Here is a 229,072-nt window from a genome sequence, read left to right as displayed (position 1 = left end):
ACTAAACGTGATTCGTATTTAAACCAGACTTTGAGTATCTATGGTAACTTGATTTGGTTTCTCTGTCTTTGACCTGCTTTCTGAAGACCTACTAGGACAGGTATCACAGAAAAAAAACGGGTGTCTGCCCTTTAGCCAAACTCTTACTCAGCACAGCTTTCTCTTCATTTCCCCCTCTCCCTTCAGCCTCTCCTCATGGTCCCAAATTCCACAATCTCGATAAAATATAAAGTTCCACAGATTCACTCCTCACTGCGTGCCTGGTTTTGGATGTAAATCGCTCCCTAGTTATTCCCTTCTTCATTGACCTGCCTACCTTCTGCAGCCAGTACTGCTCCACGTGTCCTTTCTGCCTTTTTTCCCCCTTTAAGTCTCATGTTCCCTTACTGTGTGCCATTAAAATATATCTCCCAACCCATAATCAGCTGATGAGCCTCGAGCTTTTCACACAAGGCCCCACGCTGGCAATCCTTCTGCCACTTCTCCACTTCCTCCTTTTATTACGGAAACGTTTATTTCACAGAAGAGAAATCCCAAAGCAAGAAGAAAACCAGTAACATTTTGAATATTTATGGTCAACACACCATCACTCACTGAACGATCTCAGTTCTATCGTCCCTGGTTCCGCTGCCCTTTGTGTGACATGTTTCTTATACCTGTCACCCTTCAACATATGGTCTCTCACTTTGAGTTTGTTATGTGGACACCCTCCAGCTGAGACAGCAATTTCCTTGTCCTCCTAGTGCGGCAGAGGTGTGCTGGAGGTGACATTACACACTAACCTCAGCTCACACAAGTCCTGAGCTACCTAATACCCCCCAGCGCACACTCAACATCAGTAAGACGAGAGAGCTGATTGTGGACTTCAGGAAGGGTAAGACGAAGGAACACATACCAATCCTCACAGAGGGATCAGATGTAGAGAGAGTGAGCAGTTTCAAGTTCCTGGGTGTCAAGATCTCTGAGGATCTAACCTGGTCCCAGCATACTGATGCAGTCATAAAGAAAGCACAACAGCGGCTATACTTTATTAGGAGTGTAGCCCCCTGGCAAGCCTCAGGGTCGCTTGACTGGCTGTCGTCTAGGGAAACAGCCCTCGGCCCCGCCAAACTTGGTAAATAAGTTTGTGTGGATGCTGTGTGATGTACCCCATCCTGCCAAATAACAGACAATACACCATATACGATTAAGTGAATTACAGTTTATAGATATTACTGGAACTAGATAATTAATAGAGATAAAATATAAAAGGAAAATAAAAGGCGCCACACTTATCAAAGTTCAATCTCTTCGTGCACCAACAGTTGGAGCTCTAGTAACGATCCTCTCTTCACCACTCGATCCCTTCTGACCACCTCGACCTGCCGCCTGGGACCAACCACAGTGGTCGACCAGATGCTCCACACTGGGTACTGGAGCTGAGGGATTTGCTTCCCTTTTGCTGAGGGATTTCTCTTCTGTGAAATAAACGTCTCCCCTCCTCGCCGAAGACCTGGACCTCAGACTCCTGCTCGGGGTCCGACCCCGTTAGCCAGCTCATAGCACCTTGTCCATTCTCTCTCCCTCTGTCGCGCCTTCTCCCCAAAACCTGCGCATCACAATACCTTACAGACACACAGAAAGAATAATTTCTATCCCAATTGGTTCAATCACTCTCTTATCAATAACATAATCCAAACAAACTACTGGTGGGAGGACTTTCTCAGCAGTTAACAAAGAATCCATTTTAATTATAACATAACGAAGAAGCCATTTTAATTAGCCTACGCAGTAACATAAAAGAAGAAGCACCTTACAGGAGTTTGAAGCAATTTGGCATGTCGACAAATATGCTCAAAAACTTCTATAGTTGCACTGTGAAGAGCATTCTGACAGGCTACATCACTGTCTGGTATGGAGGGGCTACTGCACAGGACTGAAAGAAGCTGCAGAAGGTTGTAAATCTAGTCAGCTCCATCTTGGGTACCAGCCTACAAAGTATCCAGGACATCTTTAGGAAGCGGTGTCTCAGAAAGGCAGCTTCCATTATTAAAGACCTCCAGTACCCAGGGCATGTCCTTTTCTCACTGTTACCATCAGGAAGGAGGTACAGAAGCCTGAAGACACACACTCAGTGATTCAGGAACAGCTTCTTCCCCTCTGCCATCCAATTCCTAAATGGACTTTGAAACTTTGGACACTACCTCACTTTTTTTAATATACAGTATTTCTGTTTTCACACATTTTTAAAATAATCTATTCAATATACATAATTGATTTACTTGTTTATTTACTATGTTTTATTTTGTTATTTCTCTCTGTCTCTCTCTCTCTCTACTAGATTATGTATTGCATTGAAACTGCTGCTGCTAAGTTAACAAATTTCACGTCACATGCCGGTGATCATAAACCTGATTCTGATTCTGATTGAACTGTGGGATGCACCACTCGGCCAGACTAGAATACTTCCTTCGCCAAGATATGAAAGCACCTGGGCTTCCTTCACTTGCCTCAAGGTCTTCCAGAAGCAAACGTGTCAAAATGGTTGTTGTGTCTAGTGTGGTAGAGCAGTGGGTAGTGCTCGTCGGTCTCAACTTCAGTTTCCACCGCCAGCTAACAGTCTTGCGAAGAGGAGAGCTGAATGTGTAAGTCCCTCCCTGCCCGTACACAGCCCCTCCAACAGCAAGCCTCAGGTAGTGCCTCCTCACTGGGGACTCTCGGAAACTGATCTCCTTTCAGACCCAGGCTGAATGACAGAGGACGGGGAGGAGGTCTGGCCCCTGCTCACTTACCACCCAGGCTCACCGGTGTGTGGACACGCCCTGGTGCTCATGATCCAGTGACGGGTAAATAGCTCCACTGCCTCGTGGGCAGCCTCGGGAGAGATAAAGGCTACGGGAGTAAACCCAGACAGCAAATCCAGAGTGGAGCCCCTAAGGTGGCTGGACGTCATTGAACATTTTCCAGCAGTTCCTACAGGCAAGCTGGTGCAAAACGTATTGCTTCATAAGCTTTCTTTTGGACTACACTGGTGAGGCTGAGAGGGGGATCTTGACAACTGGGCATCTCAGGATCTCCATACCTTCCGGCCAGGCTTGTGATGATGATCAGCATCACCCATTGTCCTTCAGAACAGATGGATGCTAACCAACCACTTTATGCTTAAAATTTGGAAATTATTTTATGCAGCACCCTGATATAGGACCAGTTTCAGTACCAGCTGTAAGAATCAAATTACATTAAGCATCAATTTTCCTTTGCACATATTTCTTGCTGAAGAATTTTTACCAAGGACCCAGTCCCCGCCTGTACGATAACAGAAGAACCCTAAACAGTCGTCCTTCCCCACCGGGCCCTTGCGGTGGCTGCACCGAGTTTCAGCGCGTCCCTCAGCACGTACTCCTGCAGCCGAGAATGTGCCAGTCGGCAGCATTCTCCCACGGACATCTCCATGTGCTGGAAGATCATCAAGTTTCGGGCCGACCAAATAGCGTCTTTCACCGAGTTGATGAGCTGCCAGCAGCACCGGATGTTGGTCTGCGTGTGCGTCCCCGGGAACAGCCCGTAGATCAGGGAGTCCTCTGTTACAAACTTTAACAAAATCTGCTCCATTTGTTTCCAATCTTCTCAGTAAAGGGTCCCATTCCCAGTGCAGATCAAGGGCAGAATGTGAACATTAGTGAACAGGAACAGAAAGAACCCGCTCAACCCCTCAAGCCTGCCCTACCATTCAACATAATCATGGATGACCAATTCCTCACCTGTGCCTGTTCCCCATCACCCTCTTTCCTTTGACTTTTCATTTATCTGCCTCCACCTGAAATATATCTATTACTGAATTGGGTTGAATTGTTCTCCGATCTTGGCAATCCATTTGCAAACGTTTCATCACCATACGAGGAGACATCATCAGCGTACTGTTCACTTCTGGTGTGTCCTCCAAATGCTGGCCTTTATACTCTTATCAATCAGTTGATTGGTCGTCGTTATGGAAACTCAATTGTGATGTAGGGAAGGGGATCTCGTCGCTGATTGGCTGGGTGGTGAACTCTGTGCGTTGTCTGGAATTTTGCCCGCATTGGCTTATAAATGGGATCAAGGCCTACATGTCTGTATGTAGAATGCTTTGCAGAAAACAATGCTTCTAGGAATTCTCTTTGCTTGCGTCACTGTTTTTACAGATGCCCAGTCAAATAGTGCCCCTCTCGTTCTTCATGGGAGAGTTGGTCATGCTGCTTCACAGCCGGTGGATAGACCCCTGTGGATAGTTTTCTCCCAGTCTGGCTGATAGCTTTTTTTTTTTGCGTGTCGCACCAGACAGTCAGCCATTCTTGTCTGGCATGTGGTGTCAGGATTGGTCTCCTTTCAGATTAACTGGGTCACGGTATGAACGTTCCTGACTCGACCCTTTTCTTCACAAGGCTGAGTGGCTAGCTCGACGTTCAACCCGGCGCAAATGGAAAACGTGCTCGGGGGGTGGCCCGACTTGGATTTGAACTCGGGAGTCTTCGCTCCGGAGTCCGGTGCTGATGCCATTGTGCCACCAGCGGCCTGGCTACAGCTGATAGTTGTAGTCCCCACATTGGATTTTGTAGACCATATTGGTCTTGTCCTGATTTGTTCTTTAGGTCTGCATAGTATTCTCTCCAATGTCGCTGTAGGTTTAGGTACAGCTGAAATTCTACGTTCTTGGAGCATTCGAGCATTAAATAAGTTTATAAAGGCCAGGCATTCGGAGGACACAACACAAATGAACAGCACTCCGATGATGTCTCCTCATATGGTGGCAAAACATTTTCAAATGGATTGCCAAGAAGGGAGAACAACTCAACCCAAACATCAACCACCTGAGCTACCCATTTTCCAGGTAATCTCCACATCTAATGCCACCCTCAGGAGCAGAGATAATGCATGGCAGTCATGCTCCTGCCGTACTTGGGGTTTATTCTAAAAGAGTTTCTTTAGTCTGAAGAAGTCTAACCTCATCAGCAGAGCCAGCAGCTGCCCAACAGGGGCAGATGAGACTGGATATCAGTCTGGGCTGTTGCAGCCTGCAGGAATCAAAGGTTCAAAGTGCACTTATTGTCAAAGTGTACAACCCTGTGATTTATCTTCCCCGTAGACAGCCGCAAAACAAAGAAAAAACATTCAAAAACCATCAAACACAACCCACCCACCACGCACAAAAGAAGTGGTTGAAACACTTGGATAGGTACATGGAGGGGCGAGGCTTTAAACACTGGAATTTAGCTCCAGCTGGGTGCGTACTGTGGTCAGCGTAGACTCGTTGGGTCAAAAAGCATGTATTTGTGCTCCGTGACTCAGAAACTCAAAGTCAGTGTTCAGATAAACCTGTGTCACCAACCCCCTCCCTCCTTTACTTTAGCCCTCCCCTGACCCTCCTCCCAATTGGGACAATTAATAGCAGACAATTAACCCACCAATCAGAAAATCTTCGGGATGTGGGAAGAAACCAGAGCACCCAGGGGAAGCACAGTCACAGGGAGACCATGCAAACTCCACATAGACAGCACCCAAGGTTGGCCTTGAACCTGGGTCTCTGGGACCGTGAGGCAGCAGCACTGCCTGTTGTGCTAGAATCCCATCTCCTACATAACCTGACTCATTGTGACAGAATGTTTTTCAGCTTTCCTCCCTGTTACTTCTTTTAAAGTGTTCTCTCTCTCTCTCTCTCTCTCTATGTTGTGACTTCTGACATCTTTGGATGTTCGAAATTATTCTTTAGGCAACGAATAGTTTTGAACTAAATCCTCCGTTCTGTTGCAGCGGGTAGTGCAGCTGCCTCACTGCTCCATCGATCCTGACCTCCAGTGCTGTCTATGTGGAGTCTGCACGTTCTACTTGTGACTGCACGGGTTTTCTCCAGGTGCTCTGTTTTCCTCTCACATCTCAATGACGTGCGGTTCTGCAGGTCAATTGGCTGATCTAAGTTGTCCCATTGGTGTAGGTGAGCAGTAAAATCTTGGGGGAAGATAATGAGTACGTGGGGAGATTATAACAAAATTAGTGTAGATGGGTGGTTGATGGTCAGTAAGGATGATGGGCTGAGGGGCTTTTCTCTGTGGTGTTTAACTCTATGCTGTCAAAATCAAACTGGCCAAGGTGATGCAACGTGATCATTGATTGAGCATAACACGGGGAGAACTCTGGGACTGCCTTCCTTGATGTTCACCTGAGAGGCCAATGGTTCAGTGGCATCAGCACTGGACTCCGGAGCGAAGGCTCCCGAGTTCGAATCCAAGTCGGGCCACCACCCCCGCCCCCCAAGCACGCTTTCCATCCGTGCCGGGTTGAGCGTGGAGCTAACCACTCGGCCTCGTTTATAAAAAAAAAAAGGGTTGAGTCAGGAACGTTCATATCGTGACCCGGTTAATCCAAAAGGAGACCAATCCTGACACCACGTGCCAGACAAGAATAGCTGACTGTCTGGTGCAACACGCTAAAAAAAAAGGACCTGAGAGGAGAGACAAAAAACTGAATGAATGTTCCAGGAATCTCTGGCTGTGTGTGGCTCCGGCCATTGGGAATGGGAATTAGACCCATGACTTGGATGTGAAGAGTCGCCCATTGAGTGACGTTGGGGTGAAACATCTCTGTAACACATGGCTCCCTTCATCTGGCGGTTTGACTGCAAAGTGAGGACAGCCCTGACAAGGTTACACACAACAAGTTATAAAAAGTTATAAAATCCAGGAGACAGTGCAGTGTCACCAAGCTCACGAACAGCTTCTATCCCACTGACATCAAACTCTTGAATGAACTTCTTGTATGATAAAATGGGCTCTTAGCCTCGCAATCTACCTCATTATGAACATTGCACCTTTTTGGTAGCTTTTAATCTTTGATTGGCACTGTTATTGTTTTACCTTATTCTACGTGAATGTACTGTGTGATGATTTAATCTGTATAAACAGAATGCAAGACAAGCTTTTCACTGTGTCTTGGTACATGTGACAATAATAAACCAATTCCAGTTTCAAACCAGCATCTCCTCCATTGACACAACAGATTCTACAGATGCTGGAAGTCCAGAGCAACACACACAAAATGCTGGAGGAACTCAGCAGGTCGGGCGACATCTCCCTGTGACTGTTTGGCTTTCCCCCGGGTGCTCAGTTTGATCACACATCCTAAAGATTAGTTGCTGGGTTAATTGACCGCTGTAAATTGCCCCTAGTGTTCAGGTGAGGGGTAAAATCTGGGGGCGCTTGGTGGGAATGGGGAGGGAGAATAAAATGGATGGCTGATGGCCAGCACAAACTCAGTGGGCTGAAGGGCCAGCTTCTATGCCCTGCAGGAGGAGAGCCTACTGGTTTGGCTTTCCATCAAAGACCAGAATGTTTGCCCGTCGCGTGGCTGTAGGTATCGTTCTCCGGACAGAGCCTTTATCCAATAAACAAGGAGGGAAAAGAAACTTCCACTTTTTGGCATTCTTGAGGGAAAAAAAAAGACTCGCTCCAAAACAATACCCGTACTGATAAGTCTGGCACATGAAGCGAGACACAAAGCCTCATTCATGGACATTGCTGATATTTGTCCTTAGGAATGGTTGCAATGCCTGGACCAAGAATATGACTACTGGCCATTGTTGAGCCTCCACATGATTTGATGTGTGGAGGGATGGAGGTGGGGTGGGGTCAGCTCTGTGTCACTCTGTTCAGAATCATACTGACGGCCGCCCCCGTCTGCCTTGGCGGCGTATTGCACTTGTTCCCGGGGGGGCGGTGGGGTCTGACCACCATGTAAGTATGGTGTCTGGTGTGGCAGAGGCTGGGGTTGGGGGCCAGGTTCGTCACGCTCAGAAACCTGTGCCAAGTTGAATAAAGTTGTCAACTCTGCAATGCTCCACGATGGAGGACGGAACATAGATTGATTCACAGTGCGCGCGTCTTCAGTCATTTGTTGGGGATCTGGCCGGCATTCCTTCCCAACCCCTAAATGCCCTAGAGAAGCTCAAGGTGGGCTGCTTCCTTGAACCACTGCTGGTCAGGGTCCCCCGCAGACATTCCAGAATGCCACTGATGCCAGTCTGTGGCAGGAAGTTGGCGGAAGGATTGATGTAAATGATTTGGATGTGAAAGCACGAGGTACGGTTAATAACTTTGGGCGATGTTGACTTTGGGTTGTGTTGTAGATGGTTTAGAAGGTTATGAAGAATTACAGGGGAACCTAGATCAGCTTGAAGTGTGGGCTGAGGATTGACAAATGAATTTCAATCCAGATCAATGTGAGGTATTGCATTTTGGGAGCTCACTCCACAATAGGAGCTAGACAGTGAAACAAAGAGCCCTGGGGAGCGGGACCTCAGAGTGCAAGCTGAGGGCATGCTATAGAAGCACAAGTAGAATGGTGACTCCTGCGGGCTGCCCAGCACGGTCCTCACTGATTTGATTTGATGCAAGCGACACATTTCACTACATGTTTCAACGTTTCGATCTACATGCGACACATGAAACCAATCTTTAAGTGCATAGTTCGCTGAAAGCAGCAGCACAAGTAGACAGGATGGTGAAGAAGACGCGTGGCATGCTGGTCTTCATGAGTCAGGGGAATCAGTAGAGGAGTGGGGAAGTTATGATGCAGTTATGTAAGATGTTGGTGAGGCAGCACTTGGAGTACTGTGGTCACTTCCTTATACCACCACCCCCACCCCCAGTCTTCACTACTGAGCAGGTGAGAAGGGTTTTTGTGAAACACAGTCATATTTCTTTATATAGAGAGAAAGAGGGCAGCAAAGATTTACCAGGGTATTGCCTGGGCTTGGAGGCCCGAGTTACAATGAAATGTTGCGTAGACTGGGACTCTATTCCTAACGTTGGAGATTGAGGGGTGAATGAGCAGAGGTATATAAAATCATGAGGGGTACGACAGGGAGAAAGCATACAGTCTTCTTCCCAGGGAGGTGTACTAAAAGCAAGAAGGCATGGATTTAAGATCAGTGCAAGAGGTTTAAGAGGGTTATCAGGGTCAGCTTCTTCACACTAAGGGTGGTGCTTATTTGGGACGAGCTGATGGAAACAGTGGTTGAGGTGGGAAAATTAGCAACGTTTAAAATACATCTCGATATCTTTCTACATAGAAGGGCAAAGTTCAGAGGGCACTGGACCAAACTTGGGCCGATCTCACTGGAGAACACATTGACATGGACGATTTAGGCCGAAGGGTGTGGTTCCATGCTGTATGACTCTATGAGGAACTAGGAGGAGGGAGTTATGTTCGGGTTAATTAGAGCTGGATTAGTTTCAGACCAAGTGCCTGCTGTGGACCATCACCAGCACCATCCTTCATACCTCAAACCAGCTGAAAAATTCATGTGCCCAAAGGGCCATAAAATACCTCAGCAAAAGAATGCCATTCAGTCCATTGTGTCTCTGGTAGCTGTTTCAGTGCTGTGATGCTTTCCTTGGTTGAATAGGAATGGCCTTGATGTGAGCAGCAGTGTCTGGGCAAGCCATTGAAGCGTGGTTTGCCCGTGATTGTTTCCTTTGGAACAAGGGAGATGGAATGAAGCCCCACCTGGATGACAGGTCGGAGAAAAGAAGCCTAATTCCTCACACAGAGAGAGCCTCAGTGGAAGGCAGAAGATTATGAAAAGGTTATTTGGAAGATGCAGAGGAGATTAACCAAGATGTTGCCTGGATTGGAGATCATGTCTTATGAGGAAAGATTAAGCAAGCGAGGGCTCTTCTCTTTGGAATGAAGGAAGGTGGCAGGTGACTTCACAGAGGTGTATAAGATTATAAATCGAGTTGACAGTAGTCAATGCCTCTTTCCCAGGGCTGTAACGGCCAATACCAGAGGAGATCCTTTTAAAGTGGGTGGAGGAAAGTTCAGTGCAGATGTCAGAGGTAGGTTTTCTTTTACACAGAGAGTGGGAAGTGCCTGAAGTGCACTTCAAGGGTGACGGCAGAGGCTGATACATTAGGGACATACAAGAGACTTAGATGGGCACATGGATGAAAGGAAGTGGAAGGTAATAGGCTATGAAGGAGGGAAGGGTTAGATTGAAGAAGGAGTAGGTTAAAAGAATAGCACAAGATCGTGGGCCAAAGGTTCAATGGTCTATGTTCTTACTCAGTGTTTTCTGAGGGTCTGATTCTCTCTGCTAGGAAGGGAGGTGGAGGCAGCAGCCCCTCAGCCACCGGATTATTAGGTGAACAACAGTAACGCGGAGGGTTGCAGGCCAAGCCCAGTTTTAGCTACCATGGATACAACGGGGCACGGGATACGAGATTCCACATCTAGTGCTGGCGGGACCACGCGGACAAGTGTCCCCTCGAAAACGAGGGAACCATGAGTTGCCACTCAGAGATTTACAACAGGCCACTCCTATTGGGGCGGAAGGAGGGGAAAAAAAACAAGGAGGAATGCTGTGAGAGGATGGAACTACAAAGGCCCCACTTGTGTGGAAATTTATGGTAATTAGTGCAGGGTTGCGAGCTGTACGTGGGCTCGCAACGTGCAGGCCAACATTCTGCTGCCTCAGCTCGGGGAAGCATGAAGAGGATCAGGCTACTCCACACTGGAAAGGAAAAGCCTCTCAGCCGTGTGTAAGGGGCAGTCGGCTCGGTGGGGCTTTATCATTCTGGATACACCAGGGCAACAAAGGTTCTGAGAGACCCAAAATGAGGTCAACTGCCTGACTACCAACGCTTCGCGTTAAATAGCAGGTAGGTGATGCTGTGGTATCTTTATATGGACTTTACAACTAGGAAGCTCTCGGATTCTCCAGAGAGAGTAGGAGAGTGTTGATTTCCAGCTGAGATCAAATGCTGCTTGGGATTTAACTAATTAAAGCAGTTTTGATGCTAAATCGTGTTCTTTGTCAGAGGGACAGATAACAAGGCTGGGTGTCTCCCTTCCCTGTCTTTGACTCAGAGGCTGCTTTAATCCAGGGTAAAAGATCTGTGGACACTCTGGAGAAAAGAGACCACAGACGCTGGAGTCTGAAGCAACACACAATCTGCTGGAGAATCTCGGCAGGCCGAGCAGCATCTTTGAAGAAACGGGATCACTGATGTTTTAGGTTGAAACTCCACATCAGGGCCTGAAACATCGAGGATTCCTTTCCTCCTGCAGATGCTGCTCAGCCTACTGCACGCCTCGAGCTGGTTGTGTTCTGCTGACACTCGGGTGCTGCACCGAGGGGCTGCTGCACCATCGGAGGAGATGAGGTGATAACGTTAGCCACTGGGTAGAAAGCTCTCCCGCTCCACCAGCGACGGCCTCAAACCCAGCTGCAAAAGGAGGAGGGTTGGGCATAGGGCTCGCAACCCCATCCTGTAAAAGCCGAAGCTACGGAAATGCCAACAGAAGTTCCAAAGACCTCATCCCTAGGAGAGGAAGGATCCGGCAAGGAGATGGGCTACACCTAGGTCAACGTGAATGACTGGCCCAGGACAGAGGACTCTGGTGAACTCCTGTTGGTGGTCCACACCCCAATAGGAGTGATGGGGATTAAGTAAGCGGGTAGAAAGTTGTTCACACAACTTTTTAAAATAAGGTGCCAAGTTATTGAAAACTGGATGCAACATTCCTGGGTGCCTCAGACCCTGGAGGAAAATTCACCTTCTCGTTAATCGCCAGGGTCTTTGTCCTCCCCGTTGCAAAGGACCCTCAGATTACATCCGCCAGCTTGTGATTTTCAATATCATCATCCTGAAAATTGGCAATTGTATTGCCACTCAGAATAAGCAGATTTGTTTAACCCATGTCCCCCTAAAGCCATGCTGCTTAAAAGGGCAACACACACACTGCACATTTTGTCCTCACTGAGATCTCTGACTACCTCCAAGCTCAGTGTTCTCCCCACCTGGGCTTCGCTGCGTTGTCATGTCTCGCGGAACAGAGACGTGCGGGTTGCCAGGTTAAACTGCCTGTTGTAAATTGCCCCTTCTGTGTAGGCGAGGGGTGGAATGTGATGGTGGGGAGGGGGGAGAGGCTTTACGGGATCATTAGTGGCAGTCAGTGGGGGATAAGAGTCAGGGGCCTTTGTGGGTTTTAAATGGTCTCTTTTTCTGTTGTAAGGACTTGGTGGTGTAATCAATAACATTAGTCGAGTTGTGCTTGGCTTTTCTGGTGAGAGGGTGGAAATTTAAAGGGGACATGAGGGGTAAGTTTTCACACAGAGGTTGGCGGGTATCTGGAATGAGCTGCCAGAGGCAAAAGTCAATGCAGTTAAAGAATTTGGATAGGTACATGGATGGCAGGGGTCTGGAGGGCTATGCCCAGAGCAGGTCAATAGGAGTAGGCTGTTTAAATGGCTCGAAGTGGACTCGATGGGCCGAAGGGCCTGTTTCTGTCCTGTACTTTTTAATGATTTCATGATTCTAATTTAAAACATATTTGGACAGGTGCGTGGGTGGGATATGTTCAGGGGGATACTGGTTGGCAAATGGGATCACTGTAAGAGGGGTGATTGATAAGTTCGTGGCCTAAGGTAGAAGGAGTCAATTTTAGAAAACCTAGCACATTTATTTTTCAACATAGTCCCCTCCTACATGTACACACTTAGTCCAGTGGTCGTGGAACATACGGATCCCTTCTTTGTAGAAGTGCTCCACAGCAGGGATGACTGAGAAGTTCGTGGCCTACGGTAGAAGGAGATGAGTTATTAACTTCAAACTTTCTGCATTATCACTCAAAGAGCTGAACTGCACGTGCATGTAACGAGAGCATCTTGGACCTCCAGGTGGTCTACAGCAGGGGTGATTGATAAGTTTGTGGCTGAAGGTAGAAAGAGATGAGTTATACAGCTCTCGTTACATGCACGTGCAGTTCAACTCTTTGAGTGATAATGCAGAAAGTTTGAAGTTTATCCTCATCTCCTTCTACTTTAGGCCATGAACTATCAATCACTCCTGCTGTGGACCACTTTCTAGACGTCCAAGACGCCAACTTCTACAAAGAAGGGATCCGTATGCTCCACGACCGTTGGATTAAGTGTGTAGATGTAGGAAATATAAATGTGCTAGGTTTTCTAAAATTGACTCCTTCTATCTTAGGCTACAAACTTATCAATCACCCCTGGTATATAGGCATCGCTACTGAGTTGGACCAAAGTTCACATTTCTGTGCTGTACACCTGTGGCTCTATAAAAGTCCCATCACTTCTCCAGGGCTGCCAGGAGCCCTGGAACTTCCTGTCTCTCACAGGTCCATCAAGTTCCCCTCCGATCCATCTGACACTCCTACGCCAGACAGTCATTCAATTCCAACGGGTCAGCAGTGTGGGTGCGGGAGGAAAGCAGAGCACGTGAGAGGAACCTACATGGCCACAGTACTCAATATTCATCTGATTTTCACAGTTTGCCTTCTTTTACACATTGGCATTTGTCAGTCTTTGTCTGTTTTTTTGTAAAATTCTATTATTTCTTTTTTCTTGTAAATGCCTGCAAGAAAATGGATCACAGTGTCACTGTTCCCTTTAAGCTGTGAGGGTGCGCGGCAGTAAGAGCAGTAACTGAAATGTCCCCGTGCACATAGCCTTTGTTGCCATGCAGTTTCTTTTATAAAGTATCATTTAAAGTGTAGTGTACTTTTCAGGCCATGTAAAAATTTCCTCCCCACAGCAATGGTTGGTCTGTGAGCTGTTAAAAAAAAATTAGAGGGAATATTGCTCAAGGTAGTATATGGTAATATATGCATACTTTGATAATGAGTTTACTTTGAGCTTTGAACAGGGAGAACATGCAGACTCCACATAGACAGCACCAGAGGTCAGGGTAGAACCAGGGAGACTGGAGCTGTGAGGCCATGCTCTACCAACTGCCCCACTGTGTCCCCCACCCCCGGCAGTGGTACGACCGCAAGCTTCTTGGAGCTGTAATTCTCAGAAGGAACGTAGCAAGGTTGCATCTAGGATTACAGTCCTGATTGAAGATTACCAGCTCATTCTGCAAATCATTAACAAAATCATCTTGAGGGGAAGCAGGGTGACCCTATTCCCAAACTGTCCAATGTCAGTCCATGGAATGCTGTTTATCTGTGGTCTTCTCTACCGCCATGTTGTCCATGGCCTCTCTACCACTACGCTGTCCATGGCCTTCTCTACTGCCACTTTGTCCATGGCTTCTCTACCGCCACGTTGTCCATGGCCTTTTCTACCACCACATTGTCCATGACCTTCTCTACTACCCGTTGTTCATGGCCTTCTCTACCACCACGTTGTCCATGGCCTTCTCTACCACCACGTTGTCCATGGCCTCTCTACCGCCACTTTGTCCATGGCCTTCTCTACCACCACGTTGTCCATGGCCTCTCTACCGCCACATTGTCCATGGCCTTCTCTACCACCCATTGTTCATGGCCTTCTCTACCGCCACGTTGTCCATGGCCTCTCTACCGCCACTTTGTCCACGGCCTTCTCTACCGCCACGTTGTCCATGGCCTCTCTACCGCCATGTTGTCCATGGCCTTCTCTACCGCCACATTGTCCATGACCTTCTCTGCTGCACTGTTGTCCATGGCCTTCTCTACCGTCACGTTGTCCATGGCCTTCTCTACCACCATGTTGTCCATGGCCTCTCTACCACCATGATATCCATGGCCTTCTCTACTGCATTGTTGTCCATGGCCTTCTCTACCGCCATGTTGTCCATGGCCTTGTCTACCACCACGTTGTTCATGGCCTCTCTACCACCATGATGTCCATGGCCTCTCTACCACCATGATGTCCATGACCTTCTCTACCGCCACGTTGTCCATGGCCTTCTCTACCACCACGTTGTCCATGGCCTTCTCTACCACCACGTTGTCCATGGCCTCTCTACCACCATGTTGTCCATGGCCTGCTCTACCGCCACATTGTCCATGGCCTTCTCTACCACCACGTTGAGGCCAGATGCGGATTGGAGAAGCAACACATCATGTTTTCTCTTGGTAGTCTCCAACCTGATGTCAACAACATCAATATCACTGACTCCCTTAACCAGTCCATTCTGTTTTCCCTTGTCCCTGTGGTCCCATTAAGCCAAGGGTTCCAACCTTTTTTATACCATGGACCCCTACCATTAACCAAGGGGTCTGTGGACTCCTGCTTTAACCCTTCTCTTTCCTCTCACACACCCTCATGACCTGCCCACCCATCACCTTCACCTCCTCCTTCTGATTCCTCGCCTTCTTCCCTTATTCTGTGGGTCTAATGTCCTCTCCTATCAGGATCCTTCTTCTTCAACCCTTTGCTTTCCTCACCTATCACGTTCCAACTTCTCATATCATTCCTTTTTCTCAACCCCCTCTCCCAACCTGCCTTGCCCATCTCACCTGGATTCACCTATCTGCTTGGTGGTCCTCCCCCTCCCCCTACACTTTTCTTATTCTGGCCTTTTTCCCCTTCCTTCGCAGTCTTGATGAAGAGTCTGAGCATGAAACATGGTCTGTTCATTTCCCTCAATAGACGCAGCCTGATCTGCTGAGTTCCTGGTTTTCCAGCCTCAGGCAGATATTAGCTTAAAAAGTAAAAAGTACAAAGTACAAGGTGAATTTGTTATAAAGTACATATATGTCACCATATACAACCCTGAGATTCACTTTAATATGGGCAATCACAGTAAATACAAGAAACACAATAGAACCAAAGGAAGACTACACCCGACAGGACAAACAACAATCGAAGTGCAACTAAAACAACAAACTATGCAAATACAAGAAGAAAGAGAAAAAGAAGTAGTAATAATTTCTTCATTTTCTTCTTCTTGGCCACCGTTAATCAGAGTTGACCATGGATATTGAGTCCGAGTTGTCTAGATACGCAAGCCGGGGCAGTATGATACGGAGAGCAAGCTGTTGCCCACGTAGCAACTCCCTCTCTCCAAACATCTGATGAATCCAAAGGAACGGCAGAGACCGATACAGTTTGGCACCAGCAGCATTGCAGGAGCTGTCAGTCAACATCGAACTCAACATAGGACTGCCTTAGAGACTCCAGCTCCAGGTTTTTCCCCCAGGGTTTACTCCCGAAGCCTTCCCCATGAGTGGGTAGAGCCACCAGGCAGCGGGGGTTTGAGATCAGAGTTTTCCTTCTCTTAGATGAGCTGCCAACCACGGCTGACGAGCCCTATCGAAATGACTGATTTTAAGGCACCAGTAGCCCGGCTTTGGCCCTCCTCCTGTCAGTAGAAACGGTTCCGCCGGGCTTAGTAGCTAAGCCACAAGTGAAGGCCGGGAGCTGAACTTGGTTGTCAGAGGCTATTTGAGGTGCACACCATTGGGGAGCATTTAATAGGTAGTGGGAGCTTGTTGCAATTGCCAGCCCCGGCTATAGGAACTTCAAGTAATACAAGTAATAATAATAATAAATAGGCAAACAATTATGATATTGGAGCTGTGCTTAGCTCACAGTTGTAATGTAGAGTGAGTAGAGCAGGGGCTAAGCACACAGCCCTGTGGTGCACCTGTGCTGAGGGAGATAGTGGAGGAGATGCTGTTGCCAATCTGAACTGCCTGGAGTCTGCAAGTGAGGAAATCGAGGATCCAGCTGTACAATGAAGTATTAAGGCCCAGGACTTGAAGGTTGTTGATTAGTTTTGAGGGGAAGAAGGCATTGAATGTGGAGCTGTAGTCAATGAAGAGGGTTCTGACTTCTTCACTGTCCAGACGTTCCCGAGCTGAGCGAAGAGCCAATGAAACAGCACCTGCCAGGATAATAATTAAAAGATATTTTCCAGGTACATAAGTGAAGTTGTTTTGCTAGGAATGATATGAATCCTGCGATCTGCATTTTTACTGTAAAAGTCCCGTGCTGGGTTGGGTTTGAAAGCTGGGTATTCACGGTCTGTGATGTCTGGTTTGTCTTACAGAGAGGGTGAATGGTGTCAGAAATGGAGAAGCAGTTTGGTTTTACGGCACGCGTCACAAGGAAGCCACCGCTGAGCCCACTACTGTCTCAGGAGCCCCAGAAGCATGGAGAAGGACGCCCATCACACAACCTGCTCCAGGGTCAGCCCCGCCTTGACCAGGGGGCCAGGCAGCAGATCCTGACTCCTATCCTGAAGCGGAAGATCACCATCGATTCCTTCTCACAGTGCTCGGACAACCTGCTGGAGAACAGGAGCCAAGACCCTGCCCCCGGGCCACATCGGCAACTTTCGGCTCGATCCAAGGTAGCAGGGGATTTGCCAGGACGGGGTCCGGGCCCCAGTGTACCCAGCAGCCCACGTCCCGGCTGGGTGGTCAAAGGCACCAAAGTTGATCAGTCTAATGCAGATTTCAGCAGCTCACCGGCTCCCACGCAGGATGTTACCGGAGAAAGGTGCATGAACAAGCAGCCTAGCCAGATGGGAGAGATCGTCACCATGCACAAGGAGATCACCATCGCAGAAGCACAAAGACAAAAGGCTGACTTGGACCGGCTCCTCGAGAAAGCCGCAGTCCTGTTGAGCCGCAGCTCAGCAGGACAGGCGAATCCAAACCCTCACTCAGACCTTTGCTCTGTACAATCAGCTGTTGGCTCAGGACCACATACGCAGAACTCCCAGCACGATCGGCCTATAAAGGCCTCGGGTTTTACCCCAGCTTCATCTCCAGGCTCGGAATGCTTCAGTTCTCGCTCCCGGGTGGACTTTGGGCGGCTCTGTGCCCAGCTCCCCGCCACAGTGCAGCGTAGACCAGAACCTCCCACAGACAGTGAGAGTCTGGGGCCGGTCTACTCTGGTATTGACCCCAGTCACAAAACTAAACCCCAGAGCATCCCACAGAGGACAGGCGCACGATATTCACGGGATTTGGGTGAGGGCGAGCCACCTCGTGATGAGAAGAAGCCACAAGTCACTTACCGTGTCAGGTTAGGCCAGTGTGGTCTCATCCCAGCCAAAGAAATCACGAGCCACAGTCCCAGTCCCAAAGGTGCGTCGAGGGACGGAGGGACACCAGCAAATCTCCGCGGATCATTAAGCAAGGATGCTGGAAGTGTTTTCGAGTGTAGGAGCCTCATCCCCACTCGAGATGCTGGGTTCCCTCACAGTGAGCAAGGGGCATGGTTTGGAGAGCAGCTCTCACCTCCTCCGACGGACAGCCAGCCGCCGAGGGCGAACCACGCCGAGCAAGAAGGCGAACTCTCGGCACCGGTTCAGTTCAGAAAGATCAGAAGAAGGATGCAGAGGGGAGGCTTCAGAGATGTCTTGGTCTTCAGAGAGCAGCGTCTGCCAGCAAGCTCGGGTCCTTTGAGTTCAGAGAACTGGGACCAGCGGCAAGAAAGGAAGCAAGAAACATCACACAGTTTTGGAATTACGTTGGTACCAAAGAGAAGAACTTCTCCTGAAGGTTAGGCCAATGATGTCCTCCTGTTTAAGGCAGTGAAGGGCTAATTATCTATGCTCCAGTGTAAGAAGTAAGTCTAAACCCATCCGTCGGGGCCCTTTGGTATCTCCAAATGTCCACTGCACCAATCTTGTAGGACAGGACACCAAACAGCAATAATCCTCCCTTGCTCTCATGTCTTCCTCCATCTGATTGTTACCATGCTTGAGTTCTTCCCTCCTTTGCTTAAGGTCTGAAAGTACCGCCCTGTTGTCCCTCACCCTGTGCATTCCTCTCCGCTCTCCATTCACACAATCCAGTCAGGAGCGGGCCACTCAGCCCCTCAAACCTGCTCCACCATTTTACAACAACGTGACCCATCAGGCTCGGCGACATGTGGTGGCCTTCCCACCCACACGCTTCCCCTCCCCCACCCCCACCCCACCGCTTCTGCCTTGTACATAAAATCTCTGCTTTTACCGCCCCTGGCGGAAGTGAGCTCAAAGGAATCCGTGAGGGAAAGTGTTTGCACTCAAATGGCAATCTCTTGTTTTAAACAGTCGCCCCCAGTTCGAAATTCTCCCAGAAGAGGGAGCATTCCCTCCACGTACACCCCATCAAAACCCCTCAGGATCTGTACCATTCAAATAAGTTCCCCCTCATCCTTCTAAACTCCAGCAGATACAAGCTCAGCCTGTCCAATCCTTCCATGTGGAACAACCCACCCATTGCAGGTATTAGTAGTAAACCTTCTCGGGGCAGTTAACATGGTTCAGGGATAGTTTCTTCTCCTCTGCCATCCGATCTCTGAATGGACATTGAACCCATGAACACTACCTCACTACTTTTTTAAAATTTCTACTTTTGTACTATGTATTTAATGTAACTATTTAATATATATTTAGTTTAATTCACATATTTTTCTATTATTGTGTTTTGAATTGTACTGCTGTCACAAAGTCAATAAATTTCACAACATATGCTGGTGAAATTAAACCTGATTCTGATTCATAGAAAAACGAACACAGAGCAGTACAGCACAGGAATGATGTTGTACTAAACAAATTAAGCTAATGGCACTTAATTAGTTTGTGCCTGTTCATGGTCCATATCCCTCCATTCTCTGCATATCCACGTGCCTCTCTAAGAGCCTCTATCATGTCTGTCTCCATCACTACCTCCAGCAGTGCTTCTCAGGCACCCTCTGTGTAAAAAAAACCTGCCCCGTACACCCCCTCGGAACTTTGCCCCTCTCACATTAAATGCTGCCCCTGGGTATTTGAAAATACTCTCACGATTTTATGAACTTCTACCAGGTCTGCCCTCGGCCTTCCTTGAATGAAGACGCTAACTCCTGTGTACAGAGCTACAGATGACATGTCACCAGTGTCCTGTTATCACTGAAGATCAGACTCCCAACTTTTCAATTCCCTTCCCAAATATATACATGCTGCTCATGTCCGAAAATTCATTTATTTATTTATTGGGATACAGCGAGGAATAGGCCAACCAGCCCTTCAAACAGCACCGCCAAGCAACCGCTGATTTAACCCGAACCTAACCACAGGGCAATTTTACATTGACCAATTAAGCTACCAACCGGTATGTCTTTGGACTGTGGGAGGAAACCAGAGCACCCAGAGGAAACCCACGTGGTCACGGAGAGAAAGTGTTGAAGTCAAAGCTCACTTGCCATTCTGCAATCCAGCTCAGGCTGCAGTCCTCTCCAAGGCTGTTTAAGCTCAGAATCCACACGATCACAACACAAGAGATTCTGCAGATGCTGGAAATTGGGATCAACACACACACACAAAATGCTGGAGGGGCTCAGCAGGCCAACAGCATCTACGGAAGGAAATGAACAGTTGACATTTAGAGCAGAGTTCCATCATCAGTTCTGACCTGCTGAGTCGCTCCAGTATTTTGTGTGCATTGATTCTTATCATCTTGAACAGCACAGTCTAAGTATGAATCTTGTAATCCCTGATAAAGTAACAGGAGAATATACTATATCCTTGTAAAATACTTAAGCTACATATAATCCAATGTTCCCTCTAATTTGTAATGTCCAGTGTGCACAAAAGACTTGTGTTGTGCAATTTTTTTGCCCAGTGACAACATGTGCACACTGAATTTTACATCTAAAGGTATTCATTTTAACAGCTGGCAAATCACTATCAATAAGAACTTTGATCTCCTCTGGATTTGATGGTTTTCACTCTCGTTCATCTGCACTCTCACAAAACGTACGTGGCAGGCCTTTAGCGGGTAATGAAGGATTTTCTCACTGGAGCTCTTGCTTGTCCATGTGTGATTTGCTTGCAAAATGACGCTTTAAAAAGTCAAATTACAAATATCACCCCACTTGCAAATTCTCCAGCAACTTTGGCATCGCGACAATACACACAGGTAACACCAGTTTCTGGATTGTACATAAATATTTCTCGTAGCTGCACTTTCCTGACCTCATGAGCTTTCGGTGAAGCAGTTTCTACTGTTTCATTAAGCCATTCCACTGTAAATGAACTAGCCATTCTTTTATACTTCATGTCCTTTGCTTCTTTGGAATTCGACATAGTGAATCAATAATTTCTTCAATAAAAACAGAATAAATAAACTGGTTCTAAAATCTGCAGACAAATCATCACCATCTCCACGTTGCAAACACCGTCCACATCAGAAACCATAAAAGGAAACGTGATTGTGTACAGTTGTAAAATATACTTAACGTGCCAACAATGTCAAGGGTGACAACTTTTTGGGCACAGTTTAAGTTGCCAAAAAGTGGAAGTTTTAATTTCTCTGTGCGTTAGCAGCAAAAGATATGTGTGCACGCACGTGGGCACACCTTAGAGGGAACATTAATGTAATCTCCGATAGTCCAGTCGAGTCGGTGGTAGTTATTTATACAGTTTAGTTGTGTCTCACTGTTTAATTGGAGACTCTAATCACTGGTTGCTCATCAGGCCTCAAAGTTCTTTCTTTCTTTCTTTATCAATCTTTTATTAATTTTTTAAAAAGTACAAACAAGAGGAGAATTATCTCAAATATCTATATCGATAACAATACATATAAAAGGTAAAATAAACATTATCAAGATCATACATAGTATTAATCTAATAATATAATAAAAAATAAGATAAAGAAACTTTTATAATTTTTTATATATATATATTAAAAAAGCAGTTTATTGTGTCTCACTGTTTAATTGGAGACTCTAATCACTGGTTGCTCATCAGGCCTCAAAGTTCAAGGTATATTTATTATCAAAGTATGCAAAAATTATAGAACCTTGAGATTCGTCTCCTTACAGGCAGCCACAAAACAAAGAAACCCAAAAGAACCCATTTAAAAAAAAGACCACTGAACACCCAATAAGCAAAGAGAAAAGAAAACATATCATGCCCATAAAAAAGAACCCATATATATAAAAAAAAAGAAGACCGTCGAACACCCAATGTGCAGAGAGAGAGAAAAAAATCCACAAGCAACCAGCATTCTGAACTGGAGTCCACAAGAGTCCTATGTTTCAGCGCAGAGCCAAGCAAACTTCATGGAGCAGTGATCTGAACAGGCCTGTCCCTTACTTCCGGCCTGGACACCCAAAACTTTTTCAATCTGTAACCTCAGTTTAACGTGGCCTTTTATCCCCTGTGACTAAAGGGACCCTATAATTTCTACTTGTTTGATGGTTCTTTGATGGGTCTTTATCCCCAATATTGAAACAGGATCTGTAATTTGTGGTGGTTTTTAATGAGCCTGGAATCCCTGTTGCTCAAAGGATTCAATCAGCCTTGGTCTTGACAGTAAAATTCTCTGAGTCTAGTTCCCTCATGACTTCAATAGCACAAAAACCCCCAACACACTTCCAATCACTTTTTTTACATGTTCCACAGCAGTTTTGTCAATCTTCCAGCGAGTTTAAGGAGAGTGCAGAAAGGGGCCAATGGTAACCTTACAGCGACCACAGGTACTGGGGCTTCGATGGGTTTAAAGGGACCATGGGAAATGACGACCAGTGAGTGGAGATGTCCAACCACTGGGAATTCTGAATAATTGGAGAGCAGATCAGAATCAGGTTTAATATCATTGGCATACGTCATGAAATCTGTTGTCTTTGTGACAGCGGTACAATGCGATACATAATAATAGAGGAAAAAACTGTGAATTTCAGTAAGTGTATATATAAAATAGTTATAGTTAAATTCAATAAATTGTGCAAAAATAAAAATAGAAAATTAGTAGTGAGGTAGTCTTCATGGTTTCAATGTCCATTCAGATATCTGATGGCAGAGGAGAAGAAGCTGTTCCTGAATCGCTGAGTGTGTGCCTTCAGGCTTCTGTACCTCCTACCTGATGGTAACAACAAGAAGGGGGTATGTCCTCAGTGATGGGATCCTTAATGATGGATGCTAACACAAAATGATCTGCAGATGCTGGGGTCAAAGCAACACTCACAACACGCTGGAGGAACTCAGCAGGTCGGGCAGCATCCGTGGCAAAGATCGGTCGACGTTTCGGGCCGGAAACGTCCTGACGAAGGGTTCCGGCCCGAAACGTCGACCAATCTTTTCCACGGATGCTGCCTGACCTGCTGAGTTCCTCCAGCATGCTGTGAGTAATGATGGACGCTGCCTTTCTGAGTCACCGCTCCTTGAAGGTGGCCTGGAGGCTAGTGCCCATGATGGAGCTGACTAAGTTTATAACTCTCTGCAGCTTATTTTGATATTAGCCCCCACCTCCCCCCCCCATACCATGGATGCAGCCAGTTAGAATTATTGTTATTTTACTGCGATTAGTGGACAATTCTAGGATCAAGCTTACCGAGAGTCCCCTAACATAAACGACCTTCCACGCGCGAAAGGAAAGTTGAGCGTCTTATATGAGGGCAATAAGAGACGCCAACTTCCCTCGAAAATCAACAGAGGCTGTGGGGAAAGGATAAAAATGGAAAATTCTAGGAAGGCTCACCAGGTCAGGCAGCAACCATGGAGAGAAACTTTGCTAATGTTTGAGGTAGATGTGGTGGGAGTGGGAATTTCTTCCCCCCTCCCCCCCAGAAAGAGTAACTTACTCACAGGGAGCTCTCAGAGAATTGTGAGCTAGGTGACCTCAGTGACCTGCAAAGGATGTGAAGACTGAGGCCTCAAAGAAAGGCCTCAGACTGGGCTGAGCCCAGCCGGTGGTGGGCTGCCCTGTACCAGGCATGGGTCCCACCTGAGCAGCAAGCTCCAGCCTAGGCCTAGGCCTGAGGTCCAATATTCAGCCTGGGCATCGCCCGCCAATAACCAGCTTCGGTCACAGCCTCAACCTACCCCCTGTTGCTAACACACCAGTAACCATGGCCCTGCCTCACCCCTGACTCCTCCCTGTGTGTGTGGGGATGAACCAGACACCAGACACAATAAGGCTGGGTGACTTTGTCGGCCGTAAACTGAGAACCAATCAGCTGGTGTGAATGGGACAGCAGGTCACCCACCGTGCCACAGCAGCCAATCCGTGGCTTTCCCCTATGAGTCATGACAGGGGGCAACAAAGAGCAAAGGAGGGGCAGCGAGACAACGGGGGGGAATTCAGCAACAGGCAGTCCCTGGGTCTTCCAGAGGTGAGCCCACTCCCGGCCAGCCTGTGGAAATCGGTGTGGGTTTGGTTCTCAGCTAACAGCTATTCCTTATCAGTCTTCACCTCCTGCTGTGTTTCACTGAGATAGAGGGCACAAACCAATAGGGGGCCAGTGACTCGTCAGGAACGTCACAACTGATGTCCTTTCCTAACACGCAGAACCTGAAAAAGTCTCGGGGGAAGAGCTGTGAGTACAGAATCCTCCTGCTTCTCTGCTGGAATAGGGCTTGAAACTGCAGAAGTGTTAAAGGGCTGGATAGAGGAGGGGTGGGGTGCAACTGATCCACCAAGATTGGGCCTGTTGACTGAAGGTTCCTTGCGAGAGAACTTTCCAGAAAGGGAAGGATGGAATCTTGTGGATGGGGCAAGGCAGGAGGCCATCTGAACGCAGAACTTTAAAGCTGCTTCAGAGTGGGATGGGAGGCAGCTGGGGGAATTCCTGGAGTGAGTGGCGTGGGAAGTAGGTTGGGAAGGGGACGAAAGAGGGCAGGGCGGCAGGAGGGGCAGAGGGGAGCGCAGAGCACAAGGCTGAGGGCGAGCTATGTGGGATGGGAGCAGGGAGCTGGTGGGGGGGGGTGCTGAAGAGTAGACATGACGATTGTTCCTGTCTGGGGGAGTCAGCACAGCGTTAGTAGGAGGGGAGTTTGCTTGGAAACAGGTAGAAGAAGGTTATGGCAGAGGAGGAGTGGGACTGCGATTGAGGAGAAGAGGTGTTGAGGGGGTGAGATTGCGGGGAGAGGAAATTGTAGGAGGAGGAAGACTGTAGGAGGAGGGGGATTCTGAGGGAAATAGACTGTGGACGAGGAAACAACCTACAGGTCCAGCCTGCACTCAGTAAGTTCTCTGCAGAAGTGGTTTGTGGCAGAGAAGGGATACTGGTAGTGAGGGTTATCGAGGTGACAGAAGTGGTGTGTGGCAAGAGGGATATGGGTAGTGAGGGTGACAGTAACCTACACCAGGGGCGATTCACACCAGCCGATTCACCCCCACCAGCCTTTTGGGGTGGGGGGAGGAAACCGGAGCACGTGGGGCAAATCCACGTGGTCACGGGGAACACGTGCGAACGCCAGACAACGGCGGAGGTCAGGGTTGAACCCGGGTCTCTGAAACTGTGAGCCGGCAGCACTGACCCCACCGCTCAGCCACACTGCCGGCTCGACCTTCGGCCCCTGTTGGCTGCGTGCTGGCGGAATCGGCTCGGTGTAAATCTTCAAAGCTGAGCAAGCAGTCCCAGCGGAGGAAGACTATATCAGGCTGATGTCGGGAAGTTCACGGCATGCTGGTCAGCGTGTGCGCCGGGTCAGTGGGGCTGCAGGTCCAGCCAGCGGGATGGGGACAGTTTCTAGCACCGATGAACGCAGGCTCTTCCTCAGCTGTCTTCAGTTTGTAATTCTGTGAATGAACAAAAAGACGTGTGTGTGTGTGTGTGTGTGTGTGTGTGTGTGTGTGTGTGACTTTGTGTGCATGTGTGCGTCTGTGTATGTATATGAGTGTTTGCGTGCATGAGACTGTGTGTTTATGTGTATGTATGCAGTACCATGTTTGGAAGGCAAATACAACTGCAGATACTGGAATATGAGACAAAATTGAAACTCTGGAAGAACACTACCAGTAAGGCAGAATCTGTGGAGAGAGATAAACGTCACGTTTTGGGTCAGTGACTCTTTCTCAGCACAGGGTCAGCTGATAAGCAGCATGAGTACTGACTGAAGCATTTTCCTGTACACTGGGTGTTTGACGGTCTTCTTCCTATAATGGGTTCTGTTGGGTTCCTTTGTTTCAAGGCTGCCTGTAAGGAGACGAATCTCAAGATTATATATAGTTTATGTACTTTGATAATAAATGTACTTTGAACTTTGTAGAACAACACAGAATTAAGCCCTTCAGTCCAGCTTGTCCACACTGACTGTGATGTCCATCTATGCTAATTCTATTTACTCCATTAGCCCCATACCCCTTCCCTATCCGAACCCATCCAAAGGCCTTTTTTTAAATTAATTTTTTATAAGTTTCTACAATGCAACAACAACAAAAACAGTAAAAAAGAAGTTTATACAGTGCAAAACAAACATATCAAATGTACAGCAACACACATAAAAGTTGCTGGTGAACGCAGCAGGCCAGGCAGCATCTCTAGGAAGAGGGACAGTCGACGTTTCAGGCCGAGACCCTTCGTCAGGACTAACTGAAGGACGAACTAGTAAGAGATTTGAAAGTTGGAGGGGGAGGGGGAGATCCAAAATGATAGGAGAAGACAGGAAGGGGAGGAATGGAACCAAGAGCTGGACAGTTGATTGGCAAAAGGGATATGAGAGGATCATGGGACAGGAGGCCCAGGGAGAAAGAAAAGGGGGAGGGGGAAGCCCAGAGGATGGGCGAGGGGTATAGTCAGAGGGACAGAGGGAGAAAAAGGATGTGTGTATATAAATAAATAAATAATGGATAGGGTATGAGGGGGAGGTGGGACATTAGCGGAAGTTTGAGAAGTCAATGTTCATGCCATCAGGTTGGAGGCTACCCAGACGGAATATAAGGTGTTGCTCCTCCAACCTGAGTGTGGCTTCATCTTTACAGTAGAGGAGGCCATGGATAGACATATCAGAATGGGAATGGGCCAGTTTATAACAGTTAAGGAAAATCACCCATAGTAGAATCATATAAAGTTAGCTACCACCCCACCCACCCACCCACCCACTACCCAACTCCAAGCCAACCTTACGATATATAGAAAAGTTAATCAGAACTTTTATCACCGCAGAGCTGTATTTATAAAAAGGTATATTGCCTACTACCTGAGCTATAATATGTTTACACATAAAAAAAATCGTAAACCTTAACCGAAAGAAGCTGGAAGTAAGGGATTTAAATGCAAAAGAGAAAAAGGCCTTTTAAACATTGTTATTGTCCCACCTCGCCCACTTCCTCCAGCAGCTCATTCCAGATATTTACCATTCTCTCTGTGAAACACTTATCCTGTCAGACCTGCCTTAAATTCTCCCCTCTCACCTGAAACCCGTGTCTTCTTCTGCACTCTCTTGTCCTGGGATAAAGTCTTTGACTCTCTATCATGTCTATGCCTCTCATAAATTTTATCAACCTATGTAACGCACCGTTCGGCCTCCTACGGAACTGTGCAAAAGTGTTGGGCACATATATATAACCAGGGTGCCTAGTACAGTCCTGTACTTGTCACCCTGGGGCAGAGAGCGAGTTTGCAAATCTGGCGGGAGCAGGGGGTGTTGTGAATGGCAAGGGTGGAGCACCATGGGAGGAGTGTGGGACAGGTGGCAGAGAAGGAGTGCCAGGGATGGGGGGGTGGCACAGGTGCAGACACACCCAGCCCTGAGACACCAGGCAAGGTCATTGGATTCCAAACAATTGGTTTATTGATCATTACAGAATGTCTCTCTGGTACTTCCCACTCTCTTCCCCTTTTCCCAACCGTGATTCCCCTCTCCCTGACCCCCTTCCCACTCTCAGTCCACAATGGAGACCCCTATCAGAATCAGTTTTATCATCGCTCACGTATGCCTTGAAATGTGTTGATTTTTTTTTTGTCTTACACTGTTTTTGCAGTCCCTCCCTAACTCCACATTGTGAACTTGTCCTGCTGCGCTCTGGGGAATGTTCCCACTCACAGATCAGTGAGATAATTCAGAAGAATAAAGTTAGGTACTAAGTGGTGGCCTTGTCCCTTTTTTTTGTCACGGATTTAGATGATGTGAAGAGGGGTCTCTGCCAGAAATGTCAACGGTTTATGCATTTCCATAGGTGTTGCCCGACCTGCCGGGTTCCTCCAGTATTTTATCCGTGTTGACGTGAAATCTCTTGTTTTCCAACAGAAGGACAAGATATAAAATTACTATAACTTACTAAAATACAAAAAAAGGGAATAACGAGGTAGTTATGAACTGTTCAGAAATCTAATGGCAGGGTGGGGCGGGGGAAGAAGCTGGTTTTGAATCGTCCAGGGTGAGGCTTCTGGTTTCTGGACCTTCTCTCCGATGGTAGTAAGGAGAAGGGGGCACGTCCTCGATGGAGAGGGTCCTCGGTGATGGATGGCGCCTTCTTGAGGCACTGCCTGTTGAAGAAGTCCCCGATGGCGTGGAGGGCTGGTTGACATTCTGCACATTCGGAATTTTTAATGAAAAGTGGCGGTGCATTTTAATGCTCCTTGTTCCGGGCCGGTTTGTCCCGTTCACAAGGGGGGAGGCCAGTTCAGCCAGATGTCCGGGTCCCGTTGCAACAATCTGCTGGAGCAACTCAGTGGGTCCAGAGAACTCTGTGGGGGCAGGGGGAGGAATTGTCAACCTTTGGGGTCCAAACTCTGAGTGGGGACTGCCCGGGGATTTGGATCTGAATGGTAGACAGCTCCCTTATCTCCCGCAGATGCTGCCGGACTCGCTTTCTTCCAGATTGTCCGTCGCTCCAGATTCTATCACTTGCTCCCTCCTGTGTCTTACACCCCAGCCCCGGCCATCTGCCCGTGGAGAGCGGCCTCCGCCTAGTTAGGGGCGGCGGGGCATCACACGACCTGCCACCCGGCGAGGTAAACTGCCCGCCGAAGGGAAAGCCCGGCCGGGCGGTGGCTGCGCCGGGGGAGCTGGGGAGGCCGGGATGATGAGCATCTCCGGTCTGAGCATGCCTGGCGGAGAGCAGGGGGGCTCAGCTGCTGAGGGAAGCTCTCGCGTCTCAGAAGGGAGTGGTGGAGTGTGTGATGTGATGGGGGAGCCGCTCCTTCCATAATCGGCTCACGTGACGGCAGTGGGGCCAGGATCCCAGGAAAACACAGGAATATTATCAGGTCGCAGCCGTAAATATTCGACAGGCTCCGGCTGGAATCCGAGGCGGCCGGCGCAGGTACTCGCAGCATCCAGATGTGGCAAGGTACTGTGGCTGAGCTCCGTGCCTTTTGTATGTTGTGTGTCGGCTGTGGGCGAGCCCCGGCTCTCCCCGATACGGATCTAATCCCGATACCCTTCCCTCCCTGCTCCCCGGTGGGGAGATTCCCAGATCCGGAAGCCACAAGGATGGCTGCATGTTGTGCCCGCCGAAAGATGGGCTGCTTTGATGGAACGATTAACTGTTTGGGTCCCAGCCTCTCGGATTCACTTTGTCCGTGTTCGATGGAAGAGAACCATTTTTGATTCACAGGTTATGTGTTCATCGTTCCCAACGTCATTCGGGCGTTTGTATCTGCACCCGTGATTCATTCCTGAGAGTTTCCCTCTGTCCCCATCTCCACCCACACACACCCCGGATCATCCTCCGTGTCTTTCCCCATTCACCATCTAAAACCCTGTGTCTCACCGCCGCCCCGTCTCATTCCCGTCTCTCCCGCCCTGTTCTAATACATCTCATCCCGCCTCACCCCCTGTCTCATCCCGTCTCTCCCCCTCTTTCAACACATCTAACCCGTCTCATCCACTGTTTCAACACATCTGGCCCGTCTCTTCCCCTGTCTCACTTTCTGATTCACCTTCCTTGTCTCCCCACAACTGTCTACTCCCCCCCCACCAACTGTCCCCTCCCAGACTGTTCCTACCCCAGACTGTCTCCATCATAAACAGTCACCCCCCTCATACAGCCACACCCCTGGACTGTCTGTCCCCCTGATTTTCTCCCCCCTCAGACTGTCTACCACTCCCACCCCAGACTCTCCTCCCAGACTGTTCTTCCCCCCTCAGACAGCCACACCCTTCGACTATCTCCCCCACGCACCAACATCCCCCACCCCTCCATCTCCCTCTGCTGGTCTCAACCCCCACGCCTCAGGTTGGTCAGTGACACAAAAAAATGCATTTCATTGTATATTTTGATTTAGCTGTGATAATTAAAGCTAACCTTTAATCTTTAACATCTCATTAAAAAAACACTCCATCAGCGAGGGTCCGCACTCCAATCCATCACCCAATGGAACAGAGACACCCCAACGGTGAGACCCACCGATCAATTGGGAGTAAATGGATCAACCTGCTAAAGATCTGAGCGCGGTCTCCGCTGCTGTCCCGTCGTGCTTTTGCTGGAAGAGTTGAGGGAACTTGGGAGGGATGGGTCATAGGGAAGGCAGGCTCCCACTTGGATCCAAGCCCCTTTCAGATTGAAGTGTTTTGCTCTGAAGAGGCTGTAACATTGCCCACTCTGACAGGGCTGGACACTTTTTGAAGTGGTCCCAACACTGAGAGCATTCGCTGAAAGGGGAGGTGAGGTGGCTCACTCTTTGAAGAGAGCTGCAAGTGATCATTCCATTTAAAGAGGATCTCAACACTCTCACAAAAGACGATTCCTTAAAAGAAACTGCTTTAAGGAAGCTCCTGAGGAAGGCCTGCCTTTTGAACAGAGCACTGTTGGTTAGCTGCCTTGGTTATGGGTATTATACTTCTTGTGACACAGAGTCCAGCAGTCCATTGGATCACAGAGGGTCATAGGGTCCATCAGTCCATTGGATCCCTAGGAGCCTGCTCCCATTTCTCTCTATCCTGGTAACTTATTTCCATATCCTTATGATAAAGAAGGATGCTACTGTATTTATCTGAATGACTCTGGGCAGGTTCACAGAGCCATCCCCATTCCCTGAAACTGATTCCCATCAATTCCCCCCTGGTTCTCCCAGTCACGACACACTGGGGGCAGTTTGCAGCACCCAGTCAACCTCTGGGATGCGAGAGGAAACTAGAGCACCCAAAGGAAGCTCATATGGTTACAAAGGGGACATGCAAGCTCCACACAAAGATCAGGATTGAGCCCAGGATGAACCAACACCTCTGGCACTTACCAGAACTAAATCAAAATTCCTTACTGCACATGCCAGGTGGTTACAAACTGTACGTTTGAACTTCTGCAACCCACCTGGTGAAGGTGCTTCCATGTAGAGAAGGGTCTTAGTGTCCAAGTCCATAGCTCCCTGAAAATACTGCACATATTCTTGGGGTGGTAAGGAAGGCATGTGGCATGCTTGCCCTATTGGTCAAGGTCTTGAGTGCAAGAGTCAAGAAGTTAAGTTGTAGCTTTATAAAACTCTAATAATCTGCATCCGGAGTATTGCATTCATTACGATCCTTGCTGATTTGATTTGACGCAATGGACACATTTTACTGTATGTTTTGGGGTACATATGACAGATAAAGCTAAGCTCTCTTTAGCAACACACATAAAATGCCGGAGGAACTCAGCAGGTCAGGCAGCATCTATGGAAATGAATAAGCAGTCAACGTTTCAGGCCGAGACCAATCTTCAGTGTCCAAGACATGACTTACCTTAGTCCTGAAGAAGGGTCTTGGCCTGAAATCTCCATAGATGCTGAGTTCCTCCAGCATTTTGTGTGTGTGCTGCTCTGGATTTCCAGCCTCTGCAGAATGTGTCATTTTAATAACCCCTCTTTACCTCCTAAGGTCACCCCACTACAGGAAGGACATGAAGGTTTTGGAGAGGGTGTGGAAGAGGTTTACCGGGACACTGCCTGGTTTGGGGGGCATGTGCGATCATAAGAGGCTGGATAAATTTGAGTTGCTTTCTCTAGAGCGGTGGAGGCTGCGGGGAGATCTGATAAAAGTTTATAAGATTATGAGGCACAGATAAAGTAGACACCCTGTATCTTTTTCCCCACTAGGGGGCATAAATTTAAAGCCAGAGTGGGGTAAAGTCAAATGAGATGAGTGGGGTAAATTTTCATTCACAGTGACAGGTGCCTGGAATGTGAGGCCCGATGGGGGTGTGGTGGTGGAGGAAGATACATTAGAGGGCTTTAAGAGGCTCTTAGATAGTCACAGGGAAGGGCAGAGAATGAAAGGATTTGGACTTTGGCAGGCAGAAAGGATAGGTCTGGAGAAGAAAGGGTCTGCTTCTATGTTTTGCTGCTCTCTGTTCTATAAAGCTACTCTAGAGCCGCCTCCCCCTTCAGCAGTTCAATTGTCCACCAACACTCAGGGCGAGATACGGCAGCGCTGTGGACCTCTGACCATGAAACCACTGGGTTCTATCCATTGGCCCGCTGATTGAGGTGCGTACAAGTATTGTTGCAGCTTCATCAGGCTGGTGGCTGCTGCTGCTCCCAGCATGCACTTCTCCACCTCCGTCACGAAGGACCCTCACCGTCCAGGGCATGTCCTCTTTTCATTACTGCCACTGGAGATATATATGTTTTATGTTGTAATTTATACTATATGTCCTGCATTGTGTGGGCACGTGGCCAAGTGGTTAAGGCGTTTGACTGGCAACCTGAAGGTCGCTAGTTCGAGCCCCAGCTGAGGCAGTGTGTTGTGTCCTTGAGCAAGGCACTTAACCACACAGTGCTCTGCGACGACACCGGTGCCAAGCTGTATCGGCCCTGGCCCTTCCCTTGGACAACATCAGTGGCATGGAGAGGGGAGACTTGCAGCATGGGCAACTGCTGGTCTTCCATACAACCTTGCCCAGGCCTGCACCCTGGAGAGTGAAGACTTTCCAGGCGCAGATCCATGGTCTCGCAAGACTAACGGATGCTTTTACGTCTTGTGTTGTATGGCTGCCACAATACAACAGGATTCAAGGCATATGTCAGTGATAATAAAGCCGATTTTGATTCCACTCCTTAACTGATGCCTCGACTGAGAGAGGGAATCTGCCCATGCTGGTGCATATTTCTCCTGCTGCTGACGGTTTCCAACATGCCAAGCACAGCTAGTTTTGAGCTCCAGGCGTGTTCTGAGACTACCGGTGGAACCCCGGCCCCAAGCGGACTGGTGAGAGATGGATCGAGTAATCTCCTCCTCGTATTTGGTTCACGTACCACCTGCCGCAGACCCAGTCTGGCATCTGTCCTTCAGGACTCCGCTGGCTCGCTCATTGTTGGTGCCACTGGCCTACCCCTGGTGATGGACTTTGAAGTCCACACCCTGGAGTACGACTCTGTGCCTTTAGTGATCCTTCCCAGTGCTGCTCAACAGGGAGAGCAGCGTCTGGTGATCATGAGGAGTTTCCCGATGACAGGGTCTTGAAGCCGATGTTGAAGCTCTTCCCTCCCACCATCTCACCATCACTGGCAGGCAAACGATCATTGCGAACAAGGGTCTGTAACTTACGTTTGGACTTGGAGGCAATTTGATGTGGCCGAACCGAGGTGAGGCAACGGGCCTGTCACCGAGGGCAAGGAAGACCCGAGGTTCAATCGATTTAAGCGCTGGGCCAAATTGGAAAGGTCGGGTACAGTCCGGGTCGAGGCGGTGGGGTGCGGGTCCCAGAACGTATCGAGGCCACCGAACCCAATGTTTCGGATGAAAATATAGGCGTAGGGCCAGATTGAAAAAGTCAGGGTATCGGGGCCCGAGGCAATGGGCCGGGCAATTCAGCTTGCCGTTCTGCTCTGCGCTGAACTGAAGGTCTGTGAATGGACACTCTGTGTTCAACTCAGAATGCTATTTGCTTGCATTTATTGTTTGCGTGATCTTTTTTCTCTGCACATTGGGTGTCTTTTTTTTAAACGGGTTTTTTGGGTATTGTTGTTTCGTGGCTGCCTGTAAGGAGACGAATCTCAAGGTTGTGTTAGGTAGACATACTTCGATAATGAATGTACTTTGAACCTTTGTCTCTCCTGCCACTGAGCCCAGGATTGTGATGGAGGAAGCTGGAGTAACAAAGGATTCTCTGTGATCACTTCACCACAGTGAGTGTTTGCACATGATTGTTTAAACTTTAAAACTCCTGTGCACACAACACTGCCCAAGGTCCAGCGTAAAGTTTAAACTCCTGTGCACACAACACTGCCCAAGGTCCAGCACAGTACTGACAGAGAGCTGCACTGTCCAGTGCTAATGTTCGGATAAATCACAAATGCAAGATCTCTCAAGTAGATGTAAATTGACAATAGGCATATTATTGTCACATGTACCGAGGGACAGCGAGAAGCTTTGTTTTGTACTCCATCTGGGGTCGCAAGGTAGTGTGAGCGTCCAGCAACCCTGGTTCAATTCTGCCACTGTCTGCAAGGAGTTTGCACGTTCTCCACCCGACTGTGTGGATTCCTCCGGATGCTCCGGTTTCCTCCCACATTCCAGAGATGTACTGCTAGTGGGTCAATTGGTCACATGGGTTTAATTGGGCGGCATGAACTCAGAGGGCTGGAAGAGCTTGTTGCCCTGCTGTATCTCTAAATTTTAAAATGTGCAGTACTGTCGCAGACACACACACACACACATAGCTAGGGTGCCTAAGACTTTTGCACAGTACTGTATTTATCAACTTGGAGCAGAGAGCGAGTTTGTAAATCCGGCGGGAGCAAAGGAGGTTGGGAATGGCAAAGATGGAGCACTGTGGGAGGGGTAAGGGTAGGAGTGCCAGGGGCGGATGGGGTATGGTGTGGGTGCAGACACACCCCACCTTGAGACACTAGCCAAGGTCATTTGCTTCCAAGTAACTGGTTTATTGATCGTTACAAAATATCTCTCTGGTGCTTCCTGCTCCCTCCCCTCTCTCTTCCCTTTTTCCCAACTGTGATTCCCCTCTTCTTGCCCCCTTCCCAACCTCAGCCCACAATAGAGACCCATATCAAAATCAGGTTTATCATCACTCACATGTCATGAAATTAGTTTTTTCTTTGTGGCAGAAGTACAGTGCAATTAAGACTTCTACTGTGCAAAAGACTTGGGCACCCTGGCTATACATATATGTACCTAAGACTTTTGCACAGCGCTGTATGTCATTACAACAATGCATTGAGGAACCACAGGGGAAAATAATAACAGAATGCAGAATGAAGTGATACACTTCAAGAGAAAGTGCAGAGCAGATAAACAATAAGGTGCAAGGTAACAATGAGGTAGATTATGAGGTGGATTGTCCATCTTATCGTGCTAGTTCATTAATGGGTTAGAAGCGGTTCTTGGGCCAGGTGGTACATGGCTTTTGTAGTTTCTATCCAATGGGATGGAGAGAGAAGAGAGAATATCTATGAATATGTTGTCTTCTTTCACCAAGGCAGTGGGAAGTGCAGACAGAGCCTATGCAGGGAAGTTGGTTTCCATGATGTGCTGTGCTGTGTCCATAAATCTCTGCAGTTTCTTGCGGTCTCGGGCAGAACAGTAGGCATACCAGTCTGTGATGTATCAGGATACTTTCTATGATGCATTGATAAAAATTGGTAAGGGTCAAAGCAAAAATGTTGAATTTCTTTAGCCTGAGAAAATAGAGGTGGTGAGCTTCACATCTGTAAAGATCCAGGTTGTTATTGTGAAGGATACCGGCCAAAATGTGTACCCTCATTAACTTTACTAAAGTCACATCACTAACATTGAATCATAGAATTGTACGGCACAGAAATGGGCCCTTCAGCCCATCTTGTCTGTGCTGACCTAGATGCAAATCCACACTCAACCCATTTACTCACATTAGGCACAAATCTCCCTTGACCTTTTTCTGTCCAGGGATCTGCCTAAATGTCTTTTAAATTTGTAATTTAATTCTATCTGCAGAAAACTTTTAGATGTGAACCATTAACTGTTTCTCTCTGTCTACAGTTGCTGCCTGGCCCACAGAGTATTTTTCACAATTTCTGTTTCCAGTTTTCTAGCAGGGGCTGTCTTTTTTTCAGTCACATAGTCACTGGGATCTTGCTGTGCAAAAATGGACAGTACGCCATCCAATGTTGTAACAACAAGCATATTTGAAATGCCCTTTTAAAAATTGTGGGTCATCTGGAGTTTGCGCTGGTTGTTAGAAGAAATGCAGAGCTTTCAACTTTGAACAGCTGGCATGTTTGTCTTACAACGGTGGGCTTTGGGAAGAGAGGCCTTGTATTCTTGGCCTAATGGGGGCGATTAGAGCTGGAGATAGGCTCCACCACAGAGGATGGCGGCAACACGTGTAAGCCCCACAGAGGTTATGTAAGGTGCCTGACTACGGCCCGACACTTTCCCTAGGCTATTGGTCTGGGAGAAGCATTCTTCTGATTGGTTGTTGAAGTCACTCTTCTGATTGGTTGTTGAAATCACTCTTCTGATTGGTTCCATCCACAATCATTGCCATGGAGCTGGAGGGTTGCCGCCGTGTGTTCTGCTTGCCCGTTGCCGGCCATCCTTCTCTTTAACTGCAGACACCAGGTTATCTGGAATTAAACGATTGTCCGCGGCGGCGGTGTTTATTCCCGCCGCTGCACCTCTGCCGAGTGATTCATTCAATCAGCCGCATGTTGCTCGCTTTACGGTGTAACGCCGTCGCCTGGAAACACAGCGGCTCCGAGAGGCTGCCGGAGCCGGGAACTTGTCAGAGCACACCGCTACCCACCTCCTCCCTCAGCCTTCGGCCTCAAGCAGTGTCGTATAATACGCCATTCACTGGAGGATCGTGTGTCTCCATCACTGACGAGGTTCAAGAAGAAATGAGGGAATAAAGAGACCAAACGAAGAAAGAACCAGATGGGGGACATTTTAAATCTGAAAGACTTCCATCGCAGTTTACTACGTACAGTTTCAGTTGTTCAAAGCCAGGGAGGTTATGGCATGAGTCTTTGTTATCGAAAGGACCCTTAACCACAATGATGAATTAATTGTATTTGCTTTAGCGGCAGAGTGCAGCCTTTCTCGTGGATCTCTGGGGAGGCGTATGACAAGCCCCGGAGCCCGACTATAGACTGCGGTGTATTGACGAGTACCTTATGGCCATTCCAGTGTGCAGTACCTCCTGGTCGCTGCCCACATGGGTTAATGGGATATTCACACGACCATGACACCTGCTGCAAGTTATAGGCAGAGCAGTGATTCGGCGAGGGTGCAGGCAGACATCACAGGGCAAGGCGAGGCGAAGTCCACGTACACAGATCATTGAGTTATCTTCGGCAGGAACCAAAAATAATCCTCAAGGCTGATGGGTTGCTGGCCTTCAACCATCAGGAGCTGCGTGCAAAGGGGTAGAATCTGTTCTTTTGCATAGTAGGGGAATTAAGGGTTATGGGGAAAAGGCAGGTAGGTGGAGATGAGTCTATGGTCAGATCAGCCATGATCTTATTGAATGGCGGAGTAGGCTCGATGGGCCAGATGCCGACTCCTGCTCCTATTTCTTATGTTGTTGTTCTGTGGGACAAACAAATTGGAGTCGCAGATAGAAAAGAAGCTTGTGAAAGATACGGAGGGAGGTGGATCAGTTAGAAAGTTGGGCAGGATGGTAGCAGGTGGAACTTAATCCAGATAAGTGTGAGGAAATGCACTTTGGGATGCCAAACACTTAAATCACATACACAGTGAATGGCAGGGGACCCCAGGAGTGTCGATGCACAGAAGGACCCTGAGGTGCAAATCCATAGCTTCCTGAAAGTGGGTGCACAGGTGCTTAAGGTGATGAAGAAAGCATTTGGTATGCTTGCCTTCATAGATCGAAGATTTGGGACGGCGTGTTGGAGCTGTACAAAGTATTGGTTGGACTGCACTTGGAATATTGTGTACAGTTCTAGTCACCACACAATACAAAGGGCGTAGTAGCGATGGAAGGAGTGCAGAAGAGGTTCTCCAGGGTGTTGTCTGGAGTAGAGAGCAGTAGCTACAAGGGGCTGATGCTGATTAGATTTCTTCAGTTAAAATAGTGAAGAGGAGACTATAAAGAGATGTCAGGATGTGGGATTTATTCTGTCATCTGCTTCCTCAAAGGTTTGGAAGAGGATAGAAAACCGGGCTCCGGCATGTCGGAAGTGGTTCAAGATGCCAAACCCAAGCCCGCTGTGCCCATGAAACCATCGGCAGTGGGCTCCCAGCTACTGGGCTACGTGGGAATTGACACCATCATCGAGCAAATGCGACGGAAGACCATGAAGACAGGATTCGATTTTAATATCATGGTCGTGGGTAAGAACTTGGGCGTTGCATTAACACTGACCTGCCAGAGCACACATGCTCGTGCGGGATGGGACCAAGGGGGGGGGGGAGCTGAGGAAAATGTTACTCCATCAGTGGAAAGGGTAAGGGAAACAGATTTAATGATAACTTTCAGAAGAAGCTGGATAAACTCAGTGCTCTATATAACAGCCCTGTTCCTTTGGTGCAGCCTCAAAATACAAAGGCTTCCCTTTAGAACAGAGATGAGGAGGAATTTCTTTAGCCAGAGGGTGGTGAATCTGTGGAATTCGTTGCCTCATTTTCAGAGTGGACAGTCCTGTTCTGAAAAATCAGGGGATCATGGAAGCTAGGGAAAATCTAGGGAAGGCTTTCTGTAAGTGTCAAGAAAGAATCCTGGTGACGGACCGATCGTGCTGACCTTCATGAAGACTGGGTTCCTCAGCTTCATCGAGGATCAATATAAAGAGTGTGGAATTGTGGTGGGAATAAGGTATCTGAGACAATGGGTAGAGTGAGTAGAGGACACTGTCTGTGCTACGTTGTCAAGGAATATTCAGCCACAGTAGCTGTGGAGGGTGGAGGAGGGAAGGAGGGTACTCAAACAGTACCCATCTCTCAATCTGACCCGTGCATGACCAGGCTGTCTGATGCCCTCAAGTATGACAGTACCATCAATGGACTGTGTGGGTGCTCCATTGATTCCCTGCCCTCTAGAGCTGATACTCAGGGGAATCAGGAGCTAAAGCCAGTGCTCGGACATCCCAGGCAGTAAAACCTTACAGTTCTTCATTTTCTTTGGAGATTTTTGTTTGTTAGTTATTCCCGTAGAGGATGGGGAGAGACACTGTTCGACAAAGGCCAGAAGTCAGGTGATATAGTTTCCCTCCATCAGCCATTACACCAGCAGCACTGGAGTCAGATACAGCCAGACCTGTACTGCTCGCATTACAGTCAGAAACCCCATACAGAAGTGATGCCAAAGGCGGCGGGCACTCGCAGATTATCAGTGACAGGCTGCCTGTAATGCACCAATCCCTTGCAACATGTGGCACCTGTCAGTATGATACAGCAGCGAATATCTCTAAAAGAGCGGGTTCGCTGGAATGTGTGTTTTTTCCCGGTACTCAACAGAGCAGCCAAACTGTCCAGTGTCTGGGTATGAAGGTTTGCAAATCTTTGCCCCAAATCCCTGTCACCATGCAAGTAGGGTAAAGAACTCTCTGTCCCGTCCTTGGATTGTTTAATGAGACAGCCCATGCCCATTTGGCAAAGGAAGCGACAGCTGAAGCTGGTCCGTAAGATCATCCTGGTTACAGGGTTCCTTTCACATGCACAATGCTCACACATGCACGTGTATATATATACACACACACACACACACACACACACACACACACACAGTACTGAGCACACACACAAACACACACTCACAATGCTTCTGAGCGTGCACACAACGTAGACCTCTGCTTCAGTCAGTGCAAGTTGAATAACGCAGCCAATAACTATTACCACCTCTGCAATTAGCAAAATGATCCAAATGTCCCCGGAGACTCCCACTCCCAGAGAGCGTCAGCCAGTGATTCAATCTCTTTCAACACTTGCAGAGGTCCTTTTAGCATGAACTCGATGCCTCCCTCTGGTGCCTTCAGATTTTAGTACTTGTTCAGTTTTAAGACGACTGATTCATATAAAATAATTCTTCAGATTTAATCCCAGAGTCAGAGCACCATTTCACAAATCAAACCTGCAGACCTGACCTGACCCGCCAGACACCCTGTGAGGTCTACTGTCAGGTCAGTGGCTGAACCAGTGGAGGCATGCAGGGCAGTGATGCTCCTGATAATGAAACAGCCGCACGACTGTATTCCCACCCAGCTGACGACCTCTCACCCTTTCAGCGTAACTGTGTTCCTAGTGTACATTGTCAACTTTTGATTATTGGGATCTAGTATTTAATATTTCAGTAGTATTTGAGTAATATTGTAAATATATTGTTTGATTAAGCATTCTTGATCATTTAGAGAAATACTTGCAGGTTATACGTAAAAATAAGTCAATTGCATACATTATGATCCTGTTATGTTATGCGTGCGTGCCTCGCTTAAAGTAAAAACAAACCTAGGATACGTAACTCCTGGATCCATGTTTTTGTTTTCAACTATAAGATCATGGGATATAGGAACAGAATCAGGCCATTTGGCCCATCGAGTCGGCTCCACCTTTTCATCATGGCTGATCCATTTCCCTTTCAGACTCCATCTCCTGCCTTCTCCCCCATATCCCTTCATGCTCTAACTAATGAAGAATTTATCAACCTCTGCTTTAAATACACCAAATGATTTGGTCTCCACAACCGCCTACGGCAACAGGTTCCACAGATTCACCATGTTCTGCCTGAAGAAATTCCTCCTCATCTCCATTCTAAAAGGACGTCCCTCTATTCTGAGGCTGTGCCCTCTTGTCTTCAATTCCCCCACCATAGGAAACATCCTTTCCGCATCCACTCTGCTGAGGCCTTTCAGCATTTGCTGGGTTTCAATGAGGTTTAATCTTTAAGATAGTTTAACGTTTTAGAGCTACAAAGCATAACAGTGGTGATGATTAAGTTTTAAATAAACCCAAGACAACTGTCTACCTTTTGAAGCACAGCAAGACATTCAAGTTTTTAAAAAAGTAGCACAGCAAGTGTCTCTTCAGAAAAGGGAGACAGAGAAGATTGAGTTTAAAAAAAGCAGAAAACGGACATATTCACAGGTTCATAAATTGTGAGCACAGGGTGATCATAATCACAAATAAACAAAAGGAGCAGAAATGTTGGCTACATCAGAATGTTAGATGTGTTTGATTGCACAACAGATAACTGAATATTGTATACTGAGAAAATTGAGCAGTATTTTGAGACAAATGGAATAGCTAATGAGAAATGAGTACTAGTTTTGCTGAGTGTATTGGGTTTAAGGTCATACAGTTTGCTTAGATATTCAACTGCTCCAACAATACCAGCCAAAATGAACTTAGCTGATATCATGAAAGTAAAGCAGGAATATTTAGAACCAAAACCATTGTTGATTGGAAAACACTTTAGTTTCATAAGCAGAATCAAAAGGAAGGGAAGTTCATTTCAGTGTGTGTGACTGAATTGAAGAAGTTGTCTGAGCATTCTTAGTTCAGTGATGGGCTTAATGTTGCACTGAGAGATCGCTTAGTTTTTGTGAAATCTTACAAGAAAGCCTTCAAAAGTGGCTCCTAACTGATGCACAACTTACATTTAAAAGAGCAGTTGAAATAGCTGTATCAATGGAAACAGTAGACAGAGACATCATTATGTTGTAGTCAGGATTGAACAAACTCTAAACAGAAACTGGCAAAGCCAAACAAGTCTGTTACCATTATGGCAGGGGCTCTCATACACCAAACCAATGCAGATTTAAAGGCGAAACTTGCAAAAAATGCAACAAAGTAGGACACATACAAAAAGCATGTTGGGCAGACAAAAATAAATGGACTGCACAGGGAAGAGCTACCTGGAATGCACTTCCAGAGGAGATGGTGGAATCAGATATAATCACCACATTTATGAGGAACTTAGACAGAAAGAAGCAAATGTATGGTCCCAATCCAGGCAAGTGGAATTAGTGTAGATGGGCAAAAGGGTCAGCATGGAAGTGATGGGCTGAAGGGCCTGTTTCTGTTCTGCACACCTCTGTGATTTTATGTCTATATGCAGTTTTGACTCCAATTTGCCAAGCTGTTTCCTTTCCCTTCCGTCCAAATTCAGCAGCTGAGCACATTCGAGATATTTTTTTCATTTTCCCTTTCCCCTTTTTAAACAAATACTGATTTCCTTTCCTCACTTGCTCTAGGGCAGAGTGGTCTGGGGAAGTCAACTCTGGTGAACACCCTGTTCAAGTCACAAGTTAGTCGGAAATCCTGCGGTCGAAACCGGGAAGAGAAAGTCCCAAAAACAGTGGAGATCAAAACAGTTGGACACGGTGAGAATATTTGTAAACTAGAGTCTTTATGGTTACTCTTCCAGGTAAAGGAGACAAAACTGAACTGAGATTAGAGACGGCAGTTTGCAGGTAAATCCCTGTTGGGTGCAGCACTGAGAAACAACAGATGAATTTTCCTTCTGCAAGACCGGAAGGAGTAAATTCCCCCTTTCCAGCTTCTTACTGAGCATGTGATGGTTGCAAAGTGGCAGCTGCTAATCCTGTACATCGGTGGTTCTTGTCTCAGGTCTACACTGTAACCATGTAGCTGACTTGTAATTGGCCCTTTCGCCCTACAAGCAAAATCATTCAAAATGTGTCATTCAAAACTCATAGTAAGTCTTCAAATTTCCCTCTTGAACCAGGATCTGGGTCAGGTTTTCTAGCCTCTCGCCAGTTTTAGCTGATGAATAAGATTTCCTCCTTCCTTACGTTCCTGTAGACAGATTTCTCCCTATTGCCAAGTAATCTAGGATTCCCAATCAATCCTTTAATTATTTTTTTAATTTGGAGAGAGAGTGCAGAACAGGCCCAATGAGCATGCTGCCCAGCAACCCACCGATTTAGCCACTGGCCTAATCACCGGACAATTTACAATGACCAACTAACCTACTGACTGGTACGCCTTTGGAAAGTAGGAGGAAACCAGAGCACCTGGAGGAAACTATGCAGTCACGGGGATAAAGTACCAACTCCTTAGTGACAGCACCGGAGTTGAACTCTGAACTCCAAACTTGAAATGCCCTGAGCTGCAATAGCGTTGCACTAACCATGATGTTACCTTGGCACCCCAGTCTTCCTTAAATCCTCCTCAAAAGGCAGGAATAAAAGTGTAAACGATTGAAACACCTTGTCTTTGTCATTACAAGTTGAGATGACATACAAGCAATCAAGACGTATGAAGGAGAAGTAGGGGGACTGTGACTGGTGGATAACAGGAAGATACCATAAAACGTGGGAGCAGAATTAGGCCACTCAGCCCATCAACCTTGCCCTGCCATTTCATCAAGGCTGATTTATTATTCCTGTTAACCCCATTCTCCTGCCTTCTCCTTGTAACCTTTGATGCCCTGATGAACTAAGGAACTATCAAACTCTGCTTTAGATATACCCAATGACTTGGTCTCCACAGCCATCCATGGCAATGAATTCGACAGGTTCAGTGCCCTCTGGCGTCTAAAGAAATTCCTCCTCATCTCTGTTCTAAATAGACATCCTCCTATCCTGAAACTGTGCCCTCTGGTCCTAGATGCACCATTCTCTCCATATTCATTCTGTCTAGACCTTTCAATATGTAATAGGTCCTTGCTCGTTCTTCTAAGTTCCCGTGACTACTGGCTCGGAGCATTCAAATGTTCCTCAGATGTTAACCCTTTCATTCCTGGAATCATTCTCATGAACGTCCTCTGGAGCCCCTCCAATGTCAGCACATCTTTTAGTTAAGGGGCCTAAAATTGCTCACAGTACTCCAAGTGCGGTCTGACCAATGCCTTGTAAAGACTCAGCATTACATCCTTGCTCTTGTATTCCAGTCCTCTTGAAATGAATGCTAACATCGCCTTTCTTTCCACTAACTCTACCTGTGAGTTAACCAAGTCCCTTTGCAGCTCTGAATTTTGAATTTTCCCCCATTTAGAAAATAGTCCATGCCTTTATTCCTTCTACCAAAGTGCATGACCATACACCTCCATCTGCCATTTCTTCACCCATTCTGCCAATCTGTCCCAGCCCTTCTGCAGACTCCCTGCTTCCTCAATACTACCTGTGCCTCCACCTGTCTTTATATCACCTAAAATCTTGGCCACAAAGCCATCAATTCTGTCATCAAAATCATTGCCATATAATGTGAAAAGAAGTGGAGTCAATACCGACCCCTGTGGAACACCACTTGTCACTGGCAGCCAACCAGAAGGATACACTTCCTCAACAAGATACTTGCTTATCTTGTTAAGCAGCCTCATGTGTGACACCTTGTCAAAGACCTTCTGAAAATCCAAATATACAACATCCACTGATCCCATTTATCTATTCTACTTGTAATCTCCTCAAAGAATTCCAACATGTTTGTCAGGCAAGGTTTTCCCTTAAGGAAAGCATACTGGCTTTGTCCCATCTTGACCTGTCTCACCAAGAACTCCATAACCTCATCCTTCATAATGGACTTTAACATCTTCCAAACCCCTGAAGTCAGGCTACCTGGCCTATTATTTCCTTTCTTCTGCTTCCCTGCCTTCTTAAAGAGTGGAGTGACATTTACAATTTCCAGTCCTCAGGAACCATTCCAGAATCAGGTGATTCTTGAAAGATCATTTTTATGCCTGCACAATCTCTTCAGCTACTTCTTTCAAAACCATGGGGTGTAGCCCACCTGGTCCAGGCGGCTCATCTACCCATCGGCTTCCCAAGCACCTTTTCCTCAGAAATAGCAACTACACTCACTTCTGCCCCCTGACACTCTTGAATTTCTGGCATACTGCTGGTGTCTTCCACAGTGAAGACTGATGCAAAATAATAAATGTGTCCTCCATTTCTCTGTCCCCCATTATTACCTCTCCAGTATCATTTTCTGGCGGTCCAATATCCTCCCTTGCCTCTTTTTAACACAAAATAATCTGCAGATGCTGTTGTCAAAGGACCACTCACAATGTGCTGGAGGAACTCAGCAGGTCAGTCAGCATCAGTTGAAAAGATTAGTCGACGTTTCGGGCCGAAACCCTTCGTCAGGACTGAAGGAAGAATGTTGGGGAGGGTTTGAAAGTTCTTCCTTCAGTCCTGACGAAGGGTTTCGGCCCGAAACATCGACTAATCTTTTCAACTGATGCTGAATGACCTGCTGAGTTCCTCCAGCGCATTGTGAGTGTTGCCTCTCTTTAACTCTTTATATATCTGGAAAAAAAGTTCTCCATTTCTTTCTCCCCCATTGTTACCTCTCCAGTATCATTTTCCAGCAGTCCAATATCCCCTCTTGCCTCTCTTTTACTCTTTATATATCTGGGAAAAAAAACCTTTAATATCCTCTTTGATATTTATTGGCTGGCTTACCTTAATATTTCATCTTTTCTCTCTTTATGCTCTTTTTCAGTTGCCTTCTTTTGGTTTTTAAAAGCTTCCCAATCCTCTAACTTACGATTAATTTTTACTGTATTATATGCCCTTTCTTTTGCATTTATGCTGTCAGCCACGGTTGCCTCATCTTCCCCTTTGCGGACTTTTCTCATCTTTGGGATATATCTATCCTGTGCCTTTCGAACTGCCCCCAGAAACTCCAGCCATTGCTCTTCTACCGTCATCCCTGCTCGTGTCCCCTTCCAATCAACTTTGGCCAGCTCCTCTCTGCAATTCCCGTTACTCCACTGTAATACTGTAATGGAGGCAGAAATGGAGAGAGGGAAAAGAGGCTGGAAAGTCTAGCTCTATTTCTGTCTTCACTCCCACCAGAGTCCATCTGCCTTTCATTTCAACTGGTTCCACCTGTGACTACCAGCCTGTGCCTCACCCCTTACCTCTTCACGTTGACTATCTCCTGTCCATACAGTCAGTCCTGATGCAGGGTGTGGCCTGAAAAGCCAGCCGCCCTCCTGTCTTCACAGATGCAGCCTGACTCACTGAGTTTCTCCAACAGGTTTTATTACTCTAGGTTCCAGCATCTGCGGTCTCTTGTGTCTTCATTGTGCAGTGCTACGTTATTTAAATAATAAACTGCTTTTCCATTCCTCCTTCTGAAATAACCACATTGCACTCCATCTGGCAACTACTAAACCAATCTCTGTCTCTCTGCAAGCTTTTTGTGTCCTCCACCCAGCATCGCTAACCCACATCTCAACCCATGCCAATATATTACACCAAACCTCATGAGATCTTACCTGCTTCTCCAGCTGTCATCCCACCTCTACTTCACCTGAAGGCTAAAAACAAATTTGAGATGTCCCCCATCAACCCTTTTTATTGATGTATCATGCTAAGTATCGTTTCTGGATGCATCATGCCTTGAATAGCAACTACTCTAGCCGTGACTGCAGGAAACTGTAGAGAGTTGTGGTCAGAGCTCAGCACATCCTAGAAACCAACTTCCCCTCCTTGGACTCTGTCTACATTTCTCACTGCCATGGTAAAGCATTAAAATTATAATTGAAGACCCCAACGACAACCCAGACATTTTTGTTCTCCCCCTCTCGTGGGGCAGAAAATACAAAAGTCTGAACGCACATACCACCAGGGTCAAGGACAGCGTCTACCCCACTGGCAGAGAACGATTGAATGGTTCCCTAGTACAATAAGATAGACTTTTGTCCTCACAATCTGTCTTGTTATGATCTTGTCTACCTATACTGGACACTCTCTTGCAGCTATCATACTTTATTCTGCATTCTGTTACTATTTTACCTTGTTCTAACCCAAAGCATTGTGTAATGATTTGATGTGTATGAACAGAATGCAAGAGAAGCTTTTCACTGTACCACGGTACATGTGACAACAATAAACCAATTCCAATTAATTACCTTTTCAGTTTTATTCCGTTTTTGGGACTTGGGTATTGCTGGTTAGACCCGAATTGCCCTGGGGAAAATGGTGGTGAGCCATTATCATGTACCCCTGCAGTTCTGGTAAAGGTGTTCGCACACTGGATTACTCACTTTCTGAGGAGGTGAGAGTGGAACTGAACATCACCAAACATCCCATTCCGTGCTTCTGGGCCCAGTAAGAGAAATAAGCAGCAACGTACTTCAGAACAAGCCCAGAGTAAGCAGCTCACCCTCACACCCACCCAGGCTCCGCAGCAAGATATAGGCAGCAAGTTTATAGCAACTGGTCAGCAGCTCTGCCATTTTACAGGGAAAACAGCAAGTAGGCTGGGGTCTGAACCAATCAGGTTGAATGGGGTTGGGGCTTCAGAGTTGCTCTGAACCAATCAGGTCGAGCAGAGTTGCTCTGAACCAATCAGGTTGAGCAGAGTTGCTCTGAACCAATCAGGTTGACTGGAGTTGGGGCTCCAGAGTTAGAGGCAGTTCATTGGACAACATCAGCTTCATCAGTCAGTTGTTGACGACCAGCCAAACACTGGTAACCTACCACTCCCAGAAAGTTTAAAAAAAACACTCAAAGCCAATGCACTCATTATAATGGACATGATGGTTTTATCTTCTTTCCAGTCATCGAGGAGAAGGGGGTGAAGATGAAGCTGACAGTGATTGACACACCTGGATTCGGAGATCAGATCAACAATGACAACTGGTAGGTGAGGAAAACACTCGAACCACACATGGTTGTGGATGATCAGCCGTGATCACAGTGAATGGCAGTGCTGACTCGAAGGGCCAAATGGCCTACTCCTGCACCTATTGTCTGTTGTCTATTGGGTCACAGTCAACAAGGTGAGGTCCAGCCGTCAGACTGAGCTGGGAACAAATCCCTTCACCTGAGGATGTGAATGTTTGGAACCCTTTGCCCAGGAGAATTGAGGAGGCTCAGTCACTGCGTGTGTTTGGGTCAGAGGTTGATAGAGGGGTTAATGCAGGTAAATGGAGCCGAGTTGAAAGGTCAGCTGTGGTCTCACTGAACAGTGCAGCAGACACGAGGGGCTGAATGGCCCCCCCCATCCAGTTCCTCGCGTGTTCATCATGGGATGTCAGCAAAGGTGAGAAAAGAATGGCTGTGAAAGGCCGGAACTGAAGTAGGCCAGCCTGCCAAAGGAGCAGGAAGGGTGGGGGGATGGAATTCCATGGAAGTGGGTCTGTGTCCATGATCCACACTCCCTCAAAATGTTGAAAGTTGTGAGTGGGAACATCCTGGTTCTCCATGGGTAAGATGTCGCATGCAGAGCATTTGGAATGGATCCAACAACACACGATACACATCTGGACACCACCGGGGTCACCTTGTGAGTGTGGATGCCTCCCTGCACAAGTACACTGTGCAGTGCCGGTGAAGCTCTGCTTCACATTTCCTCAGCTACTGCTGGGGACCAGGCTCGCGTGGGCCACGATGAGATAGTTTGGAAAATCAAGAGCCCATCTTTCTACATACAAGAGATCTGCTCAAGTGTCTGGTAACAGTGGGGTTGAAGTGCCTTGAGCCTGATTCAGCGTAACATCGAAAACTTTGACAAACTTCTACAGATGTGTAGTGGAGAGTGTGTTAACTGGCTACATCACAGCCTGGTATGGGAACACCAATGCCTTTGAGTGGAAAATCCTACAAAAGGTAGTGGATTCAGCCAGTACATCACTGGTTAAGCCCTTTCAACCACTGAGCACAACCACATGAAATGCTGTCACAGGAAAGCAGCATCCATCATCAGAGATCCCCACCACCCAGGACATGCACTCTTCTTGCTGCTGCCATCGAGAAAAAGCTAAGAGAGCCTCAGGACTCGCACCACCAGGTTCAAGAACAGTTACTACCCCTCGATTATCAAGCTCTTGAATAAAAGGGGATAACTATACTCATCTACTGAGATGTTCCCACAACCGCTTTAAGGACTCTTTATTTCATTACTTATTGCTATTTATTTATATTTACATTTGCGCAGTTTGTTGACTCCTGCGCTCTGGTTGATCTTTCATTGATGCTGATACACTTACTAGTCTATCTATTTGCTGACTATGGCCACAGGAAAGGTGAATCTCAGGGAGATATATGGTGACGTGTGTTTAATATTTCAACAATTCCATTTAATATCAGAGAACATATACAATATACAACCTGAAATTCTTGTTCTTCACAGACATCCACAAAAACAGAAGAGTGCCCTGAAGAATGAGTGACAGTAAAAATGTTAGAACCCCAAAGCCCCCCTCCCATGCACAAGCAGCAGCAAAGCAGAGTAATATGTATTTTAATACTAACATTTACTTTGACCTTGACTTTGACATGCTCTTAGGCTTTTGTATCTTCTGGCCGGTGGGAGAGGATAGGAAGGGTCCTTTATTATATGGCGGTTTTACCGAGGCAGCAGGGAGTGGAGATGGAGTTAGTCAGGGGAGGGTGAGGGCAGGAATGAACCTTGGCCCATGTAAAGCACATGGACACTGGCTTTTCAGTTTCCTCAGAGAACCACAGGGACCAACCCGACCACCACTGATTCACACACCTTTGTAGGTTCCCGGCAAAGTCTAGTTTAATAGGGTTCCCACACTATGTGTGTGTCGTTCCGCAAGCCAGTTCAGTCTGTATGTGACTCCCTACCAGATACTAAACCTTTCACTCTGAAGTCAAAACAGAAAATGAAGGAAACACTCGGCAGGTCAGACAGCATCCATGGAGAAGGGAAGAGAGTTAATATTTCAGGTCAATGATCTATGATCTGATCACTATACCAGATGATCTAATACCCCACTCTGAGGCTGTGTAATACCACTTCAGATGAGTTACTGAGCTGGGTAACACTGCTCACTGATACAACGGAAACTCAGGGTGAACTCATCAGAGTAACAGGCACACGTCTCCCAAGTGCCAGTCCATTTCTGAGTGTTTCCTACCCTCTCTGCAGTCCACGTCTGAGTGTTTCCTACCCTCTCTGTAGCCAGCAGCCTCCAACACGTGTTTTGCTCTTTGCAGCTGGGAGCCAATTGAGAAGTACATCAGTGAACAGTACGAGAAGTTCCTGAAGGAGGAGGCGAACATCTCGAGGAAGAAACGTATTCCCGACACCCGCGTGCACTGCTGCCTCTACTTCATCTCCCCCACTGGGCACTCGTATGTATAAACAGTCCAAAACCCAAATCCCCCAACCCTAGCCTATCACTAACTTCTATTGCAAGGGGTTACAAGGTCTACCAATGTGTATGTGCCATGCATTAACGAAAATCTTTGCAAACTTTACGAGACAACTCTGTCCGTATCAGGTTCCACTCCGAATAGGAATGAGTTTTTCATGAAACTGGAGTAATTTCATTCGGATGCCACACACAAAATGCTGGAGGAACTCAGCAGGTCAGGCAGCATCTAAAGAAGGGAATAAACAGTCAACGTTTCAGGCCAGACCTTTCTTCAGGACTGGAAAGGAAGGGAAAAGATGCCAAAAGAAAAAGTTTGGAGAGGGGGAAGGAAGATAGCTAGAAGGTGATAGGTGAAGCTAGTAAAGAGCTGGATGGGAAGGAATCTGATGGGAGAGGAGAGTGGACCATAGGAGAAAGGGAAGGAGGAGAAGACCCAGGAGGTGAGAAAAAGTAAGAGGCCAGAGTGGGGAATAGAAGAAGAGGAAAAGGGGAGGGAATTGTTTTTTACCGGAAGGAGAAGACCATATTCATGCCACCAGGTTGGAGACTACCCAGATGTAAAATAAGGTGTTGCTCCCCGACCCTGAGAGTGGCCTCATCTCGGCACAACAGGAGGCCAGGGACTGACATGTCAGAACAGGATTGAGAATGGAATTTGGATTTTCATTTGGATGTTGCCATCAGTGCTGAAAGTGTGTAAAATCTGGGCCATCCAGTTGAAAGCAAGCAACTCCAGGAGTGAAAGGATGGGATAAGGGTTGAACCGAAGAACTAGACATTGTGAATAAAATGACCACAAAGAACACGAGATCCTGGAAATCCAAACCAACACATACAAAATGCTGCAGGAACTCAGCAGATTGGGCAGTATCTATGGAAAAGAATAAACAGTCGACAATTCAGGCAGAAGCCCCTCTTCAGGACTAGAAAGAGTCCTGCATTACTAAATGACAATAAAAGAGGACTGCGCATCCTCATAACCTTAAAAAAAAGGGCTAGAAGACAACAGAATAGCTATAAAGATGTAAAGCAATAGGAGCAGGAGAGAAGGGGAGCTTCTAAAACACAGTGCTTCTGTGGCGATGCGCACTGTGCTGACCATGAGGGGGTGGGTACGGGTACAATCCGAAGCTCACCAGAAGAATCTTCACAGTGGGAATGTTTTCAGGCCTGAGGGGGAAGGTGACCAGTTGGAGTCCTTGTGCATTCATCTGCATGGGCATTGCTTATACCAAGCCAAACAAAGGAGGGTACCTCTCACTGGCCAGCTCTACAGGTAACCATGGCCAGCATCACAGAAAGTGTGGAGGGGGGTTGGACAATCCCTTGTCTCTGAGGGGTGGAAGAAAAATCAATCGAGGATGCTCCCCCAGTGCATGGGGATGAGTGGAGAAGGGGTGGCTCCCCCTGGTGGTGTTTAGGATGAGGCCTGTACCGGGAGGACGTGGAAGCAGCATTGCGGATATTGGCGGTGACAATTGCATTTCTTCTTGCAGCCTGCGACCCCTGGACATCGAGTTCATGAAGCGCCTGGGAAAAATAATGAACATCATTCCCGTCATTGCAAAAGCAGACACGATGACTCTGGAGGAGAGGCACGATTTCAAACTGAGGGTGAGTTTGCTCCAACCTTGTCATGAGCATCTTTAATTCCGTGCCACCCCACTCTGTGATAATGCAAGGGTTACCCTTGGCTGCCCTTATCCAGGAACTTGACCACTATGTTAAGAGGTAAAGCAGGTGGAATTTTGAACTTCATAAAAGAAGTTATCAGGTCATCCTGTTTTGGTAACCCTACATAAGGAAGGATGTCAGAAGCCCCTTGAGGGAGCATGCTCATCTACAAGGATACTTCCAATACAGGAAGAGTTTAGTTATCAGGTCAGCTTGGAGAACCAGTAAGATGAAGAGAGAACAGTTTAGAAAATATGAGAAAAATAAATCTATTTCTCTAAGGGACCACCTTTAAGGCTCTGGATAACAGTGCGGAGGGAGACAAGGAGACTTTTTTTTTACAATGAGTAGTTAACGGTCTGGCTCTGACTGCTATAGTAGTGCTGAAAACAGTCAGAGCTTTGAAAAGGGAGCCAGTTAGCTTCTGAGAGGGAATAATTTGTAACTGTGCAAAAGCTGGAGGTTGCCATTACTGAACTTGCTCGTGTAGGAGCTGGCATTGATTTGCTGGACAAAATGGCCGCTTTCTATGCCAACATGGTCTGATTCCACCTTGTCCAAAAGCATTAATATTTTCAAAACATTTCAGAATACTTTACAGTTTGCTGTTTTAGTGTTAAACTCCTGTGAGTAATATTTTAACATATCCTACTAACGTGCTAAAAATTGCATTCAAACATTGCAGACAGGGTTTCTGCCAAATATGGTGTGTTGCCATACATGGACATGCTGCACTTTATTAGATGTGATATACCTATTTTGATAAAAATCAAGAAAACTAGATGTTGAAAGTCTCAAATAAAAACAGAAAATGCTGGAAATACTCAACAGGTCAAGCAGCATCTGTGAAGGGAAAACAGAATTACGTAATGTTTTGGGTCATTCTTTAGAATTCCCCAGTATTGATATTATCAGACCTGTCATATGTTAAAAAAAGAACTTGTGATCTTCCAAGCTACCTCATTGTGGCCCTTGCACCTTATTGTTTGCCTGCACTGCGCGCGCTCTCTGACTGTAACACTCTATTCTGCATTCAGTTATTGCTTTCTCTTTAAGCAACACACATCAAAGTTGCTGGTGAACGCAGCAGGCCAGGCAGCATCTCTAGGAAGAGATATAGTCGACGTTTCAGGCCAAGACCCTGCGTAAGGACTAACTGAAGGAAGAGTTAGTAAGCTCTTCCTTCAGTTAGTCCTGACGAAGGGTCTCGGCCTGAAACGTCGACTGTACCTCTTCCTAGAGATGCTGCCTGGCCTGTTGCGTTCACCAGCAACTTTGATGTGTGTTGCTTGAATTTCCAGCATCTGCAGAATTCCTGTTGATTGCTTTCTCTTTGATATTTTTGTGTCTGGAATAATCTCTGTAGATAGTCCAGAAGCAATAGCTTTTCATGATATTTCAGTACATGTGACAATAATAATTCAGCACGAGAGAGCAAGTTGGAGGCAGGCATTGAAGCTGTTAGGGAGTCGAGGGGTGTGGGGAGAGAATGGGAAAGTGGTACTGAGATTGCTGGGATTGTCTGTGATGTGACCGAAGGGAGGAGCTATTTCTGGGGGCTGATTAGCCTATTCCTGTTCCTTTTTATTCAGTTCCTGTAAAAGTGACCTGTACATGTTGTAGGTGCTAAGCCTTGTTCGTACATACCTGTTGCTTTCATCTGCATGTGTCAGTGGAAGACATCATCAATTGGTGATGAGGTTGGGATAGCATTTCGGCAGAGAGAAAAAGGAGTTTTCTGCGTTTCTGGGTTTTAGTGAAAAGCCAGTACCACTTGTAGTGGGACAGCGGAGGAGATGAAGCCTCAGTCTGTGAGTGTTGTTCTCTTGGGAGCTTCACAGGGTGTTGCGGGGTAGGACTGCAGTACAGACAACAGCCAGCACCACAGGGAACGTGTACTGGCACAACCTTTACACAGGGGGCATGTGGCACGATCACGCTCCAGGGCAGCAGACAGGTTTGCGAGAGTCCTGGCACTTGCTAAATGCAGGAACTGTGTTGGAAAGGACCAAGTCCATGGATCAATGGGTCAAATGGGGAAGCTGCGTGTGACATCATCTGGGCACCAGTGAGATCTGAGGAAGAAGTGATGGCTGCTTTGTTTTGTTATGGTCAGAAGCTCAAAACTTTCAGAAAGGCTTCAGGATCCTGTAGGATATGTACAGCGCCCATTTCTCATGGCCAAAGATGCATAGAGTTTGTTGAAGGTGCAGATCACCACTGTGGGCGTGGACATGGCCACAAAACCCCTTCCACAAGGGCAGAAGGGGGTGTAATCGTTTACTGGTCCCAATGGATAGTGATGCCAAGTGGGGCAGCCAAGGGCACAGCCTCAAAGTAAAGGCAGCTCAAACTGAGATGAAGAAGAATTTCTTTGGCCAGAATCTGAGGAACTCGTTGCCTCAGGTGACTGTGGAGACCAAGTTATTGAGTGTTTAAGGCAGAGGTCGATGGGTTCTTGATCAGTAAAAGGGTTAAAGGTAATGGGGAGAATGATTGAATAGTGGAGCAGACTCAACAGCAGCGGTCCCCAACCACCAGGCCGCGGACCGGTACCAGGCCGCGAAGCATGCGCTACCAGGCCGCAAGGAAACGATATGATTTGGCGATATGAGTCAGCCGCACCTTTCCTCATTCCCTCTCACGCCTACTGTTGAACTTGAATGCACGTGAGGTCATTACGCATGCAAGGTCATTACCCGTGCATCATCCATGTCAGCGCTGGAAGGAGATCAACTCCTCGAGCTTGCAAATGATGACGGGCTAAAAAGTATGTTTGACATAACATCTCTACTGGCATTCTGGATCAAAGTCAAGGCTAAATATCCTGAGATAGCCATGAAAGCACTGAAAACGTTGCTTCCATTTCCAACATATCTCTGCAATGAATGTAACGAAAACTAAATTGCGGAATAAACTGGACATAAGGAACCCCCTTCGAGTATCGCTGTCTCCCATCACCCCTCGATGGCACCGTCTTGTTGCAGGGAAACAAGCCCAGGGCTCCCACTGATTCAGCGATACTGGTGTGTTGCAATGATTTTCTATGTTCATACGGGGGAAATATGTGCTGTGTGTTTAATATCCAAACGTTACTCAAAATGTTAGGATGCTTTTGACTTATAAGTGACTTATATAACCATATAACAATTACAGCACAGAAACAGGCCATCTCTGCTCTTCTAGTCCGTGCCGAACGCTACTCTCACCTAGTCCCACTGACCTGCACTCAGGCCATAACCCTCCATTCCTTTCCTGTTCATATACCTATCCAATTTTTCTTTAAATGATAATATCGAACCTGCCTCTGCCACTTCTACTGGAAGTTCATTCAACACTTACTTCAAGCTCCCCTGTCCTCCCCTGATAGTTGATAATATCACTATATTCATGTGAGGAAAATATGCGCTGTGTGTTTAATATTAAATTCATTAGATAAACCCCTTTAGAAACGAAATTGAATGTATTAGCCACTTATTACCTATATTCTGGTCATGATTAAAAGCCCACCCCCCCCCCGAACAGAATCACCAAAAACGATTTGTAGAAAAAAATCGGCACGTACACGCATGTGCACACTGGTGCCTGCGCAAGGCTTCATGGTCATTGTAGTCTTACTCGGGGTAAACACAACGTATTTGACTGCTACTCTTGTCCGTTGGCAACCCTACCCGCCCCCCCCCCACCCCGGGTCTGCCGGTCCGCAAGAATATTGTCAATAATAAACCGATCCGCGATGCAAAAAAGGTTGGGGACCTCTGCTCAACAGGGATGAACGGCCCTGCTCCTGTATCTTATAGGTTTATGAACAACCTGTCAGAGTAGTCTAAGAACCCTTGAAGAAGCAAATTCTCAAAGGATTCATTTCCTTCAGTGTGAAACCTGGTTGAACAGAATTTTCCATCACAGTGTAGGGATGCGCTGGAGAGCTGCCGAGGCAAAGGGTGAGCTGTGCATGACGGAATCTTACAGAGGGAGTGGAGCAGTCACAGCACTGACAGAGACACTGGGCTGGAAGGGGCTGCTGGCGAGCCAGTGTGTCCATAGGGAGCGCCGGAGCTGGGCTCTACACATCAGTACGTTCTCGCCTTTGGAACCTGCACACCACCCTGCAGTGGTCTGGAGTGCGCTGAGTGTCAGGTGCTTGTCATTTGTCCAGTGAATGCAGAGCCTGAGCTGATGGACTGAATACACTTACAGTTTAATTGTAGCCCAGCTGGCATGTCTAACACAGTCCCATTTGAATGGGTCCTCAACTTCCATTTAATAAGTTTCTTGTTTATTTTTCTTTATTTCTTTGTTTATGTTTATTTAATTAATTAGCTGCAGTTCATTTTGCTATTGAACAATAGTTAAAAGATGGTGAAGGTATTTAATTTTTGGTAAAGGTCTGCATGTTTTAAATTGTTTATGAACATCCCTGTCCTTGGCCATCAGTGATGTTCAGAAACTGTGAAAAGCCCTTGCTGTCAGAATGCCATGATGTTGGGGCCTTCCTTCCAACCATCTCAGACCCCAGAGCTAGTGTTGGGGCAGGGGCTAACCACGAGACTCAAACTTCACGTGGGCTCGAGAGGGAGAAGTCAAGTCAATGTCGATCCATGAGTTTAGATCCTCCCGCCAAAACAAATAAAATCTCAAAACAAAGATTTTTAAAAATGCAGATGCTAGAAGTCTAAAGTGCTGGAAACACTCAGCAGGTCAGACAGCACCTGTGGAGAGAGAAACAGAGTGAATGTTTGTCTGAAAACCTTCAAAAAAAAAGAGCCAGAGAAAAGATAAAATAAGCTGGTTTTAAGCTGCAGGAAAGGTGGGGCACAGGTGAATAGAACAAAAAAATGTATTTTATAAGACGAGATCATTGTTCTTTGTGTTATATGTTGCTCATGGAAGGTGGTAGGACATTCCCAGCAGGATCGTATGACATTCCCAGCAGGTTTAGCTATAATATAGAGTTGTTGTTTGCAGATAAAGGTAGCAACTCATTCGGAATGATGCCAGGATCTGAAGTGATCGAGAGATGTCTGCTCTGAAATGGCAGAGAGTTATATTTAGATTACAAGTCAGATTGTTCCTGCTACCTGTAACTGTACCCTTGACACCTCTATAAATATCACAGTGTTGAACAACAGCAGAGTTGGCAATGTTCAAGGTGACTGCGGAGAAGGTCTGTGAGCACAGGCACGTTGGCAAGTTCAGAAGTGAATGTGGATATGGAGGGAATACACTGGAATTTGTAAAACCCCCCCCCGCAAGAATGAATCTGCAGTTTGTTGATCGTAAAGAACACTCAGTGACCACTTTATTAGGGACAGGAATGAAACTTGGTGTTGCCTTCTGCTGCTGTAGCCCATCTACTTCACGGTTCAATGTTTTGTGCACTCAGAGGTGCATTTCTGCACGCCACTGTTGTAACGTGTAGTATTTGAGTTATTGTCACCTTCCTGTCAGCTTGAACCAGACTGACCATTCCTCTCTCATTAACAAGATGTTGTCACCCACAGAAATGCCCCTCACTGGATATTTTTGTTTGCTTTTTAACACCATTCTCTGCAAACTCTAGAAGCTGTTGTGTGTGAAAATCACAGGATATCAGCAGTTTCTGAGATATTCAAACCACCCCAGCTGGCAGCCACAATCATTCCACTGTCAGAGACACTTAGATCACAGCCCTTCCCCATTCTGATGTTTAGTTTGAAAAACAAATAAACCTCTTCACTATGTCTGCATGCTTTTATGCATTGAGTTGCTGCCACGTGATTGGCTGATTATATGGAATTTATTTGCATTAACAAGCAGGCAAACCTAATAAAATGGCCGCTGACTGTATTAAGTTTGAGTGATGTATATAAATATAAGTAGTTTATTGAAAAAAGATTATGCCTTTTATAAAAGGAGGTATATGGTGTACTTTCATATATAGATGGTCTATATCTTCACCGGAGGGAGGCATGACATACTAACTTACTAACTAACTTACTGACTTACTAACAGTCCCAAGTACAATCTGTACAAGAAAATTTGCTGAGTTCAACTGTTACCCTGCCACGTTAACGAACTGTTCTTTTGAGATCCATTGCATCGGCTGGTATGTGTTTGTTAACAAAAATGTGACAAAGAGAATCAAATTCCTCTGCCCAATGTTCAATGGCCAATGTAGCTGTGACAATTTGTCAGAGCAGAGTATTGGTGTTGACTCCTGGTGCTTGAGTCACAGCTGCTGTAGGATTGGAGCTTTATGGCAGAGCAGACTCGATGGGCTGAATAGCCTTATCCGCTCCTATATCTTATGGCCTACTCTTTGTTCATTCATGGATGGGCAAGGCAAGGTCAAGGTTATTGACCATCCCTAACTGCTCCTGAACTGAATGGATTCCCAGGCCCGTATACCCATCTGGGTTGGCAACTTTCCTTCTCTGAAGAGCCGGGCAGGTTCTTACAACCTAGTGATTCACAGACCTCAACACTGAGACAAGCTTTTTATTCCGGATTCATTTTAATGTAAAGTCCCCTTCTGTGGTGGAAATCAGATCCACGTCTCCTAATGGGTAAGTCAAGGCTCAGGATACTTGAGCAATGTACTATGGTCCCTGAAACTAGCCCATCTTTTCCTGAAACTCTGCAGCCCACCTCTTAGCACCATTTCCTGGTACGACAGCCAACAGTGATTCTCTTTGTCCTTCTAACATAAGGTCCGGAAAGAGCTGGAGGCAAACAATATTGAGTTCTACCCGCAGAGGGAATTTGATGAAGACATGGAGGATAAGATAGAGAACGACAAGATCAGGGTGAGTAGGAATCCATTTCCTCCACACGTTGGGCTGTACCTGTCAGGTAAACATCAACGAGATGTGTACACAGCTGTGCAGTTGAATACAAATGGCTGTGGAGGTCAAGTCATTGGGTATAATTAATGCAGAAGTTGATGGGCTCTTGATTAATAAGGGCATCAAAGATTATGGGGAGAAGGCAGAAGAATGGAGTTGAAAGGGATAATAAATCAGCCATGATGGAATGGCAGGGCAAACTCAATAGGCTAAATAGCCTCACTCTGCTCCTAAGTCTTGTAGTCCTGTGATAGATATGTGAGGGTGTAGCAAATACAAGTGTACTCAACAGCAGAAGTAATAACATTTGTGTTATTCAAACCACCTGCCAGGGCTCAAATTCTGAGGAATGGGATCTAGATTGGGTTGTGATTGTCCTTTCTATTCATTTGGTCAACTTCAAGGAACTCAAGCCAGCAACCCCAAAGGTAAATGAACCAGGTTACGGATGTGCAGACACCAGAGAGATGGCAGATGCTGAGAACATGGAGAGACCCTCAGGTTATGGGTAGATCACTGACTCTGGAGCTCACTCACTGACAGGTCATGGGTGGAGATCAGTGCCCCTGCACCAGCAGTGTGGGATGTCAAAGCATCTATATGTTGTATTCACAATAGTACTGGAACTAAATCTCAGACAAGTACAGACACAGACGTCACCAGGTCTTGCTGTTATTGTAACCAATTCTAGGATGAATTTCAAGTGGATTCCAAACCAGAGAGATTTAGTAATGGTGAAATACTCGTCGTTGGCTGCTGGCAGCAGGTAAGTGTGACGGGGAGCTGGTCTGTCTCGGATGACGAGCACCAGGAGGAGAGTGCAGCCAACAGCTGATCCTGCCACGGGTTCAGCCCCACCAATGAGGCGTGAAACTCCCGCAGTAATCTCTCTCTACCTTCTCCACATGGTGATGGGTAGCCTTGAGTGCTCTGCATGTAGGATCCACTTCTGGCGAAAGTCACCACATAAGGCACTCGCTGAGCAGTTTGGCACCTCTGCTGGCTTTATTGCGGGTTTTCTGTCACACACCATTAATGACATGCTTTCCTCTGTCCCGCAGGAAACCATGCCATTTGCCATCGTTGGCAGTGACACCGAATATCAAATAAATGGGAAACGAGTGTTGGGAAGGAAAACTCCTTGGGGGATCATCGAGGGTGAGTGCTGGGAAGAGATCTTCTTCCAGTGCCTTTGCAACGTATTGAGTCACTGATACAAATCCTCTTAATGGGTAACTTCTCTCAACAATGTTTGCCAGCTACTATCTCAGCTGGGAGTTGCCTTGTTCCCTTGTTTAATCAATGTTATAACATTTCTTTCCTTTCACTCTAAAGGCAAGTTCCTCTTCCCTCCAAACTCAATGAGCTCAGAGCTCACCCCGTGGAAAATACAGCTTATTTCTCAACCTCAGCCTGAGAACACTTTGACTTCCCTTTCCCAGTACATTTCAAACTCGTATCTTATCATCAGTCAATCCCCATTACTCCAGGTATCCACTGCCATGGCCAATATTCTTCATCTTTGACGGTGGAGGGTTTCTCAGTTGCCACTTCTGGGGTCTGAACAGTCTCACCTTCTAAACCAGTCCTCACTTTCCTAAGGGAGTTGAAGCTTCCACCCAGGGGAGGAGCTACCCTCGTCCAAGTATTCTTGGCTAGATATTCAGGTTCAGGTCCACAGCAGCTCACCTCCTAGCACCTCTAGATGATGGTCTTTTTGGGGGCTTGTGTGGTAGGTGGTGTAAGGGGGGGACAGGTGCTTTCTGATGGAATGAGTGAAGGGAGGGGGAAGGGGAAGGGTTGATGATTTCTTGCTGCTTGTGCCTGGGAGAGATGGGCAGGCTTTGGAGTTCTAACATTTTCCTGTCATTTATTCTTTGGGGGTTTTCTTCTGTTTTGTGGATGTCTGTGAAGAGTAAGGATTTCAAGTTGAATACAGTGTACGTTCTCTGATAGGGAATTGTAACTACTGAACTATTGAACCACATCCTAATCACTACCCCTACAGTGTAACACCACTGTCAATTGGCTTTTCAACCCTGCGCAGCTTCACTGCCAGAAACCATCACCCACCACCCATTCCCATTCTGACATGTCAGTCCATGGCCTCCTCTACTGCTGCGATGAGGCCACACTCAGGTTGGAGGAGCAACATCTTGTATTCCGTCTGGATAGCCTCAAACCTGATGGCTTGAATGTTGATTTCTGAAACTTCCGGTAGTTACTCCCATCCACCATCACCATTCCCCATTCCTGTCTCCCTCTCTTACCTCATCTCCTTACATACCCATCACTTCCTTTTCCAGCCCTTCATCTCTTTCACCAATCACTTTCCCAGCTCTTTACTTCACCATCTCCCCCTCTACTGGTTTCATATATCATCACCCACCTTGTACTTCTTTCTTCCCTCCCCCACCTTCTTACCCTGACTTCTCCTCTTCCTTTCCAGTCGTGATGAAGGGTCTCAGCCCATAACATCGATGGTTTACTCTTTTCCGTAGATGCTGCCTGATCTGCTGAGTTTCTCCAGCAGTGTGTGTGTTACCTTTAAAAAGATTGCAGGAGGACACTCACGAATAATGTAAATATAGTCACTAGGTTTAGCGTAAAACCTCACCCAATCGGTACAGCTATAAACCCTTTCGACTCAACTGATATTGAAAAATTTACTCCGACCTCACAGAGATGTAGTTCCAAAGTGCAGGAACCAAACTTTCCAGGGTAGGTAACATTTCGAACCAAATGGGCAAAATGGAGAAGGAGGCGAGGTGGTCCTGACAGAAGGAAAAGAGGAAGAATGATAACTCAGAATATCCAAGAGTGCGACGGATTCAGACAGCAAAGGTGGAAAACATTGGTGGGAGTTGTAGACAAACCACCAAAGGATCCTGACGTCTCCTCCAGGATGTTAAGGAAATTACTGAAGCTCTATGAATGACACAATGACGTGACTCCAGCGATCCAGGTTCAATCCCAACCTCCGGCACTGTCAGTATGCACATTCTCCCTGTGACCACATGGGTTTTTTCTGCATCCCAAAGATGCACAGATTGGTGGGTGAACTGCCACTGTATATTGCCCCTGGTGTGTGGGTGAGTGGTGAAATCTTGGGGGGAAGGGGGCAGGGATTGATAGAAATGTGGGAGAATAAGTTTCAGGGAAAGTCAATGAGAAATGGGATTGGTCTATGGGCCAGCATGGAGTCGATGGGCCAAAGTTGACTCTTTCTGTGGGAAAGTATATTCTTCTGAGATTCCAAACTTTTGACACAGTTTGTTTGGGAACAGGGATCTGTGCCCTGTCAACATTGGCAGGAACGTTTCTCCACTGTGGATTAACTTACAGAGACTTTCGGAGGGGAGCTGATGGAGGACAAAATGGGCTGAGGCAGGATTAGTGCAAAAAAAGGTGCCTTTATTCCCAGAGCCGGTGAACAAAGGGCCTTTTTCAATGCCATATCTCACTGTGACTTGCAGCTGACCTCCTGACAGGTCACCAGCTCATCAGTTTCTAACCCGGTGCACTTTCATTCCTTCGGTTACCAACTCAAGCTGACACTTCAAGTAATTGTCTACGTTTCTTGTGCACAAACAGTGTGCCAATGGGTCACTACTGCATCACTGGCCTGACACTGCAAATATCAAGACAGCTTGAGGCCAGGTCTGGAAGTTAGAAATTGTTCATTTACTTTCGTATATTTTCATATAATTTCCCAATCTACTTTAGCCTTGAATCTAAAACTCACATGGTTTCCTTTATTTTTGGTTTAAACCGTTCTTAATCTTTATATAAAATTCCTTTGGCAGAAAGGGAACCTTTGTCTATGAGCAATGAACATCATTCCTTCTCAGTGTTACTGTTCCTATCACTACCATGTTCTCTTTCAGTCTCTCAGATTGAATAGGCCCCGTACTATGATGTAGAAAGCTGTACACTTTTCCTGGATCCTCAGTTCCCATCCACAGAGGTTGTAAGAATTCTGTTCCCGGTGGAAAATCCATTGCTGCCTTCTGAATTCCCAGATGTGTCTCACATAGTCACCTGCTCTCCCCTTTGACTGACCAGTTCCAAAGTACTGAATCCCTCTTGGAACTAAATACTGAGTGGGAACTGGAGTGGCCCAACCTCTGGTCCGAGCATTGAGCCGAAGTTCTTCAAACCACCAAGACCTGGTTACCATGCATCAGTCTGGTTTCCAGCAACACCGACATCCTTCAGCCCTGTCTTAGCAAGCTCAGCTTAATTTAGTTATATCATTATTTTATATATAAAGCCTCCCCTTTACTTCACTTCATCAGAGTACACACTGAATAGATGCTTCACTGCCCACTGTACAGGGGTTTCTCTGTGAAAATACTGCCACATTCTGACTGTTTTTCCCATTTCCCTCTAGTTGAGAACGTCACTCACTGCGAATTTCCTCTTCTCCGGGATCTCATTGTCAGGTAACAATTCTTTACACATGTAAGATTGAATTCAGAGGATTTTTATTGGCATTTTATAAATCTCTCTCCTGGTCTCTCTTACATATATCTCGTCCTCCTTTTCCCTTTTCCTAACCATTTCATTCTCTATATCATGATCTATGTTTCCCAATCTCATCCTGTTCTGCAACCATCTCTCCCTTTCACTATTTTCCCCTCTTTCTCATCTTCTTTACCCTTCCAACATTTTTGCCTTTCCTCCTCGTGCAACGTATCTTTTTGATATTTTTGGACTCTCCTCTGCTTCTCTCTATCGGTTTCTTCCCAAACCGGCGTAACTCTCTTGCTACTTTCTCTTTCCTCTACTTATGCCCTCCTCTCATCCTGACCCTTGCCACCTTTGGTATCTCCAACTTCTCTCCACCACTGTCACTCTGCCCCTTTCCTGGCATCTCCTATGGTGCCCTCACCTTGTAGGACCCACCTTCAGGATCTCAAGGAGGTGACCCACAACATCTTCTACGAGACTTACCGGGCAAAGCGGCTGAACGAAAACGGGAATCTCACCAATGACACGGAGGAGGTGCACGAAAGTAACCTCTGAACCAACAGAGACAAAACCACTCCTCTGCCTCAGAGCCGCGTGGAAAATCTGACTTTTATAAAAGGCGTATTGTAAAGGTACAAAGCAAAGACAAACCTACCACTCAGAGAGAGTGGAGCTCTTCAAAGATCAGCCCTTGCACATTTCCGAAGTGTTATTTTAAGAATGAACGTAATGTATATTGAATAGTTTATTTAATGTTAATGTTTCAATAGTTGTAAATGAGTTTCAGTAAACCTGCAGGACTGACAGTACTATTCCCTTTCACTGGATTTTGCCAGCTTGTGTTTTGTGAGGAAGGCCGGACACGTTCTTCCTTCCTCGTGTTCACTCAAGGGGACACACAGCAGAGCCAAGGTTCACACTGGAGTTTTGAACGAAAAGTTCCAGATACTGTTTCCAGTCTCACCCCAGTGTGACAACCTAGTTCGCTGAATGTTCTTGGGCGTTGGAATCGATCGCGGTGAACTGTTCCTCTCACTGCTGCTCACACACGTTTTCCAGCGCAAGTCTGATTAACAACGAGGACCCACAAAACTCATTTTGAATTAATCTCCTGTACGTGTTCCCTAGCCCAGGGATACAGAGCTGCAAACTCCTGGTGTCCAAACTGAGACCACTTACTGTAAAACCTTTCAGGGAGTTGAATTTTAAGGAAAGAATGTCCTTGGGTTGAAAATACATTTGTATTTTCCCCTATAAGTATAAAATAAAATATTAATCATATTCAATTTTGAAAACTGCATTCATTCCATTAAATACTCGATATTGTCTTAAACAGTTTTATTGCTTCAAGTTTAGCATTAAGAAGTCAACAGTAACTTAGTGGGGATTTGGAAATTAAATGTCAAGTTCCATCAGACCTAACTTTATGAGACAAATACCCCACCACCAATTTAGCTCCTTCTGAAACTACCCAGAAAGTATACTGACACCCGTTTTCACAGTGAAGCAGGATTCATCCTGAGAAAGATTTGGTTCCTCGCTGTGCTCACCAAACCAGCACAAGAGTGAAGCAGGGAGAGTACTCAATGTTCATCGGTGTAAACCTGCTGCAGCTAAGGAGTGGATCTTGTGTATTGGTGCTTGCAAAGCAGGACGTGGCATGGTAGGGTTTCCGTGGTAGGTCTCCCATCTGCTCGAAGGAAAAGAAGGCTGAGTGGTAGTGGGAGGTCCCAGCTCCCCATGAAGGGAAGACTACAACAGATGGGGAGCATCCTTCCAACAGCCTCCAGCATTTCTCTGTGGCTTGTGGCAATTTAACTGGAGGCACCAGTGTGATCAAGTAAACAGTGTGTTTGCCAGACCATACAGTGGGGAGGGGTGTGTTTCTACCATAGGCATCTTCAGCTCCTGTACGCCTGGCACCTACTGACAAACCCCAGCATCCCATACTGCCACAACGCCTCCAGCTCCTGTAACTCTCCCATCCCCTCTGAATGTCCAGGCTCCGTCTCCCACACCTGTCACCAAGCCCTACACTCCATCAAACCCCCTTCCACAACACCTTCAGTACTCTTATCCTCTCCATTCCTCAAAACCTCCAGCCTCTCCCGCAATGCCAACACTTTACCCGCAGTGCCTGCCCCACAACCTCCAAACTGTAACCCCCTACCACATGAACCCCTATCCCAATCCCTGCTGCGTCAAACGCCCCCCTTCCCTCTCCCCAATCCCTGCCACATCAACCACTCCCTCGCCAACTCCAACCCCTCTCCACCGCCAATCCAGATCACTGCTTCCTTCTTGGCAGTGTCCACCCCTACTGTCTCCACTCAGTTTGCTGTTCACTGTGCTGCATGTTCTGGAACATTCTTAGCAACATCTGTAGGTTAAATCTAGTCAATTAGCACTTGTGAGTGATGTGTATATAGAGTGGTGTGAATAAGTGTCATGTTTCTTTTATTCTTTCCAAGTGCATTTGTCCATAATACAGTGGCCACAAGTCCTGTGCCTTGGGGCCAGAGAGTTGCCAATTTTTCCTAATTTCTCTGTACTTCCCTTGAAGGTGTTTTTCCATGTTGATTTTTCTTCCCAATCTTCACCCCAGTGGACTTGAAATATCACAGTTTCATCTGAATCTAATGTCCTATACAATCTCCCACACAGGCTCATATCTGTACAGGGATCTGTGACTCCATGCCTTCTTGATTTCCAGCTGAAGTATAGTTAGTGTAGGCTGCAAAAACCCAGTGAAGATTGAGGATTGGACCTTGGATAGTTTGTTGCATTGACTCAGAACCTGGGATATCCAGGTGGGAGCAGGAGCAAGCATTCTGATTTCAGCAGCAGTTAACAATTTGTCTCAAGACTTGTCTGGAAACAAATAGTTCTGTTTCAAGTACGTGGGAGGGTGTGTTGCAGGCACTGGATTCTGAGAGGGAGGGAGAGTCACATGACTCTTGATTGAGATCAATACCATTTCCAATATTCCCATTCCAATCTTTCATCTAGTGAACCTTCACTAGAAGTGAATCAAGTATTGGGAATTTTCTAGTTAAGTTCCACAAATGTTTGGGAGATTGATGACATTGTGCAGAGGGTAGAGAGATAACAGAGGCCTTGATGAATCGTATGCCACTTAGACAACCACACACGTAGAAGGAAGGGTCTGTTCTTTATCAGATCTTCCCACTACCTGCATTGTTCAAAATGAGCTAGGTTTGTAACAACTGTCACTGGGCTTTGGAGAACACAATCCTCCAACAACAGCAATGTTTGTAGGTTAATTGGCCACTGTACACTTACCCGTGAGTTGGTGGGTGGTAAAATATGAGGGGAGTTAATGGGAATGTGGGGAGAATATCATGGAATTGGTGTGAATGGGTGTTTGATTATCAGCATTGATTTGGTGAGCCAAAGAGCCTGTTTCAGTCCTATCTGACTTCAGAAATGGGGCTCACTTGGGTGTGCTCCAACCATGCTGAAAGAGTGTTTGATAGTGCCAAGGGTGGTAGAAATCATCTGAATGTCCCCCTGCTGAAACTGTATGTTAGGCCAATATTAGACATTAGATTCTGTATTGATAAAAAGTTTATTCTAAATTATGTGTTAGTGATTGTGGTAAAGAATTGATCGATATATTTAGACTGATTACATTTATTACACTGCACTTTATCTGCAAATTACTTGATGAGTGAGACAAGCTAAGGAAAAGTTTTTCTTTAGATGTTGTACTTGTGGGTTATTAAATATTACAAGAGGTTGAATTACAACAGAGATTCCCAACCTTTTCCATGCTGTGGACCAATGCCATCAAGCAAGGGGTCCGTGGACCCCAGGTCAGGAACCTCTGAATTAAAACATCGAAGTTTCAAGTAGATTTATTATCAAAGTATGTATAAGTTATACAACCTTGAGGTTCATCTGCTTACAGGCAGCCACAAAACAAGAAACCCGAAAGAACCCAATTTTAAAAAAGACCAACACCCATTGTGCAGAGAGAAAGAAAAAAAAAATCATGCAAACAATAAAGCAAGCATTAAATTCAGAACAAAATTGAGTCCATACACACGAAGCTCAGAGTAGGTCCATAGCCTTAGTCTCAGTTCATCACAAATCGCAGTGAAGCTCACAAACGTTTGGTCTAACCAAGTTATTTAGTTTCATATGCTGCCTCCTGATACCCAACTCCATCTCATCCTATCAACAGCCTCCAGATTACATTCTGCTTCATGGACTAATCCAGCTTTCCTATAATGCACTTACACTATTTGCCTCAATCACTTCAGATTCTCCAACTCTATAAAGTCTCTGATATTGTAGGGTGCTCTACCCAGTTTCCAACTTCCGTCCTCTAGGCCAGGGGTTCCCAACATTTTTTTATGCCATGGACCCCTACTGTTAACCAAGCCGTCTGTGGACCCCAGGTTGGGAACCCCTGCTCTAGGCTGTAGTCTTACTTGTTGAAAAAGTTTTGGGTTTGGAGTTGTTTATCCAGAAATTGTTTATCACAGAATCTTAGAAAGTTATAGCACAGAAACAGACCCTTCAGCCCAACTTGTCCATGCCATCCGTGATGCCTATCGACACTAGTTTCCATTTGCCCACACTAGTCCCATATCCCTCTACTCCTTCCCTATCCAACTACCTGGCCAAATGTCTTTAAACATTGTTAGTGAATCTGTCTTCCCCCCCCCCCCCCCAATCTCCTCTGGCAGCTCATTTCAGATATTTGCCACCCTCTGTGGGGAGAGATCTGCCCTTCAGAGCTTCTCTCCTTAAACCTATGTCCTCTAGTTCTAGAATCCCATGACTTCAGAAAAGGATTTTAATTAATTATCTTTTCCCTCATAATGTTATAACCCTCTTTAAGGGCGACCCTTGATCTCCTACACTCTAATAAAAATAAACCCAGTTTATCCAATCTCTCCGAATAACGACCGTCCCTTCATTTCACACGACATCCTGGTGAATCTCTTCTGCACCCTATTTCCACCACATCCTTCCTGTAGAGTGGCCACCAGAACTGTATACAATACTCAGCGCAATATCCCACACAGCCCTCAGCAACGTTCTGTGGACCATTATTCTATAGGTTTATTGAGTATGCCCACAAGTAAATGAAACCGTGTTCTTTATTAATAAAATTTACTTTGAACTTTGAATTAAAAGTGCAACTAACCAATGTTTTCTACAACTGCATTATGACATGCCAACTCTTACACTCAATGCCTTGGCCATGAAGGTAAGTATAGCACATCCCTTTTTCTCAATCCCATCCACGTATCACAACTTTCAGGGAGTTATAGACCTGCACCCCAAGGTCTCTCCCTACGTCAATGTGCCTAAGCCCCCTGTCATTTACTCAGTGCCCCTAAAATTTCTGGCAGGTTCTTCTTAAGACTTCTCAATGTTTATTTAATAGTTTTAGTGTAGTTAGGATCGGGTCCAAAGGTGCTGAATGAGGAGCAGATATCTTCTTGGGAGGTATCATTAGTGTCACCTCGAGACAGGAGAAGTGACTTCCACAGGAAGGACATTCTACCTGTTGAGTGATTTGTAGAGGAAATGGTCCAAGGTTTAGGAAGGATCAAAGAGCAGCAGTTTCAGAAGAGAGGTACAGAGGCTTGAACTGGCCTTGGGGTGTCGTCAGGTGTCGGGAAGACAAGTTGTTCTTAAAGTGCCCTCTGATAATATAGACTGTCCTGGGCCGTGCAAAGTGGGTTGAGGAGCTCTTCAGATTTTATGGAATCATAATGTTGGAACAAAGAGCTTCCCATCTATTGAATGCCAACCTGGGTAAGGCATCTCCATGTTGAGAAGCATTTCTTTATAGACGGGACTGGAAGAAACGTGCTGAGTGGCACTAATGAATGAGACTTATGTTCAAGTGGGAGGTCGTTGGGTAAGACAAATACAGTACAATCCGAGTTCAATCCTGACCTCTGATGCAGGGTGCACACGTTCTCTCTGTGACTGTACAGTATGTGGGCTGGTAGGTTAACTGGCCCTAGAGTGTACATTTTCTCACTGTGACCGTACAATGTGTTGGCTGGTAGGTTAATTAGCCCTAGAATGTGGTCAAGTCTGGATGGAGTTGATGGGGCAGTGCAAAGTGTAAAATTGCATTAGATTAGCACCAGTGTAAATGGGTGGTCAACACAGATTTGATAGATCGAATACATCTGTTTGGTCTTGCAGACCCCATAACAAATTAATTCTACATATGTCTTCATAGCGACTAACAAGTTAAATCAGGGGTCCCCAACCTTTTTTGCACTGCGGACCGGTTTAATACTGACGATATTCTTGCGGACCGGCTGACGGGGGTCGGGGGGAGGTGGGTGGTGTTCAGGTTCAACAGTGCGTGACAGCGAATGAGGAAAGGTGTAGCTGACTCATATCGTTTCATATCGCCAAATCATATTGTTTCCTAGCATCCCGGTAGCACATGCTTTGCAGCCCGGTGGTTGGGGATCACTGGGCTAAATACTTTAAAGTTCAAAGTAAATTTTTTATTAAAGCGCATATATGTCACCATATACAACCCTGAGGTTCATTTTCTTGCAGGCATATCCAATAAATCCATAATGGAATAATAATTATAACGATCAATGAGAGGCCACACTAGTGTGGTTGTTCAACCAGTGTACAAAAGACAACAAACTGTCCAAATACAAAAAACAGCAATAAATATCGAGAACATGAGATGAGGAATCCTTGAAAATGGGTCCATAGGCTGAGGGAGCATTTCAATGATAGGATGAGTGAAGTTATTTCCCTTTGGTTCAAAAGCCTGAAGATTGAGGGCTAGTAACTGTTCCTGAACCTGGTGGTGAGAGTCCTGAGGCTCCTGTACCACCTTCCTGATGGCGGCAGTGAGAAGAGAGCATGTCCTGGGTGGTGGGGGTCCCTGATGATGGATGCTGCTTTCCAGCGACAGTGCTTAATGCAGATGTGCTCAGTGTAGGGGAGGACTGGGCTGTATCCACTACTTTTTGTAGGATTTTCCATTCAAGGGCATTAGTATTTCAATACCAGGCTGTGATGAAGCCAGTCAATATACTCTCCACCACACATCTATAGAGATTTGTCAAAGTTTTAGCTGTCATGCAGAATCTTTGCAAACTTGTAAAGAGGTAGAGGTGCTACTGTGCTTTCTTCATAATTGTACTTCCGATATTTCCACCATTCTCAAATTTTATTTCTGATTTCTGGTGTTTTGCTTTTGGTTCTCCGCTGTGCTTCCAGTATTGTGTAAGTTACAGTTTCCTTTTAATCACAAATCTTCCATTGAGATATTCTGCTCCTTCAGCTTTCCGGATAACATGTCACACCATGGTCTATAATCAACTCACACGCTGAGGTCAGAGGGAGAAATTTTACTTAGTTATACACCAGTATCCTCCTCCATTCATTGGCGTCTCCTGAGCCCCTACTGCTGTGCCATTAGCAGCAACGGATGTCCATTCCCTCATCTTCCACCCCTTCCCACTTTGTAAACCAATCCTTCAAGCTCCATCCATAACCAAGCTTCTCATCCCCTCCTAATTCTCCCTTTAGCTTCTATTCTGATTTTCCTTGTGTCTCTGTGAAGCTTTTTTACATTAGTGTCAGTTTATTAATGCAAACATTAATTATTAGATCCTTAAATGGGCATAATTCAGAGTGGTGAAGTTATAGCACATATCCGCCCTTTTGCCAAAATTAAAATTTTAGGTTAAGGAAGTTGCTGCTTTAGGTCACAGTAACCCTCTCGTGAATATATCCCGCATTCTTTTCTGCTTAATGACCTTCTTCCTACAACTTGGTGACTGGAAATGTACACAATTGTGCTGCTGTAGAAACTTGACCTTCACCCATATCACTTACTCCAACACTGCCTCATTGCACTTTAATGTCCCTGCTTTGTTTGGTTTTTTTTGAGATAATAAATCAGAAAATTGGATGGAAGTATTTGATTTGATTTCCCTCCCAGACAGTTTAAAAAGTCAAGGTCATATTCAAAATTAAAATCATGAAGGAAAACCCAACAGATGATAGTTAACACCGTGTTTGAATTGGGAAGTACTGAGAGAGGAGGACGTGGGGGGTAAGTGGTTCAGTAGTGGAACGGAGTAATAGCCAAGTGGAAAGTCACCAAGTTATGAGAAGAATGTCATTAAGCTGGAAAGGATGCAGGAATGATTCATGAGGATCTTACTGGGACTGGACAGCTTGAGTTACACTGGAAGTGTGGATAAGCTGTGACTTTTTATCCCTAGAGTGAAGGAGGCTAAAGGTTTGCATTATAGAGACGTGTAAAGTAGTGAGGGGCACAGACAAGGTGGATGGTCACAGTACAGAGGAGACTGAAACTAGATTTAAGGTGAGAGTGGGAAGATTTGAAAGAGAGCTGAGGGGAAAATTTTTCATGCAGAGGGTGGTAGGTATATGGAGTGCGTTGCCAGAGGGAGCTGTAGAGATGGGCACAATTCAATATTTAAAAGATATTTAGACAGGTACATAGATAGAAAGAGCCTAGTGAGATAGAGGCCAAATGCAGGCATCGGGAACTAGCACAGTATGACATCTTGGTCAGTTTGGATGAGCTGGGTCGATGGGCTGTTTCCATCTTGTCAACTCTATGGGTCTTTGACAATTGGGATATTTGTGTGACTATGTGGCAAGGCTTGGTGAGGTGGACAAATGTAGGCGTGGGATTATGTTATGATATACAAAACCTGATATGTATAAGTGGGAAGGCAACAACCATTGTTCAAAGGAGAAAGGGCCTGGCCCTACATTTATGAAGTGTGATCTCCACTTTGAATAGGTTTACGTCAGTATCATTCAGGGTAAAGTTTATACAAAGCTATTGAAAGAGATATTGGAAAGGATGACTAAAGTGTGATCAATGTGATGGATTTTAAGAAAAGTCTTAGAAAGGAGAAGAGATGAAGTGAGTTTGAAAGAGAAGTCCAGATTTGATTAGATCATGAGGTAGGACATTGTTATAAGGAGGAGAAGGTCATAGTAAATGAAAGTGGGACTGTAACATTAAGATAGTATTAAATGATATAATTGTGAGACTAATTATGAAGGCCGCGCTTTGTACATACTGTATGGGGTCTGGCTTTAAACTTGACACTCCAAAGGTTGAGGCTATTGTAAACTGTGTTTAAGTTTGGTACAAGATTTCCTTGGGTGAGGTTTGAGTTTGGTACTAAAGGTTGGTGAAAAATGTTGTTAAAAAGTGTTTAGCAAGGCCAAAATACATTTGGGGTTAGTACGAAATGTCTTCGGGTGGAGCAGCACTATTTGACTGATAGGGAGTCCTCCATGTGACATTTATTCTGGTGGGTATTTTTGTCACAAGGCTGGGCCTTCAGTTACTTTTGTTTTAATTCAGATTTCATGAACTCAACGTTCCCAATGTTTGTACTCATCTACTTGAGTTCACTTTTACGAATCTTGTCTTCGGACACCCACACTAGGGTCTGCTGATGGATGGCAACATGGTAGACTTTAAATTACAAACAGTAAAAGGTCCCTAACACACATGGGACCTGTGTCTTCCGATCTTCAGATCTGTCTGAGTTCTTGAAACCAGTTGTATGAGCTCTCCTTGTCTTCAATCCTTGGGTTCTGATGAGATGCTTTATTATAGCTTCTAATTGTACAATCAATGACTGACCAGAGGTGGGTCTGGTAAAGATGGGGATCACAAATTATAAAGCGATTAGATGTGTATTTTCATTAAAGTAAACAGTGGTGAGTTAGTAATAGATTATTCTTCACATATTCAAATAGTTTACCATTACCAGTAGTAATTAAAAGTGTTAGTTATGTCGAGTACAATCTGCTAGGTCCTGGTCATCTCAACTAACCACAAACGGGTTGGGAGAGACCTCTAGTTTCATTTGGAGTATGGCCAGTTTTAAGACTGTGAAATAAGAGCAGGAATAGGGGATTGGAGCCTGATGAATCCTGCAGTCACTCAATGAGATTTCAGCCAAACCAGTATTCTGGTGCACTTCCTTGCCTGATCCCTATGTCTCAAGATTCTTTCCGTGTCCAAAAATATATCAATATTAGTCTTGAGTGGATGCAACCATTCAGAATGGCCAGGAAACATCGAGAACTGATTGCTCTCATCCTCAAGGGAGGTCATTTGAGAATTCTGCAGTGGAACCTCTGACCTCGTCAGTTTCTCACAGGAATTCTGCCCAGGAGCCACTGACCTCAGTAGCCTCTCACTTTCAATATTCCATTTCACCAGTCCATTGGGACAAGAAAACATGTCCTCTCATGGCAGTAATCGGTGGAGAGTGACCCTCTCCCATAAATCATCAGAAAATTTATCACAGACAAAATTCAACCCATTCCCGTCAGACATAGTAGTTAATGAACCCTTGTTCCTGAGCTGATTTACGGAAAAGCCACAGACATTAACCAGAAATATATCTGCAAACTTTTTTTATTCATTCCAAGGTGTCAACATCATCACAAGACTAGCATTCTGTTCCCCATCTCTAACTATCCCTAAAACTGAGTGTGTTGCTAGGACAACAATTACAGATGACAGGGTCACCCACCTAGTTAACATGGGAGCAGCTGTCCCTCTGTAAAGGATGTCAGTGAACTAATGGGGTTTTACAACAATCTAATAGATTAATGCTCCCTTACTGACCTTAGCTCTACACTCTGAATTTATTTAATTAAGTAACTGAATTTACATTTTCTGATTGTCGCGGTGGGATTTCAACTCATGCTCTGGGGCCAGTACCCAGACCTCCCAATTAGGAGCTTTGTAACACTAGCATTATGGAACCTAACCCAATCCTGTTTCCTGTACAAATGGGATTGAATGGGAGGTAACTGGGATCCTGGGCACTCTCAGAATTATCTAGAGACCAGAATCCTATTGAGAATGGGCCAAAAGTGAAGTAAGGCAGCGAGGGGCCAAGGGCAAATCTCATGTTTACGTCAGACACTGCCTGTCTCCTCAACAGAACCAGGTTAGTGTGTCTAATTCTCTAGCCCTGCCATAACTGAAATCCCCTTCCCTGTTACATTGTGCTCCTGATTTAATATTGTTGACCATCATTGATGTTCTCTCTAGATATTGAAATATCACATTTGCCAAGCTTGTGTTCTGAGTATTTCCGAAAGATACTTAGTATATGAAATAAGAAATGTTGTACAGTTGTTGTATGTCCCTGTTTATTCTTATTTGTAAAACAAAATGATGCATTTATCATGGATGTGTTTTCAATGTGGACACAAGTACTTCTTGTGCTGTCGGTGGTAGAGTGGATTGTCCAGATATTGTTTAAGATCTATTGACTTTCTGCAATAAAATAACACAAATAAACTGCCACAAAATCATCTACAGGATGTGGTTTGCTTTGGTCGAAATAATTGGCAATTCTGAAGCATCTGTAAAATGGGTGTCATTCCCTGCTGACCTGCATCTACAATAAGCTGACAACTGAATTACCTGTGCCTCCGCTGTGTCGAAATCTTGTCTGGGGATTTCCAGCAAATGGTAACGAGAACTGGAATTCCTTACTCTGTGATGAAGTTCCTTGAGGTTAAGAGATTGCAGTAATTTTAAAGTACCCTGTCACCACCTCTCTCTCCATTTGAACCTTGTGTAAACTCATCATAGTCTGCTGACAATCTAATCAGACACCACTTCTGGTGATGGACTTGGTTCACATCTGTTCCTGGCAGCAGTGCTTTTGTGGTGAGAGATCGTCCTTTGAAGGTAAACCTCCACTCCCATAACTAACAGAAATCTGATGTAACAGTTTCACATTGCCCTCCACTGCAGGCCAAGGCACCAGTGTTCAGCTCTTTTTTCTCTTTTTCCTGTCTGAGCCATTTGATGCAGCTGTAAATGTCACCAGGTTATTACTTTGAATTGAATTTCAGGCAACTAAATACAATAGAGCAGTTACATTGAATTATTATTTTTCAATAAAATGTCAGGTGAAAGAGGGGAGAGTTCAGTGAAATTAACAAACACAAGAGGATACATTTTAGTTAGTGAAAATAAATTAGTAAGATTTTCATCACTGAACCAAACTTGTAGGACACTGATATTTACACATTATAAATTTTGTCCTGCAGTATTTTACACATTATATAGGAATTCTACTTGGAGCACTTTGCTCTAACTAAGTTGATTCTGCATTTAACCTTTTCCCAGCAATCTGTACCATCAGAGTCTCATTCCTTCATTCTCCATTTAACAGTACTCTTTCTTCCCAATAAGTCTGAATGGCATTGAATGCGATCTTCATTTATGGTATTTGCGCCATTTAGATTTAAGTAGGACACCCACATGGTTATTACACTGTGCTGGTTAATAGTCAATGCATACCTGATTCAATTTGTACTTGAAGGTGGGACGTGACATTCCTACTGAGACTCAGACAACTTATTTTCTCTGCCATAAGCACAAGGTTGGGAACATCATTGGCTCCTCGTGTCTAGTACGTCCGAGCTCCTAACTCACAGGACATTGTCCACAAACACAAAGCAAGTGCATTTTTCAAGGAAAAACTTGATCCACATTTTCCATGCAATGTTCCTCTTGGCTCGTTTTGATTTTAGGAATGATCTGGTGTTTGTGTCTGGGGGAAATTCAACTGTTTAAAGCACTTTTGATGACCACAGGCTGCATTTTCTGATTATATCCATTAGTCTCGTGAGACCATGGATTTGCGCCTTGGAAGGTTTCCAGGGCGCAGGCCTGGGCAAGGTTGTATGGAAGACCAGCAGTTGCCCATGCTGCAAGTCTCCCCTCTCCACGCCACCGATGTTGTCCAAGGGAAGGGCATTAGGACCCATACAGCTTGGCACCGGTGTTCTCGCAGAGCAATGTGTGGTTAAGTGCCTTGCTCAAGGACACAACACGCTGCCTCAGCCAAGGCTCGAACTAGCGACCTTCAAATCACTAGACGAATGCCTTAATCACTTGGCCATACACCAACGACGTCAGTGACTAGGTCACCAATATCTTGTGCATATAATTTAAATATAACTACCCTCCACTCACTGCATTTTTTCAGGAGAAATGACCCAGCCTTTACGAGGAGATGTTGCTGTAGGTTGTTTCCCCTGCTCAAGTTCCTGAACATCAATACCTCTGAGGACCTAACTTGGTCCCAACATATTGATGCAGCTATAAGGAAGGCAAGACAGCGGCTATATTTCATTAGGAGTTTGAAGAGATTTGGTTTATCCCTAAATCACTCAAAAACTTCTACCGACGTACCGTGGAGAGCATTCTGACTGGCTGCATCACCGTCTGGTATGGGACGGGGTGGGGGGCCACTGTACAGGATCGAAGTAAGCTGCAGAAATTTGTAAAATTAGTCAACTCCATCATGAGTACCAGCCTCCGTTGTGTCCAAGACATGTTCAAGGAGCGGGGCCTCTGAAAAGGGGTGTCCATCACTAAGACCCCCACCACCCTGGACCACCACCTCTTCTCACTGTTACCATCAGGAAGGAGGTACAGGGGCCTTAAGCCACACACTCAGCAATTCAGGAACAGCTTCTTCCCCTCTGCCATCCGACTCCTAAATGGACATTGAACCCATGAACACGACCTCACTACTTTTTTTAAATTTTTATTTCTGTTTTTGCACTACTTATCTTAATTTACCTATTTAATAACATATATATACAATTACTGCAATTCAGTTTTTAACAAAATATATTTTCATATATTGCGTTGTACTGCTGCCGCATAGTTAACAAATTTCACAGCCATATGCTGGTGCTACCTAACCTGATTCTAATTAGCTAGTAATCAGTTTACTGTCTAAATTGCCTGAATTAAGACATTAATTAATTAATTAAGAATTAAGACATCCTTGCCATAGAGGGAGTACAAAGAAGGTTCACCAGATTGATTCCTAGGATGGCAGGACTTTCATATACTGAAAGACTGGATCGACTAGGCTTATACTCGTTGGAATTTAGAAAATTGAGGGGGGATCTTATTGAAACGTATAAAATCCTAAAGGGATTGGACAGGCTAGATGCAGGAAGATTGTTTCCGATGTTGGGGAAGTCCAGAACGAGGGGTCACAGTTTGAGGATAAAGGGGAAGCCTTTTAGGACCGAAATTAGGAAAAACTTCTTCACACAGAGAGTGGTGCATCTGTGGAATTCTCTGCCACAGGAAACAGTTGAGGCCAGTTCATTGGCTATGTTTTAGAGGGAGTTAGATATGGCCCTCGTGGCTAAAGGGATCAGGGGGTATGGAGGGAAGGCTGGTACAGGGTTCTGAGCTGGATGATCAGCCATGATCATACTGAATGGCGGTGCAGGCTCGAAGGGCTGAATGGCCTATTCCACCTATTTTCTATGTTTCTATGAATTTGCTGTACAACTGGACATTTAATGTGAATAATAATCCTCACTTCGTCTTTGACTCATTGGTCAATGCAGTATTTGCATTAAGTATGCTGTAACTTGAAAATAATTACATTCATTGTCCTGACAATAAAATCCTTATGGACTACTGATAACACAAATACATTAGCAAATTTAACCTTAGAGAGTCTTCATGATCTTACTTTTAGAGACAATGATCTCCAAAGACAAATTTTCGGTGCCACCCTCTCGCACCTTGAAAATGCTTCTCTGCGTCAGAGGCACATCATAAGGAAATTGTTGTGCATCACAGAGCGGTGGTAACCCAAAACTGGGGAAATCCTGCCACATTACCCGCGCAGTGCAGCACTGCAGATCAAACACCAGGAAAGTCAGTTTTTAAATGCTGATATCTTCCTAATTTTAAGGAAATTACATCACCAAATAATCTTCACAGAAGTGCTGAAGGAAGTTTATAGAGTACTGAATCACGTATCTGTTGTTGATGTTTAAAATCATCTTTTCTTTGTCTTTTTTTCCATTGCTACCAAATTTAAGGTGGAATAATGCACCTGACTTTCCTGTGGCAATTGCTGCATCCACTGAGGCTCCTCCTGTGAAGCTATTTGTGGCTTTGATGGTAAACTCAGAGGGCCAGTCTGCATCTTCTTTCTGGGTAACTGCTGATCTGTCTGTTGATACTGTCCCTGTGGCGTCCACCGCTCTTGTGCCAACTGCTGGACATGAGGCGACCTCTGGACCTGTGGCAACCGCTGTTCCCGCGGCAACCGTTGGGCCCGCGGCAACGGCTGGTCTTGTGGTAACTGCCGGTCCCTTGAGAGCCGCTGCTCTTGCGGCAACTGTTGGCCCCATGGGAGCTGCTGTTCATTTGTCAGCTGCTGGTCCCGTGGCAACCGCTGCTCCCTTAGCAACCGCTGGTCCTGTGGCTTTTGAAGATTGGGAGGATGTAAAAGACTGCGTTAACCAAAGTAAATCTCAAAGGTGGAAACATATTCATTGTAGAAAAAATGAGCCATTTCTCACATCCACAGGACTTGCTAGAAAGTACCTTTGAAATACAGTGGATACTCTATTTTTTAGTTACTTAGAAAGACAGCATGGAGGAGGGCCTTCCAGCCCCTTGAGCCAAGTCACCCCAGTAACTCCTGATAAACCCTATTAACCCTGACCTAATCACGGGACAATTTACAATGACGAATTAACCTACCCGGTACGTCTTTGGGCTGTGGGAGGGAACTAGGAATACCCACGCATTCCACGGGGAGGACATACAGAGAATCCAAACAGAACGGCACCGGAATTGAACTCCAGAACGTTTTAAGCTGTAATAGTGCTGTTTTTAACTGCTACGCTACCATGGTGCCCAATGCGGGAGCAGGGTAGGGGGCAGCTAACTTGTACCTAGCTGTCTCCCCACTGACAGTGCACTGCAGAGACCCTTTTGTTTCCATTAGCACCCAAAGGGTTGAGAGGGGGAGGGGGAGATCCGAAATGATAGGAGAAGACAGGAGGGGGAGGGATGGAGCCAAGAGCTGGACAGGTGATTGGCAAAAGAAATATGAGAGGATCATGGGACAGGAGGCCTAGGGAGAAAGAAAAGGGGGAGGGGGGCAAGCCCAGTCAATGGGCAAGGGGTATAGTGAGAGGGACAGAGGGAGAAAAAGGAGAGAGAGAAAAAGAATGTGTGTATATAAATAAATAACAGATGGGGTACGAGAGGGAGGTGGGGCATTAGCAGAAGTTAGAGAAGTCGATGTTCATGCCATCAGGTTGGAGGCTACCCAGACAGAATATAAGGTGTTGTTCCTCCAACCTGAATGTGGCTTCAGCTTTACAGTAGAGGAGGCCGTGGATAGACATGTCAGAATGGGAATGGGATGTGGAATTAAAATGTGTGGCCACTGGGAGATCCCATGTTTGCCAACATCACACGGCACAGCACATAATGATGACCTCACATGACACAGCACATAATGATGACAATGATAATTCATAGCTAAAAACAACCTGCTGGAGGAACTTAGTGGGTTGAGCAGCATCTGTTGGGGTATGGGAATTAGCAGCATATCGAGTCAAGACCCCACATTCTGATGTCACAGAGCAGGGTGTCAACCTGATACATCAACAACTCCATTCACCCAGATGATTCTCAACCTGCGGAATTCTTCCGGCAGATTGCTTGATGCTCCTGACTCCAGCCTCGGCAGTCAGTCGCCTGTGTCTCTGCAATTCATAGCATATTAGTGAGCTTTGAAATGAGGAAAAACTGATCAGGTCCCCTTCCTTGGTGGGAGCATAACCTTCAGAGACCTCATTACTTCTAACGAGGAACTGTCAAAGTCAGCCACGGTTAAACCAGACTCAAAGAATCTGAGTGTGGTGATGTGATTGCCTACCCCATTCTGATTGTGATAGCCCACCTCACCCTGACTGTGATAGACCCCCCACCGCCCTGACTGTGATAGACCCCTCACCACCCTGACTGTGATAGACCCCCACCCTGACTGTGATAGACCCCTCACCCCGACTGTGATAGACCCCCCCACCCTGACTGTGATAGACCCTCCACCTTGACTGTGATAGACCCCCCACCCTGACTGTGATAGCCCCCCCATCCTGTGATAGACCCCCTACCCTGACTGTGATAGCCCCCCATCCTGTGATAGACACCCCCTCACCCTGACTGTGATAGACCCCCACCACCCTGACTGTGATAGACTCCCCTCACCACCCTGACTGATAGACCCCCCCACCACCCTGACTGTGATAGACCCCCTCACCACCCTGACTGTGATAGACCCCTCACCCTGACTGTGATAGACCCCCCACCCTGACTGTGATAGACCCCCCACCACCCTGACTGTGATAGACCCCTCACCCTGACTGTGATAGACCCCCCACCCTGACTGTGATAGACCCCCCACCACCCTGACTGTGATAAACCCTCCACCTTGACTGTGATAGACCCCCCACCCTGACTGTGATAGACTCCCCTCACCATGCTGACTGATAGACCCCCTCACCACCCTGACTGTGATAGACCCCTCACCCTGACTGTGATAGACCCTCCACCCTGACTGTGATAGACCCCTCACCCTGACTGTGATAGACCCCCCACCCTGACTGTGATAGACCCCCCACCACCCTGACTGTGATAGCCCCCCCATCCTGTGATAGACCCCCCCCACCCTGACTGTGATAGACCCCCCACCACCCTGACTGTGATAGACCCCTCACCCTGACTGTGATAGACCCCCCACCCTGACTGTGATAGACCCCCCTCACCCTGACTGTGATAGACCCCCACCCTGACTGTGATAGACCCCCCACCACCCTGACTGTGATAAACCCTCCACCTTGACTGTGATAGACCCCCCACCCTGACTGTGATAGACTCCCCTCACCATGCTGACTGATAGACCCCCTCACCACCCTGACTGTGATAGACCCCTCACCCTGACTGTGATAGACCCTCCACCCTGACTGTGATAGACCCCTCACCCTGACTGTGATAGACCCCCCACCCTGACTGTGATAGACCCCCCACCACCCTGACTGTGATAGCCACCCCATCCTGTGATAGACCCCCCCCCCACCCTGACTGTGATAGCCCCTCCATCCTGTGATAGACCCCCCCCACCCTGACTGTGATAACAACCTTGGCCCTGACCATGATAGCCCCCAGCTATGATGTCACCTTGGACACACCCGTGGTGGTGACCCTGTCAGTGGATGTCAACAGTGGCCTTGACCCTTACTGTGAAAATGGCCCTGACCTTGACTGTGATAAACCCCACCCCTCTCCTGGACTGTGACAGTCCTCCCACCCTGACCACAACTGTGGCCATGGCCTTGACCCTGACAGTGACCTTGCTACCAACTGACAAGGCAGCCAACGCTGACCCTGGGTCTGTCCCTGGTGAACAACCTGTACAAAAGTTGGGGTGGAGCTTGAATTGTTAACTTTTGTTAATGTGGGCTCATCCATTCCTCTCCCAATGTGGCCCGGAGCCTTGCCTGGTCCACACCGGTACAGAAAGCTGCCGTGAAGATGGCAGGAACAACCCGAATGGAAGTCTCCATGGTCGAAGGCTCCTCCAAAGGGTTTAAGGCTGCGGCTGAGGTGAGTCCAGCCAGTTATTTAACCAGTGAGGCTTCAACAAGTCCAGCGGGGAGCTTGGCCGTGCCCAGAGGGGCAGTCACTCACCCGGGACTGCTTGGAGAAGGATATCAGCATTGACAATGTGGACCAGTGCAAGCGTGATTCCGTGTGGGAAGTGCCCGGCCACTCTTCTAGAGGCTCACAAAACAGCGCTGACAGCCCTCCCGTGGCGTTAATATCAGCGCCATGCGACTAGACATATCCACTGGCTTCATCCCATCATGCGCTGTTTCCCACCCGTCTTACCCTGGCAACTTAGCTTTACAAAGAGGGAGCAGGTTAATGGAAGAGTGAGGCACAGAGGCAAAGCAAGGGGACTGTAGGCTTCCTTACCCTGGGGCCCGCTTCAGTCAGTCTTGACGTTTTAATCAGGCTGTTAACTGACGGATGTTTCAAAGCTGTGAAAATACCAAGAGGTTCAACCATTGAGTTCATTTCGGATGTGCACAGTTGTACAATTAGAGGAATTACTGTGGTAGGGAGTTACAACTGATGGTCAGGTTCCTGGGAGACACGAGCTGCTGCAGTGGCTTTACAAGAGTATCACAGAAGCTGTCCAACTAGCCACACCAGGCGAGCACGAGCTTACCTTTACCACTGAAGCAGTTGAAATAGATGAGTACGCAGAACAGGATTACTATTAATAGACCGATGACTCCACATAGATTCTGGCTCAGCATATTCAGGCCCCAGGGAATATCTGTGCCTTCAAGGTAAGAAATGTAATTAGCAGTCATGCAGAGTATCACAGGGGTAAAGTAACGAGAAAGGCAGTGCCCTCTGATTTGTATGAAATGCAGTGGCATTTTCCTTTATTACAAAAGTCGTACCAGTTTATGAAAGACCAACCAGTTTGAGTTACGCGTACACCGCTGGGACCTTGGTGAGCGGCTGCAGCTAACCAAAACTATTCCTGAAGCTTGGCACTGTCAGAATGTAGGTCAGTGACGATCCCACCAAAACCAACAACTCACCACCGCCAACCAGGGGCTCGTTCGCACCATTCACGCTTTACACTTTGGTCAAATCACTGTCCTACCTGCCTGTGCCATCGCTCTCCACCACCAGACAAAGTAACGATATAACCAGCTTTAAAATTAAATAAGTGTCCAATAATCAATAAGACAAATTATTCCACAGAGGAACACCAACAACCGCTCACTGAGGACATCACCTTGTGACGATATCCTGAGTTATTCATTAGGGACTGTGCTTTTAAAAAAAGAGAGAGCGTGCAGCTGTACAGCACAAACAACTTGTTACAGAGAGAGAAGGGAGGAGCTACTTGATGGACAGGTGGTGTTCAGTACAACAGCATTTAAACCAGCGTAATTGCCTGTTTCACAGGACACGCAGACGCACTAGGGTGTGGTGAAGTTACCACTATCCTTTTCAGGTGCCCACGAGTGTGGGACTGAGGATCAATAACGAGGTATTGATCTGTGATTATTAGTGCGTGAAAGAGCGACCCTGTGGAGTCTACCCGAGTGTCTAACCTTTGCCTGGGTTGGTAGACTATCACTTGAAGACGGTGCTCTTAAGTTGGTCAAGTTTGGCTAACTTGGAAGTTTCGGAGGACAAAGGGAAGAATCGACGGCATCGGCTCACTCAGACAACCACAACACCTCCCTCTCTCCATCACTACTCAACTCAATACCACAAACTGAACTGATTTCATTTACCCATCACCGTAAGACTGTATCCATTTACCCCCTAGGCTTGAAGAAGCTTAGTTTTTATATTTCCACACTTATATATATGCATGAGCTTTGCTAATCTGGTTGATATATCTGAATGTATATTACTGTATTGCGTAGTTACTAATAAATACCATTAGTTAATAGCAATACCAGACTCCAAAGTGTTTTCCATTTCTGCTGGTTCTTTAACCCATTACGGGGTACGTAGCAACCTTGACTGGTGATGAACTGTCTGCAAACTAATTATCAAGTTCAGTGAACACCACGGCATCAAACGCCTCAACCCGAGCTACCAATTTTCACCACCATCCCAGAATAATAGAATCATGAAAGACTACATCAGCCTGAGTGTTTGACCCTATCTATAACCCTTTACCTCTTCCGACTTCACCGCCCAGCTTTTCACCTCATCCCCTCTCTCATTCTCCTTCATCTATCACCTGCCAGTTGTACTCCTTCCCCATCTCACACCTTATTCTGGCTTCTTCCCCCTTCTTTTCCAGTCCTGATGAAGGGTCTCAGCCTGAAAAGGCCATGTAACTCCTCCATAGATGCTGCCAGACCTGCTGAGTTCCTCCAATGTTTCTGTGCTCTGGATTTCCGGCACTACAGAACCTCTAGTGCCCCTGCCTGTGTGACACACCACCTCATGAAGGTGGTGCAGGTTACAACTATCCCGCTGCAGTCAGGGAAACGCTCCAGGTTTTGACCCTGTGATCTTTTGGTACAGGCAGTCCACAAGACACGACAGGGTTCAGTTCCTGATACCTGTCTGTCCGTCAGAAATCAGCAGAAACAAAGGTAACGGGAGAGCAAGAAGGCACAGAAAGTGCAGCCACCAAACGGCCTCACTGACTCAGCGGGGGAGGAAGTGAGTCTGCTCCGAGCTCCCCAATCTGCTCAGCTCCACTTCAGCCTCTGATTGTTGTGACTCGTGGAGAGAAATGTCCCCCTTCCCACCAGCAGATGCCTGTTGCCCCACAGCAACCAGTAAATCCCTCTACATCCATCTCACCAGGCTTTCAGACTCTTGTTCATATGCACGGCCTGTCTACAAGTAACCCAGGGAAGATCTGATTCTTGCTCTGGCTATACCCTGGACTGCCCTTTCTCACCGAACACTAATCACTACTTACTTCCCAACGTGGTATTTGCATCCATGGTTTCACATTGACACGATTGCATCATTCCTCGACCATCCTCCAGGCTGACTTTGCACTGGACATTAAAGCTCCTCATTCGGCCTTGGGTGCCCATAGTCCTGTTACTCAATGTCACATCCCACAGAATCTGCATGTCATTTCCTGTGAATCCAGTAATGAAGCAATCGGATCCTGTTTTTCCCCTTTCACGTGCATTTTCGGAAACTCCTGAAATATAAATGCAATGTCCCGGTTCACGCCTTTACTGTTATGCTGTAGGTATTTCATTTAGCGGTTCTGTACGAGCAGTCTGTTCTGCTTTCAGTCCGTTTGGGTTATGGTTGGAGATAAGGGATGCAGAGGAACGTGAGCCATCCAATCAGGATGGTGGAACCGGGGGGAGGTTTTTCTGGTGAGGGACACTAAGGTTGGGCTTGGGGCTTTTGCTCAGCGGGAGATGAAGAGAGAAGACACTGGAGAAAACTGGTAGTAGGATTCAACCCAGTGCGGGACCATGATGCGACGAAGCCAGATGCCGAGATCAATTGAGGATCGGTGAATATGGTGAGGCGTTGAGCTCCAGCTTGTGCGCATTCAACTGTTTAATTGCAATGGGCCTTTTTCTTTTTGTTTTTCTTTACAAACCCTTTAGTTAAGTTAAGATTCATAAATATAATTCCTGTAACCGTATGCAGACTGTTATTTCGTGGCACTGATTTGTAACGGGGTAGCAAATTACACGGCATTCACACAAACCGAGATTTGGGGTGCGAGAACTGTCTCAATCTCACAAATCTGGCGGTACCAAAGGGTGCCTACCCCAGACTTGTGCAGCCAAGGAAACAGCGGGTTTCATTAATAATCAAAGTGAATATATAAGTTTTTCCAAACTTGACATTGTAACCACTTTGTGGTAAGATTATGTTCTTTTGTGGACCAACAAGCATAGAGCAGAGCAGTACAGGAGCCAAGCCCTGGCCCACAACGTCTGTACCAACACAAGGTCAAAATGAACGAATAATTCAGCCTGTACATGATCTATATCCCTAAAATTCACCTGTCTAACAGCCCCTTAAAAACCACTCCCTTATCTGCTTCCACCTCCGCTCCTGGCAGCCCGTTTCAGGCACCCAACACTCCCTGTGCAAAACCTCCGCCCTGAATATCTCATTCAATGTCCCCCTTCTCAATTTTAATGCATGCCCCTAGGAGCTGACGTTTCGATCTTGGGTGGGTAAAAGATTCTGACTGTCTGCCCTTTCTGTAAACCTCATTAGTTTTATAAGATTTACTAGAATGTTACCTGGGTTTCATCACCTAAGTCACAGAGAAAGGTTGAACAATTTGGGTCTTTATTCTTTGGAATGTAGAAGGTTGAGGGGGGACTTGATAGAGGTATTTAAAATTATGAGGGGGATAGATAGAGTTGACGTGGATAGGCTTTTTTTCCATTGAGATTGGGGGAGAATCAAACAAGAGGACATGAGTTGAGAGTTAAAGGGCAAAAGTTTAGGGGTAACATGAGGGGGAACTTCTTTGCTCAGAGAGTGGTAGCTGTGTGGAACGAGCTTCCAGCAGAAGTGGTTGAGGCAGGTTCGATGTTGTTGTTTAAAGTTAAATTGGATAGCTATATGGACAGGAAAGGAATGGAGGGTTATGGGCTGAGTGCAGGTTGGTGGGACTAGGTGAGAGTAAGCGTTCGGCACAGACTAGAAGGGCCGAGATGGCCTGTTTCCGTACTGTAATTGTTATATGGTTATACAGTCCTCAGGTCTCCCCTGAACCTTCAACACCTCAGAGAAAACAGTAGTTCAGTTAACTAAACAGAATCTTTTTTAAAGTTAATTACTGAAGAAATTCCAACAGCCAATGTGATTAAGAATTGGAGAACTCAAGCTGCAACAGAGCGACAAGAAATGAAGGCTGATTATCATGCTGAGCAAATGCCACATACAGGAACCACAAATGAGAGAAAATCTGCAGGTGTTGGAAATCCAAAGCAACACACACAAAATGCTGGAGGAACTCAGCAGGTCAGGCGGCATCGATGGAGAAGAGTAAACAGTCGATGTTTTGGGATGAGACCGTTCATCAGGACTGGGGAAAAAGGAGGTGAGAAGTCAGAGTAAGAAGGTGAGGGAGTAGAGGAAGACGTACAAGGTAGTAGGTGATGGGTGAAACCAGGAGAGAGGGAGGGATGAAGTAAAGAGCTGGGAAGTTGATTGGTGAAAGAGATAAAGGGCTGGAGAAGGGGAAATCCTTTCTTTCTTTTTAAATCTTTTTATTGAGTAAGTATACAAAAAAGGTAAGCCATATAAACATTAATACAATGTTAAAGTATAATAAAATTCCAAAAGGTAACAATACCAAAAAGAAAATACTACAAACAATGTAATTTAAGCATAAGAAACCAAGATAACATAATAGTATACTAGATTTTATATATATCAATGGAAAAAAAGAAAAAAAAACCCCCAAAAAAAACCCACCGTGCAACTAACTAAAAGCAAAGCAAAGCAATGGGCTAACTTGAAACCAAACAGAGTTAAACTTAAAATCACGTCCTCAATCCCGACCTCCATTAAAACAGTGAAAAAAAACAAGAAGGGTAAATATTACATTAAATGAAAATATCGAATAAAAGGTCCCCAAATCTGTTCAAATTTAAATGAAGAATCATAAAGGTTACTTCTAATTTTCTCCAGATTCAAACATAAAATCGTCTGAGAAAACCAAAAAAAGGTAGTTGGAGCATTAAGCTCTTTCCAATGTTGTAAAATACATCTTTTCGCCATTAAAGTAAGAAATGCAATCATTCTACGGGCTGAAGGGGAAAGATTACTAGAAATTTTAGGTAGTCCAAAGATAGCAGTAATAGGGTGAGGAGAGATATCTATATTTAATACCTTAGAAATAATATTGAAAATATCTCTCCAAAAAGTTTCCAAAGTAGGGCAAGACCAAAACATATGAGTTAAAGAGGCTATCTGCCCCGAACATCTATCACAGAAAGGATTAATATGCGAGTAAAAACGCGCTAACTTATCTTTGGACATATGTGCTCTATGCACCACTTTAAATTGAATTAGGGAATGTTTAGCACAAATAGAGGAAGTATTAACTAATTGTAAAATCTGCCCCCAATCATCCACAGAAATGGTAAGCCCCAATTCCTGTTCCCAATCTACCCTAATCTTATCAAATGGAGCTTTCCTGAGTTTCATAATAATATTATAAATCATAGCCGATGCACCTTTCTGACATGGATTAAGGTTAATTATCGAATCTAAAATATATATAGGAGGAAGCATTGGAAAGGAAGGAAGTATAGTACTTAGAAAATTTCTAACTTGTAAATATCTAAAAAAATGTATTCTTGATAGGTTATATTTATTAGATAATTGTTCAAAAGACATAAGGGAACCATCTAAAAATAAATCCAAAAACCGTAAAATACCCTTAGTCTTCCAAGTTTGAAAAGCGCGATCCGTAAAAGAGGGAGGAAAAAATATGTTACCTAAAATAGGAATCGCTAACCCGAATTGATTAAGATCAAAAAATTTTCTGAATTGAAACCAAATACGCAAAGCATATTTAACGATCGGGTTAGAGACCTGCTTAAGGCGTTTCGAATCAAAAGGAAGAGATGAACCTAAAATAGAACCAAGTGTATAACCCTGAACAGATTGTAATTCCAATGCTACCCATTTAGGAATAGATAGTATATCCCGGTCAAGTAACCAAAATTTCATATGTCGAATATTAATAGCCCAATAATAAAATCTAAAGTTAGGTAATGCTAAACCTCCATCTCTCTTAGCTTTCTGTAAATGTATTTTACCCAGTCTCGGATTCTTATTCTGCCAAATAAATGAAGAAATTTTAGAGTCGACTTTATCAAAAAAAGATTTAGGAACGAAAATTGGTAATGCCTGAAACACATATAAAAATTTTGGCAAAAAAAACATCTTAACTGCATTAATACGACCAATCAAAGTTAAATATAAAGGAAACCATTTAGATGAAAGTTGAGTAATATGGTCTATTAATGGTAAAAAGTTAGTCTTAAATAAATCTTTATGTTTACAAGTAATTTTAATCCCAAGATATGAAAGGTAATTATTAATCAATTTAAATGGAAATTTATAATATAAGGGAAGATGTTTATTAATCGGAAAAAGTTCACTCTTACTAAGATTTAATTTATAACCTGAGAAAAGACCAAATTGTGCTAATAACTCTAAAACAGCAGGAATAGATCTCTCAGGATTAGAAATATATAAAAGTAAATCATCAGCATAGAGTGATAATTTATGGGACTTTAATCCCCGAGTTATCCCAGTAATATTTGAAGATTCTCGAATAGCAATTGCAAGAGGTTCTAATGCAATATCAAATAATAGGGGACTAAGAGGACAGCCTTGTCGAGTACCACGAAAGAGAGGAAAAAAAGGTGAGTTTAAAGAGTTAGTACGAACCGAGGCTACAGGGGAGTGATATAACAGTTTAATCCAGGATATAAATTTCAGGCTAAAATTAAACATTTCAAGCACCTTAAATAAATAAGGCCATTCTACTCTATCAAAAGCTTTCTCGGCATCTAAAGAAATAACACACTCAGGAACATTTTGTGAGGGAGTATAAACGATATTTAACAATGTACGAATATTATAAAAAGAGTAACGACCTTTAATAAAACCCGTTTGGTCTTCCGAAATAATAGAAGGAAGTACTTTTTCTAGTCTATTTGCTAATAACTTAGAAAAAACTTTAGAATCAACATTTAATAAAGATATTGGTCTATAAGATGCACATTGAGCAGGGTCTTTATCCTTCTTTAGTATTAAAGAAATTGATGCTCTATTAAAAGATTCCGGAAGTTTACCAAGTTTCAAAGAAGCCTCAAAAACCTTATAGAGCCAAGGAATCAATAAAGAAGCAAAACATTTATAAAATTCAACGGTAAACCCATCAGGGCCAGGAGCTTTCCCCAGATTCATAGAAAAAATAACATTCTTAATCTCATCCATTGTAATGGAAGTATCTAATAAAGAAGACATATCCTGTGAAATCTGAGGAAAGTCTAACTTATCTAAAAAATCATTCATATATTTAGAATCTCGAGGAGACTCCGATTGATATAAAGAAGAATAAAAATCACAAAAGGTTTGATTAATCCCCACATGATCCAATATCAATCGATCATTTTGGTTATAAATCTGATTGATTTGAGATTTAACATAATTAGATTTCAATTGATTAGCCAGCAACTTGCCAATTTTATCACTGTGAACATAAAAATCACTTCTTGTTTTCTTTAATTGGTTTACAATCGAGGACGAGAGTAGTAAACTGTGTTCCATTTGGAGTTCAGTTCTTTGTTTGTATAGCTCCTCAGAAGGAGCCATAACATATTTCTTATCAATTTCTTTAATCTTGTCCACAATTGCCATCTCCTCCTGCTTCTGTTTCTTCCTCAAAGCAACGGAATACGAAATAATCTGACCCCGAATATAGGCTTTAAAAGTGTCCCAAAGAGTGTTAACCGAAATATCTTCTGTATGGTTAATTATAAAAAAAAGCTCAATCTGTTCATTCATAAAATTAACAAAGTCCGAGTCCTGAAGCAACAGCGAATTAAAACGCCATTGTCTATTGTTTGGTATATTGGCCATAATTTTAATAGAAAGCTTAAGTGGAGCATGATCCGAAATGGTTATAGAATCATAATCACATTTAATCACTGAAGGAATGAGACGAGAATCAATAAAAAAATAATCAATTCTTGAATAGGAATGATGAACATGTGAAAAAAAGGAAAAATCTTTTTCCTGAGGATGCAGAAAACGCCAAATATCCGTCGACCCAGAATCAGAAAGGAAAAAATTAATCAAATTTGCAGATTTATTAGGTAAAGTCCGTAAAGGAGCCGAACGGTCCAAAGCTGGAGATAAACAGGTATTAAGATCTCCGCCCCAAATCAATGAAAACTCGTTCAAATTCGGAAACTGATCAAACAATGATTTATAAAATTCCGGACAATCCATATTAGGAGCATAAACATTAACCAAAACTACTTTTTTATTAAATAGTAAACCACTAACCAATAAAAATCTACCATTCGGATCAGAGATAATATCCTGTTGTATAAAAGTAACTGAGGAATCTATAAAAATAGAGACGCCTCGAATCTTAGCATTGGAGTTCGAATGAAATTGTTGGCCCTTCCAGAATTTGAAAAAACGTAGTCTGTCCCCCCTCCGTACATGGGTCTCTTGTAAAAATAAAATTTGTGCTTTAAGTCTCCGGAACACTTTAAAAACTTTTTTTCTTTTAATAGGATGATTAAGACCATTAGTATTCCAGGAGACAAAATTAATAATAGACTCCATAAATCCTAAAGTCAACCCACAACAAGGAGGATTGACAATAGGCGCGACCCACAAACCCGGAGAGGAAACAGAACATACAAAAGATACCGGGGAAAAGGACGCAACCAGTACTTCAATAATGTATATGGGGAAATCCAATAGGAGAGGACAGAAGCCCAGGGAAGAAAAGCAAGGGGGAGGAGCACCAGAGGGAAGTGATGGGCAGGTAAGGAGATAAGGTGAAAGAGGGAAATGGCAATGCAGAGAGGTGAAGGGGGAGGGGGGCATTACCAGAAGTTTGAGAAATTGATGTTCATGCCATCAGGTTGGAGGCTACCCAGACAGAATATAAGGTGTTGCTCCTCCAACTTGATTGTGGCCTCATCGCAGCAGTAGAGGAGGCCATGGACTGACATGTCAGAATGGGAATGGGAAGTAGAATTGAATTGGGCAGTCACTGGAAGATCCTGCTCTTTCTGGTGGACGAAGCGGTCTCCCAATCTACATCGGGTCTCATTGATATACAGGAGGCCACACTGGAAGCACCGGATACAGTAGATGACCCCAACAGACTCACAGGTGAAGTGTCCATACAGGAGCCAATTAGGCTTCCTGAAAATGACCAGCGAATTTCTGATCAACCGCGAGTGATTGGAGGCTGAGGTCACTAAACAGATACTGTCATGACTCCTATCATCCTTGTACCTCTATTTGTTCATTGTCATTTTATCTGGAGCCACTAAGCCCTTGTGCTGTTTATGTAATTTTGTCAAGATTTATTTTAACTGGCACGGGTTTTCAGCCTACAGCGACGATCTAAAGCAGACTCTCAATTAGCGCTCATCGCAGGGTCTTTGTGTGTCTGTGTGTTTGGAGAATGATTCGACTAGCGGTGTCGCTTAGTCCAGCCATCAAAGTTTGGTTGGGGTTCTGGTGGAATTCTTGTTCCTGGCTCAACACAGGAGTTTGTTGCTCCTCCACAGAGGGGTTCAGTCGTCTGTCAGCACACACCATGACAGAAAGACCCACCATCTAAATGGACCCAGCAGAAGTTCAACAGTGGCTTGGACATCGGTCAGCTGGAGGTGAGGGTTCCTTCTATCCTCAGTGCTTGTCCCGAGGATACCTTCCAAGTTTCTCGAATGCACATTCCAAACTTCTCTAGTCTATATTCAAGGTCATCAAGGTTTCCTGTGTCTCCCATGACCCACCCCCCCCGCACGTTTCTGAGAACTATTCCACGTTCCTGAGGACTACTCCAGGTTTCTGAGGATTATTCCATGTTTCCGAGTTTGATTCTATGTTTCTGAGTTATATGCAATGCTTCCAAGTTGTATGCAATGTTCCTGAGCTTTCCAGCCCTGTCTCAGGAGTATCAGGTCTCTTTCGCACTTACCAGCCCTGTCCCAAGAGCATCAGGTCTGTCTCCAATTCACCAGCCCTGTCTCAAGCTCCCCAGGACTCCCTGGGCAATCAGGTGCCGATCTTAAGGAGGGAGGCACTGTCATGACCCCTGCCCGCCTTTATTAACTGACGTCTTACCTAGAGTTGTTAAGCCCTTGTGCTTTCTGTTTAATTTTGTCAAGTTTATATTGACTGGCACGGGTCTTCAGCCTACTGCGGTTATTTAAAGGGGACTCTCAGTTAGCGCTCATCACAGGGTCTTTGTGTGTGTGTTTGGAGAATGGTTCCACTCACGGTGTCACTCGGTGAAGCCACCAAAGTTCAGCTGGAATTCCAATGAATAAACTCTTGTTTGCGTCTCCACATAGGAGCTTGTCGTTCCTCCGCACCCGGGATTAGTCGTCTCTCAGCGTATACCCTTACAGATAAACTCAGGCAGCGGTGGTGTGAAGTGAGTGGGGAGAAAGAGGTCATAGCAGAGAGGAAATGATGCAAATCTACCTACACAACAGGTTACAGAATTAAAATTCAGTTTGCCCTGTCCTAGTTTAATGGTGTTGTGCTAATCCCTTCAGGCTAATTCATTATGTCAAACAGAACAGGAAATAGTGCTGATTCGTATCTCAGTTATTCAAAACAACCACAAAAGATTTCAGTCTCTGGAGGTGTGCAAACGATAGTTGATGAGGTCAATCAGCTCAGGGCGTGCAGTGGGAATTCAGTGCATGGGGGTTGGGGGAGGAAATGTGTTAGATAATAAATGAGATCTAGTGGGATAAAGATAAATTTATTGAAAAGGGAGTCAAAGTTAATGGGATTGTAGTTGCACTGAATAAAAATCTGATATTTCAAAGGTTCATTTATTATCAAAGCATGTGTCTAGATACAACTCTGAAATATGTCTTCTCCAGGTAGCCACGGAACAAGAAAGAAAGTCGTTCAGAGAGAGACATCAAATCCCCACCCCGGTACAAAAAGGAACAGCATCCTGATCATCAACCCTTCAAAAGCCCCCTTCCCTCGCACAAGAAGGAACAGGAACATCAAACCCCCCCAAAAAAAATCCCTCCCCTGCACAAAAAATTAACAGAACATCGACTCCCAAACTCGCTCCTCTCGCACAACAAAATGGAAAAGGAATGGGCGATTAAAAAAAAGCACAAAATATAAAAACAAACAACAGGAATTCTGCAGATGCTGGAAATTCAAGCAACACACATCAAAGTTGCTGGTGAACGCAGCAGGCCAGGCAGCATCTATAGGAAGAGGCGCAGTCGACGTTTCAGGCCGAGACCCTTCGTCAGGACTAACTGAAGGAAGAGTGAGTAAGGGATTTGAAAGCTGGAGGGGGAGGGGGAGATGCAAAATGATGGGAGAAGACAGGAGGGGGAGGGATAGAGCCGAGAGCTGGACAGGTGATAGGCAAAAGGGGATACGAGAGGATCATGGGACAGGAGGTCCGGGAAGAAAGACGGGGGGGGGTGACCCAGAGGATGGGCAAGAGGTATATTCAGAGGGACAGAGGGAGAAAAAGGAGAGCGAGAGAAAGAATGTGTGCATAAAAATGAGTAACAGCTGGGGTACGAGGGGGAGGTGGGGCCTAGCGGAAGCTAGAGAAGTCAATGTTCATGCCATCAGGTTGGAGGCTACCCAGACGGAATATAAGGTGTTGTGTTGGAGGAACAACACCTTATATTCCGTCTGGGTAGCCTCCAACCTGATGGCATGAACATTGACTTCTCTAGCTTCCGCTAGGCCCCACCTCCCCCTCGTACCCCAGCTGTTACTCATTTTTATGCACACATTCTTTCTCTCGCTCTCCTTTTTCTCCCTCTGTCCCTCTGAATATACCTCTTGCCCATCCTCTGGGTCACCCCCCCCCCGTCTTTCTTCCCGGACCTCCTGTCCCATGATCCTCTCGTATCCCCTTTTGCCTATCACCTGTCCAGCTCTCGGCTCTATCCCTCCCCCTCCTGTCTTCTCCTATCATTTTGCATCTCCCCCTCCCCCTCCAGCTTTCAAATCCCTTACTCACTCTTCCTTCAGTTAGTCCTGACGAAGGGTCTCGGCCTGAAACGTCGACTGCGCCTCTTCCTATAGATGCTGCCTGGCCTGCTGCGTTCACCAGCAACTTTGATGTGTGTTGACAAAATATAAAAACCTTGTCTGAAAAGGTCCACAGTTCATAAACGCAGAACCATGATACCATCCTCCAAGATCACCGACATTCATCAGAAGAGAAGAGCAGGACACTACATGAGGCAGAGAGGCCAACCCGCCTGCCACAGTAAGCCACACAGTGACGGTCCGTTCACAGTCTCTTTCTCCAGCAGTGGTGGAAAAGGCAGGCAGTCAGCACTGAAACTTTCACTTGCCTTCTGCAGTCACCTCAATGTCTCAGCTTATTACAAAGCACAAGCATGAGGTGATGTTAAGACCCGGTCCATCAAAACTGCCGGACCTGCTGAGTGTTTTACCGCCTTTTCGGTTTATATTCTTGATTTGCAGCACCTGCAGGATTGTATTAATCATTTCTAAGGCACTTCAGAGTTTTCACAGCCACTGAAAAACTTAAAAAGTGTAGACACTGTTTACTGCAGGAAATGTACCAGCCATATGCACTAGTACATTGAGTTATGGGTACTTTGAAAACCTTGCTTGTGGCAGCATCAGAGGCAAGTCGTTTCAGACAATGTACAGAATATGGCCTCCAGGAAGACCTCAACCTTGTTGTGGTTTGGAGGCTTGCGTGCTTCAGTGACCCAGAGACCAATGTTGGCTGGAGTCAGGGCTTTGTGCTTTGGCTCTTGTCAGGTCACCCATGTCAAACTGGTCAAGCGGTAGAGGCCAGACTAAGAGTGGTCCACCGGTCCTCCAGGTTCAGGGGTTCAGCTCAGAGCCAACAATCTTGACTGGTCAAACAAAAATATTACTGCAACAGCAATGAAAAATCCTTCTACATCTGAGTGTAACAGTATTTCTGAGTCTCCACCTGGGACTTGCATGGCTGACAGGAGTGAAAACTGAGAGGAAGCTACCGACACGATGAAGGAAGCCCTGAACCCCACCAGAGATGGGGGACCTCCATTACTGCCAGAAATGCCAGCAGCGTAACGGACAGTAAGCAGGTACAGAACGTAAAAAGAAGAAGGAGTCTGAGTGGGAGTGCCGAGAAAGATATTTTTGAAATTTTCGTTATTTTTTTTTCTCCAACGGCTTTCTGAGAGGTGGGACTGCGCAGGCGTGTGACGTCGGGCAGTGCAGCGCGGCAGATTTAAAAGGGCAGACATCCTGCTTCGGGTTTGATTCGAAGAAGGAGTCTGAGAGTCTGAGTGGGAGTGCCGAGAAGGATATTTTTGAAATTTTCGTTATTTTTTTTCCTCCAACGGCTTTCTGAGAGGCGGGACTGCGCAGGCGTGTGACGTCGGGCAGTGCAGCGTGGCAGATTTAAAAGGAACAAAGCCTCATAGAGCGGGCAGTGTAGTTTGCGGGCGGCGGAGTGAGCCGGGAGCAGAGTGAAGACTTAAGGGCTTCGGCTCACCGGGCTTAGGCGGAAGCGGGCGAGGCGAGGAAGGTTTGACATTCATTTTCTGTGGCTATTTGAGGAGAGGGGCATTATGACTGTGAGGGCAGTTTGCTGTTCTCGGTGTCGGATGTGGGAGGCCCTGGAGTCTCCAAGCCTCCCGGACGTCTACATCTGCGCCAGGTGCATCGAGATGCAGCTCCTAAGGGACCGCGTTACGGAACTGGAGCTGCAGCTCGATGACCTTCGTCTGGTCAGGGAGAGCGAGGAGGTGATAGAGAGGAGTGAAAGGCAGGTGGTCACGCCGGGGCCACGGGAGGCAGACAAGTGGGTCACGGTTAGGAGGGGGAAGGGGAAAAGTCAGGTGATGGGGAGTACCCCGGTGGCTGTGCCCCTTGACAACAGGTACTCCTGTTTGAGTACTGTTGGGGGGGACAGCTTACCCGGGGAAAGCGACAGTGGCCGTGCCTCCGGCACAGAGTCTGGCCCTGTAGCTCAGAAGGGTAGGGCAAGGAAGAGGAGGGCAGTTGTGATAGGGGACTCGATAGTAAGGGGGTCAGATAGGCGATTCTGTGGACGCAGTCCAGAGACACGGATGGTAGTTTGCCTCCCTGGTGCCAGGGTCCGGGATATTTCTGATCGTGTCCAAGATATCCTGAAGTGGGAGGGTGAGGAGCCAGAGGTCGTGGTACATATAGGTACCAATGACATAGGTAGGAAAAGGGATGAGGTCCTGAAAGGAGAATATAGGGAGCTAGGAAGGGAGTTGAGAAAAAGGACCGCAAAGGTAGTAATCTTGGGATTACTGCCTGTGCCACGCGACAGTGAGAGTAGGAATGCGATGAGGTGGAGGATAAATGCATGGCTGAGGGATTGGAGCAGGGGGCAGGGATTCAAGTTTTTGGATCATTGGGACCTCTTTTGGCGCAGGCGTGACCTGTACAAAAAGGACGGGTTACACTTGAATCCTAGGGGGACCAATATCCTGGCAGGGAGATTAGCGGGGGCTACTGAGGTGACTTTAAACTAGAATGGTTGGGGGGTAGGAATCAAATTAAAGAGGCTAGGCGTGAGGAGGTTAGTTCACAACAGAGGGATGGGAACCAGTGCAGAGAGACAGAGGGGTGTAAAGTGAGGGTAGAAGCAAAAAGTACAAAGGAGAAAAGTAAAAGTGGCAGGCCGACAAATCCAGGGCAAGCATTAAAAAGGGCCACTTTTCAACATAATTGTATAAGGGCAAAGAGAGTTGTAAAAGAGTGCCTGAAGGCTTTATGTGTCAATGCAAGGAGCATTCGTAATAAGGTGGATGAATTGAAAGTGCAGATTGTTATTAATGATTATGATATAGTTGGGATCACAGAGACATGGCTCCAGGGTGACCAGGGATGGGAGCTCAACGTTCAGGGATATTCAATATTCAGGAGGGATAGACATGAAGGAAGGGGAGGTGGGGTGGCGTTGCTGGTTAAAGAAGAGATTAACGCAATAGAAGGAAGGACATAAGCCGGGAAGATGTGGAATCGATATGGGTAGAGCTGCGTAACACCAAGGGGCAGAAGACGCTGGTGGGAGTTGTGTACAGGCCACCTAACAGTAATAGTGAGGTCGGAGATGGTATTAAACAGGAAATTAGAAATGTGTGCAATAAAGGAACAGCAGTTATAATGGGTGACTTCAATCTACATGTAGACTGGGTGAACCAAATTGGTAAAGGTGCTGAGGAAGAGGATTTCTTGGAATGTATGCGGGATGGTTTTTTGAACCAACATGTCGAGGAACCAACTAGAGAGCAGGCTATTCTGGACTGGGTTTTGAGCAATGAGGAAGAGTTAATTAGCGATCTTGTCGTGAGAGGCCCCTTGGGTAAGAGTGACCATAATATGGTGGAATTCTTCATTAAGATGGAGAGTGACATAGTTAATTCCGAAACAAAGGTTCTGAACTTAAAGAGGGGTGACTTTGAAGGTATGAGACGTGAATTAGCTAAGATAGACTGGCAAATGACACTTAAAGGATTGACGGTGGATATGCAATGCAAGCATTTAAAGGTTGCATGGATGAACTACAACAATTGTTCATCCCAGTTTGGCAAAAGAATAAATCAAGGAAGGTAGTGCACCCATGGCTGACAAGAGAAATTAGGGATAGTATCAATTCCAAAGAAGAAGCATACAAATTAGCCAGAGAAAGTGGCTCACCTGAGGACTGGGAGAAATTCAGAGTTCAGCAGAGGAGGACAAAGGGCTTAATTAGGAAGGGGAAAAAAGATTATGAGAGAAAACTGGCAGGGAACATAAAAACGGACTGTAAAAGCTTTTATAGATATGTAAAAAGGAAAAGACTGGTAAAGACAAATGTAGGTCCCCTGCAGACAGAAACAGGTGAATTGATTATGGGGAGCAAGGACATGGCAGACCAATTGAATAACTACTTTGGTTCTGTCTTCACTAAGGAGGACATAAATAATCTTCCAGAAATAGTAAGGGACAGAGGGTCCAGTGAGATGGAGGAACTGAGCGAAATACATGTTAGTAGGGAAGTGGTGTTGGGTAAATTGAAGGGATTGAAGGCAGATAAATCCCCAGGGCCAGATGGTCTGCATCCTAGAGTGCTTAAAGAAGTAGCCCAAGAAATAGTGGATGCATTAGTGATAATTTTTCAAAACTCGTTAGATTCTGGACTAGTTCCTGAGGATTGAAGGGTGGCTAATGTAACCCCACTTTTTAAAAAAGGAGGGAGAGAGAAACCGGGGAATTATAGACCGGTTAGCCTAACGTCGGTGGTGGGGAAACTGCTGGAGTCAGTTATCAAGGATGTGATAACAGCACATTTGGAAAGCGGTGAAATGATCGGACAAAGTCAGCATGGATTTGTGAAAGGAAAATCATGTCTGACGAATCTCATAGAATTTTTTGAGGATGTAACTAGTAGAGTGGATAGGGGAGAACCAGTGGATGTGGTATATTTGGATTTTCAAAAGGCTTTTGACAAGGTCCCACACAGGAGATTAGTGTGCAAACTTAAAGCACACGGTATTGGGGGTAAGGTATTGGTGTGGGTGGAGAATTGGTTAGCAGACAGGAAGCAAAGAGTGGGAATAAACGGGACCTTTTCAGAGTGGCAGGCGGTGACTAGTGGGGTACCGCAAGGCTCAGTGCTGGGACCCCAGTTGTTTACAATATATATTAATGACTTGGATGAGGGAATTAAATGCAGCATCTCCAAGTTTGCGGATGACACGAAGCTGGGTGGCAGTGTTAGCAGTGAGGAGGATGCTAAGAGGATGCAGGGTGACTTGGATAGGTTGGGTGAGTGGGCAAATTCATGGCAGATGCAATTTAATGTGGATAAATGTGAAGTTATCCACTTTGGTGGCAAAAATAGGAAAACAGATTATTATCTGAATGGTGGCCGATTAGGAAAAGGGGAGGTGCAACGAGACCTGGGTGTCATTATACACCAGTCATTGAAAGTGGGCATGCAGGTACAGCAGGCGGTGAAAAAGGCGAACGGTATGCTGGCATTTATAGCGAGAGGATTCGAGTACAGGAGCAGGGAGGTACTACTGCAGTTGTACAAGGCCTTGGTGAGACCACACCTGGAGTATTGTGTACAGTTTTGGTCCCCTAATCTGAGGAAAGACATCTTTGCCATAGAGGGAGCACAAAGAAGGTTCACCAGATTGATTCCTGGGATGGCAGGACTTTCATATGATGAAAGACTGGATGAATTGGGCTTGTACTCGTTGGAATTTAGAAGATTGAGGGGGGATCTGATTGAAACGTATAAGATCCTAAAGGGATTGGACAGGCTAGATGCAGGAAGATTGTTCCTGATGTTGGGGAAGTCCAGAATGAGGGGTCACAGTTTGAGGATAGAGGGGAAGCCTTTTAGGACCGAGATTAGGAAAAACTTCTTCACACAGAGAGTGGTGAATCTGTGGAATTCTCTGCCACAGGAAACTGTTGAGGCCAGTTCATTGGCTATATTTAAGAGGGAGTTAGATATGGCCCTTGTGGCTACGGGGGTCAGGGGATATGGAGGGAAGACTGGGGCGGGGTTCTGAGTTGGATGATCAGCCATGATCATAATAAATGGCGGTGCAGGCTCGAAGGGCCAAATGGCCTACTCCTGCACCTATTTTCTATGTTTCTATGTTTCTATGTAAACTACACAAGACAGTGAAGAAAGTGTCTGTGCAAAACAAAAACATAATCAACGACTAGTCCATTGTTGGGGAAGAGGTGGTCAGTGTACCATGGCTGAGGTAGGATTAAGGTTGTGCAGGTCAGTTCAAGAACTGGGTGGTGACAGTAGCTTCCCCTGAACCTGCTGGCATGGGACTTAGGGTTCTGTACCTCTTGCTGATGATTTATGTTTTCTTCAGAGATGGCGCCGAGATGCAACACAGAGCGTCATAGGAAGTCATTCCTGCCTGTGGCCATCAAGCTTTACAACTCCTCCCTTGGAGGGTCAGACGCCCTGAGCCAATAGGCTGGTCCTGGACTTATTTCCTGGCATAATTTACATATTACTATTTAACTATTTACAGTTTTATTACTATTTAATTATTTATGGTGCAACTGTAACGAAAACCGATTTTCCCCGGGATCAATAAAGTATGACTATGACTATGACTACAGAGCCATAGAATACCACAGCATAGAAACAGGCCCTTCGGCCCACTTAATCCATGCTGACCTGATCTTCTACCTGGTCATTGTCTGGGTGCATGTAGATATGACCAAGTAGAAGATCAAAACCTCTCCCAATGATGTATCTATCCAAACTGCTGTTAAATGTTGCAATTGAACCTGCAGCATTTGGCTGCTCGTTCCACCCTCTGAGTGAAGAAGTTTCCCCTCAGAGACTTCTTAAATACCTCACATTTCACTGTAAACATATGACCGTTAGTTCTAGTCTCATCCGCCCTGATGGGAAAAGGTGTACATTCGCTTACCCTATCTGTACCCCACATAATCCTACACCTCCAAAAAATCTCCCCTCATTCTCCTGCGCTCCGGGGAATAAAGGACTAACCTATTCAATCTTTCCCTGTGGCTCATATCCTCAAGTTCCAGCTACATCCTTGTAAGTTTTCTCTCCAAATTTATTGATTTATTTTCGGTAGTTAGGTGAATCTTTGGAATTCTTTGGCCCAGTGGAGACTCTCTGTTATATTCCAGGCTGAGGCAGGTTCTCGGACTACAACAGAATCAAAGGCTGTGAGCAATTCAAAATGGAGATGAGGCCAAAGGTCGGTTCAGCCGGGATCAAACTAATGATGGAGTGACTTTGAAAGGCTGCCTGGCCCACTTCAGGTTCATTTTCCTCTTTATTTTTCAGGAAGCTGATTGATCAGTGGCTTCCAAAGGGAACAGATGAACACTTGAAAAGGAACAAATTAGTGAGTTCTGGGGCAAAAGGCAAGGGTGTGGAAATCATTAGGGAGCTCTCTGAAGAACGTTCACCAGCGCAATCCTCTGATTCTTCTCCTTTCTGGTGTGGGATTGTATGATGCTTTTTATAGAAAGACAATCAGCACTTATTTTTGAGAAGGTCAAATGGAAGGAAACCATGAATACCAATGTTCCATTGTACATACAGTTCGTAAATCTAGGTCAGCGAGTCTGTAGCTTCCTTTTAAGGTTTTCAGTTGAGTGAACAAACTGTGCTTTCTGACAATCAGCTTACATTTTCAAAGCTGTCATTGCCTTTGCCTCCTCTCCTGAGACTATCCTCCCAAAGCAGGGTATTAGGAAGCCCCAGCAGTCCTAGCACTACCACCTCTCCCGTGAGTGCTTCCGCATCAAACATTGACAGGTCACAGGTCAGTCCTTCACAACGCAGTTGGCTCATTTCCATTCAATTGTCACAACACGTACGCTTCACCCAGTAACACCAGATCCCGGAGAGGGCACAGGCTCGGCTGTGCTCTCAAACACTTTTGAGCTATTTTGATGTCACAGGCAAGGCTGAATGTCAGAATTTGTGTAGAAGGGACCTGGGAAGCAGCTTGATGCAGGTCTTCAAGAGAGAAAAATAGGGTAAACTGAGAACGGGTTCATTAGCTGGCAAGACCAAAACTAGGGATATCAATATTCAAAAATCATAAAATGTATTTGGAACTGAGGAGAAAACTTATCTTATATTTTACTGATACCCTATATGCGCAAGGACTAGGCCTCAAGCTGTGGTGTCACCTGCTTACAGTGGCTAGGAGAGAGGCATCAGAGCTGGTGCGCTCCACCAGGGGCGATGTGGCACAGTGTCCAAGCTGGAGTCAGTGCTGCCCCCCCAGTGTTTGCTCGGCAGAAGACAAGCTGTACTGTGGTCGACTGCAGATTTCTGTGGCATTTACGTCTTGGGTCTGGACTTTTTTTTTGCATGGCTGTATCTTACTGATATCTTTATGTGCTCCTTCTATGTGCTATGTGTGCTTTTTGCTGTGTGTGACCATTGATATTGTGTTTTGCACCTTGGCCCCAGGGTAATGCTGTTTCATTTGGCTGTATTCATGGGTATTCATGTATGGTTGAACGACAATTAAACTTGAATTGAATTGAACTTAGGATATAACCAAGGTGAATTTAAACCAGAAATATTAAACCATATAAACGTAGATATATAACCTTCTAGTGGGAAGGTAAATAAGCATGTGTTGATGAGATTAGATGTTGAAAATGAGGGAAAACACAACACCAGAAAATACAGAAACTCCTGGATTTCCAAATATTCCACAAATTAAACTTTGCTTCCGGTCAAAATAGCACCAGCAAGCAACGCTACCTTAGGCAACGTCGTGCAGGTAGTCCACAGAGCTGCTTATTTCACTTTTTCTACGTGTTCTTTTTATCTTAAATATGTTTCTAGAACTGTTGGAGCCTGCAAATTACAGTTTGTAGATTCTGTGACCTACTGTTCTGCTGTCCCCGAGAAAACTCCAGGAGGGGAGCATGAGAACGAGTCGCTTCCTGGCGAAGAGACGGGGTGCAAGCCCATGATCAACTTCCTTTCTCATCGATTAAAGTGTCGAGGAAGATTGAAGTATCAAGGTGAATGCGGAAGGGAGTGAGTGTTCGGTGCTGACTACACGTCTCTTGCTCGCCATTGTGATGGTCTCTGTGTGCACAGACCTCGAAAGGCCTCTGAATTCAAGAAGTCACTCTCCTAGATGCTGTCAGAGGATGTTATCGAAGTTCTGTGATTTGTGGGTTGAACTGTGGCCTGGAGTTCAAACTAACTATATTTCAAATTGGTCTCATTCACTTCTGTGGTTTTTTTTCTGAATTCTGTGTTTTTGTCCATTTTTTCTTGGGAGCGAACTGTTAGTTGTTTGTGTGAGGGGGCTTGGAGTTTGAGGTTCTATGTGCCGTTTTCTGCGTGGAGTGATCTGCTAATGTTTTTGTGCAAGGGAGAGGGGTTGAGGTTTGTGGGCCAGGGGTTGATATTTATCTTCGAATGACTTCCATGGCTTTCTTTGTTTCGTGGCTATCTGGAGAAGACAAATCTCAGAGTTGTACACTATATACATACTTTGGTAATAAATGAACCTTTGAACCTTTGCTATAATGGCACTGATCACTGGGGGTACATACCTTCAACATACATGGGTAATTTCCCTTAAAATGCACAGCATGCCACTCGATATATGTACATAATGCCAATACAGTCAGAATGCATTCCGCCAGCCTTTATGCCTAACATTATTTCACAGACCAAGCTTTTTTTTTCCAAAATATAAAGGAATCGCAGTAACTGGTTCTGTGCTGCAAATCCTTTCCAACACTTTGAACATCTCACATTGGATGATTTTAGTATTCTTTGGGCAAGAGACGACAATGTGATCCCATTAACATTTGCACATTGATCCACGAGATCGATGTGTTTCCCTTATGGGAAGGGCTCGGATAATGAAACTAATTGTAAGAGGGAATGGGGCTTTTCAGCAGTGTGGGCCTTTGGGTGCTGAATGAGTCTCAGCTTTGGTATTGTCCTCACATCCAACTCCTGCTCCCTGGTCCTCTCTGAGCTCCTGTTAATGAATGTTTGCACATATTTATAAACAGATCATAGAGGCTGTCTCTGACAGAAATAGCAAAGAATCTGAAAGCTCATCATCATAATTACGTAGTGGATACGGTCAAGTCCATCACGGGTAAAGACCCCCCCGCTATTGAGCACTGTCACAAGAAAGCAGCATCCATCATCAGGGACCCCCGCCACCCAGGACATGCTCTCTTCTCGCTGCTACCATCAGAAAGAAGGTACAGGAGCCTCAGGACTCACACCGCCAGGTTCAGGTACAGTTATTACCCCTCAACTATCAGGAAGAAGGTACAGGACTCACACCACCGGGTTCAGGTACAGTTATTACCTCTCAACCATCAGGCTCCTGAACCAAAGGGGATAACTTCACTCAGCTTCACTTGCCCCATCATTGAAATGTTCCCACAATCTATGGACTCTTCATCTCATGTTCTCGATATTTATTGGTTATTTGTTTGTTGTTATTATTATTTATTTTTGTATTTGCACAGTTTGTTGTCTTTTGCACGCTGGTTGAATGTGACAGCTGGTGCAGTTTTTCACTGATTCTATTATGGTTGCTATTCTATTATTGAGTATGCCCACAAGAAAATGAATCTCGGGGTTGTAATTGTGACATATATGTACTTGGATAATAAATTTACCTTGAACTTTGAACCATGCCATAAAGTCACTGAAAAGGCTAATCTCTTAATGCAGCAGTCTTAGAGAAGTATTATTTTTTAATTTGATATTTTCCTTTTAATTACTCTCTTTGAACATCACTAACTTTGAGAATCACTAACCAGTTCAGCATTTTTTATTCGCAGTTATTTTGTAAATAACACTATTCTTTGCATTTCTGGTCAGACGCTAAATGCATTTCATTGGCTTTGTATCTGTACTCGGCACAATGACAATAAAGTTGAATCTAATCTAATCTAATTTACTGTTCATCCTTGATTTAGCTTCCCTCCTTAACTAATAACTCTTTGTCAATTTTTTTTTCAAAATTTTAGATCTTTTTTTAATTTTTCAAAATTTTCAGAAATGTTTTTCAAAAATGTTCATAAATTTTCTAAATTTTAGTTCAAATTATGTTTCATGAACACAACACTTCAATTTTAAAATGATCATCAGATTGTTGGACTTCATAAAGCGAAGGCCGGTTTCTGTGATGTAAATTCAATGGCTTGTGGGCTTCCTGCTGAAAATTAAATTTAATCATAAGATAATGTATTATTTCAGCCTAGACTTCGTTCTACAATGTCATATTGAAACCATTGAAATGAGGACTTCAAAGACAGGGGAGACTGATTGTATAGACTGAAGGGTAGAAATATTCCATCCCACAGGTCAAAAAAGGTCAATAAATTCCAGTCACTGACACTGCCCCATGACATTTAAGTTGGAAATACTCAGTGGGTAAAGCAGCATCTGTGGAAAGAGAAACGCTTAAAATTTCAGGTCAAAGATTCTTCGTCAGTGGATCTCTTTCCCTCTCCACAGCTGCTGCCTGACCCACTGAGTGTTTCCAGCACGTTCTGTTTTTATTTCGGATTTCCAGCACCTGCAGTATTTTGAGATTCACTATCCAGTGGGAGGTGAAAGTCTGAAGAGCAATATTGCAACTCCAGCAAGATGATCTGGCTTTCTTTGGTTAAAGAGCATCCAGAAACGATTGACGTGTCTTGTAAGACTCAACAGCATCAGAATGGATGCGAGAATGTTCACCTAAATGATCCCAAGATAGCAAGTTTCCAATCTGTTTCCTATCAATAGCAACACATGGAGGCAATACATAAATACCACTAGAGAAAAAGGCCCTTTGGCCCACTAATTCAACCCTGACTGTTTAATCTCCCCACATTCCATCAACTCCCCCTAGATTCACCCACACACTAGGGCAAGGGTTCCCAACCAGGGGTCCTCAGACCCCTTGGGTTAATGGTAGGGGTCCATGGCATTAAAAAGATTGGGAACCCCTGGTCTAGGGGAAATTTACTGTGACCAATTATTCCACCAATCCACACGCTGTCATATTCAGATATGGTGTAAGTGCAGTGAAAGAGAGAAACAAGTAGGTCAATAATTCACTGACTTTAACAAGAACTGTTTCAGAATTTAAAGGAAAAGAGAAACAATAAACAGGGGCCATTAACTAAAACACTCAAACTGAAAGTTAAAGCCAACACTGCAGCTGGAACCAATAACTAATACTAAATGACTACTACTCCTTGACGTTATCAGTCAAAATGGTGGTCCTCTTCTCTGGACAAGTATAAAAGTAAGCTGGACCATAGCTCTCCATTACCCCAGCCATCCACGTACTTATCCAAAATAGAAAGTAGCAGGTTCCGACGAGATTTGAACTCAGATCGCTGCATTCAGAGCCCAGAGTGCTAACCATTGCTTCACGAAACTACGTGGAGCTGTTGCGAAGAAAGTCGAGAGAAGATCTGCTGGAGGTGCAGAAGATCATGTTTGGTTCGGTGTGGATGGGGGAAGCAGTTCCAATTAGTAAACGGTCCAAGGACCAGGGTTTGAAATGTTGGGCAATAAATATAAGGCAAATGTGAGAAAGAATGATTTTACGCGGGGAGAAGTTATGATGTGAAACTCACTGCCTGTAGGGATGATGTGAAGGTAATTGCACATGGCTTTCATCGGGGATCTGGACAGGCACTTAGGGGTGTCAGGAAAGACTGGGGCAATGGGACTGACGATGGGTGTCTTTGGAGAAAAGATGTACTAGAAGCAGCTATATACTCAGCTCGTAATGATTCTGTGAAAAATGAAGCAAGCTGAAAGAAAAAAATACAATTTCTATACAAAATGCCATAATCGAGATGCATATTTACAAATTACTTTTCACAGCATAGAAACAGGCTCTTCAACCTACTGTATCTATGCCAACCATCATCCTTTTCTACACTAATCGCACTTTCCTCTGTTCATTCCACATCCCTCTATGCCCTGCTCGTTCATACCTTCACCTGATGGGGAGTCGGTAAACCTTAGAATCAGTTACAGAGGCTTGCACTTTCAGTTCGTCTTTATAGTTACGGGTTTTCAGTTTCATTAGCTGTCAGTTACACCTTCAAACAATTCCTATGTGTCAAGTTATCCTACTAACCACTGAAGTTAGAGAATTGGGCACCGAAACCGACTGAATTCACCACAACATCTGGGTAAGGAACGGTTCTAGTGTAAGAAAGAGTGTGCAAACATCCATGAATATATTTTTGATTTTAGTGCTTTTCAGTGGCAGTAATCCTGTCGGAGAGTTTAGCTGATGGACAGACTCTTTACTAAACTTGACCCCTGTCTTACAAACTCGAGAACATCTGCAGATGCTGGAAGTTCAAAGCAAAGCATGCAAAATGCCAAAGGAACTCAGCAGGCCAGGCAGTATCTATGGAAAAGAGTAAACAGTCGACGTTTGGGCCGAGACCCTTCATCAGGACAGGAAAGGAAGGGGAGAGGTCAGAGTCAGAAGGTGGGGGGAGGGGAGGAAAAAGTACAAGGTGGTAGGTGACAGGTGAAAACTGGGCGAGGGGGAGGGCTGGAAAAGGGGGAATATGATAGAAAAGGGTAGAAGATCATGGAAGAAAGGGAAGAGGAGGAGCAGCAGAGGGAGGTGATGGGCAGGTAAGGAGATAAGGTGAAAGAGGAGGGTGGCAGGGGCAATTACCATAAGTTTGAGAAATCAATGATCATGCTATCAGGACAGAGTCTGTCTTATAATCACTGCTAAAGGTCTGTCTCAGGGATTGAAATGTTTGACATCTTTCAAGCTATAACAGATTTCATCTCTTTTTATATAAACCATCCCAAATCACAGATGAATTCCAAATTGTTCTTCAATCTTTGGTGAAACAGAGTCACCTTTTTTTTCCTTATTAGGGAGAAGGAGAGCCTGTGGTATGTCGAATACTGGGTGAACAAGTAGTCTTTGGGGTACTGCAAGTCTGTGTCTTTATTGATGCTTTGCTGCATGCTTGAGTGCTCGGTGGAGGGCGCCGATGCTTCTTTTGCTGCTGGGGGAGGGGGGGGATTGTTGCTTTGCTGCTGCTTATGTGTGGGAGGGGGAGCTGGGGGGGACTTTGGGGTTCTAACATTTAACTGTCATTCATTCTTTGGGGCACTCCTCTGTTTTCGTGGATGGGTTGTGAAGAAAAAGAATTTCAGTATGTATATTGTATACATTTCTCCGACATTAAATGTACCCTTGAAGAACTTTTTATCCAGAGAGACCCATCCAAAGCCATTGATTACAAAGCAGTCTGAGATAGCTATTGTTTTATGCTATACAAATTATCCAAGTCACTCTTGTAGATGAAGCCTTGTAATATTCCCATTCTGTCAGTCACTCATCAAGCACCAGTTTGTAGCTCACTCATTGGTGGTCATTCTAGACTTAATTGGAAGAGAGAATCTCACATACAGGTTTCACACATACTCCACATGCACTGCAATTGCTCAGTTACCTTTGGCATTTACATTATAAGAATACTGACTAACCAAATGAATACATAGACAGAGAGGGGATGAGGGAACTGGGACACTGATGAATAAGAGGACGACGCCAAGTGACATTGGGACAGGAGTCAGCAGAGAGTTCACTAGCTAGAGGGGTCACTAAAGTGAGTAAAACCAATGTTACATCACATACGTTCAGAGCCAGACGTAAAAAGTAATAATAAGGGTAAATGTTAAAGATTATTTTTCTAAACTCTCCTAAGATTTTTCATAACCCGAGGTTCCACACTTCTCCAGCAAGAGAAATTGAATGGCAGTCATTAGCAGTCACCATTGTGTGGAAATGTATTTATACTATTAATTATTAGTCATATTTTTCTATGTCCAATTTAATGAGTAACTAAACACAGGTGACACGGTAGCGTAGTGGTTAGGGCATCACTTTACAGCACCGGCAATACCACTCAGGGTTCAAATCCCACCACCGTCTGTAAGGAGTTTGTACATTCTCCCCGTGACCGTGTGGGTTTCCTCCGAGTGCTCCGGTCTCTTCCCACATTCCAAAGATGTACGGTTAGGCTTAGCGAGTTGTGGGCATGCTATCTTGGCACCAGAAGCGTGGCCAACACTTGCACAATCCTCCCTGATGTGATTTGATGCAAGTGACACGTTTCACTGTGTGTTTCAATATACACATGACAAGTAAAGCCAATCTTTATCTATTTAATGTACAATCCAGCAAGTTCTTAAAAGTGTTGGTTAAGCTTGAGGTGAGAGATTAACGTGAAGTTTGAAATGTCCAGAAGTCAATGGTGACTGACAATTCACAAGGTTTTGCTCCCTCAACTCAAGGTACTGGCTGAGTGGCTCGTTAGTAACTACCAGAGTCTGGTCATTGTCAGTTAGTTTTACAGCAAAATCTGATTTGAAACATTCTAGTTAAAGTCCTTGGGACAGTACACTAGTAAAGAATGGATTCCCGGGTATTGTTAACTTAGATTTTGTTTTCACTGATTTTGCTTTCAACACGTTTTAGCCCAAATTATTCACACTCCTACTGGGAACCAACTGCAAACCTCCCTAGAATATTCCCCGAGTCTATTTGCAAACTTTTAACAATCACAAACCATTGAGCTATTCTGGTATACAAGGTTTATTTAAAGCCCAGTTACCTTACAACGTGGGCATAGAAATGAAATCCGTTGAAACGGTTCATAACCACTACAGTGCAACGCGACGGTTGTGCTCGTAAGAAACCGCGCGTTACAATTGTGTACATGGGAAACGGGGGAGAGGGGAGGCTAGGGGCTAGGGTTTCAGACACGCAATAACTAGATTATCTGATAGCTACAAATGTACTTTGCTACTGCTTTTTTAAACTAAAAATGTAGTTACTTTGTTTAATCCTAGTGCAAGTACCAATACTAGAAGCCAATGTTTGTCAATTTCCACTGGCCTTCCGCACTGACACCGGCAGCAACCACTTCTCGGAGCCGATTCAACAATCTACAACTTCCAGTGACTCTTTACAATTCATGTTCTCGGTACAATATTATCTTTTTATTTGCAGTTTGCCTTCTCTTGCACATTGTCAGCCTTTGTTTCCGCCTGACCCGCTGAATTCCCCCAGCACTGTGTGTGCGTGCGTTATTCTGGATGTCCAGCATCCGCAGAATCTCGTGTGTTTATGATTTGTCTGTTTATGTGTAGTTTTTCGTAAATTCTATTATATTTCTTTTTTTCCCTGTAAATGCCTGGAAGAAAATGATTCTCAGGGTAGTATATAGTAATGATAATACAATTACTTTGAACTTTGAACTGTGTTTTTAAGAGACAACGGTTTCTGATTGCCGCACGGTGAGGATGTTATATCGAAACGGTTTTTTTAAACACTTTTTTTTTCCCTCCAAGACTACTTTTTTTACTGGTAGTCAATTTCCAAAGCAACTCTAATTCCTGATCGAAATCTGATTATCACAATTCGGCCCCGTAATACAAATTATTGACTTGTTTTCGTCAATCGCGTTACATCCAATTCACCTCATTGAAGCAAGCGTTGTAACAGAACGGTTTGAATTTGAAATTCATCAACAGCCCCCGTGTATCTACATTTAAACATATATTTGCCGCTAATTGTACAAGATGGACACAAAGCCATGTCTGAACCCCCACAAACAATATTCTCAATACGGTGAAGGTTAAATTTAGTCTCTATTGCAACTGTGATATCCGGAGTTATACTACCACTGCAAAACAAGCTCAATTTCAATACTGAAGTCTGTAGCTTCACATGTGCGACAGAATATTGTGGATTTGCCTTTTTGGCATACATCTGCCGAGTTGTACCGACGCTTCGATTTATATCACCTGTGATTCTGATACTTCAACGAAACTTTAAACGGTTCAGATACTTGAGTTCAAAGTAAAGTTATTATCAAATACATATATGTCACCATGTACCACCCTAAGATTCGTTTTCATACTCAATAAATCCAATAACCACAATAGAATCAATGAAAGACCGCACCATCAGGGCAGACAACTAGTGTGCAAAAGACAGCAAACTGCAAATACGAAAGAAAAAATAAATAAGAAATTATATATATAAAACTGCACCCAATACCTGTAGAATTCCTACAGTGTCTGATGAAGCATTGGCGTATATAATCACACTATCTGTTAACAACCAAGATGAAGGACAGCCACCATTAACAAAACAAACGGAGGCATTTTCCAGCGCGGCTCTCAAAGCCCACTGTGGTTTTGTCCAGCTTTAAACCCGCTCTCTAATTTAGGGTATCAAATTAGAAACAGCCACACGAATTATGCCTTGACACACCTTCTATACATAAACAAAGTTGAAATTATACGCTCCTTATCAGTAAAGCAAAATAAATTAATTCCAATAGTAGAACAATTTTCTAAAGATATAAACGTGAACTTTGGACTGGAATAGTGCAGAACATTAAACATAAAGAAAGGTGCAATCGAGCTAGTAGGGTATAAGACAGAGCAGCAGGGTATAAAACTACTGATGGATGAATATGAAACATAACAACAAATAAAGCAAGTACATCATAGGGGGATAAAGTGATGTTCAACAGAATTTACTTCAAAGCTTAAGAAAATCTGCGAAACAGACTCAATGGTAAAAATATAACAAAGGCAAAAATGCACTTTCACTATACCCATATAAAGGTATTCTTTTGGAATAATATCTTGGTCCAAAACCAATCCGGAAAATTTACAAATCAAAATAAGAACTGAAATGACAAGTTTTAGAAAACACTATGTACACTTGAACACACTTAGATTAACACTACCCAGAGGAAGATGAATAACAGATATTTTAAAAAATTACACAACAGTCAGCAGATTTACAAGGATGTTGCCTGGATTGGGGAGCATGCCTTATGAGAATAGGTTGAGTGAACTTGGCCTTTTCTCCTTGGAGCGACGGAGGATGAGAGGTGACCTGATAGAGGTGTACAAGATGATGACAGACATTGATTGTGTGGATAGTCAGAGGCTTGTTCCCAGGGCTGAAATGGCTAGCACGAGAGGGCAGTTTTAAGGTGCTTGGAAGTAGGTACAGAGGAGATATCAGGGGTAAGTTTTTTACACAGAGGGTGGTCAGTGCGTGGAATGGGCTGCCGGCGATGGTGGTGGAGGTGGATACGATAGGGTCTTTTAAGAGACTCCTGGACAGGTATATGGAGCTCAAAAAAATAGAGGGCTATGGGTAACCCTAGGTAGTTTTTCGGGTAAGGACATGTTCGGCACAGCTTTGTGGGCCGAAGGACCTGTACTGTGCTGTAGGTTTTCTATTTTTCTATGTTTCTATGTCAGATAAACTTCTAAGAATATACTTTTATGAACAAAAACAGGATTCAGCATTCCATTTGGGCAAACAACTTACTTAATAGACATGGCCATTTCAAACACACATAACGTACAGAAATCAGTCAGTGAAAAACACCAGAAATATGCAGAATTAAAAGAGGAAATTGAAAGACTTTGGAACATGAACAGGGTATACATTGTCCCAATAGTAATATCTACAACTGGTATCATCCCAAAGCCACTACACAATATTATTAAACAATTAGGCCTGCACAGCAATATTTACGTAAATTTTCAGAAGCTGCAATACTAAACACCACTGGAATAGTCCAAAAGTTCCTAGCAATTGAAAAACGAGTGTGCTTGGCTGTGCCTGTACTTAAGGTTTTACCAGCTTGAGCTGGGAAAAAATAAGTGATAATAATAATAATACTAAGTAATGAATATTGAGAACATGAGATGAAGAGTCCTTGAAAGTGAGTCCATTGGTTGTAGGAACAATTCAATGATGGGGCGAGTGAAGTTGAGTGAAGTTATCCCCTCTGGTTCAGATCTGGGCTTTTCCCACAATCTGTGGACTCACTTTTAACAACCCTTCATCTCATGTTTTTGATATTTATTTCTTATTTGTTTATTTTATTCTGCATTTGTACAGTTTTGTTGTCTTTTGAACATTGGCTGTTTTGTCTATCTTGTTGCGTGCAGTCTTTATTGTGTTTCTTGGATTTACTGTGCATGCCCACAAGAAAACAAACCATCAGCGCTGTATGTGCTAAATTATATGCTCTTTGATTATAATTTTACTTTGAACTTTGTATTTATACCATCTGTAATTGTACTGAAAAAACATACATTACAGGAAGTGAAGAAGCTGGAAAGCTGAAATAAAAGGGTCTGTGGTGCAGCTCCATGTACTACATGGGGTATTTCTCACTGTATGATTATATTTCACTATGCAACATGTAACCCTCAAACACCAGCTGACTAGGTAGCTTGCTTGTTACTACCAACTTATGAAAGCTTATTGCAGGTGAGAACTTCCATTGCAAAACTTAATACAGGGACATTTACTGTATTTCTGCACAGTTTCTTTGTGTGGGGTTCAAAGCTGCCTACGTTAAGTGAGTTTCGACTTCTGTTGAAATTGCAAGGCAGTTTCACAGACTGGGAGCAGAAACAGAAACCCTGAGAAATCGCTCAGCAGGTTTTGATGAGGGTAACATTTCAGGTTGATCTTCCGTCAGAACAAGGAAAGGCTGGAAAGCAGGCGGTGGCAATGGATTTAATTTTTGATTAAAGGAAAGTGAATGGTGGTCTGCCCCAGGGATCACCTGTTTATTCCATACAATGATCTTGCCTTCAGAGAGTGGGCTTCAAGCCACAGCTTCCATGTCTGTACAGGACACATATGCAGTGGAAGATGAACAGGTTGGTGGAATGGGCAGAAGACTGGCAGATGAATTTTAACATGGGGGAATGTAGAATGATCCAATTTGTATAGGATAAGGAGGAGAGAGAACCTAGAACTTGGTTCTGAAAGGAGTGCAGGAGCTGATGGAGTGGGGACCTTGGATGCACAGATCATTGAAAGTGGCAGGGCAGAGCGGGAAGGCAGTTGATAAGGTAAAGGTGATCCTTTCTCACCGTGGTAGAAAAGCAAGGATGTCATGCTGAACCTTTTCATAAAATGCTTGTTCAGCCTCAGCTGTGGTATAGCGTTCATTTCCAAGAAACAGCAAGGGAGGTGGTGGGGGGGAGGGGGAGAGAGTGACAGAGAGAGAGAGTGTGAGAGAGAGAGAGAGGAGGGAGCTAGGGAGAGAGGGGAAATAGAGAAAGAGAGGGAGAGAGAAGGAGAGAGAGAGGGTGGGAGATAGAGGAAATAGAGGGAGAGAGAGGAGACGGGGAGAGAGAGCGATGGAGAGAGAGAGGGTGGGAGGGTGGGAGATAGAGGGGGAGAGAGAGGAGGGGGAGAGAGAGAGGGGAAGAGAGAGGAAACAGAGGGAGAGAGAGGAGACAGAGGGAGAGAGAGGAGACAGAGGGAGGGAGAGAGAGAGACAGAGAGAGAGAGAGAAATGGAGAGAGATAGAGATATTAACAAGAATAGTTCTTGAGATGAGGGACTTCAGTGAGAGGGGCCTGGGTTGCTTGCTTTGGTAGGAAGATCTGTAATACGATGATGGGGCTCCCCTCTGTGAACTCTCTCAACACTTCCTACTGCCTCTCTAAAGCAGCAGGCATAATCGAAGACCTCATCCACCTGGACATTCTGTCTTCTCCCCAGCGATTGCCTTTAGGTGTGTGTTTAAGTTGGAGAGGGGAGTGAGAGTGGCAGGAACTAACACCAGTAACTGAGCGACACAGTTTGGTGTTGGCTGGGGGAGGGTTTAGGTGGTAGCTAATCTGTCTGAACAAGAATCTGTTGGGGGCTATAAGTAAGACAAGGGTGAGAACAGATACAAAACCCTGCAGTCGCTGGAATTTGCAGATAAAACAGAATGCTGGAAAACCCCAAATAAGTCAGGCAGCAACTGTGGAGAGAGACACTGGATCCACATTATAAGTTGGTGTTCCTACATCAGTTCCAACACAAATTGGAAAGGTTTGCTTTCTGATCACAAACAAGAGAAAATCTGCAGCTGCTGGAAATCCGAGCAACACACACAAAATGCTGGGGGATCTCAGCAGGCCAGGAGGCATTGAGGAAAGAGTACAGTCGACGTTTCGGGCCGAGACCCTTCGGCTGTCCTGCCTGGCCTACTGAGTTCCTCCAGCAATTTGTGTGTGCCTAGCTAGCTTTCTGAAATTGTTTAGCCCAAAGAAACTGCCTGTTAGGAAGAGTGAGAGTGAGATGGAGATTGAGAATGACACAGCCCTTTCTTACCAGTCTCCATCTCCTACCTTCACACGCACCTCCTCTAGAGCATCATCCATCTGAACTGCTAGTTCACTCGTGTTCTTTCTCCACTGACGCTATCCGACCTGAAGTTTGTTTTTGCTTTTCCTAGACGTGAACTTGGCGCTTAAACAATAACTACTGATTTTAACTTGATTTCAGAGCAACGAGATGTTCTGGTCTGCTCTGAAGGATTTGTTCTCCTGCCGGGAAACTTCTCACACTAGTGTCTCCAGTTACTTCCCTACATCGGCCACGGAGCGCTTTCACCCCAGGGCCGTGACAGGCACTATGTAAATGCAAATCATTCCGTACGAACGGAGAGAGAAGCTTAGGTGACCTGCTTTTGGTAAATGCCTCGCTCCAGTTTAACTTACAGATACAATTCCGGCGAGCAGGACGCTTTGATACCGTTTCCCCTTCTCTCCCGTACTGACCCTAGCAGCTTTGGGAACAGGGATTGGGACGGCGGGGGTGGGTGGGTGGGGGGTGTTGGGAGCTGTTTTCATACCTGTCACGGCCAGCGCAGTCCCAGTACCGAATTTCATCTCGCCCCCGGTCCGGGCTGCGCAATAATACACCCCGGCGTCCGAAACACTGATATTCGCAATCCTTAGTCGGGAGCAGTGGGTTCTGCGGTCAAAGGAGGGAGTAAAATTATGGCCGTAGCCGTTAAAGTAGCTGGCGGGGCCGCCGGAGGCGCGGTGGAAAAGGATGGTAGTGGGTCCTTGACCGGGACGTTGCATAAACCAGTACCGTAGATCGGATGTTTCCTGCAGTCGGCATTCCACCGTTACCGCGTCTCCGGCGTGCGCGGAGCTCCATAATATTTCCGCAGAGCTAGGAAGATCTGCATCCGACCGAGAAAAAGATCTGTCAGTGAACAGTAAAGTCTAAAATCTACCCCAGACACCGCGGATTTGGCCAAGCTGCGTTAGAAGTTCATGACATTCAGGATTTGTTCCAAGACCTCTGGACCACTCCCGCTTCGGTGCCACGGCACGGATATGCAACCGTGCCAAGTTTATCGAAGCGCTGCCAAGCCGCGGAGAGGTGAGTGGAGGCAGGGACGAGGAGAATCGAGGGGTCGGTACTGTCGTTCCACGGGCTGTCACAGTGCAAAGGGTCGCTGGAGGTGAGCGCGCGTGGAACTGGCGAGAGGGGGAGGAATCAAAGGAATGGGTGGCCGAGTGCATCGATCCGGCCAACCATCCGCATGGGCCGGGATCCGAGATGCAGCGATGGGGTCAGAGGTCCAGAAGGGTGAAGGGTTGTCTGTATCCAAGGAATTGTGGTGAGGTGGATGCGTCGATACAAGGAAGGCAGGGTCTAGGAACCAAGGGGGGGGGCGTGGTCCAGAGGCTGGTGAAGGGTCGCCTACATTCTTGCCAGGTAAAAGCTCGGCTACTCACAAATGGTCCACACCAGCACGATCCACGTCAGCCGGAGCTTCATGCCACCCGTATATTGAATGATTTATCGATAAACACTCGCCCTCTGACCACTGGCTGTGTCAGTTTGTGGTTTTGTTTACCGTTTCCACCGCATCTAACAGTCAGAGGAGGACCAACGCTGCCTTGTGAGCCTGGCGACGAGCCATAGGCGGTCGCCCGGCAGTGCTGAGGTAATGAGATCCGGCTGGGTTCCGCTTCGGAAGTTAGCGCTGCGAAACTTAAAGGTAAGTGAAAATCGAAGGTTTCGACTCAGATGGTGAGAGTAACCGAGCTCTTGCTCCGGGCGGAGTCGCGCTGCGCGACAGTGGAAATAGTGAAGCTGTTCTGCAGCTCAGAGATCAATATCTTACACCTTCACTCAAAAGTGGCAGGAAGTGCCAGGCCCTCCCGTCTCAAACCGCCGTAAGGTCGGGCCGCGGGTACCTACATTTCCAACCGCCGAGTCAATTTGCCGCTGCTGGCGGCGCAGATATTCGAAATGTGACAAGGAACACCCAACGGGTCAGTCAGCATCTGCGGAAAAAGACGCCGTTTGTGTTTCAGTTCTTACTATGTTTGACCTGAAACATCCAATCGGTTTCTCTCTCCGCCGACGCTGCCAGCCCTTTCTGTTGTTGTGACTGCAAATCAGAGATAGTTCGTGTGCAAAGCTGTTGTTGCGGTGGAGCAACTGTTCGGGGATGCTTCCTGGAGGACTGCGTCAAAAAATCGCTATAATTCAGCAAAGGTTCAAAGAGAAGTTTGAAGACAACTTCGTGGTGGGGGCTCGGATCTCAAACAACCACGGGTCAGAGTACAATAAGGAGATAAAGATCCCAATGTCATGTTGTCAAGTCAAGATCCTCTCCCTCAATGTCAGCAGATTATTAACTTCAGGATGTGGGGTGGGGTTCACACCCCTGTATGTACCAATGGTGTCACGGTGGAAATGGGTTGAGAGCTTCGGTTTGCAAAGGTGTAAATATTAAGATTTAGATTCATCCAAGTAAACAGTGAAATGCAACGTTTGTATTAACAATCAGAACAACCTAAGGATGTGCTGGGAGCAGCCCACAAGTATCACATGCATTCCAGCATCAACAAATCATGCCCACAATGTTCAGCGGAAGAACAGCAAACCCCGCCCCTTTTGTCTGGCTCATCCACACACACACACACACACACACACACAGTCCTCCAACCCCCAGACAGGCAGCCTCCGGGCCTCCGGGCCTCCAGGCTCCATTGGACTCACAGACTTGCAGACCCAGGGCTCAACTTCTGGACTTCGAATCGACCACCGGCCTTCGATCTTCGATATTGACCCCAGGACTCACTGATGGCGGGTCTCGAACTCCAGACTCGCCGGTAACAGCGCCGCAAACTCCAGGCATCTAACACCAGACTCCCAGACTCATGTGTCAAGGAGGACGTCAGCCCTCGTGCCTCCTATCCACACAAACTTTCAATACTGTTGATACCCCTACGGACTCAACTGACCTGGGGTTGGGGGGGGATCAGATCTTGTCATCACTGGTCCTTCTCAACATCATTGTTGGGCTTCAAGAGTGGAATGCGGAGGCCCAGACGTCAAACTGGTTTTTAACTCCCAACTTTTCTGTCCCTAAACCTCAACCCGACCTGTAACTGCATGCTCTGTCCCCAAAACAATCCCTACCTGCCTAAAAACAGCAATGTATGAGCCACGCCTGCAGCGGAGACTGTAGCTTGGCACCATCTTGACCGAAACACCGACCATTTGTCCTGGTGGGGCAACATGGATGCTGTGGATAAGGAAGCATGCCTAGGTCTTTACTTCCTCGGAAGGCGAAGGAAATTCAGCATGTCCCTGATAATTCTCAGAAACTTTTACTAAAGCCGTCTATTCAGACGCCTCACGGTTAGGCTTGGCAACTGCTCTGCCCAAGACCACAAGAAATTGCAGAAAGTGGTAGGCACTGTAAAGTCCATCACACAAACCAATCTCCCCTCCGCCGACTCCCCTCCTCTACACTTCCTGCTGCCTTAAGAGAGCAGCCAGCATAATCTAGCACTCCTCCCATCCCTGTCAGTCTCTCTTCCGTCCTCTCATGACTTTATAATCCTTGAAAAGGTCGCCCCTCATTTGAGAGGGCAGAGAGTTAATAAATGACAATAAAAGAGGACTGCGTCTCCTCATAATCTAATCTAATAGGAACCTGGGGATCAATCTTTTCATGGGGGGGTGATCTGTATATGAGACAAACTTCCCTTATATTGATTAGCACTGTCATGGAACTGATTGGACAGTGGCAGGAATTCAAGTTTAAGTGCTCCAGTTCCCCAGGGTACAGTTAGCTGTCGCTGTCTCTTTAAGACTCAATTGTAGGAGTTCCATTTCTCGTACTGCTGTTTGTGGCTTCACCTTTGGATTTTGTTTGTGTCGCCTTGTCTATTCCAAGTCTGAATTAATTCAAGGCAGGTGGGGGGGGGGCAGACAAAAGAAGGCTGGTGAAGCCAGGAGGCACTTGGGGAGGGTGACGGCAGACGGTGATAAGTGGGGACACAAAGGCTGGAATCTGAGAAGTAAGGGAGGTGATGGTGGAACCATAGAGGAAGGGTGAAGGGCGATGGGAACCTGAGCCAGAATGGAGGTGTGGAGAGGAGTTGGTGGGACGCAAGGGACTTCAGACTCTGGAATCTGGAGCAAGAGTAACCTGCAGAAGGAGCTCAGTGGGTCAAGGACGTCTGCGCCAGTTCTGATAGAGGTGAGAAGAAGGTTGGTGAACCTTGGTAATTCTCTGCCCAATGGGGTTTGGACATTTCTGGGTAGTTTCACAACAGGTGTCAGTGGACACTGGAATATTAGGGGAACTGAGGGGTATCTGGCTCTTGTGGAAATTGGTGCTGAGGCAAAAATCTTATTATAGTACAGACACATGGGACCAAACAGCCTACACCTGCTTCTGCGAATAAAATCGATGATCTCAGAGCTAGGGCGCTGAATCAGAGGGACACTAGGACCACGTGTGTTCTTTGTTTCACGGAATCCTGGTTAACCTCTTCCCTACCGGACCCAGATTGGCGGGTTTACTATACACCTCCAGGAAAGATCTATAGAGTCTCTCAAGAGCAGAGGTGGAGGAGTATGCCCTGTGATCAGCTCTCCTTGGTGCACAAATATATCAGTGCTGTCCCATTTCTGCTCACCAGACCTGGAAAATCCAGCAGTAAAGTGCCGTCCTTTTTACCTACCACGGGAGTTCTCTGGGGTCATTTTGGTAGCAGTTTACATTCCACCTCAGGGCAATGTTAAGTGGGCTTTAGATGATCTGAGTAATGGGATCAACATGCATGAAACAGTGCACCCTAATGCCTTCACCGTCATTTTGGGAGATTTTAAACCAAGCCAGTCTGCAAAAATCACTAAACAACTACCATCAACAGATCACTTGCAATTCCAGAGGAAACAACACTGGACCATTGCTACACCACCATCAAGAATGCCTACTGTGCTATTCCACGCCCTCAGTTCAGGAAGTCTGATCACCTAGCTGTACTTCTATTCCCTGAGTATAGGCAGAGACTGAAGACTGTAGCACCAGTAGTGAGGACCAAGAAGGTATGGACCAGGGAAGCACAGGAGCACCTACAGGACTGCTTTGAATTGGTGGACTGGACTGTATTCAGGGATTCATCTTTGAATCTAGATGAGTCTGCTGCAGTTGTTACTGACTTCTATGCATGCTTTGAAAGGGAGAACACAACTACAGCTGTGAAGATCCCTGCTGCACCTGATGACCCTGTGATCTCTGTCTCAGAGACTGATGTTAGGCCATCTTTAAAGAGAGTGAACCCTTGCAAGGCGGAAGGTCCCAATGGAGTACCTGGTAAGGCTCTGAAAACCTGTGCCAACCAACTAGTGGGAGTATTCAAGGACATTTCCAACCTCTCACTACTATGGGCGGAAGTTCCCACTTGCTTCAAAAAGGCAACAATTCTACCAGTGGCTAAGGAGAATAATGTGGGCTGCCTTAATGACTATCGCCCAGTAGCACTCACATCAATAGTGATGAAACGCTTTGAGAGGTTGGTCATGACTAGACTGAACTCCTGCCTCAGCAAGGACCTGGACCCGCTGCATTTAGGTCAATGGTAGACGCAATCTCGATGGCTCTCCACACAGCTTTAGACCACCTGGACAACACAAACACCTACGTCAGGATGCTGTTCATCGACTATAGCTCAGCATTTAATACCATCATTCCCACAATCCTGATTGAGAAGTTGCAGAACCTGGGCCTCTGTACCTCCCTCTGCAATTGGATCTTCGACTTCCTAACTGTGCAGATTGGTGATAACATATCCTCCTCGCTGACGATCAACACTGGCGCACCTCAGGGGTGTGTGCTTTGCCCACTCTCTACTCTCTATATCCATGACTGTGTGGCTAGGCATAGCTCAAATACCATCTATGAATTTGCTGACGATACAACCATTGTTGGTAGAATCTCAGGTGGTGACGAGAGGGCATACAGGAGTGAGATATGCCAACTAGTGGAATGGTGCCACAGCAACAACCTGGCACTCAACGAAAGTAAGATGAAAAAGCTGATTGTGGACTTCAGGAAGGGTAAGATGATGGAACACACACAAATCCTTATAGAGGGATCAGACGTGGAGAGAGTGAGCAGTTTCAAGTTCCTGGGTGTCAAGATCTCTGAGGATCTAACCTGGTCCCAACATATCGATGAAGTTATAAAGAAGGCAAGACAGTGACTATACTTTATTAGGAGTTTGAAGAGATTTGCATGTCAACAAACACACCCAGAAATTTCTATAGTTGTACTGTGGAGAGCATCCTGACAGGCTGCATCACTGTCTGGTATGGAGGGGCTGCTGCACAGGACTGAAAGAAGCTGCAGAAGGTTGTAAATCTTGTCAGCTCCATCTTGGGTACTAGCCTACAAAGTACCCAGGACATCTTCGGGGAGCAGTGTCTCAGAAAGGCAGCATCCAATACAAAGGATCTCCAGCACCCAGGGCATGCCCTTTTCTCACTGTTACCATCAGGAAGGAGGTACAGAAGCCTGAAGGCACACACTCAGTGATTCAGGAACAGCTTCTTCCCCTCTGCCATCTGATTCCCAAATGGACTTTGAATCTTTGGATACTACCTCATTTTTTTAATATACAGTATTTCTATTTTTGCATGTTTTATTGAATCTATTCGATATACGTAATTGATTCTTTATTTATTATTTTTATTTTGTTTATTATTTTTTTCTCTGCTAGATTATGCATTGCATCGAACTGCTGCTGCTAAGTTAACAAATTTCACGTCACATGCCGGTGATAATAAACCTGATTCTGAATTCTAAATTCGGAATTCTGATCTCATTGAAACCTAACAAATAAGTTAAAATCCTAGATAGAGTGGATGTGGAAAGGATATTTCCTATGGCGGGGGGCAGGTGTTTGGGACCAGAGGAACATCCCTTTAGAACAGAGATGAGGAGGAATTTCCTTAGTCAAAGGGTGGTGAATCTGTGGAATTCATTGCCACAGACGGCTATAGAGGCCACATCACTGGGAATATTTAAAGCAGAATAGGTTCTTGATTAGTAAGGGCATCAAAGGGAGAAGGCAAAAGAATGGGGTTGAGAGGGATAGTAAATCAACCATGATTCAATGGCAGAGTAGACTCAGTGGGTCGAATCTCCTATTGTACTCCTATGTCTTATGGTCTTATTATGAGACTTGATTCTTATATCTCTGTAATTACAGTCCAATGACACTAGATGGCGGTAGATTACCCAGTCCTCAAAGTGCCCAATGAAATTTTCCACTTCTTTCTCTCAAATGGGTTTCAAATAAGCAATGCCGATATCCAAATAACATGTTTACAATAATTATTAGAAAGTTTGTTGTGTTTACTTAAAGTGAAATTGGGGTAACCTGTCACTGAAAGCTGACCTTGGACTTCACATTTCTGCTGTGAAGTTTGGTGTCAATACCCAGTTGTAACACCTACTGCTGATCATTTCTCCTAATGCATGACCCTTCCAATTAACTGGGCTAATGGAATATTTATCTTTAAACTTCCAGAAGTTTCACTTCTGAATCTACCTGAGGAATAGATAGGAAATAGTTTTTAAATTCTTTGCAAAAATGAGTTGGTTCTAAGTAAGGTCTTCTGGTGAGTTGTAATGCTCTCACTTTACAATGCAAGGATTCCAGTGACAAGAGAAACCAGTGTGACTGACCCAGACTGCTGGGCTTCCAGTGGGGAATATCTGATCAATTTCACAAACAAGAGAAAATCTGCAGAGGCTGGAAATCCAAGCAACACACACAAAATGCTGGAGGAACTCAGCAGGCCAGGCAGCATCTATGGAAAAGAGTAAACTATCGATGTTTCGGGCTGAGACCCTTCATCAGGTCTGGAACAAAGAGTTGAGAGGTCAGAGTAAGAAGGTGGGGGGAGGGGAGGAAGAAGTACAAGGTGGCAGGTGATGGGTGAAACCGGGAGAAGGGGAGGGGTGAAGTGAAGAGCTGGGAAGTTGACTGGTGAAAGAGATAAAGGGCTGGAGAAGGGGGAATCTGATAGGAGATGACAGAAGGCCATGGCAGAAAGGGAAGGGGGAGGAGTACCAGAGGGAGGTGATGGGCAGGTAAGAAGATAAGGTGAGAGAGGGAAATAAGAACAGTGAATGGTGAAGAAGAAGGGGGGCAATTACAGAACATATAAGTTATTAGTCGATTAATTACTGATTTCTATCAAAGGATGTGGGTTCTAGTTTTGCAAGGGGACGAGAAGTTAACATTTTCTCTCACTCAGACAAGGAAAAGTGAATGAGTTGCACTGCATATGGCAGGGATACAAGAACTCAAGCACTGGTGGATTGTCCAAGAAGAAAACGTTCACTGTGACTGTCAGAAGAATGAACATTATGACATCATAATGGAAGTACAGCCATAATAAGAAAGCAAGGTTGTAATGCTGAAGCTTTATAAGGCACTGGTGAGGCCTCACTTGAAGTATGCTGAGCAGTTTTGGGCCCTTTATCTAAGAAAGGGTGTGCTGACATTGGAAAGGGTTCAAAGGAAGTTCATGAAAATGATTCCGGGAGTGAATGAGGAGAGTTTGAGGGCTCTGAACCTGTTGTCACTGAAATTCAGAAGAATGAGGGGGAGGTATCTCACTGAAACCTACCTAATATTGAAAGGCCTCAAAAGAGTGGTTGCAGAGAGGATGTTTCCTATGGTGAAAGAGTTTAAGACAAGAGGGCACAGACTCAGAATAGAGGAACGTCCATTCCGAATAGAAATGGGTAGGAATTTCTTCAGCCAGAGAGGGAAGAACCTGTGCAGGCCAAGTCAGTGGGTGTACTTATCACCGAGATTGACAGATTCTTGATTGGTCAGGGCATGAAGGGATACGGGGAGAAGGCAGGAAATTGGGGCTGAGATGGAAATGGATCAGTCATGATGAAATGGTGAAGCAGACTCAATGGGCCAAATGGCCTAATTCTGCTCCTATATTTTATGGTCTTATAATGCACCTTGGACTCTGTATATACTTTCACTGCCTCAGTACAGCAGCCAGCATAATCATAGACCCCATCAAGCCCAGACAGTCTCTCTTCTCCCCTCTTCCATCAGACAGAAGATTCAGAAGCTAAAAAGCGCACATCACCAAGCTCAAGGACAGCTTCTATCCCCACTGTTATAAAACTATTGAAGGGCTGCGTAGAAGAATGAGGGGAGATTTGATAGAGGTATATAAAATTATGATGGGTATAGATAGAGTGAATGCAAGCAGGCTTTTTCCACTGAGGCAAGGGGAGAAAGAAACCAGAAGACATGGGTTAAGGGTGAGGGGGAAAATGTTTAAAGGGAACATTAGGGGGGGGCTTCTTCACACAGAGTGGTGGGAGTATGGAATGAGCTGCCAGACGAGGTGGTGAATGTGGGTTCTTTTGTAACATTTAAGAATAAATTGGACAGATACATGGATGGGAGGTGTATGGAGGGATATGGTGTGCAGGTCAGTGGGACTAGGCAGAAAATGGTTCGGCACAACCAAGAAAGGCCAAAAGGCCTGTTTCTGTGCTGTAGTTTTCTATGGTTTCTAATAATAAGATGGACTTTTAGCGTTACAATCTACCATCTTATGACCTTGCACCTTTTTATCTAACTGTTCTGAACTTTCTCTGTAGCTGTGCACACGTTATTCTGCATTTAGTTATTGTTTTCCTTTGCTCTACTTCAATGCACAGTATAATGATCTGATCTGTACTGTTGGGTCTCTGTTTATTTTCTGATCCTTAAGGAGTCAGGAATGACGAGCAGTCTTAATTCCAAGTTTATTTGGAATGCAAATCTTAAAGTTTATTTCACTCATCTTAGAATGCAAACAAACATACAAACACTAAGCAAAATAAACAAAAAGATGAGAAATGATGCTAAGGGGTGAATATGAAGAGGATAAAGAAGTCAAGATGGTGCCTTTGAAAAATTTATCACTTTTATAATAAGATAAGGATAATTCCTTAGATAAGAATGAATTAGTTAACAGGCTACATAATTAAAACAATTACATACATGGGCAATGTGCTGGTACTTAGCCAATGAAAGGTGAGAAAACTGTTAAACTGTTAGTTTAGCTGCAATACCGCTGTCTGCCAGTGAGTGGGGATGGACCACCACATACAGTGAAAAATACATGCGTTTGTTAAAAAGAACAATCTTATAAAAAGTATTATTTAAAGAAAACAGTACAAACAGTATGCAAGACAAGCTTTTCACTGCACACGAGACATTAATAAACCAATTCCAATTTATTAGTATACACTTGAGATCTGTCACAAAAATAAGTTAAATGGATTTATACCGACATGTACATCTGAATCAATTGTTTTCCGCTTTCCCACAACGTGGATGTCACTGACAATGTCTGTCCTTGGCTGTCCCTGGTCCAAGGAAACAGTTTAAGGTCAACAACAGAATCAAATCAGAATTAGGTTTATCATCACTGACCTATATGACACCTTTGGTCCCCACCTGGCACTCAGCTCTCACCTGTGGCTCTCCGTAGCTGTTTGCATGCAACAGCGGCCACACCCCGGGCAACAGCTTCGACAAGCCGGCTAAACCAGGTGAGGGTAGCTGACGGGTCTCAAACCCTCGGTGAGATAGGGAGTTGTCTATCCCAGCTTGTGAAGACAGACTCCGGTGGATTGAGCGGACGAGACCAATGGAAGGTCCAATGATCAAGAAGGCGGTCTCTGCAAGCGTCATGGAATGTGTAGAGCAGGACAAGACACAGAAGACGTCCTGGTCATCCACTGCGCCTAGTCCCATCTCCAGCCGTCTAGACTCTGTCTTGCCACTGGATCCAGATGGGAATTGGGAAGAGAGGGTGAGGCTGACGCTGCGCAACTCTCCCTCATTTAAATCCAAATCACGCGCTAGTCTCGACACCATCGTAATGGTGTCGAGGTCCTCTTCGACGTCAACGATGGACGAACAACAACAACATATGACATGAAATTTATTGCTTTCCAGCAGTGGTTACAGAACAAAGATATAAAGTTACTAAATAAAAATAATGTCTTGATAGAGGTGAACGAAATTACACAAGTGGAAAACCAGTGACCTTTCTCCCAGGACGTAAATGAGGGCATAATTTTAAGGCAATTGGAGGGGACATGTCGAGGTAAGTTTTTTTTTAACACTGAGGGTGGTGAGTGAGTGGAACATGCTGCCAGGGGTGGTGGAGAGACAGATACATTGGGAACATCTAAGAAACTCTTAGATAGGCACATGGATGATAGAAAAATTGAGGGCTGTGTGGGAGGGAAGGTTAGAGTAAGCTAAAAGTTTGACACAACATTGTGGGTCAAAGTTCATACTGACGTTCTTGCCCATCTACATTAATCCTACTTGCCTGCATGAGGTTCATATCCTTCTATGACTGGCCTGTTTAAATATCTATCTCAATGTTAAACATTGTAATCGTATCTCATTCCATTACTTCCTCTGCCGGGCCAATCCAGATATCAATCATCTCTGTGTTAAAAAAAAACTACCCTCAAATCCCTTCTTCTCACCTTAAACATATCCCCTCTTGGTTTTGGTCTTCCCCGCCCCTCAAAAAAAAAGAGGAAAAGCATCTCAGTGAATGATGACACAAGCTTAATTAATTTGCAGGCTGCATAATAAAATGAATTCTTACAGCAAAGTATAATAGTAACCAGTCTTTGAAGCAATTCTAACAAAGGTATCATTCTGAATTATAAGTTGCAGAGTTTGATAAGCAATAAAACTGTCCATTGAAGACTGTACAGATGATGATAAATTCATTCTATAAATATATCCTGAAAAAGTACCTACATACCAAGTGTTCCAACTGCACAACTTGAAGTTAGTCTTCAACAAGAAGACTGAGGACAAAAATGTCAGGTCACAAACAAGAGAAAATCTGCAGATGAAGGGTTTCTGCCCAAAACGTCGACAATACTCTTTTCCATAGATGCTGCCTGGCCTGCTGAGTTCCTCTGGCATTTTGTGTGTGAGGTCCTGAGCCAACTCGTGTTCAGAGTTCTGTTTTACCTCAGCTGGGAGTGGTGGCAAGCAACCAGATTTCAGAGTTTGTTCCCATGCATTTGTTGAGCTGAATCATTATTTTTCCAAGCTACAAGGCTGGCATTTAGAGCAGCAATGATGCTCCTCCATCTCTGGCAGTGTTCAGGGCCTCTTTCATCATGTCAGAACCTTCTTTCGGGTTTTCACTACTGCCAGTCATGCAAGTCCCTGGTGGTGATTCAGGAATACCGCCACACTCAGATGTAGAAGGATTCTTCATTGCTGTTTCCATAATAATTTTGTTTGACCCGTCAGGGTCGGTAGCCCTGAGCTGACCCCCCCTGAACCTGGAGGACCAGTGGACCACTCTTTGTCTGACCTCTACCCTTTGACCTGTTTGGCATGGGTGACCCTACCAAGAGTCAAAGCATAAAGCCCTGACTCCAGCCAACATCGCTCTCCGGGTCATTGACGCACGCAAGCCTCCAAACCACAACAAGGTCGTGGTCCTCTTGGAGGGTGAAATACTTACAATGTTGTTAATTTATGTTTATGGACTTGTGCAGCACACAAACAGCCCTTCTGCCCACATTGTGCATACTTGCCCAATTACACTAAACCCCTTTTCCCACATGAGGATCATATCCTAAGCATTTCCCCCTTAAGCATATTGATTGTATCTGATTTCACCACCTCCCCTGGCAGTGCATTCCAGATATCAACCACTCTCACAGGCAAATGCAGGCGGAAGGGACTAGTTGCTGGGCAACACAATCAGCAGGGGTGAGTTGGGCTGAAGGGCCTGTTTACATGTTATATTACTCATTCTATCCCTTCTCCGTGTTAAAAAAAAACGTAACCTTAATCACTTAAAACTCCTTTGTTTTACCCCAAACTTGCTTTTGATAGCCTGGCATGGTGCTAAAGTTCTGGCTATCTACTCTATCGATGCCTGTTATTATTTTATATATTTCTATGAGGTCACTCCTCATCTTCATTTACTCCAAGGAAAACAAGACCAGCCTATCCCATTTGTTATAGCAGCTGAAGTTCTCTAATCCAGCCAACAATCAGTGAATCTCATCTACACTCTCTCCAGCACAACCACATTCTTCTGTTATTATGGTGCCCAGAACTGCACACAACACTCCAAGTGTCATGGAACTGGTGATTTTATGAAGATGCAACATAACATCCTAGCTTCTGTATTCTATGCTCTGACCTACGAAGGCAAGAATGCCACATGCCTTCATCTCCACCCTATCTACCTGTGTTGCCGCTATGGATTGGAACCCATGAACGCTCTGACCATTAACATTCCTCAATGTCTTACTGTACATCTCCCACCTCCATTTGACTACTCAAAGTCCATCACCTTGTACTTGTCAGGATTAAATTGGATCTACCCAGCTTTGCATCTGATTTTTATCGTGCTACAGCCAGAACACCACCAATTCTCATATCATCCACTAATTTACATAGTTATATCAGAGTCAGAATCAGGTTTATGATCACTGATATATGCCGTGAAATGGTGTTGTTCTGCACAACAGTACAGTGCAATACATAAAACACTAAATAAAAGTTACAATAAGAAATATTTAAAAATAAATAGTGCAGATGTGAGGTAGTGTTCACGAGTTCATGGACCGCTCAGATATCTGATGGTACATATAACCATATAACAATTACAGCACGGAAACAGGCCATCTCGGCCCTTCTAGTCCGTGCCGAACTCTTACTCTCACCTAGTCCCACCAACCTGCACTCAGCCCATAACCCTCAATTCCTTTCCTATCCATATATCTATCCAATTTAACTGTAAATGACAACATCACACCCACCTCAATCACTTCTGCTGGAAGCTCGTTCCACACAGCTACCACTCTCTGAGTAAAGAAGTTCCCCCTCATGTTACCCCTAAACTTTTGTCCTTTAACTCTCAACTCATGTCCTCTTGTTTGAATTTCCCCTACTCTCAATGGAAAAAGCCTATCCACGTCAACTCTATCAATCCCCCTCATAATTTTAAACACCTCTATCAAGTCCCCCCTCAACCTTCTATGCTCCAAAGAATAAAGACCTAACTTGTTCAACCTTTCTCTGTGAGATGGGAAGAAATTGTTCCTAAAATGTTGAGTGTGCATCTCCTGTACCCCCTCCTCAATGCTTATAGAAAACATATAAAATTATGAAGTGTTGGCGTGTGGCCAAGTGGTTAAGGCGGTAGTCTAGTGATCTGAGGGTCACTAGTTCGAGCCTTGGCTGAGGTAGCGTGTGTGTCCTTGAGCAAGGCACTTAATCACGCATTGCTCTGCGACGACACTGGTGCCAAGCTGTATGGGTCCTAATGCCCTTCCCTTGGACAACATTGGTAGTGTCAAGAGGGGAGACTTGCAGCATGGGCAACTGCTGGTCTTCCATACAACCTTGCCCAGGCCTTCGCCCTGGAAACTTTCCAAGGCGCAAATCCATGGTCTCATGAGACCAACGGATGCCCATTAAAACTTATGAAAGGGATACATAAGATACAGGCAAGAAAGTTGTTTCCACTGGTAGGTGAGACTAGAACTAGGGAACATAGCCTCAAGATTCGGGGGAGTAGATTTAGGATAGAGCTGAGGAGGAACGGCTTTCCCCAGAGCGTGGTGAATCTGCGGAATTCTCTGCCCAATGAAGCAATGGAGGCTACCTCAGCAAATATATTTAAGACAAGATTGGATAGATTTTTGCATAGTAGGGGAATTCAGGCTTATGGGGAAAGGCAGGTAGGTGGAGATGAGTCCATGGCCAGGTCAGCCATGGTCTTATTGAATGGCGGAGCAGGCTCGATGGGCCAGATGGCCGACTCCTGCTCCTATTTCTTATGTTCTTATGTAGCAAGGAGAAGAGGGCACGTCCTGGGTGGTAAGGTTCCTTCATGATGGATGTCATGATGAAGGGTCTCAGCCTGAAGCATCGACTGTTTATTCTTTTCCATAGATGCTGCCTGGCCTGCTGAGTTCCTCCAGTGTTTTGTGTGTGTTGCTTCATGATGAATGCTGCCTTTCTGGGGCATCACCTTTTGAAAATGTCCTCGATGCTGTGGAACTAGTGCTAGCCGGTTTTACCACACTCTCCAGTTTCTTTTCCTGATCCTGTACATTGGACCCTCCATAACCAGAAGCAATGCAGCCTCAAAATGCTCTCCATAGTAACATTCGTAGTAATTTGCTAGAGTCCTTGGTGCATACCAAATCTCCTTAAACTCCCAATGAAGTTTAGCCTCTGGTGTGCCTTCTTCATGATTGCTTTATGTTAATTCATCGTTTATCCTATGGTTAATTCATGACAGTAGCTAAACTGTGATGCCTGGCTGGAAGTCTCCTGGTTCTCCATTGCACAGTGTTAAGCAGAGAGTTGAGGACACAGGTCAGCACATCATAGAAACCAACCCCCACTCTATAGACTCTGTACTTTTCCCTGTTCTGGTAAGGTAGCCATCATAATTAAAAACCCATTCAGTTCTCTCTTTGCCCCTCTCCCACTGGGCGGAAGATACAAAGCCCTGAAACCACCTAACTCCAGGCTCAAGGACCAAAAGACCATAAGACATAGGAGCAGAATTAGGCCATTTGGCCCATTAAATCTGCTCCACCATTCAATCATGGTGGGGTTGAGAAGGAAAATTTATTTTTCTCTCAACTCAATTCTTCCCCTTTGACACCCTTACTAACGAAGAGCTTGTCAACATCCACTTTACATGTACCCAATGACTTTGCCTCCACAGTCACCTGTAGCGATGAATTCCACAGATTTGCCACCCTCTTCTGAAAGAAATTCCTCTTCATCTCTGTTCTAAAGGGTGCCCTTCTGAGGCTGTGCCCTCTGGTCCTAAACTCTACCATTGTTGAAAATACCCATATCCATTCTGTCTGGGCCTTTCAATACATATTCTATGTTGTAACAATTATCTTCAAAGTTGCCTAGGTGTCTGTGCTGCAGCTGGTTGAGGAGAATTTTTTAAATGTCATTAAATCCTTTGGAGATATCTCAGAGATTCGCTGCCCTATGCCAGAAGAAATTCCTCCATACCTCAATTTTCAATAACGTCTTATCTTATCACCTCGCTTAAGATACTCCTTTCTGGTCTATAAGTGAATCAGACAGATTCTTTTGGCAGTCAGCGATTTTCATGGTCACTGTTGCACGAAATGACATTTTTTATTCCAGAGTTTCATATAATTGCTTCCCGAGTAGCCGTGTTATGATTGGTATCCCCGTCTCTGAATCGGTGACCCAGATCTCCGGCTGCTGATTCAGCAAGTTAACTGTTAACTACCGTAACCCTATAGTACTCATACCCTTATGCTAACCTTCACGCTGTTTCCTTTTGCTTTCCGAATCCTAGATTTTATGTGATATACTGGAATTAAATAGAATATTAAATAATTTCAAATAATGTTAGAGTCAATAACATCGATTGTATTGGGAAGTATCGGCGTATGGCAACTGCGCATCGGCGCATTCATGAACATAAATTCCTCATCGGCTCCACATTCCCACGCTGTTTCCCTTTCCCATGTACGTACTAGTGCTCCAAAAATGTATCAACGGTAATCTTAAATGTAGTTTGTAACTGAAAATAGAAAGTTCGCCAGGAAAAGTGTTCCAAAAGATCAGAAGACTGCTGATGGGGGGGGGGGGCGGAATCGTCTTCTCGACGGTGGTCTACTTTCCCAGTTGTTGTCTCACTCTACGGAAATTCCAAGCTGACCATGGATCTTCCAAGTGCCATTAAAAAACAACCCATTTCCTCTCCAAAGTCAATGCGACGCTGCAAAATAACTTGTGCAATCGTTCGAGGTCGACCAAAGGGCAGATTTCTAACCGGGAGAAGAGTTTGAACTTCGACACAAAGACGCACCGCGATTCCCGTCCGTCGTCTCTCTGCCTGCCATAATCAGAATCAGGTTTAACATCAGCGGCATATGCCGTGAAACTTGTTGTCTTTGCGGCAGCAGTGCAACGTAATACATAACAATATAGAAAATATGTGAAATATCTATATAATGGTTAAATTGAACACGTAGCGCAAAATGGAAACAAGTGTTTGTTAGTGTCCGTAGGTTCAATGTCCATTCAGAAACCGATGGCAGAGGGGGAAAAGCTGTTCCTGAATCAGTGAGTATCTTCAGGCTTCTGTACCTCCTCCCTGATGGTAGCAATGAGAAGAGGGCATGTCCTGGGTGATGGGGGTCCTTAGTGCTGGACGCCACCTTTTTGAGGCATGGATCCTTGAAGATGTCCTGATAACTACCGAGGCTGGTGCTAACTAAATTTACAACTTTCTGCAGCTTATTTCGACTCTGTGCAGTCTCCCCCCCCGCCCCATACTCAATGTTTGTTTTCTTTTGGGAGAGAGTTGTGCGAATGGATGATTACTAATTATGATCGAAAGAGTAAATGATTTATCAATACATTAATCTCAAGGCTGTCAGTATCAGACACAAAGAGGCGTGTATCAACATCATCGATCGCCAATCGATTGCTTTACAATAGACAAGTTTATTACAAGTACTACAGAACTACGTTACTGCAAACTACAATAGATAAATATAGATAATAGATAGACATACTTTATTGATCCCGAGGGAAATTGGGTTTCGTTACAGTTGCAACAACCAGGAATAGAGTATAAATATAGCAATATAAAACCATAAATGATTAAATAATAATATGTAAATTATGCCAGGTGGAAATAAGTCCAGGACCAGCCTATTGGCTATTAAGTATAATTTAAATGTTCCCATCCAAATCCAGATGTAATTGATTCCCTGTGGTTCCCAGCCGTTCCGATACACCTCTTTGGTGTCCGTGCTGAGACTTTTTTTTTCCGGAGACACTCAGCACCAAGGTGGGCCGTCTTTATGCCCCACCCAGAAGGCAGGAGAACGCGGCGGGCTCCGCGTGTCCTCCGGCGGGATGTTGACAGGTGAGCACCTGCCTTCGGAACACTGAATTCTTTCGGTCGTTTCTCCCCAGAGAGCTGTGGGCTTTACTAATCGCACGGCTCGGAGAGGAAGGCGCGGAACTAGCGTGCAGAAGGGGTAGGTCCGACTCCGGATACCCGGTGCCGCGGGCAGTGCGTTCGGGCACTTCACTCGTCCTCCGCTCACCCTTCCTGCCGGCCTCGGCGACTCTGTGGAAAACTCAAGGTAACCGAGTGAGCGGCTCAAAAAAAAATCACCCAAATGTAAAAGCTAGTCATTTGCAGTGCGGCAGAAAAAAACTCGTCAAATCGTGACAGACATTTCATTAGAAATTATATGAGATTAAATCACATCGTATTAAACCTCTCCATATCGAACTTTCATTTGCATGGAGCTAAATTCCAATTCTATTTTTTTAATGTAGGAATTTGCTCCGTCGTCAGTAAACGTGGAATCTTAAAACCCCAGAGCTGCTTTAACCGTTAGTACACAGCGGGTCGGGCAGCATCTGTGGAGGGAATTGAACAGATTCATGTCGCAAAACGTGGTCGGATGCTTCCAGTATGCTGCATCGGCAAGCTGGCGGCGCTGGAGGTTTACCGTCTGCGTGAGATGATGGGACTTTCGAGAGACTTTGAAACTTTTACCGTGCCATGGTCTGTTCTTATCAAATTAAGGTATTGCTTTGCACTGTTGTAACTATATGTTATAATTATGTGGGTTTTGTTAGTTTTTTAAGTCGGTTTGTCATATGTTTCCGTGATATCATTCTGGAAAAACATTGTATCATTTCTTAATGCATGCATTACTAAATGACAATAAAAGAGGACTGCGTGTCCTCATAATCATAATCATAATCATAAAACCCTTTCTCGGGACTCCGTTAGTCGGTGATGTTTGTTAATACGATGTACGGCTCTCGTCTCAGATACTGAGAGCTTTGAGAGAAAGATTTTTTTTCCATTCGATTGTGATTAGCAATCATTCATTCATATAAATATTATATATATATATATAATTCATTATATAAAAGATTGAGTATAACTAATGATGTTCAGACTGATAGGGCAGGTTTTGGAAGCTGTTAGTGTTTTACCTTGAACAGTTGCCCAGCTTTATTCCAGAGTCAGGTTGGTGTGGTAGCCAAGAACGCTCCATACAGGATGTCCAACTGCATTTCATCCTAAATGGTTCCGATTCCCACCATTCAATTGTGTAAAACATTAGGGACTGAGATAAGAAACCATGAAATTACTTCATCTGAAGTACAACAAAAAAAATCACTTGAAACACTCAGCCGGTCAGGCAGCATCCATGGAGAGAGGAAAAACAGGTTAAAGTATTTAAACTGGTCTGCGAAAAGGTCTCCAATTAATACTAATATTATTTTATGTGCTGTATGTGATATACATACTGTGTTTTGTACTTGGGTCCCAGAGTAATGTTGTTTCATTTAGCTGTGTACAATTGAATGCCAACAAACTTCAACCTGAACTTGGTCTGAATGTTGGTTCTATTTCTTTGCTCGCAGTCCCTGCCTCACCGGAACTTTCCTGAATTCTCTGGTTTTTCATTTCATCTTTCCACTGTCTGCAGTATTTCAAATATTTCCCTCTGAGATTCTCAGTCAAATGGAGTTTATGGCCAGCAGTCAGTGCCATCGCTGTTAATGTGCCGAGAGAACAGATTCAGTGTGCTATCTTCCTTTTAAAAGTCTCTCCCTTTGTTAGGACTTAAATTGAACGTCATAGATCATTGAACATTACAGCACAGCAGAGACCTTTTGGCCCATGATGTGCCAACCTTTTAACCTACTCTAAGCTCGATCTAACCCTTCCCTCCCACATAGCTCTCCATCCCTGCATTTTTCTATTATCCATGTGCCTAGTTAAGAGCTTTTTAAATGCCCCTAATGTCTCTGCCTCTACCACCACCCCTGGCAGGGCATTCCACGCAGAAAACCACTCTTTGTATTAAAAAAACTTAACTCTGACATCCCTCCTATACTTCCAATACCCTTAAAATTGTGTCCCTCATATTAGTCATTTCAGTCTTTTACACCTCAATCAAATCACCTCTTGTCCTCCTTCGCTCCAGAGAGAAAAGCCCCAGCTCACTCAGCTTATCCGCATAAGACATGCTCTCTAAACCAGGTAGCAGCCTGGTAAATCTTCTCTAAAACTTTCACATTCTTCCTATGATGAGGTGACCAGAACTGAACACAATATTATTCCCAGTGTGGTCTAACCAGGGTTTTACAGAGCTGCAACATTACCTCTTCATTCTTTAACTCAATCCCCTGAAGCATGAAGGTCAACACACCACATGCCTTCTTCAGTCCTATGACAGGTCAGAGAGCATGTCACACAATCCATTGTGTTTTTATAACATCTTTCAGGACCTTAGATCTTTTATTGACTTTAAGGTCTTCCAGATAACATTCTTCAAATGTATTGACTGTTGTGATGTGGGAAAGAGAACAGTCAATTTGCACACAGAACATTCCCATAAATGGCAATGTAGTGGGTGTTTATGATGTTGACTGAGGGATACTGAAAAGAGAATAGTTTATTATATAAATGATTGAGTGTAACTAATGATATTCACTGTGAAGATGTGGGCTTTGGAAGCAGATAATGTTTTACCTTGGTTGAAAGACCTCATTCCCACAGTACTGAAGTGAAGAGCAAATCTAGATGTTTGCAATCAAATACTGTATCAAATGTCATATCCAGGGATCGTTTGTAAAAAAACAAGTTTTTTGTCAACCAACGCACATCAAAGTTGCTGGTGAACGCAGCAGGCCAGACAGCATCTCTAGGAAGAGGTACAGTTGACGTTTCGGGCCGAGACCCTTCGTCAGTTTTTTGTCAGTTAGTATATGGACTGTTTTTCCTTGGTGTCATCTTGTGGGTATGTGTTGTCCTTGGATTCAGGATTGAAGGACGTCCTTTTAGAACTGAGATGCGGAGAAATTACTTTAGTCAGAGGGTGGTAAATCTGTGGAAGTTGTTGCCCCAGGCAGCTGTGGAGGTCAAGTCATTGGGTGTATTTAAGGCAGGGATAGATAGGTTCTTGATTAGCCAGGTCATCAAAGGGTATGGGGTGAAAGCAGGGGAGTGGGGATGACTGGATGAAGTGGATCAGCCCATGATTGAATGGGGGAGCAGACTCAATGGGCCAAGTGACCTACTTCTGCTCCTATACCGTATGGTCTTATGGATTGTGTCTAATTGTTTGTCTTTGCTCTAGCCCTGGTTTTTCCCTTTGTTTTGCAGGTGTCTCATTTGGGATCATGGGGATCGTTAAACTCTTTGTTTTTATCACTTGTATTCAATTCCGGTTAATTTAATTAGCACAGTAATGTCAATGTCTGGAATTCCTGCTTGCTCCAGAGTGTATTTCAGGGAGGCATACCAAACCCTCATTGTTGGGTCATTGTGGTTCCTTGTCAAGTGGAACTCAGACCGAATTTTTCTGTGTATTAGAAGTGACTTCAGTTCACTGAGATCCTGTATGGTTTACCTTAGCTCTTGTTAGTTTGTCTCATTAATTTTCTTTAATAAATTTTTAGTTTTGTCTGAATTACCAAAGTCTCTGTGATTCCTGCACCTGCTAATGATCCTCACAATCGGGAATGGGACTTGAGTCTATAAATTCCGAACTTAGAGACAGAGCCAAGCAAGAACTTCTTCCCCTCCACCATCAGAAGTGATGACGGGTCTCAGCCCAAGCTGAATATATTCCCCTCCATATATTTTTTTTAAATGTAGTTACTTATTGTGATAGAGCGTGGAATCGGCCCTTCCAGCACTTCAAGCCACACCACCCAGCAACCCCTGACTTAAGCACACCTTTATCAAGTAACAATTTACAATGACCAGCTGGTACATCTTTGGACTGTGGGAGGAAACCAGAGCACCTGGAGGAAACCCATGCAGCAGGAATTGAACCCGGGTCGCTGGTACTGTAAAGCTTTGTATTAGCCATTACACTACCATGCTGCCGATTGTGGCTGATCTGCTGAGTTCCTCCAGTATTTTGTGTGTGTTGCTCTGAATTTCCAACATCTGCTGAATCTCTTGCATATATCAGCAGTCCTTGAATCTGTGCACACTATCTCGTTACTCTTCCTTTTGCACTCTTTATTTTTGTAATATATGGTCACTTTACATCTTTGCACAGTACTGCTGCCACAAAACAACTAATTTCATATAATAAACATGAGAAAGTCTGCAGATGCTGGAAGTCCAAAGCAACACATGCAAAATGCTGGAGGAACTCAGCAGGCCAGGCAGCATCTATGGAAATGAATAAACAGTTGACGTTCGGGCCGAGACCCTTCATCAGGACTCAAGAAATGCCGACTGTTTATTAATTTCGTATAAGTCAGTGATAACAAATCTGATTCTGATTGAAACAGAGAAGAAAAACTGACAAATGTGCTGCTGCAGTTCTTCCCTTGGATTAGCATTCATTGGTAGAGTCATGGAGTTATATAACAGAGAAAGAGGTCCTTTGGCTGACCAGATTACCTACTCGAGCTAGTCAGATTTGCCTGTGTTTGGGTCCTATTCCTCTAAACCTTACTTATCAGTGTAACCGTCCAAATGCCTTTTGAATGTCGTAGTTCTGTATGCCTCCACCACTTGCTCTGGCAGTGCATTCTGAACACTCACCAGCTCGGTGTGAAAACCCTGCCCCTCAGGTCCATTTTCCCCCACACCCTAAGCTTATGCTGTCTAGTTTTAGACACCCTTGACCTGGCGACTCACTTTATCTACACCCCTCATGACTTTATAAACCTCTATAAGGCCACCCTTCAGCCTCCTAAACTCCAGGGAATAAAAAGTCCCAGCCTACCCAGTATCTCCTTATATCTACCCATGCTGGTAACATCCTCATAAATCTTTTTATACCTCCTCCATCCTATGGTAGGGCCAACAGAACTGTACACCATCCCCCAACATCTTGTACAGGTGTAACATCTAGTTATTTATTTAATTATTGAGCTAGCCCCTTCCAGCCCTTCAAGCTGCGCCTCCCAGCAATCCCCCAATTTAATCCTAGCCTAATCACGGGACAATTTACAATGACTAATTAACCAGTACATCTTTGGACTGTGGGAGGAAACCGGAGCTGCCGGAGGAAACCCGCGTGGTCACAGGGAGAACGTACAAACTCCTTACAGGCAGCGGCGGGAATTGAACCCGGGTCGCCGGTACTGTAAAGCGTAGTGCTAACCACTACACGACAGTGCTGCCCCGCAACATGATATCACAACTCCTGTAAACATTCTGACCAATGAAGGCAAGCAGGCCAAACCTCTTTATCGCCACCCTGTCTACCCGTGTTGCCACTTTGAGGAACTATATACCTGCAACTCTACGTCTCTTCATTCTACAGTACTCTCCTAGCGTGTAATACCTGTCCAAGTTTATCTTACCATAATACAACAGCTCACATTAATCTCAATGAAACTGCATCTGCCATTCCTTGGCCCATTGGCCCAGTTAATCAAGATCACATTGTAATCTTAGACAAACATCTTCACTGCCCACCTTTAAAGGCATCCATTAGTCTTGCGAGACCATGGATCTGCGCCTGAAAAGTCTTCACTCTCCAGGGCGCAGGACTGGGCAAGGTTGTATGGAAGACCAGCAGTTGCCCATGCTGCAAGTCTCCCCTCTCCCTTGTCCAAGGGAAGGGCATTAGGACCCATACAGCTTGGCACCAGTGTCGTCGCAGAGCAATGTGTGATTAAGTGCCTTGCTCAAGGACACAACACGGTCCCTCAGCTGGGGCTCGAACTCACGACCTTCAGGTCGCTAGTCCAGTGCCTTAACCACTTGGTCAGGTACCCACACAATGCTGATGCATAAAGTAAATTATCTATACTTTATCATCATTTGCCTTTTCTGGAACATCTCTTCAATATCTTTGCATTTCAAAGAATACCATAGACTTTAGGAAGCAGTGATCAGGTAGGTGTAATCTCTCTTGACTTGACCTTGAACCACCTCAGGCATTGTAGCAAACTGTGCTGCAGATCAAACAAATATCCATCAACTTGATGTCTACCAGTCAGCCTGCAGCACGCCCGCAGAAATCAAGTAGGCGGAAATTCTCTACAGCCAGCTCATGTCAACAGTGCCTGCCAGCATTTGTTCTACCTGCAGGAAATGTGAGATGACTTGGCCATTCTGTGAGAGTTCCAATTTATCTCATGTTTTTAGGCGCCACCAACATTTACTGGACATGATGGTCCTCTACCCACGCTTTCATCACCCCCCCCACCCTCAAGTCATTCCAAAGATTCTTCCGAACATATTGGTGAAGGAATGGTTGATAGGGCAACCATTCAGTGGCATTCAACTCACTACTGGATGAACTGCAGATAGTTTCTCAACTTCTGCAAGATCAGAGACATTTGTGAGATGTCAGTGGATACTGATTCCCAGCTGTTGAATGAGATGGAAAATGCCAGTCTACTAAAGAGACACAGCCCATGGCAATAACTACCCAAGAACCATGAAGTACTTGTTGTACTTACGCTGTGTATCAGGTTCCCCATACCACTTCACCTCACCGCACCAACACCACCTCCTGGACCTTTCTGCCTAACTTAAAAAGCATCAGTTCTGTTTAAGTGAACCAGTCCCAGGGTAGCAGGGGTCAGATTTGATGCCCCATTCAGGTTCCTTCATGGAATCATAAAGCAAAACAGTGTCACCACCACGGATTCGGCATGCGCAGCAGATTTGGCAATTGCGCTCGTGAATATGCACATGTCAGCTAATTATTATTTCATTGTGATAGTATTTAACTCCATTCACTCCAATGTAGTATTTGTCGAGACTTGGACACAGCAATGCTTCGCTGCCTGCTTGCATTCCACCTTGCCTGAGAAATTGGACTGTCGAGTCAACTGAGTCTGAAGACTAACGGTATTCATTTAATTCTTAGTTGTTCTTTTCAGCCGCAGTATAGGCTTCATTTTCCATTTGAGTGTTTTAGTTAACGGCCCTGTTTGGCCTAGCGTTTATTGTTTTCCTTTCCCCTTAACACTGTTCACATTGAAGTTTGTGAACTATCGACCTGCTTCAGTGTCTCTCACTCCGCACTTGGGCCATATCCAAACCTGGTGACAAACAGCGCACAAATGGGCCCTTTGGCCCATCTCATCTGTGCCAACCTAGTTACCTACCTGAGCTACTTCTATTTGCCTGCATTTGGTCCATTTCCCTCCAAACCAGGGGTTCCCAACCTCTTTTAACGCCATCGTCCCCTACCATTAACCAAAGGGGTACCCCTGCTCTAAACCTTTCCTATCCATTTACCTGTCCAATGTCTTTTAAACATTTTAATTGTTCCTGGCCCTAGTAGCTCATTTTCCCACCCCCATTTCATACACCCTTGGAGTCGCTATTAAATCTTCCCCGTCACAAACCTATGCCCTCTAGACTCCCCTACCCCTGGAAAAAGACAGTGATCTTTCCTTATTTACCTTTACGAAATAAGTTTCCTTATTTACGTCCCTCATGATTTCATAAACCTCTAGACCAGGGGTTATGCCATGGACCTCTAGCACTATCCGAGGGGTCTGCAGACCCCAGACTGGGACGTGGGGAACCTGCTCTACAAGGTCAATGCTTTACAGTACCAGCAATGGGGGGGTTCAATTTCTGCCACTGCCTGTAAGGAGTTTGTACGTTCTCCCTGTCACCCAGTGGGTTTCCTCCGGGTGCTGTGGTTTCCTCCCACAGACCAAAGACGTACGGGTAAATTAATTGGTCATTTGTCAATTGTCCCGTGATTAGGCTAGGATTAAATCGGGGGTTGCTGGGCGGCATGGCCGTGAGAGTCTATTCCTCGCTGTATCTCAACAAATAAATCCTTCAGTCTCTTACACTCTAGAAAAATGTCCCATCCAGTCCAGATTCTCCTTATAACTCAGGCACTCCAGACGGGGAATAACCTGGTGAATCTTAACGGCATCTTCCCGCAGCAAGGCGACCAGAAATGCGCGCCGTCGCCGAATTGGCAACCCCTTTATCTTTGTGAGAGTTCGTTTCCCCACCGGCACCAGTGTAAACATCCCATGAAATGCCTCCATAAACCTGGCCCCTCTCCTCGATCTAATGTCTATGGGATGGTGTGGGCGATGCCGTACACATGGGTCGCGGTACCTCCTGTGCCGGGACAGAGCACCAGAGCCCAGTGCGGATCGCCCGCGCCACCGTTTGCGAGCCGCGGCCGTTCAGTTTGGCGTCAACTTTGCAATGTCGCATCTTTTGACTTGAAAAGATACTTCGATATCACGTTCTGTTTTTTTTCCGTTGGGCCCAACTTACCCGACACTGGAACTTTCCGAGACTTTGATGTGTGAGGAAGGAAGGGCGGGCAGAAACTGTCGGGCGACCTATTTTACGGGCTCTCTCTGCGGTATAGAGTGTGTAACGCGGGCCAGAGGAAGCAAGTGCTCCTGGTAGTGAAGGCAGACATGTGGGCTCTGTTCGTCTCGGTTCTTCTGCAGAACTGTGAGTTTTTCTATTGTCCTGATCGTTAGAGTGTCGAAAGTTGTCACCTCTCCGAATTCATTCGAGTGGCCCGAACTCTTTCGCTGCGCGGCCTCGGATTTCGGGTTAAAGGCGCAAGGCGCGGATACCAGAAAGAAACTTGGGCGTGAAGTGCGGGCTTAGTCGCGTTAATCTTTTACTGGTGCCGCCTGGAATTCCAGGCTTACTTTACCAGCTCGAGGCTGACAATGCTCAGACGGCCGGTCAGCAGATCGAATGGACAGAGTGGGGTTCTCCACAGACGCAGCCAGACCAGCTGAGTAATTCCAGCATCCACCCGATACTGAATTTGCATTCAACCCAGTCAGGCCTTCTTTAGGCAGGGACTGGTGAGAGGATGTGACCTGCTGGTCCTAGAGTTTGGCTGAGGTGATCGGCATTGTATTTTGGTGGATTTGCATTATTGGCCAAAATCTTGGTGAGATTGAGGAGGATAATTCAGTAGAGGGGCAGAATAGCCAGATTCTCTGTTATATTCACTCTCTAGGATATGCCACTAGCTGTCTTTTTAATAACAATTGTTTAATGTTTACTAAATATACCAGTGTAAGGTACCCAATGCAGGATTTGAGAAGTTGCCAACAATTAGCAGAAATTAGGCAATAACATCTGAGTGTCAGAACACGCCCTGGCAATGGTGGAGCCCAAGTGCAGAGGAAAGACACAAACACGAACAAATCTGCAGCTGCTGGAAAGCTGAGGCAAAACACACAAGATGCTGGAGGAACTCAGCAGGTCGGGCAGCATCTATGGAAATGAATAAACAGTCGACGTAAGAAAAAAAATTTGTCAGAGGGCCGCAGAGATCACAGAGGGGGAGCAGTGAGAGAGGGTTTCACTGAACTCCCATCGAAGAGAAGATTTAAACTTCTCCAGGGTAGGCATCCTCCCCACTCCTTCTTGCTCTGACTTCTCATCTCTTTTTTCCAGTCCTGATGAAGGGTTTCGGCCCAAAACGTCAATTGTTTATTCATTTCCTTAGATGCTGCCTGGCCTGCTGAGTTCCTCCGGCATTCTGTGTGTTTTGCAGAGGAAAGGCAGACTCCGTTGTAGAGAGGGCGACCAGAGTTTATTCATAAGAATTCCAACAGAACAGCTGAGCGACACCGTGAGGCATTACATTCTCAAAACTAGGACCCCGCGATTAGCATGAATTGGGCATCTGCTTAAATAATACCAGTAAAACAGATTCCCTGAACCTATCAAAAGAAACAAGTTTAAACAGAAAGCATCAGGAGACGGCAGTACGAAGAGTGAGTCATCCAAGAAAACAAGCAAATCTAAACACAAGAAAATCTGCAGATGCTGGAATTTCAAGCAACACACATAAAAGTTGCTGGTGAACGCAGCAGGCCAGGCAGCATCTCTAGGAAGAGGTACAGTCGACGTTTCAGGCCGAGACGCTTCATCAGGACTAACTGAAAGAAGAGCTAGTAAGAGATCTTACAAGATTAACATTTAGATTAAATCTAAACGATTAAGAACACTTACTGAACAACAATTAACCAATTCCAGTGCTTTGAAAACCTCAAAGGCACGAAGAACTCATTACACTGAGTATTTTAGAAGGGTGGCCAACGTCGCAGTCCACCTGTGTGTAAACTTCATGCCTGGCCCTAACGCAATGCTACCCCAACACGAGCAAAGGTGGCCCCTGCCCAACGACAGGTTTTTACTTCCACACCCAGCCTGATCACCCCTGTAAATCTGTCCATCTCAAGCACATAGTGTGCATTCAGTCACGGTGAACAAATTGCCCTGAGCCAGATAAAGGAATGAACCAGATTAACACAGAACCTTAATATTTTATCAGGATATACACATCACCTGACCAGAGTCCAATGCACACAAGTTTATTATCACCACATGTACTGAGATACAATGAAAAGCTTTTGTTTGTGTCTCCTCCTGACAGAGCATTCTATACGTAAGTACATCAAGATAGTACAAATGGAAAACAGAATGCGGAACATAGTTGTGACAAGAGACCTAGGCGAGGATGGTTAAGGGCTGGAGTATCCGAGACTATAATCGAGACCTGAGACATGATACAAGACTGAAATAAGGCCAGGGTCCTAAACTAGACACTAGATGAGAATCCAAGTAGATGCTGATCTGAACTGGGGTTTGGTGCTCAATCATCAGCTCTACTTGGATTCTAAGTATTAAAATCCTGGCACGAAAACATATGCCACCAATTAGCGGATGGGACTGAGTTTTTAAAGGGGCCACGCCAGCTATGCATATTCTGGAGAGCTGGAGCTCCTAAACCTAACAATAATGTTACATTATAGAAACAGTGCACTGGAGATAGATGTTTAAAGTGCAAAGTAGACTGAAAGATCGTGAACACAGAAGTAGTCTTTCATCTTTGTCCTGATGAAGGGTCTTGGCTGAAACACCAGCTCTTCATTCACCTTCATAGATGCTACCTGACCTGCTGAGTTCCTTCGGCATTTTGTGTGTGTTCTGTTAGATTGGGAGATCAGGGATTTTAATGCATGAGAGGTCTGTTCAAGAGCACAATAAAAGCTGCACATGTGCTTGAAGCTGCTCTCGAGCTTTTATACAGTACTGTGCAAAAGTCATCGGCACCCGAGATATTTTATATGGTTTCTGATGGTGTGGCCTCCAGAGAGGCCTGATCTCAACATCGTCGAGGCTGTCTGGGATTACCTGGAGAGACAGAAGCAAGCGAGACAGCCAAAGCCCGCAAAAGAACTATGGCAAGTTCTCCAAGATGCTTGGAACAACCAACCAGCTGATTTTTTTATAAAACTACATGACAGAGTACCTAAGAGAATTGATGCAGTTTTAAAGGGTGACTATCCTGCCAAAGGGTTTGGGCCCGAAACGGTGACTGTACTTTTTTCCATAGATGCTGCCTGGCCTGCTGAATTCCTCCAGCATTTGTGTGTGTTACACCAGTGATTTGATTTAGTTTTTTTTTCCGCTGTTTACTGCTCTATATAGTTTTTTTGTGTTTAGAAACTTCTCATTTCATTATTTTGATAATAGTGAAATACACTTTACATAATTTTTTTACATGTGCCTAAGACTTTTGCACAGTTCTGTAACTTCTGCCCAATGGGAGAACAAGGAGAGAGTCGGGGATTGTCAGATAGCTATGTCAGAGGCCCTGTTGTAAATGTAACGACTGCTCTTTACCTTCACGTTCCACTAATGGGATTGTTCTGCGCTCCATTTCCCGCAGGTGTGCAGTGTAGTTACCTGATCATCCAGCCGGCTCTATCCCAGCCGGTTCGGCTGGGAGACACAGTGACCCTGACATGTCTCATGCGGCATAAGACCTTCACCGTATACAGCAATGTGTACTGGATGCGGCAACAGAACGGAAAGGCCCCCACGCTGTTGGCGTATTCGTTTCTCAACTCCAGGCAGACCTTCCTGTCCGACGGGCTTTCGAATACTTCATCCTTCAACGTGTCGGTGGACAGCCAGAGCTTAAACCTAACCATAACCAAAGTGACTCCCTCGGACGCTGGCATTTATCTCTGTGCAGGCTGGAGTTTAGGGAAATTGTCCTTCGGAAATGGAACCAAGTTGACCCTGACAGGTAAATATTTTATTCTGTGACAGGGCAAAATAGTGAGCATGAAACCAGGGTTAAATGCTAGGGGACATCGTTTAAGGTGAGTGGGGGAAAGTTTAAAGGAGATGTTCAGAGAGCAAGTTTTCACACAATGCTCGGGGCCTGGAACAGGCTGCTAGAGGTAATGGTAGAAACGGAGACAATATCAGCATTTAAGAAGCTGCTAGATAGACGCATGAACATGCAGGAAACGGAGGGAGATAGAAGAAACTTACTTTAATTTGGCATCATGTTCGCCACCGTTATGATGGGCCGAAGGGTCTGTACAGTGCTGTGCTGTTCTCTGTTCTGTTCCCTACAATGTGACTGCAGTATTTGATAGGGCAGAGTTTTAGAAATAAGTGTCCTGAGGTCACTTCTGGGCATACAGTACTGTGCAAAAGTCTTAGGCACATATGTATAGGTATAGCTATGGTGCCTCAGACATTTGCACCAGAGAGACATACTGTAATGATCAATAAGCTAATTGTTTAGAATCAAGTGGCCTTGCCTGGCGTCTCGGCACTGGGCATGTTAGCACCCGCGTAATCCCCTGCCCCTGACACTCATTCTCTGCCACCTGTCCCACACCCCTCCCACGGTGCTCCACCCTCACCATTCCCAAAATCCTGTCCTCCCACCAGATACCTTAGGCATCCTAGCTATATATATGTGCCTAGGACTTTTGCACAGTACTTTGAGAGGTATTTCAGCTTATAGAAGGCAGGAGATATATTGAGGATTGCCCAGTGCCTTGGGATTGAAATGAACAGCAGAGCAAATCAAAAGCCATTGACTGTGGACTGATGGGAGGGCACCAGGTTTGGATTCAGACTGAATTCAGGGTCCTGTCATCGGCTAGTCCCGGGGCCCATACCGAACGCCGAAGCCCAAAGCTTGATCAGAAGTCTGAGAGTGCAGCCCGATGCCTGGAGGCCTGTGTCTACAAGTCTGAAGTTCGCTGGGTAAGTCAGCGGCCCATTGTCTGCAAATCTGCTGGAGACCCAGAGCGGCACGTGTGTGTGTGTGTGTGTGTGTGTGTGTGTGTGTGTGTGTGTGTGTGTGTGTGAGAGAGAGAGAGAGAGAAGGGGGGGAGAGGGGGAGGGAGGAAAGCGACTTGTTTTGCTGTCATTTTGTTGCTTACTGTGTTCTCTGTTGTTCTGCCAAGCATTGTTGGCACCAGAATGTGTGGCCGTTAGTTGTGTTGGTTGTTAATAAAAGCAATACATTTTACTCTGTTTCGATGCACATAAATCTGAATTTCGGTGGACTGCAGGAGTGCTGTCTATAGAGCGTTGAAAGGGCAGTAGAGCTACCAAGTGATTCCCTGTGCGGTGATCTATAGGAAAATCAATGAGGCTAGAGAGTGCGCACCTTGGGTGGGCATCTTCCGTTTGCACACAAAAGGTAGGGCCCTAGGGAGCACTGGGGAACAGAAGGATCTCGGTATATACTGTAAATTCAAAGATCCCTGACACGATGGCTCAGTACTGTATTTGTCAATGTGGAACGGACAGCGAGTTTGTAAATCTGGTGGGAGCAAAGGGTGTTGGGAATGGCCAGGGCGAAGTGCCGCGGGAAGCGTATGGGCGCAGCTGGCAGAGAAGGAGTGCCGGCGTGGGCGTGGGTAGCATATGTGCAGATGCACCCAGTCCTGAGTCACCAGGCAACGTGATTTGATTCCAGACCATTGGTTTAATGATCATTACAGAATGTCTCTACGGTGCTTCCTGCTCCCTCCCCTCTCCCAAACATGATTCCCCACCCCCTCCCCCTTTCCCACTCTCAGTCCACAAGAGACCCCTACCAGAATCAGGTTTATCATCACTCACATATGTCATGAAATCTGTTTTGTTTTGTGTGGCAGGAGTACAGTGTAATACATAAAATTACTACAGTACTGTGCAAAATCCTTAGGCACCCTAGCTATATATCTTTATATATATATATATGTATATATATATATGTGTGTGTGTGTGTGTGTGTGTGTGTGTGTGTGTGTGTGTGTGGGACTTTTACACAGAACTGGTGAAGAAGCCATATGGGATACTTACCTTCATTAGCTGAGGCACTGGGAGTACTGTATCTGGACACCATGCTTTGGGAAGGACTTGATTGCAACGGAAGGGGTTAACCAGGATGATGCCTGAATTGGCATGTTTTAGACACAAAAAGAGACTGGATAGAGGAGGCTGGTGAAAAACCTGGTGCGGGTATACAAAATTGTGAGAGGCATAAATAGAGCGAATTGTGAGAAATCTCTCCCCATGCCAGAGGTGTCTAACCCCAGTTAGCATAAGTCTGTGAGGGACCTGAGGAGATTTTATTTTCATCCAGAAGGAAGTGAAGTGGAGAGTGTAACGATATTTAGGAAGAATTTGGACGATTATTTGAATTGCCATATAGTGGGCTACAGATAAATGCTGGTAAAAGGAATTGGTGTGGAAAAGGGACTGATTGAGATGGCGGGCTGATGCGCTGTTTCTATGCTGTGGATTCCATGGTACTGAATCTTCCAAGAGAAACAATGGATGCATTCAGCAATAGTTCATTAATATGAACCATTTTCTGACAGGTGCCAGAAAACAACATTCTGACCTAAAGTAAATAACTTATTCGCATACAAAATAGAAGTAAGAAACATCCATTTAGCCTGCACCATCATTGAGTGGATCAAAGCCGATCTGTTACCTCAGCGACACTTTCTTGCACTGAGCTCATCCTATCGCAGAATGTATTGATCTGTGTAGTGACAATACGCCTAACTGGGGCCCCACTGCCCTCCTGTGTACAGAATACCAAAGGTTCACTGCCATTTGGCTGAAGATATTTCTCCTCAGCAAAGCCCAGTATGGTGACCACGGCCCCCTGACTATGGGTGGCCAAGCACATCTGCCCATAATCACTTGTGCATTTCAGTGAGGTCACCCCTCATTCTCCTAAACTCAGGCAAGTAAGAGTCATTTAATATCTTTTATAATAAATGCGCCATCCCAAAAGTCAGTCTGGTGAAACTTTACTGTGCTTCCTCCCTCACAAGTATACCCGTCCTCTGGTAGGGAGACAGATGTGGATGTGTTTTCCGAAAGTAGTCTCAGAATGGTCTTGTGTAAATAGAGCATGCTGTCTCAACTCTTGAACTCAAATGCTCTTCCGATACAGGCTAACAGGAAGGCCAGCCAGATTTCAGTGATTAGCTTGTCTCTCTGAACACAAATATCTTCCAGTTATTCACCATTCAACCTTTCTATTTCTGTCCACCAAAGTGGATAACCTTGGAGTTTTAATACACTATCTTCATTTGCTGTTTCCATGTCCATTCAGTTAATCTGTCTATATCCAACCCCCACCACCAAACTCCACCAAAGCTCCTCTGCATATCCCTCACAGCCCATGTCATGTAGCTGTGTGGTGTTAGCAAACTAAGATTCATTGCGCAAGCCACTGACCCAAATTATTGTTGCCGACCAGCATCAATCCCTACGGCAAACCATATGTCAGAGGTTCCCAAACTGAAATCAAGCCCCTTGGTCCTACTCAGTGCTTCCCGTGCAATATCCAGTCCTCAATCCATATCAATATATCAATTCTGTGTAGACCATAAGACCATAAGACAAAGGAGCAGAAGTTGGCCATTTGACCCATCGAGTCTGCTCCGCCATTTTATCATGAGCTGATCCATTCTCCCATTTAGTCCCACTCCCCCGCCTTCTCACCATAACCTTTGATGCCCTGGCTACTCAGATACCTATCAGTCTCTGCCTTAAATACACCCAATGACTTGGCCTCCACTGCTGCCCATGGCAACAAATTCCATAGATTCACCACCCTCTAACTAAAAAAAATTTCTTCACATTTCTGTTCTGAATGGGCGCCCTTCAATCCTTAAGTTATGCCCTCTCGTACTAGACTCCCCCATCATGGGAAACAACTTTGCCACATCCACTCTGTCCATGCCTTTCAACATTCGAAATGTTTCTATGAGGTCTCCCCTCATTCTTCTAAACTCCAAGGAATACAGTCCAAGAGCGGACAAACGTTCCTCATATGTTAACCCTCTCATTCCTGAAATCATTCTAGTGAATCTTCTCTATACCCTCTCCAACGTCAGCACATCCTTTCTTAAATAAGGAGACCAAAACTGCCCACAGTACTCCAAGTGAGGTCTCACCAGTGCCTTATAGAGCCTCAAGATCACATCCCTGCTCCTATACTCTATTCCTCTAGAAATGAATGCCAACATTGCATTCGCCTTCTTCACCACCGACTCAACCTGGAGGTTAACCTTAAGGGTATCCTGTACGAGGACTCCCAAGTCCCGTTGCATCTCAGAACTTTGAATTCTTTCCCCATTTAAATAATAGTCTGCCCATTTATTTCTTCTGCCCAAGTGCATAACCATACACTTTCCAACATTGTATTTCATTTGCCACTTCTTTGCCCATTCTTCCAATCTATCCAAGTCTCTCTGCAGACTCTCCGTTTCCTCAGCACTACCGGCCCCTCCACCTATCTTCGTATCGTCAGCAAACTTAGCCACAAAGCCATCTATTCCATAATCCAAATCGTTGATGTGCAATGTAAAAAGAAGCGGCCCCAACACCGTCCCCTGTGGAACACCACTGGTAACCAGCAGCCAACCAGAATAGGATCCCTTTATTCCCACTCTCTGTTTCCTGCCAATCAGCCAACGCTCTATCCACATATGTAACTTTCCCGTAATTCCATGGGCTCTTATCTTGTTAAGTAGCCTCATGTGTGGCACCTTGTCAAAGGCCTTCTGAAAATCCAAATATACAACATCCACTGCATCTCCCTTGTCTAGCCTACTGGTAATTTCCTCAAAAAATTGTAATAGGTTTGTCAGGCAGGATTTTCCTTTAAGGAATCCATGCTGAGTTCTGCCTATCTTGTCATATGCCTCCAGGTACTCTGTACTTTAATCTTTTGTGTGACATCTTATTGTCCATATGCACCGCATCACCAGGCCTGTTCTAATGTACTGTATTGTCAAACATGATTTCCCTTTCATCAATCCTTGTTGACTCTGCCCAATCCTCTTATATGTTCTGTTATCAATTTTTTCTTTATCAACTCTTCCAATCTCCCCACTGCTAAAGTTAGGCCAACTTTAGTCCTATTGCATTGACCCGCTTCCACTCTATGGGCAACATGCTACAGTCTCTGGAGTGTTGGCAGATGACAACCAATGGGCTGACTACCTTCATCGCCACCTCTTTCAAAACCCTTAGGATGCAGGTCATAACGTCTACAGATGTACCGGGGAGAGAATTCTAATTGGTTGCATCGCTGTCTAATATAGGAGGTGGGGGGGGGGCTACTGCTCGGGATCGAAGTAAGCTGCAGAGAGTGGTAAACTTAGTCAGCTTCATGGCCATTAGCCTCTGTAGTACTCAGGACACCTTTAAGCAGTGGTGCCTCAGAAGGGTGGTGCCCATCATTAAGGACCCCCATCACCCAGGTTACGCCCTGTTCTCATTGTTACCATCAGGAAGGAGGTGCAGGAGCCTGAAGGCGCACACTCAGCGATTCAGGAACAGCTTCTTCCCCTCTGCCGTCCGATTTCTGAATGGACATTGAGCCCATGAACACTACCTCACTACTTTTTTCTTTCAATTTTCCACTACTTATTTAATTTAACAATTTCATGTATACTTAATGTAATTCACGATTTTTTTTCTCTATTATTATGTATTGCACTGTACTGCTGCTACAAAGTCAACAAATTTCATGACATAATGCCGGTGATATTAAACCTGATTCTGATTCTGACTGCGAGTTTTTCCTGCATGTTTTTACTCTGCCCGTGTTTCAAGGATGCATGGGTCAGTAAGCTGTTCCTAGTGTGAAGTGGAGTGGTAAAATCAAGGGAGGGGGAGCGGTGTGCTTGACAGGAATGTGGGAGAATCAAATGGGATTTTGGTGCAACAGGATGCTTTATTGTCAGCATAGACTAGTGGGCCTAAAGGCCATTTCCTGAGCTCTTATATTTACAAATTCAAATAATAAAGAATATTTTTGGGACAAAATATATAGGCCCTGCTACTGATTTCCTGTGATCAACTCAATCTCTGATGTCCTCTGCGCACTTCCCAAAATGCCCTTCAGCCAGTGAGGCCACTTGGAAATGTTACTCAAAACTTAAGCGGTTTCACTTCACCTCGACTTCCCTTCAGTCTCCATTGATGCACTGATTGTAGGTTTCAGTCTACACTGTTCAGTGTTTTGACCAGTCACCCAGATCATGACATCAAATCAAGATCCATTCGGACCTCAGAGGAGTATATAAGCCGGCATTCCGAGGAGACAACACCCTAAACTGTGCAACGATGGCTTCTCGGTTGGAGCCGAAACTTCTGCAAACATTTTGCCGAGTTCAGCAATCAACCAAACTTTCAGTCATTGAGTTTTGTAGCAACAAGCAAATCCGCTGGAGGAACTCAGCCGATCAAGCTGTGTCTGTGGTGGGGGAGAACTGTGTCAGGTCAGGAATGTGTCTCCACTGAACTTTGTGCTGGGGACTTCTTTACAAATTCACATTTCAAGTGATTGAGGAAATTGTTCATGTAGCAGATTGTGATCAGGAATGCATCACCTCAAAGACTGGTATAATAGTAATCATTAAAGAATCAAAACTCATGGGTGTTTTTAGAATAAATTACAGAGAGGGGTTAAATGGAAAGTTCTAGAAGGTTTTAATGTGGTCTTCTGCTGCCGTAGCTCATCCACTTCAAGGTTTGAAATGTTGTGCATTCAGAGCTGCTTTTCTGCATACCACTGTCATAATGTGTGGTTATTTGAGTCACTGTCACCTTCCCGTCAGCTTGAATCAGACTGGCTATTTCTCCTCTGACCTCTCATTTTCACCCAAAGAACTGCCACTCACTGGATGCGTTTTTTTTTTTGCTTTTCATGCCATTCTCTGTAAACCCTAGAGACTGTTGTGCGCGGAAATCCCAGGAGATCAGCAGTTTCTGAGATACGCAAACCACCTCGTCCAGCACCAGCGATCACTAAATTGTTATGGTTTCTTAGACCACATTTCTTCTCCATTGTGATGTTCGGTCTGAACAACAAAAACTCTTTTTTTTCCTTCTGACTTTCTATGGTGGTTGGCAGTCCAATTTAAAGGTGCATTACCACCACCAAGCGAACCGGAGTGTGGTGTAGAGAGGTGGGAAATAAAACCCTTACTGCTTCTCTTTCAAATGAAGGCTAAATAACCCCAAAGAGCCCTACAGACTGTAAGTAATGAAAGATGACACTGTCTTAAAGTTTTTAAATGAAAACTATCAACCACCAAATATTGTAATGAAGCCCACATTTGGTTTCTTTCAATCTTATATGATTCAATTGTAGAAGTATATGTTCAATTGTTTCATAGTGATGACAAAGCTTACACAATCCAAAATGACATTTTCCAAAAAGATACAAGGAATAAATAAGCATAGTATGCTCAGTTCTAATTCGTGTCAAAATAATTCTTTCCCTTTTTGTTTGACCGGCCCTCCTCCCCATAAACACAACAGTTTTGTGTATTGTGTAAAGATACCCCTTAGGTCCATTATCGCACAAGTCTTGCCGTAACCCCCTAATCTTAAGCCGACCAACCCTTTAGCTTCTGATTTCCTAGGTGGAAGGTCTATTCCCAAAAATATGGAACACTTCATGAATTTGCATGTCATCCTTGCACAGGGGCCTTGCTAATCTTCTCCGTATCATTCCAATTCTAGTAGATGTGCTGCCAGAGAGAGGCACACTGGACCTCTTGACCACGTCTGCATGCTTTTATGCATCTAGTGACTGGCTGATTAGATATTTGCACTAACAAGCAGGTGTACCCACTCTTGAGTGTGGAGTGCATTTGAACCACTCTTCTTACAACAATGATAAATATTACAGTGCACGCCAATGAAATACTCTGTGTGTACGTGGAAGTATTTCGGCTGCATGACCCAGTTCCACAAGTTCCAGCAGGAACCTGAAATTTGTTGTGTTTCAGTAGAAACTTTGCATTGGTCGCACCTGCATTAAAAGTCATCTCTTCATACGCATACATTATACAGACAATCAACACTGAGTGGGCTGGAACAACATGGAGTAAACTGAGCCCACATTGGGTAAACATTTATGCCATCCAGATGGCATTAACATCAATTTCTCAAATCTTTGGAAATCGGCCTCCCACCTCCTCTCCCTCACCGTTCCCCATTCCTGTTTCCCTCTCTCGCCTTATCTCCTTACCTGCCCATCACCTCCCTCTGGTGCTCCTCCCCCTTCCCTTTCTTCTCAATAGGTTCAATTTAATGTCAGAGAAACAACTAACAATATACATTCTGAAATTCCTTTTCTTTGCAAACATGGATGAAAACAGAGGGGTGCCCCAAAGAACGAGAGTTGAACATTAGAACCCCAAAGCCCCCCCCAGCTCCCCCCTCCCATGCATAAGCAGCAGCAAAGCGACGACCCCCCCCACCAGCAAAACAGCATCTGCACCCCCCACCGAGCACTCAAGCATGCAGCAAAGCATCAATAAAGACACAGACTTGCAGTACCCCAAAGACTACTCGCTCACCCGGTAATTCGACATACCATAGGCTCTCTCTCTCCCTAATAAGGGAAAAAGAAGTGTTCTCATTTCACAGCAAGAGGGGAGACATAACAAAATAGCTCGCCAATTTATGGTGTTAAAAGTCTATTGCATCGCTTTTTCCAAGCTCTGTGCCTTAAGACCTCGGTTCTCTGGGCACACAGCCAACAGCCAGCTCGCTGCTTACAATCTTCCATCTCCCACGACACGATCTTCTGTCCTCTCTGTCCTTCTCCAGCCCTTTATCCCTTTCACCAATCAACTTCCCAGCTCTTCACCATCTTCCCCTCAACCCCCAGTTTCACCCTTCACCTGCTACCTTGTACTACTTCCTCCCCTTCCCCCCTTCCTAGTCTGACTCTTTCCCCCTTCCTTTCCAGTCCTGAAGAAGGCTCTCGGCCCAAAGCATTGACTGTTTACTCTTTTCCATAGATGCCGCCTGGCCTGCTGACTTCCTCCAGCATTTTGTGTATGTTACTTTGGATTTCCGGCACCTGCAGGTTTTTTGTGTGTTTGGATAAACTAGATGTGTGTTTGGGAGACTAGGTGTGCATCGCATGTGTTTGGGAGGTGTGCATTAACTGCTTTGAGTTGTACTCCGGGGAGCGCAAAGCGCAGAATCCAATATCGCTGTGATGATTGCATGCTCTAGTATCAATTGTTTGGCGACGATAAAGTAAAATAAATGAAGTTAAAGTTAACTGTGTTTGAGAGTGGGGTAAATGTTCAGGTAAGCGGGATCTGTGCTTGAGAGGTTGGGCACGTGTTCTCTGAACTTGATCTGTTTGTCTCTGGAGTTCAGGAGGGTAAACTTGGTTATCATTGAAGGATGCAAATATTTTTACAAAGCTGGATGGAGGAGATGTTGGAAATGCACTTTGCTTCGATTCAGAAAGGTTTGAGTGATAGTGTCAGGATGCAGAAGAGCTAATTAGGGTGGAACAATGCTGAGTTGCAAAATCTGTGTGTGTGTTGGTATAATTGGAGAGCATCTAACATTACATGCATGGAAAGCTAAAAGAATCAGGTATCACTAACACCAGATCACCAACACTCCTCTTACCTAACTGAAGGCAAAAATTGTTGAAAATACTCAGCAGTTCAGGCAGCAATTATGGGGGAAAGGACTGTGTTACGTGCCAGGTCAGTGACACTCCATCAGGGCATTGATCTCAAATAGTTCATGTTCGTCTTTCCGAATCCTTCTGTGTCTCCATCCGTGGATTTTCAGCTTCGGCCATTTTTGAGGAAATCCATGATTTCTGACCCAGTGAAAATCTACAGTTTCAGCAGAAATACAAGAGTCTGCGGACGCGGGAACTTGGAGCAGGACCCAGCGTGGCGACCGTCCCTCTGCCTCCACGGATGCTGCTCGACTGGCCGAGTTCCCCCCGCAGTCTGGCAGCTGGAGCGGCGGCCCCTCCCAGGCGATGTCGGGCTTGTCTGTCTGTGAACCGCTCGGTAACGACTCGCGTTTGCTTTACAGGCTTCAGCAGCGCGCCGTCCCCGACCAGCAGCAGTGCCGCCGGCACCGGCTCGCCGCAGTGCTGGCCGCTGTCCTCCCTGACCATGGGCCTGCTGGTGCTGGCCGCCATCTCCCTGCTGGTGCTGCTGGCAGCCCTCGTCTACATCACCCAGCGAAAGACAGGTGGGTCTCTCCACCGGTAGGGAGGGGATGAGGAGGGGGAGGGGGGAAGGTGGAGGGGAGGTGGAGGGAAGGGGGAGGGGAGAGGGGAGGATTGAAGGGGAGGGGATGAGGGGGAGGGGGAAGGGGGAGGGGGAAGGGATGAGAGGGAGGGGGAGGGGGAGGGGATGAGAGGGGGGGGAGGGGTGAGAGGGAGGGGGTGAGGGGGAGGGGGGAGGGGATGAGAGGGAGGGGAGGAGGGGGAGGGGGATGAGAGGGAGGGGGAGGGAGGGGTGTTGGGGGATGGAAATGGGAAGGGGAGGGGAAAACCTGTTTATTTAGAATATACAAGAATAGAGCATTGACCATCATGTCTGAGAATGTGGAAGATTCTTCCTCCTTTTGAGCCAGATCCAGCCGGATGGGCTTCAAAATGGTCTGATTTGACATGACCACGCATTCCAGACTTCCTCCTTGGTGCAGGGTAAGCAGGGTTGCATTAGTGTTTTGTTAATAGATTGAGGCTGTCATCAGCAAGAGCGTTGCAATGCTAACATCAACATGTTGGCCGTCTTCTTGTCCAACTCTGAAACAGTGGCATCTCTTTGATCCCCACTGGACAAATATTCTGTAATTCAGGGGATGTTCCGGGTTTGAGATCGTCCAACACATCACCATATTTTCGCCGTGCATTAGAAGCTCTATAAAGGAAAACTTCACACTCAATTTCTTTCTCGGGATTAGAGAGCTTCAGTTTTTGCACCGAAGTAGAAACTGTTCTTCGCATCAAACAGTGGATCCGCCTCCCTCTGCTGCGTTGCTGCCACTTTCCTTGGTTTATCCTTACAAATCAAATCAAATCATTAGAAAAATGTGACCCAGGATCAGAAGGTGAGTAGAGCTGAGGAACCGGAAGGGGTCAAAGGCCCTGATGGGAGTTATTTACAGACCCCCAAACAACAGTAAAGGTGTGACCTACAAATTACAATGTGAAAGAGAAAATGCATGCTGAATGGGCAATGTTATGATAGTCCTGTGGGATTTCAATATGCAGGTAGATTGGGAAAATCAGGTTGGTGCTGGATCCCAAGAGAAAGAATGTGTAGAATGTCCAAGGCGTGTCTTTTTACAGCAGTTTGTTGGTGAACCCACTAGGGAATCAGCTAAAGAGCTTAAGGTAAAGCAACCCTTAGGGACAAATGATCATAGTATGATAGAATTCACCCTACAATTTGAGAAGGAGAAGTTAAAGTCAGATGTATCAGTATTACAGTGGAGAAAAATAAATTACAGGGGCATGAGGAGACTGAGTTCCTTTAACATTTGCCGGACGATGCTGTGGATGATCTACGAGTCTGTGGTGGCCAGTGCGATCATGTTTGCTGTTGTATGCTGGGGCAGCAGGCTGAGGATAGCAGACACCAACAGAATCAACAAACTCATTCATAAGGCCAGTGATGTTGTGGGGATGGAACTGGACTCTCTCACGGTGGTGTCTGAAAAGAGGATGCTGTCCAAGTTGCATGCCATCTTGGTCAATGTCTCCCATCCACTACATAATGTACTGGGTGGGCACAGGAGTACATTCAGCCAGAGACTCATTCCTCCGAGCTGCAGCACAGAGCATCATAGGAAGTCATTCCTGCCTGTGGCCATCAAACTTTACAACTCCTCCCTTGGAGGGTCAGACACCCTGAGCCGATAGGCTGGTCCTGGACTTATTTCATAATTTACTGGCATAATTTACATATTACTATTTATTTATTACTATTTTTCTATTACTATTTTATTACTACTTAATATTTCCATGACTATTACTATTTACTAATAGTAATATTACTATTACTATTTCTATTACTATTTATTATTTATGGTGCAACTGTAACGAAAACCAATTTCCCCCAGGATCAATAAAGTATGACTACGACTATGACTATGAGAGAGCCGGCCAAAATTGATTAGAAAAGGACACTGGCAGGGATGATGGTAGGGCAGTAATGGCTGGAATTTCTGTATGCTATTCAGAAGGCACAGGATATATACATCCCAAAGAGGAGAAGTATTCTAAATGGAAGATGACCCAACCGTGGCTGACAAGAGAAGTCAAAGCCAACATAAAAGCCAAAGAGAGGGCATATAATAAGGAAAAAATTGGTAGGAAGTTAGAGGACTGGGAAGCTTTTAAAAACCAACAGAAGGCAACTAAAAAAGTAATAAAGAAGGAAAAAATAGAATAGGAAGATAAGCTAGCCAATAATATTAAAGAGGATCCCAAAAGTTTCTTCAGATACATAAAGTGTAAAAGAGAGGCAAGAGTAGATATCAGCCCACTAGAAAATGTTGCTGGAGAGAGACAAGGAAATGGCAGATGAACTGAATAAGTACTTTGCATTAGTCTTCATTGTGGAAGGCTATAATAGTATGCCGGAAGTTCAAGAGTGTCATGGAACAGAAGTATGTGGTTACCATTACTAGGGAGAAGGTTCTTAGGGAAGCTGAAAGGTCTGAAGGTAGATAAGTCATCTGGATCAGATGGTATACAGCACAGAAGTGGCTGAAGAGATTATGGAGGCATTAATAATAATCTTTCAAGAATCAACTGATTCTGGCATTTTTCTAGAGGAATGGAAAATTACAATTGTCACAGAGCCGAACACCCGGGGTCACCGACCACAGGCACACACGGGGGATCCCGGGATCAGCCGAAGCAGCCTCACCATCAACACCGGCAGAGCGTCACGGCAAATGAACCTTCCCACTGTGGACATCTGCTTTGGGTTGACAGGAGGTGACTGGTGATCTGATATGAAGAATTGTGGCTGGGTGTAGGTTAAAATCAGCATAATTTGTGAGATGTCATAACAAGGCAGCTAGAGCCGTTGCTGCCAATTTCATATGGGAGTTGGACTGGCCTCACTTAAACAAGGCTGGGCAGATAAGATCTGCTGGGTGTGTCTCTTGTTTCCATAGTACCCTCAGATAAAATGCCCTTGCTGCTGTGATATTGTGCAAGAGCTCCTGTTACCAACTAAACCAAAAGTTTCCACTGCAAGCAAACTTCATTTCAGCCTCAACAGTTGGCAGATGGGGCACTGTAATTAGATGGCCAGTTTATCATTAGACTTCTGGGTGCAATTCTTTTATTTGTTTATTTATTGAGATGCAGCGCAGGACAGGCCTTTCCAACCTTTCGAGCTGCGCTGTCCGTTAATCTCCGATATAATCCGAGCCTAATCACAGGACGTTTACAATGACCAATTAACCAATCAACCGGTACGTCTTTGGACTGTGGGAGGAAACCGGAGCCCTTGGAGGAAACCCACGTGGTCACGGGGAGAACGTACAAACTCCTTACAGGCAGCGGCGGGAATTGAACCCGGGTCACCAGTACTGTGAAGCGTGGTGCTAACTGCTACACTACTGTGCCTCCCTATTCTGCAGCAGTTCCTTGTGCTCGATCACAAGTTATGCAGCACAGATTGGCCCGTTACAGCTCTGTTTGCTCCCTGGTAGACTGTAACTGTATTCAAGCAGTCTTCTTCACTGGACCCATACTGTGACCCATGGGGCAATCCTCTTCCCCCTCCCCAGTGTGTCGGGGGCAGAGGGCCTTAGTGTGTTGTCTGCAGCAAGCCAGAGCCCAGGCAATATGGAGTATTGCCCTGAGACGTGGGCTGGTGTGAATATCGAGCATTAGTGTGCTTAACTTGAACTTTTCACTGGACTGCCATTGTTGCTCTATAAAGAGCAACACTTTCCAAACCGAATAAAATAGTAATGCGGCCTGGGGATCTGAGTGAACAGCTTACGACAGGTGCTTATACTGTGAGGGATTGGACCCAAGTGTTGCATTACAGTGACAAGGTATAATAAGAGATTTTAAAATTCTTTGTGACTATTTCTTTATTTAATAAAGGATGCAATTATCCTTAGTAACAGGAAGCTTGATAACAGAAGCTACCGTTGGTTCTGAAGTGTATGAGAAGTTACAAGAGGTGATTGATACGTTCGTGGCCTAAGGTAGAAGGAGTCAATTTTAGAAAACCTAGCACACTTATTTTTCCTACATTTATGCACTTGGTCCAGCGGTCGTGGAGCATACGGATCCCTTCTTTATAGAAGTCAGCATCTTGGACCTCCAGAAAGTGGTCCACAGCAGGGGCGATTGATAAGTTTGTGGCCTAAAGTAGAAGGAGATGAGTTATTAACTTCAAACTTTCTGCATTTTCACTCAAAGTGTTAAACTGCACGTGCATGTAATGAAAGCTGTATAACTCATCTCCTTCTACCTTAGATTAGATTAGATTATGAGGACACGCGGTCCTCTTTTATTGTCATTTAGGAATGCATGCATTAAGAAATGATACAGTGTTCCTCCAGAATGATATCACAGAAACACAAGACAAACCAAGACTGAAAAACTGACAGAAACCACATAATTATAACATATAGTTTCAACACTCCAAAGCAATACCGTAATTTGATAAAGAACAGACCATGGGTACGGCAAAAGAGTCTCAAAGTCTCTCGAAAGTCCCATCGTCTCACGCAGACGGTAAAAGGAAAAAAACTCTCTCCCTGCCATGAGCTTCCAGTGCCACAAACTTGCCGATGCAGCATCCTGGAAGCACCCGACCACAGCCGACTCTTGAGTCCTTCCGAAAACTTTGAGCCTCCGACACCGAGCACCATCTCTGCTGAGCACTTCGACCCCAGCCCCGGCAACAGGCAATAGGCAAAGCCAAGGATTTGGGGCCTTCCCCTCCGGAGATTCTCGATCACACAGTAGCAGCAGCAGCAGCAAAGCGGGTATTTCAGAAGCTTCTCCAGATGTTCCTCCGTGCTTGTCACGGCTGTCTCCATCAAATCAGGATTGTGCATGGAATCCTACTTCACAAATACGATATCATTTCGGAACTGCGTCGCGCCGCCATCTTCTCCTCCCCTCCCTTAGGCCACAAACTTATCAATCACCCCTGCTGTGGACCACCTGGAGGTCCAAGATGCTCTCGTCACATGCGCATGCAGTTCAGCTCTTTGAGTGATAATGCAGAAAGTTTGAAGTTAATAACTTATCTCGTCTACCTTAGGCCACGAACTTATCAATCACCCCTGCTGTTCACCACTTCTACAAAGAAGGGATCCGTATGCTCCACAACCGCTGGACTAAGTGTGTACGTGTAGGAGGAGACTATGTTTAAAAAAAAACGTGCTAGGTTTTCTAAAATTGACTCCTTCTACCTTAGGCCACGAACTTATCAATCACCCCTCGTATTTCTTCAAAGTAGGTGCCTACAGAAGGATTGGGCCGTCATCTCCACTTCGTGACGGGAAGAGGTTTTGGAAGCGTTGGTTCTTTAATCATGTTTATTCGGTATTTAACGTCTCTCACCTAGACCACGTAGGAGCTGGTGTAGGCACTCAACTCCTGTCTGTTCCACCATTTAAGCAGACCAAAGCTCGTCTCGACTCTACGTTCCCAGCTACCCCACGGCAACCTTTCAGCCTCTGGCTTATCAACAATTTATCTACTGCTTGTTTTCCCTTTCCCCTATCCGAGTCAGCACTGTCCACTAGTTTGTTTTTGAGTTGCGTATATTTCTAAACACACTTCATACCCAACACAGTGTCAGCAAGGATGTAATGCTGTATCAGGCAATGGTGAGGCCTCACTTGGAGAACTACCAGCAGTTTTGGGCCCCTTATTTAAGAAAGGATGTGCTGACATTGGAGAGGGTTCAAAAAATGATTCCAGGAATGAAAGGCTTATGATGTGAGCAGCAATCGAAGCCTCTGGGCCTGTACTCAGTGGAATTTTGGAGAATGAGAGGGGACCTTATTGAATGTTGAAAGGCCTAGATAGAGTGGATGTGAACAGGATGTTTCCTTTGGTGGGATGGGGGGGGGGGGGTCTACAGCCAGAGGGCACAGCTTCAAAATAGAGGGACATCCACTTAGAACAGAGATGAGGAGGAATTTCTTCATCCAGAGGGTGGTGAATCAGTGGAATTCGTTGCCACAGGCGACCATAGAGGCCAGGTCACTGGGTGCATTTAAGGTGGAGGTTGATAGGTTCTTGATTAGTCATGGCGTGAAAGTTGTGGCGAGAAGGCAGCAGAATGGAGTTGAGGGGGAAGTGGCAGAGCAGACTCAATGTGTTGAATGGCCTAATTCTGCCCCTATGTCTTATGGTCTTATCTGTGCTACGCCACTCCCGGATGCAGACTGTTTATTTGCCTCCTTTTTTGTTTCGCACCATCATCTTTGTCACTTAACTCCTCTTGGTCCTTCCTCTATCTCTGATATCCCCATGTTGTCTTCCTTCGGGGTTGTGTACTTGTTCCACCTGAGCATCCGCCAGTTCACCTCGCTAAGTGACAGCTGTCCATCACTGCAGACTGTGGCCCACACTGGCCAGTCCCGGTATGGGACTGGGCTGCTTGTTCATTTGGATAGTCTTTCTTGCCTGCACAATAGGTCCAGTTGAGTTGTTGGGCTCCTTTAATGCTACTCACCAACTTATGCACACTCCTTATTTCAATTCACCAGGTTGGCCTTGCACCCGGCCCGCTCAGCAGGCACCAGTGAATCCACGTGCAGCCCACAGAGAGGTAAGGAAGACCCCTTCGTAACGGCAGCGGTTTACATTTCCGTAGCATCTTTATCACAGAGATCAGTAGGTCATCCAAAGTAACACCATCACAAAGTATTTAAACGCTGGAGTGGGCCACATGGCTGCTCAGTCAGAAGCTGATCCACTGGTCGGTTGATGCTTGATCTCTGTTTGTGTCTAAAGATTTAATCGTCTCTGCCATTATTTACTCAATCCACTACTGGATAACGTGGAAAATTCCGGAGATCTCCAACCGCTACACAGGGAGATTTCTTCTCATCTCTCAACTGGGCAACTCTTTGAGTTAACATTATGCCCCTCCTCCACACACACACTTGGATTCTTGTTTTTTTTTATTATTTGTTCAATGCATCTACTTTTAACCTGCCTTCACATAGAGATTGCAGAAAGAAAGTTTATTTATTATACTGTGCATTATATTGTTCCAGAGCTTTGAGCCACACCACCCAGCAGTCCCTGACCATGGGACAAGTTACAATGACCAATTAAACTACCGACTGACCAATTAACCTACTGACCCAGTAGGTCTTTGGGCTGTGGGAGGAAACCAGAGCACTCGAGGAGAGCGTGCAAACAGGCAGCAATGGGAATTGAACCCGGGTCATCTACGCTACTGTGTTGCCCTAGTTCATTTCTCTGTGGGAGATAGCCTTGCTCTTGCCAGTTCAGTTTTGTTGTAGATTGGTTGTGGATTAGAGAGACACCCTTGGGATAGCCAGTTCGTAATTCATACATTTACAGTAATAAAGCCATTGCATTTTAATTTTAAATTAAGTAACTTTATGTCTGTTTTTCTATTTCAGTGGTTCCATCATGTTTCTATTAGTAATGAGTAGTAGGAGGAGGACATGAAACTTTGTGTTTTCTCCACTAGTTGGGAATGTGTGGGCACATGGCAAAGTGGTTAAGGCATTGGACTAGCGACCTGAAGGTCGTGAGTTCGAGCCCCAGCCACAACAGTGTCCTCGAGCAAGGCACTTAACCACACATTGCTCTGCGACGACACTGGCGCCAAGCTGTATGGGTCCTAATGACCTTCCCTTGGACAACATTGGTGTCGTGGAGAGGGGAGACTTGCAGCACGGGCAACTTCCATACAACCTTGCCCAGGCCTGTGCCCTGGAGAGTGAAGACTTTCCAGGCGCAGATCCATGGTCTCGCAAGACTAACGGATGCCTTTAGGAATGTCGTGTTAGTGTACTATTTACCTCAGCTCCCTTCCCTTAGACCCTGGGTAAAGAAAGCAAGACTGAAGGCTGATGATCAGACAAGTGGGAGTATAGTCCCTAGGCCTACTTGTCTTATTTTCCTGTGTCTAATACATTGAGTTAATTACACAAAATGCTGGAGGAACTCAGCAGGCCAGGCAGCAGCTATGAAAAAGAGTATCGTCAACTTTTGAGGCCAAGACGTCTCGCCAGTCCTGCCGAAGGGTTTTGGCCCAAAATGTCAGCTGTACTCTCTTCCATGGAAGCTGCCAGGTCAGGTGAGCTCCTCCAGCATTTTCTGTGCGTGTTGCTCGGATTTTCAGCATCTTCAGATTTTCTCTTGTTTGTGTTTATTAATGCTTATCTGCCTCTCTGACCAGAACCCTGCGGAGGACGAGATCCATTATGCCTCCATGAGTTTATCTCCTGCAGTGAATCGAAAGGATAGAGTGGAGTGTAACATGGTGTACGCCGAGGTCAGGCAGGACCATCTCTGAAGGAGTCCGGTCCCCCATTGAGGAGCTATCAAAGTGACTGAAGACAAGACCACAATCAATGCTATTGTTGCTTACAAGCGGCGGTAACACCGTCTTGATGGAGGTTAGAGCAATGCTTTGCAGGGTTTATTTATGGCTGAAGATGCCCTTTGCTTCTGCTCAAAAGTTAAGTCAGGCAAGGAACCAGAAAACTCGTCAGAAACTGGATATATTTATTCCAACTGAAGGCTGCCTCAGTTGTCTAATGGAAGATACAACCAACGTTTGCTAACAGATGCCAGCTGAACAGAAAATATGTACTGTATTGTCTTTTAGTTTTCATCATCTGCCCCATATTTCATACGTTCGCACAACACAGGCCATTCAGCCCTTAGAGTCTTTGCCAGCTTTCCGACCAACCCATTCTTCTCAACCCAGTGACTTCTCACCTGCACTGGGTGCAGTTTCCAGTCACCAAAGCTGCCACTCAGCACAGTTCTACGATGTGGGAAGAAACTGAAGCAGCTACGGGGGAAACCGGGTACATGGAAACTCCACACAACAGTGACTGAGGCCAGGATCACTGTCGCTGCACTACTGCCGCCCAGTAGTTTAGAAGAAACCATTACTTTGCAGACTTAAGGAAATGGAAGAAGGTTAGTCTAATAATTAAGTTACTCCAGAGAAAGGAAAAGATCTCTAGTCAGGTCAGTCACTAGGTGAAGTGATTCATTCAGCTCAGCGAGGTTTCTGATTTCACGCCCAGCCTGGGCACCTCCCTCCCCTTACATCCCACTGTCCCCAGGCTAGTGAATGAATGATCAGCCAATAATGATTCTCGATCGACGATAAGACATAGGAGCAGAATTAGGCCACTTGGCCCATTGAGTCTGCTCCCCCATTTCACCATGGCTAATTGGTTGTCCATCTGGACCCCATTTTCCTGCCTTTTGCCTGTAACCTTTGATGCAGAGTAAGCAAGAACCCATCAACCTCCACTTTAAATATATTCAATGAACCGGCCTCCACAGCCGTTTGTGGCAATGAATTTCACAGATTCACCACCATCTGGCTAAAGGAATTCCTCCTTATCTCTGTTCCAAATGATGTCTCTCTATTCTGAGGCTGTACCCTCTGGTCCTAAACTCCCCCACTATAGGAAACTTCCTCTCCACATCCACTCTATCTAGGCCTTTCAATAGTCAATAGGTTTCAATAAGACTCCCCCTCATTCTTCTAAACTCCAGTGAGTCCAGGCCCAGAGTCATCAAACACTCCTCATACATTAACCCTTTTATTCTCAGAATCATTCCCATGAACCTCCGCTGGACCCTGTCCAACGCCAGCACACCTTTTCTTAGATAAGGGGTCGAAAACTTCTCTCAGTACTCCAAATGTGATCTGACCAATGCCTTATAAAGCCTCAGAATCACACCCTTGCTCTTATATTCTAGTTCTCTTGAAATGAATGCTAATATTGCATTTATCTTCCCTACCAACGATTCAACGTGCAAGTTAACCTTTAGGGAATCCTGCACAAGGACTCCCAAGTCTCTTCGTAGCTCTGATTTTTGAATTGTCTCCCCGTTTAGAAAATAGTCTGTGCTTTTATTCCTTCTATCAAAGTGTATGATCAAACACTTCTTTGGCCAGTCTCCCAATCCATCCAAGCCCTTCTGTATACTCCCTGTTTCCTGAGCACCAGCTGCTCCTCCACCACCTACCTTTGTGTCATTTGCCCAGACACTACCCTGAAAGGTGTGTCGTTGCTGCCGATAACAGTGCTGGAAATGGACTATACTCAAATACTCCGGGGCCCAATGCTGTTTGAGAACAACCTTTATTGAGGATATGACCAGTGCCTTGTGGAGTCCAGAATTAGGATGCAGAACTTATTGTCCCATTTTCCTCTCAGGTGGGTCAATCGATACAAATGATACTTCCATCCATGTGGGCAGTTAGCAGAAAATCTGCCCCAATCCCTTCACTGGGCAGACAATTCAAAGCTTGTTGATAAATGCCCACAGAACAAGGAATGGGTCTGGAAATCTAAAATGTGTCAGGAAAAGAGACATTTCCTCTGGGTTTTTTAAAGTTTTTAAAAGTTACTCATGCAAACCCAAGGAATTTATCTATATAGTTTGTAAATGTTCAGAAATATATTTTTGTTAATATTTTTCATGTAAACGAGGCATAGTTATTGGAGTTTAGCTAGATGTACAGTACAATGAGACTTGTGTTTTCTTATGAGAAGAGTAAACATAAAATAAAATAAGATATACTACATGGACTCTTTGGCCGTCTTGTTACTGACTCTGCTGGAGTGAGGTGGTGGATAATGGCCAGTCCTACACCATCTGTGTTTTCATCTGATCAGATCCAGCTAGACAGTCCTACATGGTCAGCAATGAAAAAGTGCCTCCTTTCTGGAGGTAACGTGGAGTGTGGAGCATTTCACATTGACCCAGATCCCTGTGGAAAGTATCGTTAATGAGAGCAAATGTACACAAAGTAATTCACAACATGGCAGAATGTGCACTACTCCATAGCCACAAATGTTCTCCTCCAAGTTTAACAGCCGATTTGCAGCACATCTCTGAGTCTCCCTTTCGTGACATCTGAAAGAGACCAAATAAATGCCTTTTGAGACAAGCACGCACAAATCTCAGGTCACACTGACAATCCAGCTAGGAATATAAGAGATGAGTGCTTGAGTAGCTTCCTAATTTCACCACTCTTATTTCCCATTCAATAAAATGGTGGAACCTCTACCTCAACGTCAACACAAAACTGGATAAAATAGGAATTGTTGGAAATATTCAGCAGGCCAGTCAGCATCAATACAAAGGAAACGGCACGCCATGGAGCGTAGCGGCTAGCGCAGGCGCTTTACTGAGACAGTTAGAAGGTTGACAGGGTTCAATTCCCATCGCTGCCTGTAAGGAGTTTGTACGTTCTCCCGGTGACCGTGTGGGTTTCCTCCAGGTGCTCTGGTTTCCTCCCACAGTCCAAAGATGTGTAGGTTAGGGTTAGTCTGTTCAAAGTAAACTTGTTATCAAAGTACACCATTTAAGAGCCTCTTAGACAGGCAAAGGATGATGCAGGGTGGGTGACTATAGATAGTTAACAAATGCTGAAAGGCCTGGATAGAGTTGACAAGGGGAGGGCATTTCCAGTAATGGGAGAGTCAAGGGAGTCCCTTTAGAACAGAGATGAGGTGGAATTTCTTTACCTGGAGGCTGGTGAATCTGTGGAATTCATTGCCACAGTGACTGTGGAGGCGAAGCCATGGGGCATATTTAAAGTAGAGCTAGATAGGTTGTTGGTTAATAAGGGTGTCAGAGGTTACGGGGAGGAGGTAGAAAACAGGTTTGAGAGGGAAAAGACATGACTGAACGGCGGAGCAGATTTAGTAGGCTGAATGGCCTAGGCCCACTCCCGTGACTGATGGACCATGTGCACACGGATAGGACTAGGCATCATCAGCACTGGAGTGAAGTCCTGTACACCTGGTGTACTGTTCTATCTTACATTTTCAAAGAAACAGCAGTGGGAAAGGCCATTTGTCCCCTCAAAACTGCTCTACCTTGCAGTAAGATCCTTGCTGACCTAGCTCACCTTAATGACTTAACCCTATTTCCCCCAACCCCTCGAATAAACAAAGATCTATTGACCTCTGATCTGAATATAATCAATGACTAATCCTCCATGATAGAGAATTACAAAGATTCGCCAACCTTTGAGGGAAGAGATTTTTCTTCATTTCGGTTCTAAATTGCCTCCCCATTAATTTGAGATTGTGACTCCTGATTCTAGACTCCTTAATGGAGGGAAACGTCATTGTGGTAGAGCCCTCCATATCTCAATGTAATCATCTCCCCATTGCCTAACTTCTAGAGCAAGGGTTCCCAGCCTCTCTATGCCACAGACCCCTACCATTAACCGAGGTGCTAATAGACCCCAGGTTGGGAACCCCTGCTCTAGAAAATGGCCCCAGGCCTCTCAAGCTCTCCTCACATGACCTGTTATCTTCCATCAGACAAGAGTTTAACTGGACGATCAGAGGAGCAGTGCGGGGGTGAACAGAAGGAAAATGGGCAGAAATAAATCCCTCAGATGTAACCGTTTGTGACTGTTACAACCCAAACTGTTCAATTCTAACTGGAGCCTAACAGTGACAATTCAGAGGGGCCTGTTGACACTATAGAAACTGCAGGACAGTTCAGACACTTGAGGCTCTGAGCTGTGGGTAATATTGGCACACATATTTAGAAACTTCAGAACCAATGACCAGAGAGACCTCACTGGAGCTGTAATCTACATGGAGTTCACCCCATCCCAACCTCCTATAGACACTCTCCCCGCATAGAAAACCTCCAGCGTTTATAAACTAGCTTCCCCGTTTCTGAGAGGAGGAGAACCACAAAGAGATTCACTGATGAACAGGAACACTTACTGGGCTCAAACGGCAGGATCCAAGCTAACAAACGAAGCCAGCTCACCTTTCTGGGCAGGCACGTCATCTGCTAAAAAAGATTCGAGTACGATTTTTATTGAAGCTGCAAGGAACATTCGAAGGAAGTTTCAAAAAGGGCAGTGGGGAGATGGAAGGAAGTCAGTCCACCCTACTTGGGTTCCTAGAAGTCCCTGGGGATTTTGCCAGGCATGTGACGTACATTGGAGTCTGAGGTAGGTAGACACTTTCTAGAGCTTTGACCAGATGGAGGAGACAAAATATTTCCAGCCTCCTGCATTGTTGGATAAACGCTGTTTTCAGACCATCCATGGTCTTGGATCTGCTCCCTCAACATGAAACAGAGATGTCTGTGGCACCCTCAGACCTGGGTACAAAGTGCAAGCAAGGCAACTCCTAACACGTGGAATTTTTGGGCCATCAACTCCAGCAACGTACAGGCAGCACAGAAGGGGCCGATGCTGCTGTTCATGGTCCACTACATGCCTCCTCCCACTAGATTTCACTCAATTCTACCACTGAAGCTATCAATTCCTGACTCCCTTAGGTGCCACTTCGAGCTTCCCCTACTGACCACATCAGTTGTTTCACTCACTCACTCCCTTTGGTCGGCAGTCTACCTTCCCCATCAGTCTCCAGGTGGCAGAACTTCTCCTGCACCCTTCATCCGTACCTGAGAAACTCTATGGACCAGGAGCAGCCCATTCAACTCATTGTAGCCTCACTGGTGAAAAGAGTTACCCCACTTAATGCCACGAGCAGGAATTGCTCTCTGGCAGTGAATTTACAAGCACCATCATCCAATGGAAAAAGCCATTCGTCATCTCCCCGCTGATATCTCCACAATCACTTAGAGCTGTTATCTCTTGGGTTTTGGCCCAGTTAAAGGAAATATTTAATCTAGCTAGCCCCTCTTAACTTTATTCACCTCAGTTAACTCTGCACTCAATTTCCTCAATTCCAAAGACAACTATTGTCCCTCGTCCAATCTTCCCTACAGTGCAGGCAATATCCTTACGAATCCACTCTGAACCATCTCCGGTATAATTTTACTTTTCCTGTAGTCTGACTATTACTGTTAATTGTGTCACATGCCATTCTGCCCATCAAGATTATACTGGCTCTTGGAGCAAACTGATTCAGCAATATCTCTTGGAACCAATGCTCCCTGGTGCACCCATGATGTCTACCTTTATTGTCCTTTCAGCCACCTAGATCATGGACACTTCAAGTAACTAGCTAACCTATCAACCTGCACGTCTTTGGGATGAGGGAGGAGACCAGAGCAGCTGGGGGAAAGACATGGTCACAGGTAGAGCATGCAAACTCCACGCGGACAGTAACAGAGGTTGGACCTGAAATGGTGAGGCAGCAGCACGACCTGCTGTACCAGCGCATCTCTCACACAAAATCCCTGCTCTTACATTCAACGCCTTCATCAAGAAAGGACAGAACACGGTTCCATATGTCTGGTAAACCACCACGTTGACCTGTGCTGACACCTTCAAGGGGCTGTGGTGTACATTCCAAGATGACCCTATTGATGCACAGCACTCAGTATACTCCCATTTATTATATTATTACAATTTATTTTCAATCCCCAATGGTTTAAGGCCCCTAACTTTTTATAATCCACATCAATGATTTCATCTTTTATTCCAGGCATCTTTAAGTACAATTCCGTGCAAACATCTTAGACATAGATATATATAGCTAGGGCACCCAAGACTTTTGCACAGAACTGTGGTAATTTTATGTGTTGCTCTGTACTGCTGCCACAAAAAAAAAATCATGACTTGTGAGTGCTGATAAACCTGATTCTGGTATAGGTCTCTATTGTGGACGGAGAGTGGGAAATCGTGGTTTGGAAAGGGGGAAGGGAGAGGGGAGGGAGCAGGAGGGACCAGGGAGACATTCTGTGATGATCAATAATCCAATTGTATGGAATCAAATGACTTGCCTGGTGTCTCAGGGCTGGGTGTGTCTGCCCCTGCCCCTGCCCCTGGCACGCCTTCTCTGCCACCTGACCCACACCCCTCCTGCGGCACTCCACCATCACCATTCCCAACATCTTTTCCTCCTACTAGAGATTCGAGCTTGCTCTCCGCTCCCAGTTGACAAATATAGTGCATGCAAAAGTCTCAAGCACCTTCGCTACATACATGTGCCGAAGACTTTTGCACAGTATTGTAGGTTACAATTTGTTCAGAGATCAGTGAGTGGTTGATAGTGGCGAAGAAGCTAAAGACCAAAGCAACAGCCCGTAGCAACAGGGTGAGCAACTGCGACTCAATCTGGAGAAGGCGAGGAAATGCATTTCGAGAGCGCAAGGTGGTGAGGGAATGCAGACTAGTTGTACTGTAGGTGAGCAGAGGGGTCTGGCATTGTATGGTCACATTTACCTAGAGGTGACAGGGCAGAAAAGGCAGAGGAAGTAGTTTTCTTTAACACTCAAGGTACAAAAGAGACAGGTCAGGAAGTCAGGCTGGAGCTGCAGAAAACACATCAGTTTTACAGTAGTGCTCCGATCGCAAGGTTACCAGAAGAATGTGGTGGAGCTAGAGGTGTTTTACAAGGACTTTTCCCAGGGATGAGGAAGTTCCATTACGTTTGTCTCAGCAGGTGTCATTTTCTTAGAATAGCAGAAACCGAGGGGAGATTCAACCAAGATTTTTAAAACTATATGAGACATAGGTGGAACAAAGAGGAACCTGGTTTATTTAAGAGGAAGGCCAAAGAAATCAGGAAGTAGAAAGTTAAGGTAACTTATGGAGTCATACAGCACAGGAAGAGGCTTCCTCCCACCTCATCCATGCTGATGGTGAAGCCTGTATTCGGCCTGTGTCCTTGCACCCCTTTCCCATCCAAGTACCTTTTAACCATTGTCGTTGTACCCGCCTCCACCACCTCCTCTGGCAGCTCATTCCAGATATTCACCATTTTCTGTGTGAACACTTGCCCCTTGGGGGGGGGACGTGGAGGGAACCCAGAGTGATGGGAGTTAGGCGACAGTGTCTGCGTTGCTGGGTCCATGAATGGATGGTTCATTCTGTCACATGGTGGGCGGCGATGGCAGACCCAAATGCAAGACACAGACACTGAAGTACTAGGAACAGGACTTGACTAGAGTAGGGACGTGACAGGATACAGACAAGGAGCAGGGACAAGAACACAGACTTGGGCTAGGACATGGACTAGACAGGGAACCCAGACAAGGAACTATGAACTAGGAGCCTGGGCTTGGACTCTGAGCCAGAGACTGGACAAGGACCCAGAACCTGGGTCTTGCCTCGGGCTCGGACCCCAGAACTAGGCAAGGACATGATATGGCTACAGGACAGGACATGGCTGGTGTCTTGGATCTTGAGGCTTGAGGCTGGGGTCTTGGGTCTTGGGTCTTGAGGCTTGAGGCTGGGGTCTTGGGTCTTGAGGCTGGGGTCTTGGGTCTTGAGGCTTGAGGCTGGGGTCTTGGATCTTGAGGCTTGAGGCTTGAAGCTGAGGTCTTGGGTCTTGGATCTTGAGGCTTGAGGCTGGTGTCTTAGGTCTTGAGGCTTGCCCCTTAGATCTCCTTTAAATTCCTCCCCTCGCACCTTAAATCTATAGCTTCCAGTTCTAGATTCCCCTGTTCAGGGATAAAGCTCTGACTATCTACCCTATGTATACCCTATTTATAAACCTCTATAAAGGTCAGTCCTCAGCTCCGGTGAGAATAACCCCAACCTATCTAATCTCTCCTTATCTCCTGACCCCCATTCCAGGCAGTATCCTGGTGAACCTCTCCTGCATTCCCTATTGCTGCAGCATCTTTTCCATATGACACAGTACTCTAAGTGCACTCCCGTGTTTTGTGAAACTTCAACATGACAGCCCAACATTTATACTCAATGAACCAGCCTATGAAGCCAAGCCTACCAAATGCTGTCTTCACTCCCTTATATAACCATCTGGCCTCTTTTTAGGAGCTGTTAGGGCATATTCTGGACTTGGGTATATCGCAGAATAATAATTTCAGCAACCAATCTTTAGACCTGAACACAGACTGTAGATTAAATTTAAAATGTAGCCCTGTTCAATAGGTTTTTAGAGGTGAACAGGAGTTAATTGAGAAACAGACAATGCTGACTAACATTCATTTTGGGTGTCCGGAGTGTGGGTGCGAAGAAGGAGCTGTGAAAGTTATATGTAATTCAAAGGAAGCATTGTAGATACATTGTAACTACATTGTAACCTTTGATCTCTAGCATATAAAATTCCATGTAACACTGGGTCAAACAGGCCTCTCTAAAATGAGTGTGTCTCATTTTGTCGAATGAAAGACTGCTTTATATCTACCAGCTGCATCTCTCCAGTGACTTAATTCACCTTGTACACAACTCTTCTGACATTTACTCTGCATGTCCTACCATGCATCCTTAGACAATCTACTTCTCTAAGTCCTGCAAACTTACCAATCATCCCCCTACATTCTCACGTATATAAATTGTTAGGACATTTAATGAAGTGTGTGAGAACACAGAAAATAGAACAGTACATGTCAGGAACAGGCCCTTCAGCTGTGATGTAGTGTCCAACTAGTAATTAAAGTTCAAAGTAAACTTTTATCCAAGTAGATATATGTCACCATATACAATCCTAACACTTATTTTCTTGCAAGTATGCTCAATAAATAATGACCATAACAGAAGCAATGAAAGACCACCCAACTTGGGCATTCAACCACAGTGCTAAAGACAACAACCTGTGCAAATAAGAAGGAAGAAATAATAAGAATAAATAAATAAGCAAAAAATCAAAAATATCGAGGACATGAGATGAAGAGTCCTTGAAAGTGAGTCCATTGGTTGTGGGACCATTTCAATGATGGGGCAAGTGACGTTGAGTGAAGTTATCCCCTTTGGTTCAAGAGCCTGATGGTTGAGACCTAACTGATTAAATGCCTGAATGAACTAATCCTTTCTGCCTGCACTATATTCCCCCATTCTCTTCAATTCTCTTCACATGCATTTGCCTATCTATGAATCTCTTCAATACCTCTATCATATTTGCCTACAGTACCCTCCCTGCCACCTCATTCAAGGTACCCAACACTCCCTGTGTAAAGACAACTTGCCTCGCACAACTCCCTTGAAGTTGCCCCCCTCATCTTAAATGTAGACCCTCTACTACTAGACATTTCAACCCTGGGAAAAAGAAGCAGGCTGTATCTTTACCTATTTTGCTTTACTCTGATAATCATATAAACTTCTATCAGGTCTCCTCTCAGCCTCCAGCACTCCAGAGGAAACTACCCGACTTTATCCACTTTCTCCTGATAGCACATGCCCTCTAATCCAGGCAGCATCCTGGTAAAAAATCTTCCACACCCTCTCCAAAGTCTCTAAATACTTCATGTAATGGGGTGACCAGAACTGAGTGTGGTGCTTCAGATGTGGTCTAACCAGACTTTTCTACGGCTGGAATATGACTTCCCTTGAACTCATTGCCTTAACTACTAAAGGCAACAATGCCAAATGCCTTCTTTACCACCCTGACATGTTTTTAATAAAAAGGCTGTGGTGTCAGAGAGGGGTGGTGGTTGATCGGGTGATGTCAGGTTTGAAAGGTCGTTGGATGTATTGAAACATATGGGTGGAGGGGTGGGTGGAGGTACGTCTCTACTAAAGGAGGAGTAAGGCACTCCTTCCCTCTGCTAGCCTGCAGGTCACCCATGGGCAAGGTGTAGCACCCGCTTAGCCCCACGATCAGGGTCACGTGAAGCCATGGGAGCAGGTGGTGGACAGTTGTATGAGCAGCTGGTGCATATTGCAAGTCCTGGTTATGTGACCTCTGGCACCAGGTAGACAACCTCTGAAGAGTATTGACAATGGCTGGGGTCGCCCGTCTTGTAAAGGCACTGCCCAGAAGGCGATAGAAAACCACTTCTGTGGAAAAATTTGCCAAAGCAATCATGGTCAGGAAGACCATGATCACCCGCTTCATACGACATGGCACATAAAGATGATGGTGTGCTGTCGGACAGCAGCAGTAGTTGATTGGCTGGTGTCAGGTTGAAAGGTAATTGGACGCACTGAAACTCATGGACTGGGACACGGAAGGGGGAGTAGTCTTAATAGTCTTTTTTTCAGCTGATATGGACACAATGGGTCGGATGGGGCCCACCTGCATCACAGGTTGCATGATTTCCAACTTGCTGAGGCGCTGCAAAGTTGAGACTGCAGGATTGTTTCATAATCTCTGGAGAGGGAGAAAGTCACCCAGGTGTCTCAGCTCTGGCTACTCTCTGGAGCTGGAGATGGTCACCCAGGTGTCTCAGCTCTGGCTACTCTCTGGAGATGGGGATGGTCACCCAGGTGTCTCAGCTCTGGCTACTCTCTGGAGATGGAGATGGTCAGCCAGGTGTCTCAGGTGTCTCAGCTCTGGCTACTCTCTGGAGATGGAGATGGTCAGCCAGGTGTCTCAGGTGGTGGGGAGAGAGATAGGCTGCTTTGCCTTTGTAATGTCAGAAAGTTAAAGAGCCAGGGCTCTGCTCCAAACCTGGTCCTTGATGTCGCTAAGGAGCTCTACATACCAACTACTGCTCTGCATGGATGAGATAGGTGGTGATGCTCCCCCTGCTTTGGCCTAAGGCTGTCGGACATAAACCTGGCAGCATGTAATTTTCAATTGGGAAATGCCACAATCGCCAATCAATCAGAGGAAATAACTTCAGCCCCCATCACAGCTGAGCTGTGCATTTTTATGGTGGAACTGGAATAAGCTTGCTGAACCCAGAAACCTGCGTACTCCGATATCTGCTGCAGAAATCCCAAAATAATTTTGTTTCTTCAGTCACTTTGATGAACAGAATATAACTGTCAAATGATTGCAACATGATGTAATGTAGGAGAGGTAGGAGAGCTTTAGAGACAAACAACAGGAATTCTGCAAGTGCTGGAAATTCAAGCAACACACATCAAAGTTGTTGGTGAACGCAGCAGGCCAGGCAGCATCTGTAGGAAGAGGTACAGTCGACGTTTCAGGCCAAGACCCTTCGTCAGGACTAACTGAAGGAACAGTGAGTAAGGGATTTGAAAGTTGGAGGGGGAGGGGGAGATCCAAAATGATAGGAGAAGACAGGAGGGGGAGGGATAGAGCCAAGAGCTGGACAGGTGATAGGCAAAAGGGGATACGAGAGGATCATGGGACAGGAAGTCTGGGAAGAAAGACGGGGGGGGGGGACCCAGAGGATGGGCAAGAGGTATATTCAGAGGGATAGAGGGAGAAAAAGGAGAGTGAGAGAAAGAATGTGTGCATAAAAATAAGTAACAGATGGGGTACGAGGGGGAGGTGGGGCCTTAGCGGAAGTTAGAGAAGTCGATGTTCATGCCATCAGGTTGGAGGCTACCCAGACGGAATATAAGGTGTTGTTCCTCCAACCTGAGTGTGGCTTCATCTTTACAGTAGAGGAGGCCGTGGATAGACATGTCAGAATGGGAATGGGATGTGGAATTAAAATGTGTGGCCACTGGGAGATCCTGCTTTCTCTGGCGGACAGAGCGTAGATGTTCAGCAAAGCAGTCTCCCAGTCTGCGTCGGGTCTCGCCAATATATACAAGGCCACATCGGGAGCACCAGACGCAGTATATCACCCCAGCCGACTCACAGGTGAAGTGTTGCCTCACCTGGAAGGACTGTTTGGGGCCCTGAATGGTGGTAAGGGAGGAAGTGTAAGGGCATGTGTAGCACTTGTTCGGCTTACACGGATAAGTGCCAGGAGGGAGATCAGTGGGGAGGGATGGGGGGGATGAATGGACAAGGGAGTTGCGTAGGGAGCGATCCCTGCGGAATGCAGAGAGAGGGAGGGAGGGAAAGATGTGCTTAGTGGTGGGATCCCGTTGGAGGTGGCGGAAGTTACGGAGAATAATATGTTGGACCCGGAGGCTGGTGGGGTGGTAGGTGAGGACCAGGGGAACCCTATTCCTAGTGGGGTAGGAGGAAACGCCATCCCCTTCTCACAATTCCTCTGTCTCCGCCGCATCTGCTCTCAGGATGAGGCTTTTCATTCTAGGACGAGGGAGATGTCTTCCTTTTTTAAAGAAAGGGGCTTCCCTTCCTCCACTATCAACTCTGCTCTTAAACGCATCTCCCCCATTTCACGTACATCTGCTCTCACTCCATCCTCCCGCTACCCCACTAGGAATAGGGTTCCCCTGGTCCTCACCTACCACCCCACCAGCCTCCGGGTCCAACATATTATTCTCCGTAACTTCCGCCACCTCCAACAGGATCCCACCACTAAGCACATCTTTCCCTCCCTCCCTCTCTCTGCATTCCGCAGGGATCGCTCCCTACGCAACTCCCTTGTCCATTCATCCCCCCCATCCCTCCCCACTGATCTCCCTCCTGGCACTTATCCGTGTAAGCCGAACAAGTGCTACACATGCCCTTACACTTCCTCCCTTACCACCATTCAGGGCCCCAAACAGTCCTTCCAGGTGAGGCAACACTTCACCTGTGAGTCGGCTGGGGTGATATACTGCGTCCGGTGCTCCCGATGTGGCCTTGTATATATTGGCGAGACCCGATGCAGACTGGGAGACCGCTTTGCTGAACATCTACGCTCTGTCCGCCAGAGAAAGCAGGATCTCCCAGTGGCCACACATTTTAATTCCACATCCCATTCCCATTCTGACATGTCTATCCACGGCCTCCTCTACTGTAAAGATGAAGCCACACTCAGGTTGGAGGAACAACACCCTATATTCCGTCTGGGTAGCCTCCAACCTGATGGCATGAACATCGACTTCTCTAACTTCCGCTAAGGCCCCACCTCCCCCTCGTACCCCATCTGTTACTTATTTTTATGCACACATTCTTTCTCTCACTCTCCTTTTTCTCCCTCTGTCCCTCTGAATATACCTCTTGCCCATCCTCTGGGTCCCCCCCACCTTGTCTTTCTTCCCGGACCTCCTGTCCCATGATCCTCTCGTATCCCCTTTTGCCTATCACCTGTCCAGCTCTTGGCTCTATCCCTCCCCCTCCTGTCTTCTCCTATCATTTTGGATCTGCCCCTCCCCCTCCAACTTTCAAATTCCTTACTCACTCTTCCTTCAGTTAGTCCCGACGAAGGGTCTCGGCCTGAAACGTCGACTGCACCTCTTCCTAGAGAGCTTTTTTAGAGAGCTAGGCGCCAAATGCAGGCAGAAGCCTCCGGCTCATTGGGCTGGCATGGGCAAGTTGGGCCAAATGGCCTGCTTTCCTGCTGTATAATGTGGCCTTTCATATTCTTGATTTTGAGGGGCACGTGGCATGGTTGGCAGGGGCACTGCCTCACCGCTCCGGAGACTTGGATTTAATCCTGAACGCCGGTGCGGTCTGCGTGGAGTCTACACGGTTCCCCCAGCCCCACCTGCCGTGACCGCTGGTTGTCTCCCACACCCCAAAGGCATGCGTTGGTCGCGGTAAAATACATTGAGTGTTTGGGTCAGGGGTGGAATCTGATGGCAATATGGAGAGAATTTCTTTTTAATTAGATTAGAGTAGTCTTATTATAAGGGAATAGCTGATGCTTGGCAGTAACTTAGGACCACTTTCTATTTTGTATGAACCCATAATTTAACTGTATCGGTCTCTGCTGTTTCTTTGGCAGTGGATCAACTGCCTGGAGAAATGTTGGCCTGCTGCACGGGCAACAGCTTGCTCTCCGTATTATATCATCCTGGCTCGCGTATCAATTTCGACAGCTGGGGGCGCAATATGCATGGTTCACCCTAACCAACGGAGGGCCATCAATGCATTTGATTTTGACTGGTGAGGACCTAAACTATTCAGTGGTATGTTAAACAGGGTTAGTACTCCATTAACATGGTGTGCTGTAGGATGTTTCTGTGCTGGGTTAGTACTGACGGATACTTGACGAACATGACGTGTTGAAGGACAGTTCTGTGCAGTGTGACTCTGCAACTCCAGGGAGGGCAGGCAAGTGACCTACTCCTGCTCCCACTTCTTGGTGTCCTACACCCCTCACTTCCTGCAGTCTTGAAAACGTCAATTTTAAAAATTAAAATAAATGACCAAAATTCATTTTACCTATCCAAAATGATCTACAAATAAAAATCAAATTCTCCTCAGCCTAGCCATAAACACAATTCAGAAATCCATATGGCCATATGGGTGTAGCTGAGAAACAGGAAAGTATGACCACATTAAAGGGGTTATAATTATAGACCACCGAGTCAGCGAGAATTGGAGGAGGAAATCTGCAGAGAGATAGCAGGCAACTGCAGGAAACATAAAGTTGTGATAGTAAGGGATTTTAACTTTCCACATACTGATTGGGATTCCCATACTGTTTAGAGTTTATAAAATGTGTTCAGGAAAGTTTTCTAAATCAATATACAGAGGTACCAACTAGAGAGGATGCAATATTAGATCTCCTATTAGGAAACGAGTTAGGACAGGTGATGGAAGTGTGTGTAGGGGAACATTGTGGCTCCAGTGATCATAACACCATTAGTTTCAACTTGATCATGGATAAAGATAGATCTGGTCCTAGGGTTGAGGTTCTTAACTGGAAAAAAGCCAAATTTGAAGAAAGAGAAAGGATCTAAAAAGCGTGGATTGGGACAGGATGTTCTCTGGCAAGGATGTAATTGGTAAATGGGAGGCTTTCAAAGGAGAAATTTTGAGAGTGCGGAGTTTATATGTTCCTGTCAGGATTAAAGGCAAAGTGAATAGGAATAAGGAACCTTGGTTCTCGAGGGATTTTGGAACTCCAATAAAGAAGAAGAGAGAGATGTATGACATGTATGGGAAACAGGGAGCAAATAAGGTGCTTGAGGAGTATAAAAAGTGCAAAAAAAGTACTTAAGAAAGAAATCAGGAGGGCTAAAAGAAGACATGAGGTTGCTTTGGCAGTCAAGGTGAAGGATAATCCAAACAGCTTCTACAGGTATATTAAGAGCAAAAGGATAGTAAGGGATAAAATTGGTCCTCTTGAAGATCAGAGAGGTCGGCTATGTATGGAACCAAAAGAAATGGGGGAGACCTTAAATGGGTGTTTTGCGTCTGTATTTACTAAGGAAACTGGCATAGAGTCAATGGAAATAAGGCAAACAAGTGGTGAGGTCATGGAACCTATACAGATTGAGGAGGTGGAGGTGCTTGCTATCTTGAGGCAAATCAGAGTAGAATAATTCCCAGGACCTGACAGGGTGTTCCCTCGGACCTTGAAGGGGACTAGTGTTGAAATTGCAGGGCCCTTGGCAGATAGATTTAAAATGTCGCTGTCTACGGGTGAGGTGTCAGAGGATTGGAAAGTGGCTCATGTTGTTCCATTATTTAAAAAAGGTTCTAAAAGTAATCCAGGAAATTATAGGCCAGTAAGTTTGACGTTGGTAGTAGGTAAATTATTGGAAGGAGTACTAAGAGATAGGATCTACAAGCATTTGGATAAACAGGGACTTATTAGGGAGAGTCAACATGGTTTGTGCGTGGTAGGTCATGTTTAACCAATCTATTAGAGTTTTTCGAGGAGGTTACCAGGAAAGTGGATGAAGGGAAGGCAGTGGATGTTGTCTACATGGACTTCAGTAAGGCCTTTGACAAGGTCCCGCATGGGAGGTTAGTTACGAAGATTCAGTCACTAGGTATACATGGAGAGGCAGTAAATTGGATTAGACATTGGCTCAATGGAAGAAGCCAGAGAGTGGTAGTGGGGGATTGCTTCTCTGAGTGGAGGCCTGTGACTAGTGGTGTGCCACAGCGATCAGTGCTGGGTCCATTGTCATTTGTCATCTATATCAATGATCTGGATGATAATGTGGTAAATTAGATCAGCAAATTTGCTGATGACACAAAGATTGGAGGTGAAGTGGACAGTGAGGCAGGTTTTCAAAGCTTGCAGAGGAATTTGGACCAGCTGGAAAAATGGGCTGAAAGATGGCAGATGGAGTTTAATACAGACAAGTGTGAGGTATTGCACTTTAGAAGGACAAACCAAGGTAGAACATACAAGGTAAATGGTAGGGCACTGAGGAGTGCAGTACAACAGAGGGATCTGGGAATACAGACACAAAATTCACTATAAGTGGCGTCACAGGTAGATAGGGTCATAAAGAGAACTTCTGGTACATTGGCCTTTATAAATCAAAGTATTGAGTATAAGAGTTGGAATGTTACGGTGATGTTGTATAAGGCATTGGTGAGGCCGAATTTGGAGTATTGTGTGCAGTTTTGGTCACCAAATTACAGGAAGAATATTAATAAGGTTGAAAGAGTGCAGAGAAGGTTTACAAGGGTGTTGCCGGGACTTGAGAAACTAAGTTACAGGGAAAGATTGAATAGGTTAGGACTTTATTCCCTGGAGCGTAGAAGAATGAGGGAAGATTTGATAGAGGTATATAAAATTATGATGGGTATAGATAGAGTGAATGCAAGCAGGCTTTTTCCACCGAGGCTAGGGGAGAAAAAAACCAGAGGACATGGGTTAAGGGTGAAGGGGAGAAAGTTTAAAGGGAACATTGGGGGGGCTGCTTCTTCACACAGAGAGTGGTGGGAGTGTGGAATGAGCTGCCAGATGAAGTGGTAAATGCGGCTCACTTTTAACATTTAAGAAAACCTTGGACAGGTACATGGATGAGAGGTGTATGGAGGGATATCGTCCAGGTGCAGGTCAGTGGGACTAGGCAGAAAAATGGTTCAGCACAGCCAAGAAGGGCCAAAAGGCCTGTTTCTGTGCTATAATGTTCTATGGTTCCATCCATCTTTTTTCACTTTCCACATCTCTTTCTTTATCAACAGCTTTTGAATTTAGTTTTCTTTTAAACTTTGAAACTGTATACAATCAGATGGGACCTGATTTCCCCCTTTCCCACCTTTAGCAACACACACAAAATGTGAAGGAAGTCAGCAGATTAGGCAGTATCTATGGAAATGAATAGGGCGAAAACCTTCTTCAAGACCAGAAAGGAAGGGAGAAGATACCAGAATACAAAGGTGTGGGGAAGGGAAGCAGAATAGCCAGAAGGAGATAGGCGAAGCCAGGTGGGTGGGAAAGGTAAAGGTCTGGAGAGGAAGGAATCTGATAGGAGAGGAGAGTGGACCACAGGAGAAAGGGAAGGAGGAGGGGACCCGGGGAGGTGAGAAGAGGGAAGAGGCCAGAGTGGGGAATAAAAGAAGAGGGGAGGGGAAGGTTAAAAAAAATCCTGGAAGGAGAAATTGATATTCATACCATCAGGTTGGAGGCTACCCAGATGGAATAGAAGCTGTCGCTCCTACACCCTGAAAGTGGTCTCATCTTGGCACAAGAAGAGGCCATGGACCGACATGTCGGAATGGCAGTGGGAATCGGAATTAAAATGTTTGGCCAGTGGGATGATCTGCTTCTGGTGGGTGGAGCGGAGGTGCTCAACGAAGCAATCCCACAACTTACGATGGGTTTCACCAATGTAAAGGCCGCATTGGGAGCACCAGACACGATAGACAACCCCGGCAGACTCACAGGGCAAGTGTAGCCTCACCTAGAAGGACTGTTTGGGGCCCTGAATTGAGGTGAGGGAGGAGGTGAATAGACAAGTGTAGCACGTAGGCTGCTTGCAGGGATAAGTGCTGGGAGCGAGATTAGTCAGGAGGGACAAATGAACAAGGGAATCATGGAGGAAGCAATCCCTGTGGAGGGTGGAGGGTGGAGGGTGGAGGGTGGAGGGTGGAGGGTGGTAGGGGGGAAGGCCATAAAGATATATTTAGTGGCAGGAATCCTTTAGAGATGGCGGAGTTGTGGAGGATGATGTGGCAGATGCAGGGGCTCATGAGATGGTATGCAAGGATGAGGGAAACTATCACTGTTAAGATGGCGGGAAGATGGGGTGAGCACAGTTGTCGGGAAATGAAGGAGATGCGGGTGAGAGCAGCATCAATAATGGAGGAAGGGAACCTCCACTCTTTGAGGAGAGTGGGACATCTCTGATGTCCTGGAAAGGAAGGCTGCATCCTGGGAATGATGCAGCGGAGGCGAAGGAACTGAGAAAAGGGAATAGGATCTTTACAGGAGACAGGGTGTGAAGAGATAACTGTAGGAATCAGTTGACAGTTTGCCTCCAGAGATGGAAAGAGAGATAGATCGAGAAAGGGGAGGGAAGTGTCAGAAGTGGACCAAGTAAATTTAAGAACAGGATGGAAGCTGATGAAATTGATGAGCTCAGCATGGGTGCATCAATGCTGTCATCAATGTTGCAGAGGAAGAGTTGGAGAGCAGTACTGGCGAAGGCTTGGAACAAGGATTGTTCTGTGTAGCCGGTGAAGAGGCAGACATAGCTTGGCCCATGAAGGTCCCCATGGCTATCTCTCGAGTCTGGAGAAAGTGGGAGGAGCTGAAGGAAAAATTGTTGGGGGTGAGGACCAGTTCTGCCAAATGGAGGGTGGTGGTGATGGTGGGAGGGAGCCAGTGGTTGGTTCTTTTATTGAGAACGAAACAGAGAGCTTTCAGGCCTTCTGGGTGGGGGATTGAAGTGTATAGAGACTGAACATCCATGGTGAAAATGAGGCAGTCAGGGCCAGGGAACTGAAAGTTACTGAGAAGATCGAGGGCATGAGAGGTGACACAGGAGTGTGAGAGGTGCTGCCTGGTCTGAGCAAGATAGATCAAGACTGAACCAAGGGGGATAGAATGGAGTTGAGGTACGAGGACACGAATTCAGTGGGGCAGGAGCAGGCAGGGACAATAGGCCGGCCTGGACGGTGAGGTTTGTGGATTTTGAGTAGGAGGCAGGAGCGAGCAGTACGGAGCTAGGGAAATATGGGATTGGCAGCAGTGATGGGAGTTCTCCAGAGTGGATGAGGTCAGTGATGGACTCAGAGATGTGGTCCCCTTCAAGGGGTAGGTTTGAGGAGGAGTGTGAGAGGTGCTGCCTGATCTCAGCAAGACAGAGGTCAGTGCGCCACACTGCAACAGCACCCACTTAGTCTGCGGGTTTGATGGTAAGGTTGGGATCGGTCCTGAACCCTTTGTTACAGTCCACCTAAAGGTCTTCATGATGTCTGGTCAGGAGCCATCCTTCCAGAGTTTGCTACACTTAATACCAAGTTGCCTAACCTCGTTGAACCTTGTAACCTTTTAGTGTCATTTGGCAGAACTAAAGAGAATAAAATACTCACCACTTGGAGACTTGCTGAAATGTCTCCTGACAATGTAAACTGCCAGGAGCACCAATATAACCACAACAATAACCATCGGTATCGTCCATCTATGATGTGTTACACTCTCAGAAACTATGGCATTTTTATCAGTATCCAAGGGTTCTTCTGTAGAAATACAAAAATGTCCGTTGGTTATTGATATAAATACTGAAAACAAAAACCAATAAAAATGTTTGCATCATCTTTGTAGGCATGGAGAATACAATCAATAGTTCATAAAGTTATAAATTGCATTTAATGCTTCAAAGTTGCCAAAATGAGCAGCAGTTATGGGAAGTAACTTATGGACTCAGGCAGCAGTGACAGCCGCCCTTAAACAAATTTCAGAGCTACACACAAAATTATGAGAGGGTAAATGCAAGCAGACTTTTATCCACTGTCATTGGGTGAGACCAGGACTAGAGATCATGGGTTAAGGGTGAAAGGTGAGATGTTTAAGGGGGACATGAGGGCCAACATCTTCACTCAGAGGGTGGGGACGGTGTGGATTAAGCTGCCAGCGGAAATGGTGGAAGCGGGTTCAATTTCAGCATTTAAGAGAAATTTGGATAAGTACATGGACGAGAGGGCTACAGTTCTGGGTATATGCTGATGGAACTAGGCAGAATAATAGTTTGGCATGGTGTAGATGGGCCGAAGGGCCTGTTTCTGTCCTTTAGTGTTCTATGACAGAGGTAATGGGAAATGCAGATATAGAAATACTCTCCTGCTTTGTCATTCCTCTTCCCCATACAAAGGAAATTATTGGCATTAAAATCTCTTTCTTTCCTCCCCTTTCTGTAAGTGTATACCTCAGATAAGTATTATGTGGAGATTTGTGACAAGTATGATTATATGACATATACGTACAGTGTCTGAAATACATCTTGTGGAAATGTTTATTTGAAGATGAAATTCAATAAAAAATAAATTACCAAAAAAAATTCCTCTTGATCTTCATAAGTAATGATAATTTTTTAAATTCACTATTATATCTGGGGCAAATTCCTTTGGCTTTCAACTTCCAATTAAGTTAAACTAGTTATTCATTTACCCTTTTCCTTATTTCTGAATCCAGCCATTGGCTCTCTTCGCCTCCTGCTCCTGAAGCCATACACTTTTAACCTCCAGATTCATAATCTATACTGCAGCCTTCACACAGATTCGGTCTAATTGTACAGTTCACACTGAGCACCATGCACCCTAGACACAACTTCCACTGAATCTTGCACACTTGTTGTGTAAATCCTAAACAACACTGAGCTGGCAAGAGCAGGACTGTCTGCCGCAGTGAAATGGTCCCTTCAGCTAGGGCAGCACAGTAGCTTTACAGTGCAGGTGATACGGGGTCAATACCCGTCACTGCCTGTTTGTAGGTTCTCCCCGTGACCACATGGGTTTCCTCCAGGTGCTCCGGTTTCCTCCCACAATCCAAAGATGCACCGGTTGGCAAGTTAATTGATCATTGTAAATTGTCCCGTCAGTACTAGATTGAGGTAGGCTAGGATTAGGCTGGGCAGCATGGCTTGAAGGCCCGTGAGGGCCAATTCCACGCTGTATTTCAATAAATAAACAAAATGAAAGGAAGTATAAATCATTAAGTGAAAAATAGCTGCATTTATTTTATACTAACAAAATTCTGAGCAACGAAAAGAATGACCCGGAGACCTTTCTCTTTGTATAACATAGATGAACTTACCCCAACTCGGCAAGCTCTACAACTCATTCCCAAAGAAATCAAATGTCGAAAGGCCTCAGTAGGGTGGATGTGGAGGGGATGGTGAGGGGAGTCTAAGACCAGAGGACACAGCCTCAGAACAGAAGGACACCATTTTAGAACAGAGATGAGGAGGAATTTCTTTAGCTAAGCGTGTGAATATGTGCAATTCATTGCCACAGGCTGCTATGGAGGCCAAGTCATCGGCTATATTTGAAGTTGATAAGTTTTTGATTAGTTAGGGCATGAAGGGATATGGGGAGAAGGCAGGAGAGTGGGGCTGAGAGGGAAAATGGAGCAGTCACGGTGAAATGGCAGACTCGATGGGCCAAATGGCCTAATTCTGCTCCTATATCTTGTGGTTTTAAATGACAATCAAGAGAGGAAAAAAAATAAAGAAACCCTGCAGATGTCGGAAATCTGAAACAAAATCAGAAAATGCTGAAAATGCTTGTAAAATGCAAGGAGAGGACCAAATGTTTCCGGTGAAAACCCTTAATAAAATCCAGCAGGGTTCAAAGCCTAGGCGCCAGAGGTCTGCAATCACTGCCAGAAACTGTAAATGTAGTAAGTTGTTTTTTTTAAAAAGTTTTGTAATGAACACAGGATCAAATTCCCTGCTGAAGTCCCCGCAAGGACAAATGATTTTGACTGCAGCTGGAACTGGTTAAAGAATTCGGCACTGCTTTGGCATGGATTGTGAAATCGGAACTCCGCAAATTAACAAACTAAAGCAGGAACATGATTATCATCGCAGTGAAAATAAAACAAAATGAAATCTGCAAACGCTAGAAATCTAAAATTAAAACGGAAAATGGATAGTATGGTAAGCACTGCAGTTATTGTAACCCTGTTACAATGACAATGATCCAGTGAAATTCCTCTGCTATCTGTATGAAATACGTACATCCTCCCATGACTGTGTTGATTTCCTCTGGGTGCTCCAGCTTCCTCTCGCATCCCAACAACATTTGGATTAATAGGTTAACCAGTCATATGGGTGAAACTGAACGGCACGAGCTCGTTAGGCAGGAAAGATCTGTTACTGTGTTGTATCTCTAAAACAACTAATGCTCAAAAATCTCAGCAGGTCAGAGCACATCTGTGCAAAGAGAAACAGAGTCAACGTTTTTGGTAGGGCCCTGAAACTTTCCAACAAACGCACTAAGCTTGTCATCTATATTTCGTTTGTTAGGTGCTGTCATATGACATCATCATTATGTGCCGTGCCATATGACATCATCATTATGCACCATGCCATATGACTTCACCATTATGTGTTGTGTCATACGATGTGGGCGATTGTGGTCTTTAACCATATAACCATATAACAATTACAGCACAGAAACAGGGCATCTCGGCCCTTCTAGTCCGTGCCGAACTCTTACTCTCACCTAATCCCACCGACCTGCACTCAGCCCATAACCCTCCATTCGTTTCCTGTCCATATATCGATCCAATTTAACTTTAAACAACAACATCGAACCTGCCTCAACCACTTCTGCTGGAAGCTCGTTCCACACAGCTACCACTCTCTGAGTAAAGAAGTTCCCCCTCATGTTACCCCTAAACTTTTGCCCTTTAACTCTCAACTCATGTCCTCTTGTTTGAATCTCCCCCACTCTCAATGGAAAAAGCCTATCCACGTTAACTCTATCTATCCCCCTCATAATTTTAAATACCTCTATCAAGTCCCCCTTCAACCTTCTACATTCGAAAGAATAAAGACCCAACTTGTTCAACCTTTCTCTGTAACTTAGGTGATGAAACCCAGGTAACATTCTAGTAAATCTTCTCTGTATTCTCTCTAATTTGTTGACATCTTTCCTATAATTCGGTGACCAAAACTGTACACAATACAGTACTCCAAATTTGGCCTCACCAATGCCTTGTACGATTTCAACATTACATCCCAACTCCTATACTCAATGCTCTGATTTATAAAGGCCAGCATACCAAAAGCTTTCTTCACCACCCTATCCACATGAGATTCCACCTTCAGGGAACTATGCACCATTATTCCTAGATCCCTCTGTTCTACTGCATTCTTCAATGCCCTACCATATACCATGTATGTCCTATTTTGATTAGTCCTACCAAAATGTAGCACCTCACATTTATCAGCATTAAACTCCATCTGCCATCTTTCAGCCCACTCTTCTAACTGGCCCAAATCTCTCTGCAAGCTTTGAAAACCTACTTCATTATCCACAACTCCACCTATCTTAATATCATCTGCATACTTACTCATCCAATTTACCACCCCATCATCCAGATCATTAATGTATATGACAAATAACATTGGACCCAGTACAGATCCCTGAAGCACACCACTAGTCACCGGCCTCCAATCTGACAAACAGTTATCCACCTCTACTCTCTGGCGTCTCCCATCCAGCCACTGCTGAATCCATTTTACTACTTCAATATTAATACCTAACGATTGAACCTTCCTAACCAACCTTCCATGTGGGACCTTGTCAAAGGCCTTACTGAAGTCCATATAGACAACATCCACCGCTTTACCCTCCTCAACTTTCCTAGTAACCTCTTCAAAAAATTCAATATGATTTGTCAAACATGACCTTCCACGTACAAATCCATGTTGACTGTTCCTAATCAGACCCTGTCTATCCAGATAATTATATATACCATCTCTAAGAATACTTTCCATTGATTTACCCACCACTAACATCAAACTCACAGACCGATAATTGCTAGGTTTAGTCTTAGAACTTCCGTGGCCATGATCGTTCTTGGGCAAATTTTTCTACAGAAGTGGTTTGCCATTGCCTTCTTCTGGGCAGTGTCTTTACAAGACAGGTGACCACCCTCCCGCTCCCAGCCATTAACAACACTCTTCCAGGATTGTCTGCCTGGCGTCAGTGGTCGCATGACCAGGACTTGTGATGTGCACCGGCTGCTCGTACGACCATCCAGCACCCACTCCCACGGCTTCACGTGACCCTGATCGGGGGCGAAGCAGGTGCTACACCTTACCCAAGGGTGACCTAGGCTAGCGGAGGGAAGGAGCACCTCACACCTCCTTTGGTAGAGATGAATCTCCACCCCTACACTCAACGTCTATCTTGAAGGAAATTTTAAGGAGAAAGGTGTGTTTGCTATTTTCACTTACTCCTGAAATACGTTGCAGTTTTATTCTCCTTCAGCTTAGCGTTGTATATTTTACAGGTAACGTTGTTAACTGGGCTCTGGATCCTCAGAGTGGAGGTAATATTGCAGAGGTGCTCAGGAGAACAATTAGTGTAAACCTTGGCCGTACTGTTTTCATCGATGTCCAGGAAGCCACTGGTCCAGTGTACAGTTGGTTCTGGATAACCTCCGCATGAGGAGCAAGTCAGCCTCATGGGCTCCCCTTCATTCTGTTCTCCCTCTACGGTCAGTTCAGGGTCTTTGTAGTGGGCTAGAAATGAAAATGGACGTTAGTGGTTGATCGCAGAGTCTGCCAGTCAGTTTCATCAGTCAGATCACATCACTTCCAGCAATTACTGAGCATGGATCCACAACCATTCCCCAGTTTTCCACTAGTATCCCAGAGCTTCAAGCTGACTATTCAATTGCTCACTCGGGGTAGCCATCACCGGAAAGGGCATCAGTTTTATCAATTCCAGTTGCCCATGAACTGAGGAGGTATCTGGGCCAGACAAGGACAGCATGAAACAGTCTGTGGGAGTAACTCAGTGGGTCAGGCGGTATCTGTGGAGGCAGGGGCAGTGGGATGGTCAACGTTTCGGATTGTAGGGGCACTGGCCAAGCCCACTTCCTTTCAAATGGTTTGTTATGACAACTAATTGCTTCATGACTAGGAGCATCTGTTCGTAATTCCTGCTGGGCATGTTATTACTTGAATTTAAATATTAAATTCCCCAGCTGTCATGGTGGGAAACGATCCATGTCACTGAAACCAAGAGTTATAGTGTGATACAGCATAAAAACCACCCGCCAAGGTCCCCCTCCCCACCCGTCGTCAAGCACCCTTACCTGCCCTACCCCAGTCTACTTTCCAACAGCCTCAAGTCAGATTCTACCACTCACCTACACACTGGGAGCAACTTAGTGTTCAACTAACCTACTAACCTGGCATGTCTTGGCATTACAGGGGGTGGGCTGGTGGGGGGGGGGAAGCACTAGTGAACCCGGGGGAAGTTCATGCAGACAGAGGGAGAACACACCATCACAGGTCACGACTGAACCTGTGAGCTCTATAAAACCATGGATCCACCATACTTGGAATATTCTGTTCCATTCCAATCGTCTCATTATAGGAAGGACGTGCAAGCTTTAGAGAGGGTGCAGAGATGATTTACCTGGATTAGGGAGCATGTTCGAAGCTCAGAGTAAATTCGTTATCAATGTTCATACATGTGACCACACATTTTCATGTGGGCATTCACAGTAAGTACACAGAAAACACGACAGAATCAACGAAAAACTGCACACAACAAAGATGGACATACAACCGATACACAAAAGACAACAAACTATGCAAATACAAAAAGAAAAAAAAAGCAATAAATATCAAAAATTTGAATTGTAGAGTCCTTGAAAGTGAGCCCACAGGGTTGTGGAAACAGTTCAGTGATGGGGCAAGTGAAGTTGAGTAAAGTTATCTCCTCTGGTTCAAGTTCAAAGTAAAATATATTATTAGAGTACATACATGTCACCACATACAACCCTGAGATTCTTTTGCCTGCGGGCATACGTAGCAAATCTACAGAACAGTAACTGTAAACAGAATCAATGAACAACGAACCGTGCAAAAACAAATATAAATACATTGCAATAAATAAACAAGTATGAAATAACAAGATAAAGAGTCCTTAAAGTGAGACCATCAGTTGTGGGAATGAGTTTAGTTAGCCCCTTCTGTTCAAGAGCCTGATGGTTGAGGGGTAGTAACTGTTCTTGAACCTGGTGGGGTGAACCCTGAGGCACTTGTAACTTCTACCTGATGGCAGCAGTGAGAAAAGAGCACGACTCGGGTGTGAGGATCTTTGATGATGGATGCTGCTTTTCTACAGCAACATTTCATGTAGATGTGCTCCATGGTTGGGAGTGCTTTACCCGTGATGTACTGGGCCAAATCTACTACCTTTTATAGGATCTTCTGCTCAAAGGCATTGGTGTCCCCATACCAGGCTGTAATGCAGCCGGTCAGCACACTTTCTACCACACATCTATAGAAGTTCGCAAGGCTTTTGATGACATGCCAAACCTCCACGGGGTCATGAGGAAGTAGAAGCACTGTTGTGCTTTCTTTGCAATTTTATTTATATGATTGGTCCAGGATAGGTCCTCTGAGATAGTGACACCCAGGAGTTTAAAATAACTGGCTTTCTCCATCTCTGATCCTCCTATGATTACTGACTCATGGACCTCTGGTTTCCCTCTCGTGACGTCTACAATCAGTTCCTTGGTCTTGCTGACATTGAGTGAGAGGTTAGTGTTATTACACCTCTCCGCCAGATTTTCAGTCTCTCCTGTTTGCTGATTCATCACCACCTTTAATTCAGCCCACAACAGTGGTGTCATCGGCAAACTCAATATATGCTGTTGGCGCTGTACTTGGCCACACTGTCATAGGTGCAAAGCCAGTAGAGCAGGAGGAGACACACAAAATGCTGGAGGAACTCAGCAGGCTAGGCAGCGTCTATGGAAAAGAGTACAGTCGACGTTTCGGGCAGAGACCCTTCAGCAGGGCTAAGAGCAGGGGACTAAGCACACAGCCCTGTGGCGGTCCTGTGCTGATGGAGATTGTGGAGGAGATGTTTTCGCCAATCTAAACTGACTGGGATCTGCCAGTGAGGAAATTCAGGATCCAATTGCAAAGTAGGCATTGAGGCCCAGGTCTTAGAGTTCACAGATTGGTTTTGAGGGGACGAAGATATTAAATGCTGAGCCTGATAGTTGAGGGGTAATAATTGTTCCTGAACCTGGTAGTGTAGAACCTGAGGCTCCTGTACTTCTTTCCTGGTAGCAGCAGTGAGAAGAGAGCATGGCCTGGATGGCAGCGGTCCTTGATGATAGATGCTACTTTCCGACAACAATGCTCCTTGTACTTTCTCAATGATGGGGAGGCTTTTACCATGATAGACTGTGCTGTGTCTACTGCTTTTTGTTGGCTTTTCCATTCCAGGAATTGGTGTTTCCATACCAGGCCGTGATGCAGTCAGGGTACTCTCCATTGTACATCTATCGAAGTTTGTCAAAGTTTTAGATGACATGCTGAATCTTTGCAAACTTCTAAGAAAGTATTGGCACTGCCTGTGCCTTCTTTGTAATGGCAAAGTTGCTGACCTGTCTTATGAGGATGGGTTGAGGGAGCTAAGGCTTTTCTCCATGGAGTGAAGGAGGATGAGGGCTGTGTTAGATGATAAGAGGCTTGGGTCGAGTGGATAGCCAGAGACTTTTCTCCAGGGTAGAAATGGTTGATACGAGGGGTCATTTTAAAATGATTGGAAGGAAGTGTAGGGGGATGTCAGTGCTGGCTGTGTGCAACGTGCAGCCCAGGGCAGTGGTAGTGGCAGATACATTAGTAATCTTTAACCCTTAGATGGACACATGGATGACAGAAAAATGGAGGGCTATGTAGGAGGGAAGGATTAGATTTATCTTAGAGTAGATTGAAAGATCAGCACAACATAAGGCCTGTACTGTACCATGCTGTAATGTCCTATGTTGTATTTGAGACACCAGCTCTAATTGCAGTACACTACAAGTACTACAAGAACCAGCACAGTGCTGTCAATGTTGACCAGGGCTCAGGCTTCAGATTTCCCAGTTCAACATTAACTTGGCACTGTCCACATTAACTTGAAACCACGCTGATTCGAAATGATAATGTATTTACATAGAAAACATAGAAAACATAGAAAATAGGTGCAGGAGTAGGCCATTCGGCCCTTCGAGCCTGCACCGCCATTTATTATGATCATGGCTAATCATCCAACTCAGAACCCCGCCCCAGCCTTCCCTCCATACCCCCTGACCCCCGTAGCCACAAGGGCCATATCTAACTCCCTCTTGAATATAGCCAATGAACTGGCCTCAACAGCTTCCTGTGGCAGAGAATTCCACAGATTCACCACTCTCTGTGTGAAGAAGTTTTTCCTAATCTCGGTCCTAAAAGGCTTCCCCTCTATCCTCAAACTGTGACCCCTCGTTCTGGACTTCCCCAACATCGGGAACAATCTTCCTGCATCTAGCCCGTCCAATCCCAAAGAAATGGAGCCAACAGTATGAATTAGTCGTTTCCTCACAACAAAGGAGACTATCTGGAGAAGAGTTACAGGGGAGAGAGCAGAACCAGGTTTAATATCACTGGCAAATATAGAGAAGAGAAAAATTGAATTACATTAAGTATATATATATGGCTATTAAATAGGTAAGTTAAAATAAATAGTGCAAAGAACAGTAATTTTAAAAAGTAGTGATATAGTGTTCTTGGGTTCAATGTCCATTTGGAAATCAGATGGCAGAGGGGAAGAAGATGCTCAGGAGTCACTGAGTGTGCGCCTTCAGGCTTCTGTACCTCCTTCCTGATGGTAGCAATGAGAACAAGGCATGTCCTGGGTGGTGGGGGTCCTTAATGATGGATGCTGCCTTCCTGAGGCACTGCTCCTTGAAGATGCTGTATACTACGGATCCTTGTACCCATGATGGACCTGACTAATTTTGCAAGTTTCTGCAACTTACTTCAATCCTGTGCCCCATACCAGACCGTCAGAATGCTCTCCACAGTACATCTGTAGAAGTTTTCAAGTATTTTAGGTGACAAACCAAATCTCCTAATGAAATACAGCCGCTGTCTTGCCTTCTTTACAGCTGCATTGATATGTTGGGACCAGGTTAGATCCTCAGAGATCTTGACACCCAGGAACTTGAAATTGCTCACTCTCTCCACTTCTGATCCCTTGATGGGGACTGGTTCGTGTTCCCTCATCTTACCCTTCCGGAAGTCCACAATCAGCTCTTTGGTCTTGTTGACATTAGGTGAAAGGTTGTTGCTGGGACACCACTCAACCAGTCGGTATATCTCCCTCCTGTATGCCCCTTCATCACCATCTGAAAGGTGGTGAAAAAAAGCCACGTCATCCCACAGAGAACATGCACCGAGTTATTGTTCCGTACTTCATACTCAGTGCAAGAGAGGCCTGGGTGCAAACAACCCAAAGAAGCGACCTGGCAGAAACCGTCACAACAGACATTAGAAGAGAATGGTGTCAACAGAAAGTCCCCAGAAGGAGTGTGTGACCAGTGACACATAGGCAACTTCAAAGGGGGAGAGGAGCAGAGCTAGGTGTAAGGTGTGATCTGGTGGCTAACCCTTATGCTTTTGATCCGTCAGGTTGTGGTTTCCGTTAAAGCAGTCTGGCCACAGGCACCAGCAAGGTGCTGACTGAGCGATGTCTGTCAGCCGAGATCTTACACAAAGCGGATCAAGGGCGATCCCGCAGCACAACCTTAACTCAGATCAAAGGAGTTCCCCTCATGCCCTGGCTAGTTTTTATCCCCTGGCCAGTACTACTAAAAGTACAGATTATCTGTCACACTGCTTGTCTGGGGAACTCTGACACATGTGAAATGTCCGAGCTCAAGGACAGATACTACCCCTGCTATTATAAAACTACTGGATAATTCCCTAGCACAATAACATGGTCTCTTGACATTGCAATCTATCTCGTTATGATTTCACTTATTTTATTTCGTGATACTACTCCCTTCCGGCCCTTCGAGCTGCAGCACCCCAGCAACCTCGATTAAGCCTAGCCCAATCACGGGACAGTTTACAACGACCGATTCACCTGCCCAGTACGTCTTTGGACTGTGGGAGGAAACCGGAGCACCCGGGGAGAACCCCACACATTCCGGGGGGAGGGCGTACAGAGACTCCTTACAGAACGGCACCGGATTGAATTCCGATCTCTGGAACGCGCCGAGCTGCTGACCGCTATGCCTCTGCGCTGCCTTTTCCTTGCGGTTTGTTGCTTACACCTCACCCTGAATTCTGGTATTGGTTTACCTTCTTCTACCTCAATGCAGTGTGTGTGAACAGTACGCAGGATAAGTTTTCACTGTTATCTCGGTACACGGCTCAGTAATAAACCAACTGCAGAGACAGCAGTGACAGAGCTTCATCAGAAGTTCTGTGCCAGGATGGCCAACTGCTTGCTCACTAACAGTCGGAGGCACTTCAAGGTCCCGGCATCCAGAAATCAACCTAAAGGTTAATAACCACATGCATTGTCGTGATGGGAAGAGAGGAGAGGGGAGAGATGAGAGAGAGGGGTAGCAGAGAGAGTGATTGGGGAGAGAAGGGGAAGAGAGGAGGAAGGGAGAAACGGGATGGATAAAGTCAGGGCACGACAGGGAGCGAGGAACCAGAGCGGGAGTGAGTGGGAGTGGGGAGAGTGGGGGAGAGGGGCCAGGGGAGGGAAGGGGAGAGAGGAGGGAGAGAAGGGGAAGGGGAGGAGAGGGGAGAAAGGGAGAAACGGGATGGATAAAGTCAAGGCATGAGAGGGAGCAAGGAGCCAGAGGGGGAGTGTGGAAGTGGGGTGAATGGGGGAGAGGGGCAGGGAGGCAGGGGACGAGGGGAACACAGAAGGTGGGATAGGCCTTTGGTTTTGACTGTCCTCAAGTGTATTGCATTCACAATGCTACTTTTAAATAGAGCTCCTTGTCTGGCTGTCAGCCAAGAGCCTATTGAATGCTGTTATTCAAAAACTGTTGAGTGAGTCAGAGAGCTCGCTTGAACGCGAATGCCAATTACTGATCCAAACAGGTTCCATATTGAAGATCACAATGAGTTCCTGGAGGAGCTACCAACACGTCTTTTCAAGTCAATGTACAATTAGCAGGCTTCAGTAATCACAGAGCAGGAGGGGGAGGTCTCCGTTTTGTATGCTGATGGAAGGGTAGTTCCAATTTGAGCTCCTTATGTGCGTTGTTCGTCTTAAAACTCAGCCACGGACATATTAAAGCCATGGAAAGGGTGGCTTGGTTAGTCACCAGACATCATGTTTATCAGATCATCAGTGGACTGACCTCTGGAATGAGAATACGTTCCCCCTTACTTCAAGAGCAGGGGATTTGAGAAGGAACAGCAGCACAGCGTGAGCTGAGATGTTAAACTTGTAATCTCTTGACCTTAAGTAAAGATTAAGGAATTTTAGCCTTTCTTAAATCTGTTTCCTTGGGACTTGTGTGCATCTGGCCAGTCGTAACTCACTTACTGATGCCCTGTAAAAACAGACCGGCAGGAAAAGAAACCCATCCTACGACAGTGTCTGGTAGATTCACCAGGGAAATGCTGGGAGGACATCAAAGACTTTTCTCCCCATAGCCAAGCTTACTTGAGAATCTATTTCTTTAAACTTTCATTCAACAGGCAATTTGGAATAGGGAAGTAAATGCCAGCCTCCCAACAAGGCCGACATTCAGTGAAGGAATATTGAAAGAATCATCGCTTATTTATTCATCTACAAGCAAGGCAACAGCTCGAGTTTCAAAGTGGACAAGACCAAAGAGATGATTATGGACTCCAGGAAGGGGGAGGCTGACCACTCCTCCCTGTACATCATACACGGCTCCTTTCTGGGAGTGCACACAACACGCGATCTCACCTGGACCCTCAACACCACCTCTTTGGTCGAAAAAGCACAGCAGCATCTCCACATCCTGAGGAGATTGAGACAAGAACCCACCCCACCCCCACCAACTATCAGGCAGGAGACATCATAACATTAGGACAAGAACTGTTAGGATGGGAAAAAGCTTCTTCCCCCCAGGCCATAGGACTACTGCATTCACTGCTACCAAGCAGGACTCTTCACCAATGAGGTGCTAGTAGAGTAATGCTGCTCAATTTTTAAACTTGAATTGCACATGCACCTTATTATTTGTGGTAATATTACTTTATATGTTATGTGTGTGTGAGATATATGTACTGTGTTGTTCACCTTGGTCCAGAGCGACGTTGACTCGCTTGGCGGTAGATATGTGTACGGTTGAATGACAGTAAACTTGACATGCTGTAGTCTCTACGTACTATTAAACCTTACCCCAACAACCATGTAATTTCCTGAGAGACAATTTACTTTAGTCCTATTTAAATGAATAAATAACACTACCTATAACATATTTTCTGAAGCAAATCACCACAGTGAGGAGGAAGGAAGAAGGGAGGCTGGTTCAGGGGTGGGGGGTGAGCCGTGCAGGGGCATTGCGAAGCGCAACATGTTTGAGCCGGGGTTGCAGATGGAGATGGTATCGCTGTCGCAGTTAGAGTGAGCGATTTGGAGAGCAGTCGATGAGGGGAGAGTTTTGATGCCTGTCCACCCCTAACCCAGGTGCGAGGTTGGATCACCCCAAGCGCCGAGCGATTCGGGCTTCGGGCTTTGCAGTCTGGGTGTGTCGCTACAGGTCCTAGAGCGAGGCACTTCTCAGAGCCTGAACAATTTAAACATCAGCACAGGTAGACTGGAAGCCTGAGTGTCAGGTACAGAGGCGAGGGTGGGGCTGATTTCGCGTCATCTCCTAAGAATGTTCATTCCCTTTTCCGCGGCGTCAAGGCTGCGAACTGATCTGGTTGCTGTGCATTTTTGCCCCGCTGCTGTGATGAATTCGGACCTACTCCAGCTGCTCCTGATGGTTCAGTCTGGTTCAGAATGCCATTGGCTTGCTTCTGTAGTTTGCATCATCCGGGTTTTTTTTCTCTCTCTCTCTTTCTCTGCACAGTGGTTTTCTGGTCTTTTTTTAAATTCGGTTATTCGGGTTTCTTGCTTTGTGGCTGCCTGCAAGCAGACAAATTTCAAGGTGTATAATTTATACTTTCTTTGATAATAAATGTGCTTTGAACCTTTGAACATTTGAAGGAATATAAGAGAAGTTCCTAACACTGGAAGATGAATAAATTCCAGGAGATCACAAAATCTAGGAGGTACATGGAGAGAAAAGATTTAATGTGATTATGGTCCAAATGGAGGCAGTGAGATTCAGTTATATGGGCTACTTGGTCAAAATGGATGAGTCAGACTGAATGAACTATTTCTGTGCTGTATGCTTCTATGAATCTACACTGTCTTTCATAGCCTTTGGCTGGTCCTATACATTATCTCATCTTAGTAACATAACAAACCATCAGCCTGAAATTCTTGAGTCCACAAATATCTGAAATCCAAGCTTTGTAAACCAAATGACTCTTCAAGAAAGTGTTAATAAACGCACTTCCACAGGTACAACAATCTTTTGAGGAAAAAAAAAGCACATAACTTTCATTAATTTACTTACATGTAAAAGCAGAGAAATTGAACATGTAGAAACATAGAATCTGTGAACAGGCCAAATTGCAATTAGCTTCCAAGCTGGGTGGGGTGAGAAAGTTAGTCCATGGTGGGTGTGCAATAATTAAACACTAGAACCAAGAAAACCAGTGGACCTTTTACAAACTAAGTGAGGACATTGATAGAGTCTGAGGATTGAGGAATAACATAGGAGAGGTATTTGCACTGATTTGGAAGGCATGACTGAGAGCTACCAGCAGAACATACCACTGTCTCTGGGGTACTTTCAAAGGCCAAGGGCATTCAGGCATTCTTGCCCATGGTTAAGTATGCAATTTTGTGCTTAATAAATTCTTGATCTTTTATACAAAGCACTGGTCACCGCTCTGTTTTTTTCTTGTCCAAGAACCGTCCCGGTCTGCAACCGGGATCTATCTATAATCACCTACTGCTGGGTCCAAACAAACTTGCACTGGAGACCCTCCCTGTACACTGCACCATTAGAGGAGCAACTGCCATCTACAACATAGGAAGTGACACGCCCATTTCAAACACAAGTTCTGCTGAAGGGTTTCGACCCAAAGCATCGATTGTCCACTTCACTACACAGATGCTGCCTGGCACACCGAGTTCCTCCTGCTCCTTTGTGTGTTTACCCCATTTCTTAAGCAAGCTCCGTTTTCCATAATATACGGCAAACCCTTTCAATTTGGCTTTCCCTTCCAATTTGTCACTACCCTTGCTCTGATCGAGAAAAGTTTAAAAACAAGAAGCAAATCTTTACCTGCTATTTGCAATGTAACTGTAACTTTTAGTACCACGTCGTAATTCAAAGACAGCGTTTTCAACTGAATGAGGCAGATGTACTTGGCTTCGTCACTCACTTGGAGGTCAGTCAGAAGGAGGGAGAAGTTACCTTGTTTAAATTCTGTGGAAAATAGCTTTGCTCTGTGGCTGTAGTTCTGGTCGGGATGTTCCTGACCTGAGTAAAAGGCATAAATGCACTGGGACGCCACTTGCCAGTAAACACGTATCTCATTATTGACTTTTTTTCCCAACTCGGTGTTCATGCAAGGCAGAAGAGAACTTTCTCCAACAATTCCTGTCACGGTAAGGGGAGTCAATGATTCTGGGAGAAAATAACAAAAAATATGTGTAAGTGTGGTTTGCTGATTCTGAAGTATGTTAACCATTAAGGGTAACGAACTTCTGGAGAAGAAAGTTCAAAGTAAATTTTATCATCAGGAGTACATACTGTATATATCACATACAGTATACATCCTCAGATTCTTTTTCCTGCGGGCATACCCAGTAAATCTATAGAACAGTAACTCTAAACAGAACCAATGAAAGATCAGGTAGAGCATCGAAAAGAAAACAAATGCAAATATAAATGAATAGCAATAAATAATGAGAACATGAAATAACAAGATAAAGAGTCCTTAAAGTGAGATCATTCATTGTGGGAATATTTCAATGGACAGGCAAGTGAGTATAGTTTTCCTCTTTCATTCAAGAGCCTGATGGGTGAGGAGCAGTAACTGTTCTTGAACCTGGTGGTCCGAGTCCTGAGGCTCTTGTACCTTCTACCTGATGACAGCAGCAAGAAAAGAGCATGGCCAGGGTGGTAAAGATCCTTAATGCTGGATGCTACTATCCTGCAGCAGTGTTTCACGTAGATGTGCTCAAAGGTTAGGAGATGTACTGGGCTGAATCCACTACCTTTTATAGGATTTTCTGTTCAAAGGCATTGGTGTTCCCATACCAGGCTGTGATGCAGCCAGGCAATACACTCTCCACTACACATATGTCAAAGCTTGTCGGGAGATGCATTCATGGATCAGATAGACTCATGCTTGGTGAAATCTGCAACCACACCAGATGCAAATGGAGGGAACTATCCACCAGCTGAGAAGGTAAGTCTCCGGAACAGACAAAGTTCCTGCAGAGTGACTATAAAATGGGAGTGAACGTGATAACAACTTGTCTCCCACATCTGAGAAGGGGACCAACATGGCAGATGACCTCAAAGATACGATAATAGTATCATCTTTAAGAAAGATGATGTTCCTTTGGTCAGAATTACACAGGGGTCATCCTGCTACCTGACACTGGGAGTGTCATTGCAAAGCACCCCCCACCTCCATTCACCTCAAAGAATTCTTTCCAGGTTCATAATGTTGACCCCTTCTATCAACAGCTCCAATGGACATGATCTTTATCATGCAACAAATCCAAGAAAAAATTAGAGAAGCAAACTAACCACCGTACATGGTTGTTTTTGAGCCTAGGTAACCTTCAGAAGTTTGATCTAGTGCTTTCCTGGCAGATACGACAAATAAACTCTTCTCAGGCTTCTAGCCGGGTACAGGTAATGATTGTAACCAAAGTTTCGATGGTCCCTGAAGAAGATGGCAGAGTTTGTCATCGAAATGCCGGTTATAATCGATATCTGTACCTGGCTGGAAGCCCGAGAAGAGTTTATTCTTCTGAAATTTGTCGCCATTCTGCATCTGTGACGCTAAGGCATGCAAACTGTGATCTTACACAACTGTTCAAATTACAGAGAAACTCAGCAAGTCAGGCAGCATCTATAGAGGGGAGTAAACATTTGATACTTCAAGCCAAGGTTCCTCTTCATAGATGCTGCCTGACTTGCTGAGTTTCTCCAGCATTTTGTGCGTGTTGCTCCAATTCCAGTACAGATTGGGGTCAAGAACGAAACCTCCTCTTGCTGTAATGCTGTATCGCAATCCTTACAACCTTCAGCTAGAGAGGTGCTGACTCAGAGGGAATGAGAAAATGTTCAACCTTCATCATCTTTACTCCAGAACCAAGATCACCTTAACACTTCTCAACGAGTTAGAGTGTGAAAAACATATTTGTGTATTTGCGCATTCAGAGGCCAAGATCCAAGCCATTGCTGATGACTCCACTCAGGTATAAGAGAGAATCAGCCTAACACAGAAACCTAAAAGACCCAGATCTTCTACTAACCCTCTCTCCCACACATCACACCAACAATCAAGAACCTTAACTGCACCCTAAAAATTTGAATCATTTTCCATTTCTCAGGAGCCACTTCTAGGCAGACATCAATGACAAAATTCACTATTTCCCACTGTTTGCTTGCATAGTCTTCAGCCAGCTGAGGAAAAACCTGGTCTACTGGCCAGCAGTGGACACTGCCCTCATACACACTGCAGAAATGCAGATAACATGGAAGAGGAACTTCAAAGCATTGAAGATGGACGAATGTTGCCACTGCAAGATCCCTAAAAATCCCTTTACAGAATGCATGGACCAATAAGCAAACATCCTCTCCCAGGACAATACGCCCAGAAATGTGGCACACTCATGCTTAAGGGTTGGCCTCCCCAGGGCTAAGATGAAATCTATCCAAGGATGATCTAGGAAGGAGATAGCTGAGAACATGACGGAGGTGTCCACTTCTTCATTAGCCACCGGAGATTGGAGGACAGAAATGTTGCTCCTTTATTTAGGAAAGACAGCAGAGATAAACCAGGTTGATTAGCTTTACATCAGTGGTGGAGAATTTGTTGGAGAGAATTCTAAGGAATAGGAATTATGTACATTTGAAAAGGCAGGGGCTACTCAGAGAGAGTCAGCATGGCTTTGTGCATCACTAATTTGATTATTTTCAGGAGGAAAGCAGTAGATGTTGCCCATATGAACTTCAGTAAAGCATTTGACAAGATCCCACATCTTGGCTGGTCCAAAAGATTAAGGTCAAAATGGATTAACTAACTGGATCCAAAATTGGTTTGATGATAGGAGGCAGAGGACTGTTGCGGAAGGATACACTTTTGACTGGAAGTCTGTGACTAGTGGTAAACTACAGAGATCAGTGCTGGGACTTTTGTTGTTTGTGATTATGCAATAACAACTCGGATGTGAGGTATGACTGGCAATTTTGTGGATGACAAAACAATTGGTAAAGGAGGTTATCCAAGGCTACAGAAGGATGGAGATTAGATGGAGCAGTGGCGGATGGAAATGAAGACCAACAAGCACATTATCATACATTTTGAGAAGTCATTTTGGGCAGCGTATACACAGTAAGTGGTAAGGTGCTAGGGCACTATAGAATGCTTATGACCTTGGGGTCCAAGTCCAAAGTTTCTGGAAAGTGGCAACACAGGTAGATAGGGTGGTGAAAATCGTGTAGGCTACAAGAGTTGGGACAGTGTTTTGTAACTTTCAAAAACACTGATTCGACTGCACTACTAGCATTGTGTGCAGTTCTGGTCACTACACAAGACAAAATGCTGGAGAGAGTGGGGATGGGATTCACCAGAATGTTGCCTAGATTGTAGGAGTTTACTTGTGGGGAGAGATTGAATAGCCTGAGCTTGTTTCTCCAGGAATGAAGGGAGCTGCGGGGTGAGCTGATAGAATTATATATAGTTATGAAAGACATAGACAATCAGAATCTCTCTTCTAAGGTAGTGGTTAATACCAAAATCAAGAGATTATGGTGTAAGATGAGAGGGGAAAGTTTCGTTTTACTTCTGAAATGTGCTGCTTAGAAGAGATGCTGGAATCAGAAGCAACCTGAATTTTTGACAGGCATCTGAATAGAAAAAGACACAGATGTATTCAGACCTAATGCAGGCAGACGGGATTGGTGTAGATGAGAATGCATAGCATGATGGGCCAAAGGGCTCATTTCCTCTGTACTGTCATTTTCTGTCATTCCTATGACTGAACCAGCTCTTGGTGGTTCTCATGCTGTCTGCATGCCTCTTGAAGCAAGCACTCTACTCCAAGTTCTGCCAACTCTAAAGCATTCAAGGCAAACTTCATGGCCTTCACAGTATCTCAGTGAAAATATGTGACTTCTTCACAGGAAAGCCCGGCATACAGTCACCTAAAGTGTAGAAAAAGCATCAGGAAAGGCACTGAGTAACTTGTGTCTCTAGACTGAGAATTTATAGAAGTTTATTGATTGATTGATTGATTGATTGATTGAGATACAGCACGAATAAGCCCTTCCAGATCTTTGAGCTGCCCAGTAATCCCCCGATTTAACCCTAGCCTAATCACAGGACAAATTACAATGCCTAATTAACCTACCAACGGGTACGTCTTTGGACTGTGGGAGGAAACCGGAGCACCCGGAGGAAACCCGCGCGGTCACGGGGAGAACGTGCAAACTCCTTACAGGCAGAGGCGGGAATTGAACCCAGACCACTGCCCCACAGAGCCGCAAGGACAGAACATCCTTAGCGACTCACCCTCCCTCCCTATCAAGTACAACCTGCCCCACCAGCTACGAAAGACAAGTGGCCTGCAAGCTCCTCGGCCACATAGGAACTTGGAGAATCCTACTGTGAGCAAATCACCCTCACCCCAAGTATCTGCCTAACAGGAAGTGCATACCATTGCAGGGTTTGATGAAAGTGGCTTAATGTTTTCTGCAAACCAGAAAGCAACACACACAACATGCTGGAGGAACTCAGCAGGTCAGGCAGCATCTATGGAAGTGAATGAACAGTTGATGTTTCGGGTTGAGATCCTTCTTCAGGACTGGAAATCAAGGGGGAAGAGGCCAGAATAAAAAGGTAGGGGAGAGGGGAGGGGAAGGAGGATAGCTTAAAGGTGATAGGTGAAGCCAGGTGGGTGGAAAAGGTAAAGGGCTGGAGAGGAAGGAATCTGATAGGAGAGGAGAGTGGATCATGGGAGAAAGGGAAGGAAGAAGGGACCCAGAGGAGGATGATAGGCAGGTAAGAAGAGGTAAAAGGCCAGAGTGCAGAATAGAAGAAGATAGGAGGGAGGGAGAGAGTAACTTTTTTTTTGACGGAAGGAGAAATTGATATTCATGCCATCAGGTTGGAGGCTACCTAGATGGAATACAAGGTGCTACTGCTCCTGAAGGTGGCCTCATCGTGACACAAGAGGAGGTCATGGACCGACATGTCGGAACGGGAATGGGAATCAGAATTAAAATGTTTGGTAAAAGACCTGGTAAGCTCTTTTCCTTTCCAGATTCTGGTGAACATCCTTATGTCACCTGATCTGTGGAGCAAATACTAATAAATAGGACATTCTCCCACAGAAAACAGCTTCCAAATAATCTTCAGCCATTGAGCACAGTCCACAAGGACAGATAGACAGCTGGTTAATAGGATGGGAAGCAGGATATAACCTGGGGTAGAGCTGGAAAGGATCTCTGAGCTCTATGGATACTTTTTACATGGTTGCCTCTTTCAGGAGACAATAACGTTTGAACATCGATTTCTCGAACTTCCAGTAGTTGCGACCCTCTCTCCTTCACCATCTCCTGCTCCCACTTCCCTCTCTCACCTTACCTGCCTACCTGCCCAACACCTCCCTCTGGTGCTTCTCCCTCTTCCCTTTCTTCCATAGTGCTGTACCCTCTCCTGTCAGATTCCCCCTTCTCCAGACCTTTATCTCATTCACCAATCAACTTCCCAGCTCTTTACTTCACCGCCTCCCCCGCTCTTGGTTTCACTTCGTCACCTACCACCTTGTACTTCTTCCTCCCCTCCCCCCACCTTCTTACTCTGTCTTCTTTCACCCTCTCCCCCTCTCCCAGCTTCACCTGTCACCTACAACCTTGTACTTCTCCTTCTTCCAGTCCTGATGAAGGGTCTCGGCCCAAAACATCGACTGTTTACTCTTTCCCATGAATGCTGCCCGGCCTGCTGAGTTCCTCCAGCATTTTGTGCGGGTCGCTTTGGATCTCTAGCATCTGCAGATGTTGTCATGTTAACGTTTGGATGGTGAAATTTAAAAAAAGTAAAGGCTCATAATTAAAGAATTTAGGATGTCCAAACAGTTGTTCGCTTGAACAGCTGCATCCTCCATGCGTAACTAGGCTACATACACCAACTCTGAGCCATGCAGACGGGTGAAGTAATATGTTCTGCCTCCTGGAGAACTGAGTCATTCTGATTCAAGAAAGTGGCCAAAGACAACATTTTCGGTGCCTCAAAATAATCCCAGAAAAAAAAACTCGGCCCGAAGTGCCCTTAGGGAGTTCTTAGGGAGATCTTTGTTCTGTCTGCCCTGCTGTAACGACAGCTCAAAACGTGGGCAGATTAGCATCGTCCTGTAGTGATCAGTTCCCACATAGTGATCCCTTTTGAGGGAGTTCTGAAACTCCAAGGAAAGGGAGAGATAATTCGGCTGGGATCGAGATCCTGCCCAGGTGCATGTCCCACACTCTGGTACTGGAACGGGTGTGCGGAAAAGATTGGTGTGCTGTACACGATAGGAGAATCATGCATAGAGGCAATCTGGTGTACCATTATGAAGAACTGAAAATGCATTTTTACCTGCTCTGCAACACAAAAGCAATATTCCCGATCCAAACAGCCCAAGCGTCAGCCGGGTCACCCTAAGGCAAAGCAAATGAATTGATATTTCAAAGGTGAATCCATTTATAAGTCACTGACAACACATCTATGACAAAAATTAAACATTCTTCTCAATGATTCAATGTAGAATCAGTTCTGGGGAGTCGAGGAGTGATGCAGCATTGAAATAGGAACTTCAGCCTATCAGGTTTATGCTAACATCAACCATCTATCTACATGAATTCCATTTCCCCAGTACTTGGGATGTAGCATTCAATGCCTTGCTGATCCAGGTGCTTATCATTAGATAATAGAGTCACGGAAAAGTACAGCACAGAAACAGGCCCTTTGGCCCATCTAGTCCATGCCAAACCATTTAAACCACCTACTCCCATCGACCCACACCGGGACCAGAGATCTCCCGACTCCTATCACTCACATACCTATCCAAACCTCTCTTATACGTTGAAATTGAGCTCATGTGCACCATTTGTGCTGGCAGCTTGTTCCACTCTCATGACCCTCTGAGTGAAGACGTTTCCCCTCATGACCCCCTTAAACTTTTCACCTTTCACCCTTAACCCATGACTTCTAGTTGCAGCCCCATCCAGCCTCAGTAGAAAAGCCTGCTTGCATTTACTCTATCAATACCACATAATTTTGTATACTTCTATGAAATCTCTGCTCATTTTTCTATGTTCCAAGGAATGAAGTCCTCACCTATTCAATCTTTCAGGTCCTCCAGTCCTGCCAACATCCTTGGAAATGTACTCTCTGTACTCTTTCAACCTTATTGACCATCTTCCCTGTCGGTAGGCAACTAAAACTGCACACAATACTCCAACTTAGGCCTCAGCAACGCCTTATACAATGCCAACATAACAGACAAGTTCCTGTACTCTAGGTGCTTCTTCAATAAAAAGAAGTAAGAAGGCAGATGGAATTGAAGTCCTCATTTATGATCAATTATTTGTTACTCTCACGTTTCCTCATGTTTTGCATCCTGTGGGCTTTACAGTTTGCTGTGATCAAAGCTCCAAAGCACAAAAACTATATGAATCAGAATCAGAATCAGCTTTACCATCACTGTCTTACATGAGAAGGTTTGTCGTTTTACAAAGACTTAAATTACTATAAACTATAAAATAAATAAATAGTGCAAAAATAAAAGGGATAATGAGAAACACGAGAGATTCTATTGATGCTGAAAATCCAACACACACTAAATGCTGGAGGAACTCAGCAGGTCAGGCAAAGAACAAACAGTCAACGTTTCGGGCCGAGACCCTTCTTCAGGACCGAGAAGGAAGGGGGAAGACGCCAGAATAAACAGGTGGGGGGAGGGGAAGGAGGATAGCTGGAAGGTGATAGGTGAAGCCAGGTGGGTGGGAAAGGTCAAGGGCTGGAGAGGAAGGAATCTGATAGGAGAGGAGAGTAGACCATGGGAGAAAAAGAAAGAGGAGGGACCCAGGGGAGGCGATAGACAGGTGAGAAAAGGCAAGAGGCCAAGAGTGGAATAGAAGAAGAGGAGAGGGGGAGGAGAAATGTTTTTAAAGGAAGGAGAAATTGATATTCATGCCATTAGGTGGTAGGCTACCCAGACGGAATATAAGGTGTTTCTCCTCCTCCGTGAGGGCGGCCTCATCTTGGCACAATAATGGATAATGAGATAGTGTCCCTGGACAGTTCATAGATCTGACGGTGGAAGGGAGGAAGCTGTTCTGGGGTCGTTGAGGCAGCTGATGCAGAACCTGGAGGGAGGATCCGCCTTCACCACCCACTCAAGAAATGTGTTCCAGATTCCAATCACCCTCTGCATCATATCCCCACTAAAGCTCTTACCCTAAAGATAGATAAATAGTTACTGTAGATACTTTATTCATCCCCAGGTATCTACAGTGTCATAGTATCATCACGAGTGCACAGATACAGTATACAAATATTAGAAGAGAAGTAAGAAAGAGTAAAAAATAAGTTACCTCAAACAGTCTAACAGGGGGAGGTCATCACTTCCCCAGCTATAGGTTGACTCATTATAGAGCCAAATGGCCAAGGGTAAAAATGACCTCATATAGCGCTCTTTGGAGCAGTGCTGTTATCTATTACTAAAAATGCTCCTCTGTTCAGCCAAGGTGGCAAGCAGAGGGTGAGAAACATTGTCCAGAATTGTCAGGATTTTCTGTAGAGTCCTTTGTTCCACCACAGCCTCCAGTGTCTAAACACAGCCTCTAGTTTTAGACACCTCTGTTATGGGTAAAGGCTTCCTACCATGCACCCTACCAATGCCTCTCATAATTTGTATACCTCTACCAGGACAATCCTCAGCCTTCCCCGCTACAAGGCAAACAAGACCCAGCCCATCCAATCCCCCATCGTAACTCAAACATTCCATCCAGGAAACATCCTGGTGAACTTTCCTTGCAACTCTCCAGTCCAATCATATCCTTCCTACAGTATACACAGTACCCCATCTGTGGTATAACTAATGTTCTATAAAATTTAACCACACCCTCCTTATTCCTATATAATGTGCCCCAGATAATGAAGGCAAGCATCATGTAAACCTTCTTCACCACCTTATCTACCTGCAATGCTCCTTTGGGCATCTTTGAGTTTGCAAACCAAGTGCCTCTTTCCTCAACACTCGCCAGCACCCTGCCATTCAAGTGTGAGGTGAGGCACTTCAGGAAGCAAAGAGTAATTAAACCTCCAAATTAAACTCTGCCTTAGCCCTACTGAGCTGCTGATCAATAATTCTCTGGCCTAACACCATGCTCTGGTATCAACGACACCACAATTCGCATCCAGGTGATTAAATTACATCTTAAAAACAGCAAGGTTTCCAGCACTGGTCCCTGTGCACACCACTGGTCACAGGCTTCCAATCACTAAACCAAACCTCTACCATCACCAACAAGAGAGAATCTGCAGATGCTGGAAATCTGAGCAACACGCACAAAATGCTGCCTGGCCTGCTGAGTTCCTCCAGCATTTTGTGTGTGCTCCTCTACCATGACCTTTTGTTTCTAAAGATTCAAAGTACATTTACTATCAAAGTATGTATGCTGTATACAACCCTGAGATTTGTCTTCCCACCGACAGCCACAAAACAAAGAGAACCATGGAATCCATTCAAAAAGAAACATCAAACCTCCCCTAACATGCAAAAATCAGATTGCACAAATGGCATCAAGCACATCAACCTCTGTTAAAAAAAAATCATGTATACTTAAGGCAGAGGCAGATAGATTCTTGATTGGTCAGGACATGAAGGGATTTGGGGAGAAGGCAGGAGATTGGGGCTGAGAGGATAATTGGATCAGCCGTGATGAAATGCTGGAGCAGACTGAATGGGCCCAAATAGTCTAATCCTGCTCCTAAATCTTATTGCCTTATCGTCAGATGGCAACAAGAACATCAACCCCTCCGCGCAAAAAAATCGCACAAAGGGCAACAAGAACATCAACCCCCTGTGCAAAAAAAAACAAAATGGGCAAACGTCAGCAAAAACATCAACCTCCGCACAAAACAAAACAAATAGTGCAAACAGCAGCAAGAACATCAACCCCCACGCAAAACAAAACAAATTGTGCAAACGTCAGCAAGAATATCAACCCCCACGCAAAACAAAACAAATTGTGCAAACGTCAGCAAGAATATCAACCCCCACGCAAAACAAAACAAATTGTGCAAACGTCAGCAAGAACATCAACCCCCACGCAAAACAAAACAAATTGTGCAAACAGCAGCAAAAACATCAACCTCCGCACAAAAGACAACAAGAACATCACCCCCGCCCGCCCAAACATGTGCAAAGTCAATCACCAAGTCAATTTTGTACACAATTCGACAACTTGTGTTGGATCCCATGGGTGTTAACTATTTGAACCTGTCAGTAGTGTGGAACTTTGTCAAATTCTTCCTGAACTCCCAGTATAGCAGATCCATCTCACTGCCCTCATCAATGCATTTCCTCTTCATAAAAATTCAATGAAGACAGCCAATCAGGATCTCACCCTAACAAAACAATGCCCTTTCAAGCATAGATTAATCATTTTCCTCAGACTTTTTCCCCTATTGCTCGCATCAACTTTAGCATCATTCACACACACAATCCTACAGTACAAGTTCTGTTTATATTCAGACACAGCAATTATATCAAATTTCCACGGAAGATGTAATAGCATTAAACATTTGACAGGAACGTCTTTTAATAAGAAGATGCCCAGAATGGGCGGTTAGGGTGGCAAAGCAGTCTAAGGTGCCAGAAGCAAGGAATGAAATTCCTTTTGTAGAAACATGGGTGTTCTGGTCTTCCAACAGGAGATATTGGTTCGAATCCCACTCCTGACGCCTACTCATCTTAATACATTTGCAGTTTGGAGAATCACAGTAGAACAGCGGCTAGCATAACGCCATTACAGTGTCCTGACGAAGGGTCTTAGCCCGAAACGTCGACTGTACCTCTTCCTAGAGATGCTACCTGGCCTGCTGCGTTCACTAGCAACTTTGATGTGCAGTGCCAGTGACCCGGGTTCAATTCCGGCTGCTGTCTGAACGTTGTCCCCGTGAGCACATGGCACTGCCATTTCATCCCACAATCCAAAGACATCCAGGTTAGGTTAATTGGTCCCATGAATGGAAGGGCATGTGCTGTATCTCAGAAGAAAAATAAAATACGTCCTTATCTGCCACCCAGCTCCTCTTGCCAGGCCATTTTACTTACCAGAAGTCTTTCTTCAAAGTGGGTAATCTGTCGGTAAGAATTTGTAATGAAAGCATTTCCATGGCGATGCAGCAAGGAACAGAATATTATGATGCCATGAGGCTTTCAAAATTAAAAGTGCACTTGCTATTATGTGAAAGCAGCAAGCATTGACAAACATTGATTGCAAAATAGAGAAAAAAACTGCAGCCACATGCCTGGACACGTCAGGAGTGAGATAGTTAATGGTCTTTCAACGGAACTGAAAGATGACTTCACCTTCTGGAAACTTTTTCACTGCCTTCACCACAACCTCAAGCCACAGCATCCAACATACAGCCCAAGCAAGTCCCGACCACTTCATAGCTCACTTTTATTCTCTTCCCTTGATCCACAAATCGGATCGCCATGTTCCTGGGCCATATCTTCCACAAAGCCAGCATGTCTGTTCAGACATCCAGGTCTTCTGCCCCTTCCGTTGGGGAATCTCCCAGACTGACCTGGTCCAAGTGTAACGGGCCACGATTTCAATGGGTAAAAATAGTAGTGCAGGAAGTTTGAGCAAATATTCATGTATTAAAATTGAGTTAGTTTAAATCTATAGCACTGTGCAAAGGTCTTGGGCACATCTATATAGTAAGGATGCCTAAGATTTTTGCACAGTACTGTAGTAATTTTATGTATTGCACTGTACTGCTGCGACAAAATCAAAATTAATTTCATGACATATGTGAGTGATGATAAACCCGATTCTGACGGGGGTCTCTATTGTGGACTGAGAATGGGAAGGAGGCAGGGAGAGGGGACTCATGGTTGGGAAAAGGGGAAGGGAGACATTCTGTAATGATCAATGAACGATTGTTTGGAATCAAATGACTTGGCCTGGTGTCTCAGGGCTGGTTGTGACACCTCCCCCGACCACCGGCCCCTGGCACTCCTTCTCGACTGTCCCACATCTGTCCCACAATGCTCCACCCTCACCATTCCCAACATCCTTTGCCCCTGCCAAATACACAAACTTGCTCTCCTCTCCACATTGATGAATACAGTACTGAGCAAAAGTCTTAGGCACCCTAGCCGTATATATGTGCCTAAGACTTCTCACAGTACTGTACTTAATTGTCTCTTATTTTAAAAAATATTAATTATTTGCTTTTGAATAGCTTTGAGTTTGTTCGAATCATGAGTGTCGAAGATAGAATTGGTCTTGCCACCACAAACCTGATTCTGCCCAAACTCCTCATTTACATCACCAGGCCCTGCCCACTGTCTTCCTATATCCCCAGCAGATGGCTGCTTGCCTCCCACTCTCACATCATCCTAAAGCACAATGCCAGGCCAACTTGATTCTCTCCCACAGTGCCAGGCTTCCTGATGCCCACTCACCACATAATGATTTTCTGATCACCCCAGGCCAGTCCTTGCCCACACCCTGGCACCTGCCCACCTTCCCAAACTTATCACCCAAATGTTCAGGGGCTGGTGATCTGTCTTTGACCACAACGTAGGTTCTGGTGACCACCTTTGCTGCATGCTACTGTGGTTTCTTCCCCACTGCCCAAACTCCCTGCAGGTTTACACCAATTCAGTACACTCTCTTGGGTTTTATCTCAAAGCTTGTACACCCTTCCTTATGTTGCTGATTGAACACCTCTGGCCAATGTCCCCACCAGGACCGTGGGAGTGTGGTGACTCATTGCAAACAACTCCCTGCAGATCCACTCTTCTCTTATCGTCATTCTAATCTTTTCCATGTAATTCCTATGTCTCTGAGAATTTCTATCAGAATTGCATTTAATGTCATTGGCATACAGTATGTTGTGAAATATGTTGTTTTGCGGCAGCGATACTTTGCGGGAGAGTGGGAGGAGAAGAACCTGTTCCTGAAACATCGACTGTGTGTCTTTAGGCTCCTGCATCTTCTCCCTGGTGCTAGCAATGAGAAGAGGGCATGTCCTGGTGACAGAGGTCCTTAACAGCCTTCTTGAGGTATTGTCTATTGAAGATATCCTCGAAGCTAGGGAGGTTAGCGTCCATGATAGAGCTGGCTGGGTTTACAACTTTCTGCAGCTTTTTCTGATCCTGTGCAGATAGAAAGCTCTCCATGGTACGCCTGTAGAAATTTGCAAGGGCCTTTGGTGTCATACCAAATGTCCTCAAACTCCCAATAAAATACAGCTGCCATCATGCCTTCTTTGTTCTACCCAGGATAGACCTTCAGAGATATTATCACTGAGGAACTTGAAACTGCTCACATTTTCCATTGCTGATCCCTCAGTAAAGGCTGGTGTTCCCCCTACTTCCCCTTCCTGAAGTCCACAATCAATTCCTTGCCCTACTGACATTTTGCAAGGTTGTTGCCATGACGCTGGTCAACCAGCTGATCTACCTCACTCTTGTATGTCACCTCGTCACCGTCTGAAACTCTGCCAACAATAGTTGTGTCACCAGCAGATTTACAGATGGCACTTGAGCTGTGCCTGTCCGCTGTTGTGGGTGTAGAGAGTGTAGAGCATTGGGCTAAGTACATGTTCTTAACGTGCGCAAGTCTCTATTCTCAGCGAGGAGGAGATGCTACTTTGGATTCGCACAGGCTGTGGTCTCTCGGTGAGGAAGTCAAGGATCCAGTTGCAGAGGGAGGCACAGAGGACCAGGTTTTGGACCCAGTGATTAGAACTGAGGGGATGATTGTGTTGAATGCTGAGCTATAATCAATAACCGGCAGCCTGTGGTAAGTATTGCTGTTGTCCAGGTGATCCAAGGCTGTGAGGAGAGCCAGTGAGATTGCAACTGCGGTAGGCAAATTACAGTGGGCCTCACTACCTTGCTGAGGCAAGAGTTGATTCTAGCCAAGGCCAACCTCATCACAGTGGAATAACTGATAAATTTAAGAACATAGATTATTACAGCAGACTGCAGTCCTTCAGCCCATGATGTTGTGCCAACCTTGTAACCTATTCTAAAATCAATCTAACCCTTCCTTCCTACATAACCCTCCATTTTTCTATCATCCACATGTCTATCTAAGAGATTCTTAAAAGTCCCGAATATTCTTGCCTCTACAACCACCTCTGGCTGCATATTCCATGCATCCACCAGTCTCTGTGAAGAAAACTTACCTCTGATATCCCCCCTATTGTTTTCTCACCTTAAAATTATGCCCTCTTATATTAACCCTGGGGGAAAATTCTGTTTGTTCTCTCAATCTATATGCCTTTTACACCTCTATCAAGTCAGCTTAGATCCTCCTTTGCACCAGAGAGAAAAGTCCTATCTCATTCAACCTCATTCATAGGCATCCATTAGTCTCGTGAGACCATGGATTTGCGCCTTGGAAGGTTTCCAGGGCACAGGCCTGGGCAAGGTTGTATGGAAGACCAGCAGTTGCCCATGCTGCAAGTCTCCCCTCTCCACGCCACCAATGTTGTCCAAGGGAAGGGCACTATGGCCAATACAGCTTGGCACCGGTATCGTCGCAGAGCAATGTGTGGTTAAGTGCCTTGCTCAAGGACACAACACGCTGCCTCAGCTGAGGTTCTAACCAGAGTTTTTTTTAAAGAGTTGCTATATTATCTCACCACTCTTGAACTCAGTCCCCTGACCAATGAAAGCTAACATACCCCGCACCTTCTTAACCATCCTATCAACTTGCACTGCAACTCTGAGGGATCTGTGGGCATGCAGCCCAAGATCCCTCTGTTCCTGCACACTGCTAAAAGTCCTTCCATTAACCCTGTATTGCCTTCAAATTTAACCTTCTACTTCTGAATTACTTCATACTACCGCATGTTGAAATCCATCTGCCACTTCTCAGCCCAGCTCTAAATCCTATCAACATCTTGCTGTAACCCTTGACAACTTTCTACACCAGGGGTTTCCAGCTTGGAATCCATGGACCCCTTGCTCCATGGTATGGGTCTATGGTATAAAAAAGGTCGGGAACTCCTGCCCTACACCACTAACCTTTCTTCTTTTAAGTCTGCTTACAGGTCTAGCAATCATAGCTCCAGGACAGGCTCACACCAGACTGTCTACCCTCACTGCACTTTCTCTGTAACTGTAACATTTAATCCTGCACCCCGCCACACAAGAGATTCTGTAGATGAGGGAGGAGAAGGTGGCGGCGCGACACAGCGCACGTAGCCTCTCCGGTGAAATGATATCATATCTGTTAAATAGGGGCCGTGCACAATTCTGATTTGATGGAGACAGCCGTGAGAAGCACGGAGGAACATCTGGAGAAATTTCTGAAATGCCCGGTTCGCTGCCGCTGCTACTGTGTGATCCAGAATCTCCGGAGGGAAGGCCGCAAAATCCCCGGCTTCACCTGCTGCTGGCGACCGGGGCTGGGGTCAAGGCGTTCGGCGGAGATGGTGCTCGGTGCTCGGTGTCAGAGGGCTGGTCGGAGCTCGAAGTTTTCAGACGACTCAGAGTCAGACTGTGGTCGGGTATGGCAGGGAGAGTTTTCTTCCTTCTCTCGTCTGCATGAGATGTGGAACTTTCAAGAGACTTTGAACTTCTTACCGTGCTCACGGTCTCTTCATCAAGTTACGGTATTGCTTGCACTGTTGTGACTGTATGTTATAATTATGTGGTTTTTGTCAGTTTTTCAGTCTTGGCCTGTCCTGTGTTTCTGCGATATCACACCAGAGGAATATTGTATCATTTCTTAAAGCATGCATTACTAAATGACAATAAAAGAGGGCTGCGTGTCCTCATAATCTAAAAAAATCTAAAAAAAAATCCAGACTAACACAGAAAATGCTGGAAGAACTTTATCAGAATCTCGGCCCAAAATGTAAATGCTTATTCCTCTCCTTAGCTACAACCTGACCTCCAGTATTTTGTGTGAACTATTCTGCACTCTGTTATTGTTTAACCCAATACTACCAAAATGCACTGTTGTACTGAACTTGTGCAACTTTTGTTCTGTGCCTCGGTACCAGTGTCAGTAGTAAACCAACTTACCCTCCCTCAGCTTGCACACCCAGCTGATAACAAGACAGCTGGAATGGAAAGACCCCTTTGATCAGTTTCTGTAATTCCTAAACATCGTCAACTACTATAGGCTATCAGACGTCAACCCAAAGCATTTACAATTCCTCCCACCAGTGCTGCTTGACCACAGAGCCTCTGGACCCACTTTTTGTTTCTTTGCTTGTCTCAGTCTCACTCCCATTTACTTTCATTGTCATCTACTATATCTCTTGCTTTCCAAACTCACAGAGAATTCTTCTCATTGCTTCCATCAGGGAGGAGGTACAGGAGCCTGAAGACACGCACACTCAATGTCTTAGGTCCCGCTTCTTCCCCTCCTCCATCAGATTCCAAAACGGACAATGAACCAGCCCATGAACACACTATTTATTTAATTTAATTTGTTAATTTGCATTTAATATTGCAAATTATCATTTTTTATGTGTTGCTTTGTACTGCTGCCACAAACCAGCACATTTCACAACATACGTCGGTGATAATTAACCTGATTTTGATTCCACACTTCCACCCTTTCCCTGCCGGTCTTGTCTGAAACCTGTACCGGTGATTCCTTCCCTTTCTCAATGACCATTGATCCAAAATGTTTCCCTCTTTACAAATGCCCCTGATCTGCTGAGTAGTTTCTCCCATTACGTCTTGGGCAGGCTGTGGAGATCTTTTATAGGTCGACTATATCTTTCAACCTGAAACACAAGACTCTATCAACATCTCAAGATGCTTGGGGGGACTCAGCAGGTCAGGCAGCAGCTCTGATGGGGATGAGACGGTCAACATTTTGGGCCAAGTCAGCCCTTGGTGCACAAGTGCCAAAGAGTGACACTGAATCCTCCAACACCAAGAGGAGTTCTTGTAATCCTCCCTTCTGAACATTCACAGGATGCCAAAGGTTTCATCTAGGCGCTGTCTTAAGACAGCGTTGGAGTCCGCACAGAAGAAACAATCTACTTTGATAGGACAATCAGGAAAACGGAATATCAATTAATCTGTGTGAAACTATTAAACGTGCTCAAAGAGATATATATGTCCTTTTATGAAAAACACAGACAGATACAGCAAACGGTTATAGAAACAAATAGGTTGGTAACACAGACAAAATGCTGGAGGATCTCAGCAGGTCAGGCAGCATCTATGGAGAAGAATAAACAGTCGATGTTTCCAGCTGAGACCCTTCTTCAAGACTGAGAAGGATGTGGGAAGATGCCTGAATGATGTAGGTGAGAAGGGACTGTATTAAGGGGGAGGGGTGTAGAATGGAATTGAGATATGAGGTCACGAGTTCAGTACAGCAGGAACCGGACAGTCCAGTCTGTGGATCTGGGTAGGAGGTACAAGTGAGGAGTGCGGGGTAAGGGAACTATAAGCTTGTTGGCAGTGGTTGGGAGTTTTCCCGTCTAGATGAGGTCAGTGATGGTGTCGGAGACAGTTTTCTGATGGTGTGGAGTGAGGTTCTCCTTGAGGAGTAGGAATGAGGAGGTGTCTGAGTGTTATCATCTAGCTTCAGCAAGGTAGATGGTAGTCATTATTGGAATACAAAAGGAAAAGTTTTCGTACAGTTGGTCAGATCAATGGTGAGACAATATCTGGGCTATCACATACAGTCTTCGTGAAATTTAAGAGAAAATATAATTCCCGTGGAGGTGACATGAGACTGACATGAGAAGGTAGTTTTCCCTTTGGCAAATTATGAACTTTTGGACTTCTCAGAGGGATGTGGAGGATGAATCTTTTGTATATTCAACAGTGCTCTCAACATTACAGGAGCAGCTGTTTCCCCTCCACCAACAGATTTCTGATGGACAATAAACCAATGAACATTTCCTTGGTAACTTTTCCCTTTCTTTTTGCACTACTAATTTATTTATATTTATTTCTTATTGTGGTTTATAGCTTTATTACTCTGAATTGCGGTGTCCTGCTGCTGCAAAACAACAAATTTCACCACAATACGCCAGTGATATTAAACTTGATTCTGATGCCAACTTAAACTTTCAGACTTTCACGGAATAAAGATAACCAGGACAACTTAGAAAAGAGGTGAGGCTAAAACCTGAGTGAAGTAGCAGGTTACAGGGGCCAAATGGTCCAGCCCTGCTCCTATTTCCTACATCCTTATCTGTAAGTTGGGAGTTGCCAATAGACAAGTGTTATTCTTCTTAAAGCAAAGAAAATTAAAAATGAGACCAGGTCAAAATGCTCAAAACCAAATAGACAAATTAACATGGAATTTATGTTTTGCTTTCACAGATGGAGGCCATTCAGCCCATTGTGTCTACAATAGCTGCCAGTAGAGGGAAATCCCCTTAGTCCCAGCAAAACTCTTTTTATTCCTTTGTATTATTCCAACTTTTTCTCTCTCGCATCAACTCCCTTTTCAATTTTTGTTTTGCCATTAACCCACGCCTATGGGAAATTTACTGCAGCCAATTAACCATCCAGCACTTCTGTTCACAAGTAGGAGGAAACCCATGAATGATGGATAGAACGTGCAAACTCCACACTGACAGAGGCCACGATTAAAACCCCAGTCACTGGAGCTGCCTGGCAGCAGCACTATCCACTATGCCATTGCGCCACCCAGTGGCGGGAGGATAGATATTGGTGAGCACACTGAGCAAAAGTGATGGAAAAGTGTAAAGTTATGGAAAAATTGCCTGAGACTCTAATAATACATTTGTTGACACAAATCTAGCAAGAAAGAAAGTAGGATTTATTTTCACTAAAGAGTCCGAGGGAATTTCCCAAGTTAAAAAATTGCACTTGGTGAAAAATAGAAAATGTCACTAATTAAAGGGGGATTTTCTAATGGTCACTAGGAGTGGAAAAAGAAACTAGTTCCCTGTCCCAAACAATTTTTTTCCTCCTCCGTCTCTTCCCATTCACTTAAGAATTCCCCTGCCTTCCTAGATTGCATTCATGTTAGTGATGTTGGGTATTTTTGGCTGAAGATTTTAGGGAAGGGTGTATCAGCATCGTGCCTTTGAAGTTTGGAGTTATAAGGTCCTTCAGCACATCGGTTGATTGATCCAAAAACAGGTTTAATCCCCACGTATGGTTCCACCTGACAAGTTTTTTGAATGCCAAGACCCTCTTCTATGGTCTATTTTTGTCATTAAAGCATAGTGGTTAGCACAACACTTCACTGTGTAGGTGACCCGAGTTCAACTCCCGTCACTGCCTCTAAGGAGTTTGTGTGTTCTCCCCGTGACCTTGCGGATTTTCCTCCCACAGTCCAAGGACATTCCGGTTGATGGGCTAATTGGTCATTGTAAATTGTCCCATGATTAGGATAGGATTAAAACAGGGGATTGCTGGGCAGCATGGCTGGAAGGGCCAAAACAGCCTATACTGCATGGTATCTCGATAAAATTAAAAATAAGTATTTAAAAATCATACTAATTGGGAATCGGTTGATTATTACCACATATACTGAGATACTGATTGTTCAATCGTAAGTATATTGAAGCAGTACAAAATGAAAAGAAACAGTGCAGAATATAGTCGCACAGATACAGAGGACACGCAGTGTAGGCAGAGTACAAGGACCATCATGAGGTAGAATAAGAGACAAGGAGTTCATCTTTATCATACAAATGGTAGGTTCAATAGTCTGATTACAGCAGATTAGAAACTGTTTTGTCATACGTGCTTTCAGGCTTTTGTATCTTCTGCCTGATGGAAGACAGGAGAAGAGAGAATGTCTAGGGTGGGAGGGGACTTTGATTATGTTTGCTGCTTTCCCGATAAGGCGTGAAATGCAGACAGAGTCGATGAAGGGAAGGTTGGTTTTCACAGACACAAAAGATTCTACAGATGCTGGAAACCTTGAGCCAGACATCCCAACCTGCAAAAACTCATTTCAGGGAGGTAGCACCCCCGCCCCCCGCAACCCCACATCCCCACCACACCAGTCGACCTCCAAGGGTGTATGTAATACTTTGCTTAGTGATTTTGTCTAATCTGTAAACCAAGCTGGGTATATGCAGAAAATATGACATCAAAATATGTACTTATATTATATTATATTATTATGTTTATTCTATTACAACTTTAAGCAAGTCTACAGGGAGTTTGGCCTCATCATGTAAGACATCAATAGCTCCTCAGCAGCTAGCCAGCTAGTTTAAATAACGTTAGCTCTGCTAATGAACGAATGACACCTGTTAAACTCACCTCAAAATGTCTTTTACATTTTAACTCACCATGGGCAATAGAAAAGTCACTGTTGCAAACAGTGCAGCGAGCAACACTGTCATTATTTTGAGGTTGACTGTAAAGCCCGCCCACAGAGAAAACTGATACGTCTACTTAGCACAGAAGAGAGACCAATCAGGATGCTCCCTCTCACTCTCCCTCTCCTTCTCCCGCTCCTGCACTCCTGCTCACGCGCTCCAGATCCCTCTCGCTCTCAAAAAAATCAATTTCCGGGATATTGTATATAATTTCCGGTCATCAGGGAGTCGCTATCAATATGCGGGAGGCTCCCAGAATTTCCAGGAGAGGTGGGATGTCTGTTGAGCAGCAAATGCAAAATGTTGGAGGAACTCAGCAAAGCAGGCAGCATCTACGGAGGGGAGGCAGGAGCAAGGAAAGTCCCAGTGTCTGAAGCACCTGGCCGAATTTGAAAGGTTGGGTTTGGGCTGAATTGTGGTGGGGGAGGTCCAGGCCCCAGGGCTGTCCAAGGGTGAAGAACGGCCCGATATTGGGACAATTTAAGCACTGGGCTGGGTTGAAAAGGTCAGGGTGTTGGGATGGGCCGTTTCTGTCTCGTTCTGCCCGCTGCTCGGCGAAGCTTACTCAGCTCTGCGCGGAACTGAGGCTGCGGCCTACTCTGACTACAGTGACGCCTGGCTTTAGAATATAGAACATAGAATAGTACAGCACAGTACAGGCCCTTCGGCCCACAATGTTGTGCCGACCCTCCAACCCTCCCATACAAGCCTCCACCTTAAATTCCTCCATATACCTGTCTAGTAGTCTCTTAAACTTCACTAGTGTATCTGCCTCCACCACGGACTCAGGCAGTGCATTCCACGCACCGACCACTCTCTGAGTAAAGAACCTTCCTCTAGTATCCCCCTTTAACTTCCCACCCCTTACCTTAAAGCCATGTCCTCTTGTATTGAGCAGTGGTGCCCTGGGGAAGAGGTGCTGGCTATCCACTCTATCTATTCCTCTTATTATCTTGTACACCTCTATCATGTCTCCTCTCATCCTCCTTCTCGCCAAAGAGTAAAGCCCTAGCTCCCTTAATCTCTGATCATAATGCATACTCTCTAAACCAGGCAGCATCCTGGTAAATCTCCTCTGTACCCTTTCCAATGCTTCCTCATCCTTCCTATAGTGAGGCAACCAGAACTGGACACAGTACTCCAAGTGTGGCCTAACCAGAGTTTTATAGAGCTGCATCATTACATCACGACTCTTAAACTCTATCCCTCGACTTATGAAAGCTAAAACCCCATAAGCTTTCTTAACTACCCTATCCACCTGTGAGGCAACTTTCAGGGATCTGTGGACATGTACCCCCAGATCCCTCTGCTCCTCCACACTACCAAGTATCCTGCCATTTACTTTGTACTCTGCCTTGGAGTTTGTCCTTCCAAAGTGTACCACCTCACACTTCTCCGGGTTGAACTCCATCTGCCACTTCACAGCCCACTTCTGCATCCTATCAATGTCTCTCTGCAATCTTTGACAATCCTCTACACTATCACCAACCTTTGTGTCATCTGCAAACTTGCCAACCCACCCTTCCAACCCCACATCCAGGTCGTTAATAAAAATCACGAAAAGTAGAGGTCCCATAACAGATCCTTGTGGGACACCACTAGTCACAATCCTCCAATCTGAATGCACTCCCTCCACCATGACCCCCAGCTTTCTGCAGGCAAGCCAATTCTGAATCCACCTGGCCAAACCTCCCTGGATCCCATGCCTTCTGACTTTCTGAATAAGTCTACCCTGTGGAACCTTGCGTCTGCGGTCCTGTCACATTCCCTCAGCCCTATGATGAACTGAGGCTGCGGTCTACTCTGACTACAGTGATGTCTGGCTTTGCATTTGCGGTCCCGTGACATTCCCTTGGCCCTATGATGAATTGGGACGTGGCCTACTCCAACTGCAGTGATGCCTGGCTTCACATCCTTTGTAAAACTCCAGCTCTGAATGCTTTCGGCTTACTTTTATTGTTTGCACAATTTGTTTATATCTCTCTCTCTGCACATGGGATGTTTTGATTTTTTTTTAATGGGTTCCTTTAGAGTTTGTTTTTTGGCCGCCTGTAAGAAGAGGAATACTTTGATAATAAATGTACTTTGAACTTTGAAAAGTTTTGGTTTTCATGTTTGACTGGGCTATGTAAACAGTGAGAAACTGCAGAGCTCTGAGATGCAGAGTGTGTGAAAGGGTCTGATTCACAAAAGGCTGTTGGATAGATACAGCCAGCAATTAGGCAGACTAACAGAGTGCTCTGCTTATTGGGAGAGGAGCTGAACATTTGAATAGGGAGGTTACGCTCCAGTTAATCAGGATGCTGGCGAGAGCACATCCAGATGAGAATTTTCAGCGCTACTTTCCCTACTTAAAGATGTAAACGTTAGAAGAAATTCAGAGAGTATTTAGCACATTGTGGCTGGAATTGTTTTGAAGTAAGATTGGACAGGCAGGGCATGTAATTATCACTGATCTTGATAGTGAATGCAGAGAAGATGTTTCCTCTCTTGGGAGAATCTACAGCTAGGTTAAGAAAGATTTGGTGATTTCCACCCCCCACCCACCCACACCACCCTGAACTGGTCATGAGTACATCAAACTTTTTTTTGTTTGTGAAGAGTGCTGGACATGGAATCTTTAAATATTCTTAAGTCAGAGTTAAATACATTTTGATAAACATAGGTCACCATGGATCGATGGGAACACAGAGATGTCACGGTTGGATCAGCTATGGTCTCGCTGAATGTAGAGCAAGCTAAGAGACCAGGTAGCCTACTGTTCCTAATTCCCATGCTTGTATGTTTAAACCCTAACCACAAGTGACTGTGTTATCTCGCACAGTGCTGAGTCGTAGGGTGACTGTTTCATGGCACAGTGCTGAGTCATAGGTGAGTGTTCCCTGATACAGTGCCGACTCATAAAGTCTAGGGAACTTCCAAGCCTATGTTTAGTTAACTGCCTGACCTGCGGAGTACTTCAACATTTTCCCTTTTCTGTGCATGACACCTTGGTGTATTCCCCTACCCCCTGTAATTTATCACTATGCATTTGGCAACCAACTCATATTCTTATAAATGCATTTTAATGGAAATTGTGTAGTCAAGGGAGACAAAATATTACATAATAATTATGCTATAGAACCACACTCTTCAAGCCCAACTGGTAAGATTCTGCTGTTTGCAGGACAGGTAGGAGGTACTAGAGTGGACTCCCCTCTATGAAATTAATCAGTCAGGCATCAAACTAAGTCAAAGTACGAAAGACTTCCAAACTCTTCAGCCAATCAAGTGATCTATGTGTCCAATTATTTCTCTCACATTCACCTTTCTTCCTTTGAATGCTATTCATCTCATCTATTGTATGTGGATTCCAGATTCCAACCTCTCTCAGAGTAAAAGGTTTCTACAAATGTACTGTGGAGAGCATTCTGACTGGCTGCATCACCAACCGGTATGGAGGGGGGGCACAGGATCGAAGTAAGCTGCAGAGAGTTGTAAGCTTAGTCAGCTCTGTCATGAGTATCTGTAGTATCCAGGATCTTCAAGGAGCAATGCCTCAAAAAGATGGCATCCATCATTAAGGACCCTTATCACCCAGGTCACGCCTTGTTCTCCTTGCTACCACCAGAAAGTGTGAAGACACACATTCAACGATTCAGGGACAGCTTCTTCCCCTGTCATCCAATTTCTGAATGGACATGAACTCGACCTCCCTGCTTTTTTATTTCTATTTTTGCACTACTCACTTAATTTAACTGTTTAATATACATATACACATAAACACACTTACCATAACTCAGTTTTTTCCTCTATTATTATGTATTGCATTACACTGCTATTGCAAAGTCAACAAATTTCATGTCACATGCTGGTGACATTAAACCAGTTCTGGAAGCATTTAAATTCTCTGTTGGAGTTATAAATAATTTTCATATAGCTACAATCTTCTGTTTTTACTTTAAAGAAAAAGTCTTTTTTGTTCTAATTATGTTTTTTTTTGTAAAAAATTGTATTACTTTATGTTTAATGTATGCTTATCCTGAGAATGCTACATTTCTGATGCTATGTTCCTGTGATGTTGCTGCAAGGTCTTCATTATACTTGTCTATACATGCACTTATCTAAACTTGACTTTTAACTTTATTATGTAACAGAAGTATGAGCAAGATATTTAGATTAGTAAAATTTAATAATAGCTAATGAGGAATCTTCAAATATTGGCATCCTGAATTATAAACGAAAAAGACTGGAAATGAAAAGTAGCTGTTTCTTTAGCAAAGGAGTGATTGGACACACTGACTACCCAGGACTACCCAGAGTCAGCGTCCGAGAAATGGCCCTTCCTAACACCATCACTCAAGTGATTTGGGAATCCCAATTTGGTTTTGGCTGGTCTTTATCTTTCAGAATTAGAATCAGGTTTAATATCACCAGCATACATTGTGAAACTTGCTCTCTTTGTGTGCAATGTAATACATAAATACAAGAAAAAAAACTGAATTACTGCACAATGTTTGTACATATATTAAATAGTTAAGTTAAAATGGATAGTGCATACACAAATAAAAAAAGTGAGGTAGTGTTCACGGGTTCATTGGCCATTCAGAAATCGGATGGCAGAGGGGAAAAAGCTGTTCCTGAATCACTGAGTGTGCCTTCAGGCTTCTGTACCTCCTTCCTGATGGTAACAATGAGCAGAGGGCATGTCCTGGGTGGTGGGAGTCCTTAATGATGGATGCTGCCTTCCTGAGGCACCATTCCTTGAAGATAATAAGAACATAAGAAGTATGAGCGGGAGTAGGCCATCCGGCCCATCCAGCCTGCCCTGCCATTCAATAAGATCATGGCTGATCTGTCCATTAACTCAGCTCCATCTACCTGCCTTTTCCCCATAACCTTTAATTCCCTTACTACGTAAAAAAAATTATATAGCTGTTTCTTAAATATATTTAGTGAGGAAGCCTCAACTGCTTCCCTGGGCAGAGAATTCCACAGATTCACCTCATCTCTGTCCTAAATCTTCTCCCCTGAATCTTGAGGCAATGTCCCCTAGTTCTAGTCTCACCTACCAATGGAAACAGCTTTCCTACTTCTATCTTGTCCCGTTTGGTGGCGCAATAAAATCAGCACCGGACTCCGGAGCGAAGGTTCCCGAGATCGAATCCAAGTCGGGTTGAGTGTCGAGCTAGCAACTCGACCTTGTAAAAACAAGAATAGCTTGCTACAGAAATACCGTCAAAAAGACGGTGCCCCGATAACTCCACTGCCGAGTTAAGGGCTATTCTTCTTCTTCTTCTATCTTATCTATCCCTTCCAAAATTTTGTATGTTTCTATAAGATCCCCTCTCATTCTTCTGAACTCCAGAGAGTATAGTCCCAGGCGACCCAATCTCTCCTCATAGGTTAACCCCTTTTTGATGTTTTGGATACTATCAAGGCTGGTACTCATGATGAAGCTGACTAATTTTACAAGTTTCTGCAACTTACTTCGATCCTGTGCAGCAGCCTCATCCCATTGTACATTCTCAGTACTGTCCGCTTCCTTCCTAACTAACATCATTGATTTTTGTAACTTCAGCATTGTTCCATGGCTGACTGTTTGTCTCTCTACCCACCACCTTGCCTACAAAACTGACATGACCCTCAACCACCCTTTCCCTTATTAATCTCAGACAGGCCTTGTTTTGTTTGTCTAAGTTTACAATTTAGCTTATTTGACTTCCAGTCCCAATCAGCACACTACTTGGGTTAATTTTTGAAAATGACATTTCATTCCTGAACTCTTTGTGCTAATGCTTCAAACAATGAGAATTGAGTGCAATTAGTCTCCCGACCTTTCCTGAGAATTCTGGAGTTTTCTCCATTTTTCAATATCAGTCATTTCCCTTTTGTACTTAACAACTGAATTTGGTCCCATTCCACTAAAGTTGCAGGCCAAAACAACTCACCGCACAACATAACTGCCTCAGGGCCTTTCCTCTATCTGATACATGTTGTGTCATATTGGAAATGTAAATGCATTCTATGTTACTGTTTGACAAACTTATTGACAGATCAGTCAGCAAAAGGGAATTTCAACCACTTAACATACACTTTGTTAGGTATATCTGTACACCTACTCGTTCATGCAACTCAGTGCATAAAAAGCACGCAGACCTGGTCAAGAGGTTCAGTTGTTACCCAGACCAAACATCAGAATGGGGAAGAAATTTGATCTAAGTGACTTTGACTGTGGAATAGTTGTTGGCACCAGACCGGGGTGGTTTGAGTATCTTAGAAACTGCTGATCTCCGAGGACTTTCATGCACAACTGTCTCTAGACTCAGAGGATAGAGTACAAAAAAAAAACAAAACAGCGTCCAGTGAGTGGCAGTTCTGCAGATGAAAGTGCCTTATTAATGAGAGAGGTCAGAAGAGAATGGCCAGACTGGTTCAAGCTGATAGGAAGGTGACATGTTACAATAGTGATGTGCATAAGACCACCTCTGATAGCACAACCCATTAACCCTCGAAGTGGGTGGGCTACAGCAGCAGAAGACCATGAACATACACCCTGTGGCCACTTTATCAGGTTGAAGAGGTAGCTAATAAAAGTGTCCACTGAGTATAAACTGAAAAGGGTGGACCACTTCGGACTGAGATGAGGAAGAACCTCTTCACGTTGAGATTGGTGAATCTTTGAAGTTTGCTCGCTCAGGAGGCTGTGGGAGCTCAGTCACTGAGTTCATTCCAAACGGAGGTGGATAAATTTCTGTACATTAAGGGATTGAAGGGATATGGGCGTCATGCAGGAAAATGGTGCTGAGATGGAGGATCAGCCATGTTTTTAATTAATTGCAGAGCAGACTCAAAAAGCTAGACGGTCTCCTTCAGCTCTATTTCCTTATGACCTTTCTATCCATTTGCCTTTTATTTCCTCACACAATTATAGAATGGTTACAGCACAAGACACCGAGTCGAGGCTGGTTCTTTGTGGAAGCAATCTCATTTGTTCCCCAACTCTCTCCCTATAACTTTCCAGATTCAGTCCTTCCAGACATTATTCAGCTCCCATTTGAAAACACAGTCCATCTCCTGTGCAGTTCTCCCAAGACCCTAGACATTCACTGTGTGATGAAGGCTTCTCCTTATGCAAGTTTTGGTCCTTTTCTATTCACTCTCATTCCATGTCCCACTGATTTTCAATATTGCTGCCAATTTCTTCCTTACTTCTCTATCTATACCCTCTGTGGTTTTAAATAAGATCTCTTTGCCTCTAGTCCAAAGAGAACAATCCCATTTCCACTACCTATTCACGCATTTAGACTCATTTTGGCGTACCTTGAGGTTCATGTTGCACATGTTCCTGGATTCTGGTCTCCCTTTCTTTTTGCTGTATTTGAGCAGCTTGAGAATCATGTATACCACCTCAGCATCATCCTCTCTGCGACTTCATCAAAAATTCTCATCGTTAGCTTGAGGTATTGGCATTGCAGGCTGGGCTGATATCTCATCCCTTGCTCAGTCATTTCAAGAGGTAAATATTCAACCACACGTCTGTGTGTCTGAGTTACAAGAAACCAGACCACCTAAAGACCAACTTCGGTCCTTACCAAACATTACTGAACTTATTGGCTTTTTAAACAGCACTTCATAGTTTTGTCTCAAGGTAAATATTCTCAGACACTCATCCACAACTGAACTATGCATTCTGTTGATACCTGTGTTCAACTCAAGCAAATCTTTGCAGATTTTTAAATTTAGAGATACAGGGTGGAATACGGCCAGCAATTGCCTAGCCAAATCATGGGACAATTTACAATGACCAATTAGCTTACCAGCTGGTAGGTCTTTGGACTGTGGGAGGAAACCAGAGAAAACCCACCCCATCACAGGGAGAAGGAACAAACTTCTTACGGTCACAGGGAGAACTAACAAACTCCTTACAGACAGCAGCATGTTGCTGAGAGTAAAGAGTCATGCTAACCACTACACTACCTTGCCACCCAGATGTCTTTCTATAAAATTACCAACCCAAGTGCAAAATTTCAAGGAATGGCTGACACATAGCCAAGAAAACAATGGGTTCAGAAGAAGGGAATCACTTGTCCCCACAACCTCTACAATCTCTCTATCGGGACAGTTCTGCCTCATCAATATCGCATAGTACCAGATAAACGACTCAGCTGATCAACCAATAAATTGTAAATTAAAAGCGAGGAAATGTTAAAGACGTTCACACACTGAAAATATAAGCAGCCTTTGTACAAAGTGTACAGGTGATGCTTCTGAGGGTTTAGCGGCTCGCAGTGGAGCGCTGTACAACCAGGTACAGTTCCCTCTCCGCGGCTTGTCCCTTGTGCAATTGAATGCTTCAAGGTCCCTGAGCAAAGGACGCTGACCATTCTAGGTGAACGAAGGAGGTTCCGCGCTACCAGCCCTGGTGTCAGCGGGGACTCCAACCAGCCGGTCGTCGTCCACCTTTGCGTTGAGACCCCGGCTCCCGTGCAGTCGGGCCATGCAACGAACTCGGAAATGTTTCTCTTCACTCACCTCCCTCTCCGTTTTACTTTAGCCTTCGGGTAAACCGCGGGGATTTAAAATTCCCGTCCGTAGCCAATACTCACAGCAGATCAGACCGTGCATACATACCTTACTGCTCGCCTGACCCCCGGATCCATCGGCGCGGACGACGTCCAGTACGATTTCAGTGCAGAATCACGATTATTTTTAAGTTAGACTTCTGAATCAGATGGAAAAGAAAAGGATTATATGTTTATATCTTTGTACTTGGATCGTTAGTTGCACTCTTGGGTCTGACGACCGAAACTGATCCTCCTGGAGTGAAATTGCCAATCGAAAGTATTGAGAAATTTTCAAAACTTTCTTCAGGCGGAACACTGTAAGAAATACAGGCACGGCCGCAAAACTTCTGACACGTACTTCGGATTTTTTTTCATTTCTTCTTTTCCTGCGGCCGCTCGCTCGGCTGCAACGGCCAACTCCCCGCCGCGGGTCCACCGAGCCAAATGCGCGCCTGTCTTCCCGGGGGGGGAAAGGCGCCACGTGAGGAGGAGGAGGAGGTGGAGGAAAATGCCAACAGCGTGACATTTAAAACTGGATGATAATGAGAGATAATATCTCACCTGTCTTCCGGGTAAGAATACAAAATACCGCAGGACGGGCAAACCCCTGGATGGCGTGTCAGAGGATTCACCTTTCAAAAAGAACAGAGTGGGAGAGGAGAACTGGCACGGAGAGGTCTCGTTTCAGCTACCCTTCAAACTCGCTAGACTTAGATCAAACCAAGCAGTTAAGCGTAAAATCTACTTTCGACAACGTCAAAATGAAAATGTATAAAACAATTTTTTTTTAATTCATTGCTTGCAACGGACAAGTTTTTCTGGGCTCTGGGTATCTCTGCCACACAAGGTGGAGAACGAAAATTTGGAGTGGTATTGGGAACTGGGAGCGCAGCGTTAGCAGAAGCGAGTGTACTAGTTCATAAAGACTGTCGCCCTCTCTCCCTGTGTTTCGCGTCTTGGATTCATCACTTACCTGACAGCCCAGGGATCCAAGACAAGTTGGCAAACTGAACTAAGTTGGGCTGGTGGAGGGTTGTTTTTGTGATTGGAAATCTGGGAGCTACACAGGACTTTGTCAAACAATGTCCCTGTAAATGTGGGAGAGACACTGAAGGGCCACTTTATTACGAACCTCCTGTGGCCACTGAAGGCACGTTCGTGGTCTTCTGCAGCTGGAGCCCATCCACTGCAAGTTCTGAAGTGCTGTGCATTCAGAGATGCTCTTCTGCACAGCACTCTTGTAACGTCTGGGTTTTTTTTTGAGTTGCTGTCGCCTTCCTGTCAGCTTGAACCCGTCTGATTATTCCTATCTGACTGTTCTCATTATTATTATTATTAAGGCATCCGTTAGTCTTGCGAGACCATGGATCTGCGCCTAGAAAGTCTTCACTCTCCAGGGCGCAGGCCTGGGCAAGGTTTTTACGGAAGACCGGCAGTTGCCCATGCTGCAAGTCTCCCCTCTCCACGACACCGATGTTGTCCAAGGGAAGGGCATTAGGACCCATACAGCTTGGCACCAGTGTCGTCGCAGAGCAATGTGTGATTAAGTGCCTTGCTCAAGGACACAACACATTACCTCGGCTGAGGCTCGAGCTCACGACCTTCAGATCGCTAGTCCAATGCCTTAACCACTTGGTCATGTGTTCACACGTGCTCTCATTAACAAAGCATTCTTGCCCACAGAACTGCTGTTCACTGGATTTCCCTTTCTGTTTTTCCCCACAAACTGTAAATTCTACAGACTGCGGTGTATGTAAATCCCAGGAGATCCCGGGATTTCAGAAATACTCAAACCACCTCATCTGGCACCACCAATCATTCCACCCACGGTCAAAGTCACTTGGACTAAAGTTCTTCCTCATTTTAATGTTTGGTCTGAGCAACAACTGAACCTCTTGACCATGTCTGTGTGTTTTATGCATTGAGTTGCTGCCACATGATTGGCTGATTAGATATTTGCATTAACGAGCAGGTGTACTGGTGGAAGCTGAGTGGATAATTAGTAAGTTTGCAGATGAGGCTGGGAGGGGCAGCCAAAAAGAGGCATGATCTTCTCAGATTCTGCCTCGCGACTGCAGAATTTGGAAACAAAGCACTCAAGGACACCTGATCTGTTGATGGAAGTGTGCGTACTGCAATTTATATGTTCTGGAGACTGCAGGAATACATGTACATTTTTGTTGGGTATCAGCACAAGTGGGTGTATCAGGTAATGAAAGGGCAGCTGTTATGGCAAAGAAGCACTTACTAAGACAGAAGTAGACATTATAGACAATATAGGAAAGTCAAATTTTGTATTAGGTTGGCAGGGATTAGAAAATGGCAGAATTTGTGGGAGAGGAGTGAAACAGGGAGGCGGTATTATAATTTGGTTCCATCAGATCAGGGGAGGCACCTTTTGGGAAGGAATAGGAGGGAGGATGTGTGGTTGGCAAGACTGAGGTTAGGATACACAGGGTTTGCACTCTACTTTGGCACTTGTTGGTAAACATGGGAACAGGAGGTGTGACTTTTGTAAGGTACTGGAGACAGTGGAACACATGATCATGGTGTGCCACAGATAGTAATTGGAATGTAGGAAGGTGCTTAGGTGATTATTGGGTAGATCTGGGGTGCCTAGGTTGCA

General features: G+C 45.3%; 4 protein-coding genes and 1 non-coding gene across 14 annotated transcripts; 2 read left to right on the top strand and 3 right to left on the bottom strand.

The window, feature by feature from the left end:
• Positions 1-24,019: 24,019 nt before the first annotated feature.
• Positions 24,020-75,035, top strand: LOC134353977 (neuronal-specific septin-3-like). Of its 4 annotated transcripts, none has more exons than XM_063062593.1 (10): positions 24,020-24,046; positions 37,470-37,664; positions 41,519-41,647; positions 46,798-46,879; positions 49,205-49,342; positions 50,862-50,979; positions 57,732-57,827; positions 58,928-59,024; positions 62,260-62,311; positions 62,768-75,033. In XM_063062593.1, exons 2-10 carry the CDS (start codon positions 37,502-37,504, stop codon positions 62,892-62,894), a joined length of 1,002 nt encoding a protein of 333 aa, XP_062918663.1. In that variant the 5' UTR covers positions 24,020-24,046; positions 37,470-37,501; the 3' UTR covers positions 62,895-75,033. The 4 variants fall into 4 exon arrangements, with proteins under 4 accessions (XP_062918663.1, XP_062918661.1, XP_062918664.1 ...); XM_063062591.1 differs by lacking the exon at positions 24,020-24,046 and adding an exon at positions 28,533-28,746; XM_063062594.1 differs by lacking the exon at positions 24,020-24,046 and adding an exon at positions 35,868-36,736 and having other exon boundaries at positions 62,781-75,035.
• Positions 75,036-75,912: 877 nt separating this feature from the next.
• LOC134354367 (uncharacterized) lies at positions 75,913-115,827 on the bottom strand. Its single transcript, XM_063063327.1, has 6 exons — positions 115,694-115,827; positions 114,793-115,131; positions 83,732-83,965; positions 81,485-81,601; positions 81,229-81,293; positions 75,913-77,659 (listed from the first exon to the last, which is right to left on the bottom strand). The coding sequence occupies exons 1-6, from the start codon at positions 115,734-115,736 to the stop codon at positions 77,228-77,230; spliced, it is 1,230 nt and encodes a 409-aa protein (XP_062919397.1). The 5' UTR covers positions 115,737-115,827; the 3' UTR covers positions 75,913-77,227.
• Positions 115,828-131,236: 15,409 nt separating this feature from the next.
• Positions 131,237-163,018, top strand: LOC134354366 (T-cell surface glycoprotein CD8 beta chain-like). Of its 3 annotated transcripts, XM_063063324.1 has the most exons (6): positions 131,237-131,446; positions 132,308-132,480; positions 144,049-144,411; positions 154,524-154,685; positions 161,211-161,272; positions 162,884-163,018. In XM_063063324.1, the coding sequence occupies exons 1-6, from the start codon at positions 131,397-131,399 to the stop codon at positions 162,998-163,000; spliced, it is 927 nt and encodes a 308-aa protein (XP_062919394.1). In that variant the 5' UTR covers positions 131,237-131,396; the 3' UTR covers positions 163,001-163,018. The 3 variants fall into 3 exon arrangements, with proteins under 3 accessions (XP_062919394.1, XP_062919396.1, XP_062919395.1); XM_063063326.1 differs by lacking the exons at positions 131,237-131,446; positions 132,308-132,480 and adding an exon at positions 132,121-132,257; XM_063063325.1 differs by lacking the exons at positions 131,237-131,446; positions 132,308-132,480 and adding an exon at positions 140,755-140,795.
• LOC134354490 (U6 spliceosomal RNA) lies at positions 152,098-152,205 on the bottom strand. The gene has a single exon (XR_010019846.1). It is a non-coding gene; the product is annotated as a U6 spliceosomal RNA (small nuclear RNA).
• Positions 163,019-163,076: 58 nt separating the features above from the next.
• LOC134354365 (ICOS ligand-like) lies at positions 163,077-227,513 on the bottom strand. Of its 5 annotated transcripts, none has more exons than XM_063063322.1 (8): positions 226,805-226,926; positions 226,514-226,604; positions 203,948-204,009; positions 197,542-197,754; positions 187,460-187,747; positions 182,586-182,732; positions 167,436-167,505; positions 163,077-165,597 (listed from the first exon to the last, which is right to left on the bottom strand). In XM_063063322.1, exons 2-7 carry the CDS (start codon positions 226,540-226,542, stop codon positions 167,441-167,443), a joined length of 804 nt encoding a protein of 267 aa, XP_062919392.1. In that variant the 5' UTR covers positions 226,543-226,604; positions 226,805-226,926; the 3' UTR covers positions 163,077-165,597; positions 167,436-167,440. The 5 variants fall into 5 exon arrangements, with proteins under 5 accessions (XP_062919392.1, XP_062919393.1, XP_062919390.1 ...); XM_063063320.1 differs by lacking the exon at positions 226,805-226,926 and adding an exon at positions 227,420-227,513 and having other exon boundaries at positions 163,094-165,597; positions 197,410-197,754; XM_063063319.1 differs by having other exon boundaries at positions 163,096-165,597; positions 197,410-197,754.
• Between the last annotated feature and the right edge of the window lie 1,559 nt (positions 227,514-229,072).

Source organism: Mobula hypostoma, chromosome 11 (genome assembly GCF_963921235.1).
Source record: "Mobula hypostoma chromosome 11, sMobHyp1.1, whole genome shotgun sequence".
Classification (NCBI taxonomy): domain Eukaryota; kingdom Metazoa; phylum Chordata; class Chondrichthyes; order Myliobatiformes; family Myliobatidae; genus Mobula; species Mobula hypostoma.
Note: the sequence above shows the minus strand (reverse complement) of the source record. Positions and strands in the feature narration are given on the sequence as shown.

Coding starts and splice junctions, on each gene's coding strand:
- LOC134353977 (XM_063062590.1), top strand. CDS start 36,694: ATGGGTTGCTGGCCTTCAACCATCAGGAGCTGCGTGCAAAGGG. Junction 41,648..46,797: donor GATCAAAACAGTTGGACACG/GTGAGAATATTT, acceptor TCTTCTTTCCAG/TCATCGAGGAGAAGGGGGTG. Junction 59,025..62,259: donor TCCTTGGGGGATCATCGAGG/GTGAGTGCTGGG, acceptor ATTTCCCTCTAG/TTGAGAACGTCACTCACTGC.
- LOC134354367 (XM_063063327.1), bottom strand. CDS start 115,736: ATGAAGCTCCGGCTGACGTGGATCGTGCTGGTGTGGACCATTT. Junction 81,602..83,731: donor TGCAAATACCACGTTGGGAA/GTAAGTAGTGAT, acceptor CTTACCTTGAAG/GCACAGATATTCCCTGGGGC. Junction 81,294..81,484: donor CAACTGCTTCAGTGGTAAAG/GTAAGCTCGTGC, acceptor GTATTTTCACAG/CTTTGAAACATCCGTCAGTT.
- LOC134354366 (XM_063063324.1), top strand. CDS start 131,397: ATGTCCATTCAGAAACCGATGGCAGAGGGGGAAAAGCTGTTCCTGAAT. Junction 132,481..144,048: donor GACTCTGTGGAAAACTCAAG/GTAACCGAGTGA, acceptor CATTTCCCGCAG/GTGTGCAGTGTAGTTACCTG. Junction 144,412..154,523: donor AACCAAGTTGACCCTGACAG/GTAAATATTTTA, acceptor TTTGCTTTACAG/GCTTCAGCAGCGCGCCGTCC.
- LOC134354365 (XM_063063320.1), bottom strand. CDS start 226,542: ATGGATCCGGGGGTCAGGCGAGCAGTAAG. Junction 197,755..203,947: donor GCTTTTGTGTTGCAGAGCAG/GTAAAAATGCAT, acceptor ATTTTCTCCCAG/AATCATTGACTCCCCTTACC. Junction 187,748..197,409: donor AGTTACATTGCAAATAGCAG/GTAAAGATTTGC, acceptor TTTCATTTCTAG/CCCACTACAAAGACCCTGAA.